This window comes from Leopardus geoffroyi, chromosome D4 (genome assembly GCF_018350155.1).
Source record: "Leopardus geoffroyi isolate Oge1 chromosome D4, O.geoffroyi_Oge1_pat1.0, whole genome shotgun sequence".
NCBI classification, from domain to species: domain Eukaryota; kingdom Metazoa; phylum Chordata; class Mammalia; order Carnivora; family Felidae; genus Leopardus; species Leopardus geoffroyi.
The window spans coordinates 73,629,207-73,911,832 of record NC_059342.1 but is presented as its reverse complement, the minus strand read 5'-3'; the positions used below and the strand labels follow the sequence as shown (position 1 = coordinate 73,911,832).

The following is a 282,626-nucleotide window of genomic DNA, read 5'->3' as shown; positions in this document are numbered from 1 at the left end:
GTGCTAAGAGGGCTTCCTAGATCTTACTGTATTTACGAACGGCAGACTGAGGCCCAGGGAGGTGAGGCAAGGTGTCCAGCACTGCGTGGTGATGCATTCAAGCAAACCTTCTGATTCATAGGGTCCACTTCTCCCACCAACTCCCTGGGGTTGAGAGTGAGGCTGTCCCCGGAGGAACACAGTGCATTTTCTTTCTACAGCACTGGGTTTGTGTTTCCAGAAAGTAGCAGGAAATGCTCTGATAGTACCTGAGCAGTGTCTTGCATTAAGTACTTAACCCCTCTTGGATTAGATAATCCACATGTGATTTTTAGGGGCAATCCCCTCCCTGGGAATGGTTCTGCTTTAAGACGGGCTACTCGGCCTCCAGTTTTGATAAGATAGTATCGCAATTAATCCATTTCTCTTTTGGGCTCTGCTGAAACATCTCCCTTAATCTTCATGATCTCCTACCATGTGCTTTGGTTGGGACGTTAGGGGACCAGATTCACCCCGAGGGCCTCCACGAAGTTGTAAGGAAAGGAGATAAAAGTCAGGGCTTTGCCTATCTGGGGCCAGGTTGGGTGAATTTTCATCAGTGGACTCTCAGGTTCCCAGGCCATAGAAAAATGCCTTAGCCTGACGTATTTTCCTTTTGGGGTGAGGGGGATCTGTGGCTACTTTGTGGGACTCTCTTGGCAATGGGAAAGAACAAAAATCCAAATACTAGTCTGCCACAGGGGCTCTTGTGCCAGAAATCAGCATTTCAGAATTTTAACAGTAATTAGAGTGGTGTCCATTCGAGACCATCTTGCAGAACACCTCTGAGCCTGTCGCCAAGGAGAGGGAGAATCAGCCTACCATGACTGGGGGGACCCTCCCTGCTGATGGAAAAAGCACTCTACCAGGAATCAGGGGACCTGGGTCATGTGTCACTGGATAAGTCATGACACCTTCTCTGGGTCTTGGTTTGTTTTTTGTTTTTGTTTTAATTTTAGAGAAAAAGAGAGAGAACATGAATGGGAGAGAGGGGCACAGGGAGAGAGAGAGAGAGAGAAAGAGAGAGAGAGAAGGAGAGAATCTTAAGCAGGTTCCACACTGAGCATAAAGCCTGACTCAGGGCTCAATCCCATGACCCTGTGATCATGACCTGAGCTGAAATTAAGAATCAGACACTCAACCCACTGAACCACCCAGGCGCTCTTCTTGGTTTTTCTATATAAAAAAATTGCAGAGGGGTGCCAGGATGGCCTAGTTGGTTAATCTTCTGACTTCAACTCAGGTGATGATCTCGCAGGTTCGTGGGTTCGAGCCCCGCGTCAGGCTCTGTGTTGCCGGCTCAGATCCTGGAGTCTGCTTTGGATCCTGTGTCTCCCTCCACCCCTCCCCTGCTTGTGCTCTGTCTCTCTCTCAAAAATAAAAATAAACATTAAAAAAAAATTTTTTTTAATTGCAGAGGGGCATCCGAGTGGTTCAGTCGGTTAAGCATTCCACTCTCGATTTCAGCTCAGGTCATGCTCTCACGGTTTGTAAGTTCAAGCCCTGCATCAGGCTCTGCACTGACAGCATAGAGCCTGCTTGGGAGTCTCTCTCTCCCTCTCTCTCTCTGCCGCTCCCCTGCTCGTCCTCTCTCTCCCTCTCAAAATAAAAAAATAAACTTTTTTTTTTTTTAATAGCAGATTTGGCTTGGTCCCTCTCTAAGGCTCTTGGTAACTAAGCTGGCTTCTGAACTCATGCACAGTGACCGGTCAGTGTTATAGGGTGACTTTGGAGAGGGATGGAGAAGACATTTACTTCCTGAGATCAGTTCTGTATGTCCACCACCCTAGTTGACACTAGCCATGTTTGGCTTTCTAAATTTAAATTCATTTCAGTTAAATACAACTTAAAATACAGTATGTCAGCACATTAGCAACATTTCAAGTGCTCAGTGGCCACAGGGGCCAACAATGGTCCTGAGGAGTTGACTCAGTTCTACTCTGCTTCCCAGATGGCGTTTTCTCATACACATCGAGTGTAATTCCCTCTCCATCTTGTCAAAGAAAATGTCCTTGTTTCCCTCTTCTAAATGAGAAAACTGGCCTGAGAAGCAAAGTCATTTTACCCAAGTTATTCGTCTGGCACAGGGGTGGCCAGACAGAGCTGGGCACTTGTATTCTCCAGATGCAGAGACGGAGGGCTCAGGGGGTCACAGGGGGTGCGCCAGGTCTCCGGGCCCCGCAGTGACCCCAGCGAGGCCTCTCCCCACCCCAGCCGGCAGGGTCCCCTGAGGGAGGTGCCTTCCCATGCTGGTCCTGGGTTCTCCGGAAGAACACTTTCTGCCTGGGAAATGAGGAAACAAGCGAAAATTCATGCTTTTGCAGTGATGCAAATGAAAATTTCCAATTTGCTACTCAAAAGCATGTCCCTGTTTAGAGATTAAGAGTAAACTTGAGTCTTTGTTGTGAGTGATTAATCCATTACAATGCAGAGTCTCCTTGCAGTCTCTAGTCCCACCGCATGGTTTCAGAAGCTGGTGTACCTGGCGGGAGTAACTGGCCGATCCCCAAACTGTGTGTGTGCGTGTGTCCCTGTCACAGCGTCTGGGGCTGTCTCGTTAGGTCAGAAAAATGAGGGAAGTGTTCAATGAAGCAGCCTTCTAACCAGTATCTGCACGGAAAGCACGGGTCCAGGTGGGCATCAGGGTACCCAGGTCCTGAGCCTACTTTGCCTCTTGTTCCTTGAGCCTTTCATTTTAATTTAATAAGAATTTATTGTTGTGAGCAAAGTCGCTGGCCAGGGAAGCACAATGGGTTTCAGCTTTCATGCCAACTGTGATTGATTGGTAGTTACTGCCTACAGTACTAGCTCAGGAAGGGTTCTGAGGACACCAAGAGGCTCAGTGGGCAAGAACATCCTGATTGATTACTCATGTCTGCTGGGGCCCCAGAGTGGGGCGTGGCCACATCCCACAGTCAAAGGAGATAAATAATAATGATGCTATAAATCGTAATCCGAGGAACTACAGTGAAACTTTCCTGATCAGGTCACTGGGAATATCAAGTAAGACTATGGATGGGAAGGTGCTTTGCGACCTGGACAGATGGTCTCATGATATCTGGACTCATTAATACTTTGACTGTGAATCACCATTTCCCTGTTCATGCTACTCTATCCTTTGCGCTAGACCATTGCCAGGCCTTAATAAGCCTAGAGTAGCAGTGATGAGGAAGGAGACCCAGGGGCATATTTCATTCATTCATTCATTCATTCACGCACCCATTCATGCCTGCACCCAGCAGCTCCATTCACTCATCCAGGACACATCTCGAAGGGTCCTGGCACCAAGACCATCCAGATGTCTGACTCCTCAGAGCTCCCAGAACACTTGACCTTTGGACTTGATCTTTGGGAAAGGAACAAGATTTGGTTCCCACCCAGGCTTGTGGCCCCTCAGAGCCTCTGATGCTGGTTGATGGCTACCTTGCCAGGACCACTGAGGGAAGATGCCAAGCCCCAGAGCTGAGTTCATGGTTTATTTGGTAGGTGATCCCAGGAAACACTGCCAACAGGTGGGGACATGACTCAGGGAAGCGAAGGAAGCCAGCTCAGGGAGCATTCCTGAGCGCGTTACCACTGTGAGTGAGTGGGGCTTCCTCCAGCTGGGCTCCGACAGGAAGCATGATATAGAAAGGCCTCCGAGTTGCCCCACCCCAGAGTGAGGAAGTTAGGGTATTTGGCCACCGGCTCCCATCCATTGGTGGTTGAGGGCTCCTCCTGGGGCATTAACTCCCTGACTTTTCTGGCCATCCCCATATGCAGGCCAAGTTTGCTCCTGTAGCCAGAGAAAGCGGTGGGGCAGAGTTGCAGGTGTTGAGTTAGAAAGGCTTGGGTGTGTGTGAAGATCTGGTGAGTGCCAAGAGGCCGTGGGAAGGGTATGCCTCCATAAGAATCACAGAAGTTTAGATCAGCTGTAGCACGTAAAGATTGTCCGATCAGCCCTCTCATTACAGATCAGGGGAAACAAAGTTCAGAGAAGGTAGGAGACACACAAGTTCAAACAGCAAGCCGATAGCAATGGTAAAACCCTAATAATCACCATGTCATGAGTGCCAGGTACAATGGGAGGGGCTTTGCATACTTACCTCTAAGCTTGTCATTATCCCACATGGTAGATGCTACCGTTCCATTTTACAGTTAAGAAAACTGGGCTCTGAGGGGCGCCTGGGTGGCTCAGTCAGTTAAGCGTCCGACTTCCGCTCAGGTCATGACCGACCTCAGAGCTTGTGAGTTTGAGCCCCAAGTTGGGCTCTGAGCTGTCAGCCCAGAGCCTGGAGCCTGCTTCCGATTCTGTGTCTCCCTCTCCCTCTGCTCCTCCCCCCACTTGTGCACGCGTGCGCTCTCTCTCTCAAAAATAAAATAAACACTAAAAATTTTTCAAAAAAAAACCCTGGGCTCTGAAAAGTGAAGTATTTACCCAAGGACACCACGCATTAAGTGGCAGAGACAGAATTTAAACCCAGAATTTAAAACCAGGTCTGTCCCCTGGGATCTTTTCACCACTCTGCACAGCCAGCAGCAGTTTCCAGGGACAGTTCAGAGCCCAGAGTTCTGCCCACTGCCCCAAGGCAGTCAACACAAGGGGTACCCTCAGGGTCAAGGGCCTCAAACTGAGGCTGTGTTGTTTTTTTTTTTAATGTTTATTTTATTTTTGAGAGAAAAAGAAAGAGTGTGAACGGGGGAGGGGCAGAGAGAGAGGGAGACAGAACCAGAAGCAGGCTCCAGGCTCTGAGCTGTCAGCACAGAGCCGGAACTCACTGACAGGGAGATCATGAGCTACCCACTGAGCCACCCAGGTGTCCCCCAAACTGAGGCTGTTTTAACCGCCCTCAAGAGCTCAGAACCAGCCCACCCCTGGCCTTCTCCGGCTTCCCCTACCAGCTCTGCCTCATCCTCAGAGGAACGGCCTGGAGAGGAAGCAGGAGTGGGTTGGGAGGCAAGACCAAAGGGAGAGCAAAATGGGGAATTCCAGCGCTCTAGGCACCAGGAAGGAGCCGCAGGAGTCAGTTACCCACTTGCAAATTGGGTGATGGTAACAACAGGAAATGGTTAATGGGCACTTCTAGCACCTGTCAGTCTCCAAAACACTTCAAATGTGTGAACACACTGAATTCTCAAACTAAGCACGGGAGGGCCGGGCCCCAGGTCACTGGGCTGGGGGATTAGAACCCAGGCGGCTTGATTCCAAATCTGTCATTTTGCCCACTCTGGGCACAAAAAGACCACACAGTGAGTCCCCTTCCCCAATAGGGAACTCCGCAATCCCTGTTTACAAAGTGGCTTTGGCAAGCACTTCCTCATTCTCCGGGTTAAGGATCTTCACAGTTTTCTAAAGAGGACACAGATCCCACAGGGGCCAAGGTCAAGAGTAAGTCAAGTGTAAAGCCGAGTGCCCGTGCCCTCAGTGGCGCTCTCTCTGGTTGTGGGGGGGGGGGGGGGGTCCGTGCTAGACAGGGCAACAGGAACATCCGGCTGGGAGAGGGGGCTGGGTGCCTCGGGGGCCTCCCCCTCGGGGCTCGGGCTCCGAGCCGCCTACCCCGTTTGCACCCACCCGCTCCCACCCGGCCCGGCGAGGCAGCGCTGACTCGGCAGTCTGCGAGCCTGGGTGCCCCGAAGCGGAGACCGCGCAGCACTGGCACCGCGAAGCCTGGGGACATCCCCAGTGGAACCTGCCCGCGGCGGGGAAGGCGAGGGCCCTCGGGGAGCCTTCCTAAGGGAGCCCGGGGCAGGAGGAATGATTGTAGAGGGTCCCTCGGGCGGAGAGACAAGTGGGTTTGGGGAGTGGGGGAGAGGGCAGAGTGGAGGACAGGCACCGAATTACTGGAAGGCACGATGACCCGCCACGTGTGGGCGGCTCCAGCACCCAGCATGATTCCCTGAACCCCCACCTGTGTCTATAAGCCACGTTTCTCACGCTACATAGCCACCTCCCCTCCCCTCCCCCCGCCAAGACACGAAAAGAGCAAGAAAGCCCCCAGACCAGGAAGCAGAGGAAGGAGGAGATAGAAAACCAACAGAAAGGGCTCCAAGAGGCCTCCGGGTCCAATCCCTCCTTGCTCAGAAGGAGAGGCTGAGACCCCAGGAGGAGGGACCCAGGGATCCACAGGGCCTGGCCTGGGGTGGGGGTGGGGGGTCAGTCCTTCCTGTAAAAGGTGGTATAGGGCCAAGTCTCAAGGCCCCCTCTCCCTCCTCCTTCACTTCCCCATCCATCCCCTCCTTCCCTCCCTTTCCCCCTCCTCCCCACCCACAGCATCTGCAGAGGCTCCAAGAGGGATGGTCCCAATCTCTGTACTAGGAGGCCCCAGTGTTCCCCCAACCCTCAAGAACTCTCCTTTTCAAATCGTACCTCAGTCCCCGGAAGAATGGTTGGCTTGGAAAGCTTCTGTGGGTGTCTTACCACACGCCCCACCCCCCACCTCCCCACCGGTGGGACAGGCTGGGGAAGAGAAGGAAGGAGCCTGAGTAAGCCTGGGGTGAGGAGTGCTCCCCAGGCACACGGAGACCTGGCTCTCAGCAGCAGCCCTGCAGGTCCCCAGGGACTCTCAGCTCCCTCACCTGTTTAGGGGACAACCACCACACCCCCTCCCCACTCCTCAACTCCCGCTGCCCTGCGGGAGACACTTCATTTCCAGAAGAGTCTGCAAGATCTAGTCCTACCTCTCTGGCCTTTCCTACCGCCTCCCTCACTGTCCAGCTCCAGACACATCACTCTTTCCGGTTTCCCCTAAATTTCCTTGTAGCCTCCAGACCCCACGAGCCTTTGCACCTGCTGCATTTGCACCCGAAATGCCTCCCACAGTGCTTGCAAATTAAAAGATGTCGGAGGACCCCCGTCACTGCTGGGGGGCAGAGTCGCCTTTTTTCTCTTAAGCAACTCAGTTCCCAGGCCTCAAGGGCTGGGGCTTTCTGTGGGCTCCTGTGCAGGGACGGAGAGGGAGAGAGTAAGAAAACTTGCACATCATTGAGCAATTGTCTTCAGGGCAAGACTTTTTTCTTTTTAATTTATTAGGACGTGTCATTTCACAAGTAGTCCATGTTTAAGACAGAATGCAAAAACACGAAAACACCGAAAGGAAGAGCAAAAACAACGACTCACGCCCTCAGCACCAAGAGATAGAGACCACTGAGGTTTTGGTGTGGAGCCTTCCAGAGGTTTTTTTATGCATTCATGTGCGTGTGGTGGGTGTGACTTTTCCTCCAGAAGCTCCAGGCACCAGAAACACCACAGCACCTTGTTTTTCTAGAATCAAAATGAAAGCTTAGTCCAGGCAGTACGTCACCTGGAGCCCCACGCTTCCTTCTCTGTGTCTCCACAGCCACATCCAGCCGGGCCCACTCAGCGACTGGGGTCCTGGGCGCTCCTCTGTTCAAGCCCCGCGCCCACGTGGGATGGCCCCAGCCTCCTCCACATCCGCTCGCCCGCCCCATCCCCTCCACTCTGGCCACAGAGCCTCCCTTCAAACACCCGCACACATGCCGTTCTCTCTGCCTGAAACACTCTTCCCTTTTCTGCCCTTGGCCCTGGTTCAAGTTGCCTCATCCTTCAGATCCTTCTTTCTCAAGGAAGCCTCCCTCACTGCTACCTCACCTGAGGAGCCCCGTGCCCCCCTCCAAACTTCCCGGCCTGCCCGCACCCCGGTCTGTCATCGATCGCATACCTGACATGTCTGTCACCTGCGTTATGCCACGTCTGAGGGCGGGGGCCACATCTCACTGCTCTTCCCCCGGCCTGGCAGGGACCTGGCGCAGAGCAGGCCCCACGTCTCTGCTGAACAAATGAACCGGCCGGTGGCCCCTGCGCGAATGTATGAATTCCTACATGTCACACCCTTAACGAAATGTCCCTTCCTTCCGCTCTTTTCTCTCCTCCACCTTCAGGCCGTGGGCGAATCCCATAGACTTGAACTCTGCAACATGCACCAAATCCATCCTCTCTGTATCCGCCGTCCTATCCCGGCCAAAGCGCCTGTCATTCCTCACGGTGACAGCCTCCAACTTCTCTCCCCTCTTCCTCTCTTGGCCTTCGCCGGACAGATTATTCTCGATTATTCTCGATTATTCTCCGCACAGATGAAAAGAGCAGCTGCAGCCGGGAGCCTTTTAAAATATGTAATTCAGATTCTGCTGTGACCCCCCCCCCCACCCCCATTATGCTTCAAGTCACATCCAACTGCCTTCTGATGGCTTCCCCCAGCCCTACAGGGGCTTGACCCACCCCTTCCCTGCCCCTCGCCCACCCCACACTGCCCCACGGCTCTGCTTCAGCCATGCCAGCCTCCGGGACTTCTTAAAACATGATAAACTACTTGGGGCGCCTGGGTGGCTTAGTTGGTTAAGCGTCCGACTTCAGCTCAGGTCATGATGTCATGGTTCGGGGGTTTGGGCCCCACGTTGGGGTCTGTGCTGACAGCTCAGAGCCTGGAATCTGCTTCGGATTCGGTGTCTCCCTCTCTCTCTGCCCCTCCTCCGCTTACACTCTCTCAAAAATAAATAAACATTAAAAAAATTAAAAAAAAAAAACCATAAACTATTTGGCACGTGCCCTTCCCCTAGCCTGGCATGCTCTCCCCAGACCTCCACAGGCTCAAATGTCACCTCCAGGGAGAGGCTAATCTGGCCACGTGTCACATGTCACCCTGGTTTTTTTGTCTTCACAGCACTTATCATTTACTGATATCTGGGGTGTGTCGGTGTACCCACGGTCTATCGCTGCCCCTCCCCCTTCCGCGAGGGACCTTGCCCCGTCAGCTCACCGCTGGACCCCCGGGCACCTCAACAGGCTGGTGCATAGTAGGTGCTCAGTACATAATTGCCAAATAACTCCAAGGACCTGCACGTGTCTGTGCATCTTGTACATCTGTTTGGAGTTGCAGTGTAGACCCAGATGTGTTATTTTCCCTTGTTAATTACTGCAGAGTAATTATAGTAAGAAGTGTAAGTACAGAATGCATTAATGGGGGAAAACATAAAAGATCTCGTGCACCGGCTCACTGAACACTTGAACCAGAGACGAGCCTCCCTGCAGCCTACTAGAATTCTCGCTTGGGTAATTTGGCCTCCTGAGTCTGGAGCCTGAGCCCTAACCTGCCCTTGCTTTCCTCCCCTTCTCTGGAAAGTCACTCCCAAGCCTGTCTGTGCCTCAACAGAGATAGTGGTGGGGCTGGTGGAGCCTGGGCCCTTCCGGGGTTAAAATCTAGCTTCTGTGTGTCCCCGAAGAGCTGGGGAGAGGGGGTGATGTTGGGCAGATGAGTTAACTTCTCTGAGCCTCAGTGTTTCCATCTGTAAAATGGGGAGAGTGATGTCTTTCTGCCAGGATTGTTGTAGGTTCTAAAAGAGACACATATAAAGGGCACCTGGGTGGCTCAATTGGTTATGCATCCGACTTCGGCTCAGGTCATGATCTCGTGGTTTGTGAGTTCAAGCCCTATACCGGGCTCTGTGCTGACAGCTCAGAGCCTGGAGCCTGCTTCGGATACTGTCTGTATGTCTCTCTCTCTCTCTCTCTCTCTCTCTCTCTCTCTGCCCCTCCCCCACTCATGCTCTGTCTCTCTCTCTCTCTCAAAAATAAATAAACGTTAAAAAAAATTTTTTAATAAAAATAAAAAAAGAGACATATGCAAAGTGCCTCTTGTGCGGGTTTCAGCCACGTTGACTCCCTTCTGTCCCTCCTCAGGGTCAGAGAGAAGACATGCTCCCCACCTTCCCACGACAGGCTTTCCTGTGACTCTCTTCTTCAGGAGAATGGCGCAAAATTGTCCATTCATTGGTTTTCCCTCCCTTACACTGAAAAAACAGGTTGACTTTGACAAGGTTGGTAAAAAAAAAAAAAAAAAAATGTATGATTGTTGCAGACCCATAGTTTTGAAAAGGGGTTGGGAGTGCTGTATCTTCCTGAAGGAAACTCCCGGATGTACAGCCAGATGTACAGCTTATGACATCTCTGCTCACTCCAGACACTCACTCACTCACTCACTCGTGCCCAGGCGAAGAGAGAACCACAAATGCCCCCACGAGTGGAAACTCCTGGGAGAATTAAACTTGCAGGGCTCAAATGACAAGGGGAAGAGAGAGAGCCTAACGTCACATGTCTAGTCCTGGAGAAGCAGGGTCATTGCTGATATTCCAGAACCTGCTCTTTGGCCATTTACAGCTCAGGAGGTAGAGCTTGGGCTGGAGTTTTGCATCCTGATTACCCTGAGACGCCCTCTTGTGGGCATCAGCGGTAGCAGCAGGCTTTCCAACGTGTTCTGCCAGTACTTTAAAAGTACTCTTGAGGGGCGCCTGGGTGGCGCAGTCGGTTAAGCGTCTGACTTCAGCCAGGTCACGGTCTCCCGGTCTGTGAGTTCGAGCCCCGCGTCAGGATCTGGGCTGATGGCTCAGAGCCTGGAGCCTGTTTCGGATTCTGTGTCTCCCTCTCTCTCTGCCCCTCCCCCGTTCATGCTCTGTCTCTCTCTGTCCCAAAAGTAAATAAACGTTAAAAAAAAAAAAAAGGTACTCTTTAATTCAGTGCCACAATTCTTGTATATATGCTACCTGCCACCAAACACTTTGCTGTTTCCCCAGCACTGGACAAGGAAGATCCAATCTCATGACTGATCCTGCCTTTAAAATTAAACATGCCTTTTGCTTTTTCAAAATCATCACATAAAAATTTGAAACTACCGAAAAGCACAAAGGAAAAAGTTAAAACTCAGGAGCCAGCTCTTCTAACTACAACACAGCCAACAGGAGAAAGGAATGAGGTTACAGTCTGGTTCACCAGGGGTTCACGGAGAAAGCATTTCAGCAAAACATTTTGTTGCTTTGAGCTCAATTCCCAGCTCGTGAAGGCAGATGGGCATCTGGGTTTGGGAGGCGAATCAGTTCAAGCTGTTAATCCCATAACTGAAGTCTCTTTCTGAGTTCCTCTCCCCAGACCCACTTTCTTCCTTCCCACAGAGACCGTTGTGCTGTAAGCTAAGTGGAGAAATGAGCTCTGGGTGTTGGGCTCAATTCATTCATTCGATACTGTTTACTGACCAGCTATTTTGGGCCAGACCCCCGTGCTGGCTCCTAGAGATACAGATAAGACTAGAACACAGTCCCTGACACTCAGAGAATCCCACAATTACAAAGGCACACTTTGATGGGGGGGGGGGGGGAGACAAGGTACTACAGGAACCTGGAGGTGAATCCTGGCTCCATCAGCTCGAGCTATGTGACCACATCCTCTCTCTGAACCTCAGTTTCCACATCTGCAAAATGGGGGTGATAAAAGCACCTACCTCATTAAATTATGGCACAGACTGAAGAGAGACAAAGTACATGTATAAAACACGTGGCATGCAGAGAAGTCACTTACTAAAGGCTGCTTCTCTTCGTCTATACCGTTCTCATTTTTTACACTGTGGTGAGGCAACTTGACCCCCATCCCTGGTAAACTCTGGATGTCTGTGGGACATGACTTTGGGGAAAATCACAGCATTTTATCTGTAGGCAGTGTTGGAAAGGATCCTAGAAATCAGTCAGCTAAGCCCCCTTATTTCAGAGAAGAGGACACTAGGGCCCAGAGAAGGGAGAACACGGCAGACCTGGAGAGGTACTGTGCTTGGTCCTTATGGCCCCAGACTCTGTAGGGAGGAGCCTGTGCTTGAATCCCGGGCTCTGCTGCTTGCCGTCACGGGCACATCAGTTCAACTCTCCGTGCCTCAGCACCTTCATCTGTAAAATGGGCATTAACAATAACCTTCATCCCAGGGCCGTGGGAGAACTATATTAACGGACTCCCAATCCGATGCTCAGTCTACTTCTCCTAGGATTTACATAGCTCAGAATATTAGGAAAGCAATTTTTCATTCTGACTGTGCACATCTTGCATTCAGAATTCATGGGCCAGGATCTGGCTCAAAATCTTCCCCAAATGTAAGGGCCTCTGGGCGGCAGCCTTGGGTGGGAGGAAGCAAACTCCTATTCCAGACAGTGTAGGGGTCAGTTATGATCACAGAGTTAAGATCAAAGCCGTACCACCTCCCCACCCCCACCCGCAGACGGCATCGCCTGACATCATAATTTAAGAAATTGGCTGCACCTTGGTCACGGAGAGTCCATTCACTGCCTGTCTTGGCATGCCCAAGATAAATTACGCCGGTTTAAGGTCAAAAACAAAATGCCAACGATTGCATCAAAACATCAGATTAAGTAAAAATAAACACAAGTGAACATTAGAATAAGTTAGCGTCCGGGTGAACCACTGCTAATGGGGATCACCCCTCGGCGTTTCCTCCTTCCTTCCAAAATAGCTATGTGCCCAGAAGCCTTTCAGGGGTCACCCAAATAGAAAAGAAATCCCCCCAAGATTGGTTGCAAATTCCAGTTTCTCCATTTCTCCTCCTGTATCACAATGGAAAATCACCAAGGCCACACGGAGATCCGTAATGATTTTCCGTACACTCGTGTAAACAAAAGAACATACAATTTTCCTTTTCTTCCCAGCAGAGTGTTTTATTTCTTATTTTTCTCGTTCAGGGGAAAAGTTAAGATCGTTTAGGGGGGTTGAAATCAAACACACAATATTAAAGAAATATTTGGAGAAGAAAGAAGCCAGTTGAAGGGGCTGTTGTTGGTCTGGAAGCTGGTTGCTTTATTTCATAATAAGGCTTTAGTGTTTTCGCGAAGCCAGTGCAAGAGGGAAGAGAGAGGTGGAAAGTTCCAGAAAGGGAGGGAAGGATGCTGGGCTCTCAGTAAGGGCAGGTGCACCCACTTTAGGTCGATAAGGCAGTTTATATTCTTAAATGGTTAGTTGACAGACTATTTTCAAGAAGAATAACTGCCCCCAACATGATCACTCTGTGTGGTTGGGGCAAGGCCACGTGAGGCCGTGAAAAGACTCAGCTTTCGGCTCAAACCGAGGTCTCTCTCTAGGTCACTTGCTGGCAAGTGACCCGGTGGTTTCGCCCCCATGAACCTCAGTTTTCTTGTCAGAAAAGTGTGACATTTATTACTGCAGTAATGTTTGAGAAGCCCCTGGAACAGGGCCCAAGACATAAGTTAATGCTATCCCTCCTCACTTTATTGTTGTCAACATTCTCTGACAAATCGTGCCTTACTTGCTCCTAAACCTTCTGAGGTCCTCAGAATTGGAATCCTCTGTCCTACTACTTTCAGTCTTCAGTTCTGAAGACAGTTATTTCTCAGGGAAAAGTGTAGGTGTTGTGAGAAGACAGGGAGACCTGGGCCCCAGTCCCAACTCCACCAAGTGATATCCTCACTTGATGACATCTTCTATATGATTTATATCTGCGTGCCTCAGTTGCCCCTCTGTGCTCACTCACGGCCTGGCCACCGCATAAGCAGCATCCCTAGGCACTGAAAGATCTTACCAGATTCTGGACACTAAACATGGTCCCCACACTTCAGGGAGCAGATTGGGGGGCATGAGAGCGACTGAGGACATCCACAGAGGACAGTCTGATCAAGAAAGCAGGCAGCTTCCCCAAACCCCAAGCTGTGAGCCATGCTTTTGTAAGGTGGCCTTCCCCGAACAGTCTCATTTGTCTTCCCATGTCCCAGTTTGCCTCTTTTCCCAAGGGACAGGCCCAGCTGCTCACATCAGCAGGGCTGAGCTCAGGGAGAGGTCACAGAACATGACTGATGTGGCCGGAGGTGTGACGTCTGTGCACGGCTCCAGCCCAGGAGGCCCAGTGGAGGGCATGGGAGCTCTCAGCTCACTTGATCTCAAGCATCTGAGTTCATTACAGCCTCCCAAATCTTGGCTCTCTGAAGTCAGGTAAGAAAGGAAGGAAGGAAGGAAGGAAGGAAGGAAGGAAGGAAGGGGAAAGGAAGAAAAAAGAAAAGAAAGAAAAGAAAAGAAAAGAAAAAAGGAAAAGAAAAGAAAAGAAAGAAAAAGAAGGACAAGGAAGGAAGGAAATACAAGATCAAGGGGAAAGGCTGTGGAAGTGCAGGGAGTTGGGTGACCATGGCTCAGGTGCCAGCTCTGCCTGGGTGACCTTGAATATGACCTCAACTTCCTCATCTGTACAACAGGAGGTTGAACAGAGTTAGTGTTTCTCAAAGTCTACTTCAAAGAACTTCCTTTCTTATTCCAAAGGTCCAATAATTCTGGGAAACACGGGACGCGTTACCCTCTTTGGGTAATGCCTGTTAGCGTATTAAAGGCCCTGAGAAATCCTGCAGAAAAGAAAACGCTTCGACCTTCTTACCAGACCATATCCCCAAGCAGGGTTTTTGTCTGTTTGGGTTTGGGTTTTGGATGCGCTCTCAGGCCCTTGAACACTGGCACATAATATATGCTCAATGAATGTTTGTGGCTCGAAGAACAAGTGAACTTTCTTTAACCCAGCGTTTCCCAAATGCATTTGTTCACAGAACCTTATTTTACTTCTCAGCATGCCCCCACATCCCTGGACCACACCGACTGGAGTCTGAGATCTACCGCTCCTGGCTCGGATCAGAACTTCTGAGCTGCCCCACACATTCATGAGCGGATGTGTGGTTGTTACTTTCAGCCACTCCATTTTGGGGTGATTTGTCACACAGCTATAGATAATTGATAGATACAATCAGAACTTGACTGGTGCTTCCTTCCTTCCTTCCTTCTCTTCCTTTTTTGGGTTTATTGCCCCCTGTAGGTGTGAGCTGGGGATTATCAGCCTTGCAACCACAAGGGCTGATGGGGCCCAGCGGAGGACAGTGCCGGGCATTCTCCCCTGCCCTGGACTGCGCACCTCCAAATATTCTATGAAACAATGGAACCTTTTCCTTATTCCACCTGGAGATGGTTTTTGTTATTTGTTAGCCACGCGCATTCCTGAGACAGTGAATCAATGAATTACCTTGCTCACTTAAGCTAGATGGAGTTGGATTTCCGATCTTAACCAAAATAACCCTCTTCTGTGTTCCCGATTGTTCATTGATTCTTCTTTTTTTTGTTTTTGTAGTTTTATAAACATAGTTTTTATAAAATGGCAGGTGTAGGGGCGCCTGGGTGGCTCAGTCAGTTAAGTGAGCGACTTCAGCTCAGATCACGATCTCACAGTTCGTGGGGTCGAGGCCCACATCGGGCTCTGTGCTGAACGCTTGCTCGGAGCCTGGAGCCTCCTTCAGATTCTGTGTCTCCTTTTTTCTCTGCCCCTCCCCCGCTTGTGCTCTGTCTCACTCTGTCTCTCAAAAATAAATAAATGTAAAAAAAAAAATTATAAAATGGCAGGTTTAGAAAATGCAATTTTTCACGGCCGCTCTGGTTTCCCTTCGGGCCATAGACAAAGGGACCCCATTGACTTGGGGCCACGGAGAGAAAACTGAGGAGACGATGTGTGTGGTGTGATGGCTGCAGTGGAATAGTCTCAGGGAGGAAAAGCAACACAGATCATCACAGAGACCATCAGAGTGTCAGGAGACAGCCCTGGTGCCCTATTTCTCGCGTCTAAGGTGGGGCCTCTGTTCTGAGAGGCGCTGTCTTGCCCTGCCCAGTGGAGAAGCAAAACGCTCCCCACACGGTCTGGGCTCTGCGAATCGGGCCGCGTGACTGATGGTTTTATTTTAATCATCCGCTCTTTAGTTCATCCTGGGAAATTTTCTCTGTACGCCCCAGAGTAGGAGCTGAGAAAGCGTCTGTCAGGCGAGGAAGGAACGGAAGAGTTGAGGACTGTGCCCTCCCCCTCTCCCACTTTCCCTGTCCCTCCCCTCCCTTAACCCTCCGGCTCCCTCGCCTCAATTCAGCCCCCTCCTCCCTCTCTCTCCCCCTCCCTCTCCCCTCTCCCTCCAACTCTCTCTTCCTCCCCCTCCCTCTCTCTCCCCACACTTTTGTGACACCTGCTTTCTCTACCCTTCTCATCTTCCCCCTCCCTCTCAGACACACTGAGAAACAGGATAAGCCCCAACCCTGTGTAGCTAGGTGATAACCCCAGAGCTAAATATGACTCACTTATCAAATAAAGATTCATCAGACCTCACCCTGTGCCCAGATGCAAGGGAAGCCTAAGTCGAGGGGAGGGGGGGTGTGGACTGGAGCAGGATGCATCGCAGCCCCTTCCTCAGAGAGGCCCCCCCCCCCCATCTGGCAGGAACACAGGTGTGGACAGACGATGACAGCCCAGCAGTGAGGTCCTTAGCGGAGCACACAGGACTGGCAGTCCAAGAGCTCAGCCCCGGCCCCAGTCCACGGGGGAGACGGGATGGTCTCCCAGCATAAATCATGAGTACTTGGTTCTTGTGAGTTAAGTAGGACTTCATGAGAAAGAGGCCCTTCCAAGAAACAGAGATACCATGTGCAAAGATGCATGTGCAAAGACGCATGTCCAGGGAGCAGCTCAGTGATTCTGGGGGTTACCTGGGGTTCAGAGGGGCTGGAGAGCCAGTGTGAGGAGAGGGGCAGCCGCGGAGGGCGGCTAGGAGCTGTGCGCAGACAGGCTGACATTCCTAACAGCTTTGATTTTTCTTAAGTTTATTTACTTAGTTTGAGAAGTGGGGGGAGGAGCAGAGAGCGAGAGAGTATCCCAAGCAAGTTCCACGCTGCCTGCACAGAGCCTGACACAGGGCTCGAACTCACAGACCCATGAGATCGTGACCTGAGCCAAAACCACGAGTCGGATGCTTAACTGACTGAGCCACCCAGGTGCCCCACTGCTAACAGCCTTTCAGGAGAGACCTTCTTATATCTAGGGTGCAATCCCAGGGAAGGACGCTGATTAGCCCACTTTGGCCCATCTGTCCCTTCCTGGGTCAGGGGAGGAGGCAGTGGTTTTCAAATTTGAATACCTTCTAGAACCACCTGGAGTATTCTTTAAAAATCTCAGTGCTCAAGCCATTCCCCAGACCTACTAAACCCTAACCTCTAGGGATGCTTCAGGACACATCAAGTGAGGAAAGGACTGCTTGTCCGTAGACAAGGACGGCAGGGACCAGGAAATGAAGGTTGGGTCGACCAGATGCCCCCCAACCACGAGGCCGGCTGGGGAGACAGCAGTGGGAATACAGTCAGGGAGCCCAACACGACTGGCCGCTCACGGTGGAGAGAGAGCCAGCCTACACATTCCATCCTGCAGGGAGAGCACCTGGCCTTCTCTCCGGGCCCTGGGGGATGGCCGGGGTGCAGCATGGAGCTCTGGAAGGATAGGTAGTAACCACAGGCCCAAACCTAGCTCTACCCCAATGCACTGCCATGCTGCCCCTCTCCTGGCCTCAGTTTCCCTGCCACCACGGAGGCTCTCCCAGCACCAGCCACCTATGACGTCTGCTCTGTCTGGCCGGACCCAGCCCCACCCGGGTGGGATCTGCTCCCGGTGCCTGGAAGAAGGACACGCTCATGTCTCCCTCCCACAGCCAGATGGTGACCCAGCTGAAATCGCAGACAAATGGATGGGGACGATTTGTAAGGACAAGAGGAAAATAACCTAGCAAATGCTTTGGGGAAAAAAAATTCAAAATTCAGTGTCATTGGGAAGTAATATTTATGCCAATCATGAACGGAACAGCTAAGATAGATAGGTCAGAGCACACAGGTTTTCTTTAATAGTTGGGGAAAGGGAGGGGCACCTGGGTGGCTCAGGACACGATCTTAGGGGTGTGAGCCCTGCATCGGGCTCTGTGCTGACAGTGTGGAGCCTGCTTGGGGTTCTCTCTCTGTCTCTCAAAAATAGATAAATAAACTCAAAAAAAAAAAAAAATAGTGGGGGAAAGAGATGAGACCAGTAAACTGGCAGAGCTCAGGTCATGCCAGAGGGTCTGGCTTTGGTCCTAGGTGCTGATGCACTGTGGTGTTTGCATAAAGGCCCGTCCTCACTGCACGCACTGGCATTTGGGGGACTTCTGGGGGGGGGGCGGCTCTTGGTTGGCCTTTTATAACCTTGCTAGGCTGACAGAACAGATCCTTTTGCTGATGGGGAACAGCTGAGCAGTTGGGGACCATCAGTTAATGGCCTGGCTGACACTATTTGTTATTTAAATTAACCATCAGGCCTCTGTTTGGTCCACCTGGGCAGCTTCTACACGGTGTAATTAGCCAGAGGGAAACTGGGCACAGAAGCCTGTGTTGTTGGAGCATCCGTCTTGTTTCTATCTAACAGGACCTAACAAGGTCATTGTCGTGTGGAAATCAAGAAACGCAAATGGCTGCTTCAAGGGAAATTGCAGAGAGAACAATTGCCATGGAGATGAGTTTGTGTATATGACAAGGCGAGCCTTGTGGTGAAAGATCTCCCCTCCCCGCCCATCTGCCTCGTAAACACTAACCACACCTTCCAGCCTGGCACCTCAGGCTTTATTTTTTATCTTAATAAGGTCTTGGCATTCGGATCAAGATACAGAATTAGGGGCACCTGGCTGGCTCAGCCTGAAAAAGCATGCGACTCTTGATCTCAGAGTCGTGAGTGCAAGCCCCACATTGGGTGTAGAAATTACTTAAAAAAAAAAAAACATCGAGAATTAGGTGCCCGACCCTGGTACCCATGATCCGATCTCTCTCTGTGTGGACGCTGAGCCATGGCTTTGCAGATTGGCTGTGGAAAACCATAGACCTAATGCCATTGCCCATGGGGACCTAATGCATCAAAAGATGACTTTTCCATTCTTTTGAGATACATTATTCCTTCCTTCCAAAAACGACTCGTGTCTCCCCCAGAATGACCCAGGACGTGACGTCCTCTCCAATGATGCACGCTCATTGGTTCCCTCAGTATTTGTCCATTGATGGATTGATGCCTGTGCTCAATCAACATCTGCTCATGAGTGCCATCAGCGAGGCACTTTCCTGGGTGTCTCTCCTCCAAGGGGTGACTCAGGGACCCAATCTCCTTTTAAACTATGGCTCTGGGGGATCCCTGCAACCTACCAGCAGACAGTGTAAGAACATAGGCCCGGGGCGCCCGGGTGTCTCAGGCGGTTAAGTGACCCACTTCGGCTCAGTTCATGATCTCATGGTTCTGAGTTCAAGCCCCACATCGGGCTGTGTGCTGACAGCTCAGAGCCTGGAGCCTGCTTCGGATTCTGTGTTGCCCTCTCTCCCTGCCCCTCCCCTGCTCATGCTTTGTCTCTCTCTGTCTCTCAACAATAAATAAATGTAAAAAAAAAATTTTTTTTAAGGTCAGAGCAGGGGGAGCCAGTGGTGCTGAAGCTAAACTTGGACTCCCTCACCATTAAAAAAAGAAAGAAAGAAAAAGAACATAGAAAATCACGTGGGGAGGTGTTCATGATCAGGCCTGGGAGTGGAATATATCACTTCCATCCGCGTTCTATTGGCCAGAACCCAAGAGTTTGGCAGCACCTAACTTGAAGGAAAGGCAAGCAAACTGTGAGCCAGGGGGAAGGGGAAATCGTTGCCAGCAAATCCAGCCTACGTCTGCCACTGAGGAACCACCCCTGGGAAACTGAGGCCCAGGGAGGGAACCTCATTTGCATACGGTCACCCATCCGGTTGGTGATAGAAAGGAGATGGGAATCCCCAACTCTCCCTACTAAGTTCATGCCACTTGGCCGTTCGCTGCAACTGACATCCTTATCAGTGTGGGGCCAGGGGCACTCAGAGAAAGGAAGGTCCCAGCTTCCCTGAAGGAGACCAGCGTGTCCTCAGCCTTGGAGGACAGGCAGGGTTTTACGTTGGCTTCAGTTCTGTGCCTTTTCACTCTTATCAGCCCCAGGGGCAGGGCAGGCACAGGAGCCCACCTCCTCACCTCCTGGGGCGTTCTCACTGTGGAGGACTCTTTCCACGGGCTTGTTTGTGTTTTAAACATGTTTTTCTTCCTTCATCCCTGCTTCCCAGTCCCCTGCCCCCATGAGCATCCTCGCTAACGTAGCTGATATATGTTCTTAAATATGCATGAGTCCTTATAAAACATGTCGTGCTGTTCTGTGTATATGCTTTTAATTAACATGACTAATTCTGTGCTACAGCTCTCAGTCTGGTTCTTTTTTTTCCCCCCCTTCCCTCCCCCCACCACTCAGCACCAAGGTGTGTTCAGTGATGTGTAATAGTTGCTTCTAACAGTGCACAATATTCTCATCCATTTCCCCAGGGCTGGATACCCTGGGTGGCCTCCAAGTCCCTGACCCTCCAAGCTTTTTTTTTTTTTTTTGCGGGGGGAGGTTCCTTTTGTCCTGAGTTGTCTCTGAGATAGATGGCCTCAGATGTCTCTGAGATAGATAGAGTGGCCTTGTTGGGTCACGGTCCTTGACTGCGGGCAAATGGCTTTCCAAAGGCCAGGGCCCTACAACCCAAATGGCGCCTCTGCGTGAACTAGCAAAAGGCGCCCTCTCTTGGGGGGGGGGTGCTCCCGCACCAACCTCTGGGTAGGAGGAAGGTGGTGGCGATTTGTGTGAAGGAGGGAGAAGCTCCCCTTCCTCCCGGCACAACCAGCCCTAGGCCAGGGACTTGGCGTGGGGGACAGCCTGGCTCTCAGGATGCCCTTGGGCCCTCCACTCACGGCCATGGTGCCGCGTCCCCAGGGTTCCCGGGAGCAGCTCCCAGCGGCAGAGTGTCAGCAAGCCTCCCCCTCTTCCCCCTGCACCTTGATGCAGCCTGCCTTTCTACAGGCCACCCTTCTGAGGCAGAGGAGGAGTTGGAGGAGGAGGAGGAGGAGGAGGAGGCGGTGGCTTCCGTGTGAAGCTTTCACTTGCACAGCTTGGACTTTGCACCAGGAGTGCATGTGCGCATCTCTTCGTGAGCCGCTGGCCCTTTGACCGGCTCCCTCTGGGAACTGCCTGGTCTCATCCTTTGGCATCCGCCTCCTCCTTTGTCTCTGCTCTCCTGCGCTGGACACACACCCCTCATTCTGATGGTGCCGAATCCATCCACGGCTCGTGCCCTTTCTGGTCTTGTTTAGGAAGGCTTTTCCAACACCACTGCCCCAATCAGAAACCCAGTAGCCCCGATTTTCTTCTTTCTGTAGGGTTTTAACGTCACGTCTTTGGCCGGTTTGCGGTTGGCGGGGGGCATGGCTTTCGTTTCTCCCTCTAGCCGGCCGGCTTTCCAAACACTAAGGATCGGTCCCCACCACCGTCTTGTGCACCTCCTGCCGTCGACGGCCACCAAGTCTGTGTCAATGTCTAGCGACTTCTCTATATCCTTTACTGCCCTAGTTCTATCACCGTGGCTCCACAGTTTGTCTCCGCAGCTTTAGAAAATAGAAACGGGGAAGGGGCAGCCCCTGTGGAGTGGGGCACACAAGCTATACACACAACACCTGGAACATTCTGCCCCCCACCCTTCATTTCATTAGCTCCTTCTTACCCTTTACCTCCTGAGGGAAACATCACCTCCTCAGAGAAGGGGCCCTGCACCCCTTAGGCAAGAGACACTATCATTGCCTATCCCAGTACCTTACTCACTTCCATATGGAACGCGTCAACTTGTAATTCGAAGGGAGCTTGCTTACTTAGAGTCTGTTTCCCTCACCAGTCATCAAACTCTTCAAGCATAGAAGCCTGGTCGTCGTCGTCGTCCTCCTCCTCCTCCTCCTCCTCCTTCTTCTTCTTAATGTTTATTTTTGAGAGAGAGAGACAGAGACAGAGACAGAGAATGAGTCGGGGAGGGGCAGAGAGGGAGACACAGAATTGAAAATAGGCTCCAGGCTCTGAGCTGTCAGCACAGAACCCAACTGGGGGCTCGAGCCCACGAACCATGAGATCGTGACCTGAGCCGAAGCCGGACCCTTAACTGACTGAGCCACCCAGGTGCCCCGAAGTTTGGTCCTTCTTAAGCGGTGCCCAGTATACCAGACCCACAACTAGAGTTTTCATTTATTGAGTGCTTAGGCTTGGGGCGCCTGGGTGGCGCAGTCGGTTAAGCGTCCGACTTCAGCCAGGTCACGATCTCGCGGTCCGTGAGTTCGAGCCCCGTGTCAGGCTCTGGGCTGATGGCTCAGAGCCTGGAGCCTGTTTCCGATTCTGTGTCTCCCTCTTTCTCTGCCCCTCCCCGTTCATGCTCTGTCTCTCTCTGTCCCAAAAATAAATAAACGTTGGGAAAAAAAAATTTATTGAGTACTTAGGCTCTATGCTAAGCATTCCACCTGTATTTGCTTATTCACCCCCTCCCCATCAATGCAATAGTACCTTTAATCTCTATTTTATAGAAACTGGGGCACAGAGAGGTTAAGCGACTTGCCTCAGACCACACAGCTGCAACGTAGATAGAGGAGTTTGGTTTTGAACTCAAACAACCTGGTTCTAGAGTTCACCGTGTTCTCATCCCCTGGTTAGGCCCCCACAGAGTACGGTGAATGAATGGAAGAATGAATGAATGCAGGGGAGAGAGAGAAGGGTGGGCCAAATGATTACAGCAGCATTAGCAAACACACTTGGGCACGGCTTCTTTTTCCTAGTTATTATGCTCCTAATGAGAGTTATTTTTCCTCTAAGATGATGATTTTCATAAATTATGGAAAATTCTCTGGCCATTGCTTTTTATGTTATGGCCCGGGGTGGAGCACAGGGGGGTGATGAATGACTTTTTAAATTCCTTCACACTGAATTCTCTAAGACAAGACCGCATGCAGAATCTATAATTAATTATTATTCACACTTAATATAGTTAGATAATGTGAACACATACTTTCCATTAATTTATGTGGCTGATTCCTCATCATTTTCCCATAGGTATAGTTCACTGATTTCTCAAGTTATTAAAAATTAAAATTTATATTAGGGAATTAGAAAAGCCTGGTGTCCCTATACCTATTTTTAGTCTAAAGTCACAAGCTGAGTGGAGTTTATAGCAACTGCTTCCTTTGGACAATTCTACCCTACAACGGGTAGATGCATTTGTTCTTTGACTTAATTCCTTAAATGTTGATTCACGACCACTTTGGCAGTCCTGGGCTGCGTGCCTGGGGAACTCTGTCCCCAGTAATCATGACAAGAAACCAGCCAATAAGTGTTATCAAGAGAGCCGGGGATTGAGGGTGCCTGGGCTTGCCTGGGGTTGGGGGCAGGAGTAGGTAATGTCTAAGCTAGCCTAGGAAGGGAGAGAATGAGTTAGACCGATGGAAAAGAGAGAGAAAGGAATGCCTTGGTGCAAAGACAGCATGTGCCAAGTATGGGAAGCAAGAAAAGCATGCCAAATAGTTCCCTGGCCGGGGGGAGGGGGGGAGAGGGGGGGGAAACAAGGGGTAGTGGGAATGAGTGCTGGGGAGGGGTAAGGGCTGGGTCATCATAAGCAGAGTACAGGCAAAAAAGAGGATGGATGGTACTTTCCAGAAGCCTTAAGACAGGATTCTGAAGACTCAGGTCATCACAGGACCTTAAGCTCATTCACCCTTCTTTTTTCATTTATTTTAGTTTTTTTTTTTTTTTTAACTAAGCTCTATGCCCAATGTGGAACTCCAACTCACAACCCCAGGATCAAGAGTTACACGCTCCACTGACTGAGTCCACCAGGCACCGCCCCTCATTCACCAATTTTGAAGGTGAGGAAACTTAAGCCCACCTATTTATAATGTTTATTTACTTTTTAGTAATCTCTACACCCAGTGTGGAGGTTGAACTCACAACCTTGAGATCAAGAGTCACATGCTCTTTTTTTTTATGTTTATTTTTGAGAGAGAGAGAGAGAGAGAGGGAGAGAGAGTGCGAGCTGGGACAGAGAGAGAGAGAGAGAGAGAGAGAGAGAGAGACACAGAATCCAAAGCAGGCTCCAGGCTCTGAGCTGTCAGCACAGAGCCCAACATGAGGCTCGAACTCACAAACTATGAGATCATGACCTGAGCCAAAGTCAGACACTTAACTGACTAAGCCATCCAGGCACCCCTCCACCTGAATACTTCTTAGGACTTTTCCTTTTATTTCTGCTTTGAAAACGTCATGACATCACCCAGAATGTCCTGGGTCCTTTTTTTTTTTTTAAGTTTATTTATTGAAAGAGAGAGAGGGAAGGGGAGAGGGGCAGAGAGAGAGGGAGAGAGAGGGAGAGAGAGAATCGTAAGCAAGCCCCACGCTGTCAGTGCAGAGCCAGATGCAGGGCTCGAACCCCTGAACCATGAGATCATGACCTGAGCCAAAGTCGGATACTCAACCGACTGAGGCACCCAGGTGCCCCATGAGTCATGTGCGCTTCTGACTGAGCCAGCCAGCTGCCCCTGAAGCCCACCTGTTTACAAACAAAAACAAGAACTTTTCAGATCAACTAAATTCATCCGTTCTTAGATATCTGGTGCTAAAGCTGTCCATATGGCAGGGGTCATTTACCTTCCCAGTTCCTGGACACACTTAAAGGGGACTTGCAAGCAGGTGTGACCTTGTGGAAAGCAGCCCAGTCCCCTTCCCACTGCCCAAGCCATCAGGAAGCTCTGGTAGAACTTTTCAGATCAGAGAAACACAGGTGCTATACTGGTCACAACACAACCAGAGCCACCCCTGATTTGCATATTCTGCATAACTTTGCATAAAACACTGACAAGTCTCCCAGCCTGTAAGATAAAACTAATTAAGAGCAGCATCTTGCCCTGGTATCCAGACTTCACATCTAGGGGAAGAAGAGGGGGCATCTTTGTCCTCCTAAAAGCTCACTCAAGCATAGCTGCGGTGGCTGCTGTAGGATCCCGGAATGAGAAGCTGGGTTCAAATCCTAACTCTGCTCCTTTTACTGTCTGGGCAACCTTGGGCAAATCATCTCACCCTCTGAAATTTGGTAACCAGCGGCCACCAGTCCTAAACATACGAAGGAGCGGGCAGTCATATGCGTGTATCCAACATGCCTGCCACAACGTCCAACACATACTCAACACTTAGCAGATATTCAAGCATGTGGGTCTGATCTGATGCCACAAAAATTTCCACTAATATTCACTGCCAAAAATAAATGTTGATCGGGGAGGGGGGCCTGGGTGGCTCAGTCGGTTAAGTGTCTGACTCTTGGTTTCCGCTCAGGTCATGATCTCACGGTTCACAAGCTCGAGCCCCAAGTTGGGCTCTGTGCTATCAGTGTGGAGCCTGCTTGGGATTCTGTCTCTCCTTCTCTCTCTCCCTCCCCAATCACTTGTGCGTGCATGCTTTCTCTCTCTCTCTCTCTCTCTCTCTCTCTCTCTCTCTCTCAAAATAAATAAACCAAAAACAAAAAAAAAATGTTGGTCTCACTTCTGAACTGATTCCTTTATCCCTCCCAGAGCACAAAAACATATCCCCAGAACAGAAGGGAAATCCCAGATCCCCGGAAAATGATCTTCCACTTGACAAGGTCATGGCATCAGAACCTTTGTACTAAAAGTCAAATCTAACCCGGTGAGAAAACTGAAGTCCAGAACAAGGAAGTGAAATTCAGGGGCTGGAACCCAGGTTTGCTGGAGTTCCCACAACTGTCCCATGTGCACCTGCATTTGGGACATTTTTTCCTCGTCTGACTGTCCTCAGGATTCCAGGCCCGGAGGGATAAACCTGGCTGGAGTTTCCAAAGATCAATGCTGCTTCCGATACTCTCTCCCTGCGGCAAGCTCACGACATATTTTTTCACAAGTAATAATTAGCGACAGAAATATCTGACCTACTTACAACTCCACAAATACACACATTTGGCGGCTTCCACATCAGCTCCGAGGCCGTCAGAGGGAGCCTGTTTGGGAATAGCTTTTTTTAACCTGGTTAAATGACAATTCTGCAGCGGGCAGTTGGGGATGCTAATTTCTGCCCACCTTCACTTGCGAGGCCGGCACTGCCCCCTGCACCCCACCTCCTTCCCGTTGAGGTGGCATTCAGACCTTAGAGCTGGTGATTATTTTTACATTCTGTTCCCACGAGCAAAGGAGGATTGAGTTTCTGTCTTTGGAAAGACGAATTATGCATAAATCTTTTCAGAATTCTAAAGCAATTTAGGCAACGTGGTTTTTTTTTTTTTAATGCTAAAAAAAAAAAAGATAGTTTAGTAAATGTCCAGTTATATGATGTTTATTCTGCCCTTGCATTCTCTAAACACAGACTTGGAGGCTTTGGGCTAAACCTTCTACCTGTTACCATTGTTCGCATTGAGCTCGACCAGGAGAAGTCACCTCTTTTTCCTTTGCCCTCAAATGCTTTCCTGGATTTTGAAACGTTCTTAATATAATTGAACGACATGGGATGTGTAGTTCTGGGGCAGAGGGCCCTTCTGACCACCCTTCCCAGAAGTCCAGCCCCCTCCCCCCACCGCAGCGGTCGGGATTGGGCCTCCAAGGGACATTTGTAGAGTGCCGCCTTCCACTGGAAGCTTGGCTCGGGTGTTGGGAGGGGATGCGGACCCCTTGGTTCAGTCTCGCCAGCACTGATCGAGTCCCTCCTACTGGACTCTGGAGACGGCAAATAAGACCTACTCCTCACAGTTCAGTATAAAAAGGGACACCAGAGCATCTGCAACGAAATCGGATTCAGGAGGCATGGAGGGAACGAACGGATGCAAGAATACAACATGGGGTTGGAGCGGGGACCTCATCCAGCAGGGACATCAGACATGGGTTCCTGGAACAGAGGCACCTTAGTCTCCTCCAGGCAGGGATGGGGTGGGAAGGGCAAGGCCATTGAGCCCAAGGGAGCAGTTTGTGCGAAGGTACGGAGGTCTGTGGAGAGCGAGGCACATTCTGGAAGACACATCAAGTCCAAGGGCACTGAGGCTTGACCAAGGGCATCAAGTCCTGGGGAACTAAGGCTGGAGGGGAGGCAGTGACAGGATCGGAGAGAACTTTGCGAAGCATATTAACCCTAACTTGAGGGTTAAGTGGGGAGTGGATAAATTGTTTTGAGAAGGGAGTCACATGATCCAGCGTGGGGTTTTAAAAGAACACTTCATACGCTCCCAGTGTGAAGAGCCATCTAGATGAGAAAAAACGGGACGACGCTTCACATTCCCCCCCCCCCCACTCTGTCCCCTGCCCCAGGGAAATAAAAGTTCAAGAAGAGGAGAATGTCAGCAGGGAGGCTCTCCTGAGACATCGAGTCCTGTGTGGGAGAGAGTGCCCATGGCAGTGCCCTCGGGGGGACGGTTCTGCCATCCGACATCACTCAGAGTCACAGCCACGGACAAGCAGACGATGGAGGTGACAGGCAAGCCACAAAGAAACTACATGAAAATTTTCTAGAAATGGGAAACTGGACTGCCATCAGCTTGCCCTCCTGCGGAAGGACCGCAGGTGCAGATCTCCAGCCCAGCAAAGAGAGAGCAAATTTGTCGTCCAGCCTCACTCGAGGATGCAGAAGGAGGGAAAAAACAACACGGAACTATACTACATGAGAAATGGGTCCGTGTCCAGGAGGTGAGCAAACCTTCAGAAATGACCTGCCGAAGGTCACTTCAGGCATCCTCACAGAGCCCAAGAAGGCAGGGAGCCCCGAAAAGCGACACGCAAGGATGGCAGGACCCAGGCCACCCTGGGGGCAGTAAACAGCAGCACTGACGCCACAGATAATCGAACTGGAGGTTTGGAGGAAGAACGCAGAAGAACAGACAAACAAATAAAAGTCACGATTGATAATATGATCGCTTCAGAAGAATGGGGAAGAAGGGACAGCCATGAATGATAAAACGATGCTCGTGAACGAGAACCCACTGATGAAACACACTCTGTAGTTAAGAGGCAGCACAAAGCACACAAAACAACTGTGTGTGCAGATCAAAAGTACCCAGGGCGGGGGCGCCCGGGGGGGCTCGGTCGGTTGAGCATCTGACTCTTGATTTTGGCTCAGGTCATGATCTCACAGGTTGTGAGATCGAGCCCCGCGTCGGGCTCTGTGCTGACAGCTCGGAGCCTGGATCTTGCTTCGGATTCGGTGCGCATGTGTCTCTCTCTGCCCCTTCCCCACTCGCACTCTGTCTCTCTCTCTCTCTCTCTCAAACATAAGTAAACATAAAAAATAGAATGAAATAAAATAAAAAGAAGTATTCAGGTGGAAAAGGCAGCAACATACGGGGGACCGGGGGTAGGGAGACAGGGAACGAACAGATTTGTCTATGCAATTGTAAGTGCCAGAAAGCTAGGATGTTTATACAGATGGTGCTCCACTGCAGACTTAACCCTGCTTTTGAAATCTGTTCCGGGGTGCTGGCAGTACATCTACGCGGTAGCGGCCATTTGCCAAATGGCATCCATGACGGACGTCCTCCGGGCTACCGATTCACTTGCCGTCCTCTGGGCTCTACCGATCTGCTGGCAGATACCCGGGGTGCTTCCTATTTCCCATTTATCCCAAAGGGTGCTGCTCTGGACCCGAGTTTCCCCAGGTTGTAAGACGAGGAGTTGGGTTTGCTGGTTCCAGATTGTTCTCCAGAAGAGCCATACTATTTGTGTTCGTATCGACCGCTAGCTCCCCCACCAAAACCCTGGTGGTGCAGCGCACAATGGCTGTTTCCCACATTCACTCCTACGCTTAATACCATCCAACTTGCTACTTTGCTCATCTGCTAGGTGGTGGTGTTTTAATGTGCACTTCTCTTTTTTTTTTTTTTTTTTAATTTTTTACATGTTTATTTATTTTTGAGAGAGAGACAGAGGGAGAGACAGAGCGCGAGCAGGGGAGGGGCAGAGAGAGAGGGAGACACAGAATCCGCAGCAGGCTCCAGGCTCTGAGCCGTCAGCACAGAGCCCGATGGGGAGCTCGAACTCACAAACCGTGAGATCATGACCTGAGCCGATTTTGGAGGCTTAACCCACTGAGCTCCCCAGGCGCCCCTTAATGCGCACTTCTTGAATGTCACTTGAGCCTGAACACTCCTCATTACACTTATTTGCAAGCGATCCAGTTTCTCTATGGGGGAGTTGCCTGGTCATCTCTTCGGGTAAAGAGACGCAGCGCCGTTTACAGCTGGCCGGGGCGTCTGCCGTTTCCTTCATGACCCCCTCTTGTGGAAAGGCCAGCACTCAACACGAGGGACACACTCGGATCTCAAGGGGCCAGGTAACATGACCGTGGGAGACAGGAACACCCACGGTATGGCGGGCCTTTGGCTCAAAGCAGATAATTATGCAGTAGTTCCAAAGTACGTTTCCCAAAGTCAAGGTGATTCAGTCTTCAATTACATCGAGTGTAGACAGACACCATGAGGAGCCCATACTCCACCCCGGCCATGTGTATACCGACAGCAAAATTGATTATGGGCACCTTTTTTGTTTGCTTGTACTTTTGAAATAGTCTATACTAAATCTACATCACTTTTGTAACTTTTAAGAATTAAACGGAAGCGCCTGGGTGGCTCAGTTGGTTAAGCATCTGACTTCAGCTCAGGTCATGATCTCACGGCTCGTGAGTTCAAGCCCCGTGTCAGGCTCTGTGCTGACGGCTCGGAGCCTGGAGCCTGCCTCGGATTCTGTGTCTCCCTCTCTCTCTGCCCCACCCCTGCTCACACTCTGTCTCTCTCTTTCTCTCAAAAATAAACATTAAAAAATTAAAAAAAAAAAAAAAGAATTTAAAAGAATTAAACTAATTAGGGGTGCCTGGCTGGCTCAGTGTGTAGAACATGCAACTTCTGATCTTGGGATTATAAACTCAAGCCCCATGTTGGGTGTAGAGATGACTTAGAATAGAATCTTAAAAAAAAAAAAAAAAAAGAATTAAACCAATTAAAAGATCTTGTTCAGGGTACAGATTATAGGGTCCACTTGTTGTAGGGAGATTCACAAGCATCCCCTCCTCCGAGGGGGCCTTCTTGGCCATGTCACCTAATGCCAGGTCCTTATCCCCCTCTGTCCCCTCACCCTGCTTCGTTTTTCTTCACACCCTCGTCACTACCGGCACGATTCTACACAGTTCTGTGAAGCTGCTTACTCTCCGCCTCCCGGTCTACAATGGGGGCCCCACAAAGGCAGCATTTCCGTCTGTTACCAATCGCGGCTCTACCTCAGCGCCTTGGTACAGTAACTGGCACACATGTTCAAATAACATCTTAAAAATTAATTCCCGGGGCGCCTGGGTGGCTCAGTCAGTTAAGTGCCCAACTTCCACTCAGGTCACCATCTCACGGTTGGTGAGTTCGAGCCCCGCCTCCAGCTCTGTGCTGACAGCTCAGAGCCTGGACCCTGCTTCGATTCTGTCTCCCTCTCTCTCTGCCCCTTCCCCAGTGCTCTGTCTCTGTCTCTGTCTCTGTCTCTCTCTCCCAAAAATAAAATAAACATAAAAAAATTTTTAATAAAAAATAAAAATTAATTCCTGCTTAGATATCAGAGAAGATGCTCGGCTCCTTGCCAGGTTTTTTTAAAAGCCTAAATGCTTCTCTTTATAAAGCACTGAGAGAAAAATCCAGAACTCCAAGAGGTAGACACCAGTTGAAAAGGTTTTTTCACAAAGTGCCTTCTATAGTCCACTCAAAACAGTATCAAATCATCTGTCTTCCCAAGTTTTCAGTCCCCCACTACTGAGGTTTCTCTCCTGCTTTTAAAAGTTTCAGCTGCGGAGCAGGCCCCTCCCCACATAGGGAAAGGGGGGCTCAACCCTGGCCCAGCCCCCCACTTCCTGGGGAATAAGGGAACCTGCCTCTTCTTACATGGCGGTGACAACACATCCACTCAACCTTCTTGCCTTTTGGGGGCATTTGGAAAGGAGGACTCCCTCTGTCTCCTAATAAAAATAGTAACAAGCAAGCTAATAGAGCTAGATTAAAAGATTGTGGGAAAATCTCATGCTTTTGTTCTCTCTCATGTTAAAACTTTGATCTCTTGGAATGGGCAGGGCCCCGAGTCCCCCCTGGCGACAGCATATCAAGCCATCTTTTCCGCCTGCTGCCTCCCTCCCCTCCCCTCCTTTCCCCTCCCTTTCCCTCCTCTCCTCTCCCCTCCTCTTCCCCTCCCCTCCTTTCCCCCCCTCCCCTTTTCTCCCTTCCCCTCCTCTCCTCTCCCGTCTCCCCTCTCCCCTCCTCCCCTCCTTTTCCCTTCCCCCCCCCCCCCCCCGCTTCTCGTCCCCAGGCTCTCCGTCCTCTGTTTCGTCCTCCCTTCCTTCCCCCTCACTCCTCCACAAATTGAACACCTGTCTGTGCCAGAGGCCACATGAAGTCCCTAGATGCTGCGCTGAACACGATAAAGTCTATCGGCTCCGAAGGACTCACAGAGAACACCCCCCGTGTTGGCGGGGGGGTTGGGGGAGGGGTGGAGGGGGTGCTCCCAGCAAAGGAAAGAGCACTGTGAAGGTCTGGAGGTGAGAGGGGACGCAAAGGATTAGGGGGTAGTCGAGAGAGTGGGACTCTCACCTGGTTCCAGGCCCCGATAATCACCCACAGTATTTGGCCACACGAAGCACTCCGGGGGTGGGCAAGGGTCCAGGTGGCCCAAGAGTTTCCCGGAACTGGAACCAGGGAAAGATCTCAGGCTCCTACGTGCCATCTGGGAAGTGGCCACAAGGTGGCAGCAGAGGACCAGTGGGGGTCCTGCGTTCAGGCCCGGGGTCAGCAGAGGCAAGAGCCCTGGTGATCAAGCCGTGTTGCACCTGTGCCTGGCCCTGGGGCAAGGCAGTCCCGGCTCCAGCAGGGAGAGGCGGTCTGAGTCAGGGTGTGAGAAGGGCGTGTGTGCACGCACACACGCATATATGTATGGACGTCTGTATGTACATCGTGTATGTGTGCACATGTGTGGACGTGGGTATATGTATTGTATGCACACGTGTATGCATCTATACACATGCATGTATATATGTGCATGGGTGCGTGTGGGGGTGTCTATATGAGTTCGTGCGTATATGTAGGCGTGTGTGTCTATGTGTGCACATACACGCGTACCCACACAGGATCACGCACGTGTGCGTATGTTTTAGCAAAGAACTCTGCCCAGTTTAGCAAGAATCCCCCTACCTTTGATATCTACTAAGTTCTTGGCCTGCCTTTAGCAAGGATCCTGTGAGGCCAGTTTAGCAGGCACTTCCCTACCCTTTCTCCTCTTAGTCATTTCATCCTCTGAACCCCTCCCCTGCTCCTTGCTGTAAATCCCCTGCTGTCTTTGCTGTATTCAGAGTTCAACTCAGTCTCTCTCCCCTATTAACAATAGTCTTAAATAAACCCTGTACTATTTTAGCAAGTGTCCGAAAAACTGTTCTTTAACAAAGCAAGAGCAGAGTGCAGAGTGGAATGAGTGAGGGGATACTGGAGGAAGGGAAGTGGCAGGTGGAGGGGGGCAGACTATGTGATTCCAAAACTCACCTTTAGCTTCGGCCTCCCGAGTCTCCCTCTCTGTCCCCTGGCTGTCCCTGCCTCTCTCACCTGGATTCCTGCAACAGCACCCATCTCAGCTCCCTCTTTCAGGTCTCACAGCCCCCCCCCACCCCCCACCCCCCACCGCTCCACTCTGCAGCCAGAGGCTCTGCCAAAGCCCTGACCTGACCATGTCCTTCCCCTGAAAGGCCCCCAGGCAGCCCAGCTCCTCAGCCTGGCTGGCCAGCCCTGAACCTCGGAAACCTTTACTTTTCCGCCCTCCAGTAGCAGCCCAGCCCGTTCCCTCTGCTTCTGCCCCTCCCACAGAATTGTGCATCTGAATCCCACTCATTTCTCTAAACCCAGCCCACCCCTCACCTCCTCTTAGAAGCCCTCCCTGACTGTCTGCACCCCGAGCCCCTCACCTCCCAGCTTAGCAGGGCTGGTTCCCTCCCATGGGTGGACCCCTCAGGTTCCCTGAGGGCAGGAGCCATCGGAAGTGCCCTCTCCTCCTCAGTCTCGCCGAGCTGTGGGACGGGATGCTACTCTGCCATCTTGGATGGTTTGGAGACAGACTGGGTTGGGATGGTTTGGGACTGAACAGGATGGATGGGCTCTTCTGATCCTTCTTGGCTAGGGAGGGAGAGGAGGTGGCCCTGGATTTGTGGCCACCATCACTGAAACCTTGGATGTCAAAACCCCTAGGGTTCGTGTGGCACGGTGAGAGGAAGACAGGTTCTGGAGCCAAACCACCTGGGGTCAAGTCCTGGCTCCACCCTTTTGCCGCTAAGTGACCTTGGGCAAGTTAGCTAGCCTCTTGATGTTCTGTTTCCCCATCTGCAAAGTGGGATAACAATAGGTTGTTGTCAGGATAAAACAAGTGAACACACATGAAAGGAACACTGAGTTCAGCACCTGGCACGGAGCTGGGGCTCATACAGCTCTTAGCTGTGATCTTGACAACTGGACTCAAATCTAGCGGCATCTGTGTGACCTTGGACAAGTCATTTACCATCTGGGCCATCAACGTCCTGGCCACACACACATACACGTTCTGTGTGTCCATGCATTCACTGTCTTCCTCCTCCTGGCAGACCCGAACGACCCCTCCACTGGGGCAGAAAGTTCACTAGTGAAGCACCAGCTCCGAGCAAAGTGCTTGGCAAATAATAGGGACTCGATATTTTCCAAATAGATGAACAGAGGTGGGCTTTCTTCACTGAAAAAGCGGCAATAATAACCGCTGTCTCACAGGGCTGCTGTCGGCAACGAACAAGACAACACGGAAAGCACCTACACGGTTTCCTCCTTGGAGCAGGAGAGCCCGGGACTGTTATCTTCGAAGTGGACACCAGGGGGCAGCATAGGACCAAGTCACGCAGGCCACACCTGTGTCTTGCTGAGGGGAGCGGGAAGAGGGACTTCTGGGAGAAGGTGGGGGGTGGGGCTGGGCGCCTTTCAACTCCACCCTCCACGCCCAGGCTGTCAGGGGGCCCTCCCCAGGTCTGTTCACACCCATCACTCATTCCTTCACAGAAAGGTGGACAGATTGTTGCTTTCACGTTGCTCACAGCCTAGAGAAGAGACAGTCTCTGAACAAGCAGTAATTAATGCAATGACTTTAAGTAATTAAAGCAAATAGATGTGTTCTCTGAAGGCGGCCTGCAGGATGCTTTGAACACAAGGACGCTGTGTTTCAGGCCGAGATGTGATGGTGAATCAAGAGGTAAGTAGGTGAAGAGGGAAGATGGTGAGCGCTACTTTTAGGCAGGGATAACCTGTGCAAAGGCCCTGAGGCAGGAAAAAGCAGAACTCTTTAAGCTTTGGCCCCGAGAAAGGAAGAGAGTCCCTGAAGTCGCACAGTGAGAAGCAGAGCCAGGGCTGGAGCCCTCCAGTCCAAGACTCCTGGTTTCATTTCCAGCAAGTGTCGTCTCTGATGTAGCAGCAGTAGCAGCTGTGCTGGAAGCAAAGGAATTTTGGCCCCGATGCTGTTTGACCCAGCTTCCTAAGTATCTGAGCTGATAAGAGATTTTTAATTCTGATGTCTAGACTAAGACAACGACCAAACGTCCTGCAGCAGATTGGCTGATAAGAGCCTCTATTTGGGGCAAGGGGAGGCCCTCTCTGGGATCACGTGTCAGGGGCCCTCGGCCAGGGCAAGGGGACTACTGGAGGCTGGCAGAGCTGAGCTCAGAGGCTCCTGGCAGGGTGAGGGCATCAGCTGGGAGTCAGAGACGTTTGGGAAGTGACCGTTAAGACTGGCCTTCCTCTAGACGAGCATTCCAGGGAGCCTCGCTCGGTCCAGGACAGGGCAGCCCTGCGGTATAGATAAGGTTGTACTGGGAACAAAACAGTCTCTAAATCCAAGAGGCTTAAAGCCACAAACATGTACATCTCACTCATACAAAGTCCCCCCCACCTGCCCCGGGGGCAAACAGGACCTCCTCTTGGCTCAGCGGGGCGCCTGCGTGTCAGCCTGGGAAGAGAGCTAGGGAAGCAGAACATCTGTCGTTAAATGCCTCCACCTGGTGGCCACAGCAAGGCACGTGGCAATGCCCAGCCCTGAAGCGGGGGTTCCGGGTGACTGTCCCACGTGCCAGAAGAGGAGACCAAGGACGAACAGTGCCGATGTCCGGCTGCCGGCAGTGAGATGGACAGTCAGAGACGCCGGGGAAGCCACAGTCGGGGCCAGCCCTCGCTCCAGCGAGCATTCCCGGAGCCTGGGGCTGGGGCCAGACAGCCTGCCGTGGGCAGTCATGTCATTTATCAAGCACTGACTGTCAGCCCAGTGCTCCAGGAGCGTTATATTTAATCCCCACGACAACACTGTAGGTAGGTACTAATATTCTCTCCCGTGTTACAAATGAGGAAACGGAGACACAGAAGGATTTTTTTTTTAAGCAACTTGGCCAAGTATGTAGATACCAGAGTGAAACATCACACGCAGGCATCTAACCTTCAAAAAGAAGGATGCGAAAAGAGAGGCAGGGGGTATTTTATAGGAAAACGTTTCCATAATAAGTGAGACTCTGCAGAGAAGATGGGTGGAGAGGATATTTAAGACACGTATCTGTCACAGGAGAGAAGTCTTAAGTCTTGTCTGTAGTTCTCTACGAGAGATTTCAGTCAGGACTTATGGCTTTTCGGTGCCTGTTTTGTTCTTTTCCAAGGATTCCCACGTTCTTATCTGGAGACGTGTCTAAACCCATTGAATGGTTGAGATGACCGACTGTGAACATCTCGCCACGGCCTCTCCACCTCTGTGTGTGTGCGTGGCCGGCTGGCTCTGGATGTCCGCCTCCCTCTCCCTCTCCACACACACACACACACACACACACGCACACACGCACACACGCACGCACTTCACTTTTGCCAACCATCCAAAAGGAAGGCGGGCATTCATGATAGCCCATCCCGGAACACCACAGGGTGTGTGTCCCCAGAGCAGGACATTCCCCTCCACAGTCCCACACCAGCTCCACATCGGAGATAACCAGCATTAACTGGGCAACATCACCTAACACGAACAACACGAACACCTAACACCTAACATCACGTTTCCCTGGTGGCCTCCCAAATGTTCTTTGTGGCTTCTATTTTTTCCCAGTCCAGAATCCAATCAAACATGGCGTATGGCATCGGGCTGTGATGTCTCCCCTACTTTGTTCCTCATGGTCCTAGATCCTTTGGAGAACCCAGGCCAGATGTCCTGCGGAAGATGCCATGAGATTCCCATGTTAGCCTCAGGCCAAACATCTCTGGCAAGGGTGGTATCTCACCATGGCCAAGGTCCAGCCTGATGGCCCGTGAGGGTGGGGACTGCCAGGTCTCCCAGCACCAAAGCACACTCCCCTCTGTAGTTAACAAGTAATCTCTTGGGGGAGGGGGGGACACTTCAAGACTGAAGGTATCCTGCCACCCGATGCCTCTTACCCTGTGGTCCTAGCACGCATTGATGATTCTTGCCTGCGTCGCTGATCACACTGGAGGCTGCAGTGTGTTAGCCTCTTGTTACAGTCTTGTAACAAATCTTCTAATTGTTCAGACAGACAGAGAAGACCTGGCTTCTTTGGGATGCAGCACCGCCTAAGCCTGCCGTCAGGCTCAGAGCTTTTCAGGTCACACCGCAGGCAGGTGCAAGGAGGGTGGGCAGGCACCAGCCCCGGCTCAGTCACTGAATGGCTGCGGGGCCCAAGGGTGGCCTTGAACCAGCAGCACTGACTTGCCCCGGGGAAAGTACTGGAAATGCAGGTTTGCGGTCAGTCGGAACCTACATCCAGCAAGGTCCCAGGGGATCTGTGTCCCTGGGACTGTCTGAGGAATGACCTGGGGAACACCCCGAGCTTCTCTGAGCCCCAGCCTTCCCAGGTGAGTCCAGGGTCAGACAGACTCATTGCTTAGGTCTGGCTTTTTCCGAAAAGCAGATTCTGATACCTGCCTGCGCCAGAAGGCGATGATGGTGATGACAGCAACTATCATTTCTAAGGAAGGGAAATGAGCTCGGACATCTAGCCAAGACCTCTCAATGGCACGTCGGTAACGAACAAGAAGACTGGAGTTGACAAAGGAGGGCCCTGGAGGGGTGTGTGTTAATCAGAAATTTGATTTTGTTGAGTTGACTCTGCGGTCCCGGGGCCACACAAACTTTCTCCCTGAAGGTCCCGCTCCTAAAGAAAGAAAATGGGACAGGCACCAGCGGGGGGGGGGGGGGGGGGGGGGATGGCAGTGGGGGCGGGGAGGGAGCAGGGCAGAGCCAGGCGGGGCAAAGCCTACCATTGTCTTGAAGGGTCTTCAGCCTCAAGTTTTAGCTTCCGTCTGTACACCACGTCCTCCTTCTGCTTCATGACGTATCCATGGTTGCTTCGATATGTTAAAAACTGTTTGGAATTGCCAACAGAAGGGAATAAGCTTCCTGCCCTATCGGCCCCATGTCCCTTGTCCCATGGCGCAGCCCCAGAACCCAGTGGTCTGTGAAGTTGGTGAAGCAGGCGTCCTAAGGTCACGGGTACACCTGCCTGAGGACCCGCCCACGGCCTCCGAAGGGGCTCAGATTTGTCCAGAGTCACACCTGGAGATGATTTCTCTCTGCACAATCCTCACCTGTGCCGAGTACTTGCATGTGCAAAGGTCTCACCTCCAACCACCCCTCCCATCAGGTTTTATACCAGCCCCGTGGGCCCTGCTGGTCAGGGGTTATGAACGTCCCCCATTCTACAGATGAGAAAACGAAGGCCAGGAGAAGCAAAACAACTCATCCCAGATTACCTAGCAAGTTACTGGCAGATTCAGCGTTGCACAGACTCAGGTGTTCTCATTTCCAGACCAACGAGTGTTCTGCTGGCCCGTCCTACCAGTCTTGTCCCTTCCCCCTCGAGGTCCTGCCAAAGGGCTCCCAGGTTCCTCTCGTGCTGCCAGGGGCAGAGAGAGGCCGGCTCCCTCCTGCCTGCTGCAGGGCGGCCCCAGCCTTGGGGGAGGGGGCTCTCCAGCAGTGGGAGCCCAGTGAGGGGGCTGCTGGAGACTCGTCAGCTCTCAGAGCAAGGCAGCGGCAGACGGGCCTCTTTCCAGGAGAGGCCTTGACAAGGAGTCAGGTGGACGGTGCTTTCTCACAACCCTAGCTAACCTGCCCCAGGAAGTGGTGAGCTTCCTGTCCAGAAGCGGTCCAAGCAGAGGCCAGCTGACCTCACTCTCCAACAGGGGTGCTGACGAGGGTAGAAGGCCAAGCACCGTGTTGAACCTCTGAAGCCGCTTTTATTAGGAAGGTGGAGCAATCCTCAGTGCTTTGACCCTTCTCGTCATTTTCAGCTCCCCCATGAGGGCTGGTGGAGGACCTCAGAGCTGAAGGCCATCCCTACTGTCCCCGTGTGATCTGGCAGGGAGAGCAGTGGTCTCCTGGAGGGCAGATGACCACAGAGCTAGAAATCAAGAAACCTCCATCCAGTCCCACAGCTTTGTGGATGCTGTGTGTCATTGAGCAAGTCACTTCACCTCTCTGAGCTGTCAGTTCCCTTCCAGAGAGTGGTTAATACTGCTCCTGCTATCTCAGAGCGTTGGCTTTGGAAGCTCTCAAGAAATGGACAAGGGACCCGATTTTCAAAATATACCCTCTGCTGTCTAGAAGACCTTAGTATACCATTACCCGATTTTTCAGATGAAAAAACTAAGGCCCAGAGAAAAGAAGCAGCTTGCCAAGGTCACACAGCATGTCAGAGACAGACTCAGGACTTGAACCCAGGGTTCCCGGTCACAGTGCAGAGCTGGTTAAGGAGACCCTGTGGCCTTGGAGCAGGAGTTAACCTGACTAAACAGGGAGACACTGGCTATCTTCCCCCTTCCTAGAATGGCAGGTGTCTCTCCTGGAAAACCTCATGGCTCTGAGGCCCACATTCAGGCCAGACAAGAAAGATGTTCATGAGTACCTTGCCAGAGGAAGGTCGGGGACCCCGATCGTCACCCTAATTTGTATCATGTGTCATAGTCCACAAGGTGTGGGGTGACCTTGGGCAAGTCCCTGCCATGGGCCCAGGCTCCCGCTCCGTAAGGTCAATCTCTAATTGGCCTTTGGCTCAGCACCGGCTCTGGTATAGACAACAAAAATGAAGATTTGATTTCTTTCTTTAACCAGACAGATGAAAATATTTGGCTCTGAGGCTGCTTTGTCCTGTGTGCAGCCCTCCTCGGCTCTAAAAACTGATCATCCTCCCAGCTCCGGAGCTCCGAGGGCTCCCCGGGCACCAGGCCAGACGTGGCCCCGGGCACATCTGCTTCCACTCAGCGTCCTCAGCCGGCTGCTCTGCCAGGGACTTGGCCCACAGCCTCGCCGGGTCTCAGGGGCCTGGAGAGACGGCTGGGTCCCAATTATGGGAGAGACAAAGGCCCCTGACAGGGCAGCGCTTGTAACGCTCACGCGGCTCTCCCCTCCCTGCACCTCGGCTCAGACCCAGGCAGCCAGCCGGGGCAGTCGCTGAGTGACAGGGGGCGGCTCGTCGGGACCAGGGGATGTTAAGAGAAGCCTTGAGTGGTTTGCTCAGGCACTGACCCTGCGGGGCCAAGGGGCAGGGAAGGAGGACGGGACCCAGAGGTCTGGTCCCGGCCCCGGTGCCGGCGGGAGGAAGGAGGGGCGGCCCGAGCCTGGTGGTGGGTGAGGGCATTGGCTTTAGTGTTCCGCAGACCTGAGTTCGGATCTCTTCTCAGACAGCAGGCACACCCCTCACCCGCTCTGGCTCCTGATCCGTGAACTGAGATGATACTGTTACCAAGTCATTCGGCCATTGTGAGAATAAGTCAAGTTACACAGAATGTCTTACACACGGTGCACGTCAATTATAGTGGCTGTTGCTATTGCTTGTACTATTATTGACATTGATGCTGGAGAGAAAGAAGAGAGTCCCAGTTTGGTTTTTTTAAATGTTTGTTTAATTATTTTGAGAGAGAGTGAGTGTGGGGGGAGGGGCAGAGAGAAAGGGAGAGAGAATTCGAAGCAGGCTCCACACGGTCAGTGCAGAGCCTGACGCGGGGCTCGAACTCTGGAACTGTGAGATCATGACCTGAGCCCAAGTGGGATGCTCAACCAACTGAGCCACCCAGGCGCCCCCAGGAAGTCCCAGCTTAACACCTCGCTCCGGATACATGGCCTCAAATGGTGAGCTGGGCGGGCTCACATTCTCACAACACAGAGGGGTGGAGCAGGAGGTCCCATGGGGACACGGTGGATAGAATCAGACCTGGGAGCCAGAGGCCTGCCTGTTCCGCTGATGCCCCACCAAGCGGCCTCGGCCCCCTTCGACCCCACAGGGATTCAGGACCCTCAGGCTCTGACCTTCCAGTTCTGAAACTGCAGCGGTCCTCCCCTGCAGGGTGGCCTTAAATCTATTTTAAGAGTGAAGGACAGTGGAATGAGGCCTGCATGTCCCCTGGGGCAGAATGGCCTGACCCTCTGTGCAGGGCAGTGTGACTTCCAGTGGGGGTGTGGCCACCAGGACTGCAAGCTTTCAGCCTGTCGTGTGAACCTCATTCCTAATGACAAGGGCAGCCTTGGGGATCCGGCTGAGTGTGGGAGCTGCTTTCTGTGAGACTCCCCCCACCTTGGTGGGATGTGGCAGTTCAGGGAAGGGGACTGACCCCCAGAGGCACAGCCTCGTTCTCTTTTTTCCAAGAACGCAGCCCTGATGGGTCATTAGTTGGTGCACAAATATTTCCTGAGCAGTTACTATGTGCCAAGCCCTGGGCTGAGCCTGGACACAAAGCCTGGTAGTCCCTTCCTCCCACCAAGCCATAGGAACACACACACACACACACACACACACACACACACACACACACAAGAGGATTACAGGTTGTGCTGGGGAGCTGTGAAGGAAGCGGACCAGGGCTGTCCTCAAAAAGAATGGGGGGAGGACCGTTGCCCCCAGGATGGTCAGGGGAGGGTATCCAAGGAGGATACAAAGGTACTAGGCAAAAAGAAGGGGCAGGGATGAACGTTTTCTCCTTTCCCTGTGCCCACACTTTTCTCCTTTCCCTGTGCCCACACTTTTCCCTGAGGCCTTGAAGCTCTTCTCACTGAAGAGACAGAGTTGATTTCCTCACCCCTGAATCCGGGCTTGGCCATGGAACTTGCCATTAGGAGTCTTGACCAGAGCAGAGGCTTGTAAACTTGTGTGCACTAATCTACCTTCCCTTGGGTTTCTGCCTTCACCCCCAGCAAGCCTGCTGGAGAGGTGGGAGAGACACACGGAAGACAGCCAAGATGTCTCCGCCATCCCAGCCAAAGCCAGCCGGAGCCACATGCAGACCCACAGCTCACCAGAGCCCCTGCTCACCCAAGATGCATGAGTGGGTCCCACCAAGACTGCCCGAGCCCTGCCCAGGCCAGCAGAACCACTTGGCAGACCCACTGACTCCTAAGAAATCATGAATGGTTGTTGTTTTAAGACACTGGGTTTGGGCGTGGTTTGTTACCCAGCGATAGTTAACTGATACAGGGGAGAGCATTCCTGGCGGTGGGGAGAGAGAGCATTTCCAAAGGCTCAGAGAGGCAAGAGAGAGCGTTGGGGGTTGAGAGATACAGAAAAGGTCAGCATGGCTGGAATGCAGTGAGAAGCCAGGAGGGAGAGAGAAAATGAGATCCGGGGGGTGGACAGTGTCAGGTAGGGCTTTGAAGGCTGTGGTAGGTGCTGGTGTGTGTTTCTAAGCAGAGTGGGAGCCAGTGGAAAGTTTTAAGAACATTTGGGAGAAAGTGCAAGGCAGTATGGTAAATACTGATGCATTTTCTATAAAATCTCCCTTTGGCCGTCCTGGGGAAATGAATTGGAAGGAGCATTCATGGAAGTAGAGGGGCCATTTACATACACGTTTGTCAAAACATACATCTAAATGGATACATTCTATTGCCATGCAAGCTATATCTCAATAGTTTGCTTTTTAAAAGCATTCCTTAGGGGCGCCTGGGTGGCTCAGTCGGTTAAGCGTCCGACTTCAGCTCAGGTCACGATCTCACACTCCGTGAGTTCGAGCCCTGCGTCAGGCTCTGGGCTGATGGCTCAGAGCCTGGAGCCTGCTTCCAGTTCTGTGTCTCCCTCTCTCTCTGCCCCTCCCCCGTTCATGCTCTGTCTCTCTCTGTCTCAAAAATAAATAAACGTTAAAAAAAAATTTTTTTAAAGCATTCCTTAAACAAAACATTTGCAAAAGGTAAGTAGAATGGAAGAAGCAGCAGCATTCGGTAATCACAACTACAGCGTTCACCGAGGACCTACAATGTGCCAAGGTCCTGTGGGAAGCACGTCGGGGATAAGGCAGACAGACCATGCTTTCGAGGAGCTTGCAAAATTATTGTGACTAGGGAGGTTGGTGTCATAGAGGTTACGTGGAATCGTGTCATATACAGAGGTTGGTTCTCCAGTCAATGTGTAAAAACACTGGGCATTGTTAAAATCATGCCTGAAAATGTTTTACAGAGGTGCCATGTTGGAGAACAGCATTCTAGAATATTTCTCAGTACATCCAACATAGCCAGCTTCCCTCCAGCATGGATTTGACTGCAGTTTCATTGATTGAGTGCAAGATGTGATAACGGGTTTGCTGGGGTTTTGTTGCACACACATTTTCATTTTTTTATGTGTATTTTTATTTATTTTGACAGAGACAAAGAGCAAACAGGAGAGGGACAGAGAGAGAGAGGGAGACAGAATCCCAAGCAGGCTCTGCATTATCAGCACAGAGTCTGACGCGGGGCTCGAACTCATGAACCGTGAGATCATGACCTGAGCCGAAATCAAGAATCAGATGCTTAGCCGACTGAGCCACCCAGATGCCCCGCTGCACACACGTTTTTAAGCACTAGACTCACCCCCAGCCTGGAAAGATGCTCAAGCAGTGGCTTTATGGGAACTCATACCTTCAGGGAGACCTGAGGGTGGGGGTGGGGTGGGGGCAGACACATAAACATCTATAATCCAGTGCTATAAAGGATAGATGCAGAAGTTCAGGGGTGTGTGTGTGTGTGTGTGTGTGTGTGTGTGTGTGTTAGCAGAACTTGAAAGGTTGTTTCTAAAATGCATATGGAAATTCAAAGGAACAAAACACTCTTGCAGAAGAGTAACAAAATGGAAGCCTTGCTCTACCAGCGGTCAAGTCTTAGTATAAAGCTACGGCACAGTAAAGTACAGCTGCAGGAAGGTGTGATATTGGTACAAGAATGGCCCAATGGAGCAGAATCTAGAAACAGACCCAGGCACAGGTGCACACCTGATTTATGACAAAGGGGAGGTAGTCAGGAAAGGACATTGGTTAGGAAAGGACCTAAGGCCTTAGGAAAGGTCCTTTCCTAAGGACCAGGAAAGGACAAAGGATATTCATGTGGAAGAAAAAATGAACTTTGACCTGAACCTGGCTGGCTCAGTCAGAAGAGCATGCAACTCTTGATCTCAGGGGTCGTGAGTTTGAGCCCCATGTTGGGTGTAGAGATTACTTAAATAAGTAAAAAATTAAAAAAATTTTTTTTGACATTTATTTATTTTTGAGAGTGTGTGTGTGTGTGTGTGTGTGAGAGAGAGAGAGAGAGAGAGAGCCGAGAAGGGGCACAGAGAGAGGGAGACACAGACTCTGAAGCAGGCTCCAGGCTCTGAGCTGTCAGCACAGAGCCTGATGTGAACTTGAACCCACGAACCGTGAGATCATGATCTGAGCTGAAGTCTGGCGCTCAACCGACTGAGCCACCCAGGCGCCCTTGTAAAACACTTTTTTAAAGCATAAACATAAAAGTCTGATACATTTTATTACATTAAAAATTTAAATGCCTGGCCACCAAGGCATGCAATTAAGGGAGTGAAAAGACAAAACTCAGGATGGGAGAGGACGTTCACAACACATATCTGACAAAGAACCCATGTCCAGAATAAATGCCTATAATCAATAAGAAAAAGAAACGACAAAATCTTGGAAGGACGCTTCCCAAAAAAGGGAACTCCAAATGGCTAATAACAATATGAAATGATGCTCAAACTGACTGGTCACGAGGGAAGTGCAAGTTAAGATCGTGAGATGCAATAATGTGCCCACCAGATGGGCAAACATTTTTAAATCTGGCAATACCAAGTGTTGGCAAGGATGTGGAGAAATGGATTCACAGCTAAGGGAGTGTGAATTGCTACAAATACTTTTTTTTGTTTTGCTTTAAAGTTTATTTATTACTGAGAGACAGAGACAGAGCATGAGCAGGGGAGGGGCAGAGAGAGGAGGAGATACAGAATCCGAAGCAGACTCCAGGCTCTGAGCCATCAGCACAGAGCCCGATGCGGGGCTCAAACTCCCAAACCACAAGATCATGACCTGAGCTGAAGTCAGATGCTCAACCGACTGAGCCACCCAGGAGCCCCACTACAAACACTTTAGAGCATAGTTTGGCATTATTTAATGAAACTGATGCAGTGTGTATCCTAAGACCCAACATTTCTACTCCTAGGGATAGACCCTGAAATCTGAGGGCACATGTCCTTCAAGAGACAAAAGAGAAAGTTGATAGCAGCACAGTTAAACTCTACCAGCGGCAGAATGAACGCTACATAAATGATGTCACACAGAACCCTCTATCTACAGCAAAGAAAGCGGATGAACTACAATTACACACCCCACATGCATGAGCCTCATAAACCTAATATTGAGCCAAAGAAGCCAAAAACATATTTAAAAATATGTGCAGTATCATTCTGTGCGCATAAATCTCCAAAAATGGGCAACATTAAACTCTGTGGTTTAGGAATGCCTATGTAGATAGCAAAACTATAAAATAAAGCAAGAAAATGATCAAAAAGCAAGATCATAGCTAACTGTCGTGGGGAGGGAAAGGCACACTGGGGGTTCTAGTTGCTGATTACGCTCTTTATCTTGACCTGGGCCACAGTTAAGTGGTAGTTAAGTTAGTTTGCTCGAAAATTCTTTGTTAAACTATACACAGACTTTATGAGCTTTTCTATATGTGTAAAATATTCCAGAATAAACATTCACAAAGTCAGAGCAAGAAAGAAAGCAATGAGATGTGCAGATGAGAGAGAAACCTGAGAAAATCAGGGAGACTTCATGGAAGAGGGTGTCTATTCAGCAGATGCAGACTGAGACCCTGAGATTTCAAAAGGAATCAAACACACAGGCTCTCTGCCCTTGTAGAATTTACATTCCAGGGAGGGAGGCAGATAGGAATCAAACAAACAAATGCTTAAATTACACGCCAAGGTCGGGCACCTGTGTGGCTCAGTCAGTTAACCGTCTGACTTCGGCTCAGGTCACAATCTCGCAGTTTGTGAGTTCGAGCCCCGCATCAGGCTCTGTGCTGACAGCCAGAGCCTGGAAACTGCTTCAGTTTCTGTGTCTCCCTCTCTCTCTCTCTGCCCCTCTCTTGCTCACGCTCTGTCTCTCTCTCTCTCTCTCTCTCAAAAATAAATAAACATTAAAAAAAAATTACACACCAAGGTAATGACCTCAAGGGAGAAGCCCAGGGGCCCTTACTCTGTGTGAGATGCCATCTGAGCTGAGATCTGAAGGGTGAGTATGGGTTGCTCAGGGATGACGGGTGAGAGAATGTGGAGGCGAGCAGCACTAGTAAAGGTTCTCAAGAGGCAAATTGACCCTGAAAATCTCATGCGGCCATGTGCAGAGAACCAGTGAGGAAGCCGCAGGAGGGGAGTGGCCCGGAGAGGATATTTGACCTGGGCTTTGCAGGTCGGATAGGAGTTCATCAGGCAGACATTGTAAAATCCTTGCAGACTGGGATTCTATGTCTTGCTCACCTATGCCTGGTCCATAGTTGCTCTTGTGTTAAGTACACGATCTCTCTCGGAAAGTCAAAAGTCGGAGAGGAGGGGAAGAATTTAGAGGTCATAAAACCGGAGCCACAGAGAAACGGGGTGCGGCAGGCTCAGGGCTGGAGGTGGGGGTTTCCTTAGCACCTCCGGCTCTATCTTCTCTGTCAGCAGCTTTATGGGGCCGGTGAAGTCATCAACAGCGGGAGGAGGGAGCTGGAAAGGGAAACTCCAAGAGAAAAGCCATCTGCTCCTGGAAGCAGCTGATGGCCCAGCTGCAGCAGCCTCCAAACCGCTGGCACAGCCTCTTCCACACCCCCACCCCAAACCCCAGGGTCTCATGAGAGTGACAACAGCAGGGCCCTGGGACACTGGAGCCAGACGCACTCAGAGCGAGCAGCCGCGGCTGCGGTGGCCTTGGGAATCTGGTCGTTAGCGGGCAGCTGAGGGAGCCATGCTGTCTCCCCTGTGTTTACTTGGCTTCATTGAGGGGCTGGAAATTTGATCTCCATGGGGACTGTGCCTGGTCAGCCCCTGCCCAGAGTCGCTGGCGGAGCCCTGGCCTCTCAGAGCAGCTCGGAAGAAGATGTCCTGTTATCTGGAGAAAGTGAGACCGGAAAGCAAGCAGAGACGGGACTGGCCCGATCACAGACTGAGTGAAAGCAGCCCCCGTTTGTGGGGTTCTCACGATGCACCAAGCACTGGGCTAAATGCTCTACGTGTTACATCCCTGCGAGGAAAGTATTCTGGTTTAATCGTTGGGGGAAATGGAGTCTCAGAGAGGGCAAGTAACCTGCCCAGGGCCACACAGAGTTGGAGCTGGGTTGGAGCCCAGATAGGCCCAATTTCGAAGCCAGCGCTCCCTAGACACCCTGCCCTTTTGCGTCCAAGAGGCATTCACTACACAAGTGCCACACCGAAAACCCAGGCACTCCAGCCAGGGGCTCCGAGAAGATCTCCATCTATTGCGAACTTCCTGTCTGTGACTGATCCTGGAGCCAGGGACATCTGTCCTCACCTAGCCTGACCACCTTCCCGCCTCTCGGTGCCCTCTCTGATCCCACCTTTCTCAAGCACCTGCATCCCTAACTAGGCTTCCTGCTGCCTCGAATGCCCCTGGAATGGGTCGGCAGGTACTGAGTTTCCAACACCGAGTTTCGGGCATCCAGCACGGGCATATGTGGCACACTGGGGAAAGCCAGGTCTGCCCCCGACAGCTGCGCGGCCCTGAACATGGGACGCATCCTCTCTGAGCCCACCCCCCTCCCCAAAATGGGCACATTCAGTACTATTTTCTTCCTGTGTTCCCTGGTCTCTGTAAATATTACATCCTGGATTTGAACTTTGATTTTTTAATTTATTTTTATTTTTTTACTTTTGACTGGTGTTCAGGCTCTTTCTTCCAGTCATGTGCTACAAGTTTCTGAGAAACAGACCACGGACCTATTGCCAAGACACCCAGCACAGTACCAGGAATATGGTGGACACTAAGAACTCCGTCGTCGGTTGGAAAGATTGTCTTCCCTGCTCCCCTCCATTTTTGCTCCCTTTCTGTGGATGTCTGTCAGCCATGCTGAGCCTGTTTACAGCTTCAGGCTGAATCCCATATGGAGTCAGAGATTCTAGTTCCTGCTTTACCGGTGGATCTGAGTATCTAACCTGAATCCCTCTTGCTGTAATCCCAGTCGGTTTTCTCACATTCCGCCCCGAGGTGATGGGAACAGCTGTCCTTCTTCCTCGGAGAGGTCACTGCCCTAAGCAGGAAGAAAGCGCCCCGACTCCCACCCCCAGCCCAAGAATATTCCGGGTACCTTTCCTACCGGAAATTTCTGCACCGAATTGCTTTCCTCTTCTTTGATGCAATAATGTCTTTTGGAGCTAGTCATTCACCCGCCAGGCCTTTTAGGGGAATACTCCTGTGCTTTCCCAGCTTGGGGAATTCCAAGGAATTCCAGTCAGGCATCCAGGACCCTGTCCACCTCATGGGAGCCTAGCCTGGGTCCCGTCCGATGGAAAGGAAAGAAGGGACAGGAGAATGAGTTGGTGGGCCAGCACGTTCCTGACTCACTGTCTCCTGCTCCCAGGCCACTGGATCCACCTGTGGGGCTCTCACTGCCCCTGTCTCCTGAGGCCGGGTACCCTCTGGCCAGCCCCAGACGACAGAACTCAGGCTTGCCGCATAAAGAATGTCGGGTCGCCAAGCCTCCAGCCCTCCCCGGACAATTTCCTTAGAATTTGTGCCCATATCCTGTGTCGGCACCTGTGACCTTGAGTGCAGACTATTCCTTGTGGGGTGACCTCACCAGTAAGGCTGGGGGTCTTGGGGAGGAAACTAAAGCAGTGCTGATTCAGCGTGCACAGACGCACACACGCACACGTGCACACGCACTCCCCCTCTGTGTGTGTTAAGAGTCACGGTGGCCGCTTGGGTCTACAGGCTTTCTTAGCACACCCTGGCCCTGAAACCTCATGACCCGGGCCTGGAAGCTCCCCGGTAAATTCCCACAACCCTTCCCGAGGCCTGAAACGAGCCACAGAATTGGATCCTAGAGCCAGGAACCACCTGTGTTCCTGCCCGAGGCATCCGTCCCCCACCAGTTTGCCTAAGGATTAGGGACGGGGAACTCACTACCTGGCAAGGCACCTCGCCCCACTGTCAGACTCCCCTGGAGGCTGCCTGCAGGAGCGGCTAGAGCTGGGCCATGGGGTCAGAGAGACCTGAGTCCAAACCCGGACTCCAGAGCTTGCTGGCTGTGTGGCCTCAGGTGGAGTTGCTTTACCTCTGAGCCTGCGCTGCTCATCTGTACAGCAGGGAGCTAAGTACATGCCTTCTGGAACCTGTGTGAGGATGAAATGAGAGAACATATGGAAACCCATTTGGCAGCTGCAGTCTCCCTGTCCCTGAAGATACTGGGCCTAGTGACTGTCATCGTGATAACCGCTGATACCTACCGAGAAATGTAGGTCGTGGGCTGTGCTCAAGGCCTTAGGTGGCTTATGCTATGGCCCATCTTCACAGCAGCCTCTAGGGGGAGCACTGGCATTGCCCCCATTTTACAGATGAGAAGCCGACACTCAGAGGGTGCAACTTGCCAAGGCCACGCAGGTAGAAAGGGCAGGGCTGGGATTCAGACCGGCCAACCCGAACTGAGAGCCCGGCCGGTTAACCCCTGTTACGCGCGGCTCCTCAAGTCCGCGGGGGGGGGAGCGTTCAATAAATGCAGTCCTCCCTGAGATCAGCATGACCGGATCACCACGAGCCCCTCCCTCCCAGTCTGAAGCCCTTCCCGAGATTTCGACACGAGGGGGTTGTTTCTCGTGGTTTCTCTGCTTCTCATCTCCGAGCCTCTCAGAGTTAACTCAGCGTGGGTGATTCAGTAGCCCCGGGAGCGCCGCCTCAGTCCCTTGGTGCGTCTGCTCAGAAGCAACACTCAGCCCCTTCCTCCATTACCGGGAAGAACCCATCCCCCACGGCATCGGCGGGTGTGCTCCAGATTTAGCTGAAGAAGGAATGTGGAAACATGTTTACGCTGCCCGACACAACTTTATACTGAACATTTGACATCCCTGCGTCAAAGCATCCTTTTCTCCCCAACACCACGCCTCCAGGAGTTTTTCCCTGCCCCTGCCTCCCAAGGACCCAGCTTTCCACCCCGCCCCCCCCCCCCCCCACTGCAGGGTCTCCACCCTCCTCGCCCTCAGCCCACCCCTCCTCACCTGCCCCCAACTCCAACTTCTGCGCCTCCAGCCCTTAATCCCCAAACTTCCCGCAGTGACACCCACCAAGTGGCCTTCCGTTAACTAGACACCCCCTCTTACAGGGCGATGGGGGCCTTTGAGGGGCTTCTTCATTCCCTGGCACCGTTGCCTGATGTTTGGTGAGCTCAGTGATGATAACGATAATGGCCCAAGAAAATTCTTCCTCAGCTTCAGCAGCAGCAGCACACTTTTATTCTTCCCATTACTGATCCTAAAACATCAAAAGGCTCAAACCTTGAAAATGACCTTATCCAGAATTTCGCAATGAGGCGTGACCAGCCCTCACTGTGTGGGACCGTCCTGTGCATTGCAGGACGTTTAGAATCCCTGGCTTTGCCCCACGGTCTGCCAACAGCACCCCACCTCCACCCCTGTGACAACCAAAGTGCTCAGCCCCCATTTCCCAAGCCCCCATCTCCCCTTCACATCTGCACACACACGCACACACACGCACACACACACACATGCACACACAGGCGGTGGAGAACTGTTGCTGCCATTTCACATGACGAGTAGCAGAAAGGCCACCCCACGGTATGCCACTCGGGTCAATCAATTATTTTGAGCTGTAGGCACTTTGAAAAGCAGCAAATGAAGGAAGAGGCTTTCTCTGAACCCCCTATCTGCCTCAAGAAACTCAACCGCCACAGCCTCTCCCTGAGGGGGTTGACTCTAGACTCAGGAGAGGACCCTAGAAAGTGGATCCCCCACCCTGACACGTCGTGTCACAAACTGTCACACCGCCCATCTATTCTAAGAGCCCATTCATCTTTCCCCAAAACCACTTCCCTCTCCCTTAGATGCCTCCAGCCCCCTCCCCCCGCTTTCCCTAGCAAGATACTATTTAAGGGGTGCTTGGGTGGCTCAGTCTTGTAGGTCATGATCTCACGGTTCGTGAGATCGAGCCCCGCATCAGGCTCTGTGCTGGCAGAGTGGGCATCAGGCTCTGTGCTGGCAGAGTGGAGACTGCTTGGTATTCTCTCTCTTCTTCTCTCTCTGCCCCGCCCTCTCTCTCTTTCAAAATAAATAAATAAACACGCACACACACATGCACACACACACAAAGATACTATTTAAACCTGAATTTTTTTTTAATTTTTTTTTTTACATTTATTTATTTTTGAGAGACAGAGAGAGACAGAGCATAAGCAGGGAAGAGGCAGAGAGAGAATGAGACACAGAATCTGAAGTAGGTTCCAGGCTCTGGGCTGTCAGCACAGAGCCTGACGTGGGGCTCGAACTCACAAACCATGAGATCATGACGTGAGCTGAAGTTGGACGCTTAACCAACTGAGCCACCCAGGCACCCAAACCTGAATTCTAAGATGGGGTTACTCTTCCTGGAAATCTCTCACGTATCCATACGTGTTAATAAACTGCTGTTTGGTTTTCTCTTGCTCATCTGTCTTTTATCACAAGAGCTCAGAAGGGTAGATGGAAAATTGTTTGTCCTTCCTACATCCACGTGGGCTCAGGAGGCCATGATAGGCAGCTGGCTCTGCCCGAGATCACAGGGCAAGTGAGGCAGGGACGCCGGACTCCTGGCCACAGTGGAGGGCCCGGCCCAGCAGAAGTGCCCCCTCGCTATCCCTCATTTCATCCTGCTCCAGGTCTCTGCAAACCTAATTCCTTGGCCCTCCCTGGAAGGGCCTGGAGGGTGCCAGGCAGACACCAGCAGAAAAAAACCTCAGCTTCTCATATTTTGAGGACTCACAGATTCTGCCTGGTTCCCAGTAAACCAGAAACATCGACGTCAAGTGAGGTTAGTGTGGAGCTGTGCCTGAGAAAGGCTGAGCCGGCCAGACCTCACCCTGGCGTGCCTCCGGAGGACGGCAATCCTTTTTCCAGAGCCTGGCCCCCTCCGGCCTGGCACCGGGTTTCCCGCTGTCAGCTGCCCAGAGATGGAGGGTGGGGGACACAAGGGGGGATTTCCAGAATCCAAAAGCCAAACGTGCCAGCAAGCCATGCTTTCCAGACATGAGGACCCACCAGGCCAAACATACGGCTCCGGGCCCTGCCAGAGACAGTGCCTGGGCGGTGGGGGGAGGGCGGGCCAAGAAGATTGCGCCCTCCTAACTGGGCACCTCTAGTCACGCTCTGAATGAATCATTCTGGTGACCCCGCAAGGTAACCCACCACATCTCCATTCCCCAGAGGGGGAGACAGAGACCCGGGGGCAGACCTGGCCATCGCGGAAGCCCTCAGATCTGCCACTTACTAGCTGTGTGACCAAGGATAGGCACTGATGGCTCCGGGCCTTTGTTTCTCCTCCTGGATCATCAGGAGGGTCACCTGCCTCTGGGAGCGGCGTCGTGAGGCCAACCGAGGCATACGTTTGTGGCACTAGGCCAAGGGCCAGCTGACAGTGGCTGCCGAAAATAAAGCTCTTAGAACCAGCTCTTGGAGCAGGCGGCACCGATCATGTCCTCAAAACCCCAACTTGAGTTTTTGTGTCTCACTATCTTTAAAACGCCGTCGGTGAGGCGACTCTGGGGAAGGGCAACTTTTCTGCTTGGCCCCAAGTAAGGACCGTCCTTCTGGGACCATCACGACATCGAGAGTGCCCAGACCCACGTGGAATTTTCTGGTCCAGAAATAGAGGCTGTGGTCAGCGTCTTCTCTCCTCATTGCCCCATCCCATAGCCCAGGCTGCAGTTTCAACCCGGCCAGGGTTTGAGCAGCAAAGGAAGAGAGCAAGAGAAAGGAACGGGGAACTTTGTACCCGGCTGGCTGCTTCCGTGTGAGGCTCTCCGAGCCCACAGCTGCTTTTCTTCTGGGCACTTTCATGCGGGTTTCTGAGGCTCCCACTTGGGCCAGGGTTCCCCCTCTTCCTTCCCACACAGAGACCCCCACCCCATGAAGCCTCTGCCCCATGAACACTGCCCCGTGAAGACTCCTCCCCTTTCCAGAAGATTCTCTCCAGAAGGTTTTGGAAGGGCTGCAGGTCAGCTCTCCTGGCCCCGCATAGGCTTCAGGAAACACCTTCTGGGAGGAGGGTCACTCATGCTTGTCCTTGCCCCCCCCCATCCTCCCTGACAGAGGCTACTTGCACTTTCTACAGTCCCCAGTGACCCTCAACTTCAGGAAATGCATGTCACGCTCTCTTTAGGTGGTTCATTAAGGTGCAGAAGGTGGCAGTCCCCTCACACCCCTGCCCCCTCGCACCCCTCCCCCCCTCATGCCTCAGTCCCCACAACAAAGCCTTTCTTCAAAGAAATTTCTCACGAATCTTCTCTCCATTCCCCTTTTCTCCGTGTTTTGGTGTTTTGTATTCGAGGGCCAGGGCACTCTCTTGCCATTTTCTTGCAAATTCTATATTGAGTGGCCTAGCCCAGCCCACCTGAGCGGAAAGAGGCACGAGAGGAATGCCATTGGAGTGCCATCCCCTCCCACTCCGAGTAGAACTGGCCAGGGAAGGGGCGGGGCTGAAGAGAGCCTGGCACTGCGGGCAGGAGAGTATTTCTTTTTCTTTAGGTAGCAGGTGGTAGGATTTTTAAATCCTATTTTAAACCAATAAAGGAATATCCACTCATTGCAGAAAATTCAAACAAGCTTAAAAACAAATAATGAAAACCACCTATAAGTCCACCTGCAGAGACCAATGCTAGAAAAATGTCAAGAGCTGTGCTAAGCGCCCCGGAGGGAGGAGGGTGGAGGGCTGGGGCTTTAAGACCAGAGAGAAAGGAAGAGAGGGAGGGGTGAGGAGGGCAAGGGGGGGGGCTTCCTAATCAGGGGTGGGGTCAGACACAGTGGGTGGCGGTGAGGAGGTCCAGGGAGTCTGAACCCCAAACACACTCGACTCCCCCAACCCCTGCAAGGAAGCATCAAAAGGCCAGATTGAAAGGCCCACCACTCCTGTCAGTGTGGAGGTGCGGATGGAGAGAAGAACGAGCCCCGGGATGAATGAGAATTTCCCACTGGTCCAGTGGACCAGGGTCTGAGTCAGATCTAAAGTAATTTTTAAAATTGAGACGGACGTGACATTTCTTAACATGTCTGAGTTTGTGGTTGCATATCTGTGCCTCCTACTCTCTGTCTCTGTCTCTGTCTCTGTCTGTCTCTGTCTCTAATAATTTTTAGAAATTGTGGTCTGTATAGATTACAGTACATACTGTAGCTAGATTATGTATCCAGTGTTATCCCTTTAATAATTCACAAGTGCTCTCTTCTATCATTGAAGACGCTTTTAATTAATTTCCTTAGATAAAATTTACATAACATAAAATTCACCATTTAAAATATGCAAATCAAGGGACACCTGACAGGCTCAGTCGGTAGAGCTTATGACTCTTAATCTAGGGGTTGTGGGTTTGAGCACCACGTTGGGGGTAGAGATTACTTTAAAAATTTCTTTTTCAATTTTTTTAATGTTTCTTTATTTTTGAGAGAGAGAGAGAGCACAAGCAGGGGAGGGGCAGAAGAGAGGGAGACACAGAATCCGAAGCAGGCTCCAGGCTCCGAGCTGTCAGCACAGAGCCCGGTGTGGGGCTTGAACCCACGAATAGTGAGATGATGACCTGAGCCAAAGTCGGACGCTTAACCGACTGAACCACCCAGGCGCCCCTTAAAAAAAATTTTTTTTTTCAAATAATAAAATGTACAAGTCAGTGGCTTTTGCATTCTCATCAGGTGGTACAGCTATCACCACTATCTAATTCCAGAACCTTTCTATCATGCCCAAAAGAAACTGGTACCTGTTAGCAACCAGTCCCCATTCTTCCCTCTCCCTACGTCCTGACAACCACTAATCTGCTTTCTATCTATGGATACGCCACTCTGGATAGGTCACATAAATGGAGTTGTGCCTGGTTTCTTTCTCTTAGCATGTTTTCGTTTTCAAGGCCCATCCATGTTGTAGCATGGAACAGCACGTCTCTTCTGTGGCTGAGTATGACTGTCCTGTGTTTATCCCTTCATTAGCTGATGGCCATTTGGGATGCTTCCCCCTTTGGGATATTATGAAGGATGCTGCTATGAACATTCACATACAAGTTTTTGTGTGGGCAAATGTTTTCATTTCTCTGGGATATATACCTAGGAGTTGAAGGGCTGGGTCATCTGGTAATTCTATGTTTAGCCTTTTGAGAAGCTGCCAGACTGCTTTCCACAGTGGCCACACCATTTTACGTTCCCATCGGCGATGTTTGAGAATTCCAATTTCTCCACATCCTCACCGACACTGCTTAGTTTGCCTCACCCCCCTTTTTTGTTTTAATTATAGCCATTCTAGTGAGCGTGAAGAAGTATCTCATTATGGTTTTGATTTGTATTTCCCCTAATGACTAATGATGTTGGGTATGTGTATGCTTGTAAATAGTGATTTTAGTGACCATGTAAATTCCATGGTAGACTACTAAATGTATTTTTAATAGGCTCTTCTTGAATATTCCAGTTGTTTCATTTTCCTAATTCACTCACACATATAAGCCTTTGTATATTGTAATTATCTCTGATTCAACCTCATTCATTCATTCATTCACTCATTCATTCAATAGCTGTTACGAAGCCAGGCCTATTCTAGGTGTTAGAGCATGGTGCTATATCATTTGAGAGCCTGAGGAATATTATTTTTTTAAATGTTTATTTATCTTTGAGTGAGACAGAGACAGAGCACGAGACGGGGAGGGGCAGAGAGAGAGGGAGACACAGAATCCGAAGCAGGCTCCAGGCTCTGAGTTGTCGGCACAGAGCCCGACGCGGGGCTCGAACTCAGGAACCGTGAGATCATGACCTGAGCTGAAGTCGGACGCTCAACCGACTGAACCACCCAGGTGCCCCAGCCTGAGAAGTATTATTAAGGAGAAGCACAAGGGTGCATACACGAGGAATGTGTCACTCAGAGGCCACACAGGGCCTGAGGAGGGGGAGTTCGCCAGCGGTAGGGTGGAGGCAGAGAAGAACATTCTAGATAGAAAAGGCTTTGCTTATTTCAGGAATGAACAAAAGACCCGAATGACTGGGTGGACGCGAGGAAAGAGGGGACTGGGGGTGAGGTGGAGCTTGGAAGTGGAGGGAGAATGGGCACTGATCTGCAGGATGGCTAAATCCGTAGACAATTGTTTTCTTTCCAATGTGTCATTTAAAATAACAAAGGAGAGGGGCCTCTGGCTGGCGCAGTTGATTCAGCATGTAACTCTTGATCTTGGGGTTATAAGTTCAAGTCCCATGCTGGGTGTAGAGGTTATTTAAAGATAAAAGCTTCTTTTTAAAGTTTATTTATTTTGAGAGAGAGAGAGAAAAACAGCGAGAGTGAGAGAGAGGGCGAGCATGAGCGCACGAGCAGGAGAGGGGCAGAGAGAGAGAGAGGGAGAGAGAGAATCCCAAGCAGGATCTGGGGGCTCAATCTCAGCGTTGTGAGGTCATGCCCTGAGCTGAAATCAAGAGTTGGAGACTTAACCAACTGAGCCAGCCAGGCACCCCCAAAATAAAATATTTTTAAAAATAAGATAAAATAGCAAGGGAGAGGTGACAAGAGGGGGGGGTGGGGGGGAGAGAAGCCTTCTGAAGATGACACACTGAAACGCAGAGATTCTTGCCCTCTGTGTCCGGTACGAGCCAGGCTGAGTAACTACCAGCTGCCCAGGCACTTCCGTCACCTGCCGTGTCCGTGCCCAACCCGAGCAGTTTGCACATGGCCACCAAACACTATGCTGCATGACCCTCCCAGCCTGACCAGAGCCGCCTGGACTTAAGTGGGTGTTTGACCTTAGAGCAGCCAGCCAATCTTGAAGTTGGCTGGTGGCCTGAGAAGTGGCCCAGTAGATTTAATAAGAAAATAAACATTTGGTCTTTGTTCCTGGTTCCTGGCACTGAGGTCCTAATCCCTTGGAGTTTATTGTCCTTTGTATGCTAATGAGATGGCTTGCAGTGGGGCCCTGGATAGGTTCAGGATGGGGGCTGGCTGTTCCCACGGCCTCCAACCCCCTAGGAGGGGAGAGAGCCTGGAGATGGAATTCAATCGCCAATGGCCAAGGATTAAATGTATCATGACTACATAATGAAATTTCTAGAACAACCCCTAAACAGAGTTTGGAGAGCTTCTGGGCTGGTGAATATGGAGTTGCTGGGAGAGTGGCTTGCCTGGAAAGGTCAAGAAACTCTGTGCCGTCCCACCCACCAACCGCCCTATTTCATCCTATGCGTCTCTTTGCCCTGGCTGCTTCTGACTTGGACCCTCTCTAATGAACCAGTGATAAGAAGTAAAGCGTGTTCCTGAGTTTTGTGAGTTGTCCCAGCAAATTATGGAACCTGAAGAGGGGTTGTGGGGACCCCTGAATTCCTAGCCATTTGGTCAGGACGTACGGGTGGTCCCTGGGGCTTGTGACTGGCATCTGAAGTGAGGAGAGTCTTGTGAGACAGAGCCCTAAACCCGTGGGGCCCGCAATGACTCCGGGAGTTAGCATCACAACCGAAATGTTGGATTCCCCACTGGTGTCAAAGGATCAGAGACCGTGTATAGGAGTTCCTTTAATCCATGGCCTGTCCTGGTTGGGGACTTCCAAGCCAACCCAGTCCTCTCTGTGGGGACACTGCATGTAAGTTGGGAGTGAGAGCCGAAGCTGAGAGATACAGGAAGGCAGGCAAAGTGAAGCCACAGGACTGTAGAAGGCATGAGCTCACAGGCACCACGGGCAGGAGCACCCAGGGGGAAGGAGAGCCCACAGGGGCAGGTGGAGGACACGGCAGAGAAGGACCGAGAAGGCTTAAAGGACGGGCACTAGAGAAGAATACTGGAGAGGACAAAGTACCGGGATCGGAATGGCTCTCTAGTTCTCCAACGAGCTTGCCAGACCCGGAGGGCCCTGGCCCGGCTGCAGTGAGCCTGTTTTCCTCATCTCCCTGTGCATCCTGCTTGCTGGAAGTCACCTGTCAGTATCTCTGCTCCTTACATGCGTCTCACGTTCCAGGCACATGGGCCTGGGCCTGGCGCAAGAATCCTCAACCCCATTTTTGCAGAAGGGGAACTTGGAAGTGGGGCAAAGTTCTGTGGAAAGGCACGGAAAAGCCTCAGCCTGAGGGATGGAGCAGCTACTGCGGAGAACAGGGGTGCTGCGGCGGAGGTGGGGGGGGGGAGGGGGGAGGTGTGGGTGTTGCTCAGATCCAGGAACCAGAAAGCCCAGATCTGACTCCAAATCACTGTAGGACCTTGAGCAAATCCCGCGCCCTCTCTGTACGGTTTCCCTGTTTCTGAGAGTAACTGATTTCTTTTTTTTTTTTTTTTTTTTTTTTAAACGTTTATTTATTTTTGGGACAGAGAGAGACAGAGCATGAATGGGGGAGGGGCAGAGAGAGAGGGAAACACAGAATCGGAAACAGGCTCCAGGCTCTGAGCCATCAGCTCAGAGCCTGATGCGGGGCTCGAACTCACGGACGTGAGATCGTGACCTGGCTGAAGTCGGACGCTTAACTGACTGCGCCACCCAGGCGCCCCGAGAGTAACTGATTTCTAAGTCCCATCCCAGTTGTGAATATTTGGTGAATCCAAGATATGAGAGGCACAAATCATCTTAAAAAAATAAAAATCTGGAATCTTAAAAATCCAATAAGCCAACAAATACTGTCATCAATTGTTTAAGAAACACAGCATCAAAAAATTTAAGATGATCTCTACAATTTTATTTTTGTTTTCATTTTTTGAGAGAGAGAGAGAACGCAAACAGGGGAGAGGGGCAGAGGGAGAGAGACAGAATCCTAAGCAGGCTTTGTGCTGAGTGTGGATCCCACAACCGTGAGATCATGACCAAAGCCGAAATCAAGAGTCAGACGCCTCACCGACTGAGCCACCCAGGCACAATTTTAGTTTTAATTTTATTTTCAAAATCTGAAATGAAAAACTGCCTAAGATCAGGATATTTGAAATACTGGCTCCAAGTGCTGGTGGGAGGAGAGGGGCCATGTCTGCTGGTGAGTGTCCATTTTTATATCAAAAGGACATCTTCCACTCTGAGATCGAAAGAGCCCTCAATTTAAATCCTTCAACATCTCAGAATGTCAGAAGGGTCCAAGATTCCAAAAGTGTTCCAGATGTTAACATTCCAAAGGTTAGAAAATTTCTAAGCTCTCAAGACTTCTAAAGATCCCCAAAGCTCTAACATTTCCAAGAGTCTCAAAGTTCCAAAGGCCTCAACTCCCCAAATCCTAACACCTACTTTGGGCCCACTTGGGATCTAGCTTGAGGACTCTGAAAGGAGTAGGTCAGCCATCTTTATCTCCTGCCCTTTCTCCAACCTGGGGCCGCGGCCTCCCGGCATGCCTATCCCTTAGGATGGGGTGAGGGGGCTGTGTTTCCTGAGTTCAGAGTGGTCTCCATGACTCCTGAGCAGAGTAAGTTGGACCTTGGTCCTTCTCCACGTCCTTGGGAGCCCTCACTGTTCGTCATGCCCCTCAAGGCCCTTCATCCTTCTCTAGGAAAGGACAGTTTTGACTGGGGCCCCGGGGTCCCAAAGTTCCACTTCCTCATTTATTCCAAAGTGTTCTGCCCTCAGATGCTCAAGCAGTAAGGAACCCAGGGAGGTAAGATTTTAGCAGGGCAGTGACAGGGCCCGGTCTGACTCCCTTTTGGGGGTCTAAGGTCCCAGCGTCCTGCTGACTACCTCTCACCCTGCCAGCTGCGGCCAGGTCACATCTCAAGGATGTCAGTCCTTGGCTCCTGCCTCGGGAGGAAGAATCTTGGAGGGTCTGGTCAGCAGCAAGCTGGTGGGCACCCCAAGATCGTTTGCCCATTTGGGCTTCTGGCTGTTTCTCCATCTGTCCACCCCAAGCCCATCCTCCACCTCAACTTCAGCACTGGCTCTACTGCTCCCTGAGCTGGACCCTCGTTTCTGTCCCTGATCCTCATGACATGACCACACCTCAGGTCTCAGGAAGAGAGGAAAAGCTGTTCAGGCCAGCCCCTCGCCCCAGTCAGGCCCCCTCCCCAAGACGCTGTCGCGTGGCAACAGCAGGTGAAGGGAAGAGACTCGGGAAGCAGACCAGATCCAGAGCCCAAATTCGATTGATACACCCCCTGTCTGTGAACTCTGGAAACTTCCATTTCCTCCACATAAAGGGAGATGTCCAATCTCCCCAGCAAAGTTCTAGGGGAATTGGGCTCCTTGCTTGTTAAAGGACCCATCAGTGCACTCCACCCCTCCCCCCTTCATGGCGCACAATCCCCCCAACGCTGAGTGAGTCTCCCCTGAAGCAGCAGCACAGGAGGGGCGGTGCTGAGGCGCAGGGGTGGAGAGCCAGAGGCTCGGTTTTAACACAAACACTAATTGTGGGTCCCTGAATGGCCCTCCCTGGCTCCATTCATGAAAGTGGTATTTTTAGCCCAGAACTGGCCGCCTGCGGTCCCAGTGGGGGTGGCCGGGCCATGTGTCATGTCTGAGTGATCACGGACTCACTCTGCCCAGGAAACCAGCCCACGGGACCGGCTCCTGGATCCCCAGGCCGCCGCCGCATCTGGGAAGAGGTAGATGGTCAGCAGGACTGGAAGCTGAAAACCCACCCCCAAAGGGTACCACAGGGTGGAGGATGGTGGCAGTAACTGACAACGTGAGTATTTATTTACCAGTGTCAGGCACTATTCTGATTTCACATGTATTAACTGATTTAACTCTTACAATGGGACAGATGATATTATTATTATTATTATTATTATTATTATTATTATTATTATCCCCATTTTATAGAGGAGGAAATCAAGGCTGGAGCCATTAATGTACCATGCTTGAGCCCACAGGGTAGTAGCAGGTGGCGCAGGGGGACCTGAAGCCAGGCAATCAACTCCAGAGTCTATGCTCTTACTGTGTGATCACTTGGAATCGGGACCATGGGTGGATGGTCCCTCCTGCTTCAGGCTCCGGAGCCTGGCCCCACTCTCAGCCCACAAAGTTTTCTGGGATCGCAGTGAACTTCTTTTGGAAGTGCAGACATGGAGGCCCAGAAAAAAGTTCAAGGTTATGGAGCCAGTTGGCTACAACTCTCAGACCAAGACTCCTTTCTGAATGATGCCGTGGGACATGTTCATCTGGTGACCGCCCAAACTCCTCAACCTATCCCTGGCTCCAGAACACAGGACTTATGCTCTTTAGAGCAAAGAGTCTGGGCTCTGGAAGCAGATTTGAGCCCTGCTCCTGACTTGCTCTGTGACTTTGGGGCAAGTCACCTCACCTCTCTGAGCCTCAGTTTCGTCCCATAAAAGAGGAATGATTGGGATATCTGCATACGAGTGTGTGGTGAGTATAAATTGCCTGGGGAGTCTATAAAGGTGGACTTCCTTATCTTGGGCTTTTCAAACCATTAACTAATCTTTCCTACGAACAAGACACATTGTGTTCACCTTCCCAGGGCTACTTCTAGAAATAGAAGATGGTGGAATTGTAGACACCAGGACCAGCTCTCGGGGAGACATTTGGAGCAAATCATGCCGTGCTGGCATCTGCCTAGTCCTCAGATTCCCAGCTGATGCAAATGCAGCAGAAGAGAGAGGAATCATGGCCTGCCAGCCTCTCAGCCAATTACCCATGTGGGAAGCAGAACAAGCATGGCAGAGTTCAGGTTCAGCTCAGCCATATCCCCTCTGGGTGACCTTGGGTCAGTCTCTGCCCCTCCCAGGGTCTCAGTCTCCCAAATGTAGAGAGAGGCCAGGGCTCTCTTTCAGGGCTTTCACTGCCCGATTTTCTGTGAATTGACTAGGGCACCCCCTCCTTCAGGGGCTTGGGACACTTGTGTCTTCCCCCAGCCCCACCATCACCACCGCACCCCGTGCCCAGCATCTCTGCTCAACGGGCTCCAGGGCCTAGCTTCCGGGCTCCCTCCAGGCTTGCCCATGACCCGTGAGGGCAGCTCCCCCGTGGCGGTCTCGGCCCTTGAGTCACACGGCCTGCGAGTTCCGCTCCCCATGGGTGACTTTCTCCAGTTCTGAGTCCCAGGTGCAAATTTCCAATCAGAAACTGGCCCAAGTGAGATCAGGAGGCCAATGAGTTGGGTCCTGTGTCATGGGCTAGGGGTGGAGCATTTTCTCCAAGAACAGGGTGTGAATGCGGAAGAAATGAAAGCATCTCTAACTCACAAGCAAAACGAATCCACCTGGTATGTAAATTAGTTACGTGGAAAATTTTATCTGTACTAATTTCTCATGTATACAGAAAACTATCAGAAGCCCTTGGAACTGGGCATAAAATTAAAAAGCAAAAATGCTGCCCTCTACTCCCAGCTGCCAAAATAAAAGTAAAAAGTCTATGCCCTTAACTCATCAGAGAATCTTCCTATTTGTTGTGTACGAACTCTTAGGATGCAAGTAATTCTAACACACTGGTTTTCCACTAGGGGGCGTCATCACGATAATGATAAGAAGTAACCGGATGGGCTGTGAGGCAGAAATATTTCAAAGTATAATAATACAAGCAATACAAAACTTTTAAAAGCAAACACAAGGATTTAGCATCTTGGGGGACATTTAGTGCCCAGGCACAGTGACCACACAGCTTAGGAGTCCCTAAAAGCGTCGTGCATACAATAGTTGAAGCTCACAATGATAGCCCTTAAGCATCCAGAATGAGTAAAATTATGCTCCCTGATCCCCATTCAAGATGGATAAATAGGTAACACACAGTGAAAGGCTTCCATTTAATATAAAAAGAAAGTTGTTTTTTTTTTAAGTTTTTTACAGAAGAAATAGGCCTCCTCTGGAAAATGCATTCTTGTGGAATAATGTAGTTATAAATGATGTATGACTATAAGAGGGTTTACAAGCCAGTCCAACAAAAATACTAAATGGCACAATTTTGAAACTGAACTCCATAACGAGCAGCTAGAGTTCCATCGTTGTAGGAATAAAGTGCCTTAATAGTGACTTCAGTTGGATTGAGGACTTCAGGGACCCTGCCAAGAGCTTAAAAGCAGATAATTTTCAGGAGCCATGCCCAGTCCCGACCCACCACATAATTTTACCCCTCCCCTCAGCTGAGACCCTCACACTTGGTTACGAGGGGGGAAAGGAGACCCTGCAGAATTCTGGTGTGTTCAGACTTGAGACCTGGAGGGAAAACGTAGGGTTCTTAAGGCAGCAGGTTCCAAAAGTTTAGCACATTAAAATCACTCGAAAGCTCATTCAAAACGTCAGGACATCTGGGGGAGGAATCAGGAATATGCATTTTAACCACACTCCTTAAGTGATTCTGATGCATGTGGTCCGTGGACCACATGTTGAGAAACACTACTCCTCCCACTTTGCAGATGGGGACACTGAGGCCCAGAAAGGATTAGAACAATGGCTCGAAGTCACACAGCAAGTCAGAGGCTGAGCTGGCCTCTGGCCTGTCCAGGGCTTCTTTCCGCCAAATTCCTCCTGCCCACGGGCTGCCTCCCGGGGCTGCTAACATTCCAAGGAACCTTGTAACAGGAAAGGAAATGTCAGCCGTGCCTGTTCCGATGTTCAGGCGCCCATCGTGACTCTGGGTTCGGCCAGACACAGCCCTCAGAGCTCGGGCAGCCAAGCTCCATGAGCCTGGTTTTTCCAGATGGGACTGGGGATGGGATTACAAAACCCAGCATTTACTTTTATTTCCCCAAGAAAATAAATCGGCAGTTTTGCTCCAAGAAAAGTGGTCAGAGGAAGCAGTGTTCCTAGCCAGGAGGAGGCCCTGGACTCTTGCCGGCCCCTCGCAGGCCCCTCCGGGGCCGCCTCAACATCCTGAAGGTGTCTGACATGGAGTCGGGTCCTCAGACAAAGCTCCTTGGGGCTTCGGATCCGAGAACCCACCCTCTCCCGCCTACCGCAGTGGCTAAAGGGTTCGGGAGGTAGAGGGATGCTTTCTTCCTGGGGACAAAAGGAATTTTTTCCAGCCTCTCCTACTGCCCCCACCCCAAAGAAACCCTAAAAATGGAGGGCGATAGGATACGCCATTGCTGCCAGGCTCCACAGCTACGGTATCTGGCTGTCATAAGTTGGGGGAGGTGCTACTGTCATCTAAAGGGTAGAGGCCAGGGGCGCCTGGGTGGCGCAGTCGGTTTAGCGTCCGACTTCAGCCAGGTCACGATCTCGCGGTCCGTGAGTTCGAGCCCGCGTCGGGCTCTGGGCTGATGGCTCAGAGCCTGGAGCCTGTTTCTGATTCTGTGTCTCCCTCTCTCTCTGCCCCTCCCCCGTTCATGCTCTGTCTCTCTCTGTCCCAAAAATAAATAAACGTTGAAAAAAATAAGAATAATAAATAAATAAATAAAGGGTAGAGGCCAGAGATGCTCCTACACATTCCGCGTTGCATAGGACAGTCTCCACAACAAAGCCCCCCTGACTCAAAGTGTCAGTAGTGCTGAGGCTGGGAGACTCTGAACGATGGGCTATGGGTCCAGCATGTCAGGAGCTGGGGTGTGAGTCCAAGTCTAAATACTGTGTGAGCTGAGGCAAGGCCCTGCCCTCTCTGGGCCTCAAACTCCCATCTGCCCAAGGAAGAGATGGAGAGGCTTCTCTCTCTCGGGGCGCTTGTGGTTTGGTCATTCATGGCTCCGGAAACCCTGCCTTCTGCACCTTATGTGTGTCTGTCAGAGTGTTTGTTGGGGGTGGGGGGGGGGAGTGTCTACCCAGCTCTCCGCGCCTCAGGGGTGGACAATCAGCGCTCGTGAGCCCCTCCTCCGCGGCGCGATATTTGGAACTCCTGCTCCGCCAGGAACGGAAAAACCATTATCTGCAGATGACATCACTTTGCAAAAATGCAAGCGGGTGGTTGCTGTGCAGGATTCCAGGGAAGGGGCGGGAAGAAAGGGCTCGGAGCGCACCAATGCCGGACAGAGCCGGCGCCAGCACCTGTGTGCATCTCGGGACAGCCCAGGAGAAGTCACTCAACTTCCTGTGCTACAGCCGTGAGGCACTAGACCTGGGGATTGCTAGCTTTCCCCGGGGGGAGAGCCCAAGACCCTGTGACTCTTCCAGGCCGAGTCTTGGACAGCCTCTGGGCTGCAGGTGCACAAAGGGAGGCCCTCCAGGCACAGGGAGTGCAGGGCTGGGGGCTGGAGGGAAAGTGGCCCCCCTGCCCAACTGAGCCACACAGAAGCCACTGATGCCGTCAAAGTACTCGAAAACAGACTCTCCTCCAAAAGGGCTGTTCCCGCGTCTCACGGACCAACCCGGTTTTTTTCTTAGCCTGGAGTGTGGAAGAGCATCCTGAACCAGTACAGTGCTGGCAAATGGCAGCCCAGGGGGTCTGCTTTAATGGACGCTTGAGAGTGACCCACAACCCAGCATCTTTGGGCCTGTGGGCCCCGGGGAGGTGAGGGCACAGTATGACCGCCTCTGGTGAGCAGGTCTGACTACACCAGAGGAGCCCTAGGGTGACGGTCGGGAGGCCAGGGGGCTAGTCCCAGCTGAGAGACGGGCCTCCATTTCTCCTTCTGAACAAGCAGAAGCTTGGTCCAGAGAGTCTGTGAGTCTCTCTCGGCTCTCGGATGTGGTGGCCCCAGGAGCAGATAAGAATAAGCCAAGGTTGGAGCCCCGCATGCGGGCAAAGGTCAACAGGGTTGGATGCCTTCAGTGGGTGACCGTTCCTTCCCCAGCCCCCAGCACCATCAAGAACAGAATCACCATTCAACCTGGCTGAATGGTGCAAGAGGAAGGAGGGAGAAGGAGGCAGATCAGCCTGGCCAAGTTCAAGGGAGGGGCTGGCACGGTGCCTGAAGGAGCCCCTTCCCATGATCCAAGAGCACCGCCCATGGCCAGGAGACAGTAGAGCCCACAGCTAGAATATTCAGGCTGGCATCTCCTAGACCAGTGTTCAAATCTTGGTCTGATGACCTCCAAGGTCATGCCAAACTCGACTCAGTTTCCTCAACTATAAATGGAGTTAGTGGGGTGTCTGGGTGGCTCGTTCAGTTAATCCTCCAACTCTTGATTTCGGCCCAGGTCATGATCTCCTGGTTCACGAGTTCAAGCCCCACGTTGTGTTCTATCTACACTGACGACAAAGAGCCTGCTTGGGATTCTGGGCCTCCCTCTCTCTCTACTTCTCTCTCTCCCTCTCTCAAAATAAATAAATAAATATTTAAAAAGTAAAATAGGGGTGCCTGGGTGGCTCAGTTGGTTGTGTCTGACTTAAGTCACAATCTCGTGGTTGTTGAGTTCGAGCCCCGCGTCGGGCTCTGTGCCGACAGCCTGCTTCGGATTCTGTGTCTCCCACTCTCTCTGCTCCTCCCCTGCTTGAACTCTCTCTCTCTCTCTCTCTCAAAAATAAACATTGGAAAATAATAATAAAATTAATTAATTTAAAATAAAATAAAATGGAGTTAGTGACTCTGCTTTCAGGGATAATTCTGTTTGCCCTGCCTCTCGATCCACCTTGCCCTGCCCTGCTCTCCAGGAGACTGACCTCACCCAGGCTGGAGGTCAGAGGGTACCAGGCCGAGAGAGAGGTCAGGGAGTTTCCACACGCCCTCTGCTGGGGCACATTTCTGTCGGTGGCACTGCCCCTGTCCTGGGGTCACCACTCCTGTCAGGTGGCCCCTATTCCATGCCTCCTGACCTCTTGCCCCTTCAGGCCCCCTGCGGTCACTATCTCTGGGTCATCATAATCCCCTACTGGGTCCTTAACCCCTCTCCACACTTCAGTAAAAAATCCTTTCATTAATCTCCTAAGATGATCCAGAAACGCCCAGCAAGCGTGCAGAAGGATGTTCCACATCACTCCTCATTTGAGAAATGCAAGCCAAAACCAGTCAGAAGGCACCTCACACCCACTAGGGATGGCCATCACCCAACACCCCCCACCCCCAGACATAACAAGGGCTGGGAAGGATGTGGAGAAACTGGGAGGCTTGTGCCCTGGTGAGGGGAATACAAAATGGCGCAGCCGCGATGGAAAACAGTGTGGAAGTTCCTCGAAAAAAAAAAAGAACAGAATGGCCATATGATCCAGCAATCCCACTTCCGGATCCATGTCCAAAAGCCTGCGGGCAGGGCATCAAAGCGACGCTGGTACACCCGTGTTCACGACAACGTTATTCACAATAGCGAGAAACGGAAGCAGCCCAAGCAGCCCCCAACGGGTGAAGGAATAAGCACCGAGTGGCAGACGCGTACAATGGGATGCTCTTCAGCCTTCGGAAGGAAGGAAATTCCGACCCGCGCTACAACGTGGATGCGCCTTGAGGACCCTCTGCCAAGTGAAATTAGCCAGCCCCAAGAAGACAAACTCTGTCCGATTCCACTTCGGTGAGGTACTGAGAGCAGCAGGGTCCCAGAGTCAGAAAGTAGAAGGGTGGGGCGCCTGGGTGGCGCAGTCGGTTAAGCGTCCGACTTCAGCCAGGTCACGATCTCGCGGTCCGTGAGTTCGAGCCCCGCGTCAGGCTCTGGGCTGACGCTCAGAGCCTGGAGCCTGTTTCCGATTCTGTGTCTCCCTCTCTCTCTGCCCCTCCCCCGTTCATTCTCTGTCTCTCTCTCTGTCCCAAAAATAAATAAAACGTTGAAAAAAAAAAATTTAAAAAAAAAAAAAAAAAAAAGAAAGTAGAAGGGTAGTGGCTGGGGGCGGGGGAGGCGGAGGAGGGCAGTGGTTGCTTCCTGGGTACCCAGTGTCGGCTTTGCAAGATAAGGAGTTCCGGAGACCCGTTGCACAACAACGTGAATAGACTGAACCCCATTAAGATGGTGGGGGGAGAAAAAGCCTCGTCAGATTACAGAGCTTAAGTCAGTGCCGTTTACCGTACGTTAACAATACCCCCAGAGAGCTCTTTTTAAAAATCCCTTCATTAAACTTTTCACAAAAACCTGTAGTTCCCCAACTCGTCAGCACCCTAGAATCTTCTGGGACCTTTTAAGAATTCCAAAGCCCAGGGGCGCGTGAGTGGCTCAGTCGGTTAAGAGTCTGACTCCAGATTTCAGCTCAGGTCACGATCTCACCGTTGGTGGGTTCGAGCCCTGCTCCGACAGCCGGGAGCCTGCTTGGGATCTTCTCTCCCCTTCGGTCTCTGCCCCTCCCCTGCTCTCTCATAAATAAATAAACTTAAAAAAAAATTCCAAAGCCCAGGCCAACACCCCAGATCAATTAAATCACCACCCCCGGGGGCAGGACACAAGCACCAGCATTGTGATGCTCCCAGTGATTCTAAAGTGCTCTCAAGTGTGACACCCTCTGAATCAGTCCTTTGATGGGGCCATGTGTTTCTTGTCAGGACTCCACACAATTAACTACTTGTTAGGTTTATTGCAAGGATTGGAAGCAAGAATGAATGCAATGCATTTAGCACAGCTACCTGGTACAACTGCCTGATAAAATGCACCAAAAACATCACTGGCTTTATTATTAGTGTATCATTATCATTATTTCCTTGTTGGTGTTTTTTTTTTTTTTTTTAAGTTTATTTTGAGAGCGCACGCAGGCAGGGGAGGCGCAGAGAGGGGCAGAGAGAATTCCGAGCAGATTCCGTGCTGACAGCATGGGGCCTGACACCGGGATGGAACCCACGGGCCCGAACCATCATGACCTGAGCCGAAATCAAGAATCAGAAGCTCCACCAGCTGAGCCACCTGGAGCCCCATCATCGTCGTTTCTCTGATTGCCGTGGATCTCTGAGAAGCTCCAGAGGAGGTGAGAGGGGGGTCAGGACAAGATCTAAAGACAGGAAAGCAGTCTTGGCAGGTAGGAGAGGTCCAGGCTGAGGCACAGAGAAGCGGGGAATCCAGGGCGGCCCGGAGGTTTGGGGGCAAGACCGAGGACCCCAGGGTCCGGAAGACCAGACTTGCCATGACGCCAGGAGGCACCTGCCTCGAAGGGCTGTTGCTGCCAGGCAGCTGGCACCACTCTGAGGCTCCAGAAAACACCGACGGGCACCCAGGGCCAATTCGAGAGTGGGTGCAGGAAAACGGCCTGACCTGCCGCGCGCGCGCGCGCACACACACACACACACACCATAAGGACTTTTAGCTCATCTGCCACTGTGGGACCCCTTCTAATTTTTTAGGAGTCCTCGACCACTCTTGGCAACCCCAGCAGACTCCAGGTAGCTATTGACCGTCACCTGCATTTATCTAAATGTGCCCTGGTGTCCACTCACCTTGCTGGGCTGGACATGGTGGAGGACAGGGGAGCAGGCCTTCAGGCAGCCAGGCCTCCCTCGGTGGCTGCGTGGACACTGGCGGATGTCGAAGGGCCATCGCACTGGGGTGGCCCGAAGAGGGGGCATCTCCCCTGGCCAGGGAAGGACTTTGGCTGAGGAGACTCTGGCCCAGGCTGGGTTTTCTCCCCAGGCCATCCAGCCATCCTCCAAATATTTCCTGGACCCCCGCTGTGTGGCCAGGAGGGCCTGAGATCCAACGGTGGTGGGAGGGAGCAAGAGGTGGCCGGAAGGAGAGGCTCCCAGGGCACAGCGGCCCCAGGCGGACAGACAAGGCTCAGATCCCAGCTCTCGTCTGTATCCACCGAAAGTCTTGGGGACAGTCAATTCACCTCTCGGGCCTCCGTTTTGTCTTCTGTGGAAGGGTGACAAGCCCACCCTCACAGGGTTCCATGGCGGAATGAGACAGGATGACATGAGTATCCCTGTTAGGCCTCACTTGAAGTTCCTTCGCCAGGACAGAGGAACAGGCCTCACCTGCTTCTGACCTGCTTCTCACCTGCAGAGAGGCTGAGACAAAGTCATGGCCAGAGGCCAGCCCCAGGGGACTCTCCAACCCACAAATCCATACCAGGAAGCCCTCCTCCAGAACCGGGGTGCCCACCCTGGTGTACTGGGTGGCAGAATGTCCCTTCTCCTTCTCTGGGGTCTTTCTTCTTCCCCACATGTCATCAGGGCATCATGGCCCAGGACTGATCTCACAGAGAAAGGGCAAGACCTCATGATCCCATTTTGCAAGTGGGAAAGTAGAGGCCTAGGAAGGACAGTGATCTATTCAAGGACACAGGGTCCACAGCAGGATCAGAACTAGAAGCCAGATCTTTGGACTCCAAATTCCTAGCTCCTCTCCATGCTCCAGACGGGCTTGTGCCATGGGGATGGATGGGTCAGGATGCCAGGAGGTCCCGGTGGAAGATGCACTTCCTCTTTAAGGGCCTCTCCTACAAAACCTTGGCTCCAACTAGACAAGTAGATTTCCTCTCCAATACCCTCCAAGCAGCCCACTTCTAGACAAGTCCCTCCTCTGCTCAAGCACCTTCCGTGGTTCCCTATCACACAGAACATCTCACCCAGCATCCAGGATCCCCATCTACCTCCCCAAGCTCATCTCCCTGTGTTCCCCCACCTTTGCCTTACGTTCTGGTCATCACACGGTAACCACTGTCCCCATCCCCAGGCCACTGCTGAAGCTGGTCCCTCCTCCTAGAACCCCCTTCCCTGTCCCCTTCCTTCAAAGCCATCCAAATGTCACCTTTTCCAGGAAGCCTTCCTGTTCCCCATGTCAGACATGGCCTCTCCCTCCTCCAGGTCACCAAGGGACTCCTTTAGCTTGGTTCTGGGTACCTTGAGTGCCCATCTGTGTCCCCCAGGAGATGAGGGGTAGCTTGAGGGCGGAATCCGAGTCCTGTCATCCACCTCCTGTCATCTTGTCATCCTCGCACCAAGAATTGAAGAAGGGCCAAGTGACCCCCGGTGCCCTGAGCCCACACAGGGGACTATTCCGTACCCATTTGGGATACAATTCCAGGGCGGAGGTAGCTGGAGGCTGGGCCCAGCGCCCAGACACAGGCACTGACCCCTCCTCCAACGGCTGTTTTTGTTTGCCTTCTCCCTGGGCAAAAGCTGCGGGGGCCATTCTAAGCCACAGCTGGTTTTTATTGCATCAAGGCTCAAAAAAGGCTTGAGCATATTTTTAGAGACAAGGGGGAAAAAGAATATTTTCTTCCCTGACCCAAGAGGAGGGCTTGCTCCAATTTTCCGTCCGCTCTCCCTTCTGGGTGGAGCTGACCGGGAAGTTTCTCTGCAGGAGGATCCTCAGGACAGCGGTTCATGAGCTCATAGATATGGCAGGGCGAGGGCTGCCCGGCGCGACGCCCGCCTCCCTCCCCCGACACACACCCACAAACACAAGCACACCCCCACGCGTGCACACAACGTCGGGCCTGTGATTGGAGAGAGGGGAGCCATGCGTGGGACGAGGAACAAGAGACTTGGAGCCCAAAGTCCCCCTGGAAGGGGGAGACTGCATGGTGTTCGAACCAGGGGTCTCCACTTTTGCACCCCTGAGCTCTGGGGCGTGCAGCATTCCCACTGGGGGGCCTGGATCCATCCATACGACCTAGGCTCTGTCTGGGACCAGAATAAAGAATGTGCTTGATGTCTCTTCAAACGGCCGGTTTTCAGCTGCCTGAAGACACTGTCAGGTTGAATGAAATACCAAAGCATTTTGGGGCATCACCGAACCCACAGAGCTTTTGTTGAAATGTATTTTTTCGATCGAAAGATGCTAAATGTACCAGAGTTCTGCGGGCAGGCGTGTGTGTATAAATCTGCGTGTGATGCGTCTGAAGACGGCCTGGGTTGTGTGACATGCACGGTGGAGTATGTGCCTATACAGTGTGTTTGTGTGTGTTTGTGTGTTTATGTGTATTGCGTGTTTTTGTGGCACGGTGTGTGTTGTGGACGTGTGATGTGTCTGATGCGTGCTCTGAATAAGGTGCAGCGTGCATAATGTGTGTGTTATGTGTGTCTGATACATTTTGTGTGTATCGTGTGTATTTGATGTATGCGGTCTGTGGATGTTGTAATCAGGCCAGAAGCATATCTGGAAGAGGGACTATGTTGGGGAAAGGTTCCCTGCTCCTCCCCTGGCACACGATCCCAAGTGGCACCTTTTCGAGACACTTCCAGGGCAGTTTGTTGGGGGGAAGCCACAGAAGGTAGAGAAGGCAGTTGAAGGGAAAGAGGCCATTTGATGTATTTGTACACCATGAGACCCCGCCCTTAGTGTCAAAACCAGACTTTGCCTCTGGTGACATCCCGTCCTAAGCTCCCCAGCCCAAAGGGCCACAGGCAACAAATCCGAAGTTCAGAGAAGCATGTGGCCCAGTGTTCCCCGGGGAGCAGGAGCCAAAGCCCAGCCCCCCTGCCCCTTCCAACAACACACGCCTTCAGCGCCAAAGAGTCAGCAAGCAAAGACACAGCAATCCCAGCAAAGGTGCCCCGAGCCGGTGCCCAGGCGCCTGGGCTCTCTACAAACATGGCCTCACTTGTCTCTCGTACCCACCCAGCAAGGGAGCATCATTGCCCCATTTTATCAGAGGAGAAAACAGGCTCATAGGGGAGACAGAGGTGAAGGCAGGCCCCCGGCAGCCACAAGGAGAGGAGAAGTCTCTGGAGCCGTGTAGGGTTTAGCTCCACGAGGGGCACTGGCTCCCCCCTTTCCTGTCTTCGGAGACATAGGCCCCGCCCAAATGGGAGCCGGCAGAGGGGGCAGTGGCTGGAGCTGGACACAGCAGGGGTGTGGGCCTCCTCCCCACCCACCTCTCCATTCATCCTGTCTGTCCAGGAGACTCAGCCAGGCCACGTTGCTAGAGGCTCATCCCTATTTCTTGAACCTGAGGCAGCCCAGCTGGGGTCAAGGGGAGCTTCCCGGGAGATGGGAGTTTTGGACAGCAAGTCCCGGATTTATGGCCTTTTCTAGCCCGGGGGCCTTGGACAAATCCTCCTGCCTCCCTGAGCCCTGGTTTCCCCATGTGTAAAATGCGAATAACAAGAGCTGCCTCCTGGGATGGTCGGGGGACCACGTGCAGGTGTATGAGGTACTCAGTGCAGGCCAGGCACAGGGGGAGGTGCTTGATTGATGCCTGTCCCGTTCCCGTCCGTCCTCGGCTGCCCTGGTCAGCATGAGTTCCAGGCGGGGTTTGACTGGCTCAAAGGCCCCTCCCCTCCTGGCCCCAGCAGAAGCTGCAGGGGAGAAAGAAACAGCCGTTCTTGGAAAGCCACCATCAAGCCCTCCTCGGAATAGGCAGGCCATTCATCAAGATGCCAGCCAGCAGCCACACCAACTGCCGAGCCCGGGGCGGCCCTCCGTGACCTCTCGGCTGCCTCACGCTGAGCTCCCGGGTCCTGTTCACCGCTCCACGTCTACCCCCACACCAGTCACTGGGGGCGAGTCAAAGGCCATCAGGCATTTCCCTCCCTGAGGTCATGTCACTTGACCCCCACCTGCTCAAAGCCTCTCCTGCCTCCCTGCATGAGTAAAGTCCTTAGTCACTTCTGAACATTCCAGGCCCCCTTTGGTCTGGCCAGCATCCCCTCTGTTCTCTCCTGTGCCTTTTCACCTTGAACCCTTCCCACCAGCCAGTTGCTCGTGGCCACCTGCTTTTACTACCTATGGGAAGAGCTTAGTTTGGGGCCCTGCATGGGTGAAACTGCCCGGCAAGATGTGATTTAGAGTCGCAGACACGAGGCTTATGTCCTCACAGGGTCCTTTGCCTGGAACGCCTTTGCCCTCCTTTGGCAATCTCTCATGCACACTCAAAGACCCACCTCTGGGGCACCTGGGTGGCCCAGTAGGTTAAGCATCCGACTTCCGCTCAGGTCATGATCTCGAGGTTCATGGGTTCAAGCCCCGCATCAAGCTCTCTGTTGTCGGCACAGGGCCTGCTTTGGATCCTCTGTCCCCCCTCTCTCTGCCCTTCTCCTGCTCATGCTCTCTCTCTCTCTCAAAAATAAACATTCAAAAAAAAATAAATAAAACGCTCCTTAGTCTTCACCTCCTACAGGAAGGCTTCCTTGATGTCCACCTCTCCAGACCAGCGTAGGTGCCTTCTTCCCAGGTAGAACTGGGTAGTGTCCCCATATCCTCCTGCTAGTGCTATGCTATGTGATGAGATTTAGCTCCAGCCTGGCGTGTCCACCCCAAGTTCATGTGGATTTCAGCAGGGCTGATGTCCTCATCAGTCCTCCTTGCTTTCTGCCCTTACGGCTGCCCTCTGCCCTAGCGGCCCACTGGGCTCCAGTCTGGAAACACCCCACCGCCCACCTTATCCCAAAGGCCTCGCAGTGCAGAGTTAATCCGGAGAGCAGAGTTTGCTCGCGGTGCGGGGCAGGCAGGGAGCTACCCCAGGGCACCAACAAGCCGCCATCAGAGGCGGCACAACTCCTGGGGACTTGTCAATCATCCCTGACCCTGGAGGATCTCCTGCCAGCGGGGATGGGGGAGGAGTGAGAACACTGAGAGTGTTCTGGAGACTCCTCCCTCTCCGAGCCCCTCCCCCTTCTCCCGTTCTGAGGGAGAGCTTTGTCTGGCTAGCTCCTGGGAGACCCCCCGAGGAGCCCCGCCTGAGACACATTCACTCTGCGCCATTATGCAAAACAGCTGCTGTCAGCCATTTTATTTATTTTTAAAATTTTATTTATTTTGAGAGAGAGCACCAGTGTGTAGGCGGGGGGTGGGGGGGAGAGAGAGAGAGAGAGAGAGAAAAGAGAGAGAGAATCCCAAGCAGGCTCCGAGCCATCGGTGCAGAGCTCAACTCGGGGTTTGATCCCACGAACCGTGAGATCGTGACTGGAGCCAAAATCAAGAGTTGGACGCTTGACTGACTGAACCACCCAGGCGCCCCTGTCCGTTATTTTCAAGAGCCATTGTTCTGGGCTGAATCGTGTCCCCACGCCCAAATTCATATACTGAAGTCTTAACCCCCAGGTTCCCAGAATGTGACTGCGTTTGAGATAGGGCCTTTGCAGAGGTAAGTTCAAATGAAGTCATTAGGGCGGGTCCTAATCCAGTGGGATTGGTGTCCTTATATGAAGGGGAGATGTAGACAGACATCCACGGAGGATGATGCGGAGACGCAAGGAGAAGGTGGCCATCTGCAAGGCAAGGCGAGAGGGCTCAAGAGAAACAACCCGCTAACACCTAAGCTAGGGCTTGCAGCTTCTGGAGCGGTGAGGAAGTCATTTCTGTTGTCTGGGCCAGCGGGTCTGTGGAAGCCAGCACGGCCGTTTCCACGCATCTCTCTCGTGGCCCTGCCATCACCAATTTATGGGCCTGCCTCCCCTTTCGGACTGAGTTTCCCGAAGGCGCTGGACAGAGCTGACTTCCCGTCCTTCGGAGCCGCAAACCCACCACACCCCGGAGAGGTTCGGAGAGCATTTCCTGTGAACGGCTTCCAGGATGAGCAGACCTTCGGTTCAGGCTCTTTAAATCCTCAAATGCTGGAAAGGAAGGAGGCCTGACCACGCACCACCCCCTCCCCTCTGATCGGCCTCTGGTTCCACCCTCAACAACTCCTCGCCCCTGTGTTGTACAGATGAGTAAACTGAGGCCCAGAGAGAGCAAGCGATGTGCCCCAGGTGGTTCATGAAGTCAGAGCCATTAGGAAGGAGAGACCAAAGTCCACAAGTCCCAGCGAGGGCCTGAGAGGGACAGGCCGGGGTAGGAAAACTCCGCAGTGTCCCGCCCACTGGAAGGAGAGAGAGAGGACCTGGGTCTGAGTCCCGACTGCTCCTCTTGCTTGCTGCGTGAGCAAGTAACTGACGCGTCTGAGCTGGGCCTCAGTTTCCACATCTGTACAATGAGGCTGATAGACGGGAGACAGCCCATGTGGCGCTTAACACGGTGTCTGGCTTGAGAAGTGTTCGTGAGGCGGCTGCTGAGAACGGCCTTCTGGAGGGGCTCAGCTGGCCCAGCACCTGGCCTCACAGGAAGTCTGACAAAGAGTTCTCAATAGAATCTCTTCCTGCCTGTCGGTTGGTCAGCATGGGGGTGAGGGTGGCGGGGGGGGGGGGGGGGCACTTCTGTGCTTCTGTTCCCCGCCCTCCCCCGGCCTCCAAGCACAGCCCCCAGTCCCCAGCACATACACTGTCACTTGCCCTCCACCGGCCTCGCAGGGCACAGGGCTGGATAAGGTTCAATGGCCCATTGTTCTCCCTCCAGGCCCAAAGCAGGCCTGGCCTGCCGGGAACGAGCAGCTGAAAATAGTCCCACTGGAGTGTTGGGGTCCAGCTGCTTATCTCACTGCAGGGGGCAGGAGCTGCCCACTCTTCCTGGCCACTACTCTGGGCCAAGTCCAGCTTGGCCAGCTCCCAGGTCACCCTCAGGGGAGAGTCCAAACTCACACCCGCAAAATATTTAGTGGAAAATTCGAGGCTGGTTAGAATTCCCTGAGGGCCGACTCTTGGTGCAAACTTTCAGCCTCAGCCTGTGGCTGCTTGGGAGGAAAGGCCTGGAAGAACAGGCCGTGATGGGCAAAGCGAAGAGAAACAGGGAAATGTGGTTCCGGGTGGTGGGAACAACAGAAGCGGAGAGATGAGGAAGAAGGCCGAACAGGAAGAGGAGAGGCTGTGGGAAATCCGGTTGGGAACGAGTCTCTGAGGGAAGCTCGGGCTCCCTTGAGCAGGGTCCAGAATGCCAGGCTTTCCTGACCTTCGAGGCCATGCCTCGCTGAGGTAGGGTCTGAGGTCACCCTCACTTCTAGGCTGCCTCCGACCTCTCCTCCCTAAGGTGTAGTCTGCAGCCCTAAGGGAGGAGCTGAGGGCTGAGGATGGAAAGCTGCCTTTAGCGCACCCCTCCAGGCCTGAGAAGGGCTGCTCCCCAGAGACACATCAGGTGGACCCCAGAGTCTCTGTCTGTGGGCTGTGATCACCACGGTCAGCCTACAGACACTCAGGCCTTCGACTGTCAGCTGTCAAACTCCTGTGCTGCACTGGACCCTGGGCTGGCTGCCGGGGACCCAGACAGCCACTCGGTTCCAGCCTTTGAGGGTGTCACAGTCCAGAAGAGAAAAAGACAAGTGGCACCCCCAGGGCTGAGTCACCTGAGCATGCTGCTGGGACAGCTCAGAGAAGCGTCCTCCTCCTGAGTCGGGACATCAGCAAAGTGTCCCTGGACACTCTGAGCTGAGTCTTGACAGTTGAGAAGGAGATGCCAGGTAAGGAGGTGGCAGGTAAGATGTGAGAACAACATGTGCAAAGGTCCCGGGGTGCAAGTGTGTGTGTCAGGGGGGAGGGGGGTGCAGGCATAAGGCAGAGATGGGTGTGGGGGTAACGAGGCTTCAAAGATCTTTGGGGACCAGATTTCATCCTTCTCTGAACTCCCCATGGGCACAAACACAGTAGCCACCGACAGAAAGGCTGGCGAATGAAACAATTGGAAAAATGGGAATAAACCACACTGAGTAGATTAAATCCTGTTCAGGGAACTCATTTACAGAGTCTTGTCATTTGATCACTTATTATTCTGTAAGGAAGGTCTTGGGGTGCCTGGGTGGCTCAGTCAGTTAATTGTCTGACTTCAGCTCAGGTCATGATCTCACGGTTTGTGAGTTTGAGCCCCACACAGGGCTCTGTGCTGACAGCTTAGAGCCTGGAGCCTGCTTCGGATTCTGTGTCTCCCTCTCTCTGTGCCCCTCCCTAGCTTGCACTATGTCTCTCTCTCTCTCTCAAAAATAAATAAAACATTCTGTAAGGAAGGTCTTTTGTCATTTCTACACTGGGGATTTGATTTATACACTGTGCTTAAATCCAGTGTACCTATATGCACAGACAGCATCCAAAAGCCCCTGCTGGGAGGGTCCAGTCGGGCAGACGCGGGTTCCAGGAAGGCCCAGCATGCACTGGTGGGTGCTTACAGCCTGGAGTAAAGAGCTTAGTGGGGTGAAATATACCCGAAAGTGAGCTCCCAAGGACTCTGTGATTGCCCCGCTGGTCCCAGGTCTTCTCCCTTCCCAGTACCACTCCCTCTGCCCTGTGAGTTTGCATCTCCACCCGCTGGAGGTAGGCCGTCCCTCCTGTTCTCTCCATGGGCCACAGCCATGGGACTTGTTTTGGCCAATGGGACAATAGCAGACAAGTTGCAAACAGTGGCTTAAAATACACTTGAATCTGAAAGAAAAACACCAGTTCTATACAAGCTGTCCTAGAAAACAGAGGAGAAGGGAGCACTCCCCAATTCGTTTTGGGAAGCCAGTATTACCTTGACCCCCAAACCAGAGACAGCACAGAAAAGGAAAACAGACCAGTCGTTCTCATGGATGCAAAGCACAAATCCTTAACAAAATATTAGCAAACAATTCAGCTACATATTAAAACATTATACACCACTACCAAATGAAGTTTATCTCAGGGATGCAAAACTGGCTCTGTACTTGGAAATCAGCCAGTGTAATCTCCCATATTCACAGGTAGACAAGAAATGTCAGATGATCATACCAATTGAATCAAAAAAAGTGTTTGTGGGGCGCCTGGGTGGCTCAGTCGGTTAGGCATCTGACTTCAGCTCAGGTCATGTTCTCACAGCTCGTGGGTTTGAACCCGCATCGGGCTCTATGCTGACAGCTCAGAGCCTGGAGCCTGCTTCGGATTCTATGTCTCCCTCTCTCTTTGACCCTCCCCTGCTCGTGCTCTGTCTCTCTCTGTCTCTGTCTCGAAAATAAATAAACATTAAAAAATTAAAACAAAAAACAAAAAGTTTTTGTGTTTGTTAGATGCAAAAAAAATTGTTTTGTTTTAAATGTTTATTTATTTTGAAAGAGAGACAAAGTGTGAGCAGGGGAGGAGCAGAAAGAGAGGGAAAGAGAATCCCAAGCAGGCTCCAAGCTATCATCAGGCTTGATGTGGGCTCAAGCACATGAACCATGAGATCATGACCTGAGGAGAAATCAAGAGTCAGACACTTAACCAACTGAGCCATCCAAGCACCCCGATGCAAAAAAATTTTTAACAAAACTCAATACCCACTCATGAAAAAAATTTTCAGCAGATTAGGGATAAAGAGCAATTCATATATAAATAAGTAAATTTCCTCTGTGAATATATGTAAATATAAATATTTATAAACATGCTACATGAATAAAATAGCTTAGCAAATAGCATTTACAAAATACTGACAGCTCATATCATACTTACTGATGAAAGACCGAAACCCAATAAGACAAGAAAGGTAAATAAATGACATAGAGATCAGAAAGGAAAAAATAAAACTGTCCCTATTTGCAGATGACGTGATTGTTTATGCAGAAAAGCCCAAGGCATCTACCAAAGACCTCCCAGAACTATTGAATTCAGCAAGGTCACAAGCTACAAGGTCAACATACAAAAATCCACTGTATTCCAATGTGCTGCTACTTTAAAAAAATTTTTTTAAGCTTATTTTGAGGAGAGAGAGAGAGATAATGCACGCATGAGCGTGAGCAGGGGAAGAGCAGAGAGAGAGGAGAGAAAGAATCCCAAGCGGGCTCCTCGTGCTGTCAGCAAAAAGCCCAATGTGGGGCTCAAACACACGACCCGTGAGATCGTTACCTGAGTAGAAATCAAGAGTCGGACGCTCAGTTGACTGAGCCACCCAGGCACCCGGAAACTGCAACTTACAAGATCATTCACAATCACTAAAAAAAAGAATAAAATACTGAGGTTTAAATCTCACCAGATGGGACTCGTGTGCTGAAAACTACTGTGTGCTGACGAATGAAATCAAAGCAGATCTAAATAAATGGAGAGACATAGGAGAGAATTGCAATATTCAACATAGGAAAGATGCCAGTTCTCTACAAACTGAAATGCAGGTTTAACACAATTACTATCAAGATCCCAGGAAGACTTCTGGTAGATGAGGCAAGATTATCATAAAATGTGGGGGCGCCTGGGTGGCGCAGTCGGTTAAGCGTCCGACTTCAGCCAGGTCACGATCTCGCGGTCCGTGAGTTCGAGCCCCGCGTCGGGCTCTGGGCTGATGGCTCAGAGCCTGGAGCCTGTTTCCGATTCTGTGTCTCCCTCTCTCTCTGCCCCTCCCCCGTTCATGCTCTGTCTCTCTCTGTCCCAAAAATAAATGTTGAAAAAAAAAAATTAAAAAAAAAAAAGATTATCATAAAATGTGTATAGAAACACAAAGGAACTAGAATAGGCAAAGTAGTTTTGGAAAGAAAAAAAAAAAGAACAAACAGGGGAGATCACTCTACATATTTCAAGACTTATTATATAGCTACAGTAATCAGGACTGCATGCCATTGGTGGAGGGACAGAAACATAGATCAGCGGAACTGAACAGAGAATTGAAAAATAGACCCGTACAAAGGCTAGCCAACTGATTTCTGACAAAAGTGCAAAAGTAATTCCATGATAACATGTTACACCCACTCGGATGCCTAAAATAAAAAAATTTTTTTTAAAAAGTCACTGTAACAAGCATTCCGAAAAATTGTGAAGAGGTCGGAGCGCTCACAAACTGCTGGTGGGAAGGTAAAATGGTGCGGCTTGAAACACGGGTCCTCAAAAGGTGAAGCGTAGAGTTGGTGACTCAGCAATTAGTTTACGACTCTGCCCAGGTCTAGACCCAAGAGGACGGAGAACATACGTCCGCACAAAAACTTGCACACGAATGTTCACAGCAACACTATTCATAATGGCCAAAGAGCAGAAACAACTCATGTGCCCATCAACTGACGAATGGATAAATAAATAAAATGTGATCTGTTACACGGTACGTGGGATCAACACAACGGAATATGACCAAGCAGTAGAAAGAAAGGAAGAGCTGATCCATGCTACAACGTGATGAACCTCGAAAACGTTATGTAAAGTGAAAGAAGCCAGACAGAAAAGACCACATATCGTATGATTTCATTTACATGCAATGTCCAGAAGAGGCAAATTGTAGAGGCAGAGCGTAGATTAGTGGTTGCTCAAAGCCAGGAAGGTGGGGCTATAGAGATGGGAGTGACGGCTAATAGGCATAGAGATTTTTTAGGGGGTAACGAAAATGTTCTAAAATTGATTGTGGTGATGGTTGTACAATTCTGTGAAAATACCAAAACCATTGAGTTATACAGTTTAAATAGGTAGATTATAGGATTTGTGGTTACATCTCAATAAGGCTTTTAAAAAGCTTTTTTTTTTTTAATTTTTAAAAACAATTCAATAGAAGGATAGTCTTTTCCACAAATGGTGCTAAAGCAAATGGACATCCTTATGCTAAAACACCACAAAACAAAACACCAAGAACCTCAATCTAACCTCACATCTTCTGCAGGAATTCACGGGGACTATAAAGTATAAAACTATAAAACATGTAGAAGAAAATGTAGGAGAAAGTCTTCAGACCCAGGGATCAACCGGTGAAAAGTTCTGAGACATAACACCCAAAGCAGGATCTAAAAGAAAAAAAAAAGTGATAACTTGATCGACATTAAAAAGCTATTGCTTAGCAAAAGGTGCATTAGCAGCATGAAAAGGCAAGCTGCAGACTGAGAGAAATTATTTGCAAATCACACACACGACGAAGGATTCATCCACAGAATATGTAAAGCACTCTCTAACTCAAAACAGTATAAAAAAGCAAACACTAACTAGGAAATGAGCAAAAGGCGTGAAGAGACAGTGCACCAAAGAGAAATACAGAGAATAAATACAGGAGAAGATGCCCGATACCTTCACGTTCACTAGTCATCAGGGAAACATACATGAAAATCTGATGAGATGGCACCGTATACCTATTGGAACAGCCACAATAAAAAAACACTGAGGCAACATTTAAATGCTGGCAAAGAGTCTGAGACACTGGATCTCTCACGGTACAGCTACTCGGGAAGACTGTGTGGCAATTTCTTACAAACCTATACTTACTGCGTGACCCAGCAATTGCACTTCTGGACATTTACCCCAGAGAAATGAAAACTTGTGTCCAAAACCCTCGACATGACTGCTGGTAGCAGCTTTATATGGAAACTGGAAAGAACCAAAATGTCCGCCAATAAGTGAATGGGTCAACCGGCTGTGGTACATCCACACCACAGAACCCCACTCAGCAATAAACAGGATCGAACTATTGGCACACGCAGCCACTTGGATGGATCTCAAGGCCATTATGATGAGTGAAGAAAGACCATCTCACAAGGTCACATAGTGCACGATGCCATTTATATGACATTCTCAAAACGACAAAATTATAGAGATGGCGAGCAGATTAGTGGTTGCTAAGGGTTAGGGATGGAAGGTGGGGGATGGGTGTGACTATAAAAGAGTATCCAGGGATATCTTTGTGGGGACATAGTTCTGTGTTTCCACTTCCACAGTGGTTCCATAATCTACACATGTGACAAAATAACATAGAACTATACACACACACACACGTTGTACCGATGTCAGATTCTGGTTTCCAGATTGTACCATAACTATGTAAGAGGTAGCTACTGGGGGAAACTGGGTGAAGGGTACATGGGACATTTCTCAGCAGTTTCCTGGGGATATATAATTACTTCAAAGTTAAACATTGAAAAGAAAACCCAAGGCGCCTGGGTGGCTCAGTCGGTTGAGCGTCCGACTTCGGCTCAGGTCACGATCTCACGTTCGTGGGTTCAAGCCCCGCGTCTGGCTCTGTGCTGACAGCTCAGAACCTGGAGCCTGCTTTGGATTCTGTCTCTGTCTCTGTCTCTCTCTCTCTCTCAAAAATAAATACACATTAAAAAAAAATAAAAAAAGAAAAGAAAACCCAAACCACTTTCATTTCAGTGAGCCCCTGGGTAGAGGCTGAGCCTTCTGCACAGAGCAGATCTGAGCCCAGGAAGGGAGGGTGGCGCCTTCGAGGACCTGAACACAGGCTGGAACGGCTGCATGCATACAGCTCACAGCGTGCTTTCATTCTTCACAAGAACCCCATTAGTGGGAACTATTAGTGTCCGCTCTTTATAGATGAGGACACAGTGGCTCAGAAAGGTTAAGTGACTTGCCCACAGTCCCACAGTAAGTGAGCATCTGAGCCTGGACTCGGAGAGAAGAGAGAACTGTATCTGTACGCCCACCATGTGCTTTACATACACCGATTTCATTAACCTTCACACAATCCCAATCGAGTGCATAGCAGTCCCACCTGACCGATGAAGAAGCTATTTGAAATCTTGTGCCTGACGCAAAGCACAGAATTCTCCGGTTCTGTTTGTTTTCCAAATAGTTTTTACACTTTAATGTTCAAACTAAATAAAACCATGATGATTGTTAATGTGATTTATAAATAAATAAGATTGAAATTAAAACTGTCAGAAATTGTTTTTGACATGATAGGTAATTTCACAAAATATTTAATATGGTAAACAAACCACTTTTCGTGATATGACCTGTTTTACGATAACTTCCTTATATATCCGTTACCCAAATGATGTAATGACGCAATTTTTGGTTCGTCTAACTCAAAGCATTCTTCGAGCCCAGGTCTGTTGGCCTCTGAAGCCCGTGTTCCTCATCACCATCCTCTGCTGCCTTGCGATGGGACAGATTCCGGGGATCGGGCCAGTTCTTTGCTGCAAGAGCACCTCAGAGGGAGAGGCCAACACGACCTAAGGTGTCAGAGGCAGATGGCTCCTTGAGGGAACTTGGAACGTCCCCCGCCCATTTTTCAGATGGGGGAGGTCGCGGCCCAGTGAAGGAAGGGACTTACCATAAACTGGCCGCAGAAGTAGACCCTGGGTTGCTGGTTTCCTTCCCGCAATTCCGGGGACTGTGAGCTTTGCCTTTGCAAACTGAGCTCGGCCCCTGGACGGGGCTGCTCTGGCCTGGGCTTGGGGTGCGTGTGTGAGACAGAGGTGGGGTAGGTGTGGACTTTACCTCAAGGGAACGAACGTGCGAATAGCCGGCACAGGCTTCCTCCACTCAGCCCGGCTAGAGGTCATGGGCGGCCGCGTCCCGAGCGGCATGAACCCGTAGGGACTCCAGGGCAGGTGGCAAATAGACCGCTCCGTCCCAGTCAGTCCTTCTAGTTCCCCCTCTAGGGCGGAAGTGGCTAGACTCTGTTTGTAGTCCTGACAACCCTCCCCACCTCCCCCACCATACGCAGACACACCTGGCCTGGATTCTAGCCCCTCGCATCGCACAAAGCGCCATCTGCCCCTTCAGAAGGTACTCAGGCAGGAGGAAAGCTTGGTTCTCCTTGTTTCCCGGAAGAAACCACCAGGAGAGAGGAGGGGCCTCATACAAGGTCACACACGGGTTTGGGACAGGCCAGCTGCCCGCCTATATGGGTGCTACTCAGGTTCTCCTCAAATGGCAAGCAGGACTCTGCTGAGCCCACTGACCCTGGGGCCCAATCCCACCCTTTTGTGGCCCTGCCCTTGTCTTTGAGTCACTGGTGGCCTTGTCTTAAAAACTGCCTGTCGAGCCGATGGGGGGGCGGCTTCCGCCCACACAGCTGCTTCCTTAGCCTGACCTCACCTCTTGATGCTCAGTGGCAGCCCAGGGCCCCCCTCCATCTGTCTACGTGAGGCACCCCCTCTGCGGCTGGCCCCCTGCTGCGGGTTTACACGTATTCCTTATCTCACTGAGTCCCCCTGAGACCCATTAGGTGGGATTACTATTCCCATTTTATAGATGAGATGACGGAGGCTCGGAGAGGTAAGGCAATTTATCAAAAGCTCTACTGAAGACTGGGATTCAGCTCAGGACCAGACATCCCCACACATTTAAGCTCCTGTCCTTCCTTAGGAAAGCTCCACCCTCAAGACCAGGAGAACCTGTGCTGTCCACGAATTCCCTCTGACCGGCCGGAGTCGAGGCTGCCCGCCATGAGGGACTGGGGTTCCAGTCTCTGCTCAGCCACAACATACCTTTCCACTTTCCCTGAACATTAACTTTCTCATCTGTGAAAGGAAAACAACACTCTGAACTCCTCCAGGCCTGCTGTGAGGACTAATGGAGATAAGGCATAGAATGCCCTTGGTGTGTGCCCCTGTGTGGCCAGCAGCTAATTTTTTTTTTTTTTTTCGTGTTTATTTATTTTTGAGAGAGAGAGAGAGAGAGAGAGAACGTGAGCGGGGAGGGGCAGAGAGAGAGGGAGACACAGAATCCGAAGCAGTCTCCAGGCTCCGAGCTGTCCGCACAGAGCCCGACTCCGGGTTCAAATTCACGAACAGTAAGATCATGACCTGACCCAAAGTCAGAGGCGTAACCAGCTGAGCCACCCAGGCGCCCCAGTAGCTACTACTTTTTATCTGCAACTGGCATTGCCCTCTCCCCCAACCCTAGCTACCCTCACTCTCATCCGTGCTGAGTAGGCCCGTACCAGCCCTGAAGCTCTTCCTCACCACCCCCCTCCACCCCCCCACCGTTTCCTCCAACCCAAGGAACGGGCACCCTGGCGGCAGGGGGCCCAGGGCACCCCCTTTCCTCCTGTCGGGCCCTGCCAGGGAGAGGATAGGCAGAGTCAGATGTTTCACAGATGGTGCCGATTATAAGCCAAAGAACAGCTCAGAGAGCACTTGTCTGAGGCCCAGGGTCTGTTGCCTGAGGGCACGAGAGCACTGAGGGAGACAGGGGAGCAGAGGGGTGACTTGCGGAGACTTTCTAGAGTAGGATATCAGTGAAGGGGACCTAGGGAGGGGACAGGAGGAACTAGAGGACCAAGGCAGAGATGTGGGGGTGGGAAGTGCAGAGGAGTTTAATGAGGGTGTGGGGAGCAGAGAAAAATGAAGCCGGAGAATCGGGGAGCGAGTAGGGGGCTCCCGGGGCAGACGACCCATGGGGGCTACTACTGACTGACCTGCCCCCATTACCCCACCCAGCCCCAGGATCCTGGCTTCACAGAGAAAGAACTTTAGAACCTCCAGGGGCTCCCAGGCCCTCCTGAGCTGCTTTGGGAGATAATGAGCTCCCTGTCACAGGGGAGATGCAAGCAGAGACCCAAGAAGGGACTCAAGCATGAGTCAGCCGTTTAGACCAGATGGTCTCTTCCCAGCTGGAGAGCCGGGGAGGCCACATCTGCCCCAAGCGAGGCCAAGAGGCCAAGAGGCCAATAGGCCAAGAGCTGGAGGGACCGGGCCATAGGCAGGCCAATGCTGAGTGTCGTCCCACCGGCATCCAGTGGAGAGCCACTGCCCTACCGTGCCCTCTCCCCTTTCCACCCTTCAAACCCCATCTGCAGGCTGACCCCAAGTGCTCCCAGCCAGGCCGGCCGGGCAGTGGTGTGAGGACAGGCTGTTTCTGACACTCCCTGGAACCGGCTGGCTTTGTCCTCTAGCTAAATGTTCCTGGAAGGACAGAGATCTGGGGCCTGAGGCTAAAGGCTCCCTGTCCGCACCGATCAGGGTAGAGTCCCGGCCTGGACAACTTTAGCATGAGCGTTGCCACCCCCCTGGGATCCTGAATAATGATGTCACTAACAGCAGCTTGCGTTGAAGGAACACATCCCCGTGCTTGTGGGCTAAACTTGCTGCAGGCATGACCTCCCTTAGTCACCGAAGCTCTGGGAAAGGTGCCAATACGCACAATTTAGAGATGAGAAAACTGAGACGAAGAGAGGCTGCGTGATTTTTTCCAAGATTTACATCTAGTAGTAAGCAATGGAGCCAGAGCCTGGGCCTTTCGCCTCTATGCAGCACTGCGCCTCCTTCTGCCTCAGTCTTCCCATCTGTAGAATGGGAAGAGACCTGGACATAATGACCTCACAGCCTTCATGTCCCACATTGAGCAGCCTGGGACTGCCAGACAGAAAGCAAGGGGCCTGATCCTTCCTCGCATGTTAAAAAAAAAAGTGGGGGACAGCCCACTATATCGTGAGGGGACTGAGGCCTCAGTGGAGAGGGCTGTGCCCAAAGTCCCCAGGGAGCCCAGTCAGGGCCCAGGGCAGGGGGATCCAGGCACCTTTCCAGTGGGCTATCCAGCTGCTCAGCAGAGTCAAAGCCGCTCTGGGCCAAGGGACCCAGTGTGAGTAATGGAACCAGGCAATGGGGCCTTCTGAAATGAGAATTCCATCTGCCTGACTTTGCTCTCCGGGACTTCGGTTTCCATGGCAACTCAGGGGTGGGAAGGTGGAGGGCTTGGCCCAAGGCTAAACCCCTGGAACCCGAAGAAAGGGGAAGGTGAGGCTCTTCAGGGGCACAGGGTCTCCTCCAAGTGGAGGGCAGCAGAGAAGTCGAGCCAGGCTGAGACTCAAGTCCGGGGCTCCGTCGGCTGCCAGCTCTGCCCGCTGGTCATCGTGGGAGGAACAGGAGCGGTATTGTGGTCCCCTCTGGGCCTGTTTTCCCAGCTGTCAGACCCCCAATCTCAGACCCGGATGCCATCTGCAAGGTGCCCTTGCTCTGAGTTAGGGGCACATCTCTGCCCCTCACCGTCCCATTTTAGCCTCGAGGTGGCTCCGTGGTGGGAAAGCTCTTCACTGATTATGAGGCCAAACAGGGCTCAGGCCAGGTCCAATGCCAGGCCCTGGTGCCTGAAGAAGACCCAGCTCCACTCCTGGAAGAGCTCACACTCCAGTACTGGAAAAGGAGGCTGTACAACGTGTGCTGAGCACCTACTGTATGCCCGGCCCCAGGTTAGGCCTCCAGGGAAAAACAGCGAGGGGAGGCAGGGAGGAGAATGACCACACAGCCCTGTGTCCTCTGTGTCTCCAACTTACGGCGGGCAGATGTGAACCCAGGACCCCAGGCAGGGAACGGATCCAGGGAGATGGGGCCCAGCCCCTCCTGCACCAATTCCGTCCAGCTTCACCAAAGCCAGCCCAGCTGGGCCAGTCCCCACTCCAGGCCATGTCCAGGCCCCTGCGCCCCAGACCCTGGCAGGTGGCATGTGGGGGCAGCTTTGGCATCAGCTTGGCCTGGGTTCCAGGCTCCCTTCTACCTCCCCCAGGCAAGCGGTCCAGGGCCTCCGGTGAAGTGCAGCTTTGGACGGGGCCTTTCCGAAATTTGCATCTCCCATTAGGCAGAGAGTGGGAAGCCTTCCCCAGGGACACAGAGGGACTCTCTGTAATCCCTGTTCCTCGTCACCTGCCCAGCTCTGTCTTCTGTCCTAAAGGCATGCATGGGCCTGCCCACGCCCGGCCTCATCCACCTCCACCAACAAGCCCTGTGCCACCCGAAAGTCCCACTAGGATCTCAGGGTAAGGGGCGGGGGGCAGAAAAATGAAGGGCTTTCGCCAGTTGGTGGCCAGGCTAGGACTCCACTCTGTGGCGAGTAGAGGACAGCAATCCAGAGCACAGGTTTTATAGCCAGCTGGGCCCACGCAGAACCGTCTGCCACTTGCCAGCTGTGTGACCTTGGACAAGTCACCCCACCTGCCTGTGCTTCAGTCTCCTCATCTGTGAAATGGGCATAACCCTCACCTCCCAGGCTTGTGGAGAAGATGAGATGGTAAACAGGACAAGCATGGCCGAGTGTCCGGCCCAGGGAGGCACCCTGTCAGGGAGAAGCAATCACCGGTGTATCGTGTATATGGCTCTGGGATGGGAGGCGGGTGATGGCGAGACAGAAGCCGTTCTGACCCTCCCAGCCCCAGTGACCCTGGAAAAGCCCAAACCCGGGAACACCCAGAAAGGGTCAAGAACGAGAAATAACACAGGCCTTTTATTTGCTCCAGAACTTGGCTGCTGTGTGGTCTGAGGGTGCCACGCCTTCCCAGAGCCCCTGAGGGACACCTCACGCAGCAGGTGCTGGATTTCTGTGCGAGGTCACACGGCAGCACCCACCCCTCCAGGCCTCATCAGTCCGGAAGACCCAGCTGCCACCACTGGTGCCCGAAACTGGAAAGTGGGGTCCACCCTCTCTGCAAGGTGGCTTTTCACAAGGCATTGGTTAAAATATTGCACTTGTAAATTAGGAACACTGATGAGGCAAAAATTTCCTATTACAGGACAACGTGCCAAGCATCCGACTACTGTTTAAATAAATAAAACTCAAGGTGAGGGTCTGAGCTGCAGCGCCAGTGGCCCCTAAGGAGAGCGCTGGAGCCCACAGCCAGGCCCCCTGCCCCATCAGCCAGTTCTTTAAGGAACTTGGTCAATGCTGAGTCTTTGCAGCACAGAGCAGCAGCTCCGGATCTGGCTCAGCCAGGGCCCCTGACCTGCCAGGGCCCTTGGGCCCCCTCGTACCGGGGCAGTGAGGACCCAACGGGGCCGGTCCTCCTCCTCCTCCAGTGGCCTGGGCCTCTCTCGGTCCAGGCCTCTCATCTGAATGTCCGTCTGTCCGTCCGGAGACACAGCCTCCGGGGGCTTGCTTGCCCCCTCCGTCGCAGGGGGAGAGAGGCAGGTGGGAAGGGGGCCCAGCCCGCCTGATGTGAACACCGAGCTCTACTCTGGCAGCCCCTAAAGTGGGGGACTCATCTTCTTCTGGTTAATGAGGTCCAGGTAGAGGTCGGAGCGGAGGAAGCGCGGATACGAGTCCTTTTCCATGAGCCCGAAGATCCGCTTCTGCGCCAGATCGAAGCAGCCCCGGGTCACGCTCTGGAGGTTGTCCTTGGTGTGCTCCCGTGTGTAGGAGTCCAGGTTTACCTGCGGAGGCGGAGGGCAGTGCGCTCAGGTCTACCTGCAGGGGGGTGATCCTGGGGGCGGAGGGCCAGGAACGTGACCTACCCAGCCTCTCACCTCCGAGCCCCTCTGCTCCATGTCTTAAGGCTCAGAGTGGAGGCCCTCAGGTCAGCGATTCAAGTCGTGGCTCGGTCGCTCATTGTAGGGCTGGTAGTGTATAAGGCCTGCGGACACCCCCTCTAAGGTCCGACTGCCTGGTTCGAATCCCGGCAGTGCCACACCTAGGTGTGTGACCCTGAGCGAGTCATCTAAGTGCTCTGAGTCCCGTTGACTCGTCTGCAGGCTAGGAAGAACAGTCTGTCCCTCAAAGAGCATTGAAGACTAAGCAAGGTCATCTGTGCTGAATAGATACGGATTAAATCGATAGATCGTCCACTGTGACTCTGCACGCAGCATCTAGCACTCAGTCAGCACTCCGTAGGTGTGGGTTACTCTGACTAGGTTCTCTGAGACTGTCTCCTCATTTTTAAAATGAAGAGAATATTAAACCCATTTTACAGGTTGTCGTCAGGTTAAATAAAAGAGCACACACATAAAGGGCTTAGCAGGTGCCTGCCACACCGGTGCCTGGGCAGTGACCATTTCTGTTCTTCCCAAGGCCCCTGCCTGCTTCCTCTGCACCCTGGACACATGGTCCCCGAGGGTCACTCTGGCCTCTTCTCCTTCCTGAGCTCCTTGAGGCTGCCAGGTACCTACGATCACTGAGAGGCCACTGGGGATGGGGATGGGGATGGGGGGGCCTAAGGGCCCGGCCTGAGGCCTTACCTCCTTGCACGCCTGGATCGCAATGTACTCAGCAAAGATCTTCTTGGCCTTGGCTGTCATCTTGGACTGTGACTTGACCTTCTTGAAGTCCTCACATGCCAGCCAGAATTCCAGGTTCTCCTCACTAAACTCGGTGCGAAGGAAGGCCTGGAACACTGCTAACCCATCTGTGAGGAGAAGCCCAGGCCCTTTGTGAGAGGCAGAACCAGCTACTTCCGCCCTCTGGCCGCCCAGCTTCCCCTCCAGGGGCCTTTAGGGTGCAGAGCTTAGTAAGATAACCGCTTCCAAGAGCCAGGGGCCCAGGGCCATGGACCCACCCCTGCCACTCTGCCTCTCTGGGAGCCTTGGCCAGATGTCTCCCCTGTCTAGTGCCTCAGCTCCCTCATCTGTAGAGTGGGGGTCACGAGTCTATTTCCTGGAGCCCTGCGAGGATCAGAGGGGATCCTGCCCACGAGACGCGGGGCACATTTGGCCCAGAGTAAGCCCTGGGTACGTGGAAATGTTTATTGTAACTCTGGGACTCCGGGTCTGAGCACACAGGTCCCAGTGGCCTCTGGCAGGCAATGCCAGCTCCCGTGGCCAGGGCAGCACTGGCAGAAGCCAGCGCCGAGGCCAGCCCAAGGGCCTCTCCCGACAGCAGAGCCCCTGGGGGGACCCAGCAGAGAGGGAAAGGCGACCTCTCTGGGACCAGCCTCAGTCTCTGGGTCTGGGAGAGGAGCAAAGAGAAGAGGGAGGGAGGTAACACGGGGAGGGGAGCAGGCCGGCCGGCCCCCACTTACATTTGTGAAGCAGCAGCTTCTCCAAGGACTCACCCCACTTGAGGGCTTCCTCCGAGGTGGGCCTGAGCGGGGAGGGAAGGGGCACAGTGAGGCACCGGGAGGTTTCGGGGAAGTGGGGTGGCTGGGGCTCGGGGCACTCTGTCGGCTGCCCTCCGGCCAGGCAGTGGCCAGCCCAGCTGAGGAGCCCAGAAGGGGGCCCACCCCGCTTCCCTGGGCCGGCACCACTCCCAGCTCCCACCTCTGTCCCTGCCTGGCTGTCCTTCCCAGAGCAGCTGCTCCGGGTGAGGGCTGCTGCTTGCCAGGTGCCAGGCTCTCTGAGAGAGCCTCCATCCACCCCAGAGCTGGGTCCAGCCAAAAAGAGCCCTGTGCATTTAAGCCGGCCACCAGCCCTGCTTCCCCGGGGACCAGCGGGGACCAGCGAGTGCCTGAGGGGTCACGGTGGGGGGCGGGGGGCGGGGGCGGGGGAGACCTACTTGAATGACTTCACCATTTTGTCCGCCTTGCCCCCAGGTTGGGCCCCAGGGGACTCGTTCCTCCTCCGGAAGATGCCCAGCTTGTTCTTCATGTCCTTGGCTCTGGGGGCAGAAGCAGAGAAGGGGGTCGGTCAGCCTGGCACACTCAGCCCCGGCAAATGCAGGGCGGGAAGGGCGTGCGCTGGGGTGAGAGGCACCTACTCCTTCATCGTGTGCCGCCTCTGGAGGTTCCCGTTGCGCGTGAGGTACATGCCTCGGAGCATCTCCGCGGGGCCCCCCACCTTGGGGCCCGGGTTGGTCCGCGGGGAGCGCCCCCCAGGCTCCTGCCCCCAGGCCTGCGTCCCGGGCGCCAGGCAGCGAAGGTGCCGCGGGCTGCCGCCAGCCGAGCGCTCGCTCGTTCGCCGCGATCTCGGCCGGAGGACTGGGCTCCCGGGCGCAGGCCGGGCTGGGACTCAGACGGGAGGAGCCAGGAAATGGGAGGGCCCAGGACGGGGAGCGGAAAAAAAAATATCCCTCCCGGCCAACCCTGAGAGGGAGCCCGTGAAAGGGGCAAGTGTCTGTAAGGGGCGGCCTCTGGGGCCCGCCCGCCCGGCGGAGAGCCAGACCCAGTTATTTGTGACCGGCCTCCCCGTTGCCATGGCAGCGCCAGGGGAAGGAGGAGAAAACAAGTCAGCAAATTGCTGGGAGGGAGGGACGGGAGGCTCTGCCCACCGGGGTGGCTGGACTGGCTATTTTTAGACAGGAATCATTTTTAGTCTGGCCACTCCCCCAGGAGGCAGCTGGGCAAAGCTGCTGGCAAGAAAGGGGTTAAATGTCCCATGCTCCAGTGTGCCCCCCTTGTCCCTAGACCCCCCCCCCCCACATCGGGCACCTCCAGGAGAAGAGCTCCTGGCAGCTGGCCTCAGCCTCGGTGGTGGGCTTTGGATACAAGGGGCCACCAATATGCACGATGCCCCAAAAGTCTTAGTACAAACTTAAGCTCAAATAACTTCAGACGTACAAATCCTATAAACTTTCAAAAATGTCATTTGGGATTTTAATTAATGTAACTTGTTTAACACACATTCAGTTTTGTGAATTTTGAATGATAAACTTTAACATTTTTCATTTTTGGTCTCTGTCCTTCTAAATATAAAAAATCCTGACTTGAAACCAAAAGTTAAAATGAAGAATGCATTGGCAAAATCACAATGCTACCTAAGCGTAAAAGGAATTTAAATCATTCAACTTTTGTGGCTCAGTTGGTTAAGCATCCAACTTGGGCTCAGGTCATAATCTCAGAGTCTGCGGTTCAAGCCTGGCATCGGGCTCTGTGATGACAGCTCAGAGCCTGGAGCCTGCTTCACATGCTGTGTGTGTGTGTGTGTGTGTGTGTGTGTGTGTGTGTGTGTGTCTCCCTCTCTGACCCTTCCTCTCTTTCTCTCTCAAAAATAAGTAAACAGTAAAAAAAAAAAAATAATTCAACTTTCAGACGGGTGTTTGTAAGTTTGTAGTATTTACATTTCTGCAGTTATTCCAGCTTAAAGTAGCATTAAGGCCTACGGGACACTCTGTGTAAGTCGTTAAGGGAGGTGGTACCCTGTGGAGGTTACGTGTGAGATTCTGGAGCCACACAGCCTCAGGTTCAAATCCCGGCTCCAGAGGTTACCAACCGTGTGCTCTTTGTCAAGTTACCTGACCTCTCAGAATGTCGAATTTTCTCATCCATCAAAAAGGGATGATTGTAGTACCTACCAGATGCTTAGGGTTGTAACTGCACGTAGAGTTTTAAGCACATTGCCTAGGGCAAAAATGCTCAGACTAGAGCTGAGGCCCACAGTGTCCTGAGGGTCTGGGGCAGCTGCCCAGGGCTGGGGACCCTGCTCTGGCAGGTCTCAGCCGTGAGCTAAGGCCAAGGAGTCCAGGGATTGGCAGCCGTCTGGGTGAGGCCTGGGGCCCTCAGCAAACCCGGGAGACTGGGTGCCAGCACGTGACTTCCTGGGGCATAGTGCTCTGTCTGACAGGATGGCAGGGATCAGAGAGGCGCCACATGTCCCCACGTGGGTCCAGAAGGCAGAATAGGGACCCATAAGAGGAATCTAAAAGAACACTTTCCTCCAATTGGACCCATGAAGACAGGGAAGGGGTGGGCTCTGGGGCATGGGCTCTCATCTCTAGGGGCTCAAAGACTACCTCGCAGGGGTGGCGTGAACCTCCTTCGGAGCTTCAATAGAGGAGGTTCTGAAGAAAAAAATACCTATGTATTTCTATTTCTATTGTTAGCCCCAGCACGCCAGGTTTCAGATCCCCACTCTACCACTTACTTGCTGCGTGACCTAGGACAAATAACTTAGCTTCTTTCTGCTTCAATTTACTCATTTGTAAGATAGGGTAAGAAAAAAAGGAAACGTAAAATATAAACAATGGTAAAGAGGGGAGCCTGGGTGGCTCAGTCAGACTTCGGCTCAGGTCATTATCTTGCGGTTCACGAGTTCGAGCCCCGTGTCCGGGCTCTGTGCTAACAGGGTCAGAGCCTGGAGCCTGCTTCACATGCTGTGTTTCCCTCTCTCTCTACCCCTCCTCTGCTTGCACTCTGTCTCTCTCTCTCTCTCTCTCTCAAAAATAAAATAAAACATTAAGAAATTTTTTTTAAATACTGGTAAAGATTAAATTAGATAATATATAGAATACACACAGAACAGTGCCTGGCACAATAAATATTAGTTATATTTGTTGCTATCTCAGATTCTAAGAGTCCTCGATTATGTGATCTTCAGGCATTCAAAGGCGGAGGGCGCCCACCCCAAAGCAAGGCTAGTGTTGGTGGACCAAGATGGCTCCAGCACCCCCAGATGGCCACCCCTACTGCCCCCTACTGCATCCCCCCCCCCGGAAGCAACACCCACAGTGGCTTTGGTGATACCTGGACCCAATGGTGGGTGTAAAGGGCTATTTTTTTGTGCATTTTGCCTTCCTGAGAAGGCGTGACTGTTCCTGGCTGCAGAGTGAGAGAAGCCTACAGTTGCACAGGAACCTGGAGAGGGCAAAGGAGCTGAAAAGAAAGAGTTTCTCGGGTCGTGGACACGAGCCAAAGTGGAGGCCAGGGAAAAGGCTGCCAGAGGCATCTGGGAACACTCCTGTCTCCTCCCCCAGGCCCCACTGGTAAATAAAGGTGGGTACTACCAGACCCAGAAGGGAGGGGGGCTCCTTCTGGGGGCCTCCATGTGACCCACTGCCTTCTCTCCATCCCTCCCCGTAGTCTCCAGGGCTTTGGACCCAGGTGTACAAGGAGGCCCAAGGAGAACGCACATACACCCTGTTCATTTATTTGGCACCTCTAACAAACCTCCAAAACGGAAGTGTAAGGCGAGTGTTGACTAGAAAGGCTGGGGAGTGTGGGCTTTGCTACCTAGACCAGCAGCGCCACCTCCTGGTAATTCCCAAGACTGCTAGCATTCAAGGGCTTAGGAGGAAAAGGGGGGAATCCCAGTAAACTGTCGGTTCAGTCCTTTCTCAGAGGCAGCAAAGAACTTGTCAAGGGCACTCAGCCACCGCTTGACTCAGAGGCTGGGCCGGGGCCAGGACAACCTGGCTGGTTGCCTCTGCTTGGCTCCCTGGGGCTTCCAGGTACTGAATCAGCACACTGCATCACTCGCATGAATGCTGAGGGCAGTGCCGGATGCTCAGGACCCTCGTGACCCTACCCTGGGGCCACTGCTAAGTCCTAAGATCCTCTTGTTCACTGGTGTCTGTCTAGGGAAGGACTGGACACAGCCCCTTCTCCCCACCTGGACCCGTGGAGGAGAGGCAAGTTTGAGGATAGAGGAGGAAAAGGGGGTTGGGGAGCCTCCCTGATTGCAAGGTTGAGGATCATGATCTTTGCAACGTACAGGTTTTTGCTCTTTCTCTTCCGAGAGGCTTCATCGTCATCCCCAACTGCGTCAGCCCCACTCATCTGTGGAAGAAAGATAGACACATTACAGTCTGGGCATCCGAAGGCTGCTGCCTGAGCAGACAGGCTCAGGGATCAAATAGCTCCTGCCAGCCATGCCACCCCTCTCCTGCAAAGCCCCCACCCCTCAGGTGAGGGACAGGGAGACCCATTACTGGGAACGGCCTGTCCATGAAGTGCGGTTGGCTTGGCAGATCCCCCAGCCAAAGGCGTCTACCCCTGGTGCAACTAGGAACCCAGGCTGCAGGGGAGAAGCCAAAGACACAGCCCGGATGGCAGAGCCAGAGACGTGGCACTTAATCACGGCAGGCAGTAGGGCAGACTGGAGAGCAGGGCTACAGCAGGCGTTCTGCAGTGTGACTCAGCCACTCGCTGTCCCTCTGTGAGCCTCTGCTTCTTAATTTCAAAATCGAGATCATAATGACTAACTCAGGATTCTGAGGTCTGACAGAGACCTGAGATTGGTTGGCAGTGTGTAAAGTGAATTGTTGCACAAGCCTGAGAGAACCTCTTTTGCCTTAAAGTTTTCCATGACTCCCCGGTGCCCCCAGGGTAACATTCAAACTCCGTAACATGATACACAGGGTCTGGGTAGAAAGTTGCATTTTAACATCAGTTACAATTCCTTCAGCTATCTCTCCAGCCTGACCCCTGCTCCGGCAACCTCCTTGACCCTGCCCTCCAGGCAAATGGAATGTCTTCACCTGACCTGCCCTGTCACCTCAGGTGTTGCACGTGCTATACCTTCCATGGGAGACGTTTTTGTGACCCTCCCATCTCCCTTTACTCCCAAGACCCAGCCTCAGGAAAGACTTAGACCTTGGGTAGGCCCCTTAAATGCCTCCTCACCCGGGAAGCACCCCTAGACCAAGGGTGTGCTCCCTGCACACCTTTTGGGGTCCCCACCATATTTGAAATGGCTCTTTCTAAATCTGTCCCCTCTGCTTGACTGTGAGTTCTCAAAAGCAAGTCCTCTGTCCATCTGGATCACCTTCACAGGGCCTGGCACACATTTGAAGCGCAACAAATATTTGTCAGGTGAATGAATGAATCAAGAGAAGGAAAGCAGACTGAGAACAATGAGTCTTGAGGCCCTCACTGCCTAAATCATGGCTTGCAACTTTATCCCCCACTGCTCCACTGGGGCCCACACTTCGCACCCCCCCCCCACCCTTTCCCTCCCCTTTGCCTGTGCTGTGTCCCCGTCCTGGAATGCCCTCTCTCCTCTCCCTCCTGCCCCGCCAATTCTCATCTCCTCCCGGTCTATCATTCCTCTTCTCCCGACCCCTCCAGATTTCCACCATCTCTACCAGGGCTGTCCTCTGTTCCCTTTGCCCTGCTGGTGCTTGTCCATCTTCCTCCAGGGGAAACCCAGGGCCCCAACAGTGCCACCCTAGGGCAGGAGCCCAGGAAATGTTCTGGGATGGGAGAGGCGCTAGAACTCAGAGCGGGCTGGGCATGGACACTATGTCCCAAGACAAGACAGCATGCTACCAGGTGTGGACTTCAGCTCTGACTCCTCAGGAGCCCCACCCTGGGCCTCAGTTCCCTCATTTGTAAAATAAAGACAGGCTAATTCTTAAAGTGCTCTTAATTCAAGGAAGAAAAGTGGCCTTATTCCAGATATGGCCAGCAGGGGGGGGGGGGGCTACTAGCCTCCGCAGAGTACCCACCCATGGATGGATGGATGGATGGATGGATGGGATTATAGCTTCATTTATGGAACTCATACTGTAGACCAAACCCCGGAATGCGCATTATCCAGATACCATCTCGTTAATACTCAAAGTCAGTCCACAAACGGAGGCTCAGAGAAGTTCAGTCACTTGCCCAAAGACACTCAGAGTGTAAATGATGACAGCTGGAATCTGGGCCTGTATGCATTTAAGACCCGTGTTTCTCCACCAGAGGATGCTGCTACTCAAATGTAAGGACAGGGCACATTTTGAATACTCTCAGTAAAAGACTCAGGGGAAATGCCACATCCTTCCTGAGGTGGCTGCCCAGCCAGGGTTGTAAACACGTGTGTGTACGTGCACACGCAGGCACACACCCACCTCTGGTGTGTGATCCCAGAGCTTGGGTTTACAGGAAGTAAGTATTGATCCTATTTCCACTGACTGTGGAGGAGTTTCTTAGCCTCTCAGCTTTGACTTCTTTAGCCATAGCCTAGGTGTGGTGACAGCCACAGCCCTGGCTGCTGGAAGATTCGCCAGGATAAAGTCTAGGCCCCTGTGGCCCAATCTTGGTGGCCTCTGTAACCAGGGCTGCCAGCGTTCACTGCCCAGTGAGTCTTACTTCTGTCGCCCCGTTGCGCACACAGGCTGCAGTCACGCCCGTGCGGCTAGCAGTGCCCGAAGCCCCCACCCGTGGGAAAGGGCCACGGGCGCTGGGCTTCCTGCCATTCTAACTTCAGCTTCCGTACTTTATCGAGCCCACACAATGGGCCTGGGGACCACTCCCGCCCCGCTGCACCCCCAGCCTCTGCACTGCTGGGAAATGGGCTCTTCCTTCCACTGCGGGGAGGGGGTCATCTTCGGCAGGGACCAGCCTACACTGATCGGCCTGTAGCTCAGGCCCTGGGAGTCGGCCCCCAGAGCAGCTAGGGAAACCCAGGCGCTGAGGGGGACCTGCAGGTCAGACAGAGAAGAAACTGAGCCAGAAAGTCAGGGTTCGGGGCCTGAGGGCCCCAAGGCTCCCCCTTCAGGAGCTGCAGTAAGGCCTGGCCAGTACCCAGCACACAAGAGGCCTCTCCCTCCCATTTCCCCACTGCCTTGCCCCTCCAGAGGGCCCTCCCTGCTGAAGAAGTGGAGGAGAGTCCAGAATCACCAGCCCTCCCTTCACTCCAGGCAGGAATCTCTGGGGCCTGCCCAGCCCCCACCGGGCCTCTCCAGGGACTGGCGGCTCCCTGCCTCTTGGAATAAGAACTATAATTCTTAGTGTAATTATGACTATAATAACAGTTGTGGTTAAGAGTGTCAATTGTTCTAAACTGTCTGGATTTGAATCCTACCTCAGTGACAACCCCTCTGTGTGCCTCAGTTTCTTTATCTGTAAAATGGAGGATAATAGCTGGACCTACCTCCTAGGGGTATTGTGGGAATTAATTAATACATATGAAGTGCTGAGCACAGTGCCTGGTGCTCGGTGACGATCAGCTATTGTGGTTATTGCTATTATTTATTGAGCACTCACTACGCGCCAGGCACTGAGCTGAAGTGCTTTAACACACTTTATGTCACTCTTCTTTACAACAATTCTAAGAGCTATTTGTTGTCCTTTGCCCCAGTTGACAGCTGAGGAACCTGAGGCCCAGGACTGCTCAGCAGCTTGCCCAGGGTCCACAAGCTGGCAAGTAGCAGAATTTCAGGTCTGGCTCCAGACCCCACCCATGATCGAGGGCTCTCATGAGCAGGACGTCGTCTGGTTTCTCTTACTGGTCCTGACCCAACTTCTGGGGCCACCTGGCCAGGCCTGGCTGCTCTCTCTCTGACCTGGCCCTGCGTGGCAGACCCCATAGAACCTTGTGGAAACACTGGATCTAAATGCTACACGTATTTGTTTAGACATCGGAAATAACTTCTTTAAGCTTTTTTAAAATAGGAGACTAGAAGGTGTAATCACATCTTGGATCTGGAAGGCATGTTAGGGGCCCTCTTGTCTGACCTCTGGCCGAGGCGAGAAGCTTGGCGTGACAAGGTTAGCACCCTCCGCTGACAGCCTCTGCCCAAGCCAGTCCCTGGAGGAGGAGCGGGGGAAGGAAGCATGGTCAGGGAGGGCCTGCAGCCTCTGTCTCCCAGCTGTCAAAGAATGACCTATGACCCTGGGCCAAGCAGGCCAGGCTGAGGCAGAATTCACTGGAAGTATTCTGGGCGCCAACACAGATACCCCAGGGCTTCCCTGCCTCCCAGGAAAAGGGCAGGTGTGGGCCTGTGGGTCTGCCTGCAGGGTCACCAGGGAGCAGCCAGCAAGGCAGAAGTGGGCAGCAGAGGGCACTGTGAGGCAACTCAACTCAGCACAGGGAGCCAGGCCGGGGCGGGGGGGGGGGGGGGGGGGGGGGGGGGGAAGGCCAAAGGGATGACATTGGTGGGGAGGTCTCCTCTCGGAACCCTAGGCAGCCCATTTGTAAAATGGCCCCGGCGAATGGACCATCTCTCAGATCTGTGTGGTTCGGATATTCCTACTCACAGCAGAAATCAGTGCACAAGGGTGACAGGTAGGGGGAGGAGTAACACAGGGACTGTCTCTCCTGTGACAGGCCACATGTGCTCCAGGCAGCCTCAGCTTAGCCACACGGCAGCACAATGACCAGCTGAGGGCCACACCAGCTCTGTCTGGCCCTCCTGGGTTTCACTTCATGACAGGATCACCGCCATGGACACGGCTTTCTACATAGAGCAACTCCTTAAATCTCTGGGACAACTCCATGAACGCTTAGCACTCCCATTTTCCAAGAGAAAATGAAAGCTCAAAGAAAGATATCACTTGGCCGAGGTCTCAGGACCAGGAAGAGGAGACAGAGCTGAGATTTGAACCTGGGGCTGTTTGGCTCCACAGCCTGAAGACTTCCCTCCTTCTTCAGCTCCTGCCTGGAGCAGCCTGGAAACAGTGGCCTGTAGGCATCAGCTGACCCTCCCAAAAAAGCCAGGCCCCAGCCAGGAGGGCGGAAGTCATGGCGGAACCCACTGCCTTCCCCCCGCCGCCAGCCCCCACGCCCTGTCCCTCACCAGTCTAAGGTGTGCGGGGTCCGGGGTACAGCCAGGGAGGACTGGACAGGGTGAGGCCACTGTCCAGCTCCAGCACTATGTGCTCCGTGGCCTGGGACAGGACACCTCTCCCTCAGCCTCAGCCTCCCCGCTGGAGGACAGGTACGGGGGGTCCCACCTTACAGCAATGTTATGAAGGCCAGAAAAGGGAGCTGGAGGCACTTTGTGAATGTTGGCATAACTGTCACCACTCTCGCTCCTGCTCTCTCGTCCTCATCATCAGCAATGATTCCCATTTATGAGACATCCAGCGGGCGCTAAGTAGCAGGCACTGCCCTAAACACTTTACCCAAGTCAGGCTATTTAATCTTGCCAACAACCCTACAAAGGAGGTATTACTGCCATACCCATTTCGCTGATGAAGAAACTGAGGTTCAGAGAAGGGCAGGGATTTGCCCAAGGCCAACTGCCAGTGAGGGATAGAGCGAGACCAGGGGCTTGCCCGGCTTAGACCTCAAGGGCAGCGTTCTTCCTGAGGCCGACTGGCTGGAGTAAGCAGGATGTACACGAAGACGGACTCGAAGCTGGGTAAGTGGAAGCCACAAAACGGCAGCCACCATAGGGCAGTCTCTGAGGCCCCCGCCAGCTCAGTCACTCAAGCCCAAGAAAGGAAACAAGAGGCCAAAAGCGGGTGGGGAAGAAAGGATGCTAGTGAAAACCTTGGGCTCCCAAAGGAGGATGCTGAAACAGGACAGAGCTGGTCTGGGATGCTGGACACCCCGCACAGAAGTCATCTGCCCCAAATAGGAGCTGAGTTCAGCTGGTTTGGGGAACTAGAAGTGTGTGCATGAATGTGTATGAATTTGTCTGTATATAAATATTTGTATTTACATACAGAACAGAACTTGGAAGGGTCTTGGAGAGAGGGTGCGGAGTCAGGATCAGGGGGCCCGGCAGGCAGTGAGGCCTGGGACCTCGGCGCCGTCAAGATGGGAGTGGCCAGGCCTGGTCTGAGTGAGCCTGAGGCCTCACCTGGGTAGGGCACAGTTCTGAACCCTCTCTTATAGTAGCTGCATCAAGAAATGGCCTAAGATAGTGATACTCAAACTATGGGGAACATCACAGTCTCTGGGGGAGCTTGTTTCAAATGCAGGGCCTGGGCACCACCTGCTGGAAATTCTGATTCCAGAAGTCTAGGGTTGGAGACTTCAAAATCTATGTATTATTAACCTCTTCCTGGTAATTACAGGGCACATCAAAGTGAGAATCACATATGTTTGCTGATGAGGAAACAGATCCAGCCCCCGTCCCTTTGGGATTTAGTTCTAATTCCTGGGCCCAAAGTTTCAGGCCCTTTTCTGGGGGTTCCAGCCTGCCTTTCCAGTCCAACTGCCTTGCAGAAGGTGTCCTCCTAAGTGCCACGTTGGCCTTATTGCTAGTGGCTGAGGCTAAGAAGACCTCTGGGGCCATGTCCCAGCTCGGTGGGGAAATGTGCTGGAATCCATTAGTCATGCCTGCCATGGGTGTGGAGGCAGGAATGGCAGTCCGAGTGCCATGTATCTGCCATCCCTGCACTTTAGGAATCCTCTGCTCTAGCCAAACTGGCTTCTACAGACAGTTTGTCCAGGCCACGTCCACTTACAGAGAATGCCTGTCTCATCTTCTCTTTACAGCTGCTCAACCATCAAGGCCGAGCTGAGGGGCATCTTTCTCTGGAAGCTTTCCGTGATGTCCCTAGACCCTGAGGTCTTTCCTCCTTGAACTCCCACGTCACTGGGGGTCAGCTGCCCTCCGTGGGCCCTAGCCACCCCCACCCACCCAGCTCACAACATTGTCGTAACAACACCTTGCACTGCGCTGGCTGCTAGCACCTCACCAGCATCTACGAGCTCCTGTGCTAATGTCACCATCAGGCACCAGGTTCTTCCGTTCCATCCTCAACCATCCTGGGACATGAGTGCAATTAGTCTCTGCTTTTCACAGAACGACACTAAGGCTCAGAGGAGCCGAATGACTCACCCAAGGCCACACAGTAAATAAGAGACAGAGCCCAGGCTCAAGCTGGCTGGTGGGCTTCGAGGCCATGGTGCAATCTTTTCACTGCTGGGCCATCTTCCCGACCCACACAGATAACTCATTCCTCACAAGTTGAGATCAGCCTCGCAGATAACTGGGGCCCTGCAGTGGCACAGAGCACAGGGCCTGGCACACAGCAGGGAATCAATAAACACTTATTCATCTATTTATAAATATTTGCAAGAGGTGAATAGCATGGTGCTTAAGAGCTCCGGCCCCGGAGCCAGACTCTAATTCTGGTTCAGACAGTTATAAACCGTGTGGCCTGGTGCCAAGGGAGATAACCTCTCGGTGCCTCGGTTTCCCCATCTGTGGGGAACACCAATGGTATCTACTTCTTAGGCTGTTGTGAGCATTAGTGAGATCGCATAAAATCGCTTAGAACAATGCCAGCGCAGGGGGAGTGTGTGCTGTCGTTGTTGGCTGATGGATTTCCAGTAGGGCGAGGCCTGGACCTAGTCTAAATTATTCTACTACAGGAGACAGCTCTCCAGCTAACGTCTCAGACCTTTTCGATCCAAATGCACAATGTCCTGGGCGAGGCCACACCTGCTCTACTTTCGGCGAGGACCCCCAAACCAGAGGAGCTGTAAAAACACAGCATCTGGAGTCACAGACTCACGGGCTTAAGTCTAGGTGCTGCCTTCTTGGTCTCTCCATGCCTCAGCTTTATTTTCCACCAAATGGGTAGAAGGCTCCCTGGAAGGCTTAGAGGGGCGCAGGGGTGGGACAGCGAATGCTCATACCCTGCAGCTCTGGGATCCACCTCCCTCCTCCCTACCGCCTCATTTATTACCCACTCCCACCCACCCGCGGCCTTCTCACCTTCCTGTGTCCTGTGAAAAAGAGGGAAAGGTGGTGCATGGAGCCACCGTTGCGGCCCAGTTCCTTCTTGAGGGTGCGGGGTGAGGGCATGGCCCAGGTGGACGCGGTGCCCTCCCCGTCCGAGCAGTGCAAGGTAGTGTCGGAGGCGAAGCAGGGCCCGCGGGCTTCCTGCAGCAGGCTGCCCTCGCTGTGTGTCCGGCGACGCAGGGAGTTCTGCACCCTCAGGGAGAGGCCCCCCTCGGCAGCCTGGCCCGCCTCGATCATGCTGCTGCGCTTGGCCTCATGGTGCTCTCCGTAGTTGTCATCACTTGTGTCCTCCTCTTCTTCCTCCTCGTCCCCCTCGTCCCCCTCGTCAGCCTCTTCTGCATCCTCCTCAAAGCCCAGGCCGCCCCCTTCCGCCCCGGCCTTCTGGCTGTAGGCGCTATCCAGCCGGACCTCGGGGATCACGAAGGCTGGCCTGGAGGCCACAGGCAGATCTCCAGGGGCTGCTGGCGGGTCCCCAGAGCTTGTGGTCTCCTCAGCTGGCAGGGGGACCTGATCTTGACAGGGCTCAAGCTCCTGAGCAGGGGGGTCCCGGATGACAGGGAGGTCTTGGCTGACTTGAGGGTCTTGGCTTGGAGGGGGTTCTTGACTAGTAGGAAGGTCCTGGCAGGGAGGGAGGGCAGGGGGTTCCTGGCTTGGAACCTGGCTTGGTGGGGAGTCCTTGCTTGGCCAGGGCTCCTGGTCTGGAGGAGGTTTCTTGCAGGAAGGTGAGTCTTTGCTGGACAGCGGTTCTTGGCCAGGAGAAGGTTCCTGGACAGAAGAGGACTCCTTATTGGGTGGAAAGTCTTGTCCGGAAGGAGGCTCCTGGCCAGAAGAGGGGTCCTTGTTGGGTGGGGGGTCCTCGGCACCCAGCTCCTTCCCTTCCTCCAAGGGCATCTCTCTCTTCTCATCCGCCTCTGGCTCAAACATCTGGGAAACAAGAAGCAAACAAGAAAAGCTCAGAATGAGAGGCTATGAGATGCCAGGCACCGTGCATGAGCCAGCATCACAGAGGCCGAAATAAATCAGGCAAAGGCCTGAACCCCACACCTGACACCCCACAGTCTAAAAGCTAAAGTGCCAAATGGAAACCCGAAAGCCCCTTTGGCTTAGCTGTACACGGGTTCCCACCCTTCTCTCCTTGCTTGAATCTTCTGTCTGCTCTATCAAAAACGTGGTTGGTCATTTAGCGGGAGAAGGAGGAGAGGTAACCATGATTTTCTGGCTCCTATGGTGTGCCAGGGTCACGCCAGATTAAACACTCCTCTTGTATTGTCTTCCCAGCAGCCCCCTAAAGGAAGTGTCATGGTGTCCCTGTTAGTAAAGGAGGAGCCAGGCAGTCTCTGCCTTCGTCTCGACCAACTCAAGTCCCAAGTCAGAGCAATCACAAAGTGATAGAAACTTAGACCTGGCCAAAGGGTAGCTTCTACCTGAGCTAAAGTTCTAAAAAATCCTATTCAAACCAGACTCGCTCTGAATATTGAGGTATCTCTCTCTCTCTCTTCTTTTTTAATGTTTATTTATTCTTGCGGGAGAGAGAGACAGAGTGTGAGTGGGCGAAGAGGCAGAGAGAGAGGGGGACACAGAATCTGAGGCAGGGTCCGGGCTCTGAGGTGGCAGCACAGAGCCCGACGCGGGGATCGAACCTACAAGCCACGAGATCGTGACCTTAGTCGAAGTCGGACGCTCAACCGACTGAGCCACCCAGGCGCCCCTTTAAGTGTCTCTTTGAAACCAGTAAACTGGAATGAAATCAGAACTTCAAAATATTGCCCTATTTGGACTAAACAGATGTCCCAGGCACATGGGACCTCGCTGAGGGATCCTTCACCCAATGATTTTCAAACTGTGTTTGGAGGAACCTCAGGAGTTCTGCACAGCAAAGAAAGCATTTCCTGTCTGACATACAACCCTCAGAACCCTTGAAGTTTTTGCTGGATTCCTACAGACTTCATTTGCAAAGGGAAAAATAGGGCCCTTGATGAAGTCCGAAAGGCAGCTTGCTCACAGGAACACTGGGGCTTGGAGAAGGCCAGACGCGCTAAGGCCACACAGGGGAAGCAGGTCTCGAGGCCGGGCTGGGCCCCTCATCACACTCGAGGATTTGGAATGTTGGAATGAGAACTATCTGGAATCCAGGTTTCACCCATCAAGAGGCCACAGCTGTCTCATGATGGAGAAAGTGGCCACGCGTTCCTGGCCACATGTGCACGTGTGTGTGCTCACATGCGCACGCGCGCGTGGACACTGGCTGAGAATCTGAGAGGTAAGTACCCCCAGAACATAGGTTAGGAGCTCTCATTGTAGAGACCGTTAATGTCTATTTGACGGATGACAATGCTGAGCGCAAACAGCAGTGACTTTCCCACTATGGCACAAGCTGCCCGGGACCAAAAGGGTATGTCCAAAGCAGAGAAATCTTTTAAGCCCTGGGGAGTGTGTGACAGTGAAGCCCCAGCCAGGCTCGTATCTGGGAGTCCGTGGCCCCAGTGGTAGGGTGCTGCCCACACGTGTCAGGGGTCCCACTGACATCTGGGAGCACCAGGGATGTGAGAGCACAGTGTGGGTAAGAGCCACTGCCTGGGAGCGGGAAAGTGAAAGGTGTCCCCCCACCACCCCACCCCCATGGAGAGGGAACTGAGCAAGGTAGCAGGGAGGACCTCAGAGGACTCTGGGATGATCTGGTCAGGGTTTGGTTCTCAGGCACAGCCAAAGACCCTCTTGGGAGAGGATTGTACCCTCCACCCAGGGACCCCTCAGACCCCAAAACGGCAGTGATCCCAAGTCCGCAGCACACAGAGGGGGAGGCTGAGGCCCAGAGAGGGCGAATCACACAGTGGGACTAGGGAAAGCCAGTCACTAAACCCTCCGGGTCTCAAGGTCTCCACCCATTAACTGAGATAACCAACATGCCCAAGTGACAAACCAGGAGAATATACCATAGAGAGTATAAAGTTCTTTTTTTGTTTTAAAGTAGGCTCCACGCCCAATGTGGGGCTTGAACTCAAAACCCCAAGATCAAGAGCTGAATGTTCTACCCACTGAGCCAGCCAGGCTCCCCAAAAATATAAAACTCGGCAACGGGATACTGGTGGTGGTATCAGTGGTGACTAAACAGCGGATCTAAAGGGAAACGCTCAAGTCACGAACCTCAAATAGTGGCACATCGTGCCCATGGACCCCTGGAAGCAAACTTGGCCAAATACCCAGAATCAAAGTTGGTGATTGTGATGACAGGCCTCTCAGTCCAGAAATCTCATCTGGAAACTAAGGTCTGTGCTTTAGCCTCATCAGACTGTTCCCAGGGAGAGAGACGGCCCCCCTGCTGACTGACAGCCCAGCCCGGAACAGTGACCTAGAGACAAGTCCCCAAACACCCGCACCAATCGGCTGCTCTTGCTAGGCTGGGGTTGGAGCAAGGCCTCTGGCTCCTTCTTTCCAGCTCCGTTTCTGATCTCATTCCAGAGCAGCCCAGTCCTCCACCCCTCACCCCACCCGCAGGGAAGCATTCTCCTCCAGAAAAACAAACAGCCAGCCCCCCCCATTCACCCACATTCAGTCCCCCTCCCCCTGGGCCAGACCCCGCCCCCCCCCCACCTAGAAGGACCTACAGAAGGAAGCAGCAACCCGTGCTCCTCAGGGCCTGTGCTCCTCAGGGCCTGGCACGGAGTGGCCCTGACAGGGTGGGGGGTGGGGGGGAGCAGGGGGCATTTCCCCTTTCCTGGGGGTGGGGGTGGGGCCAGGCCCTTCCCAGCGGTGACAGAGCCTGAGCCCGCCTACCCCTCCTACCCCTCCGAAAGTGCAGCCACAGACCCAAAACCAGAAATGCAAGTCAGCCAGGCTCTGCCAATCCTGCCCCAAACGGAGGCCAAACCAAACAAAGCCAGAAGGGGAAGTGCCCCTGTCCCCATCCCCCACCCTCACCCCAGGCAGCAGAGAAACCACCCTACAAGCTCTCAGGGCTCCCAGGGTGCCCAGGGAGCCACGTTCGCATGTCAGTGGTGTCACCCTCCGGCTGGGCACCTCTGGCAAGCCTCTTGCCCTCTTGGCCCCATCTCCTCACCTGGAGCAGGGCCACGACATCACACTGGACTCAGAAGAGTCACACTGGCCCAGAAGAGGCATTTGATAACATGGCGGCTATCGTCAGTCCAGTCTTATTTTACAGATGGGGAAACTGAGGTCTCAGAAGCTAAGGGAATGACCTAAGAAATTGGAGGCTGATTTAGTATTAGCACTCATGTCTCCTGGCTTCGTTGGGCCCTTATACACAAGTATGGTGGACCCAGGAGTCGACACAGGTGAACACTACCTGAGGCCCCTCACCTGGGCCCCCCCCACACACACACACACACACACAGGGCAGATACTCGCAAAGAAGGGCCTGAGCTCTCTGGTTCCTTCCTGTGCTCCAGGACCAGGTTTGTGTGAATGCCCAGATAGGTTTGGTCAGGCCAGTGTTCCTGGGAGAGCTGGGGTTGGGCGTGCCTTGGGGAAGGCAGGTTCTGGAGCAAATATAGGAAATCTCAGAAATTTCGGCAGGGGGGAGGGGTGGCAAGTGAAGGAATTAGGACAGAAAAAGAGATAAAGGTGAGAGCATGTCACAATGGATGCCAGATGCGGGACTGTCCTATGAGGAACAGAGTGACACCTGCAGAGCCCTGCTACGTCAGAACTGCTCCGAGCAGCAGCGTGAGCAGGGTATGGGGGTGGGGGAAGGGCAACGGGGACACGCATGCATACAAACACACAAGCGTTCGTTCATCCTCCAGGCACTGAGTAAGGCCCTGAGAGGACAGACGGGGACAAGTCAGACACAATCCCTGCCCTCAGTTGAGCAGAAAAAACAGAGGCTGGACAACTGGTCCCGGCGCGTCTGGTGAGTGCTCTGACGGGGGAGGCAGCAGCAGCTGGCAAAACCCAGTTAGGCAGCTTTGCAACAGGTTGGGGTGATAAGAATCCGGCCACGGTGCTCCAGAGAGATCAGCCTGCTGGCCCAGGGCTTTGGGTCCGCAGTGCCCTGTGCAGCTAGCTGTCCCCTTGCTGTGGGGAGTCTGTATCTCTCCCATCCATCGCTTCTTTGGCTTGGCTGGACCAGTGTGAATTCTGTCCTTGTCTTGCCTGCTAGAAGCACACAGGAAATGAGCCAGGCCCTCCAAATGAAGCTGCTGTTTAGGATCTAATCAAACCCTGCCCCCAGTCCAATCCAGGACTCAGAACAGGCTGGGAAGGGTGGCAGGTAGGACTCCCAGAGCATCTCCTGGGCCCCAGAGCCCTCCCACCCCTATACCTGCTACTGGGGTAGGAGGGTGGCAGCGAGCTCCTGGAAGTGACTTGCCCAATGTCACACAGCTACTAAATGTGGAGCCAGGTCTGCTGACCCCAGAGTCAACCTGCAGCTCTCACTCTGAGATGACTCATCACATCCACCACAGATGCCGGGCTCTGTATGTGCCCTCAAAAACCACTTCCTGCACTGGCGCGGGAGGTGGGGGTTGAGAATTGGGGTTTGCCTTTGTCTCCGGGTCACGCTTACACAGCTAGGATTTTACAGATAGAGCGCTGGACATAAAGCCAGAAGACCTGGGCTGGAATCCTCCCTCCATCCTTTGCTAGCTGTGCGACCAGGCTATCGCGTCTGGTTTTCTCAGCCATGAAATGGGCCATGAAGTGAGGACACTTCCTGCCACACGCCCCATCCCCCTCCCAGAGGGCTGAGGGGACCAAGTCTCAGAAAGGACAGGAAAGTGCTCTGTCAACTGGAAAGTCGCCAGAGAAAAGGAGAGGTTACTCGAATTCCTGCCCAGCGCCTCAGACCTCCAGGCTTGACTTTTGAGACGGGGTTGCTCCTTCAAGTTTGGCATGTTCTGGGCTCCTGAGCAGCTCCCTGGCTTCTGGGTCCCTGGCATGGTGCTGGCTTCCAGGAACCTCAGCTGCCTGGCCAACGCTTAGCTCCCCCAGCCCAGCCTCGGTGCAGCTCCTCAGCCTGATTTCTTGACACGGAGAGGCTGGAGCCACCCCTGGCCCTGCCTCTGCCTGCCAGCTCAGGGCCTCCTGGCAGCTGTCCTCCTCCCCTGTCCCCAACCTGGCAGTTTTGGCACCGAACAAGGAGGAGACAGATGACACCGTACAGTGGAGAGAGCTCTGGAGACTGAGCCCCACCGCACTCACTGGCTGGGTGACCTCAGGTATAGCCTCTCTGAGCCTCAGTCTCCTCAGCTGTAACATGGGATTCATAACAGCTCCCCGGTGCTGCAGGAGGCGTGCTGAGCTGGTGTGCACCCACAGCGTGGCACCGCGTGGCCACACGAAGCGCTGGAATGGCAGCCACGACCACCGCAGGACCGCCCATCATCGACATCTCTCCCCTTGGATTTGCTCCCACCCATCTGACAACCCCACGAGGTCATGAGCCTCTTGGCCTGTCCGTGGGAACCTGTCCCAGGCTCCTGCCCCTCTCAGTCCTGCCTACTCCCTTGTGCACCCATCCGCTCCCCTGGGGTTCAGTCACCATCCGTGCCATCTTGCCACCCCCGAGCCCACACTGCCGGCTCCGACCTGTCTCCTGAGTCTAGATTCCAGAGGTGAGTGTTCACCAAGTACTCATGAAACAGCGCTGCTCCAGAACACTGTTCTAGGCGTTGTGGGCACAATGGGAAATGAGAGAGACACAATCCCTGTCCTGGGGGAGCTTCCAGGCCAGAGAGGAAGGACTGACATGAGCCACATCGTCGGTCGGTCACCCACAGAAACATGTAATAGATGCAAAGTGTGATCGCTGATGGGCAGGAAAACCATAGAGTGCCACAGGAGAGAATGCAGCGCCACGTGGGAAAGGCCACTCCGCAATGACACTGAGCCCCAGATCTGCTCGATGGGCAGGAGAGGGTTCACCAGGGACGCCTGCGCAGTGGGGGAACAGAGGAGGCCTGTGTGGCTAGGGCCCAGGCACAGAGATAGAGACCTCCCTCCGCACATCCCGCTGGTGCCCCCAGCTCAACATGCCTCACGCTGAATGCAAGTCCACTCGATCAATGATGCCACCGCCAGCTGCCGAAACCAGGGACCTGGGCTCCACCCTTTCTCCCTTTCCCTTCACTACCACCCCCACTACTCTGGCCAGCCACCAACACCTCCTGATCGTCCCTGGGAGTATCTTCAGAATCACTCCCCCGGGGTAGGTTATGCATGTATGGGGTCACGGAGTGTATGGGAACTCTCTCTACTTTCTTCTCAATCCCTAAAACTGCTCTAAAAACAAGGTGTATTAGCTTAGAAAAAAATGATCTCTCCACTCCCTCCACCTTCACCACCACCACCTCCCCCCAGGACACTGTCATCTCCCACCGGAATGGAGGCGGACCTCCCAGAGGCAGCCCAGACCCCTTTAGTGGCCATGCCAGGGAGCCTTTTATGCAAATCTGACCCTGTCACTCCCCTGCTTAAAGCCCTGTCAAGGCTCCCCAATGCCCTCCAGGTAAGTCCCAATCCTGTAGCCCTGAGAGAGCCTGGGGTCTGTCTTCCTCTGACTTCACCTCCTACCACTACCCATCTTAAGTGTTTGATGAGAATGAATGGATGGATGAATGGATGAAGGAAGGAAGGAGTGGGCAATCCAGTGAATGTCACAGGACCATCTAGACTCTTAGGACCTAAAGTGTGGCCCCTGAACCAGCCAGTAGCAACAGCAGCTGGAACCTCACATGAAATAGAGAATCTTAAGGCCTCAACCCACAGCTCCTGGTTCAGAATCTGCCTTTTACCAAGATTCCGAGAGATTAATTTGCACGTTAAAAATAGCACTGATCCAGACTATTGGTTCTCAAAAGAGAGGTACACTTTAGAATCACCGGTGGAGCATTTTAAAAATATCTGTATCTGGGCTCAATTCCAGACTTACTGGATAAGATTCCCTGAGAGTAGAGCTGGTATCTTGACTTCTTTCTAACTCCACAGATAATTCTGGGGAGCAGCCCCAGTTAACAGATAAGGTGAGTGGGACCCAGAGAAGGGAGGCGATGTGCCCGAGGCCATACAACAGAATCAGGACGAGAATGCAGACCAGAACTTAGTGCAGGACCAGTCCCAACAAACACCGCTCCCGCCATAACGGAGGCCCACGCAGAAGAGGCATGACCTCAGCAGCCCCTCGTCCCCAGATAAGGAGCTGGCAAGCTCCCTCGCAAGCTACCCATTCGTGTTTCCTATTAACAGAGGCTCAAATCCAGGAGAGAAAGGAAGGAGGAATTTGAATACAGATGGAAAATTCTCCATCCCTAAAGAATCCCACGACTACACTTATGGGTCTGTTGGGGACTCAGGACGGCAACACATCACAACAGGGAGCATACCTGTTGACTGAAAGCAATAGTGAGGCACAGAGGAGAAGCAGCTCTTCCAGTCCAGAAACTCAGGACGAAGCCAACACACAGGGAAGAAGAACCCTGAGGAATGAGAACTGAGGCGAACCCTCTTAGAAGCTTCCCTACTCTTGGTACTGCTACCTGGGTAAGCCAGAAGGACATGTCCTCAGGCCTGGACTTTGGCACTTTGATGGGATGCCCGGCACCATCCTGCACGCCCAGCTTCTCACTGGGCAGGGAAAGCAGTTCCCGAGGTATGAGTTTCCAGGACAAAGCTCCCCTGTCCGCACCTTGCCAACCTCCTTCCCTTGGGTCCCAGATGCCACTGCTTCAGTGCGTGGGGGTGGCCTGGATTGGTGGCCCCCCACAGCCCAAAGACCCCTGCCACACACCTCAGCCCTCTTCTCTCCTGAAAGCTGTAAGAATGGAGAGCAGGGCTGTCCCAGCTGCTTCCTGTCCCCACAGGGACCCGTGCCTCCGTCAGAAGGAGAGCGCCAAGCCCCGGGGGCCTCTCCTGCCCCCAGGCTCTCTGCTCAGAACCAGCCCCCTGAGGGCCCTGCCACCATTCCCCTTCCCACCTGGCACCCCTTTCTCTGCCCGGTCCACATGTGTGTCCGCACGGACTCACTTTCCTATTGCCTCCCCCTCCTCAAGTGCATCTCCTTCCCATCTTCTGGAGCCCAGTGAAATGCTCCTTGGGATGCCCTGGCTAGGGGGCTCTCTGTATTCCTGCCAGTGCCCGGCCTGCCCTGCTCTCGGGGTCCTGGGCATGCCCTGTTTTGGGTCATCAAGATTATGTCCCCGGCTCACTCCCTCCCACCCTCACCCCCAGAGTTACTCAGCGAATACCTACAGATCTCCAGCCATGTGCCAGGGCCTGTGCGGGGCAAACAGTGACAAGACACCTTCCCTTCCCAGAAGGTGCTGATCTATGGGGCAGAGAGCCAGGTGAAGGACCCGCATCAACCCCCCACACGCCCATTGCTCCCCCAGGGGGCTGTGGAAGCACAGAGGCAGCAGGAAAGATGGGGATGGCTCTTGGAGGAGGTAATGGGGACAGGGATGGGAGAGGATGTCCGGGCCAGAGACAGAGATAGCATGGAACATTCGAGGAAGTGCAGGTGGTTCCATGGAACAGAAGCATGGATATGGTAAAGAATTTGGACTTGGACTTGGACCCTGAGAGCAGTGTTTACGTGCTGCTGTAGAGATAGGGGAGGTGGAGCCAGAGATGATGGAAACAGAAAACAAAGAAAAGGATATGGGGGAGAGAGGAAGAAAGAAACCATAAATTGAGTGTCTACCAAATGCTGACACCGTGACGGTTGCTTTCCATACACTCTTGCACCCCAGCAACCCTGTGTGGTAGGGACCATTGGCCCGATTTGGCAAATGAGGAAAATGAGACTCAGAGAGGTTAAGGTAACATGCAAGATCACAAAGCAAGTGAGCAGAGGAGTCGAACTGAAACCATGGTCAGCCTGGCTCCAAAGCCCTTTCTCTTTCTACTACCCCATGGCCTCCTTTCCTCCTTTCTTGCCCCTTCACCGCCCTTCCTCACCCCCTCCCTCCCAAGCACCCATCTGGGCCAGGCACTGTGCTAGGCACAGTGAGCGATACCAGACTCAGGGGCCCTGCTCATACCGCAAACTGCTGGAGACCGAGGGACAGGTGTCTGACTCGCCTGGCGGGGGGCAGGGTGGGGTAGAATTCCACACATCTGGTGACCTTCCCAAACCGTCTCCCTCCAGAGACCACTTCATGCGCGGGGTGAGCCAGAAGCGTGTGGCTTCTCTGTGATATTCTATGCTGGGCTGATCAAACAAAAAAGCTCCGCCAAGCTGGGAGGACCCCAGGGAAGGGCACAAATAGCACTGTGGTCGTGAGACCAGGATTGGGAATCAGGCAGCCCTGGGGTCCAATCTCACTTCCTAACCCTGTGGCTGAGTCAGGGGGCACAGCAGTGCTCAGCCCACTGGGGGGCCCTCCCTCTCCACCGCTTGGCTCTCCCTCCTAGCAGGTACAGGGACCAACCCGAAATCTCAGACTTCACTCCAAGCAACAGCTCTGAGAACAGAGGTGCCTTCAGAGCTGGGGGTCGTGGGTGGGGGAAGCCTAATGCTGGTGGAGAACCGAGGTCTGGAGACAGACAAACCCAGGTTCACGTCCTGCCTTTGCCACTTCCTAGCTAGGTGCCTTTAACCTCTGGACAGGCTGCTTAACCGATTCAAGGTTCAGTTTTCTTATCTGTAAGTGGTGATGTAAGTCACGAGTACCTACATCACGGCATTGTTGGGAGGTAATCCACATAGTAAGTGTTCAATGAACATTTCCAATTCCTGTAATCAGACTTATTACTGTCATCACAGAGATCACCAGTGTCCTTCCTTGCATCCCACTCTGGGAGAGGACACTTGGCACATTCTCCCCCTAAGATGGGGGCACTGTTATCTGTGCATTCCAGGGGAGGAAACTGAGGCCCGTAACAAAGGCCCTGGAGGCTGGAGAGGTAGCTGAGCCTGTGCTCGGTTTCCCCTAGGCTGGGTCAGTCTGGCTCCCTGTGTGGCCCAAGCCAAATCCCTCTCCTCTCCAGGCCACATGTTCTGGAGGGGGTCTGTCCAGCTCTGAATCTCAGCCAGCCTGGAGGAATCAGGGCTCAGGGTATGGTCAGGTCTCCTTGTGGGCACATGGAGGGCAGGAGGAGCAGAAAGCACCCCCTCTTCAGAGACCCCAGTGCTTGTCTGTCCGCCCCAGTTCCTAAAGTGTTCTTCTTTCAGGGCCTTCAGTGCCGGGGGCACTGGGTGGGGGGAGTTGAGGGAGGAGGCCCTTCCATTCCAGGATGCCAGAATGGGTATCTGGCCACAAGCCATTGGTGGTTACCTCCAAGGCCCTCCCCAGCACGCTGTGACCTCCATCCCTGCCTCTCTGAAGCAGACACGCTTTCTGTTAAGGGGTGACGTTGACGCTGGGTTTATCTGGGGTTGCAGTTCCAAAACCATCCTTCTGGCCTCCTCCTGGCCTGGGACTCTCTCTCTCATCTCCCTCACACGGACCTGATTATATTCCTCTCCTGCTGCAAACCCTTCTATCCTCCTAGGATAGTCCCAGCTCCTTACCCTGTGTGTTCGGCCCCTGCCACCTGACCTCCCGCCACGCCATTTCTCTTCCCCCAGCCAGTCTAAACTAGTTGTAGTTCCCCAAACACACTCCACTCTCAAGCACCTCGAAACCTCTCCTCACTGTACTTCCTACCTAGAACACCCTGCCCTCCCTTGTCCACCAGGCAAACTCCTACTGATCCTTCAAAATTGAGCTCACCCACACGTGTATTGTCCCCTCGATTGCCGACAAAGATGATGATGCCCTAGAGTGAGAGAGGATGGTGTTTTCATTAATTGGATAACCACCCTGAGAAAATGAGTCTTGACCTCACCATCCACCATACATAAGGATCTATTTCAAGTAGATTTTGGATCTAAATATGAAACATAAAACGACAGAATATCTGGAAGATAACATAGAACACACCCGCAACTTGGTAACAGGCAAAGAAACGGGATTCGATCGGCCCTCTCGGTAAAGAAAAAGACTGACAAGTTGGACCGCATTAAGAACTTCTGTACTTCAGAGGATACCCTCGTCAAAAGAATGAAAAGGTAAGACGCAGAGCAAAAGGAGATGTTTGCAATGTCTATATCCCACAATGAAAATATACCCAGAATATTTTTTAAGCTTCCACAAACCAATAAGAAAAAGACAGACAGACAACCCAATAGAAAATGTGGCGGGGAGGGGCGGGGGGGAGGGAGAGGAGGGTTACACGTGAACAGGTGCTTCACTAAGAGGTGGCCAATGAACATATGGAAAGGTCCCAAACCTCATTAGTCACCAAGGAAATGCAAATTAAAAAACCATATTTAGTTATCACAATATCTAATACTGGTTGGTGTGGTGGCGGTAAGGATGTGGAGTAACAGAAGCTCTCTCCTACACAGCTCAAAGAGGGCAATGGTGTCAAGCCTGGGAAATTATATGATAGTATCTACTAAAGCTAATTATATACCACTTTATGACTCAGCAGTTGTAAACCTTAGGTATTTACCCAGCAGAAAAGTAGATACAGCCTATCAAAAGACATCTATGAGATTCTCCAGAGCAGTACTCTTCATTTTAAACTCAAGCTGGAAACAAGCCAAATGTTCATCACCAGGAGAAATGAATAAATTGCGACATTGTCACACAACGAAATATCCTACAACAGTGAGAAGGAACAAAATAAAACTTCATACAGTTACGTTGACAAGTCTCACCATCAAAATGCAGACCCAAAGAAGTCAGCATAAAAGAGTGCATGCTTCGGGCGCATGGGTGGCTCAGTTGGTTGACTGTGTACAACTTCCGCTCAGGTCATGATCTTGTAGTTCGTGAGTTCCAGCCCCAAGTCGGGCTCTGTGCTGACAGCTCAGAGCCTGGAGCCTGCTTCGGATTCTGTGTCTCCGTCCCTCTCTCTGCCCCTCCCCCACTCACACTCTTGTCTGTCTCTCTCTCTCTCTAAAAAAATAAATAAACATTTTTTAAAAAGTTTTAAAAAGAGCACATGCTTGGTGATTCCAGGTATACAAAGTTCAAAATCAGGCAACACTAATCAATGAGAGAAGGTCAGGACAGAGGTTATGTTTGAGGTGGTAGTGACTGAAAGGGGAGGGTGCAGGGGTATTTCTTGGGTACTAGAATATTCTATTTCTTGACCTGGAGAGTTTGTTCACTTTGTGAAAATTCATCAGCTGTATAGTTCCAACCATTTTGAAACCATGTTGCATTTCAACGGAGAAATTTATTTAAAGACAAACAAAAGCCCTCATCCTGGTGTCCCCCTGTTCCCTCCTTCCTCCATGAGCCCCTCTCCTTAGTGGACATCTCTGATAGCACATTCGCACTCCCCCAAAAGCCGCTGCACCACCTCCTGTTTCCAGAACACCAACTCCGTGTCAGACCCCACGCCAAGCGCCTCACTTCGCCCACATCATCTTGTTCAAGAACAGCCACCGTGAGGTGACACGCGAGTGGCACTCAGCCACTGCCACAACTCAGCGTTAGTGCACACGGAGCACTTCATGCACACACATCATCTCATTCAACCAGCGAGGCCGGGCCATTGCCTGAAGAGACTCAGGCAAGGAGAGAGAGGTTCAGTGTCTTGCCCAAGGGCACACAGCTGTACCACGCGTGGGAGAGCCTGTTCTCTCTCCAGTCCAGAGCCCACACACCTGCACGAAGCACACTACACAGCCACCCCCTGGGATTAGAAGGAACAGTGCCTGGGGCGCCTGGGTGGCTCAGTCGGTTAAGCGTCCGACTTCAGCTCAGGTCACGATCTCACGGTCCATGAGTTCGAGCCCCGCGTCGGGCTCTGGGCTGATGGCTCAGAGCCTGGAGCATGCTTCCGATTCTGTGTCTCCCTCTCTCTCTGCCCCTCCCCCGTTCATGCTCTGTCTCTGTCTCAAAAATAAATAAACGTTAAAAAAAAAAAAAAAAAAAAGAAGGAACAGTGCCTGGACACACACAGGTGATTTCTGTGGCTAGGCGGGAACCGCGTCTACACTGCAGAAGGGTGGAGAGACCGGGACAGAGACCTGCTCCTTCGATGGACAAGCACCCATGCATCCAGACTCAGCCTCACCTCCTGCATGAAGTTTTGCTGTGGCTCCCAGGCTGGGTTGGAAGCTTCCTCAGGGTTCCCCCCTCCCCAAGTCTCCGCATCAGAGCTGTGTTGCTACCATCCATCACATGCCCATAGTTGGCACTGGATTGAAGATTGGGCCCTTTATGTCTATACCTCTAGTACCTGGCCGATGCATGGTACCTAGCAAGTATTTAACAAGTGTGGAAGGGAGGGAGGGAGGCAGAGCAGACAAGTTCAGAGCTGTTACTGAGTGAGATCAGCTGGGAACTCCATTAATCAAGGTCTGAGCAGTGATGGTTTCAGTGTCCTGGATGGGCATTGGTTGCAGCCCCTGACTTAAGGAGAAGCATGGCCACACGACCTTCCATTCCATGGCCCTCCTCCCACCCCCGGCTGCCCCCACCTTATCTCCAAGGTTGTGGGCAGCGAGCTGGCTCCCAGAGGCTCTGCCCTGCTCTTTCTCCCCTCCCCCCATGTTCCCCCACCTTCTGCCACCGTGCCCTGAGAGCCTGATTCCACTATTGGCCTGAGGCTAACCCCACCAGGAGGTAACTGAGGACACCACAGAGAGCCCTGGCCACGCGGAGAAAGGCATGCCCGGTTCCAAATAACTTACTACACCCCCTGCCTTTCTAAGTTGGGAGCCGCTGACAGTTCTCCAGCAGCAGCCTGATCTATGGTGCCAGGTGCAAGCAGGCTGGCCCATCGCAGGCAAGGGAAGGGGACAAGCCCCGGGCCATCTGGAACAGATTGCACAGCTGGCAGCTATCCATACATCTGGAGTGATGGTCAAGGCCCACCGCCAGAGAAAGAGGGTAAGAGGGTCTCCTGGGAGCCCCCGCCCTCTCCTCTGTGCCTGGAGGCTCCGATCTGCCAAGCACCTCCTGGCCCCACCACCCCTCTCCCCAGTCCTGCCCCACCCCCACCCCAATCCCAGACGCCTGGGTGCAGCTGGCTGTGCAGGAGAAGGTGGCAGCTCCCTGGGGCTGAGCCTGGCTGGCCTGCTGTGAGTGGCTCCAGCCTCTCTGGGCTTAGCGGGCTGAGCCATAAGCAGCCTTGTTTATCCCTGGGAGGAATGACGGTTTTCCCTGAGCAATGACATCTTGGAAACGGCCTGGCTCCACAAACAACAACAAACCTCCCAGCCCTGGCCTGGGCTCCAGCCTGCATGAGAAGGCCTCTGACCAAAACTGCCTGAATAACAGGTTAGGGGCTGCTTTCCTGCTAAGCCAGACCCTGGCCTTGACCAGTAACGCTCAGAAGAGAAGAGGGTCTACAGAGACTCAAAGAACTGGGTGGCTGCAAGGTCCAGCTCCTGGTTGCTCCAAAGGGGAAACTGAGCCGGCGGGGGGGGGGGGGTTGCGGAATTTTGCCTGAGATCATCCAGTGAGTAGGAGCTAGAATGTGCCTCCGTCTCTGGCCTGTTGGCCAAGCAAGAGCTTTCTCTACTGCACATAGTTTTTCAGAGGAAAGCCAGGTTCTAGCTGGTAAGCCAGAGGGGTTCTAGAAAGGAATGTGTCACTGGGGAGTCTGAAAAAGGGGGGACATCAAGATGAAAGCCAGGTACTCTAAGTCATCCAGTTGGTGTGACACAGAGATTTGAGCTGGGGAACCGGAGACCTGGGTTCTCGTGCCCACTTGGCTGCTGAGTTTAACGTAACCTCAGGCAAGTCCTTCCTCCCCTGCCTAGCCCCCTATCTGTCCAGAAAGCAAATGGACTCAGTCATCTCCAGGGCCTTGGGAAACTAAATGGGAAGAAGCTCTAAGAACCTCCAGGAACCCAGCTGGGCATGGGCACTCCCTCCTCAACTGTGCCTCTTCTGGGGAAGCCAGGCAAACCACTGGCTGAGAACCACCCTCACACAAAACCCCAGATCCACCTCCATGGTGGGGCCCCATCCCAAGGGGGCCCAAGCTCTGATCCAAACCGCTGTAGTCTATGCAAAGGACCATGGACATTGCATTCAAAGCTGTCGGGGGGCGCCCCGGTGGCTCAGTCGGTTAGGCATCCGACTGCGGCTCTGGTCATGATCTCACGGTTCGTGGGTTCAGGCCCCACATTGGGCTCTGTGCTGATAGCTCAGGGCATGGAGCCTGCTTCTGATTCTGTGTCTCCCTCCCCTGCTCACACTCTGTCTCTCTCTCAAAAATAAATAAAGATTAAAAAAAAATTAAAAAAAAAAAAAAAAAAGCAGCCGGGGCTTCCCCTTCCATCCTCCATGGCCCAGACCCAGACCATGTAAACACCACCCAGCCCAGTATGACTCCTGGGTGGGCTCTCAAGACGGCGACCTCAGCCTCAGATAGGCTGAAAACAAGATTCTTCCTGTCCCACCTCCTGTCAAATCCCACCTCCCAACCCCTTGGCCCTGTGGCATCAAAATAGCCCCTTGGTCTCACACAGAAGCTAGGTCTCCTCCCAAGGGGCTCTGCACCAGGTCCTCAAGTTGATAGGGCCCACTATCTGCCACAAAGAGCGAGGAGGTGGGCAGAAGGAACTGACTCGGACGTCAGTGCTTGTCCTCAAGGAAAGCCCATCCTAGCCCTTTCCTACCATGTCCTGGGCCCCAGGCCCAGGGACTCAGAGATGAAGAAGACCTAATAGGACACGAAAGCAATCACCCTGGGTGCCACCGCCAATGGAGAGACAGGTTCCAACAGCAGTATCTGTTCTAGTTGTAGAAATTTGAGTTCTCCAGGATCAAGACCCAGACAGAAGAGATGGGCTTTCCAGGCGGCGGGGATACGCACAAAGGCAAGAAAGCTGGAGGGTAGTGTGGTTTCACTGATACCAAGTACTATCATCGGAAGCCCCCGAAAGGATTTCTGGTTCGAGGCCCCGAAGGCTTCCCAACAGGGGGTCACTCGCCTCAGCTGCCTCCGTCTTCACTGTCCCCCTGGCTATTTCAGATGCCAGGCTGGGCCTGAAGCAAGCCCTGCTGTGGAACTTGGCTCCCTGAAGGGCCCGCCCCGGGCTAAGCCATGCCACGTGCTAGGGCTGGGGAAGAAGGGAGGTGCCCCTTGGCTGGGTGCAAAGGACTCCAGGGGCCCTGGTGGAAAGTTTGACTATGGCCGCAGTGCCCCAGCTGGGATCCACAGGCACTGTGGGCAGGCACTGAAGCTCCTTCCTTCCTTCCAAGAGATGTACCCACTCCAGCCATCTCAAGAGAGGAGCCAGATAGCCCCCCGCCATAGGCCTGAGGGCAGCAGGATGTGGAAATTTTTCCGTGAAGGGGCCGGTGGCCCTGTACTTAATTAGGCATCTCAAGCCAGGAACGCGACATTCAGAGGGGAGGTACGCAGCTCAGGTAGGGTAATGGCACCCATGTATCCTGTCCTCACTGTTCCAGGAGACAGAAATCCTCTATCCTGGTCCCGGCCAATGACCTGCAGCGTGGACATGGCCCCTTCCCAATCTGGACCATAGGCTCTTCCACAGCTCTAAGGTCCCGGGGCACAAAGGTTCTTCCTGGACACCTCAGGACAAGAGTAGAGATGTGGGGCTTCCAAGTTGATAAAAGAATTGGCCTCTGTCCCCTCATAGTGGCTAGCTCTGCGGGGTGAGCAGGTCTCTAACAATTACCCCCTCCCTACAGATCTCAACTGGAGCCAAGGGAGCAGGTGCAGGACCTTTCCCAAGAGGCTCAGGAGGCAGAGCATCCCCGCTTGTGTTTCCTGTGTACATTTCAGCAGAAGGCTATCGAATCGCAGCCAAGCCCCCCATTGAGATTGCCCTCCCCCAGACCACCTCCTTCCCAGACACAGAAGTAGGCAAAGCAAACATCCCTGGTGCCTGGAGTACGGTCAGCATCCCTGACAGGATCACCAGTATGGCTGGCTGAACGCGCCCTCTCCAGGCAGTGTCCCAACTTGTGGTCACCAAACATTCCTTTCTCCCAGAAAGAAAAGCCGGCTGGCCAGCCTGGAAGTGGGGAGCAGCACACACTGGTAGAATAGCCCTAACCCTGCAGGTCCTCGACCCTAAGAAAGACAGACACGCACACACAAACGTGCGCGTGTGCACACACGCGCGCACACACACACACACACACACACACACACACACACAGAGCTATCTCAGAGCATAATACACACGATTTAGTTGCAACATGCCATCAATGGCTGCCCTGGGGAGGAAACAATAGAAACAGGGGCATGGGGTGGCCTGGACAAGAGCCTCCCGCACACCACACACACACCCTGTCACCAAGGCACCTACCCAATTCACTCCAGCAGGGACCCAGGAGGCTCCTAGCTGCCGCTCCTGCCGGCCAGCCCGCCAGCCCGGTCTCCACTGGGCTCCTCCCGCAGGCGGGCGGGCAGGCGGGCGGCCGTGGCTGTGGCAGCTCCTGGCCGCCCGGCCGCCCGTGTCAAGCGGCTGCCTTCCCCAGACAGAGCTCCTTTGTGTCAGCAGAGCTATTTATGGACTTACCCAAGTTCCCCAGGGGAGCGATACCTGCTGGGAAAAGCTGAACCAAATGACCAGGTTCCACCTCCCACATCTAGGTAGCGTTTTCAAAACCCTTGCATCACTCGCCCCTCCTCCTCTTCCTCCTCCTCCTGCTTGCCCTCCTCCTCTTCCTCCTCCTCCTCTTTCTCCTTTCCAGACACACACCCTGTCCAGCCGGCGGCTGCCGCTCTGGGTTTCTTTCCTCCATCAAGTAGAAAACTCTGATTTCCCAAGCCACTTTCATCCAAGGAGGAGAGCGGGATGTCTCAGGAAGCGTTCTAGTCCTCGGCCAGCCAGTCCTTGAGCCTGCGAGGGGCCCCGGCTCCCGGGTTATGTGCTCACACGCTCACGGGGCCCTGGCTCCCCTGCACCCGTCCCCAGGGCCTGGGCTGGGCCCCCAAGTGCCTCCCTGGAGGGAGAGGCATCCATCACTCATGACGGCGGCGGCAGCCCCGGGCACTGGGATCCGGAGCCGGGTGCACCCCACACGCATGCTGACGGCTCCCCCGGCTGGGGCAGTGCAAAGCCAGCAGCGGCTGCTCTGGCAGGATGGAGCCAATCGCCGGGACTTCCCGTCACACCCCCACCCCCACACTGCTCGGATCCCGGCGCACCACTGCAATTTAACTTGGGGGTCCTGCAGCCAACACTCCGCTGATTCCGAGAATGTCGCTGCCTTGGGATAGGGGAGCAACTGCTTCACTCAGCGCACAGCAGCACCCTCCAGTGTAGCTGGAGCTGAGCGCTCTTGTATGTCAAATTCTGGGGAATCAGATGGACCGAGAGCGTGGGGCTTCCTCCCCCATGGTACCATGGCTGGGAGGGGCACATTACAACAGTTCGGGAGTTAGGGCCACAAGTGAAGGAGAGACATCCCTTAACAGAGGGACCGTGGCAGGAGGGGGTGGGAGACAGAAGAAAGAGCCTTGGACTAGGAGGCTGGGTATCACTGATCAAGTCCCTGTCCACCTCTGAGCCTTGCTTTCCGCATCTGTAAAATGGGGCTGACAACCCTTGACCTGCCCACCTGTGGGATTCAGAGAGCATTCAATGATCCCATGCCAGGCATTATTCCCAAAACGTGAATTCATTTAATTCTCACAGCACCTTGTGAGGCAGGGGCTATTACTGCCCTACTCAATGGACAAAGAATCTAAGGTCCAGAATGACAGCAGACGGCGCCTGAATAGAGTCAGAGCAGCTAGCTGGCTGTCCAGCCAGGACTGAACACCAGGCGGGCCAAGTCCAGGCTACCCGCTCCTATGGCCCTTGCAGAGTTCACCACTGCAGGAGGCTGCTTTGCCAGCACTGAGCTGTCTGATGTCGTGGCAATGGCCACTGCAGTTGGTTGTCTGATGTCAGCAATTGCGCTCTGGGTTATGCGTGGGGCCAAGGCTGGGGGTGCCCATCCCACAGCAGCCCCAACCTGAAAATGCTTTACTGCTGGACAGGCAGGTACCCTGGGGCGTCACACGGAAAAACTGACAGGCAGAAAGGAGCCCCTGTGTTCCTTTCTCACCTCACCCCGCCTTGGCGGCCCTGGGCTGAAGTGCTATCCTCTCCCTCTTACTCTTCCTGTGTTAGTCTCAATGGCTCTGAAAGTCTATCTATGCCCATCTCCCTGCCTCTGTCTCTGACTCCATTCCTGCCTTATCTCACACATACGAACATACGCATGCATGTGGGTGTAAGAAAACATCCTGTATCAGGACCCACTTGGAACAGCCCTCATCTGAACAGGTCACTTACAGACTCCAACCAATACATTGTCTTGTCCCTGGGGGCAGAGCCAAGGCAGCCCTTGCAGGGCCCAAGAACCTTCCAGATTGGAAGACTATCATCCTGTAGGCTCCTGGGGAGCAGAGGCCACCTCATTCTAGGAAACTAAGAAGGTGAGTCCAAAAGAGTGCAGTTCCAGTGGGGCTGACTGGTGCCCAGGGTGGAATTTCTGGTGCCTGAGATAAGATTGCTTAGGGTGGAGAGCCTGAATACAGGGTTCGCTAACATGAGAGGAGTCCCCAGGTCTCACCTGGGTCTTCACCTCTCAATCAACAAACTGTTCTGGAGCACCAACTACCCGCCAGGCTCTGTGCTGGGCCCTCGGGATGCAGTAGAGACCGGGGCCCTGTACTCACAAAGTTCCTGAGGGAGACAGACGTCAGCCACACAGCCAGACTAGTGAGTTTGTAATTAGACACTGTGCCATCATGGGCAGAACAGCTCTGCCAGCCGAGGAAGCGGGGTCCAGAACAGATCCAGAATGCGTTCATCGATGCTCTGGACCACAAGGATAATGAGGAAAAGACCCAGCAGTTCAGCGCCCTGAGACCCAGGAGCCTGCCAGAGCAGGGGAGGAGAGCACTTCTTGCCTAGGAGAGCCCACACAGCCACTGCTCTCTGCCTCTCCGGAGCTCCAGACACAAATCAGAGAAGCAGGTGGGCCTCCCAGTGTAGAGTCTGGGGCAGGAGAAGGAGTCATGGACACTCAGGCTATCTAAGCCAGAAAGGCCCTCGCAGGTTTCTCACTGCTATTCCCCATTTACAGACAGTGAAACTAAGGCCCAGAGAGGGAAAGTGACTTTTCCAAGGAAACAGAGAAACTGAGTGGCAGGGCTGGGACCAGGAATTAACTCTCAGTCCAGCGCTCCTTCCACTGCACCCCAATGCCTCTCAGATCTACATAAATGATGGTGCTGTTCAGCACAGGAGGAACTGGGGTCTACGGAATGGCAAGATCTAGGTGGCCCACGGGCCACCAGGATCGGCATCTGGGCACTCAGGGCCTGGGCCCCATTTATGGATCTACATATTTTATTTAACAAACATTGATTTGACACTTACTATATGTCAGCACTGTTCAAAGCACTTCCCAATTATTGACTCATTAAACCTTCACAGCCCTATCAGAGATGATGTCTAATGGCCCCATTTTACAATTGAGTAAACAGAGGCAGAGAGATTATGAAACATTCTCAAGGTCACATACTAGTAAGTGCAGAGCCAGGGGTCAAGCACAGTCCACTGCGCAGGGCAGCCCTTGCAACAGACAAGCCCTCCAGCTATCCTGAGGAGCTGGCCGGCCATACGGCCCAATCATGCAGGCAAACTTCTCACTGTTCGGACAAGTTGGCAGGAGCTTCCAGGGCTAGGACCAGGGAGGGTCAGCAGGAAACCTGTGTGTATGCACCTCCCATTTCGGGGGCGGGGAGCAGCAGCCCCAGCCAAAGCCCAAGGCTCCAGAGAGGCCCCCAGGGAGATTCAGCAGCCCAGGCAACCCGGACAGGCCATTCCCCGGGGCCGCACCGCGGCCAGGTATCCACCGGTTTCCCTTATTGCCTCCACTGCAACGTGCGTGGGGTTGTGTCCCCAAGACCTCATCATGAGCCCTGCACAAATGGAAACCCACCCCCTTCCTTTCTCCTGCAGACTCTACTTAAGGGAGGCCAAGTGTTGGCAATGCCCTCCTCAAGGAAAGGAGGGTACTTGCCAAAGGCTATTTAATAAGCTTCCCTGTCCTGGCTTCTGATCCAAAGTCCACTGAGATTTTTATTCCGGGTTGGGAAGAAGGGTGATGCGGCTATGGCAGAAACCAGGCACAAGCCAGGGAGAGGTGTGGTCCCAGGAATTCCAGAACATATGACGGACTAAGACCACCCCAGCCTCCACCAGCAGCTGCTCGGGTGTTCATTCTTCCCAGAACAGGAAGGAGCCAGACCTGTGCTCGGGTGTCGGGGCAGTGAAAGCCTGGGCTGGGGTATGCTGGCCCCACCTTCTACAGAGCCCTGCCTCTGCCCCAACGTACTATAAAAGAGCATGATGAGCCTGAGCTGCCTTAGGAAACTGTAGAATTATCTGTACACACCCACCCCAGCCCAAGCTTTAAATCTGCTAACTCACTTAGGAATTTCTGGGCTCTTACTCATTGGGTCTCCCATCCCTAGTTTATTTATTTATTTATTTATTTATTTATTTTTTTTTTAACGTTTATTTATTTTTGAGACAGAGAGAGGCAGAGCATGAATGGGGGAGGGTCAGAGAGAGAGGGAGACACAGAATCCGAAACAGGCTCCAGGCTCTGAGCAGTCAGCACAGAGCCCGACGCGGGGCTTGAACTCACGGACCGCGAGATCATGACCTGAGCTGAAGTTGGAGGCCTAACCGACTGAGCCACCCAGGCGCCCTTTTTTTTATTTTTATTTTTTTTTTAATTTTTTTTAACGTTTATTTATTTTTCAGACAGAGAGAGACAGAGCATGAATGGGAAGGGTCAGAGAGAGAGGGCCCCTCCCTAGTTTAGAGGTCTACAGATTCCATTTGGAATGGCCCTCCCCACAGAAGAGTCAGCTAAGACCCATTCATTTGTTATTTCAGTAACCACTGAATCCCTACATGCGCTCGAGCCTGTTCTCAGAATGGTGGACGCAGGCAGACAGGGAAGCAGCCTGCTCCCGAGATCTGACCTGGAGGATGAACATCACTGATGCTGGTGCTGACGCTGCAGGCAGGGACTGTCCTGCCTTGTTCTGGTCTCTGTGACCCTAATGCCAGGGGGCACGCTCTCCTACCACTTGCTACATGCGTGTACCTGGCTCTTCCTGGTGGCACTAGCCTCGTTCTTGGGGTCCGTACTGCCAGCGGTGAGGTGGGACAGGACAGAGCAGGCATCCTCAAGTTCAAATGCATGGGGTTTCTGGCCTATAGTCTGCAGAACCTAGGTGAGACCCCTCCCCCTTACAGGCCTCAGCCTTCCATCTCTAAAATGAGGCTAGAGAGGGGTGTCCAGCGGGCCCAGCTCTGCTCCCCCACTTTCAGTGGCCAATCCCAGGTGCCTCCAGGCTCTCTCACTAAAGGAATGAGTTCAGTCAGTGGGTTTTATTTTTTATTTATTTATTTATTTATTTATTTATTTTTTCAACGTTTATTTATTTTTGGGACAGAGAGAGACAGAGCATGAACGGGGGAGGGGCAGAGAGAGAGGGAGACACAGAATCGGAAACAGGCTCCAGGCACTGAGCCATCAGCCCAGAGCCCAACGCGGGGCTCGAACTCACGGACCGCGAGATCGTGACCTGGTTGAAGTCGGACGCTTAACCGACTGCGCCACCCAGGCGCCCCAGTCAGTGGGTTTTAGAAACAGCACAGGCTTTGGAGTCCAGAAAAAATATCTGAGTGTGACTTATCTTGGGCAAGTCATTTTAATGTCTCTGAGTCTCTGTTTCCTCGTCTGTAAAATGGGGCTATTACAGTCTGCCTCACTGGGCCCTGTGGAGGACCAAATGAGCTGGTGCACGCAGAGTGTCCCGCACACGGTAAGTGTGTAACAACAAGGAAGTAACGACGTCATTGTTGTGTTGTCGTTGTAGCTATGCTCTGAAAATGACGGAGTTCACCTTGAGAGGGCCGATGTAAAGAGTAAAGTTAAATGGGGGCGCCTGGGTGGCTCAGTCGGTTAAGCATCCAACTTCAGCTCAGGTCACCATCTCATAGTTCGTGGGTTCGAGCCCCATGTCGGGCTCTGTGCTGACAGTGCAAAGCCTGGAGCCTGCTTCGGATTCTGTCTCCCACTCTCTCTGCCCCTCCCCTGCGCACACACTCTCTCTCTCTCTCTCTCTCTCTCTCTCTCTCTCAAAAATAAATAAACATTAAAAAAAATTTTTTTAAGAGTAAAGTTAAATGTGAAAATATCTGCAGAGGGTCTGATGGACAAGAAAGCCCTGACATGGTGCCTGGCATGGACTAATAGGTGATAGTCATTACCATCTACTGAGCAACAGGTTCATCTTACACATGAGGAAACTAAGGCACAGAAAGGTGACATGGCAAAAACAGTGGCAAAACAGGCCATATGGCCCCACGGCCTGGACTCTGAACCTGTGCGCTCTGCTCCCAAGTCACGTTCCCCAGGCTCTTTCCTCCTCCTGCCATCCTCCTCTTCCTCAGCAACTTCAGACAGCAAGGCCGATTCCCAATCTGCTCACAGGAGCTAGATGCCCAACCACAAGGAGAAACCCGCATGCAGTAAAAGCCAGGAGACCAAATGTCCACCCGCAAAGCCGTCCCCGAGACTGTCCCTGGCTGGCTTCTTCCTCCAACCTGGGCACACATCGCTGTCACCTCGGTAGTGTCAGCCTGACCTTAGGCAGCTGCAGGGACACAGGTGGCTGAGGGCCTAGGCCATCTCCCTTCCTGACTGCAGCCCAACCAGCCTCATGCTGGTGGGAGACTTTAGGCTTTGGGGAGCGATCCCTAACCCACTGCGCTGTGCGAGCTCCAGGGTCAGGCCGGGTCTGGACTACCAAATTCCTGGGAAGCCTTCAGCACAGGGCCACCAACTCAGATATGTGGAGGCCAGCCCCGTGACCTTGGCTGCTAGATACAGTGCCTCCTGAGTCTGCTCGCTGCTTGGACTGCTGGGCTTAGGCCCAGGCCACTGCAAAAGAGGGTCGGCAGAGGAAATACCAGACTGAAATGCTGACTTTGCTGCTGTCTTCTCTGAGCTCCAGGGCAAGGCCGATCCCCTCTCTGGGCCTCAGCTTCCCTGTTCCTAAAATGAGCACTGGGGTTTGACTAGGTCAGTGCTACTCAGAGTGTGGTCCACAGAATGGGACTGATCTGCAACTTCTTGTTACTGGTTTGCAATTCGGTAAGCAGCAAAATCAAGCGTTTGGAAACTTCTGTAGCAATTTCACACGGCCATGATACCCAAACGCAAGACCAGTGGACTGGGCCTACTGAATAGGCTACAAGGCTGGTCCAGGTGTTATCAAACCGGCATGAAGGATCACATGTGGTGTGAATTTTATAAAAGTATGAGGCTCGTCCCCACAGGTGGTTGAAGAAGCCTTGCTCTAAATGTTCTTGTTTCCACAAGAGCCCACGAACCAGGCCTCCATCACAGTACCTACACCTGCAGTCGGGATGCACGATCCTGTCACCCAAACTGTTCCCTCTCGACCGCTCCTGGTATGGAGAATGCCACCACTGTTCACCTGTTTGCCTGAACTAATACCAGCTGAAAGCCTTCCAGGAAAAACTACCAATAGACAGCAAACAGCTAGAAAAAATCTGGTGACATTTCTAAATTCCCAAGATTGGAAAGAGAAATCCTGCTACTTTCCATGAAGAAACCTTAGAGAATCAGCTGAGTGCTTGTGCTTCCTACAACACTAAAGGCTAGGATGACAGAGCATCACTCTCAGGTTTCTGGAGAAGGACTCTAGTCGGATTCTCTCTACTTAGGAAAGGGATGACTCAAATGTGAAGGCAAATATTTTCAGACTTACAAAGACTAAGAAAGAATGCCACCCACAGACCCCTTCTGGAAAAATTACTTGGGAGAGCCCTCTAGGAAAAAAAAAAAAAAAAAAAGAATCAGAATCAAGGAGTCAACGAGACGGTGGGTACCTGAGAGATGGGGGAGGAACGAAACCAGAAACATTTATACACTTAACTGCTGATAACATAATTCAGGAGTTAAATGCAATTTCAATAAATGACTCTTTTTTTTATGTTTATTTTTGAGAGAGAGAGAGAGACAAAATGTGAGAGGGGAAGGGGCAGAGAGAGAGGGAGACATAGACTCCAAAGCAGGCTCCAGGCTCCGAGCTGTCAGCACAGAGCCCGATGTGGGCCTCGAACTCACAAGCGTTGAGATGATGACCTGAGCCAAGGTCAGACGCTTAACTGACTGAGCCACCCAGGTGCCCCTAAATAAATGACTCTTAATAACAGGACTAATGTTTCAAAAGTTCCAGACGATTTCAACAATCCCTAGGAGGCACAGAGGAAAGCAAAGAGAAGTATGTGCTATCTAACACATTCACTATGGGCAGTCGGAGGTGAGGACAAACTATTCTAGATCTGGTGTCATGGCTGATATTGAAATACATTTATGGAAAAGGTAAGGGTAAAACCCCTGGCAGACTAGAGTTAGGGTGTAGAATTTCAGAGGAAATTCTGCAGAATAATGGGAGGGCAGTCTTGTAACACAAGTGACACTTATCATGAAGCTATAGTAATTAAGTCTCAACCTGCTGTAGGAATAGACATATTAATGAGGAAATGAGGAGGGAGGTAAAACTTGAAAAATAAAACCATACCATTCAAGGGGGGAAGGAGTGAAGATTATATAATCCTGTGGTGAAGACCACAACATCAAAGGCAAATATATATATATTTAATGTTTATTTTTGAGAGAGAGAGAGAGAGAGAGAGAGAGACAGAGCTTGAGAGGGGAAGGGCCAGAGAGAGAGGGAGACACAGAATCTGAAGCAGGCTCCAGGCTCTGAGGCATCAGCACAGAGCCCGATGCAGGGCTCGAACTCACGAACCACGAAATCATGACCTGAGCCAAAGTCGGATGTTTAACCAACTGAGCCACCCAGGCACCACCCCCCCCCACCAAAAAAAAATATTTTAAAAAACTTATAGATATATTAGTCATCAGAAAAATGCAATTCAAAACCACAGCGAGATACTACTTCAAACTCACCAGGATGGCTATAGTTTCTAAAATGGGAAAATAGCAAGTGTTGCTAGAGAGGCTATAGAGAAATTGGAACGCTCGCTCGCACACTGACAGTGGGGATACAAAATCATTCAGCCCCTCTGGAAAACAGTCTAACAAGTCCTCAAAAAGTTAAAGTTGCCATGTGATCCAGGGATCCCACTGCTAGGTATATATTCAAGAGAAATGAATACATGTGTCCACACAAAAACTTGCACACAAGCGTTTATGGCAGCATTATTCATAATAGCAAAAAAGGTAGAAACAGCTCCAGTGTTCATCGATGGATGATGACCAGACAAATAAAATGTGGTATATCCATGGCTCCATCCATCCATGAAATAGGCTTCAGTCATAGAAATGAAGCACTAGCACCTGTTCCAATATGGATGAACCCTGACAACATGATGCTAAATGAAAGAAGCTGGTCACAAAAGACCAAATATTATAGGATTCCATTTATATGAACTGTCCACAATAGGCAAGCCCACAGAAGGTGTCTTAGTAGCTGCCTTGGGCTGGGGTAGATGAGGGATGACAGCTAAAGGGTATGATTTCTTTTGGAGATAATGAAAATATTCTCATATTGATTGTGGTGATCGTCGTACATGTCTGTGAATACACCAGAAAAAAAAAAATTGAATTATACACTTTAAATGAATGAATTCTATGGTATAGGGATAAGATCTCAAAAATCTGCTATGAAAACAATTTATAGACATGACTGACTACCTATCAATCCAAAACCATCTAAAACATTATTTTAAAGAATAAAAAAATAAAACACAAAAAATCCTTATTATATAAAGAGCTCTTGTCAACTAATAAACTATAAACAGCCCAGTTAAAAAAAATGTGCAAAAATACTTGAACAAGCGACTCACAAAAGAGACAACATGAATGACTAAAAGGCATATAAATAAATATTCAACATCTCCAGTAATCAAAGAAATTATCCTCCTTAAAAATGTAACAATGCATTGTTGGTGAGGCTGTGGGGAAATGGGCATTCTCTCACCCAGACTCCCAGTTTACTTGGGACTAAAGCGTTTCTCAGCAAGCAGGACTTTCTGTGCTAAAAAGGGAAAGTCTTGGGCAAAGCAGGATACACCAGTCAATGTAAAATTCTGATCAAAAGGGAGCATGGGTGGCTCAGTCAGTTAAGTGACCAACTCTTGATTTCGGCTCAGGTCAGGATCTCACAGTTCCTGGGATCAAGCCCCTACCACTGCCCACCCCCGTCAGTTCTCTGCTGACAGAAAGAGCCTGCCTGGGATTCTCTCTCTCCCTCTCTCTGCCCCTCCCTTCCTCTCTCTCTCTCTCTCTCCCTCTCTCTCAAAATAAAATAAATTGTACTGATCACTAAAAAAAAAAAAAAAAAAAAAAAAAGTACTGATCATAGGGGCACCCGGGTGGCTCAGTCAGTTAAGCATCTGACTCTAGATTTCAACTCATGGTCTCATGGTCTTGAGATCAAGCCCTGCATCGGGCTTTGCACAGAGTGTGGAGCCTGCGTGGGATTCTGTCTCTGCCCCTTCCTTCCTAGTAAATAAATAAAGTTTAAAAAATAAAAATAAGATACTGATCATAAATCAGTACAACTATTCCAGGGAGTCTTTTGGCAATAAGTATCAAGAACCTTTTTTATATAAATACATGCCCTTTGGCTTAGAAATTCTGCTACCTGGAATTTATTCAAACAAAATATTCATTCATTCAACAAATATTCGTGGAAGGTCAAACATGTACATACTAGATGATGCTGGGGATACCAAGAAGTACCTATAAGGATTTTTATCTCAGGTTTTTGTACCAATGAAAAATTGGAAACAACCTAAATGTTGAATGACTGGAGATTATTTAAACAAAAATATTTCACCTAGTCAATAACATACTCCCCAGGCACTAAAGATGATGTAGAAGAATATTTATTGACATGGAAACATGGATACACTACGTTGCCAAATGGAAAAAAAAAAACAAGTTAGAAAGTTGTGTGCATCAGTAACCCCAGTTTGCAAAGTAGATATATGTGTGTAGAAACAAATGCCTGACAGGATACACCCCAAAATGTTAACAGTGATTATCTCTGGGTGTTGGAATTAAGAGTGAACTTCATTTCCTTCTCCTGGTTCGACTGTATTAAATGTTTTCTTCATAATAAACATGAATCAGTTTTGTAACAACACAAAAAAAGTCAACTGCATTTAAAAACAACAACAAAAATAACAACAACAAAAAACCCCAAAAAACCACCTGCCATGCCTCCATCGGAAGAAGCCCCAAGAAAGGAGGTTGCAGAAAGTCAAGCGTGTGTTCATGCTTGATCTGGCAATGGCAGCTACCATTACTGAGTACCTACTACATGCCAGGCACTTTGCAGGGACCATCCCCTCTAATCCTCACAAGAATCCCATCAGCATCTCATCTGGCAGATGCGAGTGGATCCCCAGTAATTGCACAGCGAATGAGAAGCAGTGCTGGGGTTGGAATGCAGGTCCCTGCCTCTACCTTGGCTAGGTCTGCTTGCTCCTGAGGAAGGGCAGAGAAAGGTCCTGAGCTGGTAGGCCCTCTGTCCTATAGGCCCTTGTCCACCATCCCTGCAGACAGTCCAGGGGGCGACAGAAGAACAAGTTAGCAAGGGTGGGGACACCAGCAAAGGGAAGGCCAGCTGGCAGAGGTCAGGGCTTGGGGCAGACTAGCCGGTACTCCTCGCCTGCTGGGCGACTTTCAGGAAGCCCAACCACATCCGGCCCCAGGAGTTCCCAGGCCCTGTGCACGCCCAGAGGCAGTAAGAGAAAACCTCACAAGGCCTGTAACTGCCCTGCTAAAGCAGCAGGAGGAAAAGAGTCTGCCAGCTGGGACCTTCTCCCTGGGCTCAACAATTCTGGCCAGTCCTTTCCCCTCTCTGGGCCTACAGGACGGGGTGTGAAGGCTGACGGCTCCAGGACCCTCCCAGATCTAAGTCCTCTGAATCTCTGGCCCTTCCTCACATAGGGCCCGGCAGGAAGAGGAAGGGGGTGAGGCACCCCACCCAGCTCCCAAAGGAGCCCCCTCCTCTTCCCCTCAGCTACATTCCCACCACTATTTTTAGAACAGACCACAGGGAGCATCTCCACCAGCCCTGCCATGCCCCGAGCTCCAGGTAAAACAGCGGCCCCATTCATTCCACTGCAGCAAGAACACACCCGGAATTTATAGACCAGCCAGCTGACTAGACAACCTCTTCCCCTGGACCATGAGCTGGACCATTTCTTTCTCACTATTTCCATTACAGCCCGAAGTGGTGACTTACTTTTCCTAGTGACCACACAGCTGAGTGAGACAAGGGGAGCATCTCTAGGACAATCTGTGCCCCTCCCTGCCATCAACCTGGCCGAGTCTTCAAGTCACTAAAGAGGAGCGATGGGCTAGAAGCTAGGGGTTTGCATCCTACTTAGAACTCTAGACCAACTGCTTGGCCCTTGGCCAAGTTCTTACCCCTCTCTTGGTCTTGATTTCTTTTTCTTCTTCTTCTTTTTTTAATGTTTATTTTTGAGAGAGAGAAACAGAGCATGAGTGGGGGATGGGCAGAGAGAGGGAAGCACAGAATCTGAAGCAGGCTCTAGGCTCTGAATGGTCAGTACAGAGCCCAATGCAGGGCTCGAACCCACAAACAGTGAGATCATGACCTGAACTGAATGAAGTCAGACGCTCAACAGACCGAGCCACCCAGGCGCCCCAACTTGGTCTTGGTTTCTATAAATCAGCTTATTAATCAGTTGATCTTGGTGTGAGAGGAGGGATGATTTTCAGTTCCATGTTCCCAGGGTCTATGGTTCTATCAAAATTCTAGTGGTTCATAAAATAAACGCTACATTCATCTGCTTTGGGATATGTGCCGAGTCGTGTTCCCAAAGTCCATCTGAGAGTTGATTAGGGTCTCAGAATGCATTTTCCCCCTGATATCAGTGTTATAAATGGTGGTCAGCTTCCTAGGCTAGCCCACTGAACCCTTAATGTTCTTCCACAAGGACCAACAGAACACCATAACAGATAACCACGGACATTTCAAAGATACTGTCATAGAAAGTTTACCTGCAGCAGGGTTTGAGTAAAAGAAGATGCACAGTAAAGTCAACAAAACAAGTCAATGGTGACTTCTGGGGAAGAGTCCAAAGGAGAATCTGACCACATGAGAAATGAAAGGTACTGCATATTGATTACTGCAAATTTCACGTGAAAGTTAGCTTAGGCCATAAACTCAGTAGTTGGGAAAGTTAAACAACATACGTGCATACATATATATGTGAAGTTCAAACAAAAGAGTGCAGTGCATAGAAAGGAAGAAGGAAGAGGGGAAGACTCTGGGTTGGAGAGCTCCTTGTAACTGGCTTCCCAGGGGCCAGCCTGGAAGGAGGCATCTCTGGGTGGGGAGGAGGCAGGGGTGTGTTTATAATGTGGGTACCGGTGAGGAGGACCCTTCCCATATAAAATCCACAAGTATACCTATGTGTCACGAGTACGTGATGAATATCAGCCACGTACAGCATTTGTATATATCCATGTGCATACACCCTTGTTTCAATGTGAAGACCAAAATGTCTTTTCTTTTTTCCTTTAATGTGCTATTAAAGTCCTGAGGCTTTGAAGGTGACTCCTGAAGATCACCTACATTCAACTCCCTCATTTTTCTTGGTAAAGAAAACAGATGATCAGAGAGATAAAGCAATTTGCACAAAGCCACACAGTGAGTTACCAGCAAAATCAGGATTCGAACCAAGACCTTCAGAATCCTGCTCCAGTTTTCTCTGAGGGAAAGGGGCTCAGGGAGAAGGGAGCCCCACACACCAGGGGAAGAGAACTATGAGAACAGTTCTGGTCAGTTCTCCTTCGCCTCCAAGCATGCCAGGAGTCAGCACAGAATATGGTAGTATCTATGACCCTGAAATGAACCTGGCCAGATTGCTTAATAAGCTAAGTGGGGATCCAGGCTATGGTCTCACAGATTGGAGGTACAACAGAGAAAGCTTTGAGACAAGAGAGTCAGGAGACCTGACTTCTAACCTTGACTTGGCCACTAACTTGTCCCATGACCGTGGCCAGGTCACTTCCTTTTTTTTGAGCCTCAGTTTCCTCATTTAAATTCTAGAATATGAGAGGCTTGAATCATACGACCCAATTCAATTCTACAACATCTACCGAGCATGTACTAAGGATGGGGCAGTCACAGAAGAAGAAATAAATAAGATTATGACCTCCACTGGCTCCCAAGGAGCTCAGTCTTGCAGATGAGATGTATCTGCTTAACACACTGTGCTAAGGATGAACAAAGTACCATGGGAGCACAGAGAAGGAAGCCATGACTTCTGATGCACGCCTGAGAAAGGTGTCTCAGGAGAGTGGCCAAACCTTAAAGGCTGAGGATTGTGTCTGACAGGGAGAGCAGAGCAGGGCAGGCAACCTTGGGTGGAAGAAACAGCCTAAATGTGAATGTGCACCAGGAGTTAGAAGGGGAAATAATGCAGCGTGGCTGGGCTGCAACCACAAAGCAGGAGTACAGTGCACCCAGGAAGAGACTTGAGGTCCACGCTGAGACCTAGGCTTTACTCTGACGACAGCTTCCCAAATGGTCTGGACACAGCTTGGATGGTCTGTGATTGCTGGGAAGCAGTAGCACAGAGCAGTCAAAAGCAGGTGCTCTGGAGCTGGGCTGCCATGTACTAATCTAGCCACCCTAGCTGTGTGTCCTTGGGCAAGTTTCTTAACTTCTCTAAGACTCGGCGTCTTTATCTACCAGTTGGGTGTAACAAGAGTAGATGTGTAACGGGGACGATGAACCTCATGAGGCCGTAGTGAGGATTAGACGGACAACACAGATCACCGTATAACTGCTCCCCGAATCACCTAGTGTTATTATTCTACCCTTAAACCAAGGATAAGGAAACAATTGCAGGATGGTGGCTCTGCTCAGAGAAAGGCTTAAGGGAAGATAAGGTCAAGGGAGGATGGAAGGTAAGGTCGTGCTGTCTTCATTAAGAGCGAAAACAAGAATAGCGCCATAGCCGAGGGAAAAAGCAAGACGGTGAAGCAGGTGGTCTGTCCGTAGCCAAATGGGCCTCAAGCAGCAGAGAGAGGAAAGCTGGAGAGATGGGAAAACGGTTGAGCTTTTCAGGGAAAAGACTGTGCTTTCTGAGGGGATATCTGAAATCCAGTCCAATTGATTCCCAGGTACTTTTGGTTGAGACTTGGAACCAGTCAATTAGCAAAATCTGGGCCCACAACCCAGAGCAGACTCTTCCCACCCTCAGCGAGGCTTGAGTCAAAGGCCTGCTTCCAAGACTCATGTTCAAGCATACCAGGTCCTGAACCTGAAGCTGTCCCTTTCTGCCTTTGGCTACAGTTCCTTCGCTGCTGGGTACCCAATACTGTGTCTGCTGATCCTCTTAAACACCAGATTCAAAAGGGGAAGGGGCATCAGCCGACCATGCTGGTGCCCCTGGTGATCCCGTCTTAAGGAGCTCCACCCTGCCTTTCATATCAAATCTGGCATGAAGCTCTTGATCTTTTCTGGGCCACCCCTCAGACACACAAACTTTGGAAGCTTGTTCTCTGCGATATGGAGGAGACGTCTCATTCATTCGTCCTAAAGCATCTCCTCCAGAGCTTAAAGGGCCATGGCTTCTACATGAAGGCTATACCCTCCTGCCTCTTCCAGAAGGAGATGGTTGATTTCTCTACTTCCATCCCTAAAAAGTAGAACTTTGCATCTGGGAAAAGCAATGGGTTAGGGCTGAAAGGCTTTGGTTTGAAGACTAGCTCAGCCTCTTACTAGCTGTGTGACCTTGGATATATCATTTAACTTCTCCGAGTCTTAGTCCCTTTCATCTATACAGCGAGGCTGCTGGTGGCCTGGGGAGATAATGCCTGGGGACCCCAGTCATTATCTCAGAAGCCCCTGCTGTCCCTGTACGGAACCCTCCCACAAATTCCCTCTGCCTTCACTAGGTGCCGTGTGTAAGAAATGAGGGCTTTGGTGGCAGAATTTATGAAAAATATTTTAAAGAAAGAATTTTTTTTAAAAGACGTCCATAAATAAATGTCATCATGATTTCCAATAGGTGCCAGCTCCCAAAGGGTCAAAAGGCCAGGCCAGCAGAGACTGGGCATGGCTGTTTACAGGAGAGACAGAGTTTCAAAAGACCCAGTGCCTGAGACATAAGCAAACACAAAAACGGGACCAGAGGGTGTGAAGGAAACTTAAGGGATCACTTTGTATTCAAATCTCACAGATGGCCTTTTCAACAATAAATGGTTGTGCTCCCATCCTCCCGGCTCCCAAGCCCCAGACACCAAACGAAGACAATTGGACCATCAGGAAAGAGGCCATTGTGTAGGCTTCTCAGCATGATTTATGTGGAGGGCGGGGCCCAGCCATGTTTCCCGTGATTATGACTCTCAGATGCACTTTCGATAGCATGTTCATCATCCTGGATGGCTGGGACGGACCGGGATGCCGAAGAGCAGTGGCCACCCGGTCATGTTTCATCTTCTCCAGCCCATGAAGCCAAATGAATTGTCTTATCGATTTGAGAGGCAGAGCAGCAGTGGCGCTGGGGCTCACCACAGTCACCGGGAAGACTGGCCCAGGCCCTCCAGGAGCTGACGTCTGCTCCCCCTGGAAGTGGCTAGGCCTAGGACCCCAAGTCAGCAGCTTGTCAGGACCGGATGGGAGGAAAGCCCTGTGCCCAGGGCTCGGTGTTATGTTCTCGTTCTCCATTTCAGAGAATGGCCAGGGTTCCCGTCCTCTGCACCTGTCTGGTGGACAGAGGTAGGTCACCAGGTCTGGGAGAGTCAAGGTCGCTGCCTTCCCAGACAGGCGATTCTCCTGGGCCTCACATTCCCCTTAATGTCATTTTATAAGGGAATCAAATGAAATCAAAGTGCAGCTTGCTGTCTGTGCAGACGCAGCCGCTCCGCCTCTCAGAATTAACCCTGCGGGCTGAGTCCTGGCTGACAGATGCTGTGTATCAGTTGCCCCACTGCAGCCCCAGCCTATTCCCCTGCGGGGTGGGGGCATCAGCCTGGTCGCTGGCAGATACATCCCATCCCCTGTTCAGGGGATGTCTGATCTTGCCTAAATGGAAGGTGATGGACATAGTCTCTTCTGGGCCATGCTTCTTGGAGTTCAAGTGGCCACAGCAGCTGAGCAACCTCACCAGGCATAAGAGCCCTCTCTAAAGACACTGAGACGGTCTTCTAGGACACAATGCAGAGACCACCCAAGGTCCAGGGGCTTCTCTGGTCTGAGCCATCTCTCTAGCCTCTTTGACCCCCTTTTTCTATGCAAGTGACTCTGGTCCTACACATACCTTTTGTGTACGAGCTATGTCACTCAGACCCGTGACCTTGGGCTTCCCTCCCTCTAGGTCTTGACAGTTAGAGAATGGTATGAGAGCTGTCCAACCCTGGGCTCCAGGCAGTGAGCGGCAGGGCTCTAATCACTGTCCCTTAGTAGGTCCTAGTAGGTCACCGAGAGAACAAGACAAAGTAGAGGAGAACAAGGGGAGGTGGGGGGCAGGGAATTCTCTCTTCTTATCCCAGAGCCTCCACCATATCCAAGGGTCTGGAAATTCACATACCTACCTCCCCAACCACTACCTAGGACAGGCAACCATTGCCCCTCAGAAGGGTCCTAGGTCCTACCTAGAATAGGCCACCAAGCCCCTGGAAGACTGAAGGGACCCCCTAACTCATCTCTTCCTACCCACTTGGATGCCTCCTTGGGCCCTCTGATCTTCTAGAAATGTCCCTGAGACTGACTCCCTTTCTCAAAGCCTTCAGTGGCTTCCCACTGTATCTAGAATGAAATCCATAAAACATTAACCACCATGGCCCTACACGATCTGGAACTCACTCATCTGGTCCGCCTCTTCACTCCGCTCTAGCCACACTGGCCTGGCTTCTGTTGGCCCCAGCACACCAACCTCCTTCCCATCTCTCCTCTCCAAAGGCTTTTCCATTTGCTGGAACACTCTTTCCAAAGTCTGACTGGCTAACCCCTTTCTGGCCTGCAGGTCTCAACCTAAAAGTTATGATATATTCACTGCCCCCCACCAACAACCCCCCACACACAGCAACCTAAATAATATTTTCTCTTAAAGGAATCTTTTTCTTCGTAGATGATCAGTTTGTAATCACGTGTGTGCATGTGTGTATGTGTTGGTGTTGACCTAGTTAATGCTCGCTCCCCTACCAGGACTGAAATCTTGACAGAAGCAGAGACTATGTCCATCTCATTCTCCACAGAACCCTCAGCTCCTAGCCCAGAGCCTGGCATAAAGTAGATGTCCCCAAAATATCCGCTGAATTAAGAAATGAATGAATGAGTACAGATGTAAAATAAGTGAATGAGTGGAGATATCTTCTGGCAGTGGAGGACGATGAGATTGTTCTCCATCAGGGCTGACCTCTGCCAACCTCTCTCCTGTTGCCCCCAAGGCAGGCACTGGAACCGCAGGAAGCCCAGATGCTATTTCTTCTCCTTCTTCCTTGTAGGGAAAAGGTTTGAGTCTTCTCCTTTTGGGACCTTCTGATGCCAGTGTGCATGTACCCACAGGGCCTCTCATACCACTGTGGTCCTTCTGATGCCAGTCCACACACACCTGTGGGGCCACTCCCTTCAGATGACCTGAGGCCCACCATCTTGGTCCTCCGTTTTGGGTCCAGTTGAGGTGAGGTTACTGTGTGGTAGGGGATGCCCAAGAAAGGGTTAAGTTGCCAGAAGCAGAGTCCCGCCCTTGGGTTTGCTCAGCCAATCAGAGTCTGTCCTGATGAGGTAAAGCTTCTATCCTGGGTAGCATTGGTTGAGTTGGCAGGCCCCATCTCCTGCTGGAGAGAGCCATAAGGGTGGAGTTTCTGTGGAACCAGACAGAACTGGAATTAGCTCGCTGTCTACTCTGGCCAGGGCTGCCTGACTCCAGGACCTGCCCCTGTTCCTTTCTAAGGTGCCCAGACAGACCCTGGCATCTCCGGGGCCCCGCCTCTAGCTGACCAGTGGAAACGACAAGGTGGCATGCACTTCGGCGTCACATCTGGGAGAAGTCTCACAGCCAGAGCAGACCCAGGAGGCCTCAGTTTCCCTGCCTGGGCCCTGGAATACAGCAGGTGGTTACCAGGAAGTGGCACGGAGCGATCATCGCATGAGCGCAGAGCAGCAGCATTCAGCTTCAATAAGCAAGGCCACTAGATGAATCTTCCTATACAGACAGAGCTTTAAAATAATGATAATAGCAGCTAGTTCACAGAGTTCTTCTTGTGTGCACATTGCATGAGTTAATCCTCACGAGAACCCTGTTAATCCGTCCACTTTCCTGATGAAAAAACTGAGTCTCAGCAAGGCTCGGTGCCTCCCCTGAGGTCACAGAGTGGTAAGAGTTTACGTTTCCCATATCGCCTGCCATATTATTATTGAGCAATCTGTTGGCATATCTGTCTCCACCACCGGACTGCGATCTCACAGGGAAAGAGTGTGGCAGATCCGTCCGCGCATTCGCACCATCGAGTCAGGGAGCACCCTGAGAACAGAGCGGGTACTGCATCGCACTCCTCTCATACCCGATGGCTGTCGGGAGCCCACTCTCCTCGGAGGCTTCCCGTCGCCCGGGCCAGTGCTGTGCACGTGGTGGGGGCTCAGTGGAGGTTCACCGAGCAAACAATCGATGTGCAGCCGTGACCCCACCGGACCGCTCTTAGGTCCCATCAGGCACCGCCTTTAATAAGTGGACTGCCACTCCCAGTCACCTCTGCCCCATTAAAGGAGAGTTCCATAGGACAGGTCTCATCCATCTCTGTGACCCCAAAGGACCTGACCTAGCATCTGGCACAGAGCTGGCATTTATCATGTATATTTGATTGAATAACCAAAATAATATGCAGTGGTCTCTCCCTACTGGCTTAGAACCTCAGTGGTCACAGGCAGGACCACCTGTGAGTTATTCTAGATTAGAAGCATCATAGCACTCCCTGTGGCAGGGAGTCTAGTAAAAGGTATCCCAGGCAGAAGAACAGTAGGTTCCCTCCAGAAACAGATAAAGAAGCAAGTGGGCAGGGTTCTGATAAGAAAGAAGGGTGTGGTGAGCAGAAGGAAGCTGGGTCATTCATTTCTACAGAGAGAGGGAGAGCTCATACAGGCCGACCCGACCCCGGAGCCTCCTCCCCACCACGGTCAGCTCAAAGTGAGCCGGAGAAAGGCAAGGGGGCCCCCAGAGAAGGGGTGGAGGCTGGACACTGACTGCCTCATTGTGTCCATGCTGCCACAGCCGGATCCTCCCTTCCCCACCAGCTGCAACCCACAGGCACCTCAGACACAGCACAGAAAGCCTGTGACCGCCACACCCCCAAGACAGGAAAGAAAAGCTCTGGGCCCTAAAGGCAGCAGAGTCGACAGGCAGTCAAGTCATGTGGAAATCCGCAGGGTCTGGTTCCCTGATGGAGACTGGATGACTCCAGGCCCTCCAGGATCATCTTCCATGGTAAGCTTTCATGATAATCACAAAGCTCCAAGAGCTAGAAAGAGCCATCTGACCAATACATGAGGGACCACTGAGGAAGAAGCTGCCAAAGGTCACAGAGCAGGTGGTGGTACCTGCATCTATGTTGTCCTTTGCATCCACCTTCTTCCCGGTCCCTCTACCTTTCCCAACAAGCATTTCACATTCAGGGCATCCCATTTATGTTTCACAAATCTGGGAAGAACTTTGCGTTCCTTGAGATGTTTGAAGAGTCCCTCAATCCAAAGTGCCAGCAAACACTGTTGAACAGGGTTGAGAAGGGGCAGCATGAGACTTTGGGGAGCTGTCTTGCAAACCCCTCCTCCCCCGGAGAGGCATCTGAGTTAGGGCAGGGAGCAGCCTGGCCAGCAGTTTCCCTTGTACAGCAGAAGGTGGAGCATTCCCAGAAAGAACAAAGAAAAGGTGTTTTAAAAAAAAAAAAGGCATGCTACTCAGTCAGGACGAATTGATCAAGTGGGACTCTTTCTGCCTGAAAAGCAAGAAGCTGGGGCCTGAGCGCTGCTTGCTTGGCCTTCCCTTTTCTGTCTCCCTGGAGGTCAGCAACCTTAGCAGAAAGGCTGTGGACCAGCCCTTGGCAAAGACATCCGTGGTCACCTCTGAGGCTGCCAGGACCTGGTAGAGCTGAGCACTGGTGGATAGCTGCTGGGCCAGCTGGATGGCCACCAGGCCACTCTACGGGATGAGAAAATCATATTTACCGGAACTTCTCTCAGGGAGCTTTTTGGAAGAGACGAGAAGAAATAAGTTGCTAAGGCTCTTTAAGTGTATATGCCGGGGGTGGGGGGTGAGGGAGCTTGCACTTGAGACCCCAAGGGGCTCACCTAACAAAAGATGTTTACATAACTCCTTTCTAAGGAGTGAGCCAGTGGGATGTGCAAGGGCTGGGACAGGGCCCCATTTTCAGCAAGGAGGCAACTCTGAGGTTGTCTCGGTGGTCAAGCCCTCCTTTATGCTTCTCCACCCAACACACAGCTTCTCCATTAAACACACACTTCAAGAGTTTTGATTTGAAGAAGTGTCTAACTGTTGCCAGCCCAGGGTTCCTGTATGTCCTGGCATGGCCCTGAAGCCAGGCCCCAAACCCTGAGGCTCTTCCAGCGTCAGCCAGCCAAATCCGCAGCCTACGGGGACCAGAGCCCGTCTCAGAAACTCAGACTAGGGTGCCTCGGTGGCTCAGTCGGTTAAGCGTCTGACTTCAGCTCAGGTCGTGCTCTCACGGTTCGCGGGTTCAGGCCTCTCAAAGGGCCCTGCGCTGATGGTGATTGCGATTCTCTCTCTCCCTCTCTCTCTCTGCCTCTTCCCCCGCTTGGACACTCTCTCTCTCTCTCTCTCTCTCTCTCTCTCTCTCTCTCAAAATAAATAAATAAACTTCAAAAAAAAAAAAAAAGGAAGGAAAGAAAGAAAAGAAACTCAGACTATCTTTAGTCGCTCAAACTTTCCTCCCAACCAAAGACAGAGAGACCTCCCAAGGCCCTGAGAAGATTATTGCCAACGTACTCCAGAGCCTGCAAACTCTGAAGTTAAAGTGGAAAGAACTCTTTCCCCCGGACCATAAAGAGCTAAGCGCCAAATATAAGAAAGCTGGAGGTGTGAGTTCAGCCATGGGACATCCCAGGGACCACCCCGGTGAAGAGAGTGGCCTGGTTTCTGACCATGACCAAGCCGGCAGCCTACAGCCTCAGAGACAGGTCTCTGTTTAGTAGAAGAACCTGACAGCGGGACGGTAGCAGGAAGCAGCTGGGACAGAGGTGGGGGCAGTGCGCAACCCATCAACTATGATTGATTGAGCACCTACTGCATACCGGGCACTGTGCCACGGACTGCATATGCACCATCTCATTTCATCCTCCCAGCAACCCTTCAGAGGAGGAACTGTTGTCCCCAGACGGGGACGCCAAAGCACTGGGTAGTAGAGCGACTTGCCCAAGGTCACAGCACCAGCCAGCAGTAGAGTGTGACTCGAAGCCCCCGCTCTTCCCACTATCCTCCCTCATCAGAGTTACTCCTGCCCCTGGCTAGCATAAAACAAGATAACTTTCAAGTCTGGGATTACAGAATTCTCAGACTCTTACTCCCTTCCTTAGGGAAGAGCTGGGGAGCAGCCGTGCACCACTGCCGTTCCAGACGAGGCTGCCCAGGAACCTCCTGCCCTCAGCAGGCCTGTCCCCGCAGCCCCCCCGCCGTATGCTTGCTGGAAGCAGGGGGGAGAAGAAAGGAGATCAGCGAGTTTCCCGGCTGGTGCTCACTGTCATTCACCCTCTCCCCCTGAGCCAACAGACCAACAACTCAGATCCTTTCACAGCCAGCTAAACCAAATCCCCAAATTTCCAACACTTCCACCTAAGAGAAGCCACCCGTGGGCCTCAAATGGGAAATACAACCATGCCTTGTGGCTGGCATCCGGCTGACAAAGGGGGCGGCTATGGTCCGGGTCCCATCCCATCCCCTCTAATAGGGGCACGGGACCAGCTGACGGGTGCCTATCCCAGGTCAGCCTCAGCTGGGAGGCTCTGACCTTCCGTGATGCTCCAGCTGGCCGACCCCCAGTCCCCAGCAAACTCCACTTGGTTCCACTTGGCTGTGGCCTGCATCGAATTAGAACAGTTTCTGTCGCAGACATCTCCTCCCAACAATGCCTCCCCTCGGCCAGTGTTAGGCACCAGCTTGCTGCCCCTGGGCATGACCTATCCAATAGCAAAGGGGGGCCACATGCCAGGCAGCAGTCACAGGCCAATCCAAATTAGACCTTGCCACAGGCAAACCATCGGACAGAGCCGAGAGGTGATGGCCATGCTCCATTAGGCTCTGTCACTCTACCTGAGCAGTGTGAAACCCACTCAACAGACCCAGTGAAATCGAAATCCACTCAACAGACCCAGTGAAACGCCAAAGGGGAGAGACCTTCAAGCACGGGCCTCCTTGCCAACAGCTTGTTGCTCAGATCCAAGTCCTAAGCTGGAGCTGGTCCCAAGCTCAATTCGGAGGGTCCAGGCTGGCGGAGGGGAAGCCGGGCAGCCAGGGCTGTGGCCACTGGCAAGGCCCTTACCTTGCTCTCCGGGGGCGAGGCCGCCAGCTGTTGCTGCTTAGCGATGTTCTCCGACAGGCACCAGCACACTCGCTTCTTCTGCTCCTGTGAGTGCGCTTCCAAAGTGAATAAGCACTCTGCCTTCTGACGTCAGGGAAAATAGAGAAAAGGATGGTCAGGGCTGCTCCCTGGTTCAGGGGGCTCCCAGGCCCAAGCCCATCCCCGGGCCCCAGAGGGCGAGGCTGAAGCAGGGAGGGGAATGCCCGCTAAAAGCCACAAATGCACACCAATCCCCAGTGACATCGAGGCAGCCAGAGGAGCAGGGAAGCTGGTTTGGGGGCCAGCTGGCGAGCGAGCGGTGTGCCCGTGGGTTGGGGGAAGGGTGGGAGGCGCTGGTTCCCAACACAGTGGAGGCCTGTGGAGAGCCACAGGGCAGCAATGGTGAGGTCACCCCCGGGGACAGGCAGCACAAGGCAGCAGCTGGGGGAGCACGTGGGGAACCCAGAGGGCCAAGGTCTCCAGCCCTCTGATGCTCTGTGGAGCCAGGACCCCTCCTCCAGCTCGCAGAACCTCCCCTCCTCCCGCCTCAGCACACTCTCTGATCACAAGGCCGAGATCAGATGGGCAGTTGGACAGACACACCAACAGAATGCAAACAGAAACTCGGGTCCCTTTAGAAAGTCTTTGCAGGCACGGTCATGTGGCCTCCTACAGCCCCACCAGCTCCTGACACATGAGCTGGGTGTGATCGATGACGACTCAGCTCTGCAGCACGCCAACAGACTTGGGCACCGGCACTGCTGTCGTTTACGTCTCGCTTTGCTATCTGACCTTGTTAAGTGCAGGCTCGTCTCCCCAACTAGACCAGAAAGTCCTTCCGGGAGGGCCTTTTCCACCTTGGCCTGGCGCAGAACTTGGCAAGTAACGGCCTCGGTGAGCTCTGGCTCCTGGAGGCACTTCCGGGATGAGGTCAAACCCGGGCCAGCCTTGGCACCAGCGCCAGGGCGCTGCTAAGACCCAGGGAGTCGGCCCCTGGGGAGTCAGCACGTGGGGCGGTCCAGCAAGCCCAGGGCCATCATCCACTCTAGGACATGCTGGTCCGAGGACGGCAGGCTCTTTCTGACTCCACTGGAATTTGATTATAACCCCACAGCGCTGCGATTATATGAGCTCAGCCAGGGAGCTAAGAGCAGGAGCTGGATGGCTTGGAACAGAGGAAAACAACAGTGTTTCTAGGCGGTCCTCCCCCGTTTTGCAGTTGGACAGACCTGGTTGAATCCCAGCTTTGCCACTTCCTGACTGTCTGCCTCAGGAAAGTCTATAGAATGGGAGTGGTAACATCCCTCCCTCTCAGAGCTAGTGAGCGGGTAAGTAACGAGAGCAGTCCGAGACCTCAACAAACAGCAGCTACTGTTGTTATTACCCATACTTCATTTATCTAATAAATATTTGTTGAGCACCTGCTGATTTTCAGGGACTATACTAGGTCCTGGGGGTGAAGAAACAAATAAGAGAGACCGAGCTTTGGCCCCCAGGTTGTGGCAGAGATAATAAGCCAATAAACAATTAAATAACATTATCAGTTGTGAAAAGGCCAAAAGGGAGAGATCCTATTTGAGCCTGGTGGTCCGAGAAGGCCTCTCTGAAGGGCCAGCAAGGCAAGTGCTCGGGAGAAATCGTTCCAGAGAGAAGGAACAGCACATGCAAGGGCTCTGAGCTGGGGTGGTTACCAGCATCATCTAATAGCCCTGGGGGTTCTTCTCTGTTCTGCTACCCCACCCAACCCCCAGGGATGTCACCCTTCAGGGCGGGGCCGGCTCCCGTGCTAAGTGTTCCCGGGGGAGCCAGCCCTGCCTCTCCTGCCCCAAAGTGCTCAGAAGCTGATCTTCCTAAAGGCATCAGAGGAGAAAGGGAACAAAGTGCCGCCCCTTGGCTTCGGGGAACCGGGAGGATGCGGTGAGGCAATCCTACCACTTAACAACAGATTCCTTCCACTTCTCAGAACCCCCAACCCACTGCAGGGGAAGGACACGGCCAGCAAAGAAAGACCCCAAGATTCCCCGCATGGAAGCCAGCTGGGGGCGGGAGCCGACCTGTCTCGTGAGGCTCCCCTGTCGGGTGAGCGGCAAGGCAGGGACCATGGTCCTTTCCAGCTTGGAAACGCTGCATCCCCACAAAGCTGGCCCTGCCTCTACCTAGCTGTTTGGGCTTCAGCAAATCCCTTCATCTCCCCGAGCCAAACTTCCTCCTCGGTTTCTGTTCTGAACCTGGAATTCTGCCTAAATAACAATTCGTTTTACCTCATCATCAATTTTAAAGAGCACTTTCCCCATCCATGCTCTCATTTTGATCTTGACAATTCCATGAAGAGGTAGAGAGGGCTTGGACGGTTACTCCCGATTCAAGGAAGGGAAAAACAAAGGCTAGGGGTGGCTAAGGCCTTCGGGAGGTCTTATGGCCAGTGAGCAGCAGAAGAAAGACCCAAAGCCTTGGAGAACCACCTGTTGAGAGCTCCATCCCCAGCTAGGAGGCTGGCAGAAATGCTCCCCCTTGCAGACTGAGCCCAGAGGCAGCCAGCCTGCAAAGCTTTCAGAAGAGCTCTATCGGCCAACGAGTCTCACAGCAGCTGCAGAGCTCACTGGTAGCTTTTTGTATAACCCTACCCTGCCCTAAGCTCCAGGATGGCGGTCCCTTCCCACAAAAGTGCAGGAAAGCCTCCCCTCACAGTGACAGAGCTGCCAGCATCCTAAGCTTGAACATCCCCGTCACACGCCATGCTTCGCACAGTGCGAAGCACTTCACCAGTGGGGTCTTGGTCCTTCTTCCAACAACTTGCAAGGTAGAAGCTGTGACTCTCTCCATTTTCCTGACATCCACAAGAACCACTTCCTCTCCCCTCCCCTGTGGATAATCTCCTTTTAGAAAGTCCTATTTCTCTACCTGGGATGGTGACCATATGACCTGTCCCAACAGTAGAGCTCAGGGAAGCTGGGTGTCTGGCTCTGAGAGCCTGAAGCTGAAAGCCCCATAATGCTAGAGAATCCAGAAGCCTTCTGAGGCACTGAAGACCCAAAGCCAGGCCTAGCCTGGGGCCAGGAGTTGGCTGTCTTAGATGGGCAAACATTTGGGGAAGGTCTTTCCTCTCAAGGTTCCTTTCAAGGAACTTTGGAGGCTGGTCTGGATGAGAGAGAGAGCACAGAACCAGCTCCCTCCAGGGAAGCTAAATTCCCAGCTGTGGAAATCCGTCCACATCAGGGACCTCATTGCCTGCCTGGCGGCCTGCATATGAACAGTCTCTCTTAATCCCCCATGTGATCTACCTCATTGCTTTCGATGCTGTTGCACACTGTGCCCTCTAATACCAGGACCCATGGTCAAGGCTGTAAACAGCCCTGAAGGCATCCTCACATGACTCACTCAGAGGCAGGACCTCCTGATGGCACAGCACTGGGCCCCGGACAACTGCATTCAAACATGAGCATCCTCAAATCCAACCAGAAACCCAGGTCCTCCTGGACTCTTTAAAACCCTCATCTTGGGGCAACTGGGTGGCTCTGTCAGTTAAGCCTCCGACTTTGGCTCAGATCATGATCTCACAGCTCAGGAGTTCGAGCCCTGCGTTGGGCTCTGTGCTGACAGCTCAGAGCCTGGAGTCTGCTTTGGATTCTGTGTCCCTCTCTCCCTGCCCCTCCCTTGCTCTCTCTCTCTCAAAAATAAATAAACATTACAGGGCTCAAACTCATGAGCTGCGAAATCATGACCTGAGCCGAAGTCGGACGCTCAACCGACTGAACCACCCAGGCACCCCAACATTAAAAAAAATTATCAAAAAAAATCAACATCTTGCCTTACCTCCTTGTTCCTGAATTAATATAATCTTTGTATGAACTAAAACCTCTTCTGCTACTATTTGTTCATTTGCTTTGACAAAAGTCCTCCCATTTAATTCTAATAACCTTATGACACAGGTAGGAAGGAAAGGCACAGCTGTTACCATTTTCCAGATGGGAACACTAAGGCTCGGAGAAGTTAAGTCAGATGCTGCAGGAGACCTCCGGAAAGGAGATTCAAATTCTGTTTTCTGCCTCCTCCAGAGCCTGCAACCTTACCACATTTGTATAACTCTAAATGCACATTACAAGCAACATGAGATATCCCTCTTAGCTTACTTTTTAAAAGGTCAATAAATCATTGGTGATGTCTCCAATGGAGAATAAATGAATATGAAAAGCTCTCCCCCTGTTATGAAGCTGACAATAATAATAACTACCATTTATGGAGTACTCACTGTGTGCCAGGCTCTGTGCTAAGTGCCTTGGACAGGGTATCTTATTGAATCTCATTTAATCATTGCAACAACCCTGCCAGGTAGGCCCCATCAGCCTTTCTTCAGAGAGGACTATGTGACGTGCCCGGATCATTCAGTTAGGAAATGGCAGAGCCAAGATTCAAGTCTAGGTCTTCCTAACCCCAAAGCATAGGCTCTTCGATTAATAGAGGCAGGATCAGATTTGAAGAGACTGGTCCTTGACCAACATGCCCTTTGACCCAATGCCCCCGGTGTTCTGAAGCCAGTAAGGAGGCCACATCTGTCCCATGGATTTGCAGGGATTGAAGGATACCTGTCTGGGAGAATAGTGACTCCAGGACCAAGGACTACGTAGGACAATCCCACCGGGGACCTACTTCTGGGAAAACCCAGCATGCTGCCACCCAGGCAAGTGGGATTTTCTAAAGAAGTGGGAAAATCTCTCCAAATCCTAACTCCCTTGCCCTGGTTTCTTTTTGGTTGCCCCCTGCATGTTAGACAATGAAGATAAACCGCTTGTCAGAAGTTCCAATTAAGATGTGAGTTTGGGGTTCCCCATGGGGACCAAAAACCACCATGTGGAGCCTGTTTGGGGCTACAGAGCAAGCAGGCATCTTGTCTTCCTGTTATAGACATGCCTCACGAGCAGCAGCCCTGTTATGAGAAAAGAGAGGCTTCTGGATGTCTGTGAGCTCCAATCTCCCAGCCCCTCTGGGTCAGAACTCCTGGCGCTTTACTGAAATAAAAGGCCCCTGGATCAATATCCCTTCATCAGCTTTGGAGAGCTAGGAGGTCACAACTCCCTGGAAGCCAATAAGCAGAAGTGCTTTTCTCTACGAAAACAAACCAGACTGGCAGGAAGCTCTCTTGGCATTAAAGAACCCAGAGCTTGATTTCAGCCCCTACCAGAGAGAACTGGAATCCAGAGGGGTGAGGCTGAGGGGCCAGGGCTCTGGCATTTCCCAGCCTGGTCCACAGCTCCTAGGCTGTTTTCTGCCTTTGCCAGATACTTCCCGTGCCTGGTGGAGATGTGCCAACCCAGGGGAGGACATCTAATGCCTTTCTGGCCCTCAGGTTGCCACTGTAGGCAATCAAGGTCCCCAGCTCAGCTCTAACAATGTCCACTGCCCTTTGGAACTCTCTGCTCTCCCCTGAAGCTAACTGGTCAACTCTGTCATCTCCCCCAGTCATCTGTTCACCCAAGGGGACACTCTTGAAGGCCTGCACCTCTTTTCATAGCCAGGAAACAAAGGAATGATTTTTCAATCACAAGCCACATACACATTCCTTCCCAAAAGGGTGTATTCCTCTTGGCCAGCGTAGACCATGCCCTACCCCAGCATCTTGTCCCATAAGACTGGCCCGTTCCCCAGACTGTGAGGTGGGACCGACTCAAGCAGAAGCAGAGGACAGAAATGAGTCTAATGAATCCTTGCTTGGAACAGATACTGCCCCTGCTCATATTAGCAGACACCCAAGGTCGGGAACAGAAAATTTGCGGAAAACTTAAGTCATCGTATGGCTCAGTGGCTCTCAACTTTTTCACAGCCATGGACTTCTGTGATTAAACCCCTGGTCTCAAGATATTTTTGTCTTCCAAAGCAGTAAGTCGTTTGCCTGATTTTGTTCAGCAAAGGGATAGCACTGCTCGTATGAGCTTCTGAGCAGACTGAAATAACCAAGAATACCAACCACATTATTCCAGCCCCAAACACGGACACTTAATATTTTCTTTAGCCTGCATTATCTGGCCCAGGTAAAGATGCAGTTACCTTCAGGCCTTTTAAAACACTGACAAGATTCTGTAGGAGGGGTCATGGGTGATACTTCCGGGAAAGAGAGGAAGAAAGAGGCAGGCACAAGAATTGGGGAAATCTCCAGAAGGAGGGCTACCAACTAGGTAAATAAGGTGATGCACAGCTGTCAGGCCACACCCTCTCTGGGAACCCCGCAGGTGCTGGTGACCAGAGGTTCCTGAGCAGGGGATCACAACGTCCTTCTGTCCCCTCTAGGCACTTCTGTGCCCACTGCTCTTCCACGCAGAGGTGAGAGGCACTGAGGTAGGGACTGCTGTCCCCATTCTACAGGGGGAGAAACCTGACCAGGACCACTGTACAAGATGATGTGGAGCCTGGCACCAGAACCCTGGACTAGCCCCAGACCAATGTCATCTCACTAGCACCAGGCCACGGAGCCCTCTCCTCTGATCCAGGGGCAAGGACTCACCTCTGCTAGATACAGCACACAGAATTTCAGGTCTTCTGAAGAACCTTGGAGGAAACAAAAAGTAAGACTTGCATTAGAGTTGGCTGCAGAGTCTAAGCAGCTTGCTCCAGTATTGCCAGCTGCCTTGCCCAGAAGCCTGTATGCAGTACTTCCTGGAAAAAGAGGAGGAAAGAGGCAAGCACAGGAGACAGGGGAATCTCTGGAGGAAAGCCCACTTAATGGCCAAGCAGACTGAGGCACAGCAGTAAGGCCTCTGTCCACAAGTGGGCCTCACTCAAGGAATGCTGAGGTCCCACCCTCACGAAAGGCAGCCAGGAGCACCCTCTGGGCATCAAACAGCCACGTGCGGGGACCCGTCGTCCACCTTAGGAGGCCTCCGTCTTTCCCCGCTCCCTGTGATGAGAGACACAGAGGCAGCACACATTTGGGTTTTCCTTCAAATGCTCCCAACTGCCTTCACCATTTTGAAATTCAACAAGGAGCCACACATTTGCTGGATGGACCTAGGAATGTGTGGGCTGTGCAGTGAGCTCCCCAATCATGGGCTGACTGTCACCCACAGATGGTTTCCCAGCCCAGGCCCAGCCCCCTGGTGTTTTCCTGGAGTCCTAATCTCAAATCCCAGATTCAACCATCCTCCACCTCTCCACCTGGGAGGCAGCTGGGAAGGACCATCAGGCTCTCTGCTCCTGCAGCAGAAGAGTGGAGGAAGAGCACCTACAGAAGATGTAGTTAGTCAGGGTGCTTCAGAAATGCAAAGATCAGGGGCGCCTGGGTGGCGCAGTCGGTTGGGTGTCCGACTTCAGCCAGGTCACGATCTCGCGGTCCATGAGTTCGAGCCCCGCGTCAGGCTCTGGGCTGATGGCTCAGAGCCTGGAGCCTGTTTCCGATTCTGTGTCTCCCTCTCTCTCTGCCCCTCCCCCGTTCATGCTCTGTCTCTCTCTGTCCCAAAAATAAATAAACGTTGAAAAAAAAAAAAAAGAAATGCAAAGATCAAGAGAGGCCCCCAGCCTGTTGGGGACGGCTTCTTGGAAGAGGATCCTCTGGAACTCGAATGCAAGACGGGAAGAAAGGACACTCCAGGAGGTGGGAACAGCATGAACAAAGGCATGTAGGTACAGAAGCACACGGTGTGGTTCGAGGTATAGCAAGTGTGAAGAAGGCCTGCCCCTCCCTGACCGTTGTGGGCTGCTCCCCGGACCCTGGCATTACTCCCCACCAGGGCATTCTTCTGGGCACAGGCCCGGCATGGTTGATTTCCTGAATGTCAAGCAATTGGCCTCACTGGGCAGGGTGTCATTTTGAGAGAAAGAACAGTACAACACGTGTCACGACACACACGTACGGTGCCATGCACCACCCACGGTGCCAAACGCTGTCCGTGTATAAGCTCAACCCTTGTAAACACCCCTCTGGGGCAGGGGTGATTGTCACCCATGATTCATGTGAGGAAACTGAGGCTCAACACATATTTGAATCAAAGAAATTGCCCAGTGAACCAAAACGTGCTGCAAAGTTAAGGTGACAAAGTAACAGAGACAGTCGGTCAAGCCAATTCCTAAGAAAAGGCCCTTGTGTGGGTGAAGGCCGGTCCCCTCTGGAAGCACATGCATGGGTGGTTCCCTGGGCAAAACTATCCCTAGGGCCAGGGGTGTCAGCAAGAGCCAGATAAAAATAGTTCATAAGTGAGGTGCCTGGCTCTCTCAATCAGTAGAGCATGCAACTCTTAGTCTCAAGAGTCATGAGTTCAAGCCTCACGTTGGGCGTGGAGCCTACTTTAAAAAAAAAAAAAAGTCCGTAAGTAAGTAGGGGGTTCACTTTGGACTTAGAAGAAATCCTTCTACTTCATATTTAAAGGAGGGTTTAGAGGGGTACCGGGCAGCTCAGTGGGTTAAGCCTCTACTGAAACTCTTGGTTTCAGCTCAGGTCACGATCTCACAGTTTGTAAGTTCGTGTGTTCAAGCCCTACATCAAAGCCCCAAGCTCTGCTTGGGATTCATTCTCTTTCTCTCAAAATAAATAAGCATTTAATAAAAAATAAATAAAAGAGGGTTGGGAGAGAGAGGGCCCCACCTAAAGGGCCCCATCATGTTTCAGAAACCTCTCATTTGAGGGGCACCTGGGTGGTTCAGTTGGGCTAAGTGTCAGACTCTTGGTTTTGGCTCAGGTCAAGATCTCACGGTTTCATGAGTTGGAGCCCCACGTCAGGCTCTGGGCTGACAGTGTGGAGCCTGCTTGCGATTCTTTCTCTCTCTCTGCCCCTCCTCCACTCATGCTGTCTCTGTCTCTCTCAAAATAAATAAGCTTAAAAGAAACCTCCCATTTGAAAGCTTCTGCCAACTCCTTGCCTTGTTGAGGATGGAGACAAGGGAAGGTGGTTTCTTTTGTTTAAGAAAACATACTTGGATGTCTCCTTGACTTTCCAGAAGCAGATCTGAGTGCCAAGGGGGAAACAAAAAGCTCTATGTAAGAAAATAACAGAAATCTGGGTTTTAGATGCTGGCAGTGAGAGGAAAGAAGGCTCTAGAAGGGAGGGGAAAGCCAAGGAAATGGGAGTCTCAGGGAGACAGTAGGCCGAGGTTGGGGGAAACTCAGCCTACTACATACCCCTAATGGCTAGGGGGTGGTTGATGATTGCTTGACAACTTTTCCTGTGCTGTGACCCGCCCTACCACCACCCTCCTACATTACCCCAAACCTTCACTGAAATCCACTGCACATCACAGCCTTGTGCTGGCAGCGCTCTGAGAGAAGGACGGAATGGGGTCAGTGCTCAGCGTGTTTCACAGCCTCACAAAGGGACAACAAGACTCGGGAGCCCAGGGTGCCAGGAAGGAGCCCCAGCTGCAGAAAAGCAGGCTGCGAGCTGGAGGACCCAGGAGAGCAAACTCGGCCATCAGAAACCCTTCTGCAACATCAGACTGGGCTCTGGGCTCTCCAGAGTATGGAAACGGGGTGAGTGTAAAGGACAAGGGACACAGAGGCACACAGGTGGGTTTTCCACCCAACGTTCCAACTGCCTTTACCATTTGGAAATTCCACAAGAAGTCATCGGCTCCTGGGTGAACCTTGCTTCCTGCCCCCCTGCCCCCAAGGATCGTGGGCCATGCAGAAAGGGTCCCAGAGGCACACAGATGGCTTCCCCACCCAGGTCTGACCCCTCTGTCATGTTTCCAGAGCCCTCTCAAGCCTGGTCTGAGATCCCAGACTCAGCCATTCTCCAAGCCCTCTCCACCCTGTGTGACAAGCCTGGAGGCATGTTGTTTCCATTTTCCAGTTGCAGAAACTGAGACCCAGGGAGAGAAAACAACGTGCACAGGCATGCAGCAAGTAAGGGGCAGAGCTGAGATTTGAACCCAGGACTGCTGCCTCCGAAGCCTATGTTCTGACCACCGCATCACACTTCTGCTCCCCACACTGGCGCCACCCCAGAGATGGGGGTGCATCTCTTCCCCTGTCGTCGCCCTGGCAGCCAGCACTGAGGTGAGCTCTGAGGATGTGCTTGGCAATTGTCAACTGACTAAATTTAACCCCAAGGCAGTCCAGCAGCTGGGACCTACGCAGCTGAGTTCCCAAGACTGGGCTCCTGGCCCCCCGGGGTAGATGGAGAGCCCAAGAATCAGCTGGACATTTCCAGGCCATCCTGAAAGACCAGAGCAGGCCAGGAAGACACCCAGTGGGTGGGATGCTGGCCGCCTGGAAGGTAGAAACACAAAGACCAGCAAAGCCAGTGGGCGGCAGAGACAGGAAGAGGCCACAATGGGCCCCGGATGACCGGAGATGTCCCAATTGTTAGCGCCAGCTCTCCGCCTGTTCCCATTACACTGCCGTTCGGACCTGCTGAAGCTTGGGGGATGCTGGGCAGGAGGAGGGCAGGTTTAAGTGGCCACCACCAGCTGGGAGCCCTGGAGGAGAAGGTGCTGCTCCCCAGCCCCCAAGCTGGGCAGCACTTCTAGTCTCCTTCTAGTCATTCATGCATTCGTTCACCTAATAACCATTCATTGGGCACCCACAATGTCTGTGCCTTGTGCTAGACCCTGGGAGGATGCTTGGCCAGCAGAGCTAAGCTCCATTCAGGCAAGTCACACACGGGAGTCATTGGTCCCTGGGTGGGATAGATTCTCCCCCGCCCCCAGGAAAAGCCCTCGCCAGCCCCAGCCTGCAGGAAAGGCCAGTGTGCTCCTTGTTACCATCTTTGCCCCCAAGTGAACTTGCCACACATGTTGACTTGAAAGGGACACACCTGCGAGGCACAAGCAACATTAATCAGAAACCATTCTGCCACCAGAAGCTCCAGCTGAGGTCCTAAATGGATCTCTTAAGGGCCTCACTCAGGCACTTGCTACAGCAGCAGGTCTCTCTGGGCGCCAGGGAGATGGGCAGGGAGTCAGGCGCCAGGACCCCGGACCCCACAGCTCCAACTCCGACTGCAGGAGAAGGGGACACTGAACTTCTGCAAACCCCAGGACCCACAGCCTGTCTCCGGGGCATGGGGGCAGGGGAGGAGGCAGGGGGGTCCACCAATGCCTGGAGAGAAATGTAAGCGATGGAATGTGCACCCGGGTGCTCAGTGTCACTGAGCCATGTCCCCGGAGAGCCGCATTTGCTGTTAGCTGGCTGGCACCTGCTGCAGAAGGGTGAGACAACATGTCTGCACCAAACCATCTGCCCCGCAAGCCCAGGACAGGCACACACGTGCACATGCCCCACACCCAGGCCAATCCGATAGGCTCTGATGACCGCGGTCATCTCTCCTGAGGAGTCCTGGTCTTGGCCACCTTCAGCCCACCGTTTTCAGGGAGAGGATGTGGTCTCCGGCTCCAGGAAGCCATGCCTGCACAAGGCTGCTGTTCACATGAGCTCAGCATCTGGAAGGTTTCTCTGAGGCGCCTCAGGCCCCACCCCACCCACTCTGACCAGCTGCCACCCGGTGGAAGACGGGGCTCACCCTGGTCTGAGGGCTCCAGGAGGGGAAGATCCCACCAATTCCCAGCCGAGGCGACCCACCCAAGGATGGAGGTAGGACATAAGGGCACCGTCCAGCATCTCACGGCAACCTCAGGGTCCGTGTGGGGATGTCAGGGCTGGGGAAGAACATAAAGGGCTGGCCCAACCCTTCTTTCACAGAGACGCCAGAGCCCAGAAGAGGCAAAGGGCCAACTGAAGCACGTTAGCAGCAAAGCCGAGCCCAGACTCCAAACACCCAGCTACTACCCTCGGCTCTTCCACTGCCCTCTTCTCTGTCCCACTCACGCCCACCCAAAGCACAGCCAGTTTGAGCCCCTCTTCTTTCCCCTCCCTCCTTCGGGAAGCTGAGCAGACAGACACAGGGGCCCAGACCCTAGCGAGGAGCAGGATGATCACAACTGAGCGAAGTCTCAGTTCTTACAACCAGTCAGCCCATATTACCGAGCAGCCCACCCCTGACTGGGCCCTGATGGTCTGAGCCCACAGAGAAAGGGCCTTCCCAGCGAGTGCCTGTGTGAGTCCGAGTGCAGGGGGGTGGCAGGGAGAACGGTGTGCGGGGGGAGGGGGGGGGAGCCGGGTATGAGGGAAACGGGGAGGGGCAGGGAAGCCAAGGGTGGAGTCCACTGTAGCTCTCACCTGCCCCCTCCCGTGGGCACCGGGGAGCCAGGGTCCCAGCAGAACTTGCTCAGAGGGTCGCTCCTCACCTCCTTGGTCAGGCCCAGCCGCCCCAAGGAAAGGGCTGCCCCGGGAGAGGCGACTTGCTTTTTGTCCCCCCTCAGGGACTGCCCTGGGCAGCGGGCAGCAGAAAGCTCGAGACAGAGAAGGAGAAGTTGTGAGCGACTTCCTGAGCGGGGCAGCCCGAGTGGAGGTTCTCACACCCCCTGGGTTTCTAAGGAGGAAGAACAGTGGGGGCGCCGAACACACAGGAACACAGGACAGGTCTGCAAACGGGCAGGAAGTTTTCCTGGAGCAAAACCCGTCAAAACAGAATTCTTTCGCTGGGTAATATTTTCCTCCCTGCCCCTGTCGCCCATACTCAAACAGGTCTGTTGTTGTTTTCATAATCTGCGAGAGGAAATCGAGCCCCTTTCAGCAGAGACTTCAGGCGCCAAACCAAATCGCTCAACAGATACTCCCAGCTGGCTTCCCCTTCCCCTCTTCCTCCGAGTGGAAAGTTTGCGGGAGACGTTCGCGTCATGCTCCCACGCGCTCCCTGCTCCTGGGGCTCTGGCCTGGGCGACGCAGCTGGGTGGCGACGGAGTGGGGCACGCCCATTGGGGTTCTGTGTGGGGAGTGGGGGCGGCAGCTAGCACGGCCTGGGCACCTGGCGTGGGCCAGGCATTCTGCATATGACCTAATGTAATCTTTTTTTTTTTTAAAGTTTTATTTATTTTTGAGAGAGAGAGAGAGAGCGCATGTGCATGAGCAGGGGAGGGGCAGAGAGAGGGAGACACGGAATCTGAAGCAGGCTCCAGGCTCTGAGCTGTAAGCACAGAGCCCGACATGGGGCTCAAACCCACAAACCATGAGATCGTGACCTGGGCCGAAGTCGGATGCTTAAACCACTGAGCCACCCAGATGCCCCTGACCTAACTTAATCTTCACAGCAACCTACTGGTGGCCCCACTTGCATGTGAGGCAACAGGCTCAGAGAGGTTGAGTAAAACTTGCCCAAGGTCACAGGTGGTGAGGGGCAGGGCCCAGGTTTAAACACAGGTCTGTCTGAGTCCAAAGCTCTTCCCACTCCACTCCACGGCCTCCCTGAAACGTGCCCGGGACAGAAACCTCCCAGCAAAGCTCCGGGGGTATGGTACAGCCTAGAATGGAAGGCAGGTGTCGGAGAGCCTGGCGGCCCGGGTGCAGGGCCTGACCCGACTACACATGCTCAGATGCCCCACGGCTGGCTGGCAGCCCCACTGTCGGAGGCACTGATCCGAACTGGGCATCCGTGCCATCCAGAGTAGTGGGGCTCGGGGCAAGTGGGAGGGAGTCCGGGGCATCTCGGGTCCACACCTACCTTCCTGCAGCTTCACACTCTGGAGGTAGAGGGGGTTCCTCAGGACGTTGCAGCGGCCCGGCTCATCTTCCTTGGTGAAGAGCAGCAGATCCGAGTAGGCAAATAGCGTCACCTGCATCGTGAAGGAGCAAACACAAGCGGCTGTTCTGCTGTCCCAGAGGCCAGGAGCCACAGCCTCCCCAGGACGTCTGGGCAAGGGGTCCTTGTCATCTCGGGCAGAAGTAGACTAGATCAGACTCTCAGTGTGGCGTCGGCCAAAGGCAGACACCTGATCCGCAATCAGACTTCCCCTTCTCTCTACGGTGTTCTACACCCCCACTCTTTATAGTGGGGAAAACAGCGTAACACAAGACCCTCACCTTTGGTGGCAGATGGCCCCTGCAGGTGTCTCCACAGCCCAACACCCCCCCACCCCCAGGCCATCTTTCTGCCTCACCGCCCCTGGAATCTCCAGCCCAGTGCCACTGGCTCACTGCTGGCTTGGAGCCACCCGCGAGCTGAGGGATGTTTGCACATTTGCTCAGATTCTCCTCTAAACATCTGGCTGAAAGAGCACACTGCACTTGGAATCAGAAGTCCTGAGGCTCCTACCCGACTCAGGAGCCGTGAAAACTTGGTTAGGGTCCCTGAACCCTCAGCTTCGGTTTTGTCATCCATATAGACACGGGACAGCCCCTGCCCAGGTCCCTCACAGGCTTCTTTCACGAGCCCTGCGTAGACTGTGAATCGAAGCATCATGCAATGTGAGTCCTTGCTGTCACATTCCTCACGGATAATTTTAACTGCATTAATGCATAATCGGTTCAAGAAAAAGCCAGTTACTTACGCGCCAGTACAGACATGTATGGAACTTTTATCTCTTTTTTATGCACTAGCTGCTCCAAAAATAAAGGAGGAAGCTATTTTTAGACATTATAGGTAAACCAACAGGCATGCTCAGCATAGTTTCATGCTAAAAAAAACCCACTTGATCCCCAAATGCCACTGAAGATTACACTGCTCTCTGTTTCGTAAATCCTGCAGTGGCCTTTAGTTAAAAGCAATAAAGATCCAATTTTACATTCTCCGAAGAGGACAAAATATTATTAGCTATGTGAACTTCCCTCGGAGGTGTCACAACCTGACATGTCACTTCTCGTGGGGTAAGAAGAGTCAGCCAGAGGGCTTCGCATGCATCCCCGAAGGCCACAGCCAGCGTGTACTGGACGGTTGCTGGAGTTTAAACAGTCAACATGTTGACATTTAGCTATGAGACTGTTAACAGACCTAACAGCTCCACCTCTGATGCTCTCTCCTACAGAAATACTTACGAGGATATATTAATGTGAAACCAGAAGGATGTTCTCAGCAGCATCTTTGTAATAAAAAAGTAAAGAGCAGAGATGCCCATCAAGAGAGGGTGGATAAAATAAATTATTCCCCCCTTCCCATGGTAGAATTGTATGCAACTGTGAAAAGAATAAAGGAAAGCTGTCTGGGCAGAAATTGCGTGGGCAGAGTGCCCACCCTGCACTATGTCAGTCAAATAGTGCAACGTGCAAGAATGCCTCCAGTTTAGTCCAATCTTGTAAAATGGAACTGTCAATTTGTACTTTTGTCTAAAATACTCACCACCACACTCTTCACTCTGGGGAGTGGAATTTCATACCTTTCTGTTTAATTTGCACTGTATCGCAGGAGAGTCTATTACTTTTGAGATTTAAAAATATGTAGGGGCGCCTGGGTGGCTCAGTCAGTTGGGCGGCCGACTTCGGCTCAGGTCATGATCTCACAGTCTGTGAGTTCGAGCCCCGCATCGGGCTCTGTGCTGACAGCTCAGAGCCCGGAGCCTGTTTCAGATTCTGTGTCTCCCTCTCTCTATGCCCCTCCCCCACTCGTGCTCTGTCTCCCTCTGTCTCAAAAATAAATACACATTAAAAATATATAAATATTTTTCAAAGGACCTCTTGGCTTCTTGAGCACAGTGCAAACAGACATTTGAAGGCATCTGGGTCACAGAGACAATAGGGGTGTCCTTGAACAGGAGGCTCGCAGTGGCTCCAGCTTCTCCAATGGGGACCGAATACAAGAGCTCAGGAACCCTGGGCTGGGAGGGATCCTGGAAGTGACTCTTTCCAGCCCCCTTCCAGACCATAGTCCTGACCCACCACAGCCCAAAAGAAGCTCCCATCTGTTCAGTTCTTTCTTTCTGCTCAGTGCGTTTTCACTTGTAAATAACATGACTGCCTTTATTTATAGATGAGGACCCTGCAGCTCAGAGAGGTTAAGTGACCTGTCCAAGGCCACACAGCTAGGGCCCATTGCCGAGGTCTAGCTGACCCCAAAACTTTCACTATACGGAGAGGTAGCAATATGCCTACAGCTGTCCTGCCCCTGAATGTGAAAGAATCCAAACAGAGACCAAAACAGAAAAGCAAAGGAGACCAAAACTGAAGTCAAGGGAGGGGAAGAAGATGATCTAAGAGCTGAGAAGGATCTGAGGGGCTGATTCTCTGAGCAAACCTGGAGGCTTTCCCACTACAAAGAAACCTGGCAGTCACCTCCAGACCCATGGGGAAGCTGGTCGGGGAAGGGTCGGAGGAGGTGGTCTGTCAGGAACCTAATAAGTCAAAAAATGTCCCAGGCTCTGAGAGAGCTGAGTGGACGGCAACGGGAGAAGAACCACAGGCAAGGTGAGAAAGCTCCAGGCCACTACTCTGGCCCCGATTCCCAGAGCTGAGAATGTGGTCTAGACAGGAAGTGATTAAGGCATGAATGAAGAATTTCCCCAAAGGTCGGGTCAGGGAAAGGACAGAGCTGGCACACAGCAGGAGGCAGGGCAGAGGGGCAAGCGTGCCAGGGGAGGGCGGGTGGGCCTCTCTCCCAGGTCACCAGCACCGTGCTGGCTTTCCTCCAACAGAACCCACGGTGGAGTGATGCCCATCTCCACGGCCCAATTACCCCACTGCCTTCCACAAAAGGCCAGGGGGGCTGCCAGGCGTCTTCCCCACACAGGTTCCAAGGGCACATCTGTTTTCCCAAAGGGTCAAGGGTTGAGAGATTGCTTGGTTAGGAAATCCTTGTGACTTGGAGGGTCACTTCTCCCAAGCAGCCCTAATCAAGTTTTCTCTGGAGATCTTGCCTAAAGGCAGGGTTTGCTGAAAAGACCTCGGTGCCTTAGTTAATGGTAAACTCAGTGAGTCAGTGCCTAAAGTGAGGGTGTGTCAATCCTGTGCCCCTGTGACCTCCAGCACGGGGCCTGACCACACAGTAGATGCTCAACAGCTCTTGTTTGAATGTGTAAGCGAGGCTACTCCAGAAGGCTGATTTGATCTCAGGGCCCATTAATCAAGTGTGTGACTTCTGGGAGGAGGTATGATGGGGGGCAGCTCAGTGCGATACTGCATCAGCTCACAGACGTTAGCACACAGGAGGACGCTTGGAGAAGAGATGGGAAGAACAAGGAGGAACATGCCAGGAATAAACGTGAGGGCAAGGGAGAACTCTCTACAATCTAGCACTTTCCAGGAACATAACCCATGCCTGGAGAGGCTGCCTCTACAGATCCAAAACTGGCTGGAAAGCCATCAGCTGGAAAGTTACAGGGAAGCCATCAGAACGGGCAACTCCTGAGGGCCCAATCAATGCTGCAACTCTACAAACTTATCCAAGCCCCTCTTGAATTGGTTTAGACTTTTGACCTGAAGATACCAAGATCCATGTATTTGCTTCCTAGCATATTTCATGAAAAAGACATATATTTATTTTACTTGTCTTTGTATCGCTTCTTTCAATCTTCAAAAGGGATCTCTGAGCTCTAAGGCACCAAAGATTCAGTAGACAAAGATTTTCTGGACAAACTGTGACTATAATCAGACTGTGGCTCCAACCATGTGCTTGCCAGTCTGTTTTTAAACAAACGTGCCGGAGGCAGCATGGGATCATGAAAGTGCTGCTGAGCCAGAGAGCAGAGACCCTTGAGTTCCAGTTCATCTCCCTAGAGCCTCAGCTTCCTCATCTGTAGAATGGGGACAACTGCGCCTCTCAAGAGGATACTGCAAGAGCTAATTTAAGATCTACTATGTAGGGGCACCTGGGTGGCGCAGTCGGTTAAGCGTCCGACTTCAGCCAGGTCACGATCTCGCGGTCCGTGAGTTCGAGCCCCGCGTCGGGCTCTGGGCTGATGGCTCAGAGCCTGGAGCCTGCTTCCGATTCTGTGTCTCCCTCTCTCTCTGCCCCTCCCCCGTTCATGCTCTGTCTCTCTCTGTCCCCAAAAAAATAAATAAATGTTGAAAAAAAATTAAAAAAAAAAGATCTACTATGTAAAATGCGTGCACAGTGAGAATACACAGTAAGTGCTCGGTGTTTGAGCACCTAATGGCAAGAGGACAAACAAGAGAGCAAATCCAGACATACGTGTGTATTTCAGGATGACTGTCATTTCTGCCTTCCTCTGGGTCTTGTGGATTTACAGCCACACCTCACTTTCTGACCGTTGGCCACCTGACTTAGCTCCACCACACTTACTCACCAAGCACAGTTCCAAGTGACTTCTGGTTCCTAAAACTCAAATCCCCCCTCACCAAGACGAAGTTTTACTCTCTCACACGCAATTCAGAAGATATGCAAAGGTTCCTAAGAAAGGTCCCCATGAGGAAGCTCAAAGCCTGTGTGGGAGAAATAAGCATGCAGTCTCCCCAGGGAGTTCCCGTGAAAAAGAAAACGCTCATTTGGAACATACGAGTGTTCTGGTCCCCTTGTTGAACACATACACACACACACACACACACACACACACACAAGCAGCCTCCTGCTTAGCCACAATTACACATAATGTCCCAGAATGCCAGAATGCTGAGGTTGAACGGGCCCTTAGAGACCAGCCAACCACAGCTGCCTCTAATACACACACCCTCACTGTTCAGATGAGGGCACGGAGGGAGGACGGAGAAGTCACGAGCCAGCCAGCAGCAGAACAGGGGCTGGCTATATGCTTCCTGCCTCCTGATCAAGTTTCCTGATCATTCTACCACCCCAAGCTGTCACTCAGCTCAGCCAAGCCCCACTGCCGGCCTGATGAACAGTAAGCCTCAGGTAGTCCAGTCAGATTCCGGGGCTCCAACTTCTGTGCCACACAGACTTCACAGGACTGAGCCGGCTCTGGGGATTGTGTCGGGGAGGGAGATTCCCCCAGTTAGAGATAAGCAGAGGCCGGCTCCCAGGAAGAATGGCATGATCTCCACACCCAGGCCTCGGCTGGCAGAGCTGGAGCCCAGAGGATTTGGGATTTGGGTTAGTACGGACCCAGAAAACCTGAGTAAGTGATGCTCCTTCAAAAATCCTCCTTGGCTAACAGCTCTAATCTTCTTACCTACAAAGTCATTCATCACAGCTGGGGTGAACTGCCATCTCTCCTGCTCCTTGGGGGAAGTTGGCATAAACAATGGGATGTCTTGAGGGGCTGGAAAACTTTCTAACCATCAAAGATGAACCAGACAGCTTTGACAGGTAGTGAGTTCCCCATCGCTGGAGATGTACAAGCAAAAGCTGGGTAGCCATTCGGTAAGGAGGGGGATGGAAGGGGAGGAGGGTGGAAGACTTCAGGATTTTACTATCCTGAGACTGTACAATTCTAAGACCACCAGGAAGAGAAAAGTTAGGGGCCTGGAGGATGCCGGTGAAACCCCACCCGGGAAACACGTGTGTGAGGCTTACCTCGACAGCCTTGTTCCTCCCCTCGTACAGCAGCAGCTCCTCAGACAACAGGAGTGTCCGGGCAGGATTACAGAGATCTAAAGGCTGAAAACAATGTGGGCAGTTCAGAGAAGTCCAACGGAGATGGGGTGTGGGGAGAGGCAGCTTGCCAGAGCCAGCCACAGAGAACCCTCTCAACTGACAACGAGAAGCCTCCAGCCTCCCCCCACCCTGGGAGCCCAGACGCCCCCTCACACACAGGTGGAAACAGAAAGACAGATGCTCTTGTCCTGAGCGGAACTGGTGCTGCCACCCTCCCCACCAAGCCTCACTGTAAGAGCCACACTGTGGCAGGAAGTCCGACCACATGTTTAAGCCCTCGCAATCCTTCCCCGAGCTCCCTGACTACACTGGGCTCCAGGGCCCTGCCAGGCCCCACTCTCCTCCATCTGTCCCGTTCAGGCCTCATGGGAAAGTCCCTGCTGCCAGGCCCAGGCTCTCAGGACACCTTCCTGAGAGCCTCATGCCAGATTTGGTCACTTAAGTCCCTTCAGAGCCAGGCCAGTCCCTGCTTGAGTTAACGGACTCCTTTGCAGCCATCAGTCCCCAGGGACCAATTCCCACCCAAAATTCCTACCCACCCCAGCATCCTGCCTCATACCCACTGAGGAGCCCTTTGCCCAGCCCAGAGAAAGCTCCCTAAGATCTGGATTACCCAGCAGGACTTATTCTCTGTGAATGTATATTTATAACGTGGCTTCCGGGTTACCTGAACCAAGCAAGGTGATGGAAGAAAGATAATGGGACAAATGTCATCTATACACAACAACCTGGATGGATCTCACAAGGAACGTGAGGCAGAAGAAGCAAGGCCCCAGAAGAGGCCAAACAAAACATGTGACCTGGGAAAGCACACGTAGATGGTAAAAGGAAGGGAAAGCCAGGAAATGACTAGTGTGGAGTCAGGCACTACGATCAGGAAGAGACATGTGCAGCCTCTGCAGTGGCAGCAACGGCCTGTAGCTGTCCCTTCGTGGACACCTGCTTTGCAATTATTCGTTACTATACTGGTTCACGTGTTGGCTTGTATACTTTACAATTTAAAAGTTGTTATAATGTTTTGAAAACGAATTTTAAATTTTTTAACAAAGATCTTAAAATGAAAGTGAAAAAGAATCCCTGTGGATGCCAAGACCTTGGTGGTTCCATCCTGAGAAAGAGAAAAAACAAAAAGAAAAGGCAGGAGTCATCTGGGGAGAGGTAGGTCACCTGCCAGCGATGTGGTGCATCCTGACAAAGTGTGAGTTCTAACGTTCACTGGACAGCAACAGTCCCGGAATGGGATGCCAGGGAGACCAGAGAAGGAAGGCATGGTCAGAAATGAGGCCCTTGGGGTGGGAGGGTTGGGGCGCCTGGGTGGTTCAGTCAGTTGGGCATCCGATTCTTGATTTCAGCTCAGGTCATGATCCCACAGTCATGGGATTGAGCCCGCATTGGGGTCCGTGCTGAGCCTGGAGCCTGCTTGAGATTGTATTTCCCTCTACCGCTCCCCTGCTCTCACTCTCTCTCTCTCTCCCTCTCCAAAAAAACAAAAACAAAAATGAAAAAGAAGCCCTTGGGTCTATGTCATCTCTATGTTGCTGATGAAGAGGACCAACTAACACAATCTTTCTAGAAAGCAATTTGTCAATATATATAAAGAGTCTTTAAAACGTTTATGACCCATGACCCTGTCATTTCACTTCTAAAGATCTCTTCCACGGAAAATAATCCGAGGGGCAGGTCACAGGCAAGGACTTTCATCACAGAGTTGTTTACAATAGCAAAGGAAGTAAACGGAAGAATATCCAAGTAGAGAACCAGTTAAAGAAAGATGGTATGGCCAGAGAATAGAATAGTGTGCAATCACCTCAAAAGAAAGGCTCGGAGAGAATTTAGTAATGTGGGAAATGTCTGTGCTACGATTTTCATTTAAAAAAGGCAGAAGGATAGAAAAATGTGCAATGAGATCGGTTTAGCTTTCTTTCAGAAACGTGTACATGCACACACAAAAGACACCTAAATGTTCACACTGCTGGTGTCTGAGTGGTGGAAGACACGAAGGTTTGGAAATAGGGAGGAAGAGAAGGAAGAAGCAGAGGGAGAAGCAGGAGAGGGGAGATGTAAATGAATCTTGGGCCACCAGCAAATCCTGGAATCCTGGCCAGGCATGTTTGGGAAGACCAAGGAGGCCAGACAAGATGCCAGACCTCAAGTCTCTCCCTCGGCCATTTGCAAACAATGAACCACTGGATGAGCCAGAGAGCAGAAGCCTCAGCAAACAGGCCCCGTGACAATGCAACAAATAGCTGGAGTGTGCCTGCCCTGGCCCCAGAGAAAGGGAAAGTCAGGAAAGGGAGCAGGGAGAAAATCCTCCTGGTGCTCAGCTTCCCCACCCCCACCCTCCTGGAGACCTCTGCCCCCTCAGTATAACCCCTAGAATCCTGAGCACCTGCACTCTTCTTTCCCCAAAGGGGACCCTCCTGGAACGAGGCACCATCCCCGAACCCTGGGGCGAAGGACCCTCCTCTTTCTCATCTCCTGAGGGAGCCCATGGGGCCAGCTACTAGCTCACCTGAACAAAGACCGGGAACACCAGGACCTTGGGGGCCAGGGTGACATAGGTGCCATAGCTTGAGTGTGGGGTGTGCGGCCTCATGACCGGGCAGTTCTGGTAGTTCCCATGGCCCTTCATGGTCTGCACTGTCTTCATCAGCCGGGACTTCTTCCCCAGGCCTGTGTAGGACTTCCCTTTACTGGGACCACCTGATTCTGTGGAACAGAAATGGGGGACCATGAGCCATTTCTACGCAAAGGCATCGCTGCATCACCTGCAAAGACATCCTTTCCGCAGAAACGGGGAACACAGACTCAGCCAGTCCATCAGCATTTACTGAGCATATGCTACATGCAGGGCCCTATGCAAGGTACTGGGAACGGAGCGGGGCCTCAGAAGGGCCTCAGGCCTCAAGGAGTTCCCTCACGCTCTAATGGGAGTTACACATAAACAACCGACTCCAGGACTCAGATGGAGCTGGCAACCACCAGCTAGGCTAGGGGCACCGTCCAGTGTCCAGAATCCGAATCAGACTTACCAGTTTGGCCTCATACTTTTCAAAATTGGGAAACCTCTCCTATTTGAAAAGTCAGACGAGCTGACCTCACCAGGCCCACGGTCCCACGTAGAAGCATCCGTCAGTTGGACTGCCCTGTGTGTCAGACGCGCGCTCTCCCTGCCGCCACCATTCCCACAGCTCCCTAGACATGCCCAGCACAGCTCACCTGTTACATCGTCCCCCAGGTCCCACGGACAAAGGGACTGGAGGTCCAGTGGTAACCTGGGCTTCCCCAGGCTGTATGGGAGCCTTCTCTCTATTAGCCACGGGGGCAGGGACGGCCTGGCTCACGTAAGTCAGTCTACAATGAGCAGTGCACCTGCTGCCCCAGTTCTCGGGAAAGAGCGTCAGCTCTGAAGCCACATGGCTGTGCCCAGACCCCTTTCCTCTCTGCTTACTAGCTTGGTGACCTTTAGCCACTCGCTTCCCCCACCCTTAGAGACTTGCTTTCCTCCACTGCAATAATGTTACCAAGTTCAATGGGTTGCTGTGAGCGTTCAATGAGATGCTCCAAGTAAAGCCCCAGTGCACCAGAAAAGTTAGCTGCTAACTTATTGTGGCTCTTGCTGTTGTGGTTCCTCCACTTGGAACCACAGGCTGGTTTCCACAGGCTGAAAATCCTAGGCTTCACTGCAGCCAGAAGATACTCTGGCTGGCCACCAACTCACCATTATTCTAATCAGGAAAAGGAGAGAGAGAAGGAAGCACCTTCAGGGAAGAGAGCAGAAGGCTGCCCAGCAGGGGACACTACTGGACATACACCCCCAACGCAGCAAGCGGTAGCAAGCGGGTCTTTCTCGTGCCCTGTCCACCAGGCGGAGGCGCAAAGCACAGAGTAGCTAAAAAGTCAGGGATTCTTAGGTGTGAGCAGGTAGGAAGCCAACTCCTGCTCCGCATACACCTGGGCCCCCTCCAAGGGGCTCCTGCTGCCTGGTGGGCAACTGACCTGGATGCCTGGCCCATGTCCCAGGACCCAGGTCCCTTTCCACCACTCCCCTGTCCTGGCAGCCAGGGGGCGAACAGGTGGTCTGACCCCAGCTACCTCTGGGGGAAGTTCCCCACCAACGCGAGGTCCACGGCCTCAAAGGAAAAAACTCAGTTCGGAAGATTTCACACTTATTTCCTCCGCCCACCGCATGCCCCTTCTCCCCGAGCAAGGTGAGAAAAACAAGTCAGCTCCCCCCATCACAAGTGACCACCCATCACAGCCATAACTTGGGGGCAGGACTCAAACCATAATAACTTAAACCACTTCCTGCCTCTTTGAGGAGTGGCTTAGAGAAGAGTAGAAAGGGTGGGGGAGGGGGACAGATGCATGGAACTAGTTAGCTAGCTCCTACTCTGGTCTGGCCATGGACCTCAGCCCCAGGGTGGTCTGTGTCCTTTGCTGAAAGAGCCCATCCTGGGTCTCAAGAACTGCACTGGATTTGAGCTGGTCAAGAAACTTGAACTTGAGCCCTGGCTCCCCCAGACTCTGGCTGTGCAACCCTGAACAGTTTCCTTCCTCCTCTGAGCTAGAGTTTTCTCCTCTGTTAAGGGGGGCTGGTGGGGGGCTCTCACGACAGGCCTGAAGGGAAAGGGCTTCATGAACGGTACCAGAGTGGGGAGCACAGGGGATTATCACAAACCCAAGCCAACAGATAATAAACGCATCGGGCAGGCGTTAGGACAGGGCTGCTGGGCCTCAAACCATACTGTGAATGAGGTCACAGGGTCAATCTGAAACTAGACAGTCTATCTGAACATGACCAAGCCTAGACCAGAGGAGGCAAAACCACACAGGGCTGACAAGTGAGGGACTGGGGCAAAACAGACCAAAATTAAAGAGTACCATTTGCTGATGCCAAAATCTGGGCCCTGAAGGTCCAGTCTCAGGCTTGTACAAGAATCTATGTCTTCCCTTCCCTAGCCTAGCCGCACACACAGGGTCATCACAGCACCTTCGCCTTGGGCCTACAGAGCCAAAAATAAGCCGTGTGACATGCCTCTGCCTTCAGGTAGGAAAAGTCTGCTTAGCCCCATTTTATAGACCAGGCAACTGAGCCCTGGAGTGGTTGGGTGACTTTCCAGGGACATCTGGCCAGTATATGGTACAAAGCAAGATCAATCCAACCTATGCAACAGTCATGCCTGGGAGCCCCATCTCCACACACCCTGGATCACCTGTGATAAATGGGCATGGCTCTCCAAAAAGGATTTTCTAAACTATCTTTTTAAAAAAAACAGTCCAGTTTGCAACTGAGCTGCTGAGCTCTGCAAAGTCAACCCCCTTGACTTCCCACCTGCTACCTCTTAACATCCTCTGGTCCAAGCCCCGACATCGCCCCTTTTTGCTAGGACACCTGCTTCACTGACCAAACACAGTAATTACTCGGCTTTGCTCTGGCTTCCGAGGCGAGCCCTGGCAGCCATCCCACTCTGGCAGTGGAGAATCTGAGGCTGGGCCCCTTCGAAGGGCAGGGGACAATGCTGAGGGCCCCAGCGGCCCTGGGGAACATGCCAGCTACAAGCAGCAAGTGCCCTGGGCCTCGGAAGGGTACCAGATCCCGTTCAACTCTGGACGGCTCCATCCTGCCCCGTGAAAGGAGCCTGGGCAGCCCAACCAGAGGAGGAAGCACAAGTCGGCACCGCGGTGACAGCCCGAGCCTCTGGAGAACCCCAAGTGTGTTTAAGGAAAGGTTCAGTTTCACCCCTTCCTCTGAACTCCAGGACTTGGGGCCATGAAGACTTGATGGTTGACAAAGAGAAAAGATGTTCTTGTATACCAAAAAAAACTATCGTCATGGAGAATAAACGAAGGAAAGTCAATTCTTAATACAACGCGTTCAAAAAGCCACCGTTGTTATTAACACCGTCATCATGTCCTTACTTGTCCCTCTCTCTCTCCACAGCTTTGATGACTGGGCCCTTCTTGGTTCACTAAATCTGTGGATACAGGTTGGGAGGACACCAAGAGGCATATCTGAGGCCAAGAAGGAATCAATCCCACACCACCAGCCCACTGCTGGCAACACACCCCTCCAGCCCCCTTCCTCTGTGGCCAGCCTTCCAGCCCTAGAAGCAACCAGCCAGTATCATTCTCCTTTACTCAGTCACTCAGCAGAAATTGTACCGAGTACCTGCTGTCTGCCACACCCTGGGTCCGGCACTGGAGATGCAGTGATGGGGTGGCCCAGGCCCTGCCCTTAATGAAGTCACCATTTAGCAGTGACATCTCCATTCTAACCTAATGCGCTGACTAAAAGCTTTTTAAGAACTCAGCATTGAATAACTATCAGACTCCTCTCCAGAAGGAACGCAGATTCATTTCCAACAGACCAGGCCTACCCACCCGAATGGCCTACCCTGGAGAGAATGAAGATGCCTTCCATCAGCAGCTCTGGGCCTGATGGGAGCCCTTTTCCCTCCCGAAAGGCGCGGGTACTTTTCCAAGAACCTGCTACAAGCCAGCATCGACTTCACGCCGCTGTTGGGGAGGGAGGCAAGGAAGCGAGTTTGCAAGCAGCTGGGAAAAGGCCCCTCTCAAAGAAGGAAGTCAACAGGTATTCCATAGGTGCTAAAGGGCTCAAGCATAGGACCACCAGGCAAGTCTGGTCACAGCTTTCCAGATACCAGCTGGACTCCAGTCAGCTGGACCCTGGCAGGCACGTAGGCACATTCCCTATAGGAACGCCCGGTCAGCTACGGCACCAAGACTGGTATCTCAGGCTTCCTGGGAGGAGGACCTGGGTTTTTTGTGTTTTTTTAAGTTTATTTATTTATTTTGAGAGGTGGGGGAGGGGCTGTGACAGGGGGAGACAGAATCCCAAGCAGGCTCCTCGCAGTCAGCGCAGAGCCCAAGGCAGGGCTCAAACTCACAAACTGTGAGATCGTGACCTGAGCCAAAATCAAGAGTCGGTCACTTATCCAACAGAGCCAACCAGGCACCCTGAGAAGACCCTGGTTTTGAGCTCAGCTTCTTTCCCTGGATCTTAAAAAAATAGGGACGGGGGTGGGACAGAGCCTGGGTAGCTCAGTCAGTTGAGCATCCGACTTCGACTCAGGTCATGATCTCGTGGTTTGTGGGTTCGAGTCCCATGTCGAGCTTTGTGCTGACAGTGCGGAGCCTGCTTGGGATTCTCTCCCTCTCTCTCCGCCTCTCCCCCACTCATGCTTTCTTTCCCTCTCTCAAAATAAATAAACTTTAAAAAAAGATAGGTTCAGGGGTGCCTGGGTGGCTCAGTGGGTTAAGCATCGGAGTTCGGCTCAGGCCATGATCTCACGACTTATGAGTTCAAGCCCCGCGTCGGGCTCTGTGCTGACAGCTCAGAGCCTGGAGCCTCTTCAGATTCTGTGTCTTTCTCTCTCTCTCTGCCCCTCCCCTGCTCACACTCTATCTCTCCCTGTCTCTGAAAAATAAATAAAAACATTGAAAAAAAATTTTTTTAAAGATAGGGTCAGATTCAAAGGCCAAAAGAGAAGAACCTATCGAGTTCAAAGAAAGCCATCTTCTGCATAGCCTCTCTCAGTGGGCAGACAACTGCCCCTCCCGACAACCCTCTGTGGTGGAAATCATCAGCCCCATTTTATAGGTGAAGAAACCGAGGCTCATTGAGGGAATATAAATTGCTCACAGCCACACAGCTCTGATTTGAGCCCTCCCTGCCCCACTTCCGTGCAGGCCGGACCACGGTGCCTGTGGCACCTGACATATATTGTTGCTCAGTAAAAGTGAGTGAATCCCAGTTGAATGCACTATCTCCTGGGCTGCTGTGGGAAGATCCCTTCTTCGTTCTCAGCTGAGGCTCCAAGGATGAAAGACACTGGTTCAGTGAGGGAGAGCGGGTATGGGGAGGAAAGACGGTCTGTGTCAGTATGCTGGAGATCTTACAACTGGCCTCACATCTCCCTGGGGCTGGGAGGGCACAGCAGCAGAGGACAGACCCACCTTCAGGGATGGCATCCTCCTGGTACAGAGGCCGCAGCAGCTGCAAAGGAAGACAGAAGAATCGCATCAGCTCGACTCCAGGAACGGGGAGGGCCAACCAGGCAGGCTGCTCACCCACCACCCGGGGATAGGAAAGGAGGAAAAACAGCGGCCAGGCTAAGGAGCAGAGGGAGGTGCTTGGAGGGATCAGAGATTCCAGAATCTTCTAGAATGTTAGGGTTGAACAAGGTTTTAGCTTTCATCCAGTATAACCCCTAGGCTGAGTCCCCAACTTTCTGGATGGCGGCTGGTTCCGAAGTGCCTTCCAGGGAACACCGGCACTGCGGGACCCTAAGAGGCCTGCCGTACGGCTGTACCAGCAGGGGAATTCTGAAAATGCTGGGTTAAACCGTCCTCTACTGCAGGATACCCTCAGAGCCTCGAGTAACCTACTCCATCCACTTGGGGAATCTTGTCCAGAAGAGGAGGAGAGTTTGGGTTAGTCCTCAAACTTATTTGACCTCAGACACTTCTTTCCCAGAGTATCTCACCGGATTAACGTTTTGGGGCATAAACTCCGACACCCCATCATGCCATCGGGCAGTGTCTGCTTTCACACCTCCCCTGACAGGGGGCTCACCCCTATCACAGCGGCCCATCCCCCTGTAGAAAAAGCCCAGACTGGCAGAAAGCTCTTCCTTCTTTTGAGGTGAAATCTTCCACCCTATGACATCCCCTGGCCCTGGATCTGCGCCCCGAGGCCACAAAGACCCATCGCTCTCTTTCCCCCAGAACAGCCCTGGGGCAGCCAGAGTTAACACACACCCTGCCTCCTCACTGGCACTCCCAGCCCCTTGCAGGCTCCTCCCTGCATGCTCTTGTGCGAGGCCAGCGCACGCCCATCACCTTCTCCGAACCCGCTGTCCATACCTGGCTCCCAGGGTTCAGTGGGGCCAGGATGATGTAGTTGGGGTCAGTGGAGGCGGTGGCACGGGACAGCGCAGGCAGGGTGTGCTGGCCCCCGCGCTTGGCCACCTCTGTGTAGCGTTCCCAGCCACCGAGTAGTAGCCCGTCTGAACTGTCACACACCAGGTGACAGCTGTGGCGCTGCTCAGGCCGTGCCTGGGCCCCGTGGGTGCAGTTCTTCTCCCGCTTATTGGGGGGCGACTGGAGGTCGTGCGTCGACTTGCAGGAGGCCCGCCGCAGGACCCCGCCGTCTGGCCCCGGCTTGACCTGGGGGACCATGCGCCACACGAGCAGGATGATCTCACTGGGGCAGCTCCTAGAGTTGGCGGGGAGAGGGGTTACACAGAGAAGTTGAGTTGAGGGTAGAGTCTAAAGGGCAGAGAAGAAGGGTGGGGGAGGGGGAGAGAAGCCCCGGCGGTCAGGCAGGAAGGGAGGTAAGAGGCCACCTCAAGCCGAGACAGCAAAGGGGTCCCTTAGGTCAACTCTAGTTGACTGGCAGTGGCTGAGAAGGACCCTGAGGCCACGGCCAGGTGAAACGAGAGTACCAAACTCAACCAGTGACGTGGGTCATGGGCAAAGTATAAGCAAGGGAGGAGCCAGCAAGCCACCTACGTGCCACCCCGTCTCCAGTCATTCTAGAAACAAACGCAAAATGGGTCATGAGAGTTTTACCCCAGCGGGTCCAAATGTAGGGGACCCAAACACTCCAAAGAATAATTTCTCAAGTGCGCGAGTGAAACATTCCCCACATCTACACATCCTTTAGAAACAACGGGAAAATAACGAGCTGAAGTAGAAAGTGACGCCCTGGAGCCGCGCCGTGAGCCACAGGGTCAGTTTGAGAGCTTCTTCCCCGCTATTTGCTCCGGGATCCAAAACTGCTCCGAGCCTGAACCTTCCATTTTCAGGCCAAGAAACCCATCCCCTGAGGAGCAAAGTGAATTGCTCACAGCTGCGAGGAGGAGGGGGCGGGAGCCGCCTGTGCCCAGGGCAGGGGGTTTGGGGAGGTGTGCCATCAGCCCGAGGCCCAGAGCTGCCCACCGCCCCTGTCACCGGATCTCATGCGCCAGCTCCACGCATTTCCAGTGCTCCACAGGCCTCTCGTTCAGCTGTAGCACGGTGTCCAGCTGCTGCAGCCCTGCCCGCTCTGCCGGACCCCCTGCACGGACAAAGAAAAGCCGCCTGAGGGCTCCCGAAGCCCTGACGCGCCAATGACACGACCCATGACATGACCTAGAGTCATGGCCCCCGCGGCGGCCTCAACAAGTCTGGCCCTCTCTGTTTCCTCATCTGTGAAATGCAGGGCCGACCTCAGTGGCTCGCGGGGGCCTCGGAGGGAGGCACCCGTTCGCCCTCACGTCTTCTCTGCCTGCTCACTCCTCGGCCCGTCCACCCTTCCAGCCAGGCCCCCACCTCGCTCTCGCTCTCGCTCTCACTCCCCAAGCATTCCCCCCCTCCTCCCCCGAGGACCCTTCCTTGTTGCCAGGCTCAGACACTTCATTCATTCTTTAACACCATTCCCTGAGTGCCCGCCTTGTGCCGGTCCCCATGCAGGCACTGGGGGGACACACCCCGATCCCCAAGCCCTGGCTTCCCCTCTGTGAAAAACAGGGAGAGCATGCCTATTTTTAAGTGCTAATCAGGCTTGGAATAGGATAAAGTACCGATTCCAAATAAAGTCCATAAATTACTCTCATTTTCCCATGCAGCCCTTACTGAAAATGTAGGTTTAGTTCCTGTTTAACATGACTGGGAAACAAAACATAAAAAACCTATTTTCATTTTGATAAAAACAAAAAAAAAATGTGAATCTATTTTCATAGACCTCAGTTTCACGTGTGGACATTTAAAAATAGTATTCTTTGGTTTTGAAAAACGAGGACACTGCTCCAGGTTGGGGCTCCCCTTTCAGCTCCCGCATCTTGTTTGCGAAGCCAGGCGCGTGGTGAGGGGAGCGGGACTGGCATCACCCGAGACGCTCACTTACCAGAATCCACAGCCTGGACTCGAACCGGAGAGTCACAGCAGATGGTGAAGCCAAAGCCGTCCTTCCCCCTCGGGATGGTGATCTAGGACACAGCCCCGCCCAGTTACTCCCAGAAGCCACAAGGCTGCTGCCTCTGCTCCAGGGTGGAGAAGCCCACAGGCCCTACCCCAGAGCCACCCTCCTCTCCAAGGGAGCTGGAGCCAAGAAGGAGGCTGGCCAGCTCTTGCCGTTCCTATCTTGGTCCAGGCGGCTTGAGCACTGGTTTGTGGGCCAAGCAGGAAGGCTGGGAACTCAGGAGGTAAAGCCAGGCTGACCCAGCAGGGCCTAGGATGGACAGAGCCTTGGAAGTGCAAACCTCACCTTCCTCAGACCCCACAGACACACGGTCCAGTCCTTTACCAAAGAGCCCACTGGACCTGCACATCTCCACCTCGGTCCCTTCCTTCTTCCTCCCCACCACCCGCCCCCCCTCCCCCCGGGGATTCACAGAGCATCTGTCCAAGGCTGGCCCTGTGCGGAAGGCCCAGAAACAAAGCCCACCTGGTTGCTACCCTCCCACGGCACAGGGGAGGGAAGAGAGGGACACGTGTACTCACAACCTCCGGCCAAGGGTCAGGGGACAAGTGCAAGGGTTCTCAGGGCAGTCCATTGCTGGGACCTCAAGGCATCCAGTGAGGGCTCCCAGGTGAGGGGGCAGGCAAGGGCACAGACAGGCCTCCTGAGTGAACCTGAACTAGCCACTGACCTCACTGTGCCTGCTGCATGGCAGATCCACAACCCTACTTTCAGAAGTCCCAGGAAGGGGCCCAACCACCTGGATCTTTTATTTTATTTTTTTCAAGTTTATTTATTTAGAGAGAGACAGAGAACACTACTTGGGGAGAGGGGCAGAGAGACAGGGACAGAGAATCCCAAGCAGCCTCCACATTGTCAGCACAGAGCCTGACGCAGGGCTCAAACCCACAGACCATGAGATCACGACCTGAGCCGAAACCAAGAGTCGGACATTTAACCAATGGGGCGACCCAGGCTCCCCAACCCCCTTTTTTAAAAGTAGGCTCCACACCCAATATGGGGCTTGAACTCATGACCCTGAGATCAAGGGTCAGATGCTCTGCTGCCAACCAGGCAGCCCTCGGATCTCTTCCCAAAGCAACACAAAATTATCAAGCTCCTGATGCATGCCGGGTTCTGCTGAGGTATCAAGGCATGGGGGGGCCGGTCTTTGGGTCCTAGAGGGTGACAAGAATATGCAGATCTCTCCAAAACGAAGGACACAACATGCACCGGAGCCGAGTATGAGGACAGAGCTGGGAACAGTTCTTTGTGCTTGACTTTGGACGGCAGGCTCGGTGCAAGGCAGGCTCGGTGCGCGGTAGGAACTCAGTAAGTGCTTAGTGAGGACAGCCCAGCACTGTCCCACCGGCAGCAGGAAACTGTCGGGGTGCAGTGCTGTCTGCTAGCCGGTTCAATTCAGCCTTGCTCCCCTTCTGCATACTGCCAGTTAGACTTTGGGTGGGGTACGGACAGCCCAGACCTTGCCTCCCCAAAGAGCGACTCCAGGCTGCTCCGAGCAGGTTTATGAAAGCTACAGACCTAAGAGGGTCAAAGTCAGAAAGGGGTTGAGCGGGGCCCCAAGAGACTCCCTGGGAGAAGTGGACATGGAGGGGGCCCTGGTGAGGCACAAGGGGGGCAGGTCGAGAAAGAAGCCAGCTCAGCAAGCTGGAAAAGGTCGAGGGCCAGTGGCCTTGTCAGGACACTCGTGTCTCCTTCCTTTAGGGGTTGTCTCTTCAAGGCTGGGCACCTGGCATTCACCTGCCAGCTGTCCCGAAGGCCAGGCATGAGGAAGGGGAGGGCCGGGGGACCCAGGGTGACCAAGGCCCTTGGAGGCTGTCGGGGAGGCCCCTGAGGCTCTGCTTCCCACCAGCCCTGGGCCTGGATTCAAAGCGAGTTTGTAAAACAGGAAATCTGACAGACAAGGGGAAGGGGGAGGGGGCAGGAAAATACCCTGTTCCCATAAGAATTCTGGGAAAACACGCAGCTAAGACAGGAAGAGAAAAAAAATGGAAAGAAAGAAAGAAAAACAAACCGTAGAGTGAGTGTGAAAAGCCCAGGCTGGGCTGAGAGAAGATGTCAGGAGCCTGATCCACTCCATGTGACTCACAAGGACTTCAGGGGGCCTCTCAATCCATCCTCAGCCCAAGCAGAAGCTGGGATTACAAAGTCTTTCTAGACCTTTCCCAGTCCTACCCCAGCAAGGACCACAGTCCTCTTGCCTGGGATGACAGCTCTGCAAACAGGTCCTAACACCCATGGGCTCAATGCGAACAGTTTGGGAACTGGCCCCAGAGCTGAATCTGGAGAGAAGGCATGTGCTCCCACAAAACAGCCTCCCCCTCCCACACCCTGGGCCCCTCCAGGCAGGACTATGGGCTGAGCCCCCTAGGCCTTCCTAGCCACCAGCCTAAGAAGAACCAGCCCAGGAAAGTCTAAGCCAGCTAGGGGCTGGGAAGGAAAGGGAAAGGGAAAGGGTGCCAGGAAGCAAGCTCCCCTCTGGGCTCAGTGTGACAAGGGGGACCGCACAAAGGAGGCAGAATTATGCTCTGTCCATCATGAGCCCTGGGGACAGTGCCCAGGGAACCTGATCATCACTGCAGCCCCGAGGGGTACTCAGGGCTGGTTTTAGCATGCCCATGGCACAGAGAAGGAAGCTGAAGCTGCAAGTAGCCCTGCTGTCAGTCCTCCTCTGTGACCTGGGGCCTAAGGATCAGAAGGTGAGGGGAGCAGTTCCTGGCAGAGGCCATCCTTCCTGGAGGTGGTTCTTGCTCTTTCCTGTCCAAGGCAGGGACCGTCACTGCTCCCAAGCCCTCACCCAGGCTAGCACCTCACCTCTGCCCTCCTGCCTGCTTTCTGATCCCCTGTCACACCCAGACTTCCACCCGAGTCCCTGACTGCCACTGCTGACTGAACACTTCCTAGATGTCCATCCCAGGCGCTGCACGGGCACTCTGTACATAGCCTTCCATTCGCCTCATAGCACCATCACTGGATATTACCATCCCACCTCCACTGATAAGGAAACTGAGGCTCAAGAGCTACAGCCAAGGGCACTATAGAGAGCTGGGGCGCCTGGGTAGCTCAGTCCATTAGGCATCTGACTCTCCATTTCAGCTCAGGTCATGAGCTCACAGTTTGTGAGTTTGAGTCCCACATCAGGCTCTGTGCTATTGGTGCAGAGCCTGCTTGGGATTCTCTCCCCCTCTCTCTCTGTGCGCTCTCTCTCTCTCTCTCTCTCTCTCTCTCTCAAAATAAATAAATAAATAAACTTTTTAAAAACTTAAAGAAAAAAAGAGGACAGGGCTGAGTTTGAGCCAGGTCTAGCAAAAAGCTGGTGCCCAAATACTGTGCTGGCTCCTAGTATAGGATTTGTCTCGAACTTCAGTCCCAGAGCCCCAGGCCCCACCCATATCCATGCCTGGCCCTACTCTGACAGCCAGCGGGCTTCAGTCTTCTGGGCCATATCCCAAGGTGACCAAAAACTTCTCAACCTTCCATCCAGCGCCCTCTGCCCTACCACCCTGCACCCAGCTGCTGGTGTCATAGGGGCTGTTCTGCCGGACTCTGGGAGGGCAGGCCAGGCCCTGAGGCCTGGAGAGCACAGCAGGAAGAACAGGTGGGTCCCAGGGTCCAAGCTGAGGTGCAGGAGGCCCCTCTGGGCATCTCCCTAGGACCTGAGGCTGCCTGTCTGCAGGACTCAGGACCCACATTGCAGTCTGGTCATTACAATACACAGAGGGATTTTTCTATACCTTTAAAATCAGAACCATTCCTGAACTCCCCTCAGTTTGGACATTCCCAAAATCTGGACATCCTTTGCCTTCACCCTCCCTGTCCCCATTCCTTGTTTATAAGAAAAAGGGCCCCACGCAGCTCCAGAAGAGCCTGAAGCTCCAGAAGAGTCACTCCCACTCTGCCCCGCATCCAAGACAGGAGGCTGAGAGGCCAAGCCTTCTCAGTGAGGATGGGCTGGAGTCTGAGGACTCCGGAACCACCCCAAGGCATCACACCTACCAGGGAGGAAATCATGTGTGCACACATATACACGGAAACGTCCCATCTCACATAAAAGTGCACACCAACACATGTGAAAACACATAATCACACACAGACAATGCAGGACAGGCATTCTTGTCCCATCAGAAGTAGGGAAAGTTGGTAAAAGTGTAAAGTTAGCAAAAACACAAAACCCAACTGCTCAGCCATTTCCAATCTCAAGCTTGGGAGGCCTTTTTTTTTTTTTTTTTTAACCCACACTGCCCCCAGATAAAAATAACAGAAAATCAACTAGATAATCTCACCAAGGACACCACACATCTGTGGTTAGGACGATATAGAGCTGGCCCTGGTCTGCCCCTAGAGAGGGGGTAAAGGGTGGATCTTGGGGCCAGCTCCTACCTCTATCCTCTCCCTAGACTGAAATTAACCTGCAACGAGCAGAAAGAAACAAGGAAGGACTTGCAGGGAGAGAAGTCCTGCTCTGGTGAGCCCCCATCCTCGACCCCCAATGACACCCTATGCGCCCCCAAGGGGCTAAGAACCCACCTGGCGGTAGCGACGCTCCGAGCACACCTTGCAGAGCCCATTGAACCGGTTCATGGCTGCGGGTCCTGTCTCAGCTGCCGCCCCATGAAATCCCAGCTCTCCCCCCAGCAGTGGGAGTCCACACTGCGCCCAGTCAGCCTGGCATGACCGCCCTGGGAAGCCCGCCCCGCAGAAGAATGGCAGGAAATCACCTCTCACCTCCCCAAGCCCTGTCTGTGCTGTGTGCCTCTGCACGATAAGCCCGAAGGCTTCCTGAAACCTCAGAATGACAAGGAAGAGGGAGAGTTTTATATTAAAATTCCTGTCAACTAGTTAGTATTCCCCCCGGCCCCCGGCGGGGAGAGGGCGCCTTTGTTCTGGCTGCATTCTCCGCCATGGGCCACTTTGTGATTCCAATGTTCTCACAAACACCCCTGGCTGGACAAGAACCCAGGCAGAAAACACGGCCCGCTCTATAACAACGCCACCTCCCCCTGCAAATCCCAGGGTCCCGGGCAGCAAATCCAGAGGATTAACACAATCTAAAGAATCCAAGGACGCCTTAGGGGGTTGCACTCACAGACATCCCATCTTAAAACAGAGAACACGAAACATGTGGAGTCTGAGGAACAGCCTGCCATTCAGAAGCTGCTTAAAAGTCAGTTTCCTCGGCTTTAAGGATCTGACAACATGTAGACCATAAAGGCAAATCAGGAAGGGAGTTCCAATCACTAGATGATCTGGCTTCCTCGTTTTGCCCATCAAGAAGCTGAGGACTGCGGTGGTTAAGGTCACGCAGCAGGGTACGGTGGAGCTGGCCCCCAGTCTTGTTCCCTGCCTTGTAGAGCAGTACCTGGTGAGCCCCGCGCCCCTTATACCACCTCACCGTCTCTGGGGAAACCCACCCCGCCACTCATGTCCTTGACACCAGAGAGTGTCCATTGGTACAGCCCAGCTTTGGCTGTCGTGACAGATCACCCAGGTTTCTGGACTTCTATCTCCTCCCCATGTGTACAAAGGGAGAGTTGAGCAGATGACCTCTGGGGGGCTCTCCCTCAGCCCAACCAAGCTTCTGACGACCACCCCCACTGTGCTGAGTTCTGTGGACATCTCCCAGTGTACACGCCCGGGAAAATCAAATGGGCCTCAGAACAACGTCCCCACAGGTCAGGGCCTGGGTGCAGATCCAGAATGAAGCCACCTAGAAACGTGCAGTGTTGATGCCCGTGTCCGTGTCATTCCTACAAACCACCAGGAAGGCTCTCTGGTCACTGCCTTCTCTGTGCTGGGCAGGTACAGAGAAAGGGAGAGAGGTCTTTGCAGCTCCTACACTGAAGCTAGAAGGTTTAAACTCCTAGTGAAGCCACAGAATACAGTAACCAGCAAATGGTTTTAATACCGTGCTGTCCGATATGGTAGTGACAGGACACATGTGCCAGGTAAATCTGAATTAAAGTTAAATAAAATGAAAAATTCAGGTCCTCGGTCACCTTAGCCACTCAAGAGGCTAGTGGCTACCATGTTGGACCGTGCCATTCTAGATTATATGCTCCATGAGGGCAGGCACCTTTGACTTGCTCACAGCTGTACCCCAGCACCCGGCGCAGGGTCTAGCCCGTGAGAATGTTCAATAGACAATGAATGAAAGAACGAATGGGGGAATGAATTGAGCAAATGAAAGGGAAGATGTTTTGTAGAATATCATGCACCTACATGTAGGATGTTATCGGGGAAAACAGCACAATCATATCTTCCCAGTTGGCCACGTGAAGCAGCAGTGTGGCACAGTGTATTTAGAGGCAGCCAGGCCTTGCTTCAGGTCCTGCCTCCATCACTAGCTGGCTGTGTGGCCGTGGAGAGGGACCTAACATCTCTGAGCCTTCCATCTGTGAGATGGGGAGGCGACGACCATCACAGAGGCGGCAGTGAGGATTAAATTAGATAACAACAGCATCTGGCACAGAGCGGCTTCTCAGTCACTGGGAGTTTGTTTCTCCCTCTCTCGGCTGTTAGAGAAAACCATGGTCCCCTGCCATGTTCTGCAAGAGATGGAATGAATTTGGAGGAATTCACCAAAATTCCTATGTGAAGGTTTCTCTCTAGATTCACAGCCTTATGGAGTAAGGACCCACTGGTCTCAGGTTCAGACTCATGGCTGCTCGCTGACATCAAGCAGGCCTAAACGGAGGGTGATTTGGCCACGGTGCCAGGGGAACGGAGCTGTCTGAGGGTTCTGGGGGGAAAGGGGACACTCGGATTTAAGAGACTGAAAGCTGGTAAGATCCAGACTCCGCCATCTCCAGGGGCCCGGGCCTGGCTCTCCCCCCACCACTGCCCCAAGCAAGAGTAACCTGAGAAAAGCACAAGAAATAATCACTTAAAAATGCATGCCTTGGGGCGTCTGGGTGGCTCAGTCGGTTAAGCTGCCAACTTCGGTTCAGGTCATGATCTCACCATCCGTGAGTTCAAGCCCCGCATCAGGTTCTGTGCTGACAGCTCAGAGCCTGGAGCCTGCCTTGGATTCTGTGTCTCCCTCTCTCTGACCCTCCCCCATTCATGCTCTGTCTCTCGCTGTCTCAAAAATAAATAAATGTTAAAAATAAAATAAGGGGCGCCTGGGTGGCGCAGTCGGTTGAGCGTCCGACTTCAGCCAGGTCACGATCTCGCGGTCCGTGAGTTCGAGCCCCGCGTCGGGCTCTGGGCTGATGGCTCAGAGCCTGGAGCCTGTTTCCGATTCTGTGTCTCCCTCTCTCTCTGCCCCTCCCCCGTTCATGCTCTGTCTCTCTCTGTCCCAAAAATAAATAAACGTTGAAAAAAAAAAAATTTAAAAAAAAAAAAAATAAAATAAAATAAAATAAAAAAATAAAAATAAATAAATAAAAATGCATGCCTTGTGAATTTCCAAGCTCCAAGTGAACCTGAGTGTCAGGCACCAAAGGCGGTCTTAATAGGGGGTCTCCTGGGCCAAGGGACAGACCAGGAGCAAGTTAGAGCCCAGGGTGATGCCCAGGCCCTGTTGGTCCTACCCAGGCATGTCCCCACCTACCTTGAGTTTCTCCCCGCTCTCAGTGTCCCCATATCCTGGAATTCTCTGCAGCGGGCCTGGAAGATGACAGAGAAGAGTTGGAAAGTTCCTCCTGGCACATAAGGGCCCATTCCACAGACCACCCAGAGGACAAGCCAGAGTGTCAGGCCCACAGGGCTATCCGAGTCACTGCTGGCCTCCAGGATGTGGGGGTGCCCGAGCTCAGGCTAACCAGGGAATCAAGAGCCAGGACTACATGTGAGAAGGAAAGAAGAGAAGGGAACATGAAATCCCGGTCCTGAGCCTTAGGACTCGTGGCAGGGCCCACTTGCCCTGCCTATCAAGGTAGACACACTGAGGCCAGCAAGGCAACCCATGGGAGAATCCTGAGAAGGAGTCATGCAGAAAGTTCCTGAAACACAGCCCTCCATAAGCTAGAATGGAGGTTGCTGAACCGCATGGCGTCAGGCCTATAATCCTCTCCCAGGAAGGTCCAACCATATAAATAAAGGTGTTGGAGGCAAGAGGCTGCCTGCAGCCTGCATTATAGCAGGTGTTTGTGAGACCTGGACCCCTGACTTGACTGCAGCCAGGGGTGACAGATGCCACAAAACACCGGGACGATGCTACTATGCAGGAAGGGAGGGAAGGGAGAAGCCAAAGGGGTGAGTGGAGCAGCGTGTCTGGGCAGAAGCCAAAGGTGGTGTCCATGCACCTCTTAGGGGCCGCAGTCGCCGCCTGGCCACCTTCAGGTGCTTGGTCCGGCCCAGGTGTTCCCCCAGAAGGTAGTACCAGCCGTTGATCTCCTGTCGTGAGAGAAGGCATGACATGCTCAGACAAAGGAGGCAGAAGGCACAGGTCAGGCAGCCACCAACCCCCTTCAAAAAGCAGCAGCTGGAGAGCCTCCCTCAGGAGCAGCGTCTCTGTAGAGACAGTCCGGCGGCCCTGCCCCAAAGGGAGCTGCCATGCCTGCACCTCCAGGAAGCCTTCCCTGATGCTCCAGGCGGAGCATCTGCCGAATTCCCACAGCCTGTCAGCCCTGGAGAACAGTGGTCTATTTGGATGTCTGTCTTCCCACTAGGCTGTGCACAGGCTTTTTGATGTGCCTTGCACTGTGCCTGGTATACAGTAGGAGCCCAATGGATGTTGACGGAACAGAAGGGAGGGAGTGGGGGAGGGACGGAGAGGCCAGAGAGTAGGTGTCCTGAGGCCCCTGAGCAGTCCCATGGAGGGAACATCTTCCCCCAGGAGGGAAGGAAGCCACAGCTGCATCAAGAGAAGATACTTGGCGCCCACGTGCAGCCACGTGCAGGATAAAGGTTCCTCAGCCACCTACCCCCAGACTTCACTTCCAGGACACCAAGTGGCAGGGCCACCTGGCAACTCCATGCAGAGGCCACCAGGACATCTCTGGGCATGTGCAAAAGGAGCATGTCTCTCGCCTCCTCAAAAGCCTCCATTTTGGCGGTAGGGGGAGGCGGTACGGTGCAGAGGCAGATAAGGGACCCGCTACCCAGAGGGAGGGTCTCAGGATTCCAGAGAGTCTTCACTCAGCCTAAAGGAAAGCTCCACAGGGGATGTCGCTGCTCACTCCCTCCCTGAGCACTTGCTAGACTCAAAAACATGAGACCTGGTAGATCATGTCAGAGGGGGAGAACCACCCGGCCCTCCTCCTCCAGGGCAAGCCCAGCAGTGCTGAACTCCGAGGGAGGGACCTGCCAGCATCCTTCATGGCAGACAACAGACCCAGAGCCCCCTGGAAAGCCTTGGAGCTGCCTGGACAACTGATTTCTGACAAGAAGGAACCAAGAAGGGGACCAAAACCCTTGGTCACTCAGATGATAAAGTGTTTTTATTCAGGTCGTGAAGCACACAAGACAGAAGCCCCACCCGAGGGCTTCCAGACCAAGGCCTCTGCCCGTACTAGTCCTGGCCTCCATGGGACGACCTTGCCAGAGGCTTCTCTGGGACCCACCTTGTCTGGAGTCAGGAGCGACTTCACCCCAAAGCTCATGCAGCCGATGAATCTACTCTGTCTGGGAGAACAACAGAGGCTTGAGTCAGCACCTTCTCGAGGGCTCTGTCGGGAGGCCAATTATCAAGTGCAACGTAGGTTTGCCTGATACACTGTGGTTTACAAAGCACTTTTACCTGCATCACCCAATTTGTGCTTTCCAACTTTGTGAGTGAAGCTGGAGAGGGTTTATTCTCTCCATTTCACTGAGGAAAAGGCTGAGGCTCAGAGCCAGTCCTCTTCCCAAGGTCACAGAACTAGTTAGTAGTAAAGTCCCGTGGGAAAGCCAGGCATCCTGGATCAGAGAACAGCACTCCCTCCACCAACCACAGAAGCTCAGAGCTACCCATAGGCTTTGGGTCTGTTTTTTTGTTTTTTGTTTTTTCTCCTTTTTTAAAATATAAGTAACATACACATATTAGTTTCAGGTGTACAGTATAATGATTCAACAACTCTATACATTTCTCACTGCTCATCAATACAGGGTACTCTTGGGGCACTTGAGTGGCTCAATCAGTTAAGCATCCGACTTCGGCTCAGGTCATGATCTTACAGTTCATGAGTTTGAGCCCTGCAATGGGCTCTGTGCTGACAGCTCAGAGCCTGGAGCCTGCTTCGGATTTTGTGCCTCCCTCTCTCTCTCTGTGCCCCCCCGACTAATGCTCTGTTTCTCCATCTTTCAAAAATGAATAAACATTAAAAACAAAGAAAAAGATGGGGCGCCTGGGTGGCGCAGTCGGTTAAGCGTCCGACTTCAGCCAGATCACGATCTCGCGGTCCGTGAGTTCGAGCCCCGCGTCAGGCTCTGGGCTGATGGCTCAGAGCCTGGAGCCTGTTTCCGATTCTGTATCTCCCTCTCTCTCTGCCCCTCCCCCGTTCATGCTCTGTCTCTCTCTGTCCCAAAAATAAATAAACGTTGAAAAAAATAAATAAATAAAAAAAATAAAAACAAAGAAAAAGAAAAAAAGCTGGGGCACCTGGGTGGCTCGGTTGAGTGTCCAACTTCGGCCTAGGTCATGATCTCACCGTTCCCAAGTTCAAGCCCTGCATCAGGCTCTGTGCTGACAGCTCAGAGCCTGGAGCCTGTTTTAGATTCTGTGTCTTCCTCTCTCTCTCTCTCTCTCTCTCTCTGCCCCTCCCCCACTCACACTGTCTCTTTCTCTCAAAAATAAATAAACATTAAAGAAAAATTAAAAAAAAAAAAAAAAAGCCGTCCTGGGAATCCTGCAGGGCACCCGCCTGTGCCTGCCCCAGTCAAGGACCAGTGGACTAGGTCTCTATAAATACATATTGTTTGCATTCTCCGGAAAGGGTGGCAGCTTACCATCTGACAGTCCTAAGCAAAACAAAACTGGCTTCTTGCAGACAGCCAAGTAAAGTGAGGGGCTGGGGCTGCAGACTGCTAGGGACTGATCCTCGTAACTGTCACACCTGCCCTGCCGATGCACACTCCACACCTGGCCATGCCTCACCAGCTCCTGTCACTCTGCTACTCCCCCTGCTCTCTCCCCCTGGCCCCATTTCCTGTGGCCTGGGCTCCACCTGCTTCCCCTCTTCCTTGCCCCCTCCCATCAGACAAGGCCATATTAATAATCTACCCAAAGAGGCCAGTGTGCTCACCCTGGGTCAAGCAACCCTTCCACACCCATCTCGCCAGCCCCCACCATCGGAAACAAACGTGCCTCCCTCCTGGGAAGCGGCCAAGTCAGCACTAAGTGGCGGTGACCGTGGCAGACACTGATCAGAGCTGCCATTCCAGAAAAGCCTTGTCCAGACTTTACCAACGTCCTCACCGCTAATTTAATTTTGTTTGTCAACACATTCAAGAGCAACCCAGTTGGTATCGAGGTGCTCACACTGCCTTGCTACACACTTTCCTTTCACACTGGCTATGGCTGTAACTCTGAATCTCCAGGCACAATGCTTTAGCTGTAATACAGGCTGCCTCTCCTCTTGCTCTTCAATAAGTGGAATTTTTATTCCCTGGTGCTTAGAGAATGCTAAATGGTTAATAGCCTCCCATGAGCTTTGCTTCCTGCTAAGGGGCCTCCAATGATTTCATGCTAATTCAGGCCAAGTAAATTGTCACAATTAATGTCCATAAGCAGGAAACTCTCTCTAAGTGTTCTTCAATTAGCTACTCCTTTAAGCCTGAAATCTTTGGAGGAAGAAAGACTTCTTTTACATGTAATCTGAGTACACAGCAACATACCAGTCAGCTTATAAACTTGGGAACTAGGGCTCACCCTGGAGACTGCCTGAAAATTTCACCAGCACAAAGTCTCAGGGGCCAAGCCTTGGTTACTTCTGAATGCTAAACCCTGAGATCAGGGCTGGGTGCACTCAGTGAAGGCCTGACAAATGGATGAATCCATCATGCCCACGGTTGGTTGGCAGGCACTGGGCAAGGAGCCGCAACATTAAGGAAAGAAGACAAACATGCAGGAATTTAAATAGCAACCCAAGACAGCAATACAAAGGCTATAACTAGACAGGGCGAGATGGACAGATGAACAGCGCAGGCAACAAATGCTGAAAGCTTGGGGAGGCAAGAGCTGGTTTAGGGCTGAAATGCAGGAAGAAGGCCTGAAAAGTTAAGCCAAAGCGAGTAAGAAGAAGAAAAGCACCTCAGGCAGAGGGAACAGCCAGCACAAAGGCTCAGAGATAAAGCTTCATGGAACACTCATGGGGAATGGTATTTGGCTCAGTCGCCTTTTGAGCAGAGGATTAGAGACCCACTACAAGATGAAATGCAGGGACACCTGGGTGGCTAGGTCGGTTAAGCATCTGACTCTTGATTTTGGCTCAGATCATGATCTCACAGTTCATGAGTTCAAGCCCCACATCGGGCTCTGTGCTGACAGTGCGGAACCTGCTTGGGATCGTGTCTGTCTCGCGCTCTCTCTCTGCCCCTCCCCCCACCTCTCAAAAAATAAACTTAAAAAAAACAACAAAATGAAAATGCATTATTTTGAGGGAATGCATTTTAATTCTCTTTCTCAAGGGCCTTAAACTATTTCTGTTACAGGGTTACACCATTTAATATCAATTTTATTTTTAATTGGATGGCTTAAATTGAACACATACTTTTCCATCCATTTTTTTCTTTCCTTTTCTTTCCCTATGTCTGGTCACAAGCTCTCTAACATTATGGCACTGTACTTGGCATGAGAGTCCTGTTTGGAAAGTAGATTAAAGGACAGAGAACACTTAGAATACCCAGGACAGGGCATGACACACAGCAGGCAGACTCCCCATAAATGTACATACTCTTCGCATAAAAGATGATGTGTTTCAAACACGTGTGTGTGTTTTGTTCTTTTTTTAACTTGGTGCGTGACATTACAATCCTAACACTGTTCTCTGGCCACAGATTCTGAAAGCACTATGATTGATACTAGAAGCTTCAGTCTGTTCTGCGCCATATTACCAAACAAAACTTTTAGTTTTTTTTAAAGGACACTTTTTAAAATATTTTTTTTTATTTTGAGCGAGAGTGTGCATGCACGCGTGTATGCACAAGCAGAACAGGGGAAGAGACAGAGGGAGACAGAGAATCCCAAGCAGGCTCTGTGCTGCCAGCGAGGAGCCCCATGCAGGCTCAAACCCATGAACCGTGAGGTCATGAACTGAGCCGAAACCAAGAGCTGGACGCTTAACCGACTCAGCTACCCAGGTGCCCCCAAACAAAACTTTTAAATAGTCAAGTTCCATAGTCAGTGATATTAAGGAGTTACTGTTAATTGTCAAGCATGATAGTGGCATTGTGGTTGTCTTTTTAAGCCATCTTTTAGAGAGATATATATAGATGAGATGATGTCTAGGATATGCTTTAAAATAATCCACTGGAGGAGGGGAGAATGCGTAAGATTGGCCATACATTGATAATTGCTAACGCTGGACTATGAACATATGAGGGTTCATTATATGATATTTTCTATTTTTGCTTTTGTTTGAAATGTCTATAATTTCTTGAAAACTCACAAAGCCTGAAAGCTGAATATCTTAGCATTTTTCACTGCATTTCACAGTTGAGGAAACTGAGGCCGGGAGTGGGGAAGGAACTTACCCGAGATCTCATAGTGAGTTGGAGCCAAAATCTCCGCTCTAAGGCCTGGTTCCCCTCCCCTGGTTCCCACTGTGTCCCCATGACATTAACCAGCCCTTCCCCAGAACGTCTCTGTAGACCATTTTGCTCCCCATCCACAAGTTTATGGCCATCACTGAAAGGATCGTGAGAATTCGTGAAACAGATGCTTCCCTTCTATCTCCCGTTTCGAAACGTAACTGCCACATGTTCAGCTGGATGACTTATGTACAACCGCGTTATAAATGCCACGGGAAGCAGCCCAGCCTCCGAGGAACAAGTGTCCTGACACCGACAGGGTACAGCTTCGGAGTCATTTATCGCCTGTGCGACACAGTCAAGTGTGCTATAATGTGGTTACGACCACACAGGTTTGGCGCCAGGCTGCCTGGACTTGAATCCTGTTTCCACCACATCCTAGCTGCATTAGCTTGGGCAAGTTATTTAACCTCTCTGTGCCTCTATGTCTTCACGTGTAAGAGAGAGACAACAGGAATACCTATTTATACCGTGTTGTGAGGACTAAGTTGGACAACGCCTAGAATATGGTATGTAATGCCCACAAACAGTGCACATTAAGAGCTTAATTGATAACCTCAGGGAAGTTCCTTAACCTTTGTAAGCCTCAGTTTCCTCTTCTATGAAGAGAGGGACAGTAATAATTCCTACTTCTCAGGGTTGTTACAAGGATTAAATGAGATAATGCATGTAAAGTGCTTGGCCACAGAGTTCAATAGATGTTTGTTTCCTTTCTTCTGTAATTGTCTTTCGCGTTGGTAAGTTGCGTGTCCGTCCTTTGGGGAAGCACAATGTGATCTGAGAGCGTTCTGCAGGGCAGAAGCTTCCTGCCATTGCTCTGCCTGCCTCCCCCAGCTCAGAGGTCTTTCTCGCTCAGAGACGGGTCAACACTGCGCCTCCCTGCGGCTGAGCGGGCCTCCGTGGGGCTGGCGATCTGTTCCGTGGCAGGCCTGTCGGAGCCTGCCCTGCCCCTCTTGAGCTTTGGGTTGGGATGGTGACCACGAGTTCAACTGTGTTTGGTTTAATAAGGAATCTCACTTTCCCAAAATAGGCAACAAGTGGAGACACTGCCTCTGTCACACTGCCCCGCTGGGCGCTGACTCACTTTCCCCGGCCTCGCTTTCTTTTCCAAAAACCGTGAGCTGCACTCTGCCTGGCTCGCTCTGGTCTCCCAGGAGGGCAGACCTCAGTGGCAGATCCCAGGGTGGTGCCTGCCTCCCGCACCTGCTCCCCTCCTTGCCTCCAACTGGTGGGCTCCCCAAGCATGCTCCGTCCCGCCGACACTCCTCCTCTGTCTTCTTCAGGCTTTCCTGTCAACATGGGCTTCTGACCCTTGAGCCTTGGCACTCACAGTCATCCTAGGCGGTCCCACCTACTCAGCCCTTCACCTTGGTGGCCATGGCTCCCACACCTGTACCCTGGCACAGACCTCTCTATCCCCTGAGCTCTGTGTCAGCAAGGCTGCCCCCCTACACAGCTCCTATCTGGCTGCTCTCCAGCCCCTACATCTCTGTGTATCCGAAGCTTGTTCCCTCCCCCTCCAGGGCACACTGGTTTGGTTGGGGACACCACCCAATACCCAAGAATGATCCCTGACTTCCCCTCCTGATGTCACAGCCAAACCACCGCTAAGTACCGTTCACCTAATCTCCTAAATCTGTCCTGGGTCTGTCTCCTTCCTCTCCATCCCTAAAGCATCTCTCTCACAGATTACTGCAAGGATCAGCTAGCTCCTCCCCAGCCTTCCAAAGCCCTACCAGGATGACAGATCTAGAACACACAACTGTCATTCCCCCTGCTCAACACCCCTCAGTATCTCTCCACCACCAGCTTCCCGAACACCAAGCTGGCGGCATGAGGTTCCTTCAAGAACTTGTGTAAATGCACATCCCTCATCCTGCCCATGAAGATTTGGACTGAGTCCATCTGATGTGGCACTTGGGAACCTGGGTTCCTTGCAAGCATCCCAGGAGATGCTGACGCAAACCTGGGATTAAGAACCACCGGCCCGGGGCGCCTGGGTGGCTTGGTCGGTTAAGCGTCCGACTTCGGCTCAGGTCATGACCTCACGGTCCGTGAGTTCAAGCCCCGCGTCGGGCCCTGTGCTCACCGCTCAGAGCCTGGAGCCTGTTTCAGATTCTGTGTCTCCCTGTCTCTCTGCCCCTCCCCTGTTCATGCTCTGTCTCTCTCTGTCTCAAAAATAAATAAACATTAAAAAAAAAAAAAAATTAAAAAAAAAAAAAAGCACAATGCCCTAGTCATTTAAAAAAAAAAAAGAACCATCGGCCCTTAGGAGGAAGCCCATGCACCAAAGAACACCTACAGAATCATGTGATTTGGCTGACATCAACCCTTCGTCTTATCTCTAGCTGGTCCCTGCTTTGTACTTGACCCTCCTACAACACCAGTGAGTTTGGCGATCCCTCCCCACTCTTGCCCTGCCCTGCCCTCTCTACTCTGCTGGTTTTCTTCTGTCCTTTTGCTCGTACCCCAGGAGGCAGTATAGTGTTAAGAGTGGGGACTCTGGGGTCTAACTGCCTGGGTCCCCATCCTGGCTCTACTCCTCACTGGCTGTCTGACCTTGGGCAAGAGACTCCCTTTCTTCCCTTCAGTTTCCTCTTCTGAAGATGTAGGGCAAAAACATACTCTTCTTAAGAGTTAAGAATTAAATGAGATGACGCACTGTCATCTCCTGGCTTGTGGTCGACACCCAGTAACTGGTTGCTCTGGTGAATCAACATGATGCCTTCCTCCTTACCCACACCTCCAAGTCTCTACCAGTGATCCTCTCAAGAGCAGGACAGTCTCTGACTGACCCTCTGTGTCCCCAGCATCTAGAACAACGCTGCCACATTGGTACCCAGGAAATGGCAGCTGAAGGAATGAGTCCTACAGCACCATAAGCCCCATTCCATGAGAAAAAGTAAATGCTCTATTAAAAGAAATATCCTTCATTATGAAGGTTGAATAAGGCTCAATTTTGAAAAGCATACCAGCTATAAAATAGAAGATGCTAAAAAGCATTCAACCCCAGGGGTGCTTGGGCGGCTCAGTTGGTTGAGCGTCCAACTCTTGATCTCAGCCTGGGTCCTGATCTCACAGTTCGTGGGATCGAGCCCCACATCAGGCTCTATGCTGACAGCATGGAGCCTGCTTGGGACTGGGATTCTCTCTCTCCCTCTCTCTCTGCCCCTTCCTCTCTCTCTCTCTCAGAATGGAGAAGCTTAAAGAAAAAGGGGGGTATTCAGGGCACCTGGGTGGCTCAGTTGGGTAAGCATCCGACTTCAGCTCAGGTCATGATCTTATAGGTCATGAGTTCAAGCCCTGCCTCGGGCTCTGTGCTGTCAGCTTGGAGCCTGGAGCCCCTTCTCTCTATCTCTCTCTCTCTCTCTCTCTCTCTCTCTCAAAAATCAATAAACATTAAAAAAAAATTTTTTTAAGCATGCAACCCCAAAATAATTTTCTAGTCTAAGCTGGTGAGTAGAGCTGATTTTTATTCACCAAGCTACTTTTTCGGTCACCAGTTGGTTCTATGATTACTCAACAAATGCTCTAGTCATAGGGCCCCCAGATTCCTTGGACTGCACCAGGTGGATGAACCCCTACTGCTCACAATGGGCCATGGCACTCAGTCCACGTGCTCTTACTGCCTTTGTCTGGAAGCTGACTCTCCCCGTCACCCAGCTCTCCTCTGTGGAGCTCTCCTCTCCTCTTTCGCTGTGCTGTACGAAACCCCATGCTGGTGACAACATCCGGCCTCCTGTGTCCCGGGCAGCAAGACCAGCCTGCTTGGACTCTCCTACATAAAACCTCTGCACCTCCTACGCTGCCTCCTCGTGGCAGCCTGAGCCCAGCATGCATATCCGGGCCTCCTCACCTTTGCTCATGCAAAACCTTCTCTCCTCGTCTTATTGATCTCTGCCCCAAGTTCCAAATCCCATGTTTTCCATGAAGCTTTCCTTGATCACCTCGGCCCACGATGAACTTCCCTCTTCCTCTTCCCATACTTACTGTCCTTATTACTTATTCATTCTTTTATTTGTTCAAACAATATTTACATAACATCTGCGTGCTAGGCACTGGGTACAGTGATGACTAAGAAAGAAATGGGCCTGTTTTCCTAGGAGCTTTGCTCCTGTGGAGCTGAGCCTGTGTCTATTGTTACTGTAATTTGTATCTGTGAAGCACCTGTCGTCCCTTCCTGAAAGTGGGCACCTGGAGAGCAGAATCCACATGGAGGCTGGCTGGCGTCCCTGGTGGCCAACCCAGTGTCTTGTCGACGCCAAGGGCACAGCAAATGCTTTCGGACAACGCGATCCTTAGCGTCGCCTGGAGAGACAGGGACCCAGGGGCTGGTAGCCTCTCAGATTTAGCGTTGCCACTACTGCTTATTCATCCGACAGGTATTAACCGAGTCCCTGCCGTCTGCTGGTCTCCTGGCCACCGGCAGCCACCCGCGGGCTCACAGCGGGCTCTCCCTTCCGGCTCAGCACCTCCCCTCACCTGGAGTCACCTGCCCTGTTCCACACAGTGACCAGAAGGCGCTTCTGTTCATCTTCCTCTTGGACAAGACTGCAAAGCAAACCAGACGGCCAGCGTGTTAGTAGGGCCGAGCTCCAGGCTAGACCCCTGGAGCCTGTCAAGTTGCAAAATTTACCAATAACCTAAACGCAACCATAAGGAGCTGGTTAAGGAAGCTCAAATGCCAGGAGCGTGGGAGGTAGGTATTCACATGCACAGAAGAGTTTACATTATATGGTTTGGGACAAAAGGGAGGTCACCGTGTAATACTATAGAACAATTCCATTTTTTCATAAACACCTACACATGCCCAGACATACACACCCACACAGACTCAAAGATCTGAAAAGAAAGAAGCCGAGGCGTGTCATGAGTCGTAGGGCTTGGGGCGTCTTTTCGTTTCTTTGTTTATGCTGGCCTATTCTTCTACCATAAGCAAAATTACCTCGTGTAATTTGAAAAAAAACAGAATAATCTTAACTTTCACCAACAAAATACAAAACGTCCATTTCCTTCCCAGGTTCCCAGAGTTCATGGATGGGGGAAGAAATAATAATAACAGTAGTAGTAGTAATAATATTAAACAGCAAGAGCGGACACTCTGTTACACTGTCGCATTTACACCTGAGCTCTCTGAGGAAGGTAGTGTCATAAGCCCATTTTACAAACACGGAAGCTGAGGCTCAAGGAAGTTAGCAAATTTCAAAAGGGGGAGGGATCCCTCAGCTTGGAAAATTTCTTCTACTGAAAGAGAAGGCTTGGCCTGAGGCACGCTGGGAAAATGCATCCTCTCCAGGGGCTGCCAGCCTCAGGCTGGGCACTCTGGCTGTGAGAACCAGCCAAGTGACACCTTATCACCGTGGACCTCGCTGCTGGGCCGGGTGCCAGGGATGCAAGGACATACGTGAACAAGAAAACAAAGGCATCCTTTAGAAGTCCTTGTTTTTCTGCTTAGATAGACTTCTAGATTTGGCAAAGAGAGCTGTTTCCAGATAAACACTCCTTCCCTCTCCTCTCGAGGGCCTGGCTTGCCCCAGACTCTTACAAGAAGAAGTGCTCGTGGAAGACCGGCTCTCTGCAGTCTAGAATGGTCTGCGTCTTCTGGCGACGGAGTCGATGATTATCTTCAGGGATCAAAGAAATCTTGAATTGGGGAAAAGGAAGCGTGAGATGATTACTTGTGGGACACAGAATCACAAAAGTCCCGCAGCGGACTCTGCACATCTCCCAAGTGAAAGGCTTCCCAGGTGTCCTTCAAACCAACCTCTGCAGAGGACAGAGGGGAGTCCTCAGTCAGATGCTGGGGAACAAAGAGAAACCCCAGCTGAGGCACTGGAGTCAGATGCGGGGACAGGACCCCGCAGCCGGCAGCCACAGGCCCAGCCATAGATGGGGTATACCTCAACCGGCTCTACTCTCCCTCTAAGTGTGGGCCTCTTATAAGTTCCCAGCAGCTGCTAGATGCTCCCTCACCAGAGGCTCCAGGTCGGCCTCCGCTAAGGCCCCAAATCCACACTCTCGCCCTCTGGCTGCCCTTGCCCTGCCTCTGCTCCTGCCCTGCTCCTGACCGAGTCCTTGCCCACAGAGGCCCTGACCAGGCTTTGGGGAGAACATGGAAGGGTGCATCAGGGCCGGCACCTGGCATCCCAGCTGCACACTCTGGGAGGCGCCTGGCCTTTGGTTCTGGCTGGAAGTAGGCCCTCCACCCTTCGGGGCCTCTGTCTTCACTACAAGGGCCCCACTCGGATGGGTCTTCTAGGCCTCAGAGACACTCCCTCCCCTCCACCACCCAAACCTGCTGCCTTGCCTCCGGTTTTGCCAGGGAGAAGTGTGAAAACATTGCTTTTCATGAGAGGGCTTGGGATTTTCTGTGGATTTCCATCACCCACACATTCACGGTGCTCACCCACGTGGATGACCAAGATCACCTATAAGATTCCAGCTCTGGCAGGAAGGCTTAGGCACCAAGCTGGGCGAAGGGAAGGGCCTATCCTAGCTCAGGGCCTCATCACTGGACCTAATAAATGCCTACTGACCAAAGAGTGAGGCGGTCGCTGCCACTTCGAATGGCACCGGGCCCACAGATGTGCTGAGACCTTGGGACTCAGACTAGTGACATAGCCCCTTACCATCCCCCATGCCACCCACCCCCACCCCCACCTCCAGCTCAGCATACCTTCACGTAGGGATCACAGATGCCAGGCTCTTTGCTCATCAGGCCTTTGCCTTCTATAACTAAACAGAGAATGAAAATATTGGGGTGAGTGGATAGGAAGGATTATTACTAGCCCCTACAACCACTGGCTATTAACCCCTCTCTGGTCTAGTCCATTCCCACCATCTCCCACACGCAGGCGGCACCCTCACCGAGACGTGGCAGGGTGCACTCAATTCCTTGAATCTTACAGTTGAAAGAGAACATAAAATTTATTGAGTTTAACCCCTCATTCAATGGGAAAGATGAGACCACCCGGGGACCCAGAGACTGTAAGAAACTTGCCCAAAGTCACAGAGTAATCAGAGCGATAGGAATCACACAGCTGGGTTTAGATCCATATCTCCTGACTCCCAGTCTGGTGCTCCTTCCTCCACATGAGACTGCCTCCCGGGATGGAGGGGCCAGGCTGGAGATCTCAGTCTGCCCCGTCAGCTGCGCTGTGGCTGGTGGACAGTGTAACACAGCAGGCAAAAGCCTGGGTCCAGAGACAGCCTGTGGTCCTGGGTCCACAGACCAACGCAAATGCCAACTCACCACTTATGAGACAGGAGAGCTTGAGCAAGTTGCTTTGTCTCTCTGCAACTGAATTTGCGATTAAAAAAAAAATTTTTTTTTAAAGTTTACTTACTTATTTTGAGAGAGAAAGAGCAAGGGAGCAGAGGAGGGGCAGAGGGAAAGGGGGAGAGAGAAAATCCCACGAGGGTTCTGCACTGTCAGCACAGAGCCCGATGTGGGGCTGACGCTCACGAATCGTGAGATCCTGACCTGAGCCGAAACCAAGAGTCAGACGCTTAACCGACTGAGCCACCCAGGTGCCCCTGAATTTGCTATTTTTTCATGGTGGAGTGATAATAAGACAATGGTTAGTGATTATAACATCTGCTTCATGTGGTAGTGGTGCTGGTTACACGACAGAATGTATCTAAAGTGCTTAGCAGAGTGTCTGGCAAGCAAGGAACTGCTCAAGGAAGGTTTGCCAAAGGAAAAAATCGCACTAAATAAAAGCCAGGGGCAGGTGGGAGGTGAGGAGCAAGCCTGATCTCGAAAGCGAGCACAGCCCATTTGCCTGAGGTCTGCAAAAATCAGGCAGCAGGTCCGACAGAAGCAGAGCCTCTTTGCTGTTTTCTTCTCTGTTCCGTTTGGGCTGGGCCCTGGGGTTTGGTTCCAACGGGGCTCCCAGAGTCTGAGGCGTGAAGCACATGAAGTCAAAGGAGAGAGAGGAACAGGCTGGAAGGGATGAAGAACTCTAAGACTGGGGTGAAGCCAAAGCAAACGGTGCAGGACAAATGAAGTGGCGGAGGCCAAGATGCATTTTGCAAAATCTGTTTGCACAGCTGTTGTCAGGCTCTGGTTGGCAAAGAACCCCCTTCTGCCGGTCGTTGGGAACTTCACCTTGGGCCCTCCCCAAGGCCAGGACCGGAGGACCCCAGGCGCCTGCTGGTCTACTCTGCCTGGTGTCCCAGCTACTGTTCCTGTGTGCACCCTGCCCCTCGATGGCGTGGGCCTGGGGGGCAGGCTCCCCACCTGAGGAACCCTTGGGTCTCCCTGGCCCCCAGAGCAGGTGGGGCAGACATGGCTGCTGCCCCACTGCACTCCTTGGACAGACCAGAGTGACACAGCGTAGTCAGAGCTGCGATAAGGACACAGAGGGGGAAACAACATACTCAGGTAGGTCAGGGGGTGATTCCCGGAGGGAAAAAAATGAAGCAAAATGAGCCTTCCTTCCTGAGTCTTAATGATGATGAAGGCAGGCATGTATCTTGCAAAATCAGAGGGAGGGGGAGCTGTTTTTCAAAAGACATTCAAAAAGAAGGCAGCCTATTTCAGACACAAGAAGTAGTGGGTACAAAGCCACAGAGGCATGAGCAAGCTTGATGCCCTCAAGGGGGACACAACAGGAGGTGGAGGGAGATTTTAACAGCAAGAGCCACGAAGGCTGGAGAGACAGGCAGGGCTTGCTGGGCTAAACAGAAGAGTCCAGGCAGCAAAGGCCATGGCAGAAGCTCGGTAAGAACTTGAGTGCTGGATGGAAGGACGAACAAATGGATAAATGGACAGGTACAGTGTAAAGTCCTCTGCGTGGCATTTAGGACCTTCATGGCCTGGACCCATACTCACTGTGGAGCAGCAGAACCCGATCCTGAGCATCGATCGACAGCTTCAGCTGACCTAAGGAAACAACAACAGAAACAACTTCACCTCGTCTCCTCGCTGGGTGAGAAATGGGGTACAGAGATGGGAATGTTCTTTTGTTCATGTGAAGCAATTCGAAGATCCATTCAGTCTCTGGGTTGGAAGGGAGCTCAGAAGCCTCTTAGTTCAGCCTCCTCAGAACGTCAGAAGTCCCTTCTGCAATACACCCAGCAGTGGTTCTCCAGCCCAGGCTTACACCCCTCTGGTGATGGGGAGCTCACTACTTTACAAGGAAGTCCAGGCCAGTGCTGGAGAGCTCTCGCCACTGGGACAGTTGGAAAAGTTATTGCATCCACATCATCACAAGCCTAGATTGGAGAGTTAAGGAGCCTGGGCCTTGGTCAAGAGTCCATGGGGGGCGGTGAAGGGGGAGGTCAGGGAAAGCCCTGCACCATGACAGACAGTTAGCTGTGTTCTGGAAGGGCAAAAACAACACAAGGACAAGGAACAAATGATTTGGGGGGAAAGCAAAAGAAATGAGATCAAATGTGGGCAGAGAATTCCTTCAAAGTTGATGCTATCACCTTCAGTCATTCCACAGAACCCTGATCTCCCTAAAGAAAAAATAAGGAGGCTTTCTGTGACATTGACATAGAGCTATGCTACTCAAAGTGTGGTCTGAGAACCACCAGCATCAGAAGCATCTGGATGAGAGTTAGAAATGCAGACTCTCAGGGTACCTGGGTAGCTCGGTCGGTTAAGTGTCTGACTCTTGACTTGGGCTCAGGTCATGATCTCAGGGTTCATGGGATTGAGTCCCGTGTCAGGCTCTGTACTGATAGAGTGGAGCCTGCTTGAGAATCTCTCTCTCCCTCTCTCTTTCAGTCTGCCCCTTCTGCCCAAAAAATAAATAAACATTTTTTTAAAATGCAGAATCTTAGGCCCCACCCCAGGCATACTGAATCAGGATCTGCAATTTAACTAGATCCCCAGGGAGGCACAGGTACATTAAAGGCTGAGGAACCCTGGACTAGAGCTCACCAAAGAGCCTCTGAACATGTCTATAAGCCTGGAAAAGACCCTCTTAAGCAAGAGACAAAATGCAGAGGCAACAGGGAAAGAGATAACTCTTAACTCCATAAAAATTTTCAATGTCCAGGGGCGCCTGGGTGGCGCAGTCGGTTAAGCGTCCGACTTCAGCCAGGTCACGATCTCACGGTCCGGGAGTTGGAGCCCCACATCAGGCTCTGGGCTGATGGCTCAGAGCCTGGAGCCTGTTTCCGATTCTGTGTCTCCCTCTCTCTCTGCCCCTCCCCCGTTCATGCTCTGTCTCTCTCTGTCCCAAAAAATAAATAAACGTTGAAAAAAAAATTTTTTTTAATTTTCAATGTCCATTACAATTAAAGATATCATAAACAAGGTTATGAGAAAATACCATAGAAAAATAGACAAAGGTCATGATCTGGAAATTCAGAGAAGACAAAACAGCCAATAAACATACAAGAAGATGCTCAATCTCACAGAGATCTGGGATACGCAAATTAACAAAATACCATTTCCCGTCAATCTGCTCGGCAGGTCATTTAAAAGACAGATAATGTTGGGGCGCCCAGCTGGCTCAGCTGGTGGAGCATGTGACTCTTGATCTTGGGGTTGTGAGTTCGAACCCTATCTTGGGTGTAGAGATTATTTAAAAATAAAATCTTTTTTTTTAATTAAAAAAAAACATTTTTGAATCTTTTTTTTTTTTTAGAGACTGAGAGAGCATGCACAAGAGGGGGACAGGGCAGAAGATGAGAGAGAGAGAGAGAGAGAGAGAGAGAGAGAGAATCTTAAGCAGGCTTCACACTCAGCGCAGAGCCTGACACAGAGCTCAATCCCACAGTCCTGGGATCATGACCTGAGTGAAACAAAGAGTCCAGATGCTCAACCAACTGAGCCATCAAGGCACCCCAAAAATACAATCTTTTTTAAAAATTAAATTAAAAATAAAAGACAGATAATGTCAAACGTTGGTTAAAAATGTAAGAAAACAGGTACTATCACACCCTGTTGGAAATGTAAATGGAGGATAATTTCTGGCAGCATTTGCTAGAATTTAATTGTAAATGTCCTTCAGCCTAGGAATTCTACTTCCGGGTAACTATCATAGACAAAAATGCACACACGAGCACAAGGCTGGCTCTCCAACACTGTTTAAAATAAGGAATAACTGGAAACACCTGAAATGTCCATCAATATGAAAAAGGTTAAAAAAGCTATGTCTAGCTGTGCTATAGAATAAGGGGGCTGTTATAAAAAATGGGGGGCTCTGTATCTCCCAGCATGGGAACATTGTTGTGATAAGTGTTTAAGAGGAATAAGCAAATCGCAGAACAGTACAGATGGCATAGGGGTGTGTGTGTGTGTGTGTGTGTGTGTGTGTGTGTGTGTGTGTAATGAAAAACAGGGATCCCCTCTAGGGAAGGGACAGAATTAGAGGGAGGGAAGTCAAGAGGAACTTAAATCTGTCACTATTGTTGCTTCAACAATGCAAATTATATGAACTATCGCACTTCTATAATTAAAAATAAGAAGAGGGAACACGGAGAGAAGGGAAGGAGGGAAGAGGAGAGGGAGGGAGGGGGAAATGTAAACATAACAGAAGGGCGGGGCTGGAAAGCAGGGGAAGAATCAGGAGCTGGTTTTTCCCCCAGCTTTTCTAAATTTTTTTAAAGACAATATAAAAACAAAACATTAAGTCATCCTCACAGATGCCCAGTGGCCCTTCAGCATGGACTGAGGAGAGAGAAGGACCAACTCCTCTTCCACAATGACGTGCTGAAAAATTTCCCCAGTCCAGTAGACTCTTCTTAGAACCTCAAAAAGCCACTGAACTCAATCCACCCAGTGGACACCACTGGGGAGGCAAGGAGGATGCGGCAGGGCCTCCCAGCCTGCAGCAATCCCACACATCAACCAGGAAGCCCTTGCATCCATGACAACCCTGTTGCACAGCCATCAGCCTCTGCTTGATCACCTCTGGTGATAGGGAGCTCACTTCCTGCAATGGGAGCCCTTTTTCTTTTGCGATAACTCTGATGGTTCAACGTTCCATCTTATGTTGAGCCAGGAGTGGCCTCTCAGTAACTTTCATTGCCCAGCTGTGGTTCTGCTGTCAGTCTCTGGGCTCTCTCCTCTAGATCTAAAGCCTAAAGTCCTTTCACCACTCCTCGTGGCACAGTGACGTCCCCTCAACATCCCAACCATTCATCTCTGGACACGCCCCGTGAAACTGGGACTGTGGCTGGGGCTTGTGCTTTGCTGCTGGCTGGAAGAAGGCCAGGCAGGGTTTGGAAAACAGAAAGAAGGGAAATTGTGCAGCAGTCCCATGACCACTGTGACCTGGAAACCTCTTGCTCCTCGTACTTTGGGGTACGAAACTGCAAGCCCAAGCAATCCAGGCTCCAGGGAACCCCTGATCAGCTCTTCGCCCATCAGAAATTCCCGCTGCTCTCCTGCCCAGGACACGGATCTCAGAAGCCCGGAGGCCTGCTCCAGTTCCAGCCCCGACTTAGCCTCCTCTCTCTGAGAGCCACATTGTCCCCAGTTGTGAGGTGGAGCTAATAACAGGGGTTACTGCACTTGCCAAGCTGTGTGCGGATCAGATAATGCTGAAGGGTGAGGAGGTGAAAGGCGCCAAGAGAACCCATGGTGTTATTAGCTCAAGATCTGAGCAATTATCACTTTGGGGCTCTCTGGGGCTGAGAAATCTCCTACAGAAACTGGGCCGGATCCAGTGTGGGGTGGAAGGTTTTGAAACAGACAAAAATGGCCAGCGGTCACAGATTGGATTTCATTAACCCACAACTCTGTTTAACACCAAACATTTTTTCTGAAATGATTACCAGTGCAAAGCCGGCTTTGGCCCACACACATTTGGCTTTCCGAAGTTGTAAGAATCACTGAGCTGCACAACACCATCACCTATCAACAACTCTCTCGCGGAAATCAGGATGGAGAAGCCTCCCAACACAAGTGCTCGCGAAGTCCATTTGACAAACATTTGCCAGGCACCTGAATGTTGCCCTGAGTCAGGAAGATCTGAATGGCCCAGTGCCCGCCCTCCGGGAACTCACAGCCCAGTGGCTAGGGCAGGGGCAGGGGCAGGGGCAAGGCCAAAAGTGGAGCTGGAGCACAGGACAGGCCTGGAGCAAAGTCTGACTCAGACATCAGAGGAGTCTATGCAGATCTATGCCCTTCCAGTCTATGCCCTTCCAGATCTTGCCATGCAGGTCTCCTCGGGGAGGATCAGCATGCTCTGTACCCTGTTACAGCACAGAAACCAAGCCCAGCAGGCCAGGCTCAGACCCCCAGCACAGGACACACCCTCCCCCAACCTATCCTTGGGCTCACAGAGAAGGGCAAAATCAAGAACGAGACGCCCCCCCCTCCCCCGCTACATGGCCATGCCTGTCCCCTCTGCTTCTCCCATTCCATCAAATGGTTGTGCCTCAAGGGCCCTGAAGTCATCTTACCCAGCCTCCTCAATTGGAAGCCAGAACGGTCATGCCTACATATGGAAGGTGACTTTGCCCTGGGCCCAGAGTAACCAGAGTAAGGCAGGCCGGAACGGGAGACCAGAATCCTGCCCCAACTCTAGTACTCTTGCCTGTATACCAAGTGGGTCTTCTGGAGCCACCAGTGTGCCCCACTGCATCTGTGCAGTGCAACCCTGGGATTCAGGAGCAGAGAGAGACATCAGGCACAGGACAAGGTGCCACAGCTTTGCTGGAGAGGCCAAAAGGAAGCCAAAAAGGAGGGCAGGCTCAAAGAAACATCCCCAAGTCTAAAGAAATAAACCACTGAGGGCGGGTGGGGGGTGGGGTGCCTGGGTGGTTCAGTCAGTTAAGCGTCCAACTAGATCTCATGGTTCATGGGTTTGAGCCCCACTTCGGGCTCTGTGCTGACAGCTCAGAGCCTGGAGTCTGCTTTGGATTCTGTGTCTCCCTCTCTCTCTGCCCCTCCCCCACTCGTGCCCTGTATCTCTCTCCCTCTCTCTCTCTCAAAAATAAACGTTAAAAAAATTTAAAAAGAGGGGAAAAATAAATAAACCACTGGGTAAAGGGGAACTCAAGGGGCTCCTGGGTGGCTCAGTTAGTTAACTAAAGTTGGCCCAACTCTTAGTTTCGGCTTGGGGCATGATCTCACAGTTCATGGGTTTGAGCCCCGTGTCCAGTTCTGCGCCGACAGCATGGAGCCTTCTTGGGATTCTCTCTCTACCCCTTCCCTGCTCACGTTTTCTCACTCTCTCTCTCAAAATAAATAAATAAACATTTTTATGAAGGGAGAGTGAGGGGGGGAAGCCAGGCTGAATCCCTGGGTATCTGCCTATCTAGGTAACCAAGCCTTTCACCGGCCCCTCAAATCTCTGATCTTATCAATATCCCCACTTTCCCCCCCGGATCAGGGAGTGGCCTGTGACAGTGCCCGGGAATGTTCAGGCTAAAGGGCCTGAAACCATCCTTATTGGGGTGTTCAGAGGCCCTGGAGACGGCACGCCCCCAATTTCCATGGGCTGGTGTTGGGGACCAACTCTACAAAGGGTGGGGCTGAGAGGCTGCAGAAAAGCACGGAGCCAGGGCCCAGAGACAAAGGAAGAGCAGACAAGGCCACACGTGACAGGAAAAACACTAGGTAACAGTGAGCTTCGGAAGGCACAGAGAAGGTACAGGTTCTGCTGGCCCAGGACCCGGGGAGTTTGGACTCACCGGGCCCTGGGGAAAAGGGGGTATGGAAGCCAGCTACAGAAATTCAATCTGGCAAACCTCACTCTGTCGAGGACCACAGGAAGATGAACTCTGACTCTCAGAACACAGTCAGGGGAGGGACATACTCAAAACACAAAGCAAGAAGACGGGGCGGCACACCACTGCTGGACTCAGGGAGCAGCAGGAACGTGTGCTAGAGGGAGCTCATGGCACCCTGGGGTCTGCAGAAAACATCGATGAGGGGCTTGGCCGGCTAACGTGAAGCAGCGGTCATCCAAACCCCAGTTCACCTCCAAAGCAATTCCCCATTTATGAGCTGTCATGTGTCGAAAGCCACAGTAAAGGGGATGACATCAGGGAAAAAAACGCACAAAGAAGGTTGGGTCTACATGGAGCCTAGCCAGCCGCCAACACTCCATTTGTGGGGACAAGGCTGCACCCCAAGCTGTGTGTACAGGAGAGCGGGAGGCAGCCAACCCTCTCTCTGTGATCCTGGGCTGTGTGACCCACACGGCAGCCTGACGGAGGCTCAGAGAGGGTTACACACGTTTATGCATTTCATTTTCTGCCCCCTAAAGGAGAAATGATAGGCTGCAGGGGTGACGGGGAAATGGGAGCCATCCAGTCTGGGCATGCAGCCCTGTGGAGCATTTCAAGTGTCTGTTCTTTTGAAGAGGGAGAATCTTGAGTTCCATTCAGAGAAATGGTCTGGCTTCGGCTGGTGCCTGCTGGCAGAAGGAGGCCTGCAGGGCAAAAGGGGGCAGGGGGCGGCGGTGGCATAAAGATGATGATGGGCCAATCCAACCCCTCTCCTCTGACTCTCCACTTCCTGTGAGACCCGACATTAACTTGGTTTCCCCAGCTGTTTTTCCTTCCAGGAATAAATGGCTCTGGCCAGCACACGTCGGCTAACATCTTCACAGCAACACCTCTGAGCGGCCCCTGAGCAAAAACCACCCAGCAAAGCCATTCCCAAAGTCTTGACTCACAGAAACGGGAGGTAATAAATATTTGGGTTTTTTAAGCAATAGATATTGGTGTACTTTGTTGTGAAGCAATAGGTAATTAATATATACCCAGATTGCCTCCAGTTAGGTAACAAACCTGATCTCAATTCTGAGGCCATTTTTCAATTTTAAAAATTGTTAACAGGGGCATCTGGGTGGCCCAGTCAGTTGCGCATCTGATTTCGGCTCAGGGCATGATCTTACGTGATTCGTGAGTTCGAGCCCTGTGTCGCGCTCACTGCTGTCAGCACAGAGCCCACTTCAGAGCCTCTGTTCTCCTCGCTCTCTGCCCATCCCCAGCTGTCACTCTCTCTCTCTCAAAAACAAATAAACATTAAAAAAATTTTTTTTAATTAAAATTTTTTTAAGAAACTACAGTTCTAAGATAAATCAGCATATTATGACTGAGGAAACAAAAGTCCTTCCATTTCTGAGGTCCTTGGTTTTCTCAGTAAAGAATTTTGATAGATTCAAGCCATACTCATGACCCATTAAACTGCAAAATCTGGATTTGTCCCATGTTAACCCAAGCCCAGCCTATTCATGAAAATGATTCACCTGCAGAGCAAATGATTTTCTTTTATATACATTCGTGTACAATATCATACATAATATATAGAAAATTCACATTATTCTGCCTTTCACGATTTTCCTTTAGATTTTATTATAATGATTTTAATTCCAACATTTCCAGTGTCACCACATTTTATGAATTTCTCCCCACCCTTATCTATTTCATATTACAGACTTTTTCTCTATAGTTAAATATGTCATTTTGTAATGACGAGCATCTGTGACATCCTTGCTGATGGCATTAAGCCACACGATGAAGTCAATAATTTATTTTCATTCTGTTTTACAGTTGTGTTCTTTTCTTTAATTAATTAATTTATTTTGAGGGGGGAGGGGCAGAGAGAGGGAGAGAGAGAATCCCAAGCAGGCTCCACACTGTCAGAGCAGAGCCCAATGTAGAGTTTGATCTCACGAACTATGAGATCATGACCTGAGCCAAAATCAAGAGTCGGACATTCAATTGACTGTGCCACTCAGGCGCCCCACAGTTGTATTCTTTTTTTTCACTATCGAAGTTTTCCAGCAGAACGAGCCTCATTTGGAAAACACAAGAGAGGAAGCCCAGAAGGAACCATGAGTAAAGCACGGGTTTTGGAGTCAGTAAGACCTGGCTTGGATCCTGGTTCCACCACTGATGATCCTGAATCACTATATCTTCTGTTTCCTCATCTGTACAATGGAAAGAATAATAATAATTCAGCTCTCTGGGAGAGCTATTGTAAAACTGAGAACTAATGTATGAGAAGCACCTGGCAAACAGAAAGCACTCTCACTGATATGACAAAAGGAAAGATGGAGGGAAGGAAAAAAGGGAGGGAGGGTGGAAGGGAGGAAGGAGGAAGGGATGAAAGAAGGAAGGAAACAAGGAACAGACGAAGGGAAGAAGGGAGGGAAGAAGGAAGGAAGGAAGGAAGGAAGGAAGGAAGGAAGGAAGGAAGGAAGGAAGAAAAGGAAGGAAGGAGAGAAGAAAGGGAGAGAGGAAGGAAGAAAATGAGGGAGGGAGGGGGAGGAGATGAAAAGAGTAAAAACGACTCAGAAAAATTAGAAAATACATGCAGGGGACTTCTATTTCTGGAATGACACACCCACTGAGGAAAAATCTAGAAAAGCTGGAGAAAATATTTAAAAGCAGCTTCTTGGAGACACAACAAGACAGAGAGGAACTACAGAGCAGACTCAGGGAGCATGGAGGTCCATGGAATGAAGTTTAATATTTGCCTGGACTAATTCTCTCCTTGGGGTGTTTTCAAATTCCAGAGAGATGACGGAAAGGCCAAGAGGCTGAGCAGAGTTTCTGTCTGCCTCACAGGGCAAGAAGAACAGGAGTTGGAGACTAGGGCCTGTTGAGAGTGGGGTCCTTCTGAGCCCTGGCCTTTTGGGTCAGAACCCTAAAGGGTGGCTCCCCAGGAACAAATGAACCATGATGAGACAGTTCCTCAGGGCTCTGAAGCTCAACTTCAAATAATCCCAACCCCTAACATTACGACTATCCCAGATTTCTAGTCACCTCAAGCACCTGGCAGAAGCAAATAGAGATCTTTTTGCAGGAAGATATCACTCTAGGTCTGCACTAAAAAGCAAAATAACAACTCTGTGCCTGCTATTTACAAGAGACATAGCACACTTAGAATGTAAAGAAACAGAAAGACCAGCGCCCTTGGGTGACTCAGTCAGTTGAGCGTCTGACTTCGGCTCTCATGGTTGGTGAGTTCAAGCCCTACATCTGGCTTGCTGCTGTCAGCATAGAGCCTGCCTTGGATCCTCTGTCTCACTCTGTCTCTGCCCCTCCCCAACTCGTGCTCTCAAAAATAAATACACATTTAAAAAAAAGAAACATAAAGACCAACAGAAATAAGGTGGAAAAAGACACACCAGGCAATTCACTGTTCAGCAGAAGAAAGCTGGGTAGTGATGTTAATGTCTGGAAAAGTAGACTTTATCTCCACTAGAAATAAAGAGTAGGCTTCTTAATAATTAAAGTTTCAGTTCATTACTAAGATAATAATTCTAAATGTGTATGCTCTTAATATTGTTTCAAAATATAAAAAGAAAAAACTGACAACTATAATGACAGACAAATGTATAACCACAGCAGGAATTTTAACACACCTCTCTTGGTAACTGATAGAACAAATTGGGGGAAAAGATTAGCAAGGATGTTGAACATTTGAACAACAGGGCACCTGGGTGGCTGAGTCAGTTAAGCATCCAACTTCAGCTTGGGTCATGATCTCACGGTTCATGGGTTCGAGCCCCACATTGGGCTCTGTGCTGACAGCTAGGAGCCTGGAGCCTGCTTCAGATTCTGTGTCTCCCTCTCTCTCTTCCCCTCCCACACTTTTGCTCTCTTTCCATCTCTCAAAAATAAATAAATGTTGAAAAAAATTAAAGAAGAATTATTTGAAGAATATAATTAGCAAACCTGACCTAAACCCGACACATACAAAACTACTATGCCTACCTACTGCAGAGCTTTTCTTTTTCTTTTTTGATATTTATTTATTTTTGAGACAGAGATAGAGCATGAGCAGGGGAGGGGCAGAGAGAGAGGGAGACACAGAATCCCAAGCAGGTTCCAAGCACAGAACCTGATGTGGGGCTCAAACTCACAAATCACAAGATCATGACCTGAGCTGAAGTCGGACGCTTAACTGACTGAGCCACCCAGCTGCTGCACAAGTACACACAGAACATTTATAAAAACTGACTATATCCTGATCCATCAAAGAACTAAAAAGACGCAGAGTATATTCTCGGACCAAAATGTGGAATAAAGAACAAGAGAGGCGCCTGAGTAGCTCAGTTGGCTAAGCGTCTGACTCTTGCTTCCAGCTCCGTTCATGATCCAGGGTCATGGGATCAAGCCCTGCATTGGGCTCTGCACTGAGCATGGAGCCTGCTTGAGATTCTCTCTCTCTGTGTCCTTCTGCCCCTCTCCCCCACTTACTATCTCTCTCTCAAATAAATAAACAAATAAATAATAAAACAAAAAAGAATAAAAATATTACCAGAAAATCCCCAGTATTTGTAAATTTAAGAAATATGCTTCCAAATAATCTAAAGACTTGAGAAAGTAGGACTATGAAAATTGGAAACTATTTTGAACTGAGTGACAAAGAAAAAAACTACATGTCAAACTGGATATCGGCAATCTTGACCCTCATGAAAGTTACACAGGTATTTGCTTTGTGTTAATTCACTGAACTACACATTATTTGGAGGAATGTTTTTCTGTGTGTGTGTTATATTTCATAATACAATTTAAAAAAAAAATAGGAGCGCCTGGGTGGCTCAGTCGGTTAAGCCTCCGACTTCAGCTCAGGTCATGATCTCATGGTTTGCAAGTCCGAGGTCCCCATCAAGATCTGTGCTGACAGCCTGGAACCTGGAGCTTGCTTCTGATTCTGTGTCTCCCTCTCTCTCTGCCCCTCCCCCCTCATGCTCTCCCCTCTCTCTCTCTCTCTCTCTCTCAAAAATAAATACATATTTTAAAAAATTAAAAAATTAAATTAAATTACAAAATACAGCAGAGGGGTGCCTGGGTGGCTCAGTTGGTTGACAGGTGGACTCTTGATTTCAGCTCAGGTCATGATCCCAGGGTCATGGGATCAAGCCCCATGTCAGGCTCAGTGCTGAGTGTGGAGCCTGCTTGGGATTCTCAATCTCTCTCTGTCTCTCTCTTTCTCTCTCAAATAAATTCTTAATTTAAAAAATAGAACAGAATTGGAAAAGAGGAGGGGCCAGAAACTGAGAATTTCTGAACACTCCCAAGCAAAAGGACCCCAGATGACAGAACAGCCAGTAAATGCTGAGGACCCCGACCAGCAAAGGATGGGGTCCTGAGAAGTAGTTGGAGGAGCTTCCCAGCCAAGTCCAGGAACTGTGTGTGTCCCCGGCTCAGAGCAGCATGGGAAGCCAGGGGCAACTGGCAGGGCCAGGTTGCAGCCTCCAGTTCAGGGCCTCACGCACACTGCCCAACACGCTGAGCAGCTAGCTGGCATCTGTTCTACAGAAAATGCATTTGTCATCTCTGGAGGAGTTGGGTTCTAGGCCCAGTTTACATACACACTCCCCTCTCCTGAAGCCAGAACACCTCCTTAGAAGACAGTGTATGGTCAACTAATGTTACTTAAATATGCCTCTTATCGAGGGACAAGGCGCTGTACCCACGCGCATGTGCAGGCGCACACACACACACACACACACACACACACACACACACAATACATAAACTTCACCATGTACAATACAGTACTCTCCCTGGAAGGAATTTTGGTGAAACCAATTTATCTGTTTATAACTCCAGAGATCCCAGGGGGTGCCTGGGTGGCTCAATCAGTTAAGCATCTGAATCTTGGTTTCAGCTGAGGTCATGGTCTCGTAGTTCGTGAGGTTGAGCCCCACATCTGGCTCTGCAATGGCAGTGCAGAGCCTGCTTGGGATTTCTCTCTTCCTCTCTCTCCACCCCTCCCCAGCCTGTTCTCTCTCTCTCTCTGTCTCTCTCTCTCAAAATAAATCAATAAACATTTAAAAATTATAATTCCAGAGATCCTGGAAAATTAGCTCCCTTTGAATATTTGTGCTCAGCCAGCCATCGGGTAGGCAGAACCTTCATGTGGTTCTACCAGGGCAAAGCCCGCTGATGAAGACCAGGACTACCTGCCATGCTGACAAAAGGCCAGTGAACCAAGGAAAACTTAGCAAAGACCTTCACGTTAAGAGCCAGTTCACGCTGGCTACCAAAACTGACTAAACTGACTAAATCCACAGCTTCCAAACCTGGCTGATCATTAAAATACTTGTGTGCCTTCTTAAAATTACAGATTTTCAGGCTCCACCCTAGACCTATGAAGATCCTGGGAATCTGTGTTTTTAACAGACTCGCCAGGTGCTTCTGATAAGTGACCAGGTCTGGGAATCACTGATATGAATCTTCATTCATGAGCAGACAAGCACAGATCACACCGTGCATGAAGAAAATCAGCCGCCTGAAAGAGGGGCAGTGTTTGTCAAGGAAACAGAATTTAAGCAGGAAACGGGAAAGAACTTTCCAGTGTCAACCTGTGTCCTCGGGGAGATGGGAGAGGAGACTGCATACATTAAGAGCAGGAGGCTCTCCGCCCCACAAGGTTCCTGCCTGCTGCTGTACACTCAGGTCACAGTCACTGGTTCCAGTAGAAGCCTTCCCAGATAACCATCCGACCCAGCCCTGAGGCCACGGCTGGGCGGGGAGAGGGGGGGATCCACTCCCTGCTGGTCTGGACACTCCCCAACTTCCCAGATCTCTGTCAGGATGATTAATTCAATAGAAGACTATAGACTGATGGTAGGGAATAGTCACGCTGTACCAGTAAGGAAGAGAAATGGATTCCAAGACTGTACATACAATATGGTCTCAATTCTTTTAAAATTAAACACACCCCTACACACACTCACACACAAGTCTGGAAGGATATAAAACAAATTGGTAACCCACAAAGGTCTTTTCTAAGGAATCAGAGTACAGGGGATTTTTCACTTTGTTCTTTTCACTAAGTTTTCAGCAATGAAGCCATCTTACAGCAATAATAATGAGGGGGAAAAAAAGCAATGAAATATATATTTACTTTTAAATCAGCACACAGCTAAGATAATAGGGCCTCACGGCTCCGTGACACTTTCCTGACGACCCCAGCTCCACGAATTCAGGTCATCCCAGACACCTCCTTTGTCTGGTAGACTCCCACATCCCAGCAGGGTTCATGGGAATTGAGGGGATTAAATGAGATAAAGCCCTTGACACAAGGCTCGGCACATGGTAAGTGCTGGACAGATGGTGGCTATTTCATTACCCGCATTGTTCCTTCCACCCACCAGACCCGTAAATTCCAGGATGCCAGACCACAGGCCAGTTCTAGGGGTGAAGCCACTGCTTTTTTATCACTCCCTCTGCTCCTAGAGAAAAGGACAGTTTGTAAGGAACCCAGTGTGCTGGAGAGGTAAGCCTGAGAATAGGAGAGCCCCAGGAAGGGCCTGACTCCTGGAGTGTTCTGTCTATGAAACCTGGGCAAAGTCCAGTATGTTGCAGTAACTGCCCCAACCTTTATGAAAAAAACTGGAAAAATGCTGGACAAGCTGTCTCAGAAGGCTTGAACTCAGGTACCAACCAGTCTGGCTCACTGGGAGACCTTCCTCTCTCTGGATCTCAAGTCTCCACAGAGGAAATATCACCCAAATATCACCCACTCTCCACAGGGAGCTGCAGACCCAGTGAGGAAACGCAGAGCTGTGAAGGGCTGTGTTCCTGGGACAGGGCTGTTTTCTCTATTATGGCTACCTGAAAGGCTGGGTTTGCCCAGGCTGTTGGGGCACTGCTGCCCCGCTGTTATTTGGGGGAACCCAATCCTGCTATCTAAGGGTTTGGGGGCAGGGGCCCGCTGCCCATTGCTCTCTACCTCAAGCCCCCAGGGCAGCCCCGTGATCCTCCTGAGAGCCTGGTCACTCCTGAAGAAGAGAATTCTCCCCTACGTGCTGTGAGTCTGACATCCACTGGAGCTTCCAACGCGAGCCCACAAGGAGCCAAGGCCACCCGGGCTGACCTGGCACCTGTCCTGTCCCTGAGCCAAAGGAAAGAGGATGGAGGAGGCCTTGAGATATAGTAACAAGACCCTGATTTAACCCTGAACTGTTGGCTAGAGGGAATCTCCAGTGGAGCAAACCGGGTCTCTGAAAGATGAACTGAGGCGTGATGATTCCAGCCAAGTGAGGCACAGCCAGCCACACTCAACACCACTGGCCAGGCAGCAGGTGCTGCGCCCCGTGGCTCGCTCAGCCTGGGTCCGTGTGCCCTGAGCTCCTCCTGGGCACCCACGGGAGGAAGGGGCCAGAGGAGGTACCCGCTGCTGCCAGCCTCACCTATCACGGGGCCGGGGGTGGGGACCTTTCCGGGCGCTGAGCGCAGGGAGAAGCAGCCCAGGCAGCCAGCCATCCCGGGCACTTACCAAAGGTGGTGAGGTAGAAGGACAAGTCCGGGTGGGCACGCCGGCTCCCGAGGGAGACGCGGTGCAGGGAGCGCTCCATGGCGTCCTGCTTCCGCCTGCCCGGAGCGCCCGTAACCCGAGGCGTCTGTGTTGCTCCCCAGTTACCGAGGCAGCAGGTTCACCCGCCCCCGCCCCGCGCCAGTGTCCCGGAGGCGGGAGCGGGAGGCCGGCTGCAGCGCGCGTTTGAATGGGCCGGCGCGCCGGGCCCTGATTGGCCCGCGCAGGTTTGAATGGGGAGGTTTCCACCTGACCGATCAGACGCCGGCCCCAGGAGAGGAGGCGCTGGCGCCCCAACAGCGAGGGCAGCGGCCACAGCGGCAGCCGGGTGGCCGTCCTCCCAGCTCCCCACCGCAGCCCTCCCCGAGGAGCCAACAGGACTGGGCGGCCACACCGGGGCTCCTGGCTCCAGGACCGCTCCAGGCTGGAAGTGCCAGCCCCATGTGAGGCCCGAGGCCGCTGGCGTGTCCACGCAGGCGGGCTTGGCCTGCTCACCCAGCTCCCCTAGGCCAGCAATTAGCCAGGTTTGTAACCTGCTTTGAAGCTCAGACCTGTAATCACCGGACCCAAGCAAGGGCAAAAGGAGCATCCTCCCGGCCCAGTGCAGTGGGGTTTGGAAAAGTGTTCATGCTTCAAGCCGCCCCTTCCCAAACTCTGCCCTATCTGCCCCTTGACCCTCCTCTTGGATGAGAGCAGCCTGGCACAGGTCCAGACCAAAGCAGCTTGCTCCAGCCAGCCTCACAGCCACCCCCCCGCCCCGCCATCCCCACCCCCCATCTGCAGCCTGGTGCCTTGGAACTGGAGCACAGGCCCTCAGTAGCTAAGGGGACAGAAACACACAGTATGCACAGAGGGTAGGCGCTTTCAATATCCAGAGCCAGGTACCAGGAGGCAGAGGGGGAAGGAAGGTCAGTCCCTCCACTGCTTTGTCAGCAAACATTCATGGAACACCTCCTGGGAATAGTTTCACACCAAGACATCTGCTCTGCAAATCTCTGACTGTTGCTGCTGTAGGAGGGAAAGCTGCTGGTGGTCTAAAAATGGGAGGTGTTGGAAGTTGCCAGATGGATATCTGTGGCTAGGGGATCTACTCAAGACAAGGTTGGAGGATGCAGGAGAGAAAGTGGGGAGAAGAGTTATATGTACTGAGTAACAGGCACGAGGGGCTGAGCTGGGCAATTTACACGCATCATCTCATTTCATCTTCACAGTGATCCTAGAAAGAAGCAGCTCCACTCTGCCAGGGATACATCTGAACCTCAGGCAGAGAGGGTAGGTGACTTGTCCAAGGTTGGCGGAGCTGAAATTTGAACCCAGGCCTGCCTGCCCAAAAGGCCATCCTCTTATCTGTTCTTTGGCCTCCATGCCTGCCCCATGGCCAACAGCAAGTGTAGACTGGAGACTTGCCTTCTTGAGGCAGGTAAGGAAACTTGAGGCCACAGGGCCAGCTGGCTACCAGCAGGGAGCAGAAACTAGAGGAGCCCTGAAATCAGCAAACTAGTGGTCAAGTGCAAATGAGTCATGTAAAGGCCAGTGGATTGTTTGAAACCTGGCATTTTGTGAAGCCCTGCTCTGCCCTTGACCCAACCCCCACGCCACGAGCACTGCTGGTAGCAGGGGCAAGCCTACTCCCCTGGCCCCAGCCAATGGCAGATGGACTTACCTGCACCCTGGATTTGAGCATGCCTGATTCTCCTCCTGGCTGGGGTAGTCTGAGTCCAGGCATCCTTTCTGTGCAGAGTGGTATGCTGGCCCTGCCATTCCTTCCAGCCAGGGAACATGGGCAACCTCGGGCTCAAGTCACAGGACGCAGAAAGGACACCGAAGCTACAGGTGTTATAGACCTGCAGGAACAAGATGGGAGCATGAGTTAGGCATAATCTGAGATGCCGCCTGAGAGGGATGCTCTTTCCCAGTAGGAATTAGAAAGCATGGCGTTCTAGAGCCAGGGCAAAGGAAGGTCCACAGGGAAGGGGAGAGTGATGTGCCCAAGGTGAGAGTGGCCCTTTCGCAGCTCTACCAGGGACCACTGAGCAAAGCGCAGATGCACCCTCAGGAGGGTGGGACCCAGAAGAGCAGGACAGAGTTGCACTATCTGAATGTGGCCTGGGGGTAAAGACTGAAGCCCACACTGGCGCTTCACCCCCACTCCGGATAAAGGCGCACTCAGCAGCTAACCTGTTCAGTTGGGAAAACCTAATGCCATTCTGATCCTGATCTGACCCCTCGAGTGGCACCATCTCCACCACCTTAACCATCAACAGTAAGGCCCCTTAGTAGAACACTGGACGCGTCCTTCTCTTAAAGGGGGAGGTCACTCTTTTCTCAGGAGAGGGAGAACAGAAGTGAGTGGGAGCCTGGCCGGTGGCACCACAGGAGAAACTGGGCCTATCTACCCACACTACTGTCCAAAGGGGACGTCAGGGGGCGCCTGGGTGGCTCAGTCAGCTGAGCGTCCCACTTCGGCTCAGGTCATGATCTCACAGTCCATGGGTTTGGGCCCCATGTCAGGCTCTGTGCTGACAGCTCAGAGCCTGGAGCCTGCTTCAGAGTCTGTGTCTCTCTCTGCCTGCCCCTCTCCCACTCATATTCTCTCTCTCTCTCTCTCTCTCCCACTCTTTCAAAAATAAACAAACAATAAAAAAGGAGCGTGGGACATACATAAAGGGTTGTGGTTGTAGCCCTGCTCTCCCCAGGAAGGCAGGGGAAGTTTTCAGACCAAGCTTGTCTTTCTGGCATGCCCTGGGCCCTCTAGCGCCCCAGGCTGTGGGCCTCAGTATCTCCCTTACACCTCACACACCCCACACGTACACAAGCATACTACAGACACTGTATACACATTGCACATACTCTACACACATACATATACATACCATAACACTTCCCATGTACACACATACAAAAATACACCACATACACAAATGCACGTACACATACACACCACACACAAATACACACACTACATGCATACCTCACACATAGATACAACGCACCCTACACATTACAGATGCATCCTTAGCACATACACAAACACAAACACAAACACACAGTATGTGCACACACACACACACACACACACTTAAATACACCATATTCACAAATTTAGATTGATTATAGGCATTTTTAAAGAGTGATTTTGTATCGAGAAGAATAAAGATCACTTGGGTTAGAGGGAAGGGACCAAAAGGATTTATTTGGGTACATTTTTACATTAGCTATCAAAGAATTGTAGTGCATTTGAGATATCATGTAGCCCAATATCCAAAACATTTTGAAAATAATAATAAAGGGGACTAGAACTACCAGATGTTAAATGAAATTATAATAATGTAGTACCAGACAGAAGACAAGCAGGTCAATAGAAAAGAATAAAAAGTTCAATGATTTTATTTAGAAAACAAGAAAGATTTTTTAAATTAAAAAAAATTGTTTTAATGTTTCTTTTTGAGAGAGAGAGAGAGAGAAGGAGCATGAGTGGGGGAGGGGTAGAAAGAGAGGAAGACACAGAATCCAACACAGGCCCCAGACTCTGAGCTGTCAGCACAGAGCCCGACACAGGGCTTAAATCCACGAACACTGATATCATGACTTGAGCTTAAGTCAATGCTCAACTGAATGAGCCACCCAGGCGCCCCAAACAAGAAAGATTTCTTTTTTTTTTTAACTGAAGATTCATTTCAAAAAGTTAAAAGAGGAAGAAACTAATTTGGGTGAAAAAAAATTTAATGTTTATTTATTTTGAGAAAGAGAGAGAGAAAGAGTATGTGTGAGAGTGGGGGAGGGGAAGGGAGAGGGAGAGAGAGAATCCCAAGCAGGATCCGCACTCTCAACACAGAGCCCTACTCAGGGCTCAAACCCACAAACTGTGAGATCATGACCTGAGCTGAAATCAATAATCAGACACTGAACCTACTGAACCAACTAAGCCACCTAGGAACCCCTCAGATGGAAAATTTTTAAAGGAGCAATTAAGTTAAAGTTGAAATTTATTTAAAAAAAAAAAAATAGATTTCAACAAGGGAACCAGAGCCTGATTCTTTGAAAAGACCAATAAATTAGAACTCAGGCAAAACAGGAAAAAACTACAAATCAACAAGTGTAGGAAAGAGAGAGACAGCCATGATACAAGATAAAGGATCAAGGTAATTCTTTAAATTATAAGAGAAAACCAATGCAACCTCATTCCATAATTTGAAAATCTAGGGGGAAAATGGGTGATTTTCTAGAAATTGTTAATTACTGAAATTGATATAAGAATTTGAAATTTTTAGTAGATAACTAACCATATATAAAATACAAAAGGAAATCAAAACTCTACCTGAAAAAATTATAGAAGACCCAGAGAGTTTTAGAGGTCAATTCTATAAGACCTTTGAAAAACAGTACCTATGTAATTTAACCTGTTTCAGAACTAGAAAAAAAACTGGAAGATTTGTCAGTGCCAGGTACAAAGTTAGACAAAGACAAAAACCAGCTAAATTTAGCAACAGAAAACTACAGACCAAAGGTCAAAGAGAAAAATAAGAGTAGGGGCACCTGGCTGATTCAGTCGGTGGAGCGTGCGATTCTTGATCTCAGGGTTGTGAGTTCGAGCCCCACATTGAGTGTAGAGATTACTTAAAAATAAAATATTTTTTAAAAATAAGAGTAGAAATTGGTGAAATACAAAACATACATAGAGGCGCTCTATTAAAAATGTGACAAAACTGAGCCCATATTCTCCCAGTTTTGCCACATTCTGTTTTTTAAAGAAAAGCGAGAAATCTCAAATTTTTAATTTAGTATCTACCAATTTTTTAACATGGGCAATTCATTCAAAAAACTGTAAAATATGGGGTGCCTGGGTGGCTCAGTAGGTTAATTGACCTACTCTTGATTTCAGCTCAGGTGATGATCTCACAGTTTGTGAGCTTGAGTCCCGCATTGGGCTCTGAGCTGACAGGGAGGAGCCTACTTGGGATTCTCTCTCTCCCTCTCTCTCTCTCTCTCTCTGCCTCTTACCCTGCCTCATGGGTGCGTGTGCACTTTCTCATTCTCTTTCAAAATAAATATTTTTTAAAAAGAAAAATTGTAAAATATTTTGTAGGCCAAATACAATATGTCTCTGTCCTATAACTAGTTTGAAATCTCTACTAGACCAATCTGATTTATGAATATAGACACAAAATTCCTAACTAAAATATTAGCAAATCAAAGCTGCCAGTATATTCATGATCAAATGGTATTTATTCTAGGAATGCAAAGATCGTTCAAATTTAATGAGCATGTTAGTTCAGAGGTTGGCAAACTATGCCTATAAGTGGACTAAGAATGGATTTTACACTTTAAAATGGTTGGAAAAAATTAGAAGCTTGTCTGTGGCCATAAACAATTTAAAATTTTTTAGTTAAAAAATGAATTTAGGGGCGCCTGGGTGGCTTGGTCGGTTAAGCGTCCGACTTCGGCTCAGGTCATGATCTCACGGTCCATGGGTTAGAGCCCCGCGTCGGGCTCTGTGCTGACAGCTCGGAGCCTGGAGCCTGTTTCCGATTCTGTGTCTCCCTCTCTCTCTGCCCCTCCCCTGTTCATGCTCTGTCTCTCTCTGACTCAAAAATAAATAAACATTAAAAAAAAATTTTTTTAATGAATTTAAAATATTTATAAAATATATGGCAAATATGTATATATGAATCAAGAAGTCTTACAAATCAGTAAGAAAAATATATAAATGTACCAAGAAACGTGAATAATCATTGCATCAGAGAGGCAGTGTAATTGACTAATGCATAAAATACTGGTAACCAGAGACAGAAAAATATCATCCGCCTCCAGGAAGTCCAAGCATTTCTACTGATGAGGCAACTAAGGTTCAGCGTTGTTAACTGTATCAGGTTGCCAAAGCAGTAAATAAACAGTGGAGAAATCCGAATCCAGCCAAAGAATCACTATAGAATGTCATCTTTCATACCAGTCCTCCTGCTCAGAAAGGCTAGGTTACAAACAAGGGGGCCAAGACTCCTATGGCTACTGACACATTAAAATTCAGTTCAACCAGGCGCCAGGATGGCTCAGGCATTAAGCATCCGACTTCAGCTCAAGTCATGATCTCACTGTTCATGAGTTTGAGTCCCACATCGGGTGAGCTCGAGCCCCACTTTGGGTGAACACAAGCCCCACTTCTCTCTCTCTCTCTCTCCCCACCTTGCTCACTTACACCTTTTTCTCGAAATTAGAAAGAAAGAAAGAAAGAAAGAAAGAAAGAAAGAAAGAAAGAAAGAAAGAAAGACGTTTAAAAATATATTAACTAATTAAACTTAAAAATTAATTAAAAAAATTCAATTCAGGGGCGCCTGGGTGGTGCAGTCGGTTAAGCGTCTGACTTCAGCCAGGTCACGATCTCGCGGTCTGGGAGTTCGAGCCCCGCGTCGGGCTCTGGGCTGATGGCTCAGAGCCTGGAGCCTGTTTCCGATTCTGTGTCTCCCTCTCTCTCTGCCCCTCCCCCGTTCATGCTCTGCCTCTCTCTGTCCCAAAAATAAATAAACGTTGAAAAAAAAAATTAAAAAAAAAAAATTCAATTCAGTAGCTAAGCACTACTTCATGCTGAGCCTTACACTGAGCGCTGGGGTTCTAGAAGTGAACGAGGTGGAGCATATGATCTAGTGGGAGGTTGGATGGGTGTGACAATAGAGGAACCGTCCTGTCAACCTGTGGCAAACAGACTAACGGCTCATTCGGTCTGGGGAGCTGGGCAGACTGAGATGGTAAAGGAAGTCAGAGAGGACTTTTCAAAGAAAGCGATCTGAAGGATGATTTAGCCAAGCAAAGGAAGTGAAGGTAGGGTTACAGGCAGAAGGAACAAAACAAGCAAAGGCCTAAAAAGGAGAGCAAATCGTCGTTCTTCGAGGAGCACAAGGATGGGAAGCGTGGAGGAGAACGTCAGAGTGTGGGCATAGGAGTAATATGCAAGAAGGTAAACACACAGGGCTTCGTGTGTTATTAAAAAGGATCTTCATAGGTGATCCCCAGATGAAAATCAGAGCCTGATCCCCCACCCCAAGAAAAGCAGAAAGAGTGCTGGGTGAGCAGAAACTCTACGCAGACACCACCCAGAGGAACTATCAAAAATGTACCTCCTGGGGGCGCCTGGGTGGCGCAGTCGGTTAAGCGTCCGACTTCAGCCAGGTCACGATCTCGCGGTCCGTGAGTTCGAGCCCCGCGTCAGGCTCTGGGCTGATGGCTCAGAGCCTGGAGCCTGTTTCCGATTCTGTGTCTCCCTCTCTCTCTGCCCCTCCCCCGTTCATGCTCTGTCTCTCTCTGTCCCAAAAATAAATAAACGTTGAAAAAAAAATTAAAAAAAAAAAATTAAAAAAAATAAAAATGTACATATAAAAAAAAAAAAATGTACCTCCTGAAAGTTTTAGCATTTGTATTTCTGTAGAAAGGAAATGGGTTTGTTCCGCCTAAGAGCAGGCAGCTTCATCCCTGGAGATTGTGAAGACTGGGTTAAACCCAGCCTGAAAAAATTATAGGTCTCTAGACAGTTTTCATCTTTTTCTTTTAAACTTCAACCCATATTAGGAAATGCATATTTATAATGTGAATCCAATGGCGTGCTGGAGCCAATTCATACAGGCCTGTGAGGGAAGATTCAATTTTCAGGATTTTGCAAGCTGATTGTTAAACAGAGCCATTACTAAAATTACATTATGTACGGGCACCTGGGTGGCTCAGTCGGTTAGGCATCCGACTCTTGATTTCAGCTGAGATCATGATCTCACAGCTCATGAGTTCAGGCCCCACACAGGTTCAATGCTGTCAGCACAGGGCCCTCTTCGGAACCCCTCCTCCATTCGTGCTCTCTTTCTCTCAAAAATAAACATTAAAGAAAATTCTCAAAACTCATTCCTAGTTATTTTACCATATTTTATTGTTATCTATATGCTACTGTGCAACTCTCCCCAACTCTATGTGCAGTGACATCACACTGGTACCTTGAACCCAAACACGGTGGGAGTATTTGCACTAAAGAGATTAACAAGTGTTACAAATAAAGGGTTTTTTTAATTTTTAATTTAAAAAAAATTTTTTTTAATGTTTATTTATTTTTGAGAGAGACACACAGAGCGTGATCAGAGTAGGAGCAGAGAGAGAGGGAGACACAGAATCCGAAGCGGACTCCAGGCTCTGAGCTGTCAGCACAGAGCCCGACACGGGGCTCGAACTCACAAACCGCGAGATCATGACTTGAGCGGAAGTCGGACACTCAGCTGAGCCACCTAGGCGCCCCAATTTGTAAATACATAATTTATTGTCAAGTTAGCTAACATACAATGTATACAGTGTACTCTTGGTTTCAGGGATAGATTCCCATGATTCATCAATTGCATACAGCACCCAGTGCTCATCCCAACAAGTGCCCTCCTCAATGCCCATCACCCATTTTCCCCTCTCCCCCACACCACCCCCACCCCGCCATCAACCCTCAGTTTGTTCTGAGTATTTAAGAGTCTCTTATGGATTGCCTCCCTCTCTGTTTGTAACTAATTTTTTTCCTTCCCTTCCCCCGTGGTCTTCTGCTAAGTTTCTCAAATTCCACATGAGTGTAAACATATGATGTCTGTCTTTCTCTGACTGACTTATTTCACTCAGTATAATTAGCTCCAGTTCCATCCACATTGTTACAAATGGCAAGATTTCATTCTTTTTCATCTTCGAGTAGTATTCCTTGTATATACAAACCACATCTTCTTTATCCATTCATCAGTTGATGGACATTTAAGCTCTTTCCATAATTTGGCTATTGTTGATAGCGCTGCTATAAACATTGGGGTACGTGCGCCCCTATAAATCAACACTCCTGTATCCTTCGGATAAATTCCTAGCAGTGCTATTGCTGGGTCGTAGGGTAATTCTATTTTTAAATTTATGAGGAACCTCCACACTGTTTTCCAGAGTGGCTGCACCACTTTGCATTCCCACCAACAGTGCAAGAGGGTTCCCATTTCTCCACATCCTCGCCAGCATCTATAGTTTCCTGATTTGTTCATTTTAGCCACTCTGACTCGTGTGAGGTGGTATCTCAGTGTGGTTCTGATTTGTATTTCAATAAGGGCTTTAAAAAATTTTTTTTAATTCTTTTAAGTTTATTTATTTTAAGAGAGAGAGTGAGTGGGGGAGGAGCAGAAAAAGAGAGACAGAGAATCCCAAGCACTGGCAGTGCAGAGCCCAATGCAGGGCTTGAACTCACAAACCATGAGATCATGACCTAAGCCAAAGTTGGATGCTTAACCCACTGAGCCACCCAGGTGCCCCACAAATAAGGGCTTTATTTGGTTTGTTGATTATGCAGATTAGGATGTAACTCTATTTGTCAAAACACCATTTAATTGAAACTGTAGGTTGACTATGGATATAAGAGTTAGGAAAAAATCAATGGACACATCCTACGAGAATCAATTCACTATATGGGATTCACAATAAAGAATCTTTGTATATGTTAACCAAAAAAAAAGAAAAAGAGAAAAAAATGGAGCTGGGGCTTTGTCCTAAGAGCACAGGCCAGTCATCAAAAGACTTTAAGCAAAATTTTTAAAAAAAGACTTTAGTTCTTATTTTAAAAAGATCACTCTGGCCAGAGTTGGAAAAAAAAATGGATGGGGGAGAGGACTGGCAAGAGGGTTGGGAACAGAAAGTAGTGTTAGGTGAAGTCTTTTCTAGGAGCCCAGACAGAAGATGATAGTGGCTAGAAGGGATGGAAACAAGTAGAATCAATAGGACTTGGTGATTGATTGGAAGATAAAATGCAAAAAAAGAATCCTGACATAGGCAATTTGATGTTTAGATGTGCCCTTTACAGGGGCGCCTGGCTGGCTCAGTCAGTAGAGCATGCGACTCTTGATCTTGAACTCGTGAGTTCAGGCCCCATGTTGGGTGTAGAGATTACTAAAAATAAATAAATAAATAAACTTTAAAAAGAAGAATAAGGGCCCTTTACAGAGATGGAGAACATGAGAGGAAGGGCCGAACTGAGACTGAGTAACCCATGTGCTATCCAAGTGGAGATGTCAAGTGAACAGCTGAAGATACCGGACAATAAGCTCAGGAAAAATATTTAGGCCAGAAATACAGACGTAGAAATTCCCAGTAAAGCCATGGACATGGATAAGAGATCCCAAGGAGCATGTTAAATGTGAGAGGAAGGCTCAGGAAAGAACCAAGGAGAGTAGCAACTGAAAAGACAGGCAGAGGAAGAAAGGCAAGAGAGAGAGAAGGAAAGCCAGGGAGCATATTAAGAAGGAAATACTTGTGAACAATGTCAAATATGCTGAGAAGTCAAGTAGGTTAATAACTGAGAAGTGTCCATTGGATTTAGCAACAAGGCAGTCATTGTTGACCTTCCATCCCAGAATAAAATGCCAGGAGGCAAGAGCTCCACATGAATGAAAACGTACCAAGTTCACTCTAAAAGGAAAAATACCCTGGGCTCGAAGCCAGAGAATATTCTTGGGTCAGGTTTTTTTCTTGTCATAAATTTAACCAGCTGGAATTCTTTGTAAACTGCTATTTTATTCACCCTTGAAATACAGGATTTGCTTTTTTAAAGTATGTCTGTAATTCTTCTTCAAGGTAGAACCCAGTATCTTTGGGTTAGTGGTTCTCTACAGGAGCAGATGCTGGTGGCTGGAAGTACCATCAAGAAACTTAAACTTGCCTCGGATGGAGAAGCCTTTGGTGATCTAAATACACAAACAGGGTCTAACCGGGAACCAAGTAAAAAACACAAGATTCCAAGTGAGCCAAGAGGTATTGTTCCAAAGTAGAAGAGACCAGGATATGAAAGCAATCTGGCTGTGGCATCTGTCACCCCACTGATGACCAGCGTTGATTCAGTTGATCTGTCTGGCTAGCTGAGTATCCTCCTCCTCCCAACTGCTCCATGTGCCATGTGCATTCCTCCCAAAGTTGCAGGCTTGGTCAAAGTGGATGACCTTCCCCAATAGAGGAGGACTGTTATTCGGTCAAGGGTATATGAGTGCTTCCCTGCTAGAACCTCCGAACAAGCTTTGAAAATACAAGAGACCAAAGCCCTCACCACCAGAGGATTGTGAAATAGCAGACTAAGTACAAAAGCCAGAGACTTGACAAAAGCCAGAGGGGAAAAGCAGAGTCCCCAGTCTCTCCTAGAATGGCTCAGTGTCCTTATAGTTATGTTGGAAGCCCTTTTCCTAGCCTGACAATGAGCAACTTGGCGTGGCACAGTCAAGGGTTCCAGAAGCCCTCAAAAAGTCTTCTGCACTTAAATAATATAAGCTTCTGCCTCCGGCGAAGGTGGAGGGATTGGAGGACATCTTGGGACTGAAACAAATAAAAGACTGGACAAAAAAAAATGTAACAATGATGTTCAACATATTAGTGGGGATCCTGGGTGGCTCAGTCGGTTGAGTGTCCCACTCTTCATTTCAGTTCAGGTCATGATCTCATGATTTGTGAGATCGAGCCCCGCATCCAGCTCTACATTGTCAGCGCAGGGCCAGCTTGTGATTCTGTCTCCCTGTCTCTCTGCCTCTCCCTACCCCGCCCAAAATAAATAAATAAACATTTTTAAAAAATTCTCTCTCTCCCTCTGTCCCTCTCCCCACTCACACTTTCTCCCTCTGTGCAAAATAAAAAAAAAATAAAATAAAAAAGATATTAGACCTCAAGCAACAAGGACAGTGATCTCTGAGAAACAGAAAACCAACAAGATGAGCCCTACGATTGCCCCAGCTTATTGCCCAGAAAGATTTTCTAAAAGGGACAGGGAATATAGGCCAATTCCATATCCATGAGTTGAAGAATTCAGGAGGCCAGGGCAGCTAGAGTTCATCGGACAGAGTGTCAGAGAGGGAAGAGCTGCACAGGAGAGACCCCTAGGGATCTGTACAGCATCTCTCTCCAAACCTTCATATAAGCGCCTATAAGCTCACAGGTATGAGGAAAGTACCCAAAGCTAAGGGAAAAGGGTAAAGCACCCCAAGGGAAAGAACCACTCAAAAGATTAGAGGAAACAGTTTTGAATCTTATACAGGGCCAGGAATAGTTCTTATTCTCATCAGCCAGACTGGTAGGGAAGAACTCCTAATTCCTGGGGGCACTGGGGTAAGGGGTAGGGACTCAGAAGGGTTTGCCTCAGTTGTGGGGAGTGATCAGCCCTGAACTAAATGACACTCTGGTCCTATCCAAAAGTCAGACCCCAAAGGATTGAAAGCTTGAGCAACTTAACAAGCTCAAGAATATTTAGAGGAATGCAAAAAATACACAACAATCAACAAGGTAAAATTCACAATGTCTGGCATCCAATAAAAAGTTACAAGGAGTGCAAAGAAGCAGGAAAATGTGACCCATAATAAGGAGAAAAATCAAGCAACAGAAACCAATCCAGGAATGACACAGATGTAGACAAGCACATTATAATGGTTATTACAGCTGTATTCTTATATTCAAGGAGCACTTTAAAAGCATGTTGATATGTGGAAAAAATAAAAAAGACCAAACTGAACATCTAAAGGTGAAAAATATAATGTCTGAGATGCAAAAATACACAGGATGGGGTTAACAGCAGATTAGACACTGTAAGAAGAAGAAAGATTAGTGAACCTGAAGATAGAAACCATTCAAAATAAAACATACAGAGAAAAAGGACCCCTCCAAAAAATAAACAAAAAGAGCATCAGTGAGCAGGACGACTACATATATAGTTGGATCCCTGAAGGAGGTAGGATCCAGAAATATATTTGAGGAAATCATGGGTGAAATTCTCCCAATGTTGATGAAAACTATAAACCCACAAATCCACGAAGCTCAATGAATCCCAAGTGAAAGAAATATGAAGAAACCTGTACCAACGCGCATCATGACCAAATTGCCTAAAACCAGAAATAAAGTAAACATCTTAAAAGCAGCCAGAAAAAAACTGGATTCCATACAGAAGAACAAAGAAACATGTACCATAAGACAGTGAAACATCTTCATCGAAGAAAAAAAAAATTGCCAACCTAAAATTCTTTATCCAGCAAAAATACCTTCCCAAAAGGAAGGTGAAAATAGAGATCTTTTTGGACTTCCAAAAGCTGAATGAATTCATCGTGGACACCACCTGCACCACAAGACATGTTCAAATCTCTGGGCAGCAGGAAAATGATACTCTCGAAGTCTTGATCCACACAAAGGAATAGAGGGAACACTAGACATGGTAAACTACGTGGGTATATACGTTTCTTACTATTTTAATCTCTTTAATAGAACAACAAGGTGGCTCAGTCGGTTAAGCATCTGACTTCGGCTCAGGTCATGATCTCATGGTTCACGAGTTTGAGCCCCGCATTGGGCCCTGTGCTGACAGCTCGGAGCCTGGAGCCTGCTTCAGATTCCGTATCTCCCTCTCTCTCTGCCCCTTCCCCACTTGTGCTCGCTCTCTCTCTCTCAAAAAATAATAAACATTTAAAAAAATTTTTAATAAAATAAAAAAGAAAAGAACAACATAACTAGGATAAGGAACCATTGACTTAAAAACATCATCCTGGAATAAACTGTTATATGTTGCCTTGTCTAGATTCTGACAAAGTAATTGCAAGAAGCAAACTCCAGGAAAGCAATTAGCAAGTTAGCGCTGGCAGTCCTGTGGGAGTGTGGATCCTACTTATGGAAGAGGATAATTTAGATGTGTTTAGTATAAAGTACAGGAGGCACAGCTGAGAGATGTGGCTTGGCTCACCTGCACTCAAGCCGGACTATGAGGCTTATGGAGGACAAAGCCTACCTCTGGATCAGCGTACTGTCAGGGGAAGAAATATAGGGACAGGGGTCATGGCATCCAGAGCTCCCAAAGGTCCTCCAGGGAAATTTCACTGGGAGCTAGGGAATACATCTAGGTTGGTTTGACTGGAGCTGTAACTGAGAGAGGTGGCGTGTATTCCCGTTGCTTCCAGACTCTCACCAATCACTCCTGGGCCCCTTTGACTGCCCCCACTGCTCTACTGAAACTGTTAACTCAGAGGTCACCACTGACTTCCTAATTATGAAAATCAGGTGCCCATTCTCAGCCCTCATCCACCTTGCCATAGTTTTCCTCTTGTTTCTCTGATAATTCCTCTATTTTGTGGCTCTTCCTGTCTTCTCGTAAGGTATGTTCCCCAGCCATGCCCTTCTGTCCCCTTCCTGCCCCAATACCCTGTCCCTCCAAGATCTCCACTCTGGCTGCTGCTCTGTGTTGTTCTGATGAAGGCCCAGATCTCTCTCCAGCCCCAGGCTCAGGGCCACCTCTGCTTTGACACACTTACCAGCAATCTTTCTCTCTGCACTGGCTCTCTCCCTGGCTGCTCACCTAGACCAGCCCTAACTGTCTGCTTCCATATCTTTCTACCAAACTAGACTGTGAGCACCTCTAATGCAGTGACAGAGGTGTGTCTTCTTAGTAGCTGCCTACTTCTCACCTTAGCATCTGGCACACATTTGAAAAAATCAAGTCTTGCCAGGAAATTCAGATCTAAAATCAGCATACAAGGCATAAATTGTGAATAGCCAAATTACCTTCAAATAAGCCCTTAGTCACCCAGAAAATACCCATGGCATTGTAAATTAAAAGGGGAACAGCAAATTTGCTTCTCCCATCTTGCACTCCCTCTGAGCTGTATTTTCATGGAGTGACAGAGCTGGAACAGCCCCCGCCAGCTGCATTGTACTCCCCTGTCACTCCTGCCCACTTGTGCTTCATTTTTTGGCTCTGTACATTGATTGAACTTCCATAAGTGAGAAGCCACACAAAACCTAACTCCACTGTAAAGGCTTGAGGGAGGAATCTCTTTCTCTCTCCTTCAACTGGTTTCTCCTTCTGGCCTCCCAGTTTCCAATCATGACAGCATCTCACTGAATCAGGCTGAAAACTCTTTGGCTCCTGCCTCTCCCCTTACTCTTTCTTTCCAATTTCCAGGTTCTTGTTAATTTTTCCTTTGCACCATGCCCCTCTGTCTCCATTCTGTTGCCGCCCACATAATCCAGGCCCTGATCACCTCCCATCTTGACTCCTATGAAAGCCTCCTAACTGATCTTTCCGGGCTTGCTGGTCTCCCTCCAATTCATGTTTTCCTGCCATCAGATTAACAATTTCTAAAGCACTTCCTTAGTCCTATCTCTCCCTTAGTCAAAAGCCATCGATGGCTCCCCACTGGCTATCAAATAGAACCCACTGCCTCCAGCCTGCCATCCAAGGCCCTGAACAATGGGGACACAAGCTGTCTCTGACCCCACCTTCCACCCTTTCCAGATGGGAATATGGCAGTACTTGCTTATGTCCCAAACTTCTTTGACCTGCATCGCTTCCCTCCACCAAAAGGCCACCTCCACAAACATCTCCACCTGCCAAAACCTAATAGCTTCAGATAGGAGCATCCAAAGGGCCCCTCTTTCTTCACACTCTGTACCACTCAGCTCACACTGCTACATTACGTGTACCCTAAAGAAAAGGAGATATGTCATATCTGCTTCTTATTCATTCGCCCATTCAGCATATATTACTGAGCAGTTATGATGTGCCAGGCACTCATCTAGGTACTGATGCTATGCAGTGAAGACAAATACGACTTGCAGAACTCATAGTCTGGCTGTGGACGGTGGCAAGAGACAAGCCACGAACTCCACAGAGGCCGGGAGAGGGAAAGTGAAAGAGGAGAATGTCACCCCGACAGTGGTCAGAAAAAGCTTCCCAAAATAATAACATGCAAGCTGAGATCTAAAGGATGAGTAGAAACTAGGCAGAGAAGAGAAGAAAAGAATTGTCCAGGTTGAAGGAAAAGTACAGAAAAAAACAAATTTTTTTAAAGCCTGAAGGCAAGAGAAGACAAGACTCACTACAACCAAAAGGAAAAAATCATAGAGCTTCAGGGGGAGTAGGAGGGAACTGGGCCTGAGGAGACAAGTAGGGCGCACCCGGGCCATAAGCCTACTTTGTAAGGTTTGTAAGACAAGCAAAAGGGGTTGGATTTGATCCCGAGGCCAAGGGAGAGTTTTAATTATTTTTGGAGATCCCTTCCAAAACAGGGCCATCCTTAGAAGTAATATAGGCTCAAAAACAAACAAACAAACAAAACTGAATTTATTGGTTTCACCTTCTCTGAAGGCAAAATCTGGTCAAGAAAATTTTAGAAGAGCCTCAGATAATTTGTGGTATTTCTACTTATCAAATGCTGCCTCCCTGAGTCTTTGCCCAACTGAGAACTGTCAGGATCCTCAATAGCTTCCCCATTTCCCCCAAATCCTAGGCCTCTGGGCATGTTCCAGAATTTGTCACACTCTTGAAATAGTTCTAACAATGACATTCTAAATTGTTCAAAGACAAATTCATTTGTGAGGGCATTTAAATTGGATCATAGATTTCATTGGTAAATGTGGGTTTTTTTCTCCATTTACTCACAAGGAAATGTCTTTGACTGTGTAGACCCTGGCTTCAGAAAGAACCAGAGGCCTCCAGTCTTGGAAGAACATCGTTTCCATAATGTAATATCACCACCTAGTGGTTCCAAACAACTTCACCAAGTAATCCAGGAAAATTTCTAGCTACACTCCTGGAAATAACTTCATCTCTCCAGAATTTTTTGTTTCTCTATCAAGATAATCTGTGGTCAAGGCACATGGGTGGCTCAGTAGGTTAAGTATCTGACTTAAGCTCAGGTCATGATCTCATGCTTCATGAGTTCGAGCCCCATGGGCTCTCTCCCATCAGCACAGAGCTTGCTTTGAATCCTGTCTCCCTCTCCCTGTCCCTCCCCTGCTCGTGCTCATGTGCTACCTCACTCTCTTTCTCTCTCTGTCAAAAATAATTTTTTTTGAGAGAGAGAGAGAGCGCGCGCGTGTGCATAAGCAGGGAAGGGATAGAGAGAGAAGGGGACAGAGGATCTAAAGTGGGCTCTGTGTACACAGCAGAGAGCCCGATGTGGGGCTCAAACTCACAAACCATGAGATCATGACCTGAGCCGAAGCAGACACTTAACTGGACTAAGCCACCCAGGTGCCCCAAAAATAAACAAAAAAATTTTTTTAACGTTTATTCATTTTTTGATAGAGACAGAGCATGAGTAGGAGAGGGGCAGAGAGAGAGGGAGACCCAGAATCTGAAGCAGGCTCCAGGCTCTGAACTGACAGCACAGAGCCTGATGTGGGGCTCGAACTCACGGACTATGAGATCATGACCTGAGCCGAAGTTGGATGCTTTAACCAACTGAGCCACCCAGGCGCCCCTAAACAAACATATTTTTAAAAAGAAAAAAATATATATAATCTGTGATCGATTGTCTAACATACAGTAGGTATTCAATAATTGTTAAATAAATGTATAAACAGAAGGGCAAAATAATTTCCTACCCTGGTACCTTATGGCAACTGAAAAGAGACAATTTAAGTCTTTCCAAGATTCCTCTGGATCCCAAAGGGCCTCTAATCATGCTTATCTAACAGCCAGAGGTATTTCTGTCTTTAATTTAGCAAGCAATTCCTTTAGGCACATTTGAATAAACAGATTTTTTTTAAAGGGTCACTGCTACCATGGATGAAACCTTGACCCACCCCCATCAAAGGGAGCTTACTGTAATCCAAAAACAACGAAGAACAGAGTCTGTTACCCCAGATACCAGGACCAACACCAAAACAAAAGACTAGCTGGTGCTATAAGGAGGGCAGTGTGGACACAGACCGTCTGAAGACTGTTTCACTGACTCTTCCTCTATGCACAGGTCAAACCGGGCCAGGTGTCATCAGAATGTGTGCTCAGAAAATACGGTGACCCAAACCAAGTGGCCTACTGCTAGTAGGGATCATAAAAAAGAAGAAAAGAGGCCAGAGACTACTTCCGTAGGAATTTAAGGCTACTAGGACAATATTCCAACTAGCTAAGTCTTAAGACCTCTTGTCTGTTTAAGTGCATAAAGCAATTCTAGCTAAAGCCTCCTGGCTGTTAGGTCGTAATTCTCCTGATTCTTATGGCCCAGATGGTGGGGAAATGGCAGTTGGCAACAGTTACCTGGATCCTCTTCCCTCAGAACATTGAGAGGTTGATGCAAAGCGTTGATGAGGGCTTCTTCCCCTCAGTCAATTCTTTTATACATCGTCTCATTCTTCCTTTCTGATTAAAGACAGCTTCTGATCAAAGCCCCAGGCTCTGCTGTGTGTTAAAGAGAGGGAATCAGAGACGCATCAGAGTCCAGCGGATGAGAGGAGCGAGGACCCAGGTTCTAAGCCCAGCCCCCATCACCTGGTGGCCTTTGATTTCTGGCAAATGACTTACCCTCTCCTGCAAGACCCCCAGGTACTGTGACGAGGGTTGTGGACCAACTCTCAGGGTGCCGATCATACTGTAATCATTGTAGATTTGTACACTCGTTGAGATAACTTTTCGACAGATGGTAGTAAAGTGTCATAAAGGGTGCATTTTTTTTTTTTTCCTAATTCACTAAGGCCCCAAATGGGTTATCATCAGCCCTGGATTCTGAGCCTGTTTTCTAGTCTGTAAAATGGACACAATCCACATCTATCTATAGAGTTGGCCAGAGAACCAACCAAAACGGTGGGTATACACTGCCTTGAAAAGCCCTAAATTCTGTTTGTGATTTGAGGGATAGGTAGAACAAAGGAGAAACAGTTTTCAGCCTGCAAATGGTTTTCTTCCCTTTGAAAATAGAAGCAAAAGCCGGTGTTCAAAAAGCAGCAAACATTTTCTCACTCAAAATGTCATGATTCGAGAGGGAACTCTGTACCCATCAACAAATCTGAAAAGAATGTGCCAACTGCAGTGAGTTGCTTTACTAAGTAGTTGAACTGGTAATAAAGTAATTAGAATTTCTCTTCTGAGTCTTCAGATAAAATGAGCGCAAAGCCCTGCCCCATCCTCAGCCACACTACTGGCCACTGGGAGTCAGGTTTGCTTGTGTGGACAGGTCTGAGGGGAGACTAAGGAATTGAAAAAATGTGTACATTTTTAAGTTAGCCCACAGAAGTCATTCTGCAATGTAACATATGTTTGGGAAATAATTATCTTCAGAAAACAGCCCACATAACGCCTCTTGGATTCCTCTCACTATGAAGATTCAGCTAAGTATAGATCAGTCTAGTAACACAAATGGTGTCATATAATTTTGATTTGGCTTAGAAGAGAGGAATGGGTAGGCAGCAGTTTTAGCTGTCTAATTTGGTCTGTTTTGAGACAAATGTTAAAGAAGAGTTGAACATTTAATCTGCCTTTCTTTGTACAAACTGTACTTAGGGGAACCAAATAATTGATGAGGGATAAGTTTCTCTTACAGAAAGATGTCAGACCCAGTCCTGAATTCCCCCTTCTGGCATAACAGCGTGAGATGCTCCGCAGACTGCTGTCCAATGAAACTGGTGAAAATAATTTTTTTAAAAAAATGATTATGTCGGGGCGCCTGGGTGGCTCAGTTGGTTGAGCGTCCGACTTCAGCTCAGGTCATATCTCACGGTCCGTGAGCTCGAGCCCCGTGTCGGGCTCTGTGCTGACCACTCAGAGCCTGGAGCCTGTTTCGGATTCTGTGTCTCCCTCTCTCTCTGACCCTTCCCCATTCATGCTCTGTCTCTCTCTGTCTCAAAAATAAATAAACGTTAAAAAAAATTAAAAAAAAAATGATTGTCTCTGAAAATGGCCTTAGCAGCATACAGCACATGAAGAAACATTTGTTCAAGAAAATCCACAAAATCTCAGTAAGAACAGAGTCTATGCTGTGTGACCCTAGAGCCATGCCCCACCCCAACTTCAGTGAGACAGAAACCACTCCAGACTGCTGCAGCCCATGGACACAGGCCTCCCTCCCCTGGCCCCAAGACAGAGGGCTCTCTCCCCAGGAGGAACAAGATGTCATTGTTTCTCATCCTGCCCCCAGCTACTGGTGGCTGAAGTTAAGTGCTAGCGAGTACCAACAATAGTGGGGGCTCTCTTCTTCCACCTAGCTCCCCCTTATGGAAGGAGACTTGACCCTGGGTGCAGAGCTGGTGAGAATAATGGATTCTAGCTACCCTTGCCCCAGCTCATGGCCCAGGGTAAAGGCCTTCACTGCCCATATCTAACACACTGGGTACATGAGAGTTCCGTTATATCATTCTCTTGGCTTCTAGGTAATCTTGAAATTTTCCCATATTAAAAACTTGAGGGGCACCTGGGTGGCTCAGTCGGTTAAGCGTCCGACTTCGGCTCAGGTCATGATCTCGCAGTCTGTGAGTTCGAGTCCCACGTCGGGCTCTGTGCTGACAGCTCAGAGTCTGGAGCCTGTTTCAGATTCTGTGCCTCCCTCTCTCTGACCCTCCCCCATTCATGCTCTCTCTCTCTGTCTCAAAAATAAATAAACGTTAAAAAAAAAATTAAAAAAAAAAACAACTTGAAGGACAAAAACATGAAAAAAAAAATCCTTCCAAAGACCAAATTCAAGGTCCCCTGAGACTCTGAAATTGAGTCTTTACAAGTATCACTGAAACATTCCTACAGACTCAATAATTTAGAAACTAGACCTTTATAGACTCTTTCAGGTTAATATGAAAATGATTATTGGGTGCCATCTCTAAAAGAAACCATTTCCAGAGAATGAGAGGAAAAGCTGGGAACACAGTAGGGTGTCTCACGGGCCAAATTCATCTTCCCTTTTTTTCTTTTTTTAAAGTAATCTCTATGCCCAACGTGAGGCTCAAACTCACGATCTCAAGATCAAGAGTCACACACTCTGCCGACTGAGCTAGCCAGGAGTCCCAAAATTCATCTTCCTTTAACTGGAAACCTTTCAGAGCTTCAGAGGGGAGATAAAAGTGACCCAGAAAACAGATGAGCAGAAACATGTCTCCCCTCCTCCCAGAAACAGAATGAGTCTTTTGCTTAAGCAGCAGTTGTGTTTAATCACTAAAATTATTCTGTTCCTAATGAAAGAGAAACAATCTAAGTTTAAAAAGGATGAGGCTTTTTCTCCTCAATTATTTTAGAGGCAAGGAGAAGTGAACGAAAAAAGCAGAATCTCTATGGTCAGGCCCTGGTAAAGCCTCCAGGGAGCAGAAGTCCCCTCTGCTTTCTGCCCTTATGTCCAAGGTCACCGTCCTCAGGATTCCAAGCATTCTGCTCTGGAGTAAGACTGCCCTGCAGAGTCTTGAAATACTCTCCACTCTCTGACCTGGAGAGCTAGTTCTCCTTATCCTCGTCGTCAGTGGCCTGAAGAATCCTCAGTAGTTTGAGCTCAGGGTTCCACCTTGTTCTAGATGTACCATCTGAAAGGTCCTCTGGGCTCCTCTCTTGGGATTCCAGCACAGCGTCCTCTTGAGTGCTGATGTCCTTGTTAGAGGGTTTGGTCTTAGATAATTCAGGATCTGAAAGAAGACCCAGCCATTAGCTGCACCCGCAGCCCTCTCCCAACTGTGCCAAATGCAGGACAGAAAAGGAAGGGCTGCGTGTCATTAGGACCCTTCTGAGGGATGAGGACTATGGCTTCCAGGGAGGTGAACCATCCTTGTCAACAGGAGTTCAGCTCTCCCGGGCCTAAATGACTTACTAAGCTTCCTCCACCCTAGGAACTTACCGTCCTTACTGGGGGAGGAATCCAGATAATTCTTCATCTGTGGTCTCTCTGTGGAATCCTGAAATTCATTAAAGTAAGTGTAAGGAAACTTGAATCAAGACTTTAGGAAAGTAAGGGTTTTTCTAAAAGATGCTTTTCTTGGAAAAATTAGCATCTAAGACAGGACAAAATGCCACCTCCTGAGACTAAAGAGAGAAGCGTGTATCACACACTCTTTGCCCTCTAGACTGACCAGATGAAGCCAGAACCCACTTTTCTCCATTCCCACCTGTCAGCTTAGGGTGCACTGCCTCCAAAGGTGGCTCCCAACAATTCCTCCAATTCCTCCATGCACATGCTGTCCCTCCCACCAAGAGACGGAGTATGTTTTCTCTCCCCTTGAATCTGGGCTGGGCTTGTGATTTTGTGACTAATAAAATATGGAAGAAGTGACATTGCTCCAGTTTCAGCCCCATCTCTTAAGAACATGCTTTCATGAGGGGCGCCTGGGCGGCTCAGTCGGTTAAGCATCTGAGCTCAGGTCATGATCTCACGGTTTGTAGGTTTGAGACTCACATCGGGCTCTGTGCTATTAGCTTGGAGCCTGGAGTTTGCTTTGGATTCCGTGTCTCCTGCTTTCTCTGCCCCTTTCCCCGCTCACACTCTGTCTCTTCCTCTCTCTCTCTCTTTCTCTCAAAAATAAACATTAAGAGAAAATTTTTTAAAAGAAGCCCAAACAAGCCACGGAGAGGCCTCATAGAAGAGAACCAAGGCAATTTGGCCAACAGCCCCACCCCAGCCACTGGCTGAAAGCAACTGTGTTGAATGACATCAAGCAACACCAGAAAAATCATCCAGTCAACCCTCAAAATCACGAGAAATGATCAACCACTGCAGTTCCGGCTTTGAGGTGGTCTGTTCTATAATAATAGATAACAGAAACAGGGCCCTGGCAGAACGGCTCCTGTACTCTTACCTGCTTCAAGGTGAGTCCTTCTAACTTCATCCACTGTGGCTGCTTTTGGTCACTTTTCCAACCCAACAGAGTTCTGTGACCTAGTGATCACAAGGCCAATTCAGTTCTCTGCTTATTGGTATTTCATATCCCATTGTTGGGCTTCTAGGTGACCCCTAGTCTATAAGTCCCTACCCCGTCTAGGGTAAGACAGGTTAGAGGAGGTGGAAGGGAGTTCAGCCTCCAAGTTCTACCTGTGAATCTGTTCACCTGGGACTGTGACCACATCTACTACAGAATTAGAGATCGGGGCGCCTGGGTGGCTCAATCGGTTAAGCGTCTGACTCCAGCTCAGGTCATGATGTCACGGTTCGGTCTGTGAGTTTGAGGCCCGCGTCAGGCTCTGTGCTGATGGCCCAGAGCCTGGAGCCTGCTTCAGATTCTGTGTCTCCCTATCTCTCTTTGCCCATCCCCCAATCATACTCTGTCTGTCTCTCAAAAATAAATGAATGTTAAAAGAAAAAATTTTGGGGCGCCTGGGTGGCGCAGTCGGTTAAGCGTCCGACTTCAGCCAGGTCACGATCTCGCGGTCCGTGAGTTCGAGCCCCGCGTCAGGCTCTGGGCTGATGGCTCAGAGCCTGGAGCCTGTTTCCGATTCTGTGTCTCCCTCTCTCTCTGCCCCTCCCCCGTTCATGCTCTGTCTCTCTCTGTCCCAAAAATAAATAAACGTTGAAAAAAAAAAATTAAAAAAAAAAAAAAAAGAAAAAGAAAAAATTTTTTAAAAAGAATTAGAGATTAAGTTCAAGTGTATGCTCAATGACTTAGAGTTCCTCCAAGAAACCTAAGGGGCAGGTATCTGCACATCTTAGCAGCGAAAGAAGCCCTAACCCTAGGTTTTCAGTTTATGAATACTCCTCTTACCTTGTGGTACCAACCCTAATGTCTCCATATTCACTTCCAAAAATGGAACCCCTCCCTTCCAAAAGCTCTAGTTCTAGGATTCTTCTGCATCAGTCGTTTCCCCATCTAGTCCCTGAATGCATCTGCCCTTTCCTTTCTCAATTCCCTTCCTCTAAATGAACATCTTCCAAGCTGCCACCAGAGATGTTATGCTAAAAGGCAAAGCCAAACAAGAGACTCCCTTGCTTAACACTTCTGCTGGCTCCCTGCCAGCACTGGTTCTCACCATAGCTGCACACTGGGAGTACTGGGGGTTCCATTTACTGAGGCCCAGGTTCCAACACCAGAACTTCTGATTTAATAGGTCTGTGGTGCATCCTGGGTATTTAAGATTTAAAAGCCCCTCAGTTGATTTCAGCGAGCAGTCAAGGGGGAGCACCACGACCAGGAGCAAAGGTCAAACACCTCAGCAGGCTACACAAGCTCCCACCTACCTCTTCAGCCCAACATGTCATCACTCTCTCTCAAATAACCGACAGCTACAATGGACTGCTGTGTTCCCTGAGTAGCCACACTCCTCCAAGATGCCTCTGCTAAAGCTATTCCCACTTCTGGGAATTCTCTTTCATGTCAGTAAAACGCTCACACATTCAAGATCCAATGCAAAAATCAACTCTTCCATAAACCTTTCTCAACCCGGTGAGGACAGGCCACTGCTCTAAGAACAGGAGCACCCGGGTGGCTCAGGTCTTGATTTCAGGGTTGTGAGTTCAAGCCCCACACTGGGCTCCATGCTGGGTGTGAAGCCTACTTTAAAAAAAAAAAAAAGGGCACCCAATCACCTATTGGAGGCATCAGGAAGAGGAACAAAAAGCACTTAAATGAATTCAGGGCAGTGCTGATCACCCCAGATGAGGAGCTAACCTTGGACCAGTCAGCCCCACCATGGGCAACAGCCCTAGCTCTGTCTACATCCCACATGAAGGTCAGGAAGCTTCCTAGGTCACAGGCCACTGTTGGCATCTGAGAGCTCAATGGGATGGGAAATAAACCAAGAGAGAGAAGCATTCTTCTCAGGAAACAGCTCCCCTGACCCTCCCACTGCCCCAGGGCTGGAGAGCAAATTCTGATGCTGAAACGATCAGCAATGTCCAGTCTTAATAGGGCACAAGAATCTTCTAAGGTTTCAGGGCATTCTTTCTCCCTTCTGTTCTTTCTTTCTTTTTTCTGCACTCAAACTGAGCAATGTCAGAGGGACCAGGTAAGTATATCCTTCAGCTCAGACACATGATAAGGACTCCAAAAAGGGGGGAAATATCTCTTCTCGCATCCAGCATGAACACCAGAGGGAAAGAATCTCCTATCAAGATCGGCTACTTGCCTCCTACAGGGGACTAGATAGTATGATCTCAACCCAAGCCTCCAGGAACTAACGTGTAGCTGGGAAGTGGCCCTGGATTCTGCTTCTTTAGAACTCTCTGGGGGCTAATCAGGGGCCCTGGTTCTTTCCTGCCTCCTTGCTTGCTCTTCATCCTCAAATCACTCTGCCTTTTCTAAAGACATGAGCAAAGATGCCTCTGACTCATGCTCATGGTCATCTCTCAAATGCCCACATGAAAAAGACACCTGGCCCAGCTTGCTTCCTTAGTAAACGTTTGATGGAAGGATGATGTATGGTAGCCCAGCCAAAACGATCCAAGAATTCCGAATGCCCGACAAAGGCAGGTCCCAAGATGACAGACAAGTTCAGTTCTTCCTGCCCTCGGCTACGTCCTGAGATTCTGTCCCTCCCAAACCCACATTCTCCTTACCATGGCGTGGGCCATAAACCATGGCACCTGAACGTTTATGCAAAATGTTCGGGCTCCCTGGATCGCTCTTGGGTTTCTTTTTAGCCTCCTGAAACCCACATGAGGAGGAACTGAATTAGGGCCTTCGGAAGTGAAGAAAACGTTTCAGAAAGAGTCTAAAAGAAGGAAGTCAATATCTGCAACCAGACAGAGAACAGGGAGGCGGACGCCTCATACATCCCTTCCTGTTCCAGGCTGCGCCCCTGCCCCAGACCCAGCCAGTCCTAGGGCGTCCCTCACTGCCCCTCTACCTGTCTCTTAGGTGGTGTTTTCACCAGCCTCTGCTGCTGCTGCTTCTGCTGCTGCTGCTGCTGCTGCTGCTGCTTGTGACCTGGTGACCAGAGCACCTGCTCAGTTCTCTTCTCCCTGACAGCTCCCAGCCGCCCCTGGGCTGCTTGCTCTGCCCTGCTCCACAATGGCGACAACCCCTTTGTCAGAACCAAGCCATTGCGGGGGTGGGGGGGGGGGGGGTGCGGGGAAGAGGGCTGCTTTCTGAAACTGCAGTTTCCTGAGTTCTACATGTGATCCTGTATGACTCTGGCCACAAACATAACAAAATTGGGACCAAGATCAAGTATGAGCACTGTGGGCTGAGGGGGAACAGTACCTGAGGATCTGACAGCACCAGAAAATCTACCTTCTGTGTTCAGGTTAGAACACAATTTCTTCAAATGTTCAGGATATCTCAATGCTGGTCTCTGGAGAGAAAAAGAAGGAAAAGATGAAAAAGAAGAAAAGGAAGAGAGGAGGAGGAGGAGGAAGTAGAGGAGGAGGAGAAGAAGAAGGAGAAGGAGGAGAAAGAGAAGGAAGAGGAGGAGAAGAAGAAGGAGTCATAGGAGAAGGAGAAGGGGGAGGAGGAGAGGGAGAGAGGGGAGGAAGAGAAGGAGAATGAGGAAAAGGAGAAGGAGGAGGAGAAGGAGGAGAGGGAGGAGGAGAAGGGGGAGGAGGAAGAGAAAGAGGAGGGGAAGGAGGAGGGGGAGGAGGAGGGGGAGGAAGAGAAGAAGAGGAGGAGAAAGAGGAGGGGAAGGAGGAGGGGGAGGAGGAGAAGGAAGGGGGAGGAAGAGAAGGAGAAGAGGAAGGAGAAGAGGAGGGGAAGGAGAAGGGGGAGGAGGGGGAGAAGGAGGAGAAGGAGAAGAAGGGGGAGGAAGAGAAGGAGAAAGAGGAGAAGGAGGAGGAGAAGGAGGAGGAGGAGGGGGAGGAAGAAGTAGAAGAGGAAGGGAAGAAGAAGGAGTCGTAGGAGAAGGGGGAGGGGGAGGAGGAGAGGGAGAGAGGGGAGGAAGAGAAGGAGAAGGAGGAGGAGAAGGAGGAGAGGGAGGAGAAGAAGGAGGAGAGGGAGGAGGAGAAGGAGGAGAGGGAGGAGGAGAAGGAGGAGAGGGAGGAGGAGAAGGGGAGGAGGAGGGGAAGGAGGAGGGGGAGGAGGAGGAGGAAGGGGGAGGAAGAGAAGGAGAAGAGGAAGGAGAAGAGGAGGGGAAGGAGAAGGGGGAGGAGGGGGAGAAGGAGGAGAAGGAGAAGAAGGGGGAGGAAGAGAAGGAGAAGAAGGAGAAGGAGGAGGAGGAGGGGGAAGAGGAAGTAGAAGAGGAAAAGAAGAAGAAGGAGTTGTAGGAGAAGGAGAAGGGGGAGGAGGAGAGGTAGAAAGGGGAGGAAGAGAAGGAGAAGAAGGAGAAGGAGGAGAAGGAGGAGGAGGAAGAGAAGGAGAAGGGGGAGGAGGAGAAGGAAGAGGAGGAGGAGAAGGAGGAGAAAGGGGAGGAGGAAGAAGAGGAGAAGGAGAAGAAGAAGGAGTCATAGGAGAAGGAGAAGGGGGAGGAGGATAGGGGAAAAGGGGAGGAAGAGAAGGAGAAGGAGGAAAAGGAGAAGGAGGAGGAGGAGGAGGGGGAGAAGGGGGAGATGGAGAAGGGGGAAGGAGGAGGGGGAGGAGGAGAAGGAGGAGGAGGAGAAGAAGGGGGAGGAAGAGAAGGAGGAGGAGGAGAAGGAAGAAAAGGAGAAGAAGGAGGAGAAGGAGGAGGAGGAAGAGAAGAAGGAGAAGGGGGAGGAGGAGAAGGAAGAGGAGGAGGAGAAGGAGGAGAAAGGGGAGGAGGAAGAAGAGGAGAAGGAGAAGAAGAAGGAGTCATAGGAGAAGGAGAAGGGGGAGGAGGATAGGGGAAAAGGGGAGGAAGAGAAGGAGAAGGAGGAAAAGGAGAAGGAGGAGGAGGAGGAGGGGGAGAAGGGGGAGATGGAGAAGGGGGAAGGAGGAGGGGGAGGAGGAGAAGGAGGAGGAGGAGAAGAAGGGGGAGGAAGAGAAGGAGGAGGAGGAGAAGGAAGAAAAGGAGAAGAAGGAGGAGAAGGAGGAGGAGGAAGAGAAGAAGGAGAAGGGGGAGGAGGAGAAGGAAGAGGAGGAGGAGAAGGAGGAGAAAGGGGAGGAGGAAGAAGAGGAGAAGGAGAAGAAGAAGGAGTCATAGGAGAAGGAGAAGGGGGAGGAGGATAGGGGAAAAGGGGAGGAAGAGAAGGAGAAGGAGGAAAAGGAGAAGGAGGAGGAGGAGGAGGGGGAGAAGGGGGAGATGGAGAAGGGGGAAGGAGGAGGGGGAGGAGGAGAAGGAGGAGGAGGAGAAGAAGGGGGAAGAAGAGAAGGAGGAGGAGGAGAAGGAAGAAAAGGAGAAGAAGGAGGAGAAGGGGGAGGAGGAGAAGGGGGAGGAGGAGAAGGGGGAGAAGAAAGAGAAGGGGGAAGGAGGAGGGGAGGAGGAGGAGAAGAAGGGGGAGGAGGAGAAGGAGAAGAGGGAGGAGGAGAAAGAGGAGGAAAAGGCGAGGAGGAGGGGGAGGAGGAGGAAGAAGAGGAGGAGAAGGGGGAGAAGAAGGAGAAGGGGGAAGGAGGAGGGGAAAGAGGAGGGGAAGGAGAAGGAGGAGATGGAGAAGGAGGAGAAGGAGGAGAAGGGGGAAGGAGGAACAGAAGGAAGAGGGGAAGGAGGAGGGGCGGGAGGAGAGGAAGGGGAAGGGGAAAAGGAAGAAGAAGAGAAGCTCTACTGAAGTTCTTTCCTTTTCCCAAAATGTATCCCTCAAATGCGAGTACCCATCTAGCCAACGAGCACTTTTTGAGAACCCGGTGCGGGCAACATCATACCAGGAGCTATGGAGAGAGGAAACGGTGCGGAAGTGCAGAAGACACAGAGAATGTTGCTGTCCTCCAGCCCCTCCCCATGCATTTGCTTTCACTACATACAGCCCAGCCCTTCTATGGGGCTTGAGTCCAGCATGGAAGGATAGAGAGGAAGAATAGAAACTCGCCTCCTCCAGCCTTGGAAAGTAATGAGTTGGGATTTGCATCTAGACATCCCTCTCCGAGGCCCCATGGCTCTTACCTGCAGGGCGAGGCGGTGCACAGATAAAAACATCTTTGCAGAAATGGCACTGTCAGGTCGGCTCTTCTCCAGGGCAAGTTTCTTCTTCATCATGGCCAATTGCGTCTTCATCTCCAGAGAAGGCCTGGTTTTCCCTTCATCAGGCAAAAGGCTGAAGGGGACAGAGACAGCCAGACAGTCAGTGACAGTTGTTCCTGGAGAGTGTGGCTGAGGAAAAAGAGATGAAAAGGGCTACAAATCTGAATACATTTTCCACTTTGGGCCTGGAAAGACCTGTAGCAACAGGTGTTTTCAGCTCCCTGAGGACAGGCATTCTTACCCCCATTTCGCAAATAAGGGAATGAAATGTAAGATGCTAGTTAAATTATCACAATGCACAAAACCAGGAAGTTTCAAGGCAAAATCCAAAGGTTGTCTCACTCCAAACCACATTTCCCTTCTGCCTCCCACTTACCCATAACTCATCTATAGAAAGAAGAGAGTGGGGGGCAACTGGCTGGCTCAGTCCATGGAGCAGGCAACTCTTGATCTACGGGTCATGAGTTCAAGCCCCACATTGGGCATAGAGCTTACTTTAAACACAAAAAGGGGGGGGGCGCCTGGGGGGCTCAATCGGTTAAGCGTCCGACTTCGGCTCAGGTCACGATCTCACGGCTTGTGAGTTCAAGCCCCACATCGGGCTCTGTGCTGACAGCTCAGGGCCTGGAGCTTGATTCAGATTTTGTGTCTCCCTCTTTCTCTGCCCCTCCCCCACTCACACTCTGTCTCTCTCAAAAGTAAATAAACATTAAAAAAAGTTTTTTTAAGTTAGAAGAGAGTAACAGTTCTCGTGGAGGTTCAAGTGAGAGAATATACATAATGTGCTTATTTATTTAGCACAGGGCCCGGCAAGTGTAAGTACTTGGTAAACGGTGGCACACTGGTAAGTCTAAGAACTCACTGCACAAGTAAGAGGACAGTTTTGTCCCTGCTCAGAATAAGCAGGCTACTAGCCCCTTCTCTGCTTCGGAGAAGAGCAGGTGCTCTGGCTCCACCACAGGCTCACAGGACACTCACTTCTTCGACAGATCCTGAGGTAATGGTTCCAAGTCAAATTGGTTCCAGAAAGGTATGGACTCTGAAGTTAGTTGCTCAAAAATGTGTACTGGCAAGGGGGGAGGCACATGCATCCTTGGAGGTCCCAGCTGTGTTTCCGTTTTCTGCTTTCTGTAGAGAAAATGGTCTTTCTAGAAAAGCAACAGCGAAGACAAAGCACTCCTTTCAGAGCCACTCCTTCCCGTGAACATCCCAGCCTCCCAGACACAACCCTGGCAAGCCAAACCCCTGGTCTCCAGACCCACTCCAGCAGCACCCTCCTCTGCACTGTGAGGGCCACCACATTTTTGCTCCCTGGCTCCCCATCCTATTGCTGAATTCAGATCATACAGGGACTAGTTGTTTCGTTTTCCCAAAAGGTTATTAACTCATTCACTGAGAAAACTGAACAAGTATTTGGTGGCCAGTGATGTGCCAGGCACAGGGCTGGGGCTGGGGATTCAGCAGTGAACAACATGGAGGAATCTTCCCGCTCTGTGACTTAACTCGGGGTTACGTTTACTCATAAGGGGTGGCATGGGAATGAGAAACTCAAGTCCATTGTAACCCCTAGTCCACTGAAGTTCTCTTTTTGTCACACTGGGAATTTGTCTTTAATCGGCCAAAAACTCCCCCTGAATACCCAACACTTCCTCCTAACTTCTCTTCAAGATACTCTTCACCCTCCTACAGGGAGGAGGTAGAGAAGAGAGTCTCAGAATAGAAAATGTTTTGGTAACTATTCCTTAAGAGGGGTTTTCTTTTGCAGATTTTGTTCATTTAAAAAGAACGGAGAAAGGGGGAATGGAGATGAAAGGAAAAATGAAATAAAATAACCAAAACTCTGTACAGAGTAATATCATAAAGGTTTGACCAAAACCTCAAACTTACAGCTGCACAGTTCATTCTGCCATCCTGGCTGGAGACAATTCGCTTCTTCTCAGCTGGTCTTGAAACAACAAAAACCACAACTTATTCCCAGCCATCTTAAACAGAAGCACCACGGGTATTTGTGAATGGTGACCATGAAGATTTCCATCCTCTATTCAGTACTCAAAGATGGCTGGCTAGAAGTCCAAAGGGACCAACTACCCAGAAGCTGCTAAAATCAAGACCTAACCTTACATCTAAATTAGGTTCCCTACCATTCTCTCATATGGTCCCGTTATTTGATTTCATAGCATTAATCTAAATGAGTAATTATATACTTAAGTGTGGTGATGTGTGTAAGGTCTGAATCCCCCACCACCGCCCTAAGACTGTAGGAGGTCAAGCACCAAAGTCAATTTGGTTTTTCACTGAATTCTCACTGCTCACCATAGAGGAGATACTCAAGTTATTTTTTTGTAATCATCTTCCTCCTCCTTGTCTGGAACATGGATATGATGGCTGGAGCTCTAGCAGTCAACTTAGACCTTAAAAGCCCCCATGAAACACCTTGAGAAAATGAAACCCATGGGCTAAGGATGATGACCAGAGAGCCAAAAGGAGCTCTGGTTTCTGATTACCTCATGGAGTTGACATACCAGCCCTGGCCCACCCACATCTGGGCTTTTTTTTTTTTTTTTTTTTTTTACATAAAAGGAAATAAACCCTTAGGGGCTTTTTGTTTACATCACACACACACACACACACACACACACACACACACACACACACTCACATACCCACACACACAAATGCATATATGCAGAATCACTGACAGGAACTTTTTTCTAAATTTTTTTTAATGTTTTTATTTATTTTTGAGAGAGAGAGACAGAGCATGAGCAGGGGAGGGGCAGAGAGAGGGGGAGACACAGAATCCAAAGCAGGCTCCAGGCTCTGAGCTGTCAGTACAGAGCCCGACGCGGGGCTCGAACTCACGGACTGTGAGATCATGACCTGAGCTGAAGTCAGACGCTTAACTGACTGAGCCACCCAAGCGCCCCTCTGATAGGATCATTTAAAAAAAAAAAAAAAAAAATGAGGGGCTCTTGGGTAGCTCAGCTGATTAAGCATCTGACTCTTGATTTCAGCTCAGTCATGATCTCACAGTTCATGAATTCCAGCCTCGCGTCAGTCTGTCAGTTCCAGCCCCGCGTCTGCACTATGAGTACAGAGCCTACTTAGGATTCTCTCTCTCTCTCTAACTCTCTCTGCCCCTCCCATGTGCTCTCGCTCTCTCTAAATAAATACATAAATAAATAGGGGTATCTGGGTGGCTCAGTTGGTTTAAGCGTCCAACTTCAGCTCAGGTCATGATCTCACTGTTCCCAAGTTCAAGCCCCGCGTCAGGTTTCAGATTCTGTGTCTCCCTCTTGCTCTCTGCCCCTCCCCTGTTCACGCTCTGTCTCTCTCTCTTTCTCTCTCTCAAAGATAATAAAATAAACATTAAAAAAATTAATAAATAAACTTTAAAAAAAAGGAAAGAGAATCAGATCCTTTTGTGGTTCAGGTGCTTCCCTCAAAATTTGTTACAACCTCAGCATAGTACCCATCTGATGTTAAAAAAAAAAAAAAAAAGAAAAGTAATAAAATGAAATAAGATTCTTAAGTCACACCACATCTAAACAGTCACTTAACAAGAATCCGAAAGCCTCAGCACTCATGAAAGCAAACCCAAATACTGCCTTTCAATGTTATCGGCATTGCCAAGCCTTTGGGCCGTCACCAAATAATCCTTCTGCTCTGCACATAGGTTCTACCCACTATCCACTTTGTGCCACAGAGCCGGGCCTTGGGGCTGAGACCAAACATTCACATGCTTCACTGAAAACGTTTCCACTAGCTGGGGACGACTAATAAGAAAAACTGATAGTCAGGAAGCATCTGTTTCTTAGACCCCACAAACACACTGGGCTCTATGTTGCATGCTATTTACGGCCATGATTTGATGTAGAGAAGCCCCCCCACATGAAGCACAAAGTGCATTAAACAGAACCCCAGTGGAGCAAGAAGCAAATACAAGAGACCATGACCTTCTTCTCTACATGGCCTCCTGACACTTGCACTGAGGTGGCTAAAAAGGAGATCACGTAAATGAGGCCCGCACAGGGCAGTGAGGGGTGGCGGGGGTGGGGGAGACTTGCAGAACACGAGAGTTGAAGGCCCCCATGTTCTAGACACAACACTCACCTCGCACGCTTCTCTGGTTGTTCTGGGATCCAGACGACAACCATATTTCTAACATCTTGAGAGGTGGGAAGTCGTGTCTCATTCAGATTCAGCACTGAAAGCTAAGAGAAACACATGAAGCCTACATACGGCTTGAAGGTAGCAGCTCCTGATGCATTCGGAACTGGCTTAAGAACTGAATTATCAGGCTAACCGAAAGGGGATGGTGGTGCAGATGACAAAAAGACATTTCTCACCCCTAAATCGTCTTTATAACGCTGCCTCACGACACCAGACACCGGAATGGGTACTCTACACGAGTGAGCATGTTTAAGCGAAGAGTCCCCCCTGCCTCCCTGTGACATTAGGGTAGCATTCCCTGAGCACTGACAGTGCAGAACCTGCTTGGGATTCTCTCTCTCCCTCTCTCTCTGCCTCTCCTCTCCTCACACTCAGGTGCATGTGCTTGTGCTCTCCCTCTCTCTCAAAATAAATAAATTTTTAAAAGAGAATAAAATAGAATAGGACAGAAACTATCAAAGAACATCACTCATACGTAGGGTAGGGGTCGTTTTATGCTATTCTGTTGCAAAACGTATTTCTTACTGGAGGTCATAGTTAAAAAAGTTTGACAGTTATCAGAGTAGATGACCTAAAGGCCATTTTGGGTGTGACATTCCAGCATTTTAATTTCCCCGCACTATGAGATGCCAGGGTTTACTTTGTAGCTGAACATGCTCTGTGTAGGACACAGACAGGAAAGTCTTACCTATGCCAAACGGCCACAGATCAATCCCACTTGTGTCTGGGATTTCTGGAAACAGTATAGTATGTAAAGAAAGGCATTAGCACAGAGCCTAGCATATACTAAGGGCCCAATATTAGTTAGTTATCACTGTCATCATTCAGATTCTAGTCATCCTCAATGTTAAATAATGACAAGTATTTTATCCCCACTAGTAAACAGATAATGCTAAGGGAGTACCTTTTTAATTCTATGATTTACCTTAGGAGACTTGTCAGTATAGTGGGTGAAATCTTTGTCAGGTAGATCCTTCCGAGGCCTAAAAAATAAGAGTTTCCAAACATGACACAGAGACACGAACAACTTACTGGGACAACAGTCGGTGCTATGAGGAAAAGCCTTGTGCTCATCCACGGAACATCTCGGGGCTTAGTACTCACTGAGTGAACGAATGGTCTCCCCATTCCCTTAAGTTGTGCTTGCTTCTTTGTTCTGGAACAGCTCCCAGACACTGCACACCGCAAACACTTCACAACTGTTTGTTACATCAAACTGAATTCAGAGCCTATGCCTCCCTCTTTCCAGCCACAGAGAGCTATGTCGCCATCAATAAAAGTTCACTGAGTACCTTTGATGTAAACGTTCAAAGCACATTAAATAAGCAAAATGTGGTATTTCTGTACGATGCAATGTTTTTCAGCCTCAATAAGGAATGCAATTCTGACACATGCTCCAACACAGGTGAATCTTGAAGCCATTATGCTAAGTGAAATAAATTAGATGCAAAAGGACAAATATCGTATGATTCCACTCATATAAGGTAGCTAGAATAGGCGAATTCATACAGACAGAAAGTAGAATAGACATTAACAGGAGCTAGAGAGAGGAGGGAGTGGGGAGTTGCTGTTTAATGGGTATGGAGTTCACGTTTGAGATGATAAAAAAAATTTCTACACATCATCGGGGAAATACAAATCAAAACCACAATGAGATACCACCTTACACCTGTCAGAATGCCTAACATTAACAATTCAGGCAACAACAGATGTTGGCGAGGATGTGGAGAAAGAGAATCTCTTTTGCATTGCTGGTGGAAAGGCAAACTGGAGCAGCCACTCTGGAAAACAGTATGGAAGTTCCTCAAAAACCTAAAAACAGAACTACCCTACGACCCAGCAATTGCACTACTAGTCATTTATCCACGGGATAGAGGTGTGCTGTTTCGAAGGGACATATGCACCCCCATGTTTATAGCAGCACTAGCAACAATAGCCAGAGTACGGAAAGAGCCCAAATGTCCATCGATGGATGAATGGATAAAGAAGATGTGGTATATACACATATAATAGAGTATTCTGGCAATCAAAAAGAATGAAATCTTGCCATTTGCAACTACGTGGACAGAACTGGAGGGTATTATGCTAAGTGAAATTAGTCAGTCAGAGAAAGACAAAAATCATATGACTTCACTCATGTGAGGACTTAAAGAGACAGCACAGGGGCGCCTGGGTGGCTTAGTCGGTTGAGTGTCCGACTTCGGCTCAGGTCATGATCTCGCGGTCCGTGAGTTCAAGCCCCGCATCAGGCTCTGTGCTGACAGCTCAGAGCCTGGAGCCTGTTTCGGATTCTGTGTCTCTCTCTCTCTGACCCTCCCCCGTTCATGCTCTGTCTCTCTCTGTCTCAAAAATAAATAAACATTAAAAAAAATTTTTTTTAGGATTAAAAAAAGAGACAAAACAGATGAACATAAGGGAAGGGAAACAAAAATAATATAGAAACAGGGAGTGGGACAAAATATAAGAGACTCTTAAATACGGAGAACAAACTGAGGGTTACTGGAGGGGTTGTGGGAGGGGGGATGGGCTAAATGGGTAAGGGGCACTAAGGAATCTACTCCTGAAATCATGGTTGCACTATATGCTAATTTGGATGTAAATTTAAAAAACAAAAGTTCTAGAAATGGATCGTGGTGATGGTTGCACAACACTGTGAATGAACTTAATGCTGCTGAACTGTACACTTAAAAACAATTAAAATGGTAAACTTAATGTAACGCATATTTACCACAAAAAAAAGAATACTGTCCCCTTACGTTTTCATATCACTTGCATTATATTTATTTGTTAAAACACGTTAAGTGTACGAACGAATAAATATTCCAAGGAAGTGTAAGATAAAGACCCAACTCCTGAGCCTGATCTATGTGATGTTGGCCGCTGTTTGTTCTCCAGCTCCCTAGCCTCACCTCTGCCCACCCTCCCATTCCTGCTCTATGTTGCATACACGATGGACCCTTTTCCTCATACCTAAAGAACTTCCTCTTGCCTCCTGGCCTCTGGATATGCTATTTCTGTAGTCCAGAACACTCTTCACGTCCATCTCCCACCTGCAACACCCCACTTCACCCGACTGTCCAAATTTCAGGGGTAGGCACAGGTGCCACCTGCACAGAAGACAGTGCCCTTCTCGGCACACGGAACGGTTCTCTGCCTCCCCGGCTAGGCTGAAAGCCCTTTGGGGGTAAAGACTGTATCTTGCTGGGGGGCCTGGGTGGCTCCGTCAGTTGAGCATCCAGCTTCGGCTCAGGTCATGATGTCGCGGTTCATGAATTCCAGCCCTGCATCAGCTCACTGGTGTCAGCACAGAGCCTGATCCTCTGTCCCTCTCTCTCTGCCCCTCCCCCCAGTTTCAAAAATAAAAGACTTAAAAAAATACTGAATCTTGTTTACCACTGAATCCCCAGAGCCCAGCAAAGTGGCCCCCACTAAGATACATCTGTGAATTCAATGAGTGACAACATGAGTGACGTCATGGCCTTTGCCTCCATAGGCCCTGGCTGGGAGAAGCCATCTTCTTCCCGAGGTTCAAGTCCTAGAGAACGAGAAAGTAGTCCTACCCTTTCCCATACTGCATTTAGCCCACCAGAAGCCACCAAAGATTGCTTACATCAAACAGGAGAAAACGAACCGGTACAAGGACTGCCAGGAGTGCCTTGACTCCAGGCCATAAGGTTTCAAATTTAACAAGTCTTAAGTTCTCCACAGACGTCTGTCCCTTCGCTTCCCCTATCAGCAAGCACTAACTGGGTGCCTAGATTCTGTGGGCTATTCAAAAGGAAACCATTGTTTCTGCCTTCAAGAGCTTACAAATAGTTTCATACCTAAAAATAAAAGACAAGAGAGAGAGTATGTGTGGACACAGTTTTCTGATGACCTGCAGAGGCTGACGAGGTGCTCCCCGTGGTGGCCTGAATTGTGCCCACAAATTCTTACATTGAATCCTGACCCTCAGTACCCCGGAATTTGAGTCCCTCAGTATTTGGAGAGAGGGTCTTTAAGGAAGTAATTAAGGCAAAGTGAGGTCATATAGACAGGCCCTAATCCAATGACTGGTGCTTATTAAGAAAAGGAGGTAGGGGATTAAGAGTACACTTATCATGATGAGCACTGAGTAACACACAGAATTGTTGTGTTTTTTGTTTTTTTTTTAATTTTTTTTTTTTCAACGTTTATTTTTGGGACAGAGAGAGACAGAGCATGAACGGGGGAGGGGCAGAGAGAGAGGGAGACACAGAATCGGAAACAGGCTCCAGGCTCTGAGCCACCAGCCCAGAGCCCGACGCGGGGCTCGAACTCATGGACCGCGAGATCATGACCTGGCTGAAGTCGGACGCTTAACCGACCACGCCACCCAGGCGCCCCTAGAATTGTTGAATCAGTATATTGTACACCTGAAACTAACATAATAATAATACTAACTATATTGGAGTTAAAATTAAGCACTTAATTAAAAAAGAAGAAAAAGATATTGGGACAAAGACACACAGAAGAAAGATCATGTTAAGACACAGGCCACCTAGGGGGCACCTGGGTGGCTCAGCCAGTTAGGTGTCTGACTTCAGCTCAGGTCATGGTCTCGCAGTTTGTGAGTTTGAGCCCTGCGTCGGGCTCTGTGCTGACAGCTCAGAGCCTGAAGCCTGCTTCAGATTCTCTGTCTCCCTCTCTCTCTCTTCCCCCTCTCCCCCTCATGCTCTGTCTCTCTCTCAAAAATAAATATTAAAAAAAATTTTTTTTAATAAAAAAAAAAAAAAAGACATAGGCCACCTACAAGCCAAGGAGGAAGGGTTCAGAAGAAAACAACTCTACCAACACCTTATTCTCGGACTTCTAGCCTCTCGACTGTGAAAAAATATATTTGTGTTGTTTAAGCCACATAGCCTAGGGTATTTTGTTACAGTGACCCTAGCAAACTAATACAACCCTATTTTAACCAAGTCCTACAATAAAAAAAAAAGCTTTCCTTTTGTTTCCCACTGCCTATTCACCATTTCTCTAACTGAACTAGTGGCCTTTTTATTTTTAAGTTAATTTATTTATTTATTTTTGAGAGAGAGAGAGAGAGAGAAAGAGAGAGAGAGAGACCACCCGAGCTGGAGAGGGGCAGAGAGAGAGAGAGAGAGGGAGACACAGAATACGCAGCAAGCTCCAGGCTATGAGCCTGGAGCCACCCAGGCACCCTGAACTGGTGTTTTATTTTTAATTTAGCTTTCTCAGAGTCTACTACATGGGTCAAGGAAGTCAACTCAGAATTTTGAGATAGGAGGCTCATAAGGGAAGACTCCATGATAATTTACCTGCCTTGAAATTTGGAGTCAAACTTTGAACCTTGACACAATAAAGAGGGAGCTTTGGTGAAGGTAAATCCTGATAAATGACCGTGAGCAAGTCTCTTGGCCCGGAAGCAGGAATCTGAGATGTTTACAATGGTGAGCACTGGGGATTTGTCTAAGAAAAAAGACAGGAAAACATGTAAAATGTCAAAAGGGAGCCAAGCGAAAATAGTTCAAAGATCTTACAGGGAAGAAGCAGGGCTGACTAAATTCACCTTCATTATTCAGAGCTGTTTTGCAGGGAGGGCCCAGGATTCGAGGGTGGCCCCTCTCAACCCGGCGGATCGTTGCCCAGCACTGTGGATGCTGACAAACAGCCAACTTGCAGGTGGTCTCATCCCACTGGCTCTCATCTGGCAAGTCCATAGCTACAACTGGTTTAGGACAAAAGCCAATCACACAGCTTTCCAGCCCTCTAGAGTAACAACCACATAATCAGAGCATATTATACATTAGCCGTGACGTCCAGATCTTAATTTGGACTCAAAGCATAAAATATTTCTATTGAACCCATATACATAAGTGATGGTCATAGGATAATTAAGAATTGGGTAACAAGTGGGGCGTCTGGGTGGTTCAGTCGGTTAAACATCCAACTTGGGCTCAGGTCATGATCTCACAGCTTATGAGTTCGAGACCCACAACAGGCTCTGTGCTGATAGCTCAAAGCCTGGAGCCTGCTTTAGATTCTGTGTCTCCCTCTCTCTCTGCCCCTCCCCTGCTTGCACTCTGTTTCTCTCTCTCTCTCTCTCTCAAAAATGAATATTTTTAAAAAATTAGGTAACAAGCAACTCAGCCATTAAAAAGAATAAAGGGCACCTGGGTGGCTCAGTCAGTTACACATCCGACTCTTGATTTCAGCTCAGGTCATGATCTCACGGTTCCTGAGTTCGAGCCCTGCATCAGGCTCTGCACTGACAACATAAAGCCTGCTTAGGATTCTCTTGCTCCTTCTCTCTCTGCCCTTCCCCCATTTGCTCCCCACATTTTTAAAAAATGAATGAAATCTCGCCACTTGTAACAACATGGATGGATCTAGAGACTATAATGATAAGAGAGCTGAAAAAGTCAAAGATAAATACCATACAATTTCACTTATATATGCAATTTAAGAAACAAAACAAACGGACAAAGAAAAAAAAAGACACAAACCAAAAAAGAGACTCTTCACTGTAGACAACAAACTGATGGTTATCAGAGGGGAGGTGGGGGCTTGGGGAAGGGTGAGATAGGTAAAAGGGACTAAGAGTATATTGTGATGAGCACTGAGAAATGTATACAATTGTTGAATCACCATATTGTACACCTGAAACTAATATAACTCTGCATGTTAAGTATTTTAGAATTAACATTTTTTAAAAAGAAGCCTGGCTAACAAGCAAGTATGAAAACGGCTCAGCACGAAATGGAGGGGGCTAGAGATTTTGGAGCCAACTGACTTCATGTCTCCTACTTGGCACTTAAGCAATCTGAGCTTCAGGTTCTTTATCTGTAAAATGAGGATAAGCCTATTTCACAGAGTCATTATAAAAATTAGTTAATGGATATGAAAAGATCTGGTGGGGCACCTGGGTAGCTCAGTAGGTTTAGCATCCAGCTTGAGCTCAGGTCATGATCTCACGGTTTGTGAGTTCGAGCCCCACATCGGGCTCTCTGCTGTCAGCAAAGAGCCTGCTTTGGATCCTGTCTCTCTCCCTCTCTCTCTCTCTCTCTCTGCCCCCACCCTGCTCACTCTCTTTCTCTCAAAAATAAAAATAAAATATTAAAAAATAAAAGGTCTTATAAGGAAGAAGCGAGGCTGACTAAACTCACCTTCATTATTTAGAGCTGTTTTGTATTTAAGAAAAATAAATTTGAAAAAAGCATAGAGTTCAAAATTAAGTATTAGCATCCTTTCCTTTTCCCCTTCATTAATCATTAGGGACAAGACACCACCATCTCCAAAAAGCCTTATCAAATTAGAACTAAGGCAGTCACAGAAGTGCTTGACATGCCTTTAGATGGCTTGAACCTTTGGAAAACGTGCTTCATTTTTCAAGATGCTCCAATTCTCAAACAGGCAACGAAAATACCCACCAGAAATAAGCGGGTTTACTCAAACATCAAGACAGTAGACTTGCAGTCACATCAGAGGCCTCTGGCTTTCCATTTACTGGCTGTATGGTCCTAGGCAAGTGACTTCACCTCCCTCAGCTTGCTTCCTCATATAAAGAGGGAATGGGAAATCTCGAAGTAGAATTGAAGAGCATTAAAGGAAATGTACTTTTATGTATCATATACAATAGGGGCTCGATGAGTAGTATCATCTTTCTCTCTCCGGAAATATTTTAGGCAATCACTACCACGTGATCCCTGATAACTTTTTAAAGACAGTATCAATTTCTTCTTCTTTTTATTCAACGCATTCATTGACTGTCAAATATGTGATGGGACCTGTTACAGGCATAGAGAACAGTAATGAACAAAATAAGTCCCTGTTCTGAAGAGCCTATAAATTAGACCAAAGATAGTGACCTATTGGGATGGGATCACACCTGTCCCATGACTCGTTTTGTCTGATCTGCACTTTGAGCCATTTTTTTTTAATGGAAATAGTCCACAATGTTCAGATTTCTGGTTCCTCTTAAAGATCAAAATACTTGGGGCGCCTGGGTGGCGCAGTCGGTTAAGCGTCTGACTTCAGCCAGGTCACGATCTCGCGGTCCGGGAGTTGGAGCCCCGCGTCGGGCTCTGGGCTGATGGCTCAGAGCCTGGAGCCTGCTTCTGATTCTGTGTCTCCCTCTCTCTCTGCCCCTCCCCCGTTCATGCTCTGTCTCTCTGTCCCAAAAATAAATAAACGTTGAAAAAAAAATTAAAAAAAAAAAAAAAAAGATCAAAATACTTGACAACACGGTGGTCCCAATTCTGACTAGATAGCAATTGGATGGAGCTAAGCGTCTCCTGGTAGCTTTAAACCAGACCTATTGTTCTATCCAGATGGAGAGGTCAGCCACCAAACCCTATAATGTCTAACCAATGCTACTTCCATTGCCCTTTATCATTGCAGTTGCTCTTGTTTTTCTCATGATAAGGAAGTAGATCTCCACACTCATGTCTCTGTCAAAAGCTGGAAAATTGGGATGCCTGGCTGGCTCAGTCGGTAGAACATGAGACTCTCCATCTCCCATCCTAAGCCTGAGCCCTAGGTTGCCTGTAGCGATTACTCAAAATAAATATATATATATTTCAAAGCAGGAACATTAAGGGTGACGTGAGAGCATGTTTCAAGGGAAAAAAAACCATTGGTGCTCAGTGGGAATGAGGACAGTTTCTACGTACATGAAAATGATACAACTTAGAAACCACTGCAAAACCATGGTAATGTGTTTGACTGGGAAAGATGTATGATCCTCAATTCAATGAACTAAAAAATAAATACAATTTTAACAGGGTTTGGTTTTGAATGGAAGGCACTGTCGCGTTATTCTTACACCGGCTGCTTACTGCCCTTTCGTTACCTGACAAGCCCGAACTGAGGCCCGAGGTCTAGTCATGCCCATTTCTATGTCGCCAGCGTTAGGGCTGTACCGGCAAAGAAGTCTGCGTTCAACAATTCTGGGCGACAAACATCCTTAATGCGATTACAAAGTTGGGAGGGGTGAAAAGATTAAAGATGGACATCAGGTCCCGTAGAATCGAAAAAAGATACCCGCTTCGTTCCGCAAAAGGGAAGTGGGAAAGTCTGGCCTCGGAAGGCCGCGCTACCAAAAGCCAGGCCAAACTGCCGGGACGCCGTAGCGCACTCCGAAAACCGGTCCCCTCCAGAGACCGGGTGGAAGAGGCAGGGCCCCGCCCTCCAGGCCCCGCCTTCCGTTGGAAGAGGAGCCCCGCCCCGTCCGCTCGGTCCTAGCCTCGGTCTCCCACAGCGCCGTTGCCAGGCAGCGGCACAGAGCACTGTGGGAAAGGGACGGAAGCTCCAGTGAGCCATACTTGATCCGATGAGAAGGCTCCAGACGTGGTGGCGGTGTGAAGCAGAGAAACGAGCATGGGAAGGGACCCTGAGTCCCCGTGGGGTCGGACGGAAGCCCGGGCGGGCCAAAACCGTAGCGGCGTGGAAAGTTCGGATCCTTGGACGACTCGAGGCGGAGGCGGAGGCGGGGCTGGGTGAGGAGGGATGCTATGGCGCGCGGGGCACTGTGGGACACCGTGTGGGCAACGTGGGGCGGGACGGAAGCCTCTTTGGGTCAGACTGCGGGGACGCGGGAAGTCCGGACGCCGTAGCGGCCTGAAGAAGACGCTTGAGACCGAGGTGCGGGTGCCGGTGGCGGCAATGGCGGAGAGGCCCGAGGACCTAAACCTGCCCAATGCCGTCATCACCAGGATCATCAAGGAGGCGGTGAGCAGCTTCGGCGGGCGGATGGGCCAGGGCCGGACGAGCGGGCAGCAGAGGAAGCAGGTCCTGGGCCGGCAGCTTTATTCACCCACCTTCTTTTTCCAGCTCCCGGACGGTGTCAACATCTCCAAGGAGGCTCGCAGCGCCATCTCCCGCGCCGCCAGCGTCTTCGTGCTGTACGCCACTTCCTGGTGAGGCAAGCTGAGCTAGCCAGAACCTAGCTGGGCTGAGGCGTAAGGGGGTCGCAGAGACCTGCCCCCGGAGTCCGCGGCCTGGGGCCCAGACCCCAGTAATCGTGTCCTACCCCCGTGCGGGAAAGTTCAGCCCTCATCCAGTTGTTGCAAGGTCTGAAGCAAACTAAAGCAACAAAATTGCTTTGCTTTAACCCTTTTGTACGGGGAAGGGAGGGACTTAACCACGTCACAAAAAAAAATCCCTGCATCTGAGATCTAGGCTTTTCCGTACCACCTCTGGTGCCCCTTTTCCACCCACCCCATAGGCGGCAAGAGGGGGTCTGACGGCCCCTGAAACCCTTTTGTCTTTTTTTTTTTTTTCAGTGCCAACAACTTCGCGATGAAAGGGAAACGCAAGACACTGAATGCCAGTGACGTGCTCTCAGCCATGGAAGAGATGGAGTTCCAGCGGTTCGTTACCCCATTGAAAGAAGCTCTGGAAGGTAATGACCCTCTTCTTTGTTCAGCCAAGTAGATGTTCATCCTGTGTCACCTGCTCACCTGGCCCTGAGTCTTCTCCGCTTGGGTCCCTGTGAGAACAGGAAACAAGTATTGGACGTGACTCAGAATCCATTCCGTTGGCACCGCCTCAGATCTGATTTGTATTTTTCCTTCTCTGCCCCAGCTTTTCCAGTTATACAGTGGAGTTAGCTGTTGCAGTCTGCTTGGTTCAGCCCTGCCTCCTAACCCCCCACCTTCCTCCTTACAGCCTACAGGCGAGAGCAGAAAGGCAAGAAGGAAGCTTCAGAGCAAAAGAAGAAGGACAAAGACAAAAAAACAGATTCAGAAGAGCAAGACAAGAGCAGGGATGAGGACAACGATGAAGACGAGGACAGGCTGGAAGAAGAAGAGCCGAATGAGGAGGAGGAAGTGGACAACTAACGGGATGGGAAGACTGTGGCACGCTGGAAAGTACCACCCTGACATGTGGTACGTTTGTGAGAAGCTTTTCCCTGCTGGTCAGAGTAGTCTTAGCCAGAAAAGCCTGAGAAGATCAAAATAAAAACTGACGACTGAATCATCATCAAAACCAGCACTTCCGTCAGAGCATCTGAGTAGCAGGGTCCTGTGTTGCTAAATCAGTCTGAAGGTAATGACTTTTAGGCGAGAGGGATTCTGGGCGGCTAATGTAATTAGTCAATCTGATCTCTCCTGTTTCCTTACATACGTGGTTAGGCAGTTTTTGATCCCCAGTTCCCTTCTGACCCCACCCCCAAAAAAGTAATAATAACTTCCATGCTGCCTGCTGTGTTCCAGATCACAGAGGCAGTCAAAGCTCAGGAAAAATTGGGGCTTTGAGCATGGTCAGCCGGTTGTGACTGTACAGGATATGGCAATACTAGCTTATTATTACAAGTGGTTAGAATGGTTTAGCTTTAGGAAAGTACTAAAAGACTATAGGAGAATAATGAAATCTGTTGTCTCTTCACTTCAAGGTAACATTGAATTTTGATTTCCACAGACCCACTGGCTTGCAGCCCCTCTATATTGCCTGGTAGGCATTTGGCCTGCTGGGGTGGCTGCTCTCTGGCCTCATAAGCTTTTAAAGCAGCAGTGTAGAGTGGAGTTAGTCAAGCAAGTGTGCTAATATCTTACTCTTACCAAAACAAACAGAAAAACCCCACAAAAACAAAATGGAAAAAAAAACACAGATGGTTTGGTCTTAGTTGCACCTCACTGCCTGCCACTGTATCGCTTTATTGTCACCTCCTGGAAGGTATAAAATTCCAGGCTTTCTCTTCTTGTAGTCCATTTCCCAAGCTTGCGGCTTTAATTTTTTCATTCTTCCAATTCCTGACAAGTTCCAAACTTTATTCTATGCACATTTGGTCCCTCTGTGCTTCTCCCTTCCTGTCTCTCTTCTGCCTCTCTTCTGTTCCCCATTCCACTTTCTCTCTCCCTCCTTTTCTCACATCTGCCAACCCAGAAACTTTGATAACCTGCTTAAAGGGCAGAAATTTGATGGTGCTCAGGAATCTAATCCCCACCCCCAAAAGCCAACCCCTTTAACTGCTTCTAAAGTAACTCTGTTGATCTTATTTTTTTTTTCCCTTGACATGTGGTGCCCCAAGCACTTTTTTGTTTGTCTCTAAGTTGAGCGCTTGGAGGTTGACAGGTAGTGAGGTGTATGTAGTTTGACACTGTTAATTTGTTAAACGAATACAGCCAAAAGTTTGTTGACGACTGAGTGAAGACTATTGAGGAAAATTATAACGCTTTGTATAAATAAAGAACATTCTTGTTAAAAGTGGTGACTCCCTTTCATCCTGCTTGTTTATAGTATGCTTTTGGGGAGGACCCACTGATCCTGCCTCAAAGAGTTCTTGACATGTGGACCCGCCCAGATCTTTGTAAACACGGGATCCTGCGTTACCTTGGATGGCCAGCAGATGCTGCTCTTCGACCACAACAAGAGGTTTTCATGGCTCTGCTGGGCAACCTATGCGTACTAGTCGCTCAATGACTCAACATTTATGGAGTCCCTACTATGAGGCTGGCACCGTTCGAAATGCTTTCAAGTATAAACTCTGAAACTCTATCAAGGAGAGCTATTACCTTTGTGATCTCAGCCACAACGCTATATTCTCTAATGTACAGAACTTTTTAAATCATGAATTTATAAATAACGTTTCATAAAGGTACAACCCCGGTAGTCACTAGATCTGGTGGTTTTTCCTTTTCCACAAAAGAAACATCCTTTCTTAACTCCCATGAGCACTACTCAGCTAAACTCTCAAGTCCCATCTGGACTCCTGTGGCTTCCTTTGAGCTCAGTTTTTTGCCTCATCTCTGCTTGCCCTAGCTTCTGTGTACTGCTTGCCAAGTGGATCTTCCTGGAACATAGCTGTATCCCAGCCCCTCACTGTGTCCCGTTAAATCCATACTTAAACCTGGTACACAAAACCTGCTTAAGGAGGGATTGCCTTACCATCTATTCCAATCCATTTCTACTTTATTGTGTAAGTCTCCGGTCATTGAATCCCCAAAAGAACTCTCCTTGCACATGGTTTTAGTTAGCACATTTTGACTACCTAAGCCAGGTTTCCTGAGAGCGGGAACTATGACTTAAAACTACAGAAGTGGGGCCTAGCGGACTCAGTTGGTAGAGCATGTGAGTCTTGACCTCAGGGTAGTGAGTTCAAGCCCCGTCCTGGGTATAGAGATTACTTAAAAGAACTGGGAGGAATCTGAGGTTATCAACCAGTTTTTTCCGAGCACACCCTAATCATTCCTGTAGGGGTATCCGAATTTTGAAGGTTGCTTACTAGGTTAAGGCAAAAATCTCATCTTTTGTAAGCCACCTCCCTTCATGCCTAGAGATTCTGATCTGGATTTGGAGGGTGAGAAGGTTTTCATCCTTACCCAGGTAAAATCGCATTTGCAGGGACATCTAGCGGGCTCAGTCAGTGGCACATGTGACTCTTGATCTTGGGGTTGTAAGTTCAAGCCCCATATTGGGTGTAGAGATTACTTAAAAAATAAAATCAGGGTACCTGTGTGACTGGGTCAGTTAAGCCTCTGACTCTTGATATTGACTCAGGTTCCTATCTAGCCCCAGGTGGAGCACCTGCTGAGTGTGGAGACTGCTTGGGATCCTCTCTCTTCCTCTCTGTCCCCATCCCCAGCTCGTTCTCACTCTCTCTCAAAAATAAACTTAAAAATCGTTTAAAAATTACTTTTGCAGCCTAATTCTATTTTTGCTGATGGGAAATGGAGGCTCATCAAAGAGAAGTGACTTGCTTAAGATCTTACCACTAATTTATGAAAGCTAGGATCCTGTTCTAGTGGTCCATGGCCTTCTATTTCTCTTTTTTTCTTTAATTAACTTTTTATTTTAGAACAATTTTAGTTTTCAGAAAAGTTGCAGAGTGCAGAGAGTTCCCATATAATCACCCAACTTTGCCTCATGTTGACATCTGACATAACCATGGTACCTTTGTCAAAACAGAAAAATACCAAATACCAAACTATTCGTATTTCACCACTTTTTCCACTAAAGGCCTTTTTTGATCCAGGATCCATTCCAGAATACTACATTGCATTCAATGAACCAATTTTATCTTTCAGTTGAGATGAGACTCACAGAACATAACATTAATCATTTTTAAATGACCAATTCAGGGGCACCTGGGTGGCGCAGTCGGTTAAGCGTCCGACTTCAGCCAGGTCACGATCTCGCGGTCCGGGAGTTCGAGCCCCGCGTCAGGCTCTGGGCTGATGGCTCAGAGCCTGGAGCCTGTTTCCGATTCTGTGTCTCCCTCTCTCTCTGTCCCTCCCCCGTTCATGCTCTGTCTCTCTCTGTCCCAAAAATAAATAAAAAAACGTTGAAAAAAAAAATTAAAAAAAAAAAATAATAAATGACCAATTCACTGGCATTTAGCACACTCACTGTGTTGTGCAACCACCACTTCTGTCTAGCTCCAAAACGTTTTCATCACCCCAAAATAAAACCCTGCACCTGTTAAGCAGTTATTCGCTCATGCTTCCCTCCCTCCAGTCCCCAGCAACCACTAATCTCTTGCTAGCACTTGACAGCGTTTAGCACCATGCCTTGTACCTCCCTGGGAAGTACTCACAATAGTAGGTTTTGAGGGGTTTGTGGGTTTTTTTTTTTATTATTTTTTATTGAAGTATAATATGCCTACTAAATGGTGCAGATAAATGTAAATGTAAAGTTGGATGAACTTGCACAAACACATCCATGTAACTTGCACTCATATCAGTAAACAACATGACCGGCACCCTAATAAACCCCTTTGGTCTCCCTTCCAGTCGCTCTCCTCCTCAATTGTAATCATTATCCTAACTTCTAACAGCACAAGTGAATTTTGCCTGGTTTGTATTTTATATAAATGAAATTATACAATATGTGTTCTTGTGCCTGACTTCTTTTGCTCAACATTATGTTTAAGATCTAGTCACATTGTTGCATTCACAATACTTTTTATGGAGAAGATGGAAAGATTAAAAGTATTTTCAAATTTTGGGGGTAGGGTAGAGAATGGGAACAGGTTTTCTCGCCAAGAACAAAATGTGAGAAATAGATCACACCAAACAGCAGCATTCTTAAATTTTCCACTCCTACTGAGCTCTTTGAGGTAAATAGTCCTAATTATACCTAGTTATCAATAAACTCTGAGATGGAACTGGTGTCATGAAAGAAATGAGCAGGGGTTCTACACAGGGTGGAGGGGGGGATGGGGGGCGGGGGGGGGTGGGGGGGTGGAGGGGGGGGCACTAATTACCCATATGAGTTGAAGGAGCATGACTAGTAGGCATTGCAGAGAAAACCCAGTGTGACACAAGGCAAATTATTTAATCTCCCCAGAGATTGTCTTCCCAGTCTGTAAAACAAGGATAGTAACATAATTGTCATCAAAATTAGGTAAGTGAATGCATGATACTGTCCCTCTTTTTTTTTTAGTTTTTTTTTTTTTAACGTTTACTTATTTTTGAGACAGAGAGAGACAGCATGAATGGGGGAGGGTCAGAGAGAGGGAGACACAGAATCTGAAACAGGCTCCAGGCTCTGAGCTGTCAGCACAGAGCCCGACGCAGGGCTCGAACTCACGGACTGTGAGATCATGACCTGAGCCGAAGCCGGGCACGCAACCGACTGAGCCACCCAGGCGCCCCGTGTCCCTGACTCTTAAATCCACAAAAAATATGACCTCATTGTCCCACCTCCCTTATTTGGCCACAGATCAGAACTCTAGTAGCTGGAAGCTACACAGGCCTCATATTTCCCTAGCATTAAGCCTCTCTGCCTGTTTAACTTGGAATGTAAAGAGGTATAAAACGGGTTCCCGGTACCAATTTTGAGAAATAAAATCTGAGAGTGAGAGTAAGTGTAATACAACCAACTCACTGGCCTCCTCTACAAGTCAAAGTCAGCTTTTCTATAATCCCTAGTGCACCTTGATAAGGGCATTCCTTTGCTAGAGTATTGATCTCCACCCCCTACTTCATTCACCCAAATCCTACCAGTTCACCCAAGCCCCATAAGCCTCATTGGTTCCCTCCTGCCCCTGAACATATTCTGCCCAAACCGCGCACAGCCCTTTGGTCAAATGTCGCATTGTACCCATCCTAGACTGGCCCGATGCCCCTATCAGACTTAGAGCTTTTCCGGAATGCCCATGTCTTTTCACATCACCTCTCTCAATCCATGGCACAGAGCAGGCTCTGAGTAATTACACTGGAATAAATTTTCCTCTGAAAACCTGGAAGGCCGCCTGGTGCTGAACTCAACAGCTTTAAAACACTCAGTCTGCAAAAATGGACGTAGCTATTGTTTTCGGTATTAAGGTGTTGTTTTAATGTCCTTGACATCCAATTATTCTTTCAACGATTAACCAGCGCCAAGTATGCACTAGACTGGGAAAAGGAAAACTGTAAAGAGAACCTCAGGGCTGTAAGCGCATCGGAGCCCGACTCTCAGGGACCCCTACTGCACCTCCTCTGCGCGCCCACATAGGACCCCACTGTCCTTCCGCTACCCAAGCTCCGGCCCCAAGTAAGGGACAAGGAGGAGGGGGGAGGGAAACGAGGGCCCTCCTGCCCTTTCGCACACCTGACTGGCCAGGCCTCGATGAGTGTGGGCGGGGCCGAGGCCGGAGCTGACCAGCCCGCCAGCCCAGTGCCTGTAGGGGGCGTGGCCTTAACGCTGATTGGGGCGGGCTGCAAGGGGGGGGAGATGCTTCCGGGTGAGCTGCCCCGCCCCCACGTGGGCCCCGGGAGACTAAAACGAGCTACGGCGGTGGCGGGAGCGGCAGCTCTGAGCCCTTGAGGAGCCAGGTGAGTGGGGGCCGGACTCGGGGAGACGGCGGACTTGGAGGTGGAGGCTGTGGCACCAAGAGTCCCTTGTCCCCAGACCCAAATGTGCCGTGCGCCTAAAGCGCTGGCGGTGCAGCCGGGGGCAGAGTCCTTGTGGCGCCCTTGTTTAGATTGCCTTGCTGCATCCAGGATTGGGGTCTCCGCGGGGATGTAGCCATTGGGGGCCCGGCTCCGGGCTCTGCATCTCCTCTCTGGGGTCCACTCCCTTGGAGACCCTTGGTGCGTTCTCTATCAGTGCAGAGCCTGAGGGGCCTTGAAGGATTTGGGGGGCGGGGAGGAGGAGGAGGGAAGTGGAGACAGTAACAGTCGCTTTGTGTTAGATTTATACATAAGTCACATCCATTGGCCCATTAAGGCTACAACAGCCCGTTGAGGTCGGTTCAAGTCCCCATTTGCCAGATACGAAACTGAGATCGCACAGCTGAAAAGTGACAGAACCAGGATTTGAACCCATGTCTACCCATCTCCAAATCCCACACGCTTAACCATCAGGCTGTCAGCTGTAGCCAAGTCCAGAGTCAACGTTCTGCCTCCTTCCTCATACCCCCCTATTTCATTCAGAGTTCTCCACAAGCCCAACTCTGCTGGTAAGCAGCTTTGAAATCTATACTTAAAGTAGCAAGGGCTAATGGTGGGCACTGAGAACTGGGCTGCTGGAGACCTGGATTCTAGGCCCAGATCTGCCACTGACCCCTTGCGAGATCTTGAGCCAGTGTCTGCCTTTCTCTGAGCCCAGTTCACCATTATTTCGATGATGTAATCAACAGGCTTTAAGGAGCCTCTTAGCCAAGATATTCTAGGAGTCTGTGGAACTGGCCGATTCTCGTTGTGGCTCCAAATGGCTAAGCCCAGAAGAGGCTGGGCTCTTCAAAGCCCTAGGTCAAGGCCTCGGTCTCCTGCTTCTCTTTAATCCCTGTATCCAGCACAGGGGTGGCTCAGGGTAGATATTCAGGAAATGCTGGTTAGTTGGTCCCTTTTCAGAACTGCCTGACAGCTGCTGTCCTGGGCCCTTCTGGGGCTTTGGATTTCTCAGCCCTGGCCACCTTCACTTAGTTGGCCCTCCTGACTGCCTCCTCCCCAACTAGTGGCAGAGCCTGCCAGAGCTGGCAGCAGTTCCCCACCCTCTGCGCCAAGAGCACAGCCTCTGAAATCCTCAGCAGAGCATAACATGGGAAGTTCAGGCCTTGCAGCTCCTTCTGACCCACCCCCTCACCCCCATTCTGGCAGCTCTCAGGTCCCAACTTAGTTACTTAAGGAAGGAAGTACCTTCATAATCAGTCTGCAGAACTACCTCTTGCACGAAGCCATCCTTGGCTCCTGGAGACACAGGCGCCTCCCATAGATTAACATCTAGTCCACCCTCTACTGTAGCGTCTGTGTGGTATCTCAGAAGACCCTGCAGCCACACAGATTTGAGTTCAAGTTCTCCCTTCTGGGTGTGGTGGGGAAGGCACTGCTGGGCTCACTCCAGATCTCCTTCCAGTTCAGTTCTGCTCCGAATGATGATAAAAGTAGCTACACGTTTACTGTGCTGCTACCTGGTGCCAGGCACGTACCTCCTAACTATCTCTAATCTAATTTCCGCAGCTTTGCAGGTTTGGTAGTATCATTCCCATTTTATAGATTATGAAATGAAGGCCCTGAAAGGCCAGCAACCTTCCCTGAAATCACCCACACAGCACAGATCAGACCTGGGCCTCTATGACCCTGAAACAAGGTTCTTTCTACACCCTGTGCTGCTGCCTTCCAGCTAAGCTAACCTGCTCTAATGTGGGTGAGCATAGGTGGTCCCATGGTGAGTCCCACGGTGACTTGCCATTGTCTTTGAGGTGTCACAGGATTTAAGCTGTGGCTTGCAGGTCCCTTGATTTGGAAGAAGTGCCCTCCCAAATGTGTGGAAATCTCCCAGTCTTGAGGGACTTTTTGCAAAGCAAAACCTTGGCATGGATTTGGCTCTGCAAACAGGCAACTCTGGCTTAGAGGCTGTTTTTCTATTCCACAAATATTTAGTTATTAAGTGCCTGTTGTAACAGAATGACAGTGTGTGGTGTAGGTGACAGGGCACTGGACTAGAAGGCTGGAGACTCATGGTCAAGCCCGGCTCTGTACCTGACTCACTGTGTGATGTCAAACAAGGCCTGTCACCTCTCTGCACCTCGTTTTCCACATCAGAATGTAAGAAATGGACAGGATTGGTGATTCTCAACTTTCTAATTTTCTCAGCACTGACACCCGTTTCTCAAATCAAATCTCTCCCTAATCCTAAAATTAAAGAAACAGATGCAGGGGTACCTTGGTGGCTCAGATGGTTAAGCGGCCGACTCCTGATTTTGGCTCAGGTTGTGATCTCACAGTTCGTAAGATCGAGCCCCGTGTTGGGCTCTGTGCTGTCAGCATGGAGCCTGCGTAGGATTCTCTCTCTCTGCCCCTCCCCAGCTCACGTTCGTGTGCACTCTCGCTCTCTCTTGCTCTCTCTCGCTCTCTCTCTCAAAATGAATAAACATTTAAAAAAACAAAAAGGAAGAAGAAACAGACACAAATGGTTGTGCCCTAGTGAGGCCTCCCCCTCAACCCTCTCACCCTTGCCCCTGCCCCCAACCTCCCAGCCTCCTTGTGGTAAAATTTGGGCTGCAAAGCACCTTGGCTGGCCTGCTGTGCTGCTTCTGATAAGCAGAAGGCATTTGCTGGCCCAGCCTTCTAAAGTAGATGGGGAGTTGAGGTCAGTGGAATGCAGCTTTGGATTCCAGAAGACAGGGTCCTGCTACAAAGGTTGTTCTCTAGGAGGTGAATCAGAGGCACGTTCAAAATCTGACTGGGCTCCAAACAAGTCACTTAACCTCTCTGAGCCTCCGTTTCCTTATCACTAAAAGTTGGAAGGACCACTGCGGTTAGATGAGATACATGTAAAGGTACCTGGTCCAGTGCCCAGCACATAACGTACACTCAGTATCTTTTCTCTTGCCTATCCATCTCTCCCACCCACAAGGCAAAGGTAGTACAGGCAGAGAGATGCCTGTTGAATCAAGTGTTTATCAAGTGTTTATGGGTATGGTAGATAAAACCCTATACTCACTATCTAAAACAGATTCAAATTCTGGCCCATTACTAACCAGCTGTGTGGTCTTAGGCAGAGGACTTAACCTTTCTGAGCTGAGCTAACCTCTAGCAGACCTGACAGCAAAGTCTTGCACAAAATGGGCACTTAGGACTTTGCATCTGCTGAATGACTGATTGCTCATTTAGGGGCTAGGACATCACTGGGGAGACCTGACTCGCCTCTGTGTCCAATGATGTGGTTGGCCGAAGGGTGTGGTAGTAGGGTGGGTCCTTGTGTGGCTCCTGATAACCCCAGCCCTGCCAAGGAGGAGAACTGGATAAAATGGGCCCCTGAGCTGGTTGGGAGGGGGGCTAAAAGGACCTGAGAGAAAGGCATTATCAGCGTACTCAAGGACCCCCATCCCCCATTCTCCACCTAGGAATTGACACCAGATTTCTAGCCCTACTGTTTTATTTAGCCTCTTAACTTGCTAAGTGTAACCTTGGGTAAGTCCTTGCCCTTGCCTGGGCCTTGAGGTCCATTCATACAAGGAGAGACTGGTGGCTCTTTTTTTCCCCCCTACTTGGCTACTGAGTATTGTCCCAGGCACCTCCAAAAACTCAGCTCCCCACCACCCTCTTCCTGCCTTGTCCCTGTCTCCATTGCCGTCTGGGTCACGGAAGCTCAGAGCATCCGTCCCAAGAGACTGACTCTTGGCTGCCTTACGGTAGCCCTTCCTTTTCCTCCCATCTACCCCCACAGTCTCTGTGCTCCTCTTCTCAGCCTGCAAGAGTTATCTTCCTAAAGCCAGGCTCTGACTAGGCTACTCCCACCTCCCCACCTCCACCTCCCTCCCCTCCCCCATCTTCCCTGTCCTCAGTCTGGCCTCCCTTTGTCCCCTCCCTAGGACACACATCTTCAATTGTCTTCTCAGCCCTCAGAACAGCCTTTCCTCCTTCCCCACCTTTGCCCCTCACTTCCCTTCCTGAGGGAACATTCGCCCCTTTCCCTCTGCCAAGCTGAACCCACTCATCCCGAAACATCCAAATTTAAGCCCCTGTCTTCCTCCAACGAGCTTCTTCCAACCTCCAAACTCACATTGGAACTCCTGGTATGCTTGTGGTGGTTCCTCTCTGAGAGGTACTCCATCCACCCTACCGCCTGGACTATAGTGCCACCTTGATGAGAAATCATGTGTACAAGTGCCCAGCGTGGCCTGGCATGTCGTAGGTGCTCAAGAAATGAATGGTAATGCCCCAGCTTCCTTCTGTCTTACACCACTTACTTGGCATTAGGGCATATTGTCTTATACTTCATGTAGTTAAACATTTACTGTGTGGCAGAGTGCTGGGGGGTGGGGAGGAGGGCAGAAGTGAACTCACTGTGGACCATGCCCTGCAGAAGCACTGTCTACTGGAAGGACCTAAGTTAGATCCACAAAGAGCTGTTACATAAGAGAGATTAGGATCTGGGCAAGAGAGGCTTAGTGGGAGAGGGAAGAAGGGGCACCTGGTAGGATTTGGGGGCGAGGAGGTTGTGGAGAGAGCACAAACCTTCTAGGTAAAGGGGACGGAAACCTTCCAGAAAGTGGCCAAGGCCAAGTGTGGCTTGTGCTTGGGGAGCAGCGGGAGGCCGTGAGGCTGGAAAAGACAGCTTCCATGGCCACTCTACAGTTCTGTCTGCCAGTCTGTCTGTCTGTCAGGTGCTATTTAATCCTCTTAGTGTGTGTTGCGCCAGGCCAGAAGTCGCCTGGCCAGAAGTCTCTGTACCGAGGTGTTAATGGTGCTTTTCTCTAGAGGTAGAATTACAGGAGATTTTTCTCTTTTTGCTTATCTAAAATTTCTGCCAAGCACGTGAACATTTTTCATGGAATAAACAAGGTTTAAATGTTGGCTATATCAGTGCTTCTCATCCTAATTTCTAATCCATCACAGATTGATTTCCTTGGATAACATACAATAAAATAAAATTGAATTGCTGGAGAAATGTTATTTGAGAAAAAGAGAGAGACCCTATAAAACACAAGTCCAAATCTTATGTTATTAGGTTCCAGTAGCCAGGAGAGTGTCCGAAGGACCTACTTCTCTTTCTCTACTCACCTCGTCGTAGACCGGCAGGCCTTGGCGAACCACATCGGAGGTGCACTGGCCAGAAAGCAGCAGAGGCAGGAATCTGGAAGAGCTTGGGCGGGGGGGGGGGGGGGGGGGAGGGGGGGCCATCTCCTGGAGACAGGGACCATGTCTCACGTGCCTCCTCTTGTCCCCCAGAGGTGTACACAGAGCTGAGGGCACAGCAGACACCTCGGGAGCCCTCGGTTTCAACCAGCTGGCTGCCTATTGCTCTGCCCACCATGCAGCCCCAGTCGGTTCTGCACAGCGGCTACTTTCACCCGCTGCTTCGCGCCTGGCAGACGGCCACCGCCACCCTCAGCGCCTCCAACCTCATCTACCCCATCTTTGTCACGTGAGTCCCAGGAATGGTCCAGGTTTCTGGTCTGTGTGTGTGTGTGTGTGTGTGTGTTTGAGAGAGAGAGAGAGAGAGAGAGAGAGAGAGAGAGAGAGTGAGAGAGTGAGTGTGTGTGTGTGTGTGTGTGTGTGTGTGTGAAAAAGAGAGAGAGATTGAGAGTGGGTTAAGGACAAGTTTTAGGAACCAAACAAACCTTGAAAGAACTCAGTCTTCCCCATTTGGAAAATAAGAATAATAACCCCGGCCTGCCATCCTGAGCTTTTGCAACAAGACAGAAGCTGAGAAGGCATTCTGTAGATTTGTAAAGAGCTACGTACATGTAAGAGGTGGCAGCCGTGATTATTAATAATAGCAATGGCTGACATTTATTGAGTGCTTACTGTGTACCGGGTACTATGCTAAGCACCTACATGTATTCTCTCATTCAGTCCTGACAGTATTTGTGTGAGGAAGGTATGGCTATTATTCCCTAGAGTGTCATCTCCACGAGGGCAGGGATTTGTGTCTGTTTTGTTCAGTTTGTATCTCCAGAGAGTAAACAGTACCTGGCACATAATAAATGCTCGATATTTGTTGAATGAATGAACGAATCCACCCAAATACAGATGAAGGGCCTGGCCTCAAAGAGACATGGTACAAGTTGGCCAAGGTCACCCAGCCAGTAAGTGGCTGGGAGGGCAGGCGAGGGCCTGCTGACTTTAGAGTCCGAGTTCTTAGCTATTTGACTCCTTCCTGTGATTACTGTTCTTTTAGTCCAGTCGCTTCTGTTGTCACTGTCACTCTTTTGTCGTTCCTGTTACTATTTCAGGCCCTGGGCTTGTCCAGGCAGGGAACCAGACACTGGACCCCAGCCTCCTCCCACCGTCCCCGCTTCTCTACTCCTTCCCATCTCCCCAGCCATCCCTCCCGGTCACTCCCTTGCCACTGGCCCTTCCCACAGCCACCAGTCCATAGCCCACCCCTCCCCGCTCTTGCAGGGACGTTCCTGATGACGTACAGCCCATCGACAGCCTCCCGGGAGTGGCCAGGTAGGGGACGTGGTGGGGAGGGCCAGGGGAGGATGGAGGGAGAGATTTCCCAGGTGGAGGTGCCAGGAAGCAGACCCAAGAGATAGATCTGGAGAAGCTCCCCAGCCCAGTAGAGAGAAGGGTTTTCTCAGGGACAGAGTTGCTCTACAACACAAGAGGCAGCCTCATAAAGGGACGAGCGATCCATTCATCACCAGAGATGTCACAGCAGAGTCTATTGCGGGGGAGCTGGACTGCAAATGGGAGTTCAGCAAGAACCTTGGAGGGGCCTTCCAGAGCTAAATTCCATAGCTCTGCTTCTGCAGGCCTCTGTTTTCCCATCTGTTTGGTGGGTGCATTCCTACCCCTCCCTGTATTGTGGGGCTTGAGCCATCCTGGTGCCGTGTGCAGCTTGACTCTTAACAGACAGGTGAGGGGACCCCTTGCCTGGGACCTACCTCATTTTGGGCCCTCCACCCCACCCCCATGCAGATATGGTGTGAACCGGCTGGAAGAGATGCTGAAGCCCCTGGTGGAAGAGGGCCTGCGCTGCGTCCTGGTCTTTGGAGTCCCCAGCAGAGTCCCTAAGGTGGAGAACCAGAAGCAGAGTTGGAGGGGAGGGCAAGGGAGGGAGGCGTGAGGGTGAGCTGAGGTTCCACGCTGACCACACTCTTATTACCGCCACGTGCTGGCCCTGGGGCCTGGGTGAGTGGACACTGCCCCTGTCTAATGACCGCACCCATGGAGGGACAGGAAGCCTAGTAGGACTGTGACACCCTGACCGGGTAGGTCAAGTGCCCTGTGCAAAATGCAGACAGTCCTTACTGCGTCCCTACGCAGGGAGCCGGGTGGTCCGTGAGGTCTGGCTGTCCTGCCTCCGGAGGGCTTCAGGTCACAGACTTACCGCTTTGTCCTTCCCTGGCCACTAGGACGAACGGGGCTCTGCAGCCGACTCTGAGGACTCCCCAGCCGTCGAGGCGATCCGTTTGTTGCGCAAGACGTTCCCCAGCCTCCTGGTGGCCTGTGATGTCTGCTTGTGTCCCTACACCTCTCACGGTCACTGTGGTGAGCTTCCCCCGCCTCCCCAAGCCCTGCTGCCCGAGACCTCCTGCAGGTGGGATAGGCCAGGGACCTAGACGCTCCCCCAAACCCGGCCGTCTGTCCTGCAGGGCTCCTGGGCAAGAACGGCACATTCCAGGCCGAGGAGAGCCGGCAGCGGCTGGCAGAAGTGGCACTCGCCTATGCCAAGGCAGGTGAGTGAGCCTCCGGCAGAGATGAGCAGCTCCGGGTCAGGGAGGTGGCAGAGTGGATACGGGGGTCCCGGAGTTCTCAAGGCCACCCTCTGCCCCTCAGGATGTCAGGTGGTAGCCCCATCGGACATGATGGACGGACGTGTGGAAGCCATCAAGGAGGCCCTGATGGCACATGGACTTGGCAACAGGGTAGGGTGGGGAGTGTGGCAACGGGTGTGGGGAGGGCAAGGAGACAGCCTGGACCAGCCCTGTCCCCACATGTGCTAAGAACCACAGAAGTGAGAGGCACCTGGGTGGCTCAGTCAGGCGTCCGACTCTTGATTTCGGCTCAGGTCATGAGCTCACAGTTCGTGGGTTCAAGCCCCATGTCAGGCCTTGTGCTGACACCGTGGAGCCTGCTTGGAATTCTCTCTCTCTCTCTCTCTCTCTCTCTCTCTCTCTCTCTCTCTTTCTCTCTGCCCCTCCCGCACACATACACTCTCTCTCTCTTTCTCTCAAAAATAAAATAAATTAAAAAACTTAAAAAAAAAGAATCACAGAAGTGAAAACAGCACTGGACGAGGCCTTTGGGATCCATCTCAACCTCTGCACCTCACATGGGGAAACCAAGGCCCAGAGCTTTAATGGGACTAGATCGCGGGCACTCTGCTTCCCAGCCTACATCCTTTCTCTCCCTGTCACTTCACCCTGACACATCTGGAAAGAGCTGCCTGAACCCTGACCCCCACTTTCTCCCTGTAGGTATCAGTGATGAGCTATAGCGCCAAATTTGCATCCTGTTTCTATGGACCTTTCCGGTAAGTGGGGATTGGCAGGGGCCCCCTCTCAAACCCCTGACCCATCAGCCTAGAGCTGGCGCCCACCCTGATGCCTCTGCTTCCCAGGGACGCGGCCCAGTCAAGCCCAGCTTTTGGAGATCGCCGCTGCTACCAGCTGCCACCAGGAGCACGGGGCCTGGCCCTCCGAGCTGTGGTGAGTGACCAGACCTCGAGCCCCACCTGGCCCGTCCCCCTCTCAGCTCGCCTCCCAGGCACTACCCACACGGTACTTCATCCCTCAGGCGCGGGATGTGCGGGAAGGAGCCGACATGCTCATGGTAAAGCCAGGAATGCCCTACCTGGACATCGTGCGAGAGGTGAAGGACAAGGTGAGCAGACGGAGCAGAGACCAGCAGAGAGGCTCAGGGAAATGAGCGAGCTTGTCCACAGACTCTGGGACCTCAGACTGGGAGACTGCAGACTCTGAGTTCAGAGAAGTCGGCCCCTGAATAGGAATCCTTCCACCACATCCATGCCTCGGAACCCCCACGGGGTGCCGGCCCCGGGGCTCACAAGGGCCTTTGAGCAGCTATGCTTTCACAGTTCGAGAAGGGGCCAGGCTAGGGGCACCTGGGTGGCTCAGTTGGTTAAACGTCTGACTCTTGATTTGGGCTCAGGTCGTGATCTCGCGGTCATGGGATCGAGTCCCTTGTCGGGCTCTGCCCTGAGCACGGAGCCTGCTTGGGATTCTCTCCTTCTCTCTCTGCCCCTCCCTCCCTCCCTCTTCCTCTCTCTCTCAAACAAAAATATAAACGTTATTTAAAAAAAAAAAAAGAAGAAGAAGAAGAATGGGCCAGGCTGCCAGCAGCAGTGACACAGAGGATGGGGCTCCAGATGCTCACAGGTCGAGCAGGGAGGAAGGGACATTCCTGGAGGCACGCCACCATTCCACTTCAATTCATGTACCCACCGCTGCTTTTCTTCAGCACCCTGAGCTCCCGCTTGCTGTGTACCACGTTTCTGGAGAGTTCGCCATGCTGTGGCACGGAGCCCGGGCCGGGGCATTTGATCTCAAGGCTGCTGTGCTGGAGGCCATGACCGCCTTTCGCCGCGCAGGTAAACAGGCCGGGCTGGGGGGTTTTGACCTGTGCCACGGGGCTGATGGGCACTTTGCCTAGAAAGGGAAATAAAGTCATGAGACAGCCTAGAGCCTTATGCCTGGAAATACCAGTGATGTAAAGAAACACAGGGTGAGGAGGGGATATGGAATTGCAAAACAGAACATGGAACAGTGAAGACAGCAGAGCTGGCTATTACATTTTGGTTTTGAGACCTCAGCCAAGCCACTTCTGTGAACCTCAGTGTCCTTGTCTATAAACCGGGGATAAAAAGTACCTGATGCATGGCTGTCAGGAGGATTAAATGAGATATGTATAATCAGCAAATGCTCACCACTCCATAAATGGGAACTGGTTTTGTTGGTGTGCACAGCATCAGAAGGGCACTTATAACTTACTTATTTCTTCCGTTGTGCATTTTATCCGGTGGCAAACTGAGGCCCAGTAAGAGAAAATGACTTGCCCAGGGTTACACAGTGTGCAGAGCCTTAACTGACCAGAGCTGGGCTCAGTCTCCTGTTGTGACGCCCACGGGCTGTGCCTCTTCATGGTAGCTGCCTCCCCCACCCTTGGCCCTCATCTCCCGGAAGGTGTGCCCAGAGCTGATGCCTGGCTTCTCCCCGCTTCCTGCCTCTGTCCCCCGACAGGTGCCGACATCATCATCACCTACTACACGCCTCAGCTATTGCAGTGGCTGAAGGAGGAGTGATGGAGACGGCGTACAAGACCCCATAACTAGAACTTCTAAAAGGTCCCAGGGCCTTGGAGAAGTGAAAACCAAAGTAAATGCTGCTTTAGAACTGTGCCCGCGCGCTCTTCCTATTCACATGCTGGTAGGTGCTTTCTGCCAGCATGCTTTCTGCCAGCATGCCAGATCCCGCCACTCGAGTCTCACCGGCCATCCCGGGCTTCCCTGCCCCTCCCCTGGGTCATCCCTGAGGCCCTCCTCCACCACCCCAGCTCCTTCTTCTGGCGTGGCTTCATCTTGAAAGCTACCGGGAGCCAAGGGCACAGGCTTGGCAGGGCCCGGGAGAGGGGCTTGGAGCATTAGGGAAAGAGGAGGGCGGTTGCATCTTGAATCATGAGAAGCTCTGGAAAGCCCGAGGCCTCTGGCAGCATAGATGGGCCCTGGGACAGAGGCCTAGATTGACATCTTCGGGTTTAGACTTGAGATTTGCCACGATTCCTCCAGAAGGTGCTTCCCACCTGGGTCCATGTTGCCAGGCTGCCTGAGATCGTCTGCTTTGAGCCATATACCCAGAGAAGAGTTACTTGTTCATGAGCAGAAATGCTGCCTTCTGAAGATCAAAGTTCAGAAGCAAAGAGAGAGTCCCTGGCTGTTCAAGATGCCACCACCAAAAAGGCTTTTCTGTCGAGAAAATTTTTGAGAACATCGGCTCGGTGCCCAGACACAGTGCCGGGTACTGGGGATATAGCAGGACAGACCTCAGCCTGTCTCTGTGTATGAAATCTATGCAGGGATAATAGGGAGACAGACAACAATGAGAAAACAAAGCAGTTACAAGTTGTAATAAGCGCTTTGAAGGAAAGAAAGGATCTGACACCAAAAATAACAGACCATGGGTGTGTCTCAAGAGGGTGGTCGAGAAGCCCTCCCTGAGGCCAAGGGACAAGAATGGATCCTCCCAGAGAACAGAGGCAAGTGCACCAGAAGCTGCAAGAATGACACAAAGTGTGCAAAGGTCCTGCAGTGGGAGGAGCTTGGCAGAGCTCCTGGGAGCAGGGTGAGGAAGAGGAGGGTGATTGACCCGACCGGAGGTTGGAAAGGTAGGCCCTGCACCTTGTAAGAAGCTTGGTCTTATTTTGCATTTGATAGAAAGCCATCTGAAGGATCTTAACCAGGAGTTATGTGTGTTCCACTTTCCCACATTCTGTTGCCATGAAAAAAAGGAAGCGTGAGAAAGAGGCTGGTTGGGAGGCTCTCGTAGACCCCAGAGAGCACTGACACTGGCCTGGACCAGGGTGGTGGCAGTGGAGGCAGGAAGGAGTAGAAGTATTCAAGATACATTAATTCAGGCAGAATTAGCAGATTTTGCCTGAGCTTTTTAAGTCTAGGGAACGAGAGGAAACAAGGGTGCCCTCATGGGTTTCTGGCTTGGGTGCCTGGATACGTGCTTTCATTCTTCCGAGACTCACGGCATAATGTTCCTCTTAGGAAAGGTTAAGGCCTGGCTATAGAGGGGCCATTTTGCAAGTCTCCCTGCCCATCTGCAAAGTGACAAGAAATCCCAAATCTCGGGCCAAAGCAGGTTCAATTCAGACCTTAAAGCAGTACAATCCATTTTAAGTAGTACAATTACGAACTCCCGGCAGCTCCTGTAGACAGACCAGTCTCCTCTGACTCCTGGTGGAGTCAGAGCTGCGGCTGACCTAACTAAGGACCCGATGTCCTGGCCCCTTGGCCCCTGGCCCCTGAGCTCATTTCTGATTAGTATGAAGGGGAACGTTCTTCAGCACCATCCCAGACTCATCATTGCCAAGCTAATATGAGGCCTGGTTCTTGTCAGCATAGAGAGACAGGAGACAGACCTTGCTCTTTAGGTATAAACTCCACAGGAGGCAAACCACTCTGCATATGTCCCAGACCCCCCCCCCCCCCCGCCCCAGAAGTAAACGTTAAGCGGAATGATGGTGAGTCTCCGTGAGGAGAACCAGGAGGTCGATGTGTCACCGGTGACGTGATGGGTGCTGTGAAGGTCACCAGGACCTGACTGGGTTTGAAGGGTCAGAAAATGCTTCCCTGAGAGGCTGACATTTAACCCTTGACCTGAAGATAAGCAGCCAAGCTAAGAGCACTCTGGGCAGAAGGAACTCCATGTCTAGAATGAGGTAGAACACAAAGCAGGTGTGGCTGGAGCACAGTGAAGGACAAAAAGACCAGGGCCAAGCCATGCGGGGGTCAAAAGCCATGTGTAAGGAAGATGGAAGCTGTTCCAGACTCTATTCCAAGAGAAAGGAAAGCCATCTGAAGGATTTTAAGCAGGCGAACAACGCACTCTGATTTTGCATTTGATGAAAACATTTGACAGCACTGGCAAAGCGCAGAGGAGAGATTTTGTAGCCTGGACTGGAGTGGTGACAGAGGGGGTGAAGAGGGGAATGGATTTAGGAGGTCGATTTCATGGGAAGGATAAACTTGGTTTGAGCTCCTGGCGGCTGATGGGCCATTTACTAAGATGGGAAAGCTTGGGGGAGAGGGGAGAGGGGGAGTCCTAAATTTAGCTTGGGTTTGCAGTGAGGGAGCTATACCTAGAGAGTTGATGACTCACCCAGGGCCACTCACGTTGTAGCAGAACTGGATCTAGAACCCCCATCACTGAAAACACTTCTGGTTAGAACTAGAATTTGAACCCACATAGCTCAACTGCAAGGCCTCTACCTTTAACCACTGTGCACACACCATCTCCTAGTGAACAGCCAAATTAGGGATCTAACATGATGCTATTCAAGGGGGTACATCAAGGGCTGAGTTGCCTTCAGGCATCACAGTCTATGTGCAGTGGTGCCCTCTGAAGTCAGGATTTGTCATCAGAAGCCACCTAGTATCTGCTCCAGCCCCACTGTTTTGTTTCCAGAGGCAATGGCCAGGCAGGCAAGCTGAAGGGGTTTAGGTGGTCCCGAAGGATCTGGTTCCTCCACAGTCCCAGTCTCCTGCTATGTGCCCTGCTCTTGCTAGTCGTAATTTTATCCTTGTTCAGAGAGAACTCAGCTTTCACAATTGGCAAGGCATATTCTCAGACTTCCAAGCATCACAGGCAGTTGGTGAGCATTCAGGGCCTCTTAATGAGACCTGCCTTTATTTCCCTCTGATGTGCCTGCTTAGATGGTAGCTTGTCTGTTTCTTATAGGTCCTTCCTAAAGGCCACAACAAATAGCCAATACATTCCACCAATCTCACTTCTTGTTTTTGTTTGTTTATTATTGAGAGACACAGCATGAGCATGGGAGGGGCAGACAGTGGAGGAGACGCAGAATCCAAAGCAGGCTCCAGGCTCTGAGCTGTCAGCACAGAGCCTGACACGGGGCTCAAACTCACAAACCGTGAGATCATGACCTGAGCTGAAGTCGGACGCTCAACTGACTGAGCCACCCAAGGTGCTCCCCAATCTCACTTTTCTACTATGATCCCTAAAACTACACCTTCAGTGGGCAAATGGTTGAGGGTCCCAAAAAACAACAGGTATTTCAACCAACCACTTTACTAACAATTCCCCAGCTAGGAAAGGAGGACTCCTGACCTGCCCCATACCCCATAGCCTACATGGACTGTGCCAATTCCACATATAAGGGCCTGTGACTTCCAGCGTCCCATATTCCAGATACTTATGGTTGCAAGTGACACAATCCAATTCAGTAGCAAAAAGGTAAATGATTGGTTTTTATAACTGGATTTCAATAAGGTCAGGTGTGCTTGGGTCTAGGGTTAAAGGCTGTCATAGAGGCTATGTCTCTTCATAGTTCTTATATGGTTGCCTCAGCTTGGCTTTATTCTAAGATGGGTTTTTGCCACTTGACAGCCACAGGATCCTTAAATGGTCCTTATGACTTACAATCCCAAAGAAAGACCCTCTCCCGTCATTCACGACAAGTCTCTGGAGCTCTCTGACTGGCCACACTCAGGTCATATGAACCAGCCTCTTCATTCAGTCACCATCAACAATGGCATGGGAGATGTGGCACCATGACTGACCAGGTCTGCCTCATTACACAGAAGTCTAGTGGAGTCTCAGAGCTTTGCAGCAGTGGTCCCCCATGCCTGGAATGCTTTTCCCCAGAATCTGTGTGGCTGTCTCCTTTTTATTGTTAAGATCTTGGCTGACACGTCACTTCCTCAGAAACCCTGCCCTGACACCCAATTTAAAGTCATTCCCCAGTTACTCTGTATTAGTCAGGATTCAAGTTCAGTGGTCACCACAAAAGCCAAGGTAATGATAGCTAAGAAGAAAATATTTCTCTCTGAGCAGTCCAGACCATGTCAGCTACATGGTGTGGTGGGTCCAGGCGCCCTCCTTGTTCCGTCCTCCTAAACACACCTCGGCTTCCATCTCATGGTCAAAGATGGCGAGTTCAGTTCCCACCATTAGCTCCTCTTCAGTCAGCAGAAAGAGGAGAAAGATGAATGGAGGGCAAGATGCTTCTTTCTAAGGGCACACCCCAAAAGTTGCACATATCACTTCTGTCCGTATGCTCTTGTCTGAGCTTAGTCACGGTCGCAGCTAGTTGTGTAAGGTAGGCTGGAAAACAGAGTCTAGTGGGGCAGCCAGGTGGCTCAGCCGAAACTTGGATTAAGTTACTAAGGAAAAAGGAGAGAATGGATATAGGGGCAAATGGCCATCCCCATCATATGAAGTGTCTTGTAATCACTCAAAACAGTGGTCAGGACAGCAAAGAGGTCGTTAGAGACCATCTAGTTACACACTCTAATTGTATAGATGGGAGACAAACCCAGAAAGGGAAATTGTTCACATCCACACAAGCCATTGGCAGACCAGGGCTGGGCTTCAGGTCTCCAGACTCTAGGTCCAATGCTCAAAACTGGAGAAGGGATTGGTTTCAGGGGAACTTTAGCTTTTTAGGTGTTATCCTAGCTTCAGATGCATTTTTATATTCATGTGTTTTATCTAAGAAAGTTATATTTGTGTGTTATTTGTGTAAATAAAAATAAATGAAAACATGGCCAATGCGTATATGAAAAGGTGTTATCTCCATTAGTCAACATAGAAATTCAAATTAAAACCACAATGATGGGGCGCCTGGGTGGCTCAGTCGGTTAAGCGTCCGACTTCGGCTCAGGTCATGATCTCACGGTCTGTGGGTTTGAGTCCCACTGCAGGCTCTGTGCTGACAGCTCAGAGCCTGGAGCCTGCTTCCGATTCTGTGTCTCCCTCTCTCTCTCTGCCCCTCCCGCACTCATGCTCTGTCTCTGTCTCTCTCTCTCTCTCTCTCTCTGTCAAAAATAAATAAACATTAAAAAAATTTTTTTTTTAAAAACACAATGAGATACCACCATACTTCCATCAAAGTGCCTAGTTTTAAAAAGAGATAAGCCAGTGGTTGAGAATGTGCAGCTATTGGAACTCTGAGACATTACTGGTACAACCACTTCAGAAAACTGCCCCTATCCACTAAAGCTGAACACATAGATAGTTCCTGACTCCATGATTCCACATCTAGGTATTTACCTAACAGAAATGTGTGCATATGTTCACCCAAAGACCTACATATTCAAGAATGTTCATATCAACATTTTCTAATGTTTGTAATAACCAAAAACTGGAGATAACCCAAGTGCCCATCAACAGTACATTGTGGTGGGGTGCCTGGCTGGCTCAGTTGGTACAGCACGTGATCCTTTGATTTCAGGGTCGTGAGTTCAAGCCCCAAGTACTTTTTAAAAAGTTCACTTAATGGGGCACCTGAGTGGCGCAGTCGGTTAAGCGTCCGACTTCAGCCAGGTCACGACCTCGCGGTCCGTGAGTTCGAGCCCCGCGTCAGGCTCTGGGCTGATGGCTCAGAGCCTGGAGCCTGCTTCGGATTCTGTGTCTCCCTCTCTCTCTGCCCCTCCCCTGTTCATGCTCTGTCTCTCTCTGTCCCAAAAATAAATAAACTTTGAAAAAAAAAATTTAAAAAGTTCACTTTAAAAAAAAAAACTGAGACTAAACTGAGGGTTGATGGGGGGGTGGGAGTGGGAGGGAGGGGAAAGTGGGTGATGGGCATTGAGGAGGGCACCTGTTGGGACGAGCACTGGGTGTTGTATGGAAACCAATTTGACAATAAATTTCGTATTAAAAAAAAAAAAAGAAAACAGGCGCCTGGCTGGCTCAGTTGGTAGAACACACAACTCTTGATCTCAGGATTGTGAGTCTGAGCCCCACATTGGGTGTAGAGACTACTTAAAAATAAAATCTTGAAAAAGAATAACATTTAAAAAAAACAATAAAATGTGGCATATTCATATCATGGAATATTACAGGTAGGAGAATGAATGACCTGCAAGAACACAGCAACATGGATAAATCTTACAAACAAAACTTGAGCAAAAGAGGCAAGACAAAAGAGTGTATGCTGTATTAGCCCATTTATATTACAGATCAAAAGCCAGTTGAACCAGGCGGGGGTAAGCAAGCGGAAGTGGACGAGGTCTCTAGAGTTCTGGAAATGTTTTTTCTTGGTCTGAGTACTGGCTGCATGGGAGTGTTTACTTTGTAAAAATTCAAGGGGCGCCTGGGTGGCGCAGTCGGTTAAGCGTCCGACTTCAGCCAGGTCACGATCTCGCGGTCCGTGAGTTCGAGCCCCGCGTCAGGCTCTGGGCTGATGGCTCAGAGCCTGGAGCCTGTTTCCGATTCTGTGTCTCCCTCTCTCTCTGCCCCTCCCCCGTTCATGCTCTGTCTCTCTCTGTCCCAAAAATAAATAAAAAAACGTTGAAAAAAAAAAAATTCAAGGACGTGGACATTTGTTTGCACTTTCCTCTATGATATATTTTAATTTAAGTTATATAAGTACATGAAAATGTTTAGGTAAAGGGAGAGCTGTCTGGCGGCCCCAGGCTGGGTTTACTTATGTATGAGAACATGAGATTCTCAAGGGCAAAAGCCTCATATAAAAAACTTGGCTTCCTCCACGAGCAGTGGATCTATGGCAGTGTTTGGTCTAATCACACCCCAGGTGTCTCCAGGGGCAATCGTGAGGCCACAGCCCACACAGGATAGGTCAAGGGATGAAACCCTCCAAGGAGGATTTCTGCCATCTGACTTAGGAAACTATAACCACTAAGCTCTACACCCAATGTGGGGCTTGAACTCATGACCCTGAGATCAAGAGTCGCCCACTCTACCAACTGAGCCAGCCGGGTGCCCCAAGTATACCCATTTTTGAACTGGCAAACCAGAAAGAAGCTTGTTTCTGGGGAGCCTGGGTGGCACAGGGTTAAGTGTGTTTCTTTGGCTCAGGTCATGATCTCGCGGTTCACAGGTTTGAGCCCCACGTCAGGATCTGTGCTGGCAGCTCAGAGCCTGGAGCTTGCTTTGGATTCTGTGTCTCCCTCCCTCTTTGCACCTCCCCTGCTCATGCTCTCTCTCTCTCTCTCTCTCTCTCTCTCTCTCTTTCTCTCAAAAATGAATAAACATTAAAAAAAAATTTTTTAAAGCTTGTTTCTTGTTTCAGAACAGCAGGGACCTGCCCTTGGCTTTTCTGTGACACTCAAGTCTCCGTTATCTCTGTTGAAATGTTAGAGAAAGAAAAAGGCAGAATGTAAAGGACAAACAGTAAAATGAGGGCCACGTTCATATGGATTACAAGGGACACACCTGCCTTGTGCAACAGGTGCCCCGGGTTGAAATAGTTACATGACCGAACAAAATCCTGAACCTCTCAGGAGACTCAGTTATCTGAAAAGAATCATCTTCTAGGGGGTGGACAGATGGACAAAACAGGTGAAGCAGAGTGGGAGAGACAGGCTTCCAGTTATGGGATGAATAAATTATGGGAATAAAAAGTACAGCATAGGGAATACAGTCAGTGATGTTGTAATAGTGTTGCATGGTGACAGGTGGTAGTTACACTTGTGAGCACAGCTTATGCTGTGTATAAACAAGTTGAATCACTATGTTGTTCACCTGCAACTATGTAACATTTTGTGTCAACTATACTCAGATTTGTTTTTAATTTTGTTGTATTGTTACATTTTAAGGAATTTCTAAAGTAAGACCCAACCGTGGGGCTTGAATTCACAACCATGAGATCAAGAGTCGCATGCCCTACCTACTCAGTCAGCCCGAGGCCCCTAAAAAATTGAAAGAAAAAAAAAAAGAATCATCTTCTCAAAGAGCTTTTTTCATGTGATCTCATTTAATCCTGACGTATGGAAAAACTGACGTTCCGTGGACAAAGTTAATTACCTTGGAAATTAACTTAGAAGCTGGCCTGGACTTCAGTTGGAAGTTATTTTGTCCAATCTCCCAATTTTGCATATTGGGGACTGGGGCCCAGAGAGGAAAAGAATTCAGTGAAGGGCTCACCAAGAATCAGGTGGCAGAGATGGGACCAGAACCTAAGGAAATGCGCTTTAGGTGACCCTGGAACCTGAACTCCCTTCTGTGAAATGCAGATGGGCCTCTGGCCTCCCACTCACCCTTTCTACTTCCACTCGTAGGAATCACGCTTGTAACACATAATGAGCTTGGAAGTCAAGCTCCCCCTTGCTGTCTGTGACAGCACTAGGGTCTGTGACTCTGCACTTTGTATTTCCTCCCAGGCCTGAGCCCAGTGAGGGTCAGGTGGTTCTGAATGAAGCGAACAGACCAGCCTTAGAATATAGGAGGAAGTCTTGTTTTAAAAAGAGGGGGTGGGGTGCGGAGAAGAAGGAAGAAAAAATATATGCGGTTTGTGTGCTCCTAGAAAAATGATAGCATAATAACCAAATCTGCTACCGCAGCAACCCCTGGGGAATGGGGGGGGGGGGTGGCAGAGGCCCTCCTTTTCTCCCTGCCCCCATGAGCCACTGCCCTAGCTCAGTAAACAGGCTGGGGCCCCAGCACCTTTGCTCTCCCAGTTTTCTCACCTGCAGTACTTGTCCCTTAATCTTCACCAGGCAGCCATTCAGATCTTTGCCCCTCCCCTAACCATCTCACCCAGAGAGGCCCCCACACTGTTCCTGACGCCATTGTCTTTTATTGCCTGTATAGCACTCATCACTATCTTAAATCTCATTTACTTGATCTGTGTCTGCCCCTCTCATGTTCCATGAAGGCAGGAATCCCGTCTTTTCTCCCCTACCGCATCCTCAGTGAAGGACAGAGTCAGAGCAGAGAAATGCTCAATGACTCGTTAGTGAGCGAGATTGGGCTTTTTAGTTTAAAGTTTATACTTTTAAACATTTTTGAGGATGATTATTTTATATCAAATGAAAAAAAAAAAAGCAGCTAGATTACTGCAGAGGACCCTAACCTCAGCAAACTGCCTTGGGTTAGACAAGTTTCCACGCGAAAGCAATTCCTTCCTAGTACCGACTGGAGACTCAAACCAGAGAGGGACAGCGCCCTGTCCAAGTCCACACAGCACTCAGCCATCCAGAAGGGGACCCAAATCCCCCTCTTCCCAAGTCAGCCTGGGAACCTCCCGGGGGCGTCCGGGTCCGAGAAAGGCGGAGGGGTGTGGGGAGGAGGAGAAGGGAGAAATCGCACAAAGGGGGATAAGGGACAGACGACGAAGGCGGGGCAGGGAAAGAGGAAGGAGAGTGTGCAAAGTGACCGGGAGAGGCGGGGTGGGGCGGGGCGGACCGGGAATGAGAGGGTGTGGGGTCTCACGCAAGGGTAGAGAGGGAGACGGAAAGCAGAAGGAAGGCAGAGAAGTGCAGTGTGGGCGGGTGACCGAGGGCGCCGCACTGAGGCAGGTGAAGGTGCGGCGGGAGGCGGAGAGGACGGGAGCCGGGAGAGGCTGTAAGGAAGCGGCCGGAGGAGGAGCGGTGAAGGCCCAGGGCCGGGGGCGGGGCGAGGAGGGGGCGGGCCTCTGGCTCCGCCGCGCGGTCGGGCGCCTGCGCGCCTCTTCCGAGCCGCCGGGCTGCTGCGGCTTTCCCTGCACCGGCTTCACTGCGGAGTAAGTGGGTCCTGAGCCCCGGGGCCGAGGTCGGGGGCCGGGGGCGGGCGCCGAGGCTTCGGGGCGCGCTGGAGCTGAGAAGGGGCCCCAGGAGCGCGGCCGCAGCCACGTCACGCCCCAGGTCACGCTGCAAACGGCAGCTGTAGAGATTTCGCTCTAACAGCGGGTTACCTGGACTTTGTCGCCATCGAGCCCTGGAGGTGAGAAGGAAGGCCGAGCAATTCAGGCTTGTAGGCCAGAGCCCTCAGCCCCGGCTTCCAGAAATGGGAAATGCTGTGGGTCGGGAGCCAGACAGAGCTCGTTCTAGTCTTCGCTGTGCCACTGACTTCCTGCGTGGCTTTGGGCGAGTTCCCGCCCCTCGCCGGGCCTCCATCTACCCACCAGTAAAGTGAGAGAGGGTCTTTGGATGGGTCTCCATAATTTCCAGACTCAATAAAATTCATTTCTTTGACAGACTTGCCCTAAGGCTTGTCCCCAGATTCACCAGCCACTTCCCTTCCTTAGCGGCAACTTTTGGCTGTGCTCTGAACTCTGGCCCCTCGGTTTGTGACTAGACAACCTCGGACTGTCTGGAATCCAGTGTCTGGGGCAAGAAGCTCCACCCAGCCTCTGGACCACAGGCTGAGGTATTCGTTTCTTGTACATGGAGTCCGTGATCCTTTCATTGGTTCTACACCCAGGCAGGCCGACCTTGTTACCTCCAGTGAAGATGAAGCTGGGGCTCCCGCATAGAGTCAGGACTGGGCTTCTCTGTCTGCCTTTTGTGCAGATTCACCAAAACCAGATTGTTTAAAAATCCACATTTGTCTAAGCATGATGCAGTGGAAGGGCGCACTGGCCAGAGTCTGGAAGTTTAGGTTCTGGTGTTGGCTGTGTCACAGACTCACCTTAAGCAAGTATCTGCCCCTCTCTGGCTCATTCTTCCCAAAACAAGGGGTTGGTCACATGGTCTGCGTCTGTGTCTTTGGCATTGTTAACAATAGTAATAGCAATCATAACTGTTTCCTTACCTTGACCTACAAGGCCCTGCCTCAGCAGCCCCTATCTACCCAAAGCAGCCGACTTGCTGTTGACCTACCTCAGGGCCTTTGCACTTGCGGTTTCCAGTGCCAGGAACGCTTAACTACCTCTTTCTCCTGCATAGTCATTCTTCAGATCTCCACTGAAAGTTGACTTTCTTACGAAGCTCAACAAACTAGATGGGATCCCTGGGTTTACATCCTTGTGGCACATGCTCACTTCGTTATGCTTAAGTGTTTGCATAGTTCTTTGTCTAAATGCCATAAGGGCTGGAAATCTATCCTGTTCCCTAGTATCTAGTGCACAGTAGGTGCCCAGAAATTTGTCGTGGAATGAGCGGACGATCTCATTTAATGCAACAACCTGGTGAGGCTGGGACATGGTGCTCCTCTTCCATTAGGAGAAGATTCAGAGAGTGACACTCCTAGGGCCACACAGTCAGTTGGCAGCATCAGAATTTGAACCCAATCTGTCTCTGACTCCAAGGCCTGAACTTCCCACATCACTGCCGTCTCATTCCAGGATCTTCTGCTGTGAGGAAGTGCCAGCAACTTTGACACACAAGGCCTGGAAAGAGAAGACCTTTAGGTTGTGGAGGGGGTCTTGTCCGGCTCAGGTTCCCTTTAACCCCTGGCAGACCTGGGGTGGGCGTGCCCCCCCCTCCTGCAGACGCATGGCTCATCGGCTACAGATACGACTGCTGACATGGGACGTGAAGGATACGCTGATCAGGCTCCGCCACCCCGTGGGAGAAGAATATGCCTCCAAGGCCCAGGCCCACGGGTTGGAGGTAGAGGCCGCCTCCCTGGGACAAGCCTTCAGGCAGGCATACAGGGCTCAGAGCCTCAGCTTCCCCAACTATGGCCTGAGCCAAGGCCTCACCTCCCGCCGGTGGTGGGTGGATGTGGTCTTACAGACCTTCTACCTAGCAGGTGTTCGAGATGCCCAGGCTGTGACCCCCATCGCTGACCAGCTGTATGAGGACTTCAGCAAGCCCTTCACCTGGCAGGTGTTGGAGGGGGCTGAGGCCACCCTGAGGGAGTGCCGAAAACGAGGTCTGAGGCTGGCAGTGGTCTCCAACTTTGACCGGCGTCTAGAGGACATCCTGATGGGTCTTGGCCTGAGGGAATACTTTGACTTTGTGCTGACCTCTGAGGCTTCTGGCTGGCCCAAGC

The 282,626-nt window shown here is 51.0% G+C and overlaps 5 protein-coding genes and 1 long non-coding RNA gene across 26 annotated transcripts in view; 3 read left to right on the top strand and 3 right to left on the bottom strand.

The window, feature by feature from the left end:
* Window positions 1–34,955: 34,955 nt before the first annotated feature.
* Window positions 34,956–37,694, bottom strand: LOC123593184. Its single transcript, XR_006710172.1, has 3 exons — window positions 37,337–37,694; window positions 36,845–36,948; window positions 34,956–35,780 (listed from the first exon to the last, which is right to left on the bottom strand). It is a non-coding gene; the product is annotated as an uncharacterized LOC123593184 (long non-coding RNA).
* A 49,590-nt stretch (window positions 37,695–87,284) lies between these two features.
* On the bottom strand, window positions 87,285–228,701 carry RGS3 (regulator of G protein signaling 3). 11 transcript variants are annotated; one of them, XM_045469303.1, is made up of 24 exons: window positions 228,596–228,701; window positions 212,231–212,411; window positions 196,207–196,257; window positions 194,047–194,105; window positions 192,916–193,013; window positions 191,853–191,921; window positions 183,206–183,266; window positions 181,946–182,036; window positions 181,252–181,307; window positions 173,625–173,706; window positions 172,691–172,796; window positions 171,602–171,953; window positions 170,693–170,732; window positions 165,225–165,421; window positions 162,632–162,715; window positions 156,938–157,049; window positions 149,953–149,996; window positions 143,439–143,561; window positions 101,818–102,768; window positions 94,149–94,213; window positions 90,280–90,381; window positions 89,807–89,868; window positions 89,028–89,194; window positions 87,285–88,226 (listed from the first exon to the last, which is right to left on the bottom strand). In XM_045469303.1, the coding sequence occupies exons 2-24, from the start codon at window positions 212,346–212,348 to the stop codon at window positions 88,041–88,043; spliced, it is 3,276 nt and encodes a 1,091-aa protein (XP_045325259.1). In that variant the 5' UTR covers window positions 212,349–212,411; window positions 228,596–228,701; the 3' UTR covers window positions 87,285–88,040. The 11 variants fall into 11 exon arrangements, with proteins under 11 accessions (XP_045325259.1, XP_045325260.1, XP_045325261.1 ...); XM_045469304.1 differs by lacking the exons at window positions 212,231–212,411; window positions 228,596–228,701 and adding an exon at window positions 210,532–210,687; XM_045469308.1 differs by lacking the exons at window positions 87,285–88,226; window positions 89,028–89,194; window positions 89,807–89,868; ... (3 more) ...; window positions 212,231–212,411; window positions 228,596–228,701 and adding exons at window positions 136,068–138,737; window positions 210,532–210,698.
* Window positions 228,629–252,810, bottom strand: CD4H9orf43 (chromosome D4 C9orf43 homolog). 6 transcript variants are annotated; one of them, XM_045469318.1, is made up of 15 exons: window positions 252,234–252,669; window positions 248,952–249,151; window positions 248,701–248,851; window positions 244,329–244,386; window positions 243,344–243,444; window positions 241,118–241,175; window positions 240,209–240,378; window positions 239,153–239,303; window positions 236,431–236,521; window positions 236,075–236,154; window positions 235,785–235,872; window positions 233,095–233,174; window positions 232,140–232,197; window positions 231,738–231,930; window positions 228,629–228,736 (listed from the first exon to the last, which is right to left on the bottom strand). In XM_045469318.1, exons 2-14 carry the CDS (start codon window positions 249,100–249,102, stop codon window positions 231,746–231,748), a joined length of 1,422 nt encoding a protein of 473 aa, XP_045325274.1. In that variant the 5' UTR covers window positions 249,103–249,151; window positions 252,234–252,669; the 3' UTR covers window positions 228,629–228,736; window positions 231,738–231,745. The 6 variants fall into 6 exon arrangements, with proteins under 6 accessions (XP_045325274.1, XP_045325272.1, XP_045325277.1 ...); XM_045469316.1 differs by lacking the exon at window positions 228,629–228,736 and adding an exon at window positions 250,813–250,937 and having other exon boundaries at window positions 231,449–231,930; XM_045469321.1 differs by lacking the exons at window positions 228,629–228,736; window positions 252,234–252,669 and adding an exon at window positions 252,706–252,810 and having other exon boundaries at window positions 231,449–231,930.
* Window positions 252,811–252,856: 46 nt separating this feature from the next.
* POLE3 (DNA polymerase epsilon 3, accessory subunit) lies at window positions 252,857–256,840 on the top strand. Of its 2 annotated transcripts, XM_045469322.1 has the most exons (5): window positions 252,863–253,111; window positions 253,214–253,299; window positions 253,666–253,784; window positions 254,051–254,271; window positions 255,623–256,840. In XM_045469322.1, exons 1-4 carry the CDS (start codon window positions 252,890–252,892, stop codon window positions 254,221–254,223), a joined length of 600 nt encoding a protein of 199 aa, XP_045325278.1. In that variant the 5' UTR covers window positions 252,863–252,889; the 3' UTR covers window positions 254,224–254,271; window positions 255,623–256,840. The 2 variants fall into 2 exon arrangements, with proteins under 2 accessions (XP_045325279.1, XP_045325278.1); XM_045469323.1 differs by lacking the exon at window positions 255,623–256,840 and having other exon boundaries at window positions 252,857–253,111; window positions 254,051–255,589.
* A 3,171-nt stretch (window positions 256,841–260,011) lies between these two features.
* ALAD (aminolevulinate dehydratase) lies at window positions 260,012–275,520 on the top strand. 3 transcript variants are annotated; one of them, XM_045470099.1, is made up of 13 exons: window positions 260,012–260,139; window positions 265,262–265,354; window positions 265,483–265,678; window positions 266,659–266,709; window positions 267,181–267,277; window positions 267,618–267,753; window positions 267,858–267,941; window positions 268,042–268,130; window positions 268,683–268,738; window positions 268,826–268,913; window positions 269,002–269,088; window positions 269,686–269,815; window positions 270,465–275,520. In XM_045470099.1, the coding sequence occupies exons 3-13, from the start codon at window positions 265,566–265,568 to the stop codon at window positions 270,524–270,526; spliced, it is 993 nt and encodes a 330-aa protein (XP_045326055.1). In that variant the 5' UTR covers window positions 260,012–260,139; window positions 265,262–265,354; window positions 265,483–265,565; the 3' UTR covers window positions 270,527–275,520. The 3 variants fall into 3 exon arrangements, with proteins under 3 accessions (XP_045326055.1, XP_045326054.1, XP_045326056.1); XM_045470098.1 differs by having other exon boundaries at window positions 265,262–265,379; XM_045470100.1 differs by lacking the exon at window positions 265,262–265,354 and having other exon boundaries at window positions 260,017–260,139.
* Window positions 275,521–280,151: 4,631 nt separating this feature from the next.
* Window positions 280,152–282,626, top strand: part of HDHD3 (haloacid dehalogenase like hydrolase domain containing 3) — a 2,874-nt gene continuing 399 nt past the window's right edge. Inside the window, exons 1-2 of one of the 3 annotated variants that reach the window (XM_045470104.1) lie at window positions 280,152–280,431; window positions 281,974–282,626. The exon at window positions 281,974–282,626 is cut by the window's right edge and continues 399 nt beyond it. In XM_045470104.1, the coding sequence (XP_045326060.1) occupies window positions 282,125–282,626 (502 nt within the window). In that variant the 5' untranslated portion in view covers window positions 280,152–280,431; window positions 281,974–282,124. Of the gene's footprint in view, window positions 280,632–280,885 lie in introns of all 3 variants that reach the window. The other 2 variants (XM_045470102.1, XM_045470101.1) reach the window with 2 other exon arrangements.

What these genes read in the sequence shown, in the direction of transcription:
- RGS3 (XM_045469303.1), bottom strand. Translation starts at nt 212,348, where the DNA reads ATGTTCCCTGGCTGGAAGGAATGGCAGGGCCAGCATACCACTCTGCAC. An exon ending in CGCTCCTGACTCCAGACAAG is followed by an intron (nt 182,037 to 183,205) that starts GTGGGTCCCAGA and finishes CTCTCACGACAG; the next exon opens with GAGATCAACGGCTGGTACTA. An exon ending in CGATCCAGGCGTGCAAGGAG is followed by an intron (nt 88,227 to 89,027) that starts GTAAGGCCTCAG and finishes CCGCCTCCGCAG; the next exon opens with GTAAACCTGGACTCCTACAC.
- CD4H9orf43 (XM_045469321.1), bottom strand. Translation starts at nt 249,102, where the DNA reads ATGGACTTGCCAGATGAGAGCCAGTGGGATGAGACCACCTGCAAGTTG. An exon ending in CAACCAGAGAAGCGTGCGAG is followed by an intron (nt 241,176 to 243,343) that starts GTGAGTGTTGTG and finishes TGTTGTTTCAAG; the next exon opens with ACCAGCTGAGAAGAAGCGAA. An exon ending in CCTCAGGATCTGTCGAAGAA is followed by an intron (nt 239,304 to 240,208) that starts GTGAGTGTCCTG and finishes TGTCCCCTTCAG; the next exon opens with CCTTTTGCCTGATGAAGGGA.
- POLE3 (XM_045469322.1), top strand. Translation starts at nt 252,890, where the DNA reads ATGCTATGGCGCGCGGGGCACTGTGGGACACCGTGTGGGCAACGTGGG. An exon ending in GTGCTGTACGCCACTTCCTG is followed by an intron (nt 253,300 to 253,665) that starts GTGAGGCAAGCT and finishes TTTTTTTTTCAG; the next exon opens with TGCCAACAACTTCGCGATGA. An exon ending in ATTGAAAGAAGCTCTGGAAG is followed by an intron (nt 253,785 to 254,050) that starts GTAATGACCCTC and finishes TCCTCCTTACAG; the next exon opens with CCTACAGGCGAGAGCAGAAA.
- ALAD (XM_045470099.1), top strand. Translation starts at nt 265,566, where the DNA reads ATGCAGCCCCAGTCGGTTCTGCACAGCGGCTACTTTCACCCGCTGCTT. An exon ending in TGTTTCTATGGACCTTTCCG is followed by an intron (nt 268,739 to 268,825) that starts GTAAGTGGGGAT and finishes TCTGCTTCCCAG; the next exon opens with GGACGCGGCCCAGTCAAGCC. An exon ending in GACCGCCTTTCGCCGCGCAG is followed by an intron (nt 269,816 to 270,464) that starts GTAAACAGGCCG and finishes GTCCCCCGACAG; the next exon opens with GTGCCGACATCATCATCACC.